Source organism: Micromys minutus (genome assembly GCF_963924665.1).
Source record: "Micromys minutus genome assembly, chromosome: 1".
In the NCBI taxonomy this organism is placed as follows: domain Eukaryota; kingdom Metazoa; phylum Chordata; class Mammalia; order Rodentia; family Muridae; genus Micromys; species Micromys minutus.
This window is the reverse complement of record NC_137969.1, coordinates 234,285,360-234,573,717: the sequence shown is the minus strand read 5'-3', so window position 1 is coordinate 234,573,717 and position 288,358 is coordinate 234,285,360. Positions and strand designations below refer to the sequence as shown.

Sequence of the window (288,358 nt, the reverse complement as noted above, 5' to 3'; positions counted from 1 at the left end):
GGAGAGTCCTTTCCCCATTCAGGCCTCCCAAATTCCCCCTGGCCTCCAGTGCTGCTTCAGTAATGGGAGCCGTCACCAGAATTTCTTCAGGAAATTCCACACTGCAGGTCAGGATAGGTCAAAGCCTGGCTTTCCAGGAAGACTGTCACAGAAGTGCAAATCTCCTGGCATGTGTTCCATTCTTGCTGTGAATTCTAACAGTGCTGGGAGGCAGAGAGAAGCTGAGAATGTTACTTCCTCGGCTCCAGACAGAGCTGTAAATAAATCTGGTTCCTTTCACCAACCAGTTCCCATTTTCCTGGTTTTCAGCAGACTGAGCAATGCATGTGCCTGAAATTCTGAACCCCATCGTGGCTTAAATAAATTGAATTTTTACTTTCCCCACTTTCTAGGCCTTTCACCTAAGAAGGGGTGTGGGGCTGATTTTTTTTTTTTTTTTTTTTTTTTTGAGACAAGGTCTCACCTTATAACTCTGGCTGTTGTGGAATTTGTTATGTAGTTCAGACTGGTCTCCTTTTAATCTAGCTTCGTCTGCCTCCCAAGTGCTTGGATTAAAGGAGTGTGCCCCCATACCCAGCAAGAATATTTTGTTTCATTTTTAAATTGTGTTCATGTTTATCCCTTGTCCATGGAGAGTAGAAGAAGGTGTCAGATTCTCTGGGACTGCAGTTAGGACTGTAAGCTGCCAACGTGGGTGCTCTGGTCCATTGGAAGAGCAGGAAGCACGCTTAACTGCCGAGCTACATCTTCAGTTCCACGCCAGAAAATGTTTTATGTTTCCCCAGACATACAGGCATATAAAATAGGGATCTAGGGCTGGGCATTTAGCTCAGGGGGGTAGAGAGTGAGCAAAGCCTCTGGGTTTGCATCTCAGCATCACAGAAACTGGCCTAGCAGCACACACCGGAGAAGTCTGGAGGTGGAGGCAGGATCTCCTCAGTTAGACAGTAAAGTCAGGGGCAGCCTTGCGTTGAGGTGTTTCCCAGCAGCATTGCTTGAGTGTGCACAAAGTAAGTGTGCACAGTGCAGATGCAAAATACACACTGTGTGTTCAGAACCAAGCCTGCAGCAAAAATCACACCCTGCAACACACTTGAGTGCTACCAGAGACACCCACAGCCCTAACATAATTGATTTTTAATTAATTTTTGGTCATTACGCATTCTGAATCTTTTTTTTTTTCTTCAACCCACAGTTTAAGATGCTGGGTTCTAGAACAGAGGCTGATGCTCAATAAACACTTGTTGAACGAAACAACAGACAGAGTGCCTAAAATCCTAGCACTCTGGAGAGGCAGAGGCAAAAGGACCAAGGCTCGAAGTTACCTGTGGCTACACAGTGAGTTCAAAGCCAGCCTGGGATCCATGAGATCTGCCTCCAAAATTGTTTTATTGAATGAGTATAAAAATAATTTAATGGTAAATTTTATAGGTATTATATAGATATAAATATATATTCAAACGATGTATCTCGAAACAGGAATACATAACAAGTTTTTAAAAGGGTGTATTTTCAGGTACTTTTGAAGTAGGCTCAGCTCCAGTTTTTGTCTTTGGATGAAAGAAAGACAAACACAAGAGTAAAAATACTGTGAGCACATTCACCTTAATTTTCCTTTGAATATATGTGCCTAAGCAAAATGTACAACAATTATGCCAAATACCGTCACTTTCCAAATGTTTAAAACTAAGAACACAGGAGTTTGAGAGGAAGAAGAGAGGGGAGGTGAAAGTCAGAGGAGGGGAAAGGAGAGTTAGAAAGGAGGGATTTAGACCCGACTCTCTTTGGCAGAAATTAGAGAGAATTTAGCAGCAACTATGTGCGGAATTTTACACTTTGAAAATGAAGCCATTGTTATGAACACATTTCACCATGGAGACTAGAAATAGGAAATGTTTCCAGACACTGTGTTTTCAGGGCCCTGTTTTTTTTTTTTTTTTTTTTTTTGTTTGTTTTTTTTTTTTTTGTTTTGTTTTTTTTTTGCCTTTGATTTTCTCTTTCTCTGATTTTAGGCATATTTTGCCATCCTGTGGCCATGTGACAGTACTGAATGTCATTTACCTCACAGTACACCTGAAGTCTGGGGGGCAAAAACCCATCACTTTAATCTAACAATTGCTAAGGAAGAGTAGAAATACATTATACACTTGGAAACTGAACCAATGGTATGTCTTGCCCAGAGGTCGATAGAAAGGATCTAGTTTAAAACAAGTTGAATCATTCCAGAAAATGTGATCTTTTTCAACTGATAGAGAAACCAAGAGATCAGTTACTCAAATGATTTAGCTCAAATAAAATAAAATAAAAGCTGGTGGGAAATATACTAAGAGTGAGATCAATGTTTAATTTCAAATTTGCAATTGTGTTCTGAGTCTCATTTTACAAGTGGAAACATACATGTGCTTGTAAGATAGATATGCGTGTCTCATTGATAGACTGGGTTACAGCCATGCCCCAATTTCTCAGTCTTTACTCTATTTAACACCTAATAAGATCTGGACAATGGAGGATTCCTCTTTTAGTAGTCCATGCTGTCAATACTGTCGGAGTTTCTAACAATTGCTGAAAATCTGCTTTGTGCCAAACACCATCCAAGGGGCTTGGGGGGAGGTATCTTTTAATTCTCATGCAACTCTCTAAAGAAATGTCACTGAATGCCATCTTATAGATGAAGTAATTTGCCCATAGGGAGGACAATACTTGAACCCATTTGATTCTGGAGCACACTCTCCTGGGAACTTGCAAGAGCGGGATTTTTTTTCCAATGTACACTTTCTCTTCTAATGACTGAGCAGCCGCATTGGCACAGGCACAATTTCTCTGTTGCCATAATGGGGGCTATGCCACTGGCCCATTAAATAAAATAAAAAAGAATTCTTTTAATTTTCTACCACTAAGAAATAAGCATCCTTCATTTTTTCCCCTTGTTTTATGGCAGCATTAGCAATTTAGATAGCAGTATTTTTCATTCTAACGAGAGTATGATTACCTTTTGCCAAATATAGTAATTAAGAAATTGCTTTTCAAAACAGGAGAGTAAGGCTTTTGATTGATACAGAAACAGAGGAAATCAGCTATTCAAATGCTTTAATGATGATTTTGTTGTTGTTGTTGTTGGTTTGGGTTTTGAGATGGGATCTCACTTTACTAGGAATTCATTATGTAGACCAGGCTGGCCTTGATCTCACAGAGATCCAGCTGTTGAGATTAAAAACACACCATTATGCTCTCAATGACTAGGGCAACTACATTTAATTGGGGTCACTGTTTTAAGTTTTAATTTTCTTTACTACATAAGTTTCTCTTCTTCCACATTTATATAATTTGTAAAATTAATTGGTATAATTTTGAAATGACAATTTCGGGAGAATAAGATGTTCTAAGGCAAACTCTTCACTTGAGTATTCCTGGACAGTTTTCTATCGCTAAGACTGATGCAAAGAGCCTTGGACGTGTACCTCTAAAATGTCACCAATAACAATTTGACCCTGGACAACTATGACGTTTTTGCTTAAGATGGGTTCAGTTTCCTACCCACAGTACAGGAATAGCCCCATTTTCTAACTCACTGGACTATTTGTGTTTCCTTTCTGATACTATGAAAAAAAAACCTGGGAAAAACAACTTGAAAAAAAATATTTATTTTGGCTCAAGTATTTCACAGGTTTCAGTCCCTGGTGTCATGTGTCCCTTGCTTTAGGCCTGAGACCTAACAGAACATCCTGGTGTTGGTAACTGAGGGTTAGAAGACTGGTTCTCTTGTAATATACAGAAGGAGACAGTAGTGGTTAGAGTTAAGACAATGAACCCTCTGCAGGCAGGGACCGTCCTCTGCTAACTAGTCTGTCCAGCTATGGTCTCGACAGTGGATTAGCCCTTTGGTATTAATGATCGAATTAACTACTTATTTCTTTGCAGCATACCAGCTGGGACCAAGTACTCAAACCATTAAACCCTTAGGGAGCAACTTCATATCGGTCCATGATACTGTAGATACTGTGATAGGTCTAAAAGAGATAACAGCTGATTGAAGTTTTAGAAAGCATGGCTAGAGCAAATGCTCTTCTAGAGGACCCAGGTTCAAATCCCAGCAACCACATAAATGGTTTACAAACACCCACAACCCAAGTTTTTAGGGGATCCAGTGTCCTCTTCTAACCTTCATGGACACCAAACTTACAAGTGATGGGCATACATGCAATCAGACAAACTCATACATGCAATAAGAGATAAATACATTCTTAAAAGAAGAAAAAGATTCCTTAAAAAAAAAAAAAAAAGGGTTGTTTAAAATGGCAAGCAGAGCTGTACAATCTCTGGCTATGTTGCCGATTTGACAGAGCACACGAAGTCGTATGGTACTCATTCTTACCGGCAAGGTTCTTTTTGATTCGAAACCATCTATTCCGTTTGCCAAGACAACCTTGCCCATTAGGTCTTTAAGGAAGGATTTGAATGGCACCCTTTGGTTTTTGTTGAGGCTTTTTTTTGTTCATTTGTTTGTTTGTGTTTTGCCTCCCGCAATGTTCCTACAATAGGAGGACAAATCTTAATATTTATGCAGCTATATCACTCTTTAAGTTTTTTAAATTTAATTTTAATTACTGTTTTGCTGTGTAGTCCTGGCTGTCTTGGGACTCACTATATAGACCATGCCGGTGTCAATTTTGAAATGATCCTGTGTTTCTGCCTCCTGAGTGCTTTGGCGATGCTTTGCTTTTTTTTTTTTTTTTTTTTTTTTTTTTTTTTTTTTTTTTTTTAGATTGGATCTACGACAATAAACTGTCTGCCTTTGTTTTTAACCTATTCATCTTAGAACTGTAACTTTCACAGGAAAGCTAATTTTGGAGAACAATCACCTACATGTGCTGGCTAATCATTGTCACTTGACTGGATTTGGAGTCACTTTGGAAATATACCCGGGGTATGTCTTTGACCGAGTTCCCAGCTAGGTTTAACTGGGGAACATACACCCCGATAATGTGGGTGACACTACCTGTGGTTGAGATCTACACTGAATACAATTTAAAAAGAAGGAGGCCAGGTGAGCACTGCCATTCATTTCTGTGTTACCATGGCCACAGTTGGACTGAGCTCCTTCTACCAGGCATTTTCTACAGCGGAAGGGCTGTGACCCTCAAACTGTTGCCAAAATAAGCCCTTTGCCTTGTCAATGTTTTATTGCTGGGAAGAGACACTCTTACAAAGGAAAGCATTCAGTTGGATCTTGCTTCCAGTTTCAGAGGTGGGGAGCACGGCGGCCTGCGGGCAGACACAGTGCCCAGGAAGGAGCAAGTTCTATATCCGGATCTGTAGTCGGGCAGCAGGAAGAGACTGCCACTGGGCCTGACTAGGGCGTTTAAAATCTCAAAGCCCACCCCCAGTGACACACTTCTCCCAACAAAGGTTACAGATCTTAATCCTTTCAGATAGTGCCATTTCCTACACCTATGAACCTCTGAGGGTCATCCTTATTCAACCCGCCATGCCCTTCTTTCCTTAAGCTACTTTTCTCAGGTGTCTGTACCAATGAGAAGAACTAATACATCCTATTTCCAGCTTTAGTGCAGCCTGGCCATCCCTAATGTAAAAATCTGACGACTCTCTGGGTCTGATGGTAAATGTCTATAACCCTAGAACTCATAAGTCTGACATAGGAGAACTATACCAGCCTGGGCATGCTATAGGACTAAGTTTCATACCACCAAGACCATGTGTATATATTAATTAAGTAAGTAAAATGGAAATTATTCAAGTTAAAAGTTTTTTGAGTGCTGAAATGATGATGCTGGAGGAAATATCCATGCTTGAACTCACCTGAAGGACCGATCACCCTCAAAGTGTAGGTGAATTAGAAATACTGTATGGAATTACCTTCAGGCTGTGTGAACATGTATGTATGAAATATAAATGAATTTTGTGTTTAGACTTGGGCCTCATCTTTAAGAGGGTTCATTCTATAAATCTAGAAAAGTACTTCTGGCCCGAAGCATCTTGGATAACAGATACCCAAGCTATAATAGTTAGTGATTGTCTAAGACATAGTCTGTATATTATACAGTTCATTTCCTTAATATGATGTACTTCATTAAAAATTTGAATATGAGAGTGGTAGAACACACCTTTAATCCCAGCACTCAGCTGGCAGAGGCAGGCACATCTCTGATTTCGAGAACAGCCCAAAGAGTTCCAGGTCAGCCAGGGCTACACAGAGAAACTTTCTTGAAAAACAAAAGCAAACAAACAAACAAAACCAAACCAAAGTCGAGTATGTAACCTGGGCATGGCAGCGCCGGTGTGGGGACACAATATTTGGAAGGCAGAGACAGAATGGTCAAGCATTCTGAATTAGCTCTGGCTAAGTAGTGAAAAAAATGTTTAAAATAGTGTACTGAAACCCATTATATCCTGAATTTACTTTTAACAATGTTCATGAATGGTCAAACTTGTTTCATTTATACCTAACCACAGCTCTGCCTTTGTGTTATCTTTCAAAACAAATTCAGAGCTCACATCAGTCCATTCTCAAAAATTTCAGTATGATTCTAGCTGTATCATTCTACCTTCTACCCCTCCTCTTCTGTTTGCTCTCTTTTAAATTTGTATTTATTTTATTTATGTGTAGGGGTGTGAGTTAGGGTTTTACTGCTGTGAACAGACACCTTGACCAAAGCAACTCTTATAAGCACAACATTTAATTGGGGCTGGCTTACAGGTTCAGAGGTTCAGTCCATTGTTGTCAAGGCTGGACTATGACAGCATCCAGGCAGGCATGGTGCAGGAGGAACTGAGAGTTCAAAGTCTTCATTTGAAGGAGGCTAGTGGAAGACTCACTTCCAGGCAGCCATGACTAACATATGATAGCCACACCTACTCAAACAAGGTCACACCTCCCAATAGTGCCACTCCCTGGACCAAGCATATACAAACCATCACAGGGTATGTGTGTGTGTGTTTATGTGTGTATGAGACCATAGGGGCCAGAAGTACATGTTAAGTTTAACATGCTCCCTGGAGCTGAAGCTACAGGTGGTTGTGAGCTGTCCAACATGGGTTTAGGGATCTGAACTTGGGCCCTCTGAAAGAGCAGCGGCTGTGCTTAACGACTCAGCCATTTCTCCAGCCCTGCTGTGTGTCTCTTTTAAGGAGGCACTTTTGATTAGATTGAGATCCTGCCTAGGTAACGTGACAATTCAAGCCAAGTGGTGCTCTTATAAAAAGGGAACTTGGGATACAATGACAGAGAGGATGGTTTGTAGAAATGGAGGCATTGTCGAGGCAACTCACGTCTGCAATGTCAGCACTCACAAGGTGAATGCAGGAGGATTGCCATGACTTCAAGGACAGCCTGGGCTAAATAGTGAGTACAAACAATACAGAAGCTAGGGAACACTAAGGAAATGATGTCTGGGCTCCTGATACTGGTAATAAGCAAGGAAGAGATATTTGCAAACACATATGAAGAACAGGATCACATCACTGTTGAGGCCGAGAAATCCAGTGACCATCTCTCTGCACACTAAAGACCTGGAAGATTCAGATGTCTTGAAAAATCTCAGGAGCCAGTGGTATAAGACCAGTTTAAATCTATAGGACTGAGAACTAAAGTAAGAGGCAGAAACTTAAGTTCTATCTCAAACAGAGAACCAGAACAGCTGAAATTCTAGGAAGACAGACGCTTCAGCTGAAAAGCACAGAAGTGAATTCACCTTCCTTCTTTTTGTTCCCCTCTGGCCAGTGACAGGATACAATTCACATTCATGATTCTGATCTTCAGTATTGAGTTTACTTGTGTAAATGGTAATTGCTAGTGAAAATACTCCTATTAGTGACTTTCAAATATTTGTGATTAAAATACCTGAGGGAACAATTTAAAGCTCAGGGAAGATTTATTTTAATTCACAGCTTCAGACTCTCATGGGAGGGAGGGTAAGGCAGAACAGACTGGCTCACATCACAGTGGGAAAGCAGAGGAAACAGGATTACACAAAGGGCCTAGGGCAAAAGCTAACCCCCCAGGGAATATCTCTAGTGACCTATTTCCTAAGTAGGCCCCAATTCCTACTTTTCATCACCCCCCAATAATACAATGCCATTATATTATTACTTTATTAAGAGAATAATCCATTCATTAGACCAGAGTCTCAAGAATCCAATCACTTACTAAAACTCCATCCATTGGTAGCCAAGCATCCAATGCATTCAAACCATAATATGCCCTTACAGACACACTCATAAATAATATTTTTTTGTTATGTATCTGGACATTCATTAGCACAGACAAATCAACGCAAGGCAGTTAACCATTACAGGATTCTCTCCAGTGTCTGTGACTATCTGGACCTGCTTAAGTAGTTTAAATGCTAATTTCCAGAGCCCTGGAAAAATACTTGTTTAAACTACTTAGTGAGTTGGCACTTTGTTAAAATAGGATTTAAATTCTCATTGGTGATGTGCAGGAAAAGATATTTCACATTTGGCTTGGATGATAACACTTGAGAATTTTATTTAGAGTTTTTTTGAAACAAGGTTCCTTGTATCTTGGGCTGGATGTGAGATTACAGGCTCACAGCAGTATGATCAATTTTAGGCAGTGCTGGGAATAGAACCCAGAGCTTCAGGTGTCCTATGTAATCTACTAAGTAATGTACCAAGTTACATGCTGGGTCCCTGGAGAAATACTTCTCTTGTATCACGTAGGGAGTCAGTCGTATGGTACCCGCTGGAGAAGACTACTCAGACACGGGTTTAAGCCAGTCACGTCTCTTAGCTGGCTGGCAAGTACAGTGGGTGTTTGGGATCCCAGTGTAGCCCAGAGCCCTTTTCAGGGTGAGCTTTTAGGCTCAAATGCCGTATCTTGGTTTGTCATACTTCAGTTAGCAAGAACAGTTGGCTAAAAGTGAAACTGTAGAACCTAAAAAACAAGGTTAGTACTTTATAGAGGTTTTTCTGTGGATTTTGATGGATGAGATCTTTGTTTTGGCTGGTGGTGCTTTTATGTGCTGGGTATTATAATCTCAATAGTTCTTTCATCATGGAGTCAGTTGTGCTAAGATCTGGGAGCCTGTTACAGCATTGGTACAATCTCTAAGCAAACTTTGATTCCTCTTGGTGAAAAACGGTTCAAGATAACCCAGAAACAAGTGTTACTCGGAGTTAATTGACTGGATGGGTCAATTTTGAAGCTCTTCAAAATACATATTTTATAAAACAAAACATTGAAGTTTTGTTCCTAAGGCAGGCTTTCCCTGCTTGTGGCTTAGAATTAGAAAACAGAAACTTCTTCAAAGCACTGGCCCTGAAGTAACAGACGTAGTCTAGGTGCTATGTGTACTTGTTGCTGATAGGCTGACTTTAGTCAGCTCATCACGGTTCTTAAGACTCAATGCTAGAGAATTTTGTTCCTGCTCTGTATTTTCTTAAATATGCATTTCTTCTCTACCATGTTGACAAGAGACGAACATTTTTATTTGTAGACTAGGTAAGGATTTTAACCATTTGGGCATCATCATGGAGGTCTTAGTCTCCAGAATAAACAGGTTTTTGTTGTTCTTCTGTTTGAGACAGGATCGCTCTACATACTCCTGGCTGTCCTGGAATTCAGAGATCCTCTTGCCTCTGCCTGAGATCAAAGGTGTGCCTACCCTCTCTGATTTATACAGATATTTTTATCTGCCTATATACAAGATTTTGAAGTTAGAGAAAGATACTCATTACAAAAAAAGGCACCATTGTGTCTGCATACATTAAAAACATAAACTCAAAATTGGAAATCCAGTATGTCTCATACAAAGAGCTATTAAAATTATAAGCCTTTCAAGCTTTAGAAGAAAGGAGGAGGCTCAGTTAAAAATGTTAAGTATGATGCAGTTTTGCTTTGAGTGTTTTCTGGACAGTCTTGTCTTGGAACTTAAGCATTTAGTTCCAGAATTTTGATACAAGATCGGGAACTATCTGAAGCTGGTTGACACACATTCACTGTGACAGAAGGGGTACTACAGTTAATTGGAAAAGCAGAAACAATACACTGTAATGGAATCCATGGTGGTTTCTTAAGAGGCACATGGGCACTGGACAGGGGAAGAGTCCTAGGGAAAAACACCACGTGCTAGGCATTGTTCCAATTTGGACTACACAGACAGGAAAGGGTCTCCTGTGGTCTAATTGTATTGTTTTCTTCTAAAGGTTTGTTTTCATTTTTGTATATCCCTGCACACGTGTGTTCAAGGACTTCATGAGCTGAAGCTGTGCTAGGTCAGTCTCCTGATGTGATGTCCTCAGGAAGAGCAGCAAGTATTTTTAACTGCTGAGCCATCTCTTAAGCTCCTCAAGGAATCCTTAAAAAAAAAAAAAAAAAAATCCAATTAACTAAACACTCGTTTCATAAATCAGACCTAACAACATAGATTTAATCAATCCCCTCTGAAGATTAATTCCGTAGAGAAGGAAGTTTATAGATTCTCTTCCAAGTTCTGTCTTCAAGGGGTCTTAACCTTAACTGATAGCAAAACACCTGATCATTTAGTTAGGACTATCAAGTAGCAGAAGAAAAAAAAGAAAAAAAAAAAAGAGGAGAGAGAGAGAGAGAGAGAGAGAGAGAGAGAGAGAGAGAGAGAGAGAGAGAGAGACAGAGAGAGACAGAGAGAGAGAGGTGGTAGGGGTAGAGATCTGAGTTACAGGAAAGCCAGGGATAGACAGTGAAACCCTGTGCTGAAAAAAACAAAGCAAAACAAAAAAAAAGAAACCCAAAACTCAAGGAATTAGGCCCATCCAGTTTCAGTATGCATGGCCCCTGTCTTCTCTAATCCCTTTGCCTGAGGGTGTAACAGTCTTTCTGTGCTCTACTGGTCTTTGATATTCCACATTACTTGGCTTCACCGGCATAGAATGACGTATTTGGTTGCTTTCTGAATTTAACATTCACATGTCCACATTACATTTTATTTGTCCTCAAATTTCTAGGACAGGAAACGTGTTAAGTGTTAAATTGTGCCAATTGAAGTGTCTGTCCCATGAAATATTGATACTAAGGCAGGATTTGCTTGGACGTCACAGGTCAAACTCCCAATGAATTGCATTTCAAGATACCAACAAAATGCCTTATCTCTTGTGACAGGCCAGGCGAGTGGGTGAGTCAGGGGCATAGGTTTCAGATGTGGTTAGTCACTATGTGCTGGCCAGTGTGCAAACCACAGCACTTGTTAACATTAAAAAGCAAAAGCAGTAATGTATGTCGGAGAATCCACAATCTAGTAGGAGTATCCGAGTTCATTTTCTTTTTTTGGGTCATTTCTACCAGTCTAAGAAGGCATTTAAAGTTGGTAGAGGCTGAATCTTTGGGGTATTTTAGTCAAACCATCTTATAGTCTAAATCTGTAGAGACAAACGGCTGAAAACACTCAAGAGGCTTTTGTAATTCTGTAATGTGCATAGACCGAGCACAAAGCTTTCCTCTCCTTTAGGAAACTTCACAAGGTCTGTTCTCTAGCAAGAGGCGCGAACTTCCTTCTCGTCCGACCTAAGCTCACGAATCAAAAGATGACTTCGCATTTAAAAGTGTCCCAAGCCCCAGCGCGCGGGAGCCGGAAAGCCGCACCACGTGACTTGCCGTCCCTCCGCAGCCACCCTCCGGAGAGCCCGTGGCTTCCACGGCTACTCCTCTGCTCCGGGGAGCGGCTGCGCGCCCATCCGATGCAGTGCTAAGTACCCTTGAACTCTGGGTTCCCTAAACAAACCAGGTCCCCTCCAGGGACGCCTCCCGGCCAACCCGCCAACGCGCCGGGACCACCACCGCAGAACGCTTCCGCCACGGTGCCGACCACGTGGTCACGCGAGACTTGGAAAAGGCGGCGGCGCGCCTTCTTTACTCCAGGCCCGCGGCCCCGCCCACCCAGCCTCAGCCTGGGCCTGGCGACGCCCCGGCGCGCGTGCGCACGCGGTTCTCGCGGTGTCTCGCGCTCGGCCCCGCCCCCCGCGGCCCCCGCCCTTTCCGCCCCTCCCTCCCTCCGCCCTGTCTCTCGGCGGCAGCGACGGCGGCGGCTCGCGCAGCTAGTTGGCTCGCTATATAAAGGGGAGAAGCAGGCGGACCGGACGGCTGGAGCTGCAGCCGGTGGCGGCAGCGGTGGTGCGGGGAGCGGTGACCGGTGTAGGTTTCCCTCCTCGGCCCCGAGTGGGGAGCGGGTGACGCCCCCTAACCCCCTAAGGGGTCGTGGCTTATTCCCCCCCTTTTTTTCCTTTAGGCGATTCTCGAGGTTTTTAGCTGCGGGAGGAGTGCCCCCCTCCTCCTGGTCTCCCGCCTCTTACTCCTCCTGGATCGGTTTTGTTGAGAAATTTTTGCCCCACTCTTGCGGTGACTTGGGTCACCCTACGGGTCTCAGTTTTTTTTTTTTGTTTCCCCCCCTTTTTTTATTTTTCTTCTTTTTTTTTTTTCTTTATATCTCGTTCCCTCTTGTTTGTGTTGTGTGTGGAAATGGCGAACTCGGCAAACACAAACACCGTGGTAAGGACGTGGTGCGGTGGCCGGCGGGGGCTGCGAAGGTTCCGGCGGCAGGCAACGGCCGGGGCGGGCGGGGGCGGGGGCGGGCCCGGGCGAGGCGGCGCTCCCGACCCGGTCCCCTCCGCCCTCCACCGCCGCTGCCCGCCGCGGGCCTGTCCGGGCGGGGGGGCGCCGCGGGCTGGCGGGCGGAGGGCGGCGAGGCCGGGAGCGTCGCGGGGCGGGCCACGCAGGCCGTTGGGCCCTGGCTGCCGACCCCGGGGCGCGGACAGGCGAGCGGCAGCCCCACGCGGGGCTCGGACCCGACCAGCCCCCCGAGCGGCCGCGGGTCGAGCCCCGCGTCTGGGGAGCCTCTGCGATGCCGCCAAGGCCGGGCGTGCCTTCTGGGGTTCTCTGGAGGTGGTGCTTTGGGAAGCCTCCATGGGGGCCGATTTTACTAATCCTCCAGAAGGAGGAAAAAAACAAAAAAAAGGAGACAAGAAAAAAAGATGAAGGTTGGAAAGCACTTATCTCGGTTCCTCCCCAGTGGGTAAAATGGCGAAGGGGAAGCAAAACCCCCGCGGTATCTTCGACTAGCAAAAGCACCAGAACAAACAAAGCCTACAGTGAGTGGCCCAAGAGTCCCCGCTTTCGCCTTGAAATTTGCCTACTTCTTCCCGCTGCTCCCTTTTTTGGTTACTTGCGATCACGTAGGTTTGCAAAAAGCAGTCACATAAAAATAACCTTTTAAAGAGTTACCAACGCAGTGTGATCACTAGGCCACCCCAACTTGATTTTTTTTATTATGACAATAAAACACATTTTTTTTGTTTTGCTTTTTTTCCTTTGTTTTGCTTTTTTTTTTTTTTTCCCGGTCCCAAACGCCGCAGAACAGCCTGCGGCCGCCCGACACTGTACCGTTGGCGACTCGGGTCGATCCATCATGGCTGCGGCCGCTTAGCCTGCTTTTCAGTGCCTGCGCCTTGTGGTCCTCCTCCCTTTGGCTGCCCTGTTTATATAGAGCCATTGCCGCTCTCTAATATAGACTCTGCCAGGATGGGAAGGTGCTTTTCAGGCCTACGTCACCGCCTCTCCATTTAAACACCAGATCCGGCTTTAAATAGTGAGAGCTGCTGAGCGCGGGGCTGGGAGGTGCGTGCTCCCGAGGCGAGAGGCGCCGGCGTGCGGAGCTCAGATTATTTCTAGGCTCCTTTCACGCCGAAATTTCGCTCCGTGGCCGGGAGGCTGTTGTCACGGACCCGAGTGTGTTTTGCTGTAGCAGCTAGAGTGCACTGCCTTTGTTGGTCGTGGGAAGTAGGCCAGAATTGCAGCCTTTTGTTCTTTTTCCTTGCATTTATTTATACAGTTTAATTTGAAATCGCTTTAGATTTTTTTCAAATGGGCTTTCCGCGCCCCCCCCCCCCCCCAATTCCGGAAGAGATCAGTCCACATTCTCGGCTTTAGAAAAACGCATTAAATGTATCCCTAAGAGGACTTGAGTTTGGTAGTGTTTTCTTAATACCCAGGGCATGAAGCTTCCCTGTGAGATTTGTGCTCACAATCTGTTGATGTGTTTATAGAGTTAAGTGAAGAGGTGCAGCTAAACTGGGTTTTAAGAATTAAAGATTAAGTGGTGGTTTTAATTTTACCAGCGGCTAACATGGTATTGAGTATAAAAATCCATCCAGGTTACCAAATAATGTTCCAAAAATTAGCACCTTCCAATTAATCCCTTGATAATGTTACATGCAGTCTCTAATTTGCCAGTTTCAGAGTTTGGGAAATTGTGTTTTAAAAGAACGACAGATCTAAATGACCTTGTATGCAAAATCAAAAGCCACCTCAAGTAAAGTTGAGAATTAAAGTATTTTCTTTTGTCCTTCAACAACAGTGCTTCTGAATTTGGTTAGTTGCTGAATGATTAAATAGTAGCAAAAGAACAATATTTGTGCCAGTGTTGGAATTTTTAAGGAAAAAGTTTTAGGGTAGCTGCTTTTAGAAATAGTAAAACATCTGGTTTGCTGGAAATTTATCCTACCAATTTAAAATTGCATAGCCAATGTAGATAGAGTTTAATGGCATAGCTTGAAGTTACAAAGAAACCGAGGTCAGTTTAGTGTGATGAGATTCTGATGAGACTGCTGGGTCTGAGCAGAAGATGACCAGTGAAGAAGAGTTTCCAAATGTAGGAACTGGAGAGGCCCTGAGATGGGACAAAGCTTAATCAAGCATGGCTGGTAGGAACCAGGTGAAACGTATTAGTCATGATGTAGACATTTTGGTCACAATCGGGAAATGAGAAGTGGAATTCGTGTAGACTGTTTGCATAAAGAATTTTGTTATGGACTATATTGCCCAGCCTTACACTTTTATAAATGTGACATCACTGTCACATTTAGCTTAGTAATGACAAAATACATATTTTGTTTTGTTTTGAAGACAGGGTCTTTGTATATATACAGGCTGCCTCAGAACTGTGATATCCTCCTGTTTCTCCCTCCAGAGTGCTAAGCCTGGCTTAGGATTACAGTATCTTCATTTTAAAGTCACAATTTAAAATAAAATTTAGATGGTTGACCAAATGGCTGTATTTAAGGATTAGATATTTTATTTGATTAAGAATTTCTCAAAACCTGCTTAAATATTGAAATCAGTTTTTTATTGACTCTTAATTTTCCTTTAAAGCCTAAATTGTATAGATCTGTGATTGAAGATGTTATTAATGATGTACGAGACATTTTTCTGGATGATGGAGTGGATGAACAGGTCCTGATGGAACTAAAAACTGTGAGTTTGTCTCTTTTTAAAAGATTATTTCAGTAATAAGTAACTTCTATAGGATGAATGTTCGACTTTAAGGAAAGACAGTATAGTGTAGTGAAGGGTATTAGAACTGTGCTGTTTACACTTCCTCTGGGTAGGTAGATAACTAGTATTTCAGTTTCCTTTTCTCTAAGATAAGAACTGGTAGTACAGACTCATTGGGTGGTTGTTCTCAGGATTAAGTGTTGTAAAAATAGAGAATACCTATCAAAATGCCTAATAATACCTTTACTTGTTCACATGTGATATTTTATGGTCCAGTTTCTTGACATGTCAGTAATAGTATTTAATTTTTTTGTATTCTTACTGTATTTGTATTTTAAAACATGTTTGTATTGGAAGTATTGAATAGGTGCTTCATTAAAGAATGTAGGTACTACAGTAAAATCCTTTATGTATACTAAATGTTCCACTTATTATGTATTACACACTGAGAGCTAGTTTTCCCTCTTAGGTTTATGTGGAAATACTTAGATTTTTTAAATGGCATTTGTGTGGGCACTGGAGAGATAGCTCAGTGCTTACCTCAGGCTGTTCTTCCAGAGAAACTGGGATTGATTCACAGCACCCACATGGTGGCTCACAATAGTCTGTAAGTACAGTCTCAGGAGATGCCCTCTTTTGGCCTCCACAGGCATTAATCAGCACACAAGTGATGCATAGACATTCATGTAGGCAAAACACACGTATACATACAGTGTTTGTGTTTCCTGGTGGTAGAATGTGGTGAAAGTGTGGAGTATTTTTGTACTGGTTAAGAGTAAATACCCAATTTGAAAATTTCATAGTTTATTATTCTTTTATTTAAAAGTTGCATCTTGTATGGTTGGGGAAATGACTCACCGAGTAAGAATGCTTGCTCTGTAATTAAGAGGACCTGAGTTCACATCTGAACCACATAAAGGCAGGTATGACCACATGTGCCTGTCACCCCAGTGTTGGGGGGATGGAAACTGAATCCCAGGATTGAAACTTCAGGTTTTAGTGAGAGCTGTCTCTAAGCAAGGGTGGAGAGTGATGGAGGAAGATATTGAACAGCCTTCTGAAGGCTCCACATGCACACATACAAAAATAGTACACTGAGAAAAGTCAGTAGCTCAATTCAGCAACTTAAATGCACAGTACTTAATATACCTTTCTTTTAGATTCTGTTCATGTTCAGCAGAGTTGCTTTAGGTATATTTATGGTGCTGATGACTATTCTAAAAATATGTATACTCTGCTGCATAGTGAAATGTGTAAACATTGAAAAGATCTGCATAACTTCTTTTTAATGATTGTTGGACGATCCATTCAAAGTACAAGATATATTAATAGATTTTGCTCATAGTAAATGTGAAAAGTTCATTGGTATGCAGGTTGAGATTTTATATATTGGAACAGAAGCTGATTTTCTAAAGTTGTCCTTTGACCTGTGCTTTGGCATTTGCACAACACCCTTCATCATGCATACTCGAAATAATAAAAAATTAAAAAGAGATAAATGGACCTGAGGTGAGAAGACATTTTAACTGTTGGTTTAGAAATTGGGAGCAACTTCTTAGAGCTGTGCTCAAATCATCACAGCTAATAAGTGCTTAGGGACATTAGTAGCTGTGGTCTTCTCCATTCAGACGTGGAAGCTAGAATTTAGCACTCATTTTAAATAAAGTTTGAGAGTTATTGTGATGATGAAATATGTCTTAATATTTTTAAGCACCTGTGGGCAACTTCTAGAATATTCTATAAGAGTTTGTCAATGTAAGGAAGGAAAAAAATGTAAGTTTCAGTGAAATGAGAAATACCTGGAGAGAGATATAGATGTTATTAATGCTCAAGGATATATGTGTTAGAATTCTTCTTATGAAACACGAGTTGGAAGAGCACAGAGCAGCATACAGTATCTATAGTACATGAAAAACAAGGAAATAACTTAGCTCCTATAGAGAGAGAAATGGGATGTTTAAGATAAAAGCCGTAGAATGCCTCCTTTGGGGTTTGGAACAGTGTGGAACAACGTAAATATCTAAATCATATGAAGATGAAATAGAAAAGCTTACTTCAGTCCTTAGTGTACTGGGGAATGTTTTTCATTTTGCTGCACTCAGTATTTGTCTTCTCTGTAACATTATGTAAAAGATACAATTTCTAGAGGTATAGAAACGAGCCCTAAAAACTTGAATTGATTATGGTATGGGTCAATCTGGGGTATTTATTATTTTCCCCTGCTTCTTAGGCTGACACTTTGGAGAGTTCTTTCTTCTGACTGGTCCCTATAGCTGTTTTAACATTCCAGGCAAAAACATTACATTGTTTTGGAAAAATCAAGTGCCTTCATTTGCATGTTTCTAACATTTGAAAGTAACTTGTTCAACATTTAATCTTCAGTTTCTACCGTAGTACTTGGCCTATGTTGCTGGCACTCAGTTAAATATTTAGCTAAACTGCTTAATAACAAATAGGCTCCCAAATCTTATCAATGCTATTTTTGTTATTGTTAAGTGGGGCATACTTTTATACTTTGGGTTGTAATAAGAGTTAAAGCTGTTAGACCAGAATAACTTAATTTTCTGCACTAAATTTCTTCAGGGCCTCATTAGAATTTTCAGAATGTGCCCTAGATTTAAAAGTTAGACACTAGCCTTGTTCAGGGCTTTCTGCAATTATGGAAGTGCTCTGTGTCTGTCGTCTGCTGCGTAGCTACATGTGGCTGTTAAGTTTTGGAATGTGATTAGAGAAACTGAGGAATACATTTTTGTTAATTTTACTTAATTTAAATCACTGCATGTGGCTAGTGATTATTACCACATTGAGCTATTCAGATTTTCTTGCTTACAAGGTTAATATCCATTGTGTGTTTTGTGATTATTATTATTTTTTTAAAGATTTATTTCATGTATGAGTACACTGTAGCTATCTACACCAGAAGAGGGCATCAGATCTCATCACAGATGGTTGTGAGCCACCATGTGGTTGCTGGGGATTGAACCCAGGACTTTGGGAAGAGCTGTCAGTGAATCTCTCCAGCCCATTTTGTGATTTATAATGGGCTTTGTGAGTTACCTCAGACCCTTCTCCTTTAACTGTTTCACAGATTATCCAGGTTGCTAAGGCTTTCAAATACAGTGTAATATGAACTGAGATACATGGTGAGAATGCATAGATTTAAAGATTAGTTAGGTATTGTAGAGATGTCATTTAAAAAATCAAACAAAACCCAGCTCAGTTATTGAGATCAGTTCTGATGTGTAGGGGCTCACTTAAACTCACTTTAAACTCTGGGAGCTTGGGGAAGGCATAAATATAGTCTGTATTTTAATGGAATGTGTATTGGCAAAGGACTGGATGGGAATGACACCTCAGACGTTTTCTTCAAAGTAAATAATGAGCAACTAAGGAAGGGAAGGTAGGAGAACTGGTACAGTGTGAGGACTGCACAGTGAGGCTGTCTCAGAAAACAAACAAAAACCCCTAAGTGAATTATAAAACCAATCTGTCAGACCTAACTATATCTAAACAAGCAAGTCAATATATAAATTATGTGATTCCAGACACCTGTTGGGGGGGAACCCCCTGCCCCGCCCCACTATTGCTCTTCATCAGACTTGCACAAGCCAGGCCAACGCTGTGCTGTGCCAGTGAGCCACATCTTTAACCCTTGCATCCGTGCTGATGAAATAGATTCCTCAGTTAGAGAGGAGTCTGAAAATTGAGGTTATATGCCTCTAGTTTAGTCCTCTGTTTTGGTGCATTTGACATATTGGACTGATAGCTGCATACAAAAGGTTAGCAAATGACTGACTTCTGCCAGTTGCACCCTGAAGTTGTGTTCAGAAATGTCTTTATTGCTACTCTCCCTAAGGAAGTGGTAGCAAAGTTGCCCATTTGACAAACACTTTTCTGAACGAATATACTCTAATTATATACACAGATACTTGATACACTGTATACCTAAACTGTAAGTTGAATAATTACCTGCTTTCTGTTCGTTGACAAGAATGTTTAGCTAATAGGTAGTGGAAATGTGGGAGCCTAGGTGTGCCATGAGATAAAAGATGTAAATTCACATTTCTCCCATCTTTTAGTTAAGTGCCCTTATCAAAGGATGGTCAGAATTTATTTTTGAGTCAAACAGTGAAGTGGACATTCTCTAGCAGCGTGTTGGGCTAGAAATTTTAAATGATTCTTCTGTTTCTACAAAGTACCTAGCTTCTGGATAAAATACACAACTAATTTTATTTCAGAGCTTCCAAAAGATGTTAGGGAACATAGCTTCCCCAAAGAGGAAATGAAACAGAAAATAGACAAGGAACTGGTTAAACGAGAAGTGAGAACCATAGGGTGAGGCCAGGGCAGTAGTGGGCACAGTGCTCAGAAACACTGGGTTAGACTTCTGCCTTGTCATCATCCTGCTTTGCCTTCTATTTGTCGATCTTGGCTAACTTGCCTTACTTCTTGTTCTTCAGGTTCTTTTTCTCTGAAGAAGGAGGTGATAATGTCCACATATGCACTACCTCTGTAGAATTAAGTAATTTAGTTATTAGACCATCTCAGTAACACGTGCACCGCAGTCTTTTTGGGAACAGAAACTAAATTTTTGTCACGTCAATTTTAGATACCTAGGTAGAAATTGCTGAAGTGTGGGTATGCCAGAATTAATAGTTTACTTGTGGGAAAGGGAGTAAAGAAAATTAAAAGAGCCCTTCTAGTTTTTTTAAGCAAAGAAATACTTAACAATTCTGTATTCCTACAATATTCCTACAATTACTATTGCCAAAGCAGTGTAACATTATTTTTACAGCTGATATTTAGAACCTAGAACTTTCTGATAAAGTTAAAATTGTGAAGTGAAATTAAAGAGCTGAAGAGATGACTGAGCAGTTAAGAGCACTTGTTGCTCTTACAGAGGACCTGCACTCAGTTCTCAGTATCCGCATGGAGGCTCTTATTCATAGCTATTTCCAGGGAATCTAATACCTTCTGACTTGTGTGGGTAATAGACATACATACATGCTGGTAAAGCAGTTATATGCATGAACCTTTTTTTAAAAAATGAAGGTAAAATAAAAACATTGAGCGAATAAATCAAACTTAAGTTTGGTGCTTAAGTTATATGGTATTATTTTTGTATTTGTTAAGTTACTAGAACATTTACGATTGCTACGTTCTCATTCTTGATTGACTAGCCCAACCCCGCAGAGCTTTTGGCAGTATGTGGACCATGTTCATGTATCAAGACTAGCCAACACCTTTGTCGTTTAGTAGGCAAGGACGAGGAATGTTGCGTTTCCTGTGGGACCATCTCATATGATACAGATATGCTCTGTCTCAAATGCCAGTAGCATCCTATACAGAAAACAGAATTCCAATAAACATTCGTTTATTTTAATTTAATACTAAATGGCTGGTAAATTTCCTAGTTACTTGTTAAGTCCCGAGTAAAATAATGTCTTAATGACGGAATTCATTCAAAAGTAGTACTATCTTTAATAGTACAGGAAGTAACTTCCCCTAGCCCCCAAAAGAAAAGAAAACAGAAAAAGTCACCGACAACAAACCAGGACCTCACCTTGGAGCCCTGGATCCAACTGCCTCTGATAGGTTTCATTTTAGAAACTGCACATTAAGAGCAATGGAGTAGTCTAAGTTTATTTCACAGAAAGTAGCTTAGTACTCTGAGAAATACAGCACCCGTTAGAGTAGCAGCTAGTCTGTGGCAAATAGGCCATACTAAGCCTCTGCTCCGGAGTCTGACTAAGTGGGATAGTAGAATAGGACCAAGCTGCTGCTTTTAAAAATAGTATACTAGTTTTCCTTTATCTAGTCTTTTAAAAATTATTATGTGTGTGGGTGTTTTGCTTGCATGTTTGTGCTTGGTACTTGTGGAGGCCAGTGGATAGATAGCTTTGGGTTTCTTGGAACTGGGGTTGCAAAAGGATTGAGAGGTGTCATGAGAGTACTGGTAGTTGAACCTGGGACTTCTTCAAGAGCAGCAAGTACTTTTAACTACTAAACCTTCTCTCCAGATCCCTGATCTTAAGGTTTTGGTTATCCTTGTTTAGCTTTGTTAGGAAAATATTAAGTGAAATAATCCAGAAATAAGTAAATTGTGAGTTGTAGGTTGTGTGCATTCTGACCAGAATGATGACATCTCTCTTCAGCTGGTTACATAGTATCCAGTTTGTGAGTCATTTCTCTGCCCAGCTTATCCATTCATTCTGCGTATGCAACTCCTCCATTAATCATTTACTATCCACCCAGTTGCCAGAATACCTGTGCAGTGTTAGAGTGTGTATGTTCAGATAACCTACCAGTGTGTGTGTACTTCACCTAAATCTTACCACATGGACATTGTATTTCATATCCCCAGGTGAAGCTGTAGGCATTCAGTAAGGTACTTTGAGAAAGAGAACACAACCACATAGTTTTTTATCATACAATATTTTTATAGGTGTTCTCTTTTATTGCACTGTATATAATTTGCAAATTAAACTTTTATCATGGGTATGTATGTATGCAAGGGAAAATCATACTTGAGTTCAGTATGGTTTTAGACTTCCAGTTGGGATGTGGGCTATTTTTACAAATATACGGGTGACTGTATTATGGGTTATATACATATATATCGTATACAAATTATGCAGATTAATATAACTTAGTCTTTATATTATTACAGTTAAGCAGAAGATGTGTTTTTAAATTTTAGAAGTTAATCCATTAACAGTGCAGAAAATGTTTAAGCTTTTATGTATACTATATAACCCAAGTAAAAATACAGAAACTGTTTCTTCTGTTGCATTTTTTTTTCAATTTGATATTATTCATAAAAAAAATATATTATTGACCCCCCCTACCCCCATGGAGCCCTGGTCTTAACTATATAGACCAGGCTGGCCTCAAACTCACAGATCTGCCTGCCTCTGTCTCCTCAGTACTGTGAATGTTACATGGTTGACTCACATTAGTAGACAAACCAGGATTAACTGGTTTTTCAGCCTCTGATGTAATGCTGTTACCTAATTAAAGCCACTACTGCATTAGTAATAACAGCTAACATCCAGTGATCACTGACTTTAAACTCTGATAACATAGAGGTTGGTATTTTTTTAAGTACAGATTTCAGGCATTTAAGTATTGGGCTTGTTAGGGAAGTAGTTCTACTGTGAAACTGACTTTTACTTCATTCTTCAGAACACTGCTGGAAAGGCAAGTAATCATAAATCTAGGTCATGTAGAGAGGGAAAGATGAGGGGTTTTTGAGATTTTTGAATTTGAGTATAATAAGAGCAGCTTCTGCAAGGATCCTGAAGAAACTTCTGAGTTAGCAATATCTCAGGAGTAGGTTCTGGACTTACAAACAGATGGATGAGTGTAAAACTGACCACATTGCTTTCTTTGCATTTTAGAGGCACAATTTTACTTTCTTGGATAAGTTCTTATAGGAGTGACACTCTAAATTAAACAATAAACATAAGAGAACACACGTATGTTATGGGAAGAATGAAATAGCTGGAAATGTTTTCATTTCCTCTCTTGGGTGGCTCTCCCTCCCCTCTCTTCCCATTATAGAACTTACCCTGTGGTGAAATAAGAAAATACAAGTTGTATCCCTAATCTGAACAGTATCAGCAACCTAGGAATTTTGTCTTTTTGCTTTTTTTTTCAGACTTTGAAATTCTTGCACGTAATAAGCAGTAAAGCTCTCTTATGCTTCACATACACCTTTTATACATGGCTAGAAATTAATTTTACATACTATTTTAATGGTTTTGTGCATAAAATAAAATTTCATCAGGTAGAATTTTCCTGTGGTGACGTCCTGTCAGGAGTCAAAAGGTACAGATTTTAGAACATTGCAGATTTTGAGTTTTTAGGTTAGATATATTCAGCTTATAGAAGTGACTAAGTAGAAAGTGATAGTCTTTCATATCATTTCAAGAGGTGCTTGCTGAGTATTGGGATAACCATTCAGCCTCACTTTCTTTAACATACAGGGTTAGACAAATAGAAAGGAAAGTTGGCCTGTCTTAATGTAGAGTGCCTTTATTTCTCATTCTCATTGAGGACAGATGGATGAATATTTCTCATATTGATTCCTATTGAAGAGATAGAAAATTTGCACTGAGCAAAGTTTCATAAAAGCAATTTAGTAATGATTTTGAAATAAAAAAGATAAGCTATGATTATTCAGGGATTGACTCTGTGAACTCTGTTCAATAATATCTGCTAACTGAGGAATTACTCTAGAAAACTTCTTGGAATGTAAAAAATATTCTTCAGTACAATAAGCATGAGATGTGATTAAGGTTTATTTTCCTTATATAAAACTTGGGTAAGAATTAAAGGTTAATTTTTTAGTGTGTGTGATCGTATTATTTCTTATAATGGAAGAAATTTACAGACATCTGATAATATAATGGTTTGCCCATATATCCAGAGTTTTCTTTAACTGAGAAGTCTTTACTGTTCTTTGTCTTAGTTGTGGGAGAATAAACTAATGCAGTCTAGGGCAGTGGATGGATTTCATTCAGAAGAACAGCAGCTTTTGTTGCAAGTTCAGCAGCAGCATCAACCCCAGCAGCAGCAGCATCACCACCACCACCACCACCAGCAAGCGCAACCTCAACAAACGGTACCTCAGCAAGCACAGACCCAACAGGTTCTTATTCCTGCATCACAGCAAGGTGAGGGGGCTAGAGGTCCCTGTTGTGGCTTACAAATTACACTTGTCTTTTGAAAGTATTCCTTTGACTTTTGAGGTTTATGGATCCATCACCTTTTTAAAATAGACGTTGGGATCAGGCGGTCTATATGATCGTTCTTTTTCTTCTCTATTGGCTGGTAGAATGCTTGCCCAACATACATGAAGCTGTGGGTTCAATACCCACCCCTGCATAAACTGGTCATTGTGGAGCATGTTTGTAATCCTAACTTTTAGGAAGAGGCAGGATAAGATATGTTTAAAGTCATCTTCAGTCATATCGTGGGTGAGTTGGAAGCCAGCCTGGGATTCTTGAGGTCTTGCCTGCAAAACAGAATAATAAAGGGAGAAGTTATGATGAGCGTCCCTGGGAGGAGAGCTATAATATGTGAATGAGCTGAGCTAGGGACCAGGTAAAGAGACGTAGAGTCCCAAGAGCATAAAGTCAGAAGGAGTTCCTGTGTCCCTGTGGGAAGTAGGTAGTAGAGACAGATTCCCAGAAGGTTATGGGCCAGCTAACTTGTTATATATACCAGAAGCACTACAAAGAAACCTTGTGTCACATAGGTTGGAGGTAAGGACCCACATTCCACATTTTGTATATATTGTATTTAAAAAAAAATGGGGATCTTTACCTAGACAAACTTATTTATGAAGGGATTCATTATTTAATATAAGGTATTTTTTTTTTGTTGTTGTTTTGTTTGTTCATGTATCTTTAAGATTGGAGAAGTTTTATAAGTTTGGTAGACTGAAATTTTAGTCCAACTTTTAATGCTTGATTTAAAGAAAGAAAAAACTCATTTATAGACTCATATTTACAATATTCAAATCATGTTATAGGTCCTGTTTTGTTAACCTTCATTGGGTGTTGCAGAATAGCTTTTAGCTCAATTTCACAGCTGAAGAAAGTATGGAAAGATTGAGAATCTACCATACCATTAAATCCAGCATACAGGAGGCAGAGGCAGGTAGATCTCTGATTTCAAGGCCAGCCTTGTCTGCAGAATAAGTTCCAGGACATACGGGTTATACATACAGTAGGAGAAAACTGTCTCAAAAAACTCCCAAACAAAAAAGGATCTTGAGCCATTATACATAGTTTTTTTTACATGACAAAAATCTCTTGAGTTACATTTTCTGAATATCAGTCAGGTGAACTTGACTGGCAAGGATGAGAACTTAGTTTAAGGTGGCGACTGTCAGTGTCGTTTGCTTCCTTGGAGAGTATGTGAAATGCGCAGTGAATAGTTAATGTGGCGGAAAGCCTGTATGGTTTGCTGTACTATTTAGAGCTAATAGATTTTGAATATCCTTTTTTTTTTTTTTTAAAAAAAGATTTGTTTACTTAATTTTGTGTGTGTGGAGGAATGGTAGTCCATGGTATGCATGTGGCAGTCAGAGGACAACTAGTAGGAGTCGGATCCTTCTACCATGTGGCCTCTAAGGATAACATAGGTCTTTAGGCTTGGTGGCAACTGCCTTTGCCCATGGAGCCCTCTCACCCGCTGTATATACCTCTTTAAGTTTCTACTGTGTAATAGCATCCCTTTCATCTCTGATGACTGTTCCTCCTATTGCCTATAGGCATGGCAGTAGGATTTTAGGTCATCGTAAATTAAAATTGATTTTTTTCACTCAGAGAATATCAAGATATTGGGATTATCTATGTATTCTCTGAAATTTGCGGGGTCAAACAATTACTTCTTTTTAAGGTAACATTGTCATTTTTACTTGTGTGTGTGTGATGCTTATGTGCACACGTGCAGTTGTAGGTGCTCATGTACCATCATGCATGCGATGAAATGAGGATACAAGCTGAGGTATTGATCCTTGCTTTCCACTTGGAGACAGGATGCTGCTGTTTCTCTGCTTTATACTAGGCTAGCCGTCCTCAGGCTTAGAGGTGTCCTGATCCTGACTCATCCTCCTGGTAGCTCCCCGTCTACTCCACAGAGCACTGGTACTCGAGTGCTCCTGCTCTGTGGCTGGCTTTCATGTGTGTTCTGGAGACACAGAGCAGGTCCTCCTGTGTGTATAGCAGGAATTTTTACCACTGATTTGTATTTTATAAATAGTTAATTGAAATGCCATGATTATGGTAGCTGTTAAGTTGCTAGAAAAGGATGTTGTAGGTTTTTTTTCATTTGTTTGTTGTTTTTAGACACTGCCTTACTATGTGGACCAGGCTGGTCTTGAACTTAGAGATTTATCTGTCTCTGTTTTCTGTTGTGTGGTAAATATTAAAAAGAGATGGTTTAACCCTTGCTATTAGCTGGCATCATTAGAGCCATCTGGCATCAGCAGGGTGTATTCATCTCAGAGGCAGCCACCGTCCTGGCTCTCTGGTCCCAGCAACAGCCCCCTTTGCTAGCCACAAGCTGTTGTCTTCCTCTCCTGGCAGAGGGCCAGCCATAGACTGCCCATTCCAGCTCAACCAAGTCAAAGCTCCAGAAACTTGTAATTTAGCAAGGTTTTATCTCAGATTATCCCAGCAAATTTACAGTCCACAAAATAAACTCAGCCATTTGCTTAAGCTGCACACCTAGATAAGACAAGCTATCCTATAATAATTCATCCCTTATAAGATACTCATAACTACCTGTGACTCTGTAGAGCCACGCAGAGATGGATCATCTTTGTCCTCCATCTTGCCTCTCTTCTCTTGGCTTCCCTTTCCAAAACTTCCTGCCTGTCCAGTTACAGGCCTCATCTTATCTGGTGTCTGTCCTCTAATTTCAACCACAATTCACCCTTTTTGTTTAATTAAAAAAAAAAAAAAGAACAACTTTTTTCTCATAGATAAGCTGAGTACAACTATTACCGTTTTGTAATTTATAAAGTATAAAATACACCTGGCACCCATTTCAACATTTTGGAATTAAATAGAACACTTTGTTATCTATTCTAGTTTAAGAAAGGCTTAAAATGTATATGTTAAGTTCTGACTAGCTTGTATACTATCTGAAAACCATCTAATTAGTTATTTTCTCTAAAAGTTAAATGGCCTGGGTAGGCTGTGAGACTATAATTAGTTTTCAACTCCATCAGAAACCTGAGAATAGTCAATATTATCTGTAAATATAGGAAGCCTAACATGGCTTCCAGAACTGAGACAGGTTGTAGAGACAATTGCCTACCTGCGCAGTCCCCTGTGGTTAGGAAACCACCTGGGTTTGATTCCTGGCCAGGGAACGAGGTTTCTGGGACCAGAGAGCCAGGAGGGTGGCTGTTGCTGAGATGAGTACACCCCGCCAATATCATGTGGCTCTAATGATGCCAGCTAATAGTGAGGGTTAAACCATCTTTGTAACAGTTACCGCAACAGCTTCCTGAGTGCTGGAAGGCATGCATTGCAATGCCTGGCAGAGGGATTATCATTTTATTGATATTTTTCAATATAAAATAAATATATTCTAGCTGTTTTCCGTAGGAAAAAAATTTAAAAAGTCTAAAATAGCAAATAGTTTGTAAGTATTTTAAAGTAAATGTAAAGTAAATTGTAAAGAAAATGTAACAAAAAAGGATGAAAAAGGTGAAGAAGGTTTTGGCATTATGTAACGTCCTGCAGCTCTGAAGAACCCTTGTTTGTAAATGGACTTTTTTCTTTTTCTTTTCTATTTGTGTAGCAACAGCACCACAAGTTATTGTTCCTGATTCTAAGTTGATACAGCATATGAATGCCTCAAGTATTACGGTAAGACTTGAACACAGCACTTTCATTGGCCTTATTTATTTCATCTAAAATTGCAGTTAGTCCTATGTGTGTTATTTAACAACTAGAAGATTATGGAAAATTTGAGCAAAATAGCTGTTAATGACAAATCTAAAGTATATCTTAATCTTAGACATTAATTAACATTTATAAAATTATGTAATTTTCTTAAAAAAATACGAAGATACTCTGTGGGGATGGTTCCTGGCTGTCGGGAAGCAGCCAAAGACACCCTGACACTAGCCCTCTGTGTGGGTCAGGCCAGTGTCAGTACAGGAGTGCTGAGCTTGTGCACTTGCTGAAAATTACCTGTTTTGGACAATCTAAGAAAGCTATTTCTTTTTAAAAATTCAATTGTATTAGTTATTTATGAATTGCATGTGATGTGTTTTAATCCTATTCATCCCCATCCTAACTCTTCCCAGATGTGCCCCTTCTTTTTTACCCCTCCACCCTAGCTTGTACCTTCTGTTTCTTTTTAACCCATGAAATCTAGTTGTGCCAGTCTGAACCTTTGGGGATGTGGCCGTCTCCTGAAGCCTTCAAGGGAGCCATTTCCTTTTGTGTCTTGAATTGTTTTGTTTTGTTTTGTTTTGTTTTGAGACAGGGCCTTAGACCATCCTCAAACTTAGAGAGATCTGCCTGCCTCTGCCTCCCTAGTCCTGGGATTACAGGCATGTGCAAGCACGCCCAACTAAGGATGGTGCTGCTGAAGTCATATGTTAAGAGAATTTTTGTGGTGATTTAAGCATAATACAGTTTGCTTTACTGTAATCTTTAAATTTATACCTTAAGATGTATTGTATGCAGTTGCGTTATGGTAGAATTTTGTTGTATTTCAGGTGGATAGGTACACTGAATATCCCATTCTTAATCTCACATTTAAGGATTGTAGTCTCTCATCAGGTACATCAGAGTGTTTAACTGAAGTGAAAGAAGCCCTTCAGGTTTTGAAAATATGTGACCAGATCTTTAATGTTGAAAAGAAACACAGAAACACAGAAGCACAGTGATTTAGTGCTTTATCACAAGTAACTTATTTTCATAGAACGAGTGTGTTCTCAGTTGTGACATTTTATTTTTAAAATAAACCAAAATTATTACTAAGGAGGGAAATAGTCTCTTGGTCTGTATAAGTATTGCTAGCAATGAGGTTTTTGATTTTCAATGAAAATATTTTTACACTTTGGCTTTCTGAGTGGCAACTGTGAACCATAAAAGTTCACCGCCGTGATGTACAGGCATCTAAGAAGCAGGGTCACTTGTTAGCCACGTGACCCCCTGCAACTTCATATGCTAGCAACTCCAGTTTTTACTTTTATTTGTATTGTTTTAAAATGTTCTTTTTTTCCTACGTGTATGACTGCTTGCCTGCATGTGTGTTTGTATGTCACATGCCTGCCTGGTGCCTGTAGAACACAAAGGAGGGTGTCAGATCCCCTGGACATGGAGGTGAAGATGGTTGTGAGCTGCCATGTGGGTGCTGGGAATAAATACAACCTGAATCCTCTGCAAGGGACGTAAACGCTCTTAACCCCACGCCATCTCCTGCTCCTGAACTGCACAGAAGTCATCTCCATTCCCCTCTCAGCAGTTTCTCTAAAGCATATATACTTATTTTCTTAAACTAAACTCAGTCTAAATGTTGGTTTCCTAAAAATTTATAAATTAAACAATAATTAACAGTTGTGCGTCTTGGAATATCTAAACATAATGGAATAAAAGCTTCCTAAATGAAGTTACAGTGAGATGCATAACAATATTTAAAAGTACAAAATTCAGCTAACAGTGATAGAAACCTTCTGGAGCAAGCAAGAAGAAAAAAGAAGTCTTCAGAAGAACTAAATCAAAACTCAGTCTCACTGGAGCTGTCATAGGGTACTGTGGAATCCCTTTTCTCAGGAGGCAAAGACAGGAGGATTACTGGTTGAGGCTACCCCGTCCTAATGAAAGAAAAAAAAGAGACCACAAATGTTGGTACATACCTCTGATCCCTGTACTTGGGAAGCAAAGGCAGCTGCTTTAAGAGAATTACTTCAAGTTGAAGATGAAGTTGTCTGGGCAGTAAATTCTAGGCAAGAGAGGATTACTTGCAAGATCTACTTTAAGAAAAAAAGGGAAAAAAGGGCTCACACATCTAGGGTGTGTGTACACCTACAAGTATTTCTTAATTTAGGAAAGATATTTAAAATTCAGATAGATCTGGCTTCAATATTTGGGCTAGGAAATACTTAACCTATTGCATATGTTACCTGGATTATTGTGTCAATGTGTTCCTGTTCCTTTTAGATAATGTGACATCTTAGAATTGCCAGTTACAGAAACCAAAGAATTCTGAGACCTGTTCCAGTAATGTAGAAAACCAAAATACAAGGATGATTTGACTTTGGCCTTAAGTGATGAGCATGAAATTGGGTGTAAGCAACCAAAAACCGGTTCTCAGTACATGATCTAGTAATAATGGAATGGTGGTCTCGCATGTACCACATGGCTGTTAGCGCAGACATTTCTATTTATTTTATGTATGTATGTGAGTACACCGTTGCTGTCCTCAGACACACCTTCAGATCCTGTTGGAGATGGTGTGTGAGCCACCATATGGTTGCTGGGAATTGAATTCAGGACCTCTGGAAGAGCAGTCAGTGCTCTTAACTCCTGAGCCATCTCTCCAGCCCGCATATATTTCTAAAAACATGCAAGTTAGGCTCAGACTGTGAGAGCTTGAATCAGGAACAAAAGAAGCTTTTGTATGAGGTTAGTTAGAATAAATTCTCTTAAGGGAATTAAACAATTAGACCCCTCCTTTCTTGAAATACTTCAATATGTTATTTAGGCTGTGTTGTCTTTCTTGTGCCACATGTAACTTAACCTGTTCCCAGAATGCTTTTTCAGTCATCCAAGTACTGGTGAAGTGCACTGCAAATAGACTAAGATCTTGTTCAGTGCATGAGCAGGTATGACTTTTCTTCCTTTGTTTTTATTATTCCAGAGTGCTGCTGCCACAGCTGCTACCTTGGCACTCCCTGCAGGCGTGACTCCTGTTCAGCAGATACTAACAAATTCAGGTAATAGAAATATGAGAAGCAGCTTGAAATATTGTTCAGAACTTACATCAGGTAACTCAATGTTTATTGTCACTGAAGAAGGAAAACAATACACTTGTTTTAGCTTTTGGTTTAGATTGTTTAAATAATTTAAGAGCTATAAAATAGAGAACTGTAATTCTTCTTGAGGATATAGTTGAGAAAATGGAAACTATAGCCAGGTTTGGTAGCATGTAATCCCAGCAGTTTTGAGTTGGAGTCAGGGGATTAGAAGTTCAGTGTCCGTCTTAGTTTCATAGTAAGTTTGAGGCCAGCTGAGACACTGCTTAAAAAAAAATAGGGATAGAGCTTTTGTTCTTGAAGGGAACCTTGCTGAAGAAGCAGGATTGTGCAGAAATGGTATACTGAGCTTTTTTTTTTTTTTTTTTTTTTTTTTTAAAAACTAAGCATCTGTCTTGCCAGATGAATTAAATGTTATATTTGTGATGACCAGGTCGAACATTTCACAGGGCCTGAAGAGCTTACATGTTGTATTCTGTTAGACATAGAGTCTCTGCATTAATAATATGGTTTTCATCATATCTTTTGGAAAACTTATGTAGACTGTTACTTGGGCTAATATCCGTCATTTTTCTTATTTTTATTTGTTAATTTCTAAATTTGAGGAACCAATTAGGGTTTTGTCTTGCTGCATGTTTCTGCTCACTTTTATAAGGATGCTGTTATATCTAAAGGAACATAAATGGCGATGCATATATTATTTGGTCATAATTTTGGCATTGTAATTGGCTCAGCAAATTTTCATTGCATGTTGAAAAATTTAAGCAAACCTTGTGCTTTGGTACAAGTTATAAATAAAATATTATACCTCTGTGTCTTTAATGTTTAAAAACAACCATTGAAACAATCTGATTCCATTTACTGCTCTTCTTTGACTGCTACCATGTGATGAAAAGTAATTAAGGCTATCAGAAGATCTTTTTTAATTTTAGTTTTAAATTTTGTGTGTTTGGCTATTTTGCCTGCTGTGTGCTTGTGCACCACATGCTTACAGTTCCTTGGGATGCCAGAGGAGGCCATTAGATTCCCTGGGAACAGTAATGGTTGTAGTATAGTATTTATCAACATGTATAGTTGATAGCCTTTAGTAAAATGCTTAGTCTTTTAGCTTGGTAATTTCTAGGTTCTTTGACTTGAAAGCAATATAAATTTCTTTGTGTATTAATTGTTGCTGAAATAGCAATTTGGACTGTATTCTTTTTTGCCTTAGGTCAGCTGCTTCAGGTGGTCAGAGCAGCCAATGGTGCCCAGTATATCTTTCAGCCTCAGCAGTCAGTTGTTCTGCAACAGCAAGTTATTCCACAAATGCAGCCTGGTGGAGTACAAGCACCTGTTATCCAGCAGGTAAAGCAGGTTTATCTACCATTCCCTTGCTATCCATTTTCTTTGGCTTCTGCCTCTGCTGTAGTTGTGTCTTTCTTTTGTGCCCCCCCCACAAGTTAATATGTGCACAGCAGTCAAAAACAACCTTACTCTGAGTTAAGATTATATGCCTTCAAGCCCAGTGCACATTTCTCATGTTTAAAACGGAATTATTTTTAATTCAGTTTTGAATTTTTGAGCCCTCTAACCGTTTGTAATAAGTGGTTTTATTTGCCGTAGGTCCTAGCCCCACTTCCTGGCGGGATCTCGCCACAGACAGGCGTCATCATCCAGCCACAGCAAATCTTATTTACAGGGAATAAGACTCAGGTCATTCCTACCACTGTGGCGGCACCCACACCAGCACAAGCACAGATGCCTGCAGCTGGACAGCAGCAGCCACAGGCGCAGCCCGCTCAACAGCAAGCTCCACTGGTGCTGCAAGTTGACGGAACGGGGGATACATCTTCTGAGGAAGATGAAGATGAAGAAGAAGACTATGATGATGATGAGGAAGAAGATAAAGAGAAAGATGGAGCTGAAGATGGGCAGGTGGAAGAAGTAAGTTTCTATAAAAGCCTTGAAAAGAAAAGGTACTCATCATTCTCTTGCATTTGGTGCTAAGCAGACAAATTATATGCAGTTTTTTCAGAGGCAGAGAGAGGTGGATGCTTACTGTTGGTTGTACTATAATTTGATTATCCTTTTTTTGGATCCATTGAATATTTTGGGTGGCTTGTGTTCTGGGAATTCCTGTGTTTCTCTTTTATTATTACACATGAACATGGATTTGCCAGCTTAACTGTACTGAGTCTATCCTGCCATTTTTTGTTTTTTGTTTTTGTTTTTTGTAATTTGTAGACGTCAACGTGGTATCTATTCCTGATAGTGACAGACTGTTAATTTTTTTTCCCAGCCTGAAGCATGGTGTCTTAGTTTGGTTTTAATTTGACTTCCCTGAATACTTAGAAGCTTCAGTTGCTTTTTATGTATTTACTTATTACTAAAGTTTTTACTATGTTGAAATGGTTAGCATTATTTCTAACCCTTTCCCACAGTTTTAGTTCTTCCTTAAGTGACATTTATATTGTATTTCTCCAGCTTGCTTGTGTAATAGACATGTATTCTCCGCCTCCCGGGTGATGGGATTAAAGGCGTATGACACCATGGACAGCATCTGGGTATTTGCTGCTTGTTACTATATTCTGCCATTGAACTACCTATCCCTCAGCTCAAGAGCATCTACGAAAGTCTCAGTCTTACAACTTTAAGCAATTCAGTTTTGCCAGCCACCTGAGTGAGCTTGGAAAAGACCCAAAGGTTCAAGTGACAATATGTCTTGTGATACCATAAATTTTAACCTGTGTGAGACTGAACAGGGAAAGTTTGTTATGCTGTGCTTATTATACTTTTGACCCTCAGAAACTGTAATAGTAGATGTGGTTTTCTTTTCTTAAGCAGGTTTAGTCTTTAGGGAAGTGAAATCTAAACCACAATTGGGGGTCATCATACCTACTTGGGAAAACTAAAATTTTAAAAAAGTTATATGTATGGTTGTTTAGTCCTACATGTATTTTCTTGTATCACGTGCATTCATTGCCTATAAAGGCCAGAAGAGAGGGTGTCAGATCTCTGGAATTAAAGTTATAAATGGTTGTGAGCTGCCATGTGGGTACTGGAATTGAACCCAGGACCTCTGGAAAAGCAGCTAGTACTGTTAATCGCCCATCCATTTCTCCAACCCACAGTGGTGTAATTCTAAAAGAAAGTTGATAAATAGTTGTGAGGATTTGGAAAAATTAGAACTCTTGTGTGTGTGTTTCTGGTGTGAATAAGAAGTGTGCAGCTTTCACAGAAAACAGTGTAGTGGTAGTTCTTCAGAGTTAAGGAGAGAATTAGCCGTATGCTGCTAAGTTTTACTTGCAAATGCATATAGGGAATAATTGAAAACAGGAGTTCATATAAAAATATGTACATGAGTGCTCACAGTGATACTCGTCACTATTCAAACAATACAAGCATCCTTACTGTCTTCAATAGCTAGTGAGTGGAAAAGGAAATGTGGCATATCTATACAGCTGAATAGCATTTGGCTGTAAGGGAGCATGAAGTACTGTTTATACTGCTACATGAGTATACATCGAACACCAAAAAGCACAGTGCAAACACCCACAAATTGTATTGCTTTATTTATGTATATAGAACAGGCAAATTCATGAAGTCAGAAAGCAGATTTATGGTTGCCAGGAGACAGGAGGGAATAGAGAATGATTGCTTATGGGTAAGGTTGGTGGAGTGCTCTGGAGCTATGGAGATAGGAAGCATACATTCTAAACGGTTTTATCGTTTTTTCCACTTAACATAGCCATTTCTGTTGAAAGAGTATATATGTCATCCACCCCTATGTGTGAGTGGCATACACCTAGGCTTTAACATCTTTGATTATTTTCCTTTCTACCTGTTTTGTCTTTTCCGTCTTCATTTAAATCTGAGTTAAAGCTTTTGTCTTACACCACAAATGAAGTTTAACCTTATTTTGTCCTCTTTTGGTTTTACTTTTGACCCTGAGATGTTTCATCTTCTACGTTTAAGAGTAATTTAAATCTTAAGGATTTTTTTTTCCCTACCATGTCATCATATTGACAAATAGTACTGATTGGCATTTAAGATCTTAGTCTTTAGTATAGCCCTGAGGCCAAACTGCAAACTAGCTGTGTTCTTTGCTTTCTTCTTCAATGTCATTTTTTTTCCTCTTAACTGTACATAATCTCATGACCTCATGAAACCATCATATCTTCTCAGGTTTATTTCTAGGCATTTGAAACAAGAGCATTTATCTTGTGAACTTATTAATGAATAAAGACGAATTAAAAGATTATTTGCATGACTATCTGCCTGCATGTGTGTTTCGTTTACTCCTGGAGTGCCTGGTACCCAGGAGGTCTGAAGAGGGCATCTGGTGCCCTGAGATTGGAGTTAGAAATGGTTGTGAGCTGCTATTGTGGGTGCTGGGCATTGACCTCTGGTCTTCTCCATGAGCAGACAGTGCTTTTTAATGAGCTCCAAAGGTAATAAATGTTAACCCCCTTTGAGTCGTAAGAGTTCTAAGCTTAACTTTTCTTAAGTTTTTGCTGAAATAACGTAGGCAAACCTTGAGCATTGACAGCACTGCATTCAGTGTGTCCAGATACACACCTGACATCCTTCTCAGAGAACATCAAAGCCACAGTACCTTTGTCAATAAATGTTACAGAAAACTTTATAGCAAGCAATACATGAGATCTATGTCTGTGTATAAATTCTCCTTTTATTTGCAGGAGCCCCTCAACAGTGAAGATGATGTGAGTGACGAGGAAGGGCAGGAGCTCTTTGACACAGAAAATGTTGTTGTATGCCAGTACGATAAGGTAAGGGCTTCACATTCAGTTGTGAGCATTGTTTTTACTGTAATCTCTCTACATCATCTTTTCAGCCTTACTGAAAGGCAGATGATGGCTGCCTCTATTTGTGTTTCTCTTTTACTCCTGAGACCAGGTTTTACTTAACCACGCAGGATGACCAGGATCTCCATGTATAGCAAGTCTAGGATGGCTTTTTTTCTTTTTAAATTTTTATATATATATTTATTTTTTCTTACAACTTTATTTAAAAAAGAGAGATACATGTACAGATTTTTAAAAGCATTTTGACATAAAACTATATGAATATATTTTTGTCAGCACTTGATTTTTTTAAAGGTTTGATAGTATGCATTGAAATCTTACTAGTTACCATAAGAATAGAGTATATGTAGAACAGAACATAACATGGAAATAGTTAAAGTTTTCTTGGTGTGTATAGATTAAACATAATAAAAAATATTCAAATACCAAAAATTGCCATAAGCCTATATTCTTAGCTCTTGAATTCTTAATGATTTAAGGTCTAGGTGTACCCCACTCTAAGAGGGTGCTATACACTTTTTTTTTTCCTAAGAAGGACTGAGGCTTTCACTTTTTGGCCTTTGCTTTTTTTTTTTTTTTTTTTTTTTTTTTTTTTTTGACTTCCTGACTTTTTATAGGCAGTGTGAAAGGACTCATTGTGATTGCCTCACAGTTGTTTGAGTAGAACGAATAGAACTTAATTCCTTAGTATTGCAAATGATAATGGCAATGGATAAAACACTGAGAGATGATGATCAGTTTTCTATTCATAGACGTCACCTTGTAACAGCCCTTCTGCCTCCAATGAAGAAACCAATGCGATAACTTTCTTTCATAAACTTCAGCTCCCTTGAATCTGAAAAGATCCAATTGATGAGTTTTACAAACTTTCTTAAAATTTTACATATTTTGCTGTTCAAGAAAGTTTTAAACCAAGCTGTTTGGAAATTGATTATTGAGTTTTGTGGGGTCCTGTGTCTGTCCCCCCCAACCCCTCCATTCCCCCAATCAAGTGGCTCCCTGGCATTAGCTCCAGCACCATAGGGCCATATGGAACTAACATTATATTTTTCTCACTGGCAGACTCTCTCTGGTCGTCTCTCCCAGCTGCCTCTTGTCATCCAGAAACTTCACTCACGTTCCTTGTAGCCACTTGTTTGCAGCCAAATACCCAAAACACAGTTTCATGATGGCAGGTTACTAGACAAGAGCTCGACTAAAGAATATCCCTCAAAGTATTTTCTTGTTTTAAGAGAATAGTATATTCTCCTTTGATAAGCTATATCCAATTTTTAAGTGTTACTAAAGTTGGTTTGTCTTGCTTTCAGATTCATTCATGTTTTAAACTAATAAAACATGAGTAGGTTTGCACAGCCTAGTGAATACCGATTTCACTAGTTTTCAGAGTTGTATTTGAAGACTTAGAAAGACCAAAAGAGTAGAATGAGTGCTACTCTCATAAATGGTGGGGTAGCCTGGGTTATTTAAAAGTGAGGAATAAATGTGGTTTGAGCCAACTTGATATTTTAGGACTTTTGTGAGACCTAAGCTTTGTCTTTTAACAGTGAGTCATTTTTAAGAACAGAAGGGATAATGAAGTTGGTGCCTTGACACGTCATGACTTAGTTTAAATGCTGATAGAGTGACAAGAACTGTTGGTGAATTGGTGAGAATGGTATTAGTGTGAGGTCTCATCTTTGTTAGAAATTTTACCTGAAGGGCTTAGGCTAGGAAAGGAATGCATTTAAATATTGACTTCAGTTTTGAGCTTCTGGACTTCTTACTGAGTGGGAGTCTGTGTTCTACTTTTATTCTAACATTATTCTTTGTTTTGCTTTAATGAGGAAAGTTTAATGAGTCTAGAGCAAGATTTCCACATGCACAAAGCACTATTTATATCAAAAGGTAGTGCTAAGATCAGTAAGTCAAAGAGGAAACAGGTTTTAGGGTAAGGTAAAGTCTAGACAAATTTTTAATTGTAATCAGATGGACATTGAATAGCTATTTGTTATAAATATGCCAGAGGGTGTCTGCGCTAAGAGGATAGGCCATAGGATTTTTGAGTCTCAGAAATGTGTATCCAGTGAGCATTTTTATGTGCATTATTATGGAAAAGGTCCATATTAGGTTTTGAAAGTACTGTTAAGAGTTTATTTTAGTAACAGAAATAAGGCCACATTTGTATTGTTTGCAAATAACTCAAAACTATTTTATTTGAATACAAATTACTGAGAGCTGTAAACAAATTGTTTTTAAAATTAAATCTACAGAATGTTTTTTGCCAAACACTCAGAAAATTTTAACTTTCTTTTTTCAATGTTCAATTTTCAAATATAGTAATTATATAATACAAAACTTGTGGTTTTTATTATGAATGAGATTTTGTTGTATTTTTCTATTACATCTTTTGCATTCTTAATTTTTGTTTAGATACACAGAAGTAAAAATAAGTGGAAATTTCATCTCAAGGATGGCATTATGAATCTTAATGGAAGAGATTATATATTTTCCAAAGCCATTGGAGATGCAGAGTGGTGAAGAGCTGCTTCTTTCCTTTTATAAATAAGACAAAAGAAACTGAAAAGGTTAAAATGGACGGTTTGAAACTTGGGACGTATATCAGCCAAAACTTTACTTCTGCATGTCAGAACAGCGCAGTAGAAGCAAAGCTCCTGGAACAAAGCTAGACCTTGACCACATAGACACTACTTGAGACTGGCAAGCCATGGGACTGTAGCGCCTGGGGTTGCTGGGTGGGGGGAGGGGTTTGCGTAGGAAAACTGTAACTGTCAATTTTAAATACAGGAACCTGCTATTGGTAATTAGCATGTAAAGCTTTGTCTATATTTGTTTCTCCAAGTTGGGCTCAATCAGAAGATACTTGTTGGAATGACCTTAAGAAATTACCCTTTTGATAGATTGAACTGAAACTGCTTATTGTATGTGGTTATATTTGGTAAAAATTGTGTGAGCGTTTTACAGAAGGGCAAGAATTATGGTGTTGAATTTTAATTCACTTGTATAAGAAAATTTAAAGCTCATAATGGGTCTTAAATATTTTTACTTGTTACTCTCCCTTAGTAATACATACCTCTTGCTTCCCTGTTGTATGAACATCTACTTAAGATTTAAAGAAAAAAGATCAATGGTCACATTTTGAGACAGACTTGACCCAGGAATGGATGCTTAATTTAATTAGGTTTTCATACTTGTTAAATGTGATTTAAAGACTTGGGTCTTACCCATGTTAACTAGAATTAAAGTGACAGTTTAATTTCCTTACAGAGAAACTGCTCAATCCCATACTATAAGAGGAAACCCCAAATTGGCTCCTCAGGAATATATTTTTATTTCACAGAGGTACCGCTGAGCTGAAATTGTACAGTGCACGTGCTATGTGAAGGTTTTTCTTGCTGGACTAGTGTGTGCTCACCTGTGCACTAGCCTTCATGGAAACCCTGGGATGACGTTCTGTACCTTGGTCTGTGTGCTCACCTGTGCACTAGTCTTCATGGAGACCCTGGGATGACATTCTGTACCTTGGTCTGTGTGCTCACCTGTGCACTAGCCTTCATGGAAACCCTGGGATGACGTTCTGTACCTCGGTCTAAGAAGCATAAGGGCAAGTGACGAGGACTGGGTTTTTATTAAACAATTTAGTGATTATAAAAGTTTCTTGTGTTTACTAGTAAAGAATTTTAGAAATTATTTTAATTGAACAAAATTTTTAAGAAACTTTGTAATTTGAGGGGAAAGTTTGAGGGTGGAAGGGGTAGAGGAAAGTGGGCCACTAAATACAAATTTACCTCTTTTTCATTGGGTGGCTCTTCCAGGCCATTGATGATATAGACTTGCACATTGGAAAGGAAATCCAGAGATTTGACTTGTCATTTACTGTGTTGAGAATGTGTAGCTCTGTTCCTGTAAGGGGTTCTACAGAGCAGAGGCTCTGCAGTGAGGCAGCTTCCTGGGACCTGCAGGGTTGCTCACTCACCGTCACTTCCGTGACTAACAACATTTTCGTTCAAGCTAACTTGCTTGTTGACTTTTTTTTTTTGGTCTTCCATATTTGTCTTCCTTTAATTTGACTTTATGTAGTTCTGGAAGTAACAGATAAAACGAAAGTATATTACAAAAGAAAAACTGTGAGCTATGTAGTGCTTTTTTTAAGTACATATTTTAAAATTTATTAGTGCAGTTGATTTTTTTCCTCCCCACTTCCCACCTTACTGAACCAATTTATGCTGTGAAATTTGGTATCAGTGGTGGGGTCTTAACATGATAGAAGTTAAATTTTGCTTGTATTTCATGATTGGTAACACAGGTTTTTTTTGTTTTGTTTGCTTTATTAATGTAGCTTTTTGAGGGGAAGTTTGTTTAATCTCCTATTCTCAAAGCACACAGTAGTTCTGGTTTAACTATGAAACTTGGCGAACAGAGGGAACAAAACCCCATGAGTTGTTGAGTTGTCCCCCACTGTAGTTTGTAGGTTTGTGTTTACTCAGTGAAATCAGTAACCTGAACTACCTACGGCAGCACCGCATTCGGGGTCGCTAATCAGTAGTCGTTAATTCAGCACATGTCCTGGCCCCTCTGTGTAGTCAGACATACTGAAGGTTAGCATTGTACACTGGCCTGGTTTTCCTAGCTACAGTTTTCAAACATGAACAACCACTTCTTTCAGAAGCAGGAACTCACCATTTATGTTTGTACCTATGTACTGCCTGATAATGTTGGCGTCCTGGACACGTGCTTTGATCTGGGGAAGCTCTGAGGCTGGTTCCAACAGCCCTGCGCACCAGACTGTGCTCTTACAAGCTGTTGCACTGTGCTCCTTTTAAATCAAGTAGCGTGCCACATTCTCCATTACAGTAGCTTTTGCTGTGTGAATGTCACTTGCTTTGAATTCTCAATCATGCTTTTGCCATTACGTTTAACCAATGATGTCATTAAGTTCTATTAAAGTGTCATTTCCTTTGAGAGCAAGGGATTGATTCCCACTTGCAGAATTTTAAGATGAAAGTAGCATGTTTTATCCGAAAGGTAGAAATAGGGACGCAAGCAGTATCTTCAGAAGCTGATCTGTTTAGATTTGTACCCATAGTGAAGGCACCTTTTATACGACATGCCAGTAGTGCTGAGGCAAATTTACACAGAGGACTAGGGTGGAAGTGTGTGCCTTTCAGTAGATGAACTCTTGCTTGGTGGTCATTTGTATTCTCACCACCGGAATGCCCGGTAGCTTACGGGGTTTCGTAGAGGAACACAACTTTGTCACATGCAGTTTCTGGATTGAACAGGATAGGAGGGGATCTTTATAGTGGACCTTTTATATTTGAAACGTTCCCATTTCTGTTAAATATGTGCCCCATTTACACTGTTGCCTTTTAAAAAGTCAGGTGGGCATCAAGGTTCATGCAGCTTGTAGTTATTAAACTGTGTTATTGGCAAGTATACTGTGTTCTGGCTTTAGAAGGCAATGTAAAAAATACCAGTTTTTATATAAAGGCTTTCTCTGCTGTATTGAAAATCAGGTTTTCTTTTGGTGACTGGTATGGACGAATGCAGAGTTGTCTCCCTCTGAGAATTTTTTTTTTTAACTACCTTATAGCAATAATGTCACCATATTAGAGGGTAAGTATTCCTTGTATAAGAAAACAGACATATCTCCTCTTAGCAATTTTCTCTTTATAAAGGCAGCATTTTCTTCCTCTTGAGAAGGCTCTTATATTTTCATACTACTTCATCTTGAACTTTTGAGCTTTTGTGCAATGTGCTATTGTATTGATCTATGTACATTTTCGTTTCATGTTTCCTTCCTACCTGACTGAAGCAGCTATATCAGCTGTTGAGGCTTTTGGTTTTATGTGTTTTCTCATCTTTATTGTTAGGTTAACCTTTTAATCTGTTACCCTTATGGAAATTATTCTGGTTTATATTCTTCCCCCTAAAAGCCTTTGCCTTTCTGTTATCTTCCTTTTACACGTGATTTAAGGACGATTACAACAAATTTAATATTTTTATTTTGAAGAATGAAAGCTTCCTCCCGTTCGAGGGGAGAACAAAACAGCATTGAATAAACAATTGGTCGTTCAGTCAAGCTTCCTTAAATCAGTTCCCAAAGCACCGGGTTGGGAGGGGCCAGTCCATAGCTGTCAGAGCCACAGTTGCCGACTGCTGTTGTACATACTGTTACGTGTAAGGGCGTAAATGTATTTATTATGTCTATGAAATTCATTCTGTGCACTTGCAGATCAAGGTTGCTCTTCTGTGATATATCGGGTGTTAAGTTTTAAAGACCATCTTGGAATACAATTAAAGAGCTTAGTATTTTGATGTACTAAGACTATTTTAAGTTTAATATTTTACTTTGCAAAAACTTTAATTAAAGATGTTATTTAAAAAAAAGTAACGTTGCTTGCTTTGCTTACTAGTAAGTGACATTGGTATGTGGACAACTGAGTAAAACCTTATAGTTTAGACAGGAAGTTCAACAAAAATAGGGATGCGGTTAAATTTTGTGCCCTTAGTTAAATCTGTACCTATAAGGTAGCAGGTTTGGGATGCCAGACTGAATTGTTAAATGGTGTTAGAAATCTTTAAGCGCTTTCAAAAGTTGTATTTCCCAGGCACAGAAGCATTTAGGATGGGTAAATTCACACCAACTAAATGTAAATTAAGGTTAATATAATTAACATTGTATTAAATGAGTATTTCTACTCAAAAAGCTTAGACTACATAGGATGAAGTTATTAAGAACATTGTTTCATTTGTTTGGCTAAACTTTTCTTTTCAGTTCAGAGTTTGTAAATAATTGCTTATTAGGAGATTTGGATTATTGAGGTTTGTATTACATATTGAATATATTTTGTGTTACTTTAGAAGATATTAAAATTACTAGCAGTATTTTGATTTTATAGTTAATTCAAATGAATCATTACGAGCTTGCCTTTTTGTAATTTTTTATCCTGTTATAAACTACTTTATCTAAGGAAACATGCAGATTTTAACTATTAAATAATCATAATAAAGATATTTTATTTATTGCCAGCATTTCTTGTATTTTGCAGTTTAATTGAATCTCCTACATTATTATCTTAATCCTTAATCCCAAGTTTCCATCTGTGAAATGACAATGGAAAGATTTTGAGTTTGAAATAATTTGGATAATGTAAAATGATTGGTTTTTTTATATTTTTATTTTTTGTTTTAAAGTACAAATAGCAGAATATGGTGACTGAGAGATGAAAAGGGTCGGTCACAGACCAGCCCAGAAGGCAGAGTGGGTAAACCTGTGTGGTTAGCACGAGCAGACCAAGGGGGAGGAAGAGAAGGAATATTGGGCATCACAGAGTGGGAACACTTACTATTTGGAATCACAGGTCTGAAATAGATTTAGTTTTTCAAAATGGAAACTGATAGAACTATACTAGTTTTCAATTTTACTTCATGTGTCTGAATATTTTCCCCCCTGCATGTGTGCACATACACCATGAGCATTCAGTGTTCACGGATCAGTAGGTGGCATTGGATTCCCTGGAACTGGAGTGATGAATGGTTAGGAGCCACCAAGTAGGTGCTGAGAATCAAACCCAGGTCTTTGTCTCCAGCCTAGGAACTGTTTTAAAAACAAATTTGCCAATTATGTGTGTGGATTACTTGCAGCTAACATAAAGGGAAGCTCCCAAGTGCCAAGCACTAGTCCGAAAGGAACTGGTCATTCTGGCAAAGAGCCACTGATTTCATCTAGTCCACAGGACTTCCATGATAAGGATACCACAGCAAGTTCTCATGGACACCCAGGAGCAATGGCTATATTGTGTGTTAATGGTGGGTTAGGGCCCTCAGACCAACTCAAGTACATAGCCTATATCTGGTACTGGGATTTTCTTTTTTAAAGCCATGAGAAACTTGATAAAAATATTGAGTGTGAGGGAGAAGAGTAATGGAAGAGAATATGATTGAAGTACATTCTGTACAGTTTAGCCATTTGCTTCACATGTCTGCCGTCAAGAACCTGAACTGCTATGATGACTTACAGAAGACATTGGGAAGCAGTCCTAGAACCACAAAAACAGTGCCCACTGATGAGTTTCTAAGGTAACGAAACCATCTCTCTCTCTCTCTCTCTCTCTCTCTCTCTCTCTCTCTCCCTCCCTCCCTCCCTCCCTCCCTCCCTCCCCCTCCCCCTCCCCCTCTCCCTCTCCCTCTCCCCCCCCCCTCTCTGTGTGTGTGTGTGTGTGTGTGTGTGTGTGTGTGTGTGGTGAAGGTGGTGGGGCAGTCAGAAAGCCAGTTGATTTGTGATTTCACCAGGCTGGACTTGGACACAATCCCTTCTGTCTGTCTGATCTCTTGAATAAAGCGAGTAGTTTTTTTTTTTTTTTTTTTTTGTTGGCAAGAGTGAGGGATGTGTGTGCCTCTTCCTTTGGTTATCTGATTATTGTCCCTCACAGAATCAGAATTTCCTTGAACCTCCTGCTGGGAGAAGGAAAAGGCCAAATCTTGAGAGGGGTGAGGGTTGTCTCCTAAAAAGAGATTTCAGAAATTTGACAAGTCATCATACCAATCACCTGGCAGGAGACATAGCTGAAATCCTAAGTCAGTGATGGGTAGACCACACCTTGACCAGGACTTAGTGAACACCTTTAGCTCTCTGTTTAAATCTAAAGCACAAGTTAGGACCCCAGATCTGGGCTTGTGAGGTTGTCACTGGACCTCTTGGTTTGTTACCCTCTCCAGCGTGGCCACACTGGATAGAGCTTTCAGGGTGGCCAAGCCTCATTTGTTCCGGCTGCCGAGGCCCAGGCTTTGACTCTAATGGCTGCTGTAACTGTCTCCCTGGGTAAAGTTTACTATCTGGGAGCATGAGGGCAAATTTGCTGCTGTTCACACACACGAGTCAGCGAAGGGTGTAGTTGAAGCGTTTGCACCTCACATAATGGAATTAGAGGAAAAGAGGTTCTTTTGGGTGAGGGAGGTATTTTTTTCCCCAAGGGAAGATACAGTGTTGAACCCACATAAAACTTACTGTTCTGACCATTTTTATGTTTTATATATATGATTGAAGATTAATTAAAGAATGTAGGTTTGTTTACATTCAGCTAATGTTTGAGAGTGGTTTGGTCCTAAAGCAGTGTGTAGCATGTTTTTATGTTATTACTACGATCTGAAAGTCTTGTGTGTCTCTCAAATTCATATATTGAACTTCGAATTCTCAAAGTAATCATATTTGAAGTTGGGGCTCTGAGATGTGAATTGGTCATGAGAGCGCTCCACTCATAGCGACACTAGGTTCCTGATAACTTCAGTGTGAGCATTAGGTTATGGGAGACTTAAGAATTAGCTAATCTCTCTTTTGTGAGATGGAAGCTAAGAATGGTGGGTGGGGAACAGTGGAGATCCAGGGATGCAGGCCTGGTGAGATTGCACTGTGAGTAGCCTGGGTGCAGAGAGGTCTGGGCCGAGCACGCAGAAAGCACCCCATCCCCAATTGGTTCAGGGGAGCAGGAAATCTGCCTTAGGGAATCGGTTTGCAGACCAAATGCTCAGGCCATCTGCCACCAGGAACAGTGGAGATTCAGGGACACGGGCAAGGTACATGGGAGAGACGGGAACCAATCACTGACAACAAGACCACATATAATCACAGACAAGATGGCAAGAGGAAAGTGAAAAAAATTACCCAATGGAAACCAAGACAACCTGACAACATCAGAACCCAGCTCTCCCATCACAGCAAACAGTGGAATGCCAAACACTTCAGAAAAAGAAGACTCAGACCCAAAATCATACCTCAAGATGATGATAGAGATCCTTAAACAAGAATGGGAGGAAAAGCATAAAGAAATAGAAGCTTTTAAGGAGAAGACAAGAAAAACACTGAAAGAAATCAAAGAACTAGAGGAAAACAGAACCAAAGAGATGAAGGAATTGAAGAAGGAATTTAAAATGGAAATGGAAACAATAAAGAAAACACTAAAAGAGATAACCCTGGAGGTAGAAAAACCTAAAAAAGAAATCAGTAGTCACAGATGCAAGCATCTTCAACAGACTACAAGAGATGGAAGAGAGAATCTCAGGGGCCAAAGACAACATGGAAAACATAGACAAAATAGAGAAGATGCAAAAGTCAAAAAGCTCCTAACCCAAAATATCCAGGAGATCCAGGACACATGAGAAGACCAAACCTAAGGATAATCATAGAAGAAAACTTCCCTACCCTTAAGAATGAGATGACCATAAGCATAAAAGAAGCCTACAGAACTCCAAATAGAGTGGACCAGAAAAGAAATTCCTCCTGACAAATAATAGTCAAAACGCCAAGTGCCCAAAGCATACTAAAAGCAGTAAGGGAAAGAGGTCATGTAACATATAAAGGCAGACCAATCAGAATCACACCCGACTTCTCAACAGACTATGAAAGCTAGAAGAAGATCCTGGACAGACATCATGCAGACCACTCTCAATCACCAGAGATGGAGAGACCAAGATATTCCAGGACAAAACTAAATTTACGCAATATCTGACCACAAACCCAGCACTACAACAAATTATAGGTGGAAAACCCAATACAATGAGGGAAACTACATCCTAGTAAGAACAAGAAAATACCTAAGGAAGAAAACCAAAAGAAGAAAGACACATAGGCACAATTCTACCTCTAAAAGCAAAAATAGCAGGAAACAGCAACCACTATTCCTTAATATCTGTTAAAATAAATGGACTTAATTCCCCAATAAAAAGTATAGGCTATCAGACTGGATACATAAAGAGAATCCAGAATTTTGCTGCATACAGGAAACTCATCTCAGAGACAAAGACAGCCACTATATCAGAGTAAAAGGTTGGGAAAAAACCTTCCAAGTAAATGGCCCCAAGAAGCAAGCTGTAGTGGCCATTCTAATATAGAATAAAGTAGACTTTTCAACCAAAAGTTACCAAAAAAGATAAGGAAGGACACTTTTTACTCATTACAGGGAAAATTTATCAGGAGGAACTCTCAATCCTTAACATATATGCTCCAAATACAAGAGCACCCATACTCATAAAAGAAACCCAACTAAAGCTCAAAAAATACATTGCACCCCACACAATAATAGTGGGAGACTTCAACACCCCATTCTCATCAATGGACAGATCTTGGAAACAGAAACTGAACAAGGACGAGGTGAAACTAGCAGAGGTTATGAACCAATTGGAATTAATAGACATCTACAGAACATTTCATCCTAAAACAAAAGAATACCCTTTCTCAGCACCTCACAACACCTTCTCCAAAATTGACCATATAATCGGTCACAAAACAAGCCTTAATAGATATAAGAAGATTGAAATACTCCCATGCATCTGATCAGATCACCATGGACTAAGACTAACAACAAAGACAACAAAAAGGTCATATACACATGGAAACTAAAAACAGTGCTCTATTAAACAATAGCATGGTCAAAGAAGAAATAAAGAAATTAAGGATTTTCTAGAATTTAATGAAAATAAAAACACAACATACCCAAACCTATGATATGTAATGAAAGCAGCACTGAGAGGAAAACTCATAGCTCTGAGTGCTTCCAAAAAGAAACTGGAGAGAACATACACTAGCAATTTGACAGGACAGTTGAAAGCTCTAGAACAAAAGGAAGCAGATACACCCAAGAGGAGTAGACAGCAAGAAATAATCAAACTCAGAGCAGAAATTGACCAAATAGAAACAAAAAGAACCATTCAAAGAATCAAAAAAAACCTGAGTTGATTTTTTGAGAAAATTAACAAGATTGACAAACCCTTAGCCAGACTAACTAGAGGGCAATGAGAGAGTAACCAAATTAACAAAATCAGAAATGAAAGTGGAGACATAACAACTGAAACTGAGGAAATTTAAGAAATCATCAGATCCTACTACAAAAGCCTATACTCAACAAAGCTGGAAAATCTGGAGGAAATGGATGAATTCTTAGACAGATACCAGATAGTAAAGTTAAACCAGGACCAGGTAAACCATTTAACAATCCCATAACATCTAAAGAAATAGAAGCAGTCATCAAAAGCCTCCCAACTGAAAGAAGCCCAGGTCCAGATGGGTTCAGTGCAGAATTTTATCAGACATTTATTGATGACCTAATACCAATACTCTCCAAACTATTCCACAAAATAGAGTCAGATGGAAGCTGACCTAACTCATTTTTCGAGGCCACAGTAACCTTTGTGCCTAAACCACACAAAGACCCTACAAGGAAAGAGAACTTCAGATCAATCTCACTTATGAACATTGATGCAAAAATACTCAACAAAATCCTTGCAAACCGAATCCAAGAACACATCAAAACGATCATTCACCATGAACAAGTAGGCTTCATCCCTGTGATGCAGGGATGGTTTAATATACGGAAATCCATCAATGTAATCCACCATATAAACAAACTCAAAGAAAAAAACCACATGGTCATCTCACTAGATGCTGAGAGAAAGCATTTGACAAAATTCAACACCCCTTCATGTTAAAAGACTTGGAAAGAACAGGAATCCAAGGCCCATACCTAAAAATAATAAAAGCAATATACAGCCTTCCAATAGTCAACATCAAACTTAACGGTGGGAAACTTGAAGCAATCCCAGTAAAATCCCACTAGACAAGGCTGCCCTCTCTCTCCCTACCTATTCAACATAGTACTGGAAGTCCTGGCCAGAGCAATTAGAGAGTAAAAGAAAATCAAAGGGATACAAATTGGAAAGGAAGAAGTAAAAACATCACTGTTTGCAGGTGACATGATAGTGTACTTAAGTGAACCCAAAAATTTCACCAGAGAACTCCTACAGCTGATAAACAAGTTCAGCAAAGTGGCTGGATATAAAATTAACTCAAACAAGTCAGTAGCCTTCCTCTACTCAAAGGACAAACATATGGAGAAAAAAATTAGGGAAAAGATATTCTTCACAATAGTTACAAACAATATGAAATACCTTGGTGTGACTCTAACTAAGCAAGTGAAGGACATGTACACTGAAACTATTAGAAGAGAAAGTAGGGAAGACCTTAGAACACATAGGCACAGGAGAAAATTTCCTGAACAGAACACCAATGGCTCATGCTCTAAGGTCAAATATTGACAAATGGGAATTAATGAGATTGCAAAGTTTCTGTAAGGCTAAAGCACTGTCAAGAAAATAAAACAACACCCAACAGATTGGGGAAAGATCTTTACCAACCCCTCATCTGATAGAGGCCTAATATCCAAGGTATACAAAGAACTCAAGAAGTTACACACCAGAGAATCAAACAATCCTATTAAAAATGGGGTACAGAGCTAAACAAAAAGTTCACAATTGAGGAATATTGAATGGCTGAGAATTATCTAAGGAAGTGCTCAACATCTTTAGTCATCAGGGAAATGCAAATAAAAACAACCCTGAGATTCCACCTCACACCAGTCAGAATGGCTAAGATCAAAAATTCAGATGACAGCAGATGTTGGTGAGGATGCGGAGAAAGAGGAACACTCCTCTACTGTCGGTGGGGTTGTAAACTGATACAACCACTCTGGAAATCAGTCTGGCGATTCCTCAGAAAATTGGACATAGTACTACCTGAAGACCCAAGTTATTCCACTTCTGAGCATATACCCCAGCGACTCTACAACATACAACAAAGACATATGCACCACAATGTTCATAACAGCCCTTTTTATAATAGCCAGAAGCTGGAAGGAACCCAGATGTCTTTCAGTAGATGCATGGATACAAATATTGTGGTATATTTACACAATGGAGTACTTACTCAGGTATCAGAAACAATGACTTTCTGAAATTCTAAATGGTCTCATCCTATTCGACTACTTGAAAAACCAAGTAAAAGTGGTTTCACATAAAAAGAAAAAAAAAGAAAATGGATGCATCTAGAGAATATCATCCTGAGTGAGGCAACCCAGTCACAAAAGAGTAGACATAATATGCAGTCACTGATAAAATGATAATTGGATAGTAACTGCAGAAAGCTCTGAACACCCCAGAAACAACTCACAGACTATATGAGAAAAACAAAGACCAAAAAAAAAAAAAAAAAAAAAAAAAAAAAAAAAATCATTACTTAATCTTTACACACCAAGAAAACTTTCACTAATTCTAGGTTGCATCTTCTTTTACATGTACTTTATGCTCATTGTAACTAGTAAGATTTTAATGCATACTATCAAACCTTTAAAAAAATCAAATATTGACAAAAATGTATTCATATACTTTTATGCAAAAATGCTTTTTAAAATCTGTACATTTATCTTTTTTTTAAAATAAAACTGTTCAATTAAAAAATAGATTATCAAAAATATCCAATAACATTTTTTTTAAAAGCTACAAAAACGATGCTGGGTGTGCCAGGGTCTTGACCACAGGCTTCCCGGCTTTTCGAACAGTGACAAATGATTACTTCTTTGTTAATTTTCCAGTTCATATTATCCTGTATTAAACAGCTCTAACAAACTAAAGATCAACACCCTAATCTTCAAAGTTAAATATGTGAGTGTGGTAGTTCCTGCTGCTTGGATCACTGCCAAAGAAAGCTGTGAACTCCTGACTCACTTGGTGTGTTTAGGAGCAGAGTTGTTCTAGGGTGTAGGGTGTGGTTTGTCTTGTGAGCAGACAAGGAGGGGATAGAGCACGTTTACATGATAAAAATGGCGGTTGAAGCCAGTGTGCTTTTTGTTCATGCCTATGAATAGCTCTGAAATAAGTCATTTGTTCCAACTGCTTTAGTTGCCACAGTGTAATGGAGCTTCAGCGTGCTGGCTCAGATACCTGTCCTAGTTCATCTGACTCGTCACGGTAAAAGGCAGTGCGCATGGCTGTGTTGGGAAGATGAATTCAGAGGCCCAGTGACTGCCATGACTCAAGCTTTCTATTTACATAAAGAACTGAGATAAGGGGCAAAAGTTGTGGGGGTCTGGTCAAGGTGTGTTTTTGGCACTTACTCTAGCAGGTGATTGGAAGTTCAATGCTGTCTCTGCTCTGCTGGTCAATCTGGTTCCCAACAAGGCTCCACAACTCTCACTGCTAGGAGTCTCAGCCAAGTCACCCTCATCGACTCCTGGGAACCTCCCCAGGTCTCTGGGACTTCCTAGAGACTTCCCCTATCGCCCACCCCCAACAGCCACTGATTTCCATTCACTCTTCTGACCCTCTGGCCTTCTTCTCTCCTGTATCACACTTGATCATGACCTTGTACCCCCCCTTCCCCTTCCCCCCCAGTTCCCTCCCTCCACCTGCCTCCTAGACTATTTTATTTCCCTTTCTCAGTATGATTCAAGCATCCTGGCTTGGGCCTTCTTTCTTGCTTAGCTTCTTTGGGTCTGTGGAGTGTAGCGTGAATAGCCTGTACTTTTTGGCTAACATCCACTTACAAGTGAGTCCATACCATGCGTGTCCTTTTGGGTCTGAGTTACCTCACTCAGAATGATATTTTCTAGTTCAAAACTTTCCTCTTAAAAGCACAATGATTATGGTATCTATCTCTAAGAAAGAATTGATGAAACATATTTTGTTTGATTCAGCTTGTTCTTCAGCCTACAGGAAGTCTGCCTCCTTTAGCTTTCCTGCAGACACCCCATCCTTGGGGCTCTTTGGTTAGGACATTCACTGTCCAGTCCTATTGGATGGCTCTTACTACTCTATAGTTTATCCCATTGTGAAAACTACACCTAGTGTCATGATTCATTTCCAGTGTCTAATGGAGTCTTAGGATCTACTTCTGCGATACCAAAGATCTGAGGAACATTTGACCACTCTTGCTGACCTCTCTTCCTGAGTCATCTACTTTTAACTTCTGTAACTTAACCTATTAATAATTAGACTCCACCTATTAATACTACTTATCATAACACAGTAAGATTCTCTTATCTGAATCAACTCCTTGCCTTCAAAAGTTGACAATAGAAAAATATATTAGGAATTAGGGAACTACGTGAGTTGGTGAAGTGGCTGACTTGTAAGCATGAGGTTCTGAGTTCCGTCCTCAGAACCCACCTTAAGACAGGCATAGTAGTATGTACTTGAGATCTGGTCCTGGGGAGGGGGAGAGAGAGATGAGCTGCTGGGGCCCACTGGCCAGCCAGTCTAGTCTACCAGGCAGGCTCCAGGGCAGTGAGAGTCCTTGTCTCAAAAAAAAGGTATGATATATACACACCTCTTACACAAAGTATAATAGCCACATTCTATTTAATTCAGAGATAAATAAGTATAGTTCCGCCCCCCCAGAAGCAACAGCTTTGAAGTTGAGAATCTGTGCTTTGTCATTGTCCTTGGCCAAGTTCAATTTGAACTAACTTTTCTTGGCAATCAGTAGAAAATTCTACTTTCTGCTTTATGTACAGCAAGCGTGAAAGGCTGCCCATCAACTAAGTATATGCTTTTGCTCTGGGATTGGTGAGCTCCTCAGTTTGTCACAGGTTATGTGTGATAACTTGTAAGTTCTCACTGTGTCCTAGACAAATCAGTTGTAGGAAAAGTGGGCTCTGCCATGGTATCCTGAAAGGACCTCAGAATCAAAACGTGGCCGGCAATGAACTCTCCTCCCTATGTGGACAAGGTTAACGTGGCCTTAAATGATAACTTCTTTGTTCTTTGCCGAATACAAATGGCTGTTCTGCACAGGCCCTTGGCAGAGAACTCAAAAAGAGAGCCTTAATGAAATACAGCTACGTCACTAGGTGCTTATTAAGCAACTTATCAGGTCAGTGAATGAGGTCAAGAACTAAATGGAACAGAGAAAGGAGAGTGGAGTAGAAAGTTAAGTAGTTCTGATATGAGAGGTGAGACACAGCCTTCTCAGAGCTGCCTGAAAATCCACCTTTCTCTACTTTTGCTAAAGAATGAAGTGTCTGTTGGGTTATTCACAGTTGACTGATGTTACACGTCAAGTCCTGGCTTGGCTCGAGTACTCTCTTCCTGCTACAGCAGCACAGGAGATGCACAGGAGAGTTCGCTCTGTGGTCCTGTGTGCAACACACTTGTCTCTCGGACCTTTGGGTGTCACTCTCTCAGACAGCCCATTGTGATATGCCTCATTTTTTTGCTGATTTACAGACTATAGAGAGTTGAAATCACAGCAAGGCCTGTTTGAGCCTGAAGTGGTCTGTAACACAGGTCAGGAGTTAGGTACCCTTGGGTGGAACACCAAATTGGAGCAGGGAAGATGAACCAGTTTATAAAGAAGCTGCTGTTAGAATCAGGAGAACCTGAATTGAGATATCCTAACACATGCAAAAAGTGGTGTGTGTGTGTGTGTGTGTGTGTGTGTGTGTGTGTATGTGTGTGTGTGTGTGATCTCAACACTAGGGAAGCATAGGCAGGCATATAACTGGGGCTGGCTGGTTAGTCATTTTAACTTAATTGGTTCAATGAGAAACTTTTTTTTTTTTTTTTTTACAAAAAGGAATATAAAATTATTTACCACTGTTCACCATTATATACAATAAAATAAATATACAGTTGGATGACATTCTGAAACTACAAAGTTCCTTTTCTGGATCATTGAACCAGATCCCAAATACTGAAAACATTGATCCTACCAGTAAGGCATGAGTCAGGGTAAAGAAAAAGCCTGCAGGTCATTAATTGATATTAGCAAATTTTTTTTTTCATTCAGTCAGCAGGGCTTAAATTGCCAACATCAGCTCAACCATGATTCTCTTTCCACATCAAACAGATTCCATGAATCATAACCTTTCTGTACAGATTTTAATTTTCTGCAAAAGAATGTTGGTACATCAGAGCTGTGGCCTCTTAAATCAGAGATCTAGAGCGCTGGGATTAAAGGTGTGCACCACCAGCTTGATAGGAAATGTGATATTCTGAAATGGTACAGACGAGGAAGAGATGTTGGCCTCAAGGACCAAGTAAGTAGGGCTTCTCACAGAAAAAGAAGATACATGAAGAGAAAGATAGACTTGCCAGGATTGTCATTGTCCCCGGGGTATAGAACACCTTCTTATCACGAATAGGCAGTTCCTGGTGAGAACTGCAGAAAATTACAGGTGTGTAGTTATAAAGGGAGAAAGCCGTTGACAAATGTTCATAAATAAGTGGGTTGAAAGTTTTGCTTCTCGGCTGGTAAGAGGCATCAGGCGGAGGGAGGGTTCCTCTCCTCTGCCACATGCAGCACTGCCCCCATCTCTCTATCCTGCCGGTAAAGGACAAGCCTGAGAACCACTTCTGCAAATAAATGAGCTAGATGTTTCTGAGCAGTTCTTCCAACTGCTAGTTTGGTTGTCAACTTACTAAAAAGTTAAAGAATTGTCCTCCGGAAATGGATAGTACTGGGCAGCTGCTGTAGGAGTCAGCCAAACGCTTAACTTCCTAGCTCTGCCTTCTCCTTTCCTGTACCTCGGGCGACAGGGAACCACAGCCACGGTTTCTCTATCACGTGTGTCCTTCACGTCTTCACGTCTTCAGTTGCTATGAAAAAATACATCGGAAGATTGTCCCTGATCCCTGTCGGCTTTTCAGGGGGCTGTGGTGCTGAGGATGAGCGTGGAAGGGGAGAACCGGGCCAGCAAGCCCACGCCTGTGCACGACGTGCAGGGCGGCGGGTGCTGGATGTCTCTGCACCATCGATTTGTGGCGGACAGCGAAGACGAGGAACCCGAAGTCGTCTTTATCGGGGACTCCTTGGTTCAGCTAATGCACCAGTGTGAGATCTGGCGGGAGCTCTTCTCACCTCTGCATGCACTTGACTTTGGCACTGGTGGTGACAGCACACAGCATGTACTCCGGAGGCTTGAGAATGGGGAGCTGGAACACAAGATTGTGGTGGTCTGGGTGGGTACCAACAACCACGGCCACACAGCAGAACAAGTGACGGGTGGCATCAAAGCCATCGTACAGCTGGTGAACAAGCTGCAACCCCAGGCACGGGTGGTTGTGCTGGGCCTGCTCCCGAGAGGCCAGCACCCCAACCCACTTCGAGAAAAAAACCGACAGGTAAACGAGCTGGTTCGAGCAGCACTAGCTGCCAACCCCGAGCCCACTTCTTAGATGCAGACCGTGGCTTTGTGTACTCGGGTGGTACCATAAGTCACCATGACATGTATGATTACCTACACCTGAGCCGCCTGGGGTACACACCTGTCTGCCGGGCCCTGCACTCCTTGATTCTTTGTCTCTTGGCCCAGCATCAGGGCCAAGGCATTCCTCTGCCAGAGACAGCACCCTAAGCATCTTTCTGTCCTTTCCTCAACATTAAATTCTCCTTCTCTGTTAAAAAAAAAAGAAAAGAAACTTTGGAAGAAGCATCCATCCATCATTAAGAGCAGAGAAAGAATCATGGATTCTTACTTGCTTACTTTTTCCTCTTCTGTCAACACCACTACCAACACCCTATCCCATCGGCCTAGGAAATGGTGTTGCCAGTGTGGGCTGGGTTTTCCCCATCTCCCTAAAGACATGACTACAGGCCAGACTCTAGATAATTTCTCATTATGACTCTTTTCTAAGCGATTCTAGGCCGAGTCAAGTTGACATTTAAAACTAGCCATTGTATGATTAAGGTCTCTACGGCTGAACTATTCCTATCACACAATTACTACCATCCACACCTTCTATCTGCTTCTGTTGCCATGTAGAGTGATTCTTAGAAAGTTTCCCAATTTATCCTAGATACAGCATCAACCAGTGTGGGTCCCTTTTGCAGTTTTGATGGTGGTACAGGGGGCAAGAAGTCCCAGTACTCCCACTAGACAGACACATGGGCAGAGAGACATCATGGAACAGGTTGGAGAGGTTCTTTCAGACTCGGGTAATTTGGGAGGATTAGTGTAGTATGGTCATTTTCCTTGGGTAACATAGGATATGGCCTTAGGGTGAGTAAGCTGGAAGAGAATGCTTGCTCTCTAGATGGGATGTGCAAACAAGTTAACAGAAGGAAACTCTTGCATTTCAAGTATAGCTCCCACTAGTGGTTCCACCGTAGTAATTAAACTGAAGCCAAGTGGCAGCGTGGATGTCTGGGAAGACTTATGAGGATGACAGACATGCTCAGTTTTTCCTTTTCGCGACAGTGGTCCTCCAGACAGTGCAAACAAGTATGATGTCAGCTAGCTCCTCTTTCTTCTGGACCATGGTGTTGATTGGCAGGGTATCCGTTTTCTCTGACATTTGTTGAAGCTATTAATACTTCCCCTGCTGCTTCTTCTGTCAGAGTGCTTAAGGAACTCTTTGAGAAAGACAAAAGAATCTCAGAGGTAACAGAAGGTCATTATGGGAGTTCCATCTTACCACAGACCTATGGACCAGTTTTCAGTGTCTACTTTGGGTCTCGAATGATAACGTTTCTCATTCTATTGCCGTTTCCACCCGCTGTCAGGGGAACTGGGGTAGAATGTAGAAGGATGTTGGATTTGGAAACTGACTTATGCCTTTCAACTCTTGTGTGTATGTGTCCCATGTACACGTGTAGAGGCCAGAAACAAATGTCAGGTGTCTGTTTCTATTACGTCCCACGTCATTGTTTTGGGACAGATCTCTTGTAAAACCAGGAGCTTATCACTTTTGACCAGGGAACCCCTGGGATCTGGCTTTATCTGCTTCCCTCCTCGGAGCCCTGGGGAATCCAAATCCAGGCCCCAGTGCTTCTGCATGAGCACCTTACCCACTTAGCCATCTGCCCAGTCCCTGGCTCATTCAAGTTTTTGTTTCATACCTCACATTTTTATTTATTCAGCATTCTTGGAGATTTCCTCAATTTAATTTCCTCTCCCTCTGTGAAAGCTCTTGATTTAGCAATCCAATTTAAAAATTTCCAGACATTAGTTTTTGGATACTTTTTTTCTTTTTGAAGATAGCTGTTGTGATGAGATTCAGTAGTTTTTCCAGATTATTCTGTTGTTACTAATTTAAATTTTAATGGCTAATATTCTGGTTTTAAATTATCTGTTTTTTTTCTGAGAAAGTATTCTCTTTTGTTTATTTATTAATGTTGTTTTTTATTTCAAGTGTGTGACTATCCTTTTGGCCCATTTATGTTTTTGAAAAAAAGGTGAAGATGGTTAATATCTTCTTACAGTATAAACTTATTTCTCTCCAGAAGTCTGTCTCTGACTTGGAGCTGAAGAAACTCTAATTATGATGTTCAAATCAGACTTCACTTTGTGTTGCCAAAGCAGGAAAGCAGGTTTTCCTGTCAACCCTGGTCATTCTCTTTTTTTTGTGAGCTTGGTTTTGGTTTTGTGCTGTTTTGAGATAAGATCTCTCTCAGTAGCCCAGGCTAGCCTTGAACTCACAATAAACAATCTTTACCTTAGTCTCTTCTGTTCTGGGGTTACAGATGTGAGTCACCATGTTTGGCTCTTCTTTAAGATCTTGATTTCATTTTGGGGCAAACACTGACTATATTGTTCTTCTCGCTGACAATAGGGGGATGGGCAGAAAGGAACAAATGACAGAGACTTTCGACTGGTTACCAGCACTGTCCCCTCAGCTGTGTCCTTCAGGCTCTGAGTTATCTCTGAGACTCTGAAGGAAAGCATGTGGCTTTCTATAACCACAACTTCTCCCAGGAGTGCGTGTGAGACAGTAGCCTCTCTACTGAGTCCTCCATCACCTCCCAGGCTTTCTGCCTTCAGCAAGGCCATCAAACTCATGGGTTTGCCAGTTATTTTGCTTTTCCTGTCATACAGTTACAGCTGCTCTTACTTCAGACTTCCTTATGTCATTTGAGTCAAAACCGAAAGAGGGAGGCTGCTAGATGTGGAGACTCAGTCTATCACTTCCAGCTGGAATTTGTATAACTTCTGAAACGGAACGCCCGGCTAAGAAAATAGGTCAGTGGGTCAGATTGGTTGCACACAAACAGGATGATCTGAGTTCAAATCCCCAGCACCAAATAAAAAACTAGGTTTGACCACATGTGAACCTCTGTGGTGGTTTGAATAAGAAGAGCCATCATAGGCTCACATGCTCAAATACTGGGGAACTGTTTTGAAATGATTAGGAAGTGTGGCCTTGTTGGAAATGTATCACTAAGGACAAGCCCTGAGGTTTGTGATATTCCGAGTCCCTCGTTCACTCTGGATCAAGATGTATACTCGTAGCTATTGCTCTAGCACCACCCTGCCTGCCTTCTGCCATACTCTCTACCATGATGGTCATGGACCCTGACCCTTTGCAACTGTAAGTCCCAAATAAACTCTTTCCTCTATAAGTTACCTTAGTCATGGTGTCTTATCAGAGGAATAGAAAAGTAACTAGTATATCCTATAAACCTAGTGCTGTGGGATAAAGGAGACAGGAGGATTGTTATCACTACTGGACACAGGCCCAGCTCCAGGCCCTGTGAGTGACCAGACAGTGGAAGAACCCCATGTCTTCTGGTTGCTCTGTGAGCAGAGACATGTGTACCTGCACATGCCCATATGCGCGCGCGCGCACACACACACACACACACACACACACACACCAGATAGTATCGTTCTCTTCTTATTTCTTTAGATATTTAGAGTGAAGCCGCCTCTGAAGCAAACGAGAAGTATGATAATATTTATTCTCAAACTGACAGAGTATTAAAAATTGATTACCTTTCTTTTATCCTGTTATATCTTTGCCAGGCTCATGGTGCTGCCCTATATACATTCTACTTTTTTAAGAGATAAACTAGGTTGCATAGTATGCTATCCAGGAAGCAAGAGTCAATGAATGTGAGGGTGTTTTGAAAGATATTGCTTTGAACAATATAAATGAACTTTTAAAATTAATTAATTAATTTTATAAAATATTATTATAGCTCACAAAATTTTGTTACATAATAATATATGATGAATACACATTTTTTTTCTCTCCCCCTTTTTTTCTAAGAAGGACTGAGGCTTCCACATTTGGCCTTCCTTCTTTTTGAACTTCATATGCCCTGAAAGTTGTTTCTTGGGTATTCAGAGCTTTCTAGGGCTAGTATCCAATTATCAGTGACTGCATATCATGTATGTTCTTTTGCGACTGGGTTACCTCACTCAGGATGATATTCTCTAGTTCCATCTATTTGCCTAGGAATTTTGTAAAGTCATTGTTTCTAATAGCTGAGTAGTTCTCCATTGTGTAAATGTACCACAATTTCTGTATCCATTCATCTACTGAAGGACATCTGGGTTCTTTCCAGCTTCTGGCTATTATAAATAGAGCTACTATGAACATGGCCATCTTACCAAAAGCAATCTACAGATTCAATGCACTCCCCATCAAAATTCCAACTCTATTCTTCATACAGTTGGAAAGAGCAATTTGCAAATTCATCTGGAATAACAAAAACCTAGGATAGCCAAATCTATTCTCAACAACAAGAAAACTTCTGTGGGAACCATCATTCCTGACCTCAAGCTATATTACAAAGCAATTGTGTTTAAAAATTCATGGTTACTGGTACAGAGATAGGCAGGTAGATCAATAGAACAGATTAGAAGATCCAGAAATGAACTCTCACACCTATGGTCACTTGATCTTTGACAAAGGAGCTAAAAACAGTCAATAGAAAAAGAACAGCCTCTTCAACAAATGGTGTTGGTTCAACTGGCACTCAGCATGCAAAAGAATGAAAATAGACCCTTTCTTATCTCCTTGTACAAAGCTCAAGTGCAAGTGGATCAAAGATCTCTACATAAAACCAGGTACACTGAAACTATTAGAAGAGAAAGTGGGGAAAAGTTTAGAACACATAGGCACAGGGAAATATTCCCTGAACAGAATACCAATGGCTTGTGCTCTAAGGTCAAATATCGAGAAATGGGACTTAATGAGATTGCAAAGTTTCTGTAAGGTTAAGGACACTGTCAAGAAAAGAAGACAGCAGCCAACAGAGTGGGAAAAGATATTTACCAACCCCACATCTGATAGAGGCCTAATATCCAATATATACAAAGAACTCAAGAAGTTACACATCAGAGAATCAAAAAAGTCCTATTAAAAATGGGGTGCAGAACTAAATGAAGAATTCTCAACTGAGGAATTCTGAATGGCCAAGAAGCACCTAAAGAAATGCTCAATATTCCTAGTCATCAGGGAAATACAAATCAAAATACCCCTAAGATTTCACCTCACACTAGTTAGAATGGCTAAGATAAAAAACTCAGATGACAGCAGATGCTGGGTGAGGATGCAGAGAAAGAAGAACACTCCTCTGCTGGTGGGGTTGTAAGGTGGTACAACCACGCTGGAAATCAGTCTGGTGGTTCCTCAGAAAATTGGACATAGTACTACCTGAGGACCCAGCTATTCACTCCTGGGCATATAACCAAAAGATGCTCCAACATATAGTAAATGTACTTTTAATACATGAATTTTATGAAATCTAGCTTATGGGTTTATTTAATTTTGGTATGTGCATGTGTGTTTGTGCATGTGTGTGTATGTGTCTATGTATGTTTGTACATGTGTGTGTATGTGTGTATGTGTATTTGTTCATGTGTATGTATGTGTGTGTGCATGTGTGTGTGTGTGTAGGCCAGAGGTAGATGTTGGTGTCTTTCTCAATTGTTCGTTACCATATATATCTATATACATGTATGTATATACCATATGTATTTCTTTCTGAACAGAACCTACTCATATGGCGTGCAGGCTGGCCAGAAAGTCTCAGGATCAGGACCATTCTGTGTCCCCAGTGCTGGAATTACATGTGTACACATCTCACATTACATGTGTAGTCTCACAGGAACTCAGACTCAGAACCTTATACTCGTGCAGCAGGTACTTATTAACTGAGCCATTTCCCACTTCCTAGCCTAGACCTCGTCTTCTCTAATATTGGATTGTCTTCAGATAATTAAAATATTTCAGTTAAAGTGAATGTTGAAGAAGACTTATAGACTCATTATTTCATTAGTTACATTTATTTGTGAGTGTGTGTGTGCCCACATGTGTGCAGCTGTTCTTAGAGGTCAGATTAGTGGTCAGGTCCCTTGGAACAGGAGTGATAGGAAATTGTGAGCTACATGATGTAGGTGCCAAGGACTAAATTCTAGTTAGTTCTCTGCAAGAGCAGCCAGGACTCTTTAACTGCTGAGCCACATCTTCAGCCCCTAGAATGCTTTTCAATTTCCAGTATAAATTTCCAAAATTCATTTGATAAATTGTTTCACTCCCTTTTTACTCTTAGCTATAGATGCCTATTAATGAATCCTATTCAACTATATAGGAATTATTAATAAATCAGTTTCCATCTATATAGGTGTCTTAGCTATTATATATAGCATTTCTCCCCTTTGATTTTTAAACATTTTTTTATTGATTGTGAATTTTACATCATGTACCCCAAACCCCTCATCTTCTCTCCTCATACACACCCTCCACACATGCAACCTGTCCCTCAACAGAGGGAAAAAAAAAATCTCATTGTGGAAGCTGTGGTGTGCACAGTATTCCCTTCTGTCCACACTTCTTTGCTTGTGAATGTTCATTGCAGCGAGTCCCTGTTCTGGCATAAACCCTCTGCCTTCTGCTCCACCATCAATACTGGAATCTCACTAGGGCTCCTCTTGGATATCCTGCTGATATCATGGAGATCTTGTAGTTTTGAATCTGTAGGACTGTACCCTTCATCTACTCCCGCAGTTTACAGATGGGGTAGATGTTGGGGTGAGCCTATTGAAGGCCCTGGATCTGGGGATGAGTGGTATCTGAGCTGGTCAGTCCATTGGCCCTTCTGCCCTCAGAGATGGCTCACCAGCCACCCCCATCACCAGGGCCAGCTCTACCCTGATGCCCAGGTAAGGTGTAGGGCCCACTCTTTAGTGTGTTGTAGATATCGAGGGACAGGGCCAATACCCCTTCTCTCATTCATGTCTTTGGGGACAGCTCTCCTGCCTGCCATAGTTGACAAGTAACAAGAGAGGGACATCTTTTTGTAGTCTGTGCCACTGTATGCACAAAAGACAAGTGGCAGGGCCGGCTTTTCTACACTCATGTCCTCTAGGTCAGCTCACCTGCAGCCCCCACATCCAGGATCAGATCTATTTATATTGTCCAGGTAAGGGGCTGGGCCCACTCTTCTGGACGCTACAGCAGGTGTTCCCTTTACCATTCAACCTATGTACATACAATGTTAACCTCAAAAGAAATTGACAAATTAAAAAAAATACTGTATAGCTTACTACAGAAAGAAACTTTATTTCATGCTGTCAATTTGAATTTTAATCGCAATTTTGTCAAAGTCATTCTTCTAGGACTTTGTTTTCAAAGCACACAAGATGAAACTCTTTATTGGTCCAGATGTGACACTTGAAGATGTCTTAAGGGAGAAATAGATGCCACAGGGTAACATATTTGTTTAATTTTAGTAGTTACAAGTGAACAGCTGGGAAAGCTTTGTGACTGTGACAAAGTTCCAGGCCAGTCAAATAGAAACACTGTGTCAGGTGATCCATAAACCTACTTCACAGACTTAAAGTGGCAAAACCCTTATATTTCCTGCTTTGGTTCATGAGCACTGAGGAGCAAATGGCAGATCTGCTCGGGGGACACCATAACACTATGGTAAGGAGCTCACCAGACAGGCAACCTAGAAGGTACACCTGAGGTACAGTTCTTGTGAAGCAAGGCTGCTATTGGGGCACGGATGTTTTATACCAGTGACTGGCAGGGTTAGAAGGATCTGGCAATGTCAGATAAAACGATTTCTCCCTTGACAATGTTAAGAGTGGTGTGAACCCCATAGAGCTAAAAAAAAAAAAAGAAGAAGAAGAAGAAGAAGAAGAAGAAGAAGAAGAAGAAGAAGAAGAAGAAGAAGAAGAAGAAGAAGAAGAAGAAGGAGAAAAAAAGGAAAGAAAATGATGCTTTGAAGTAAGTCTACACAGTCACAGATTAACTCTATTATTTGTCTGTTTTGTTTTGCTTTCTTTGAAACAGGGTTTCTTTGTGTAGAACTGGCTGTCTTGGAGCAGGTTGGCCAAAGATTCAGAGATGTACCCGTCTCTGACTCCCCAGTGCTGAGATCAAAAGCATGCACCACCAAGCCTGGCTGTATTCCTAACAGATGATGTAGATTCTGGTATGCTTTGGATTCGACAGCAGTACAGGTACAATAATTAGATGAATAATCAGGATCTGGCTTCGTATAGCCACTCGATAGAACTTTTGGTTCAGACGCAATGATCAAAACGAAATAAAGAAAACGTGTCTTGGGTCACATGTCCTGCTTTCAAAAAAAAAAAAAAAAAAAAAAAAAAAAGAAGAAGCAGACAGCAGCTTCACAAGGTAGGAAAAAAACCAGATTCTACTTAAGTAGTCCTTAAGTAGTCTTTGTTAGGAACACATATCTTTTGAGGGAGAGATATACCCAGGGTTTTTTTTTTTTTTAAATAGGAGAAGGCATCACATCCCTCCATTTCTACAGAGTTTAGAGGTCCAGGGACTTGCTCAAAGCCCAACGGTTAACTGGTTGTCTTATTCAACAGGTGGCTAAATGTGCCCTGTCCTCATTCCCATGTGTTCCTTAGAAATCTCTCCCAGAGCTCATATCTTGTATGAGAAGATAATTCTTAGTTTGCTCAGTGTCAAAAGCAGAAATCTCGGCAGTTTCTCTAGCCAGTGTGTAACAGGTGGGTCACGGCAGGTGGAGCCTGGTGAAGATATAATTGTTTCAGAGTCTAAAGAGAAAAAAAACCTCTCAAAACTAGACTTTCTCTTTCTTCAGCTTAATAAAAAGCAATCATATGACATCTAGCTATGGTTGGCATTTCAGGGTTCTTTTGGTCTCTTGAGATGAAGCTTCATGTAGCACAGGTTGGGTTGGAATTGTCTCTGTGGTTAAGTATGTACCGGATCCCCCCTGCCTCCACCTCCAAAGCCTAGCATTTTGTTTTTAAGGACCAAAAACTTTCTTTGGTTATTTCAGGGGAGCTAATATGGAGCTGTTAAAGTAAACGGACACTAGCCAGTTGCTGAATCCTCAGTATAAAACCGTAAAGTGGAGAAGAGAGATGCGGGAATGGTTCACCTGGTGTCTGGAACTCGTTGCACAGCGTTATAGACAAGCATCAAAGCAAATCTCTCGGAGAGCATAGACGACTTTTATATCACCTAGGACTCAGACAGGCTGGTAGCTTTTCTCCCTTCTTGGAGGCAGTCCTCTCCAGAGATGGACTCTATTCCTATGAATCCTCACCTGCATGAACCTATGCATTAATGTTTCGTGGAACTGGAATGCATGTTTACGAAACCAGCCTTTTGATAGGTCCCACTGTGAACAGTGTAGCCTTCCTTTACAAGGCCGTTTGCTTATACTCTTCTGAGATTTGTCCCTGTAGTCTTGGAGTTAGATGGGCGTTTCCAAGCAGTTCGTAGGTATCATGCATGTTGGGGAGACTCTGCCTCGTGTCCTGGGGAATCTTCTGGATCTGAATACCAGTGCTGTTGTTGGGACAGACTCTCTGACCCTGGTATGCCTGGGCCTGGCGTTTGCAGATGCCAAACTTGCTGAGTAGGATGAACACATCCCTCTGGAAGGCCTTGGTGAAAATGGCATAGAGAAATGGGTTGGCACAGGAGTTGAGGGGGTAGAAGAGGACCAGCAAGATTTTGGAGTTAGTAACGGTGATAAGAGGCTTGTTCATAAGGGCCGACAGAGCATAGAAGGAGATCGGTGCCATGCACATGAAGTCGGTGAAGATCAACACAGCCATCCTCTTGGCAATCTTGGTGTCTTTATCTCGAGGGTTGTACTGGGGATTCCGGACTGTGATGTAGATCTTCACATAGCAGGAACAGACAATCACAAAGGCAACAACATTAAGCATCAGAACAAGGACAATGTACGCCAGAGCAAGAGGGGTGTCGGTGTCCATGGGCAGGCAGATGCTGACCTTGGCGTAGCTGCTTATTCCCACCATCGGGAGCAAGGCGAGAAGGAAGCAGGAAACCCAGCCGCCAGCCATGATGGCATATGCGTGCCTGAGGCGGATCTTCCTGTCCAGGCGCATGGCGAAGGTGATGGCGTACCATCGCTCCAGGGTGATGACCGTCAGTGTGTACACTGATAACTCGCTAGCAAAGACGGTGAAGAAACCGGCTGTGTTGCACCCAGGGCCTGTCTGCCAGTCGATGGCATGGTTGTAGTACTCCGAGTGTGTGTACAGGTCTACAGAGGCAATGAGAAGCAGGTACACCCCCATGCAGAAATCCGCAAAGGCCAAGTTGCACATAAGAAAGCGTGGTACAGTCAGTTTGTAGTGGCTAGTGAGCAGAATGAACAGGACAAAGACATTGCCCAGGAGAGCCAGTAGACTGACAAACCACACCACGATTCTCAGGAACTTGTAGCCCATGATATCTTCACAGGGGTTAAACTCGTCCGACTTGGGGGTGCACACCATGTCCTCGTTGTCCCCACACACGGTGTAGTCATAGTGGCTGTCAAAGGCTTGGAGAGTCCCTTCCTGAGGGTTTTTGAGCTCTTGGCCGAAACCGATGATCTCATCCTCTTGTTCTTCAAAGAAGACGTAATAGTGAGAGCTGCCCAGGCTCTCCTGGTTCTTAGAGTTTTGTTTGAACCCAACACCGTTGTCACCCAGATCTTCTTCATACTCCTGGTAGACGGGACCCCTCAAATCATTCACTGATTTTCTCTGACGCAGGTTCCGGATACTGCTCTCATTGCACATCAGAGACTCTAGGATTCTGCAAGGCAACAGAGATGAGTCAGCACTTGTTTAAAGTTCACTCCCGATCCCCTTGACCCTTGGGAAGATACGCAAGTTACTTAATTTGTCGTTCGTGGTGCTGTTGATTCTGCAGGGTCAGGCCTTGCTTCTGTTACATCATTGAAAACGTTTACTTAATTTATTACATGTGCATGCATCAGTGATGTATGAAGGTCAACGCTGCAGGAGTAAACTTTCCTAATCAGAAGTCGCTCCAAGCACTTCAAAAATGTATGAGAATCCCTTGGGAAAAGCATACATCCAGATTCCAGCCCAGCCCACTGGATTCCAGCCACAAACAGAAATCCTCTACAGCCCACACGCTTGATTGTGACAGGGTGCTCTTACACGTGCTTTCCTCTGCAGGTGGATTTTTAGGCTCCAGTGCCAAGCTACATTGTCTGAGTAATTAGGTGGGCTTTACAGCCACGAAGCAAAGCTGAAATGCTTTGGTTATCTTTTAGATTACACTGAGCAACATAGATACGGCTCTCTGTTAAACAAACCAGCTTTGCTGTCATATCAGGTGACAGCCAAGGCCATTTTCTCTTTGCTTTTTCTGATGAGAAGGGGGGCTCTTTCTGAGTGAGTTCTAAAGAAACACAGCCTCGTGGATCTGAATTCATCCTTTAAGCACAACTCCACACTTCTTTATCTTACATGTTTTAAGTTTGGTTAACATGCAGCTTATCTTAGAGTTGGGTCTGAGGCAATGCTTTTTCAGGTAAATTCTACTTCTGTATAACTTAGTATTTTCTAAGCACACACCGGTAAATCATCCACAACAGTTGCTTGTAACTTTTAATTTCAAAAGGACAACGTGCGAGAGTCAGCTCTCTTTTTCTACCAGGTGCTGGAGGTGGGGTTCAGACTATCCGACTTGGCAGCTTCTCTTTGAGCCATCTTTCCTACATCTTCATAAGACCTCACCTCTCTTACTGTGACCAGTGACGCTGATCTTATTTCTCCTCATCTTGAACGGCTTCAAGAAGCACAGACACTAGAACCAGCTTAGGACTGGTTAGTAACTAGCTCTGTTAGTTACTAACTGTGAAACGCGTTCATTTGTGAATGGAATAAGGGTGCTGAAGGGATAGGTAAGTACCTTTCCCAAGCTGTTAGAGCAGTACTGGGAACAAGGGCTGTGCCGTCTATGTATTTGTGATTGCCGTTAACACCGTTCCTATTCGGCAGTCCAGAGCTCCACACTACCCTTGCCTAGAAACTCATGGCCACCTCTCAACATTATTCAATTTAAATATACGCTGCTTTTTTCCCCCATAGGAGTCTTTCCTGGCTTCCTTGACTAAACCACCTCCCCTGGGGTTTCATCCCTTCCCAGCCCTGACTGAGATTTCTTTCTTTGTTGACTTCCTCCAGTAGATTATAAACTACATGCAAGGAGCCACCTCACACTCCAGCCAGAACTGGGATAGTGTCAGGCACATAGGAGATGTTCATCAAATATTTGCTAACAAAAGCATAAATGGCCACAGCACAGGCATACTCATAGAAATAGGATTTTGCCTTTTTAATTTATTTTTGGAGAGTACAATATAATTATACCATTCCTCCCTATTCTTTACTCCCTCCAAACTCCCACGTACCCTCCTTGCTCACTTTTAAATTCATAACTCTTTTTCAATAGCTGTTTTTGTAGTTGTGTATGTGTTTGTGTGTGCACATACGCACGCACACACATAAGTGGGCATGTGTGTATTCCTAAGTACATACATACAACCTGCTCAGTCGGTATAGTGTTATTTGTATGTATTTCAGGGATGACCATTTAGTTTTAGACAACAGATTTGTGTGTTCTTCCCTGGGAAGGCTATTTCTCCAACTCTCAGCGCTGCTGTGTTGACTGTTTTTCCTTGTGTTGGGTTGAGGCCCATGGGATTTGTCCACACAGACATTAGCATTTCTATTGCTATTGTCCTTGTCCATCTCAGGTTTGGGTCTTCATGTTGGAGAGACTCCCTGGATGTTGCTTTTGACATTCCTTGGAGACACAATCTCACAGTAGCCTCTCTGTTCCCCTGGCTGTTATATACAATCTTTCCATCCCTTCCTCGGATCCCTGAGCCTTAGGTGCAGGGGTTATGTTGTAGATGCATCAGGCAGGACTGGGAAGGTGTGTCGTTTTCTGTCTCACCAGCCTCACCAATTAGTGAGGTCCACTGTCTATTCTTCTGTCCCCATCCTTCCCACCCAGTGTCATGTAGCATCAGTATAGCACCTGATTGACAGCAACACGGTGTCTTAGCAAGGTCATGATGCACCCCGTTGTCTAGCTCTGTAATTTGCATCTGTCTCTATGACTAGGTCCTGATTTTTTCTTCTGGTTAAAATCATGGGTGTAGAGAGTCATCTAGTGGATACTAGTGTAGAAACTAAAGGAGACAGAAATAGAAAACGAAGGCGGGGTTAAAACCAGAGGTGGCACAAGACAAGAAAGAGGAAATAGGTCAGAGCAAGAATCAGGGACAGCTTCAGGTATAGAGTGTGAAGTAAGTTGGTCTCTCTTCAGCAGTCTCATAGGCAGGCAGATAGTGAAATAGTATGTCATAATTAATACACATTCCTTATTACATTTCAGCCATTTAATTCCAGGTGCTTTCTGTTCAACCTCTTCACCTTCTCAACCCCCTATGGAGGTCAAGGTGATGATCTTGATCCTTAGAAGCTCAGAGGAGTTGAGTGAGTAGGCTGAGATAACCCAGCTAGAAGCAGATAGGATTGGGATTCAAGCCAACATCTGTATACACCGGACAAGTGAGCTCTGTCTCCATGATGTCATATCTTATTGTCCCCTTTTCCCCGAAGCCATCCAACAATGTTGACTTTGTTTCTCATCCGCAACCACTGTGTTCCCATAACTGTTAGGCCCATGGGTTTCCTGCTCATGTGGATACTTGGAGCTCTTTCCCTCCTGGGTTTTAAATCACGTTTTTTTTTTTCCAGATCTGCAAATGAATCCAGCTCCCATCATGGTCTCTCCTTGCTTATCCCAGGTGCCTGCTACTTACCCCCTGATTTTCTTCTGGTTCTTAAAGGCACAGCAGTGACTTGGGTAAGAGAGGTCGGCCCGAGTGAGGTGGAGGAAACTCAAGGACTGGGGGAGTTTTTTGAGAGTCCAGGTGTTCTTTGCGATCAGTTCCTTGAGGTGCTCCAGGCCTCTGGAAGGAAGAGCAGTAACGCTGGTGGAAGATACATCTCTGGAATGCAGAGAAGAGAAACACAGACAGGCAGTGAGCAGCCAGGCCCTTCTTGTACATCCCCTCCCCCAATCAAACAGTTCTGAGATTAATGGGAAGGTGAAAAGTTCCTTTCTGCTACTGACTATGTAATGAGTTCACAACCTATAGCCAGTGGTCTACAGCAGATATGACTTTCTAAGTCAAGGTTACAAGAAACTGCTGTTTTTTATTATATTAATGTGAATAGCTAACATTAATATACAACTATAATTAAAGTAGGATATTTTTTGCTTTTATGTAGCAATTTTAATAAGTCATTACTGAGTGTATGTGTTTTATGTGTGTGTTTCAGTCTACACACGCCGTGCTATACATGTGGCAGTCAGAGGACAGTGTGGTGCAGTTGGCTCTCTTCTCCTTTCAGTGGGTTCTGGAGACTGAACTCAGGTCTTCAGGCTTATGTGGTAAGTGCTTTTTATGTACCATCTTACCAGTCTAGAATTAAAGGCATGCACTACCACTGCCTGGCTTAAAACAAGTACTTTTATTGAGTGGCATTCTTCCATCTAATCACCCAAATCCACAAACATTTTATTCTCTTTGGAATCGGGAAGGGATATGAACTCTGTAAAATGACATCATACAACTATTAAAATATCTCCAGAAACAAAATATACATCAGACAAAGTCAGTGGCACCTAAACTGTTATCACTTTTTGGTGTGTATGTGGTGAGGGGGTGCGGGTCTGGAGACACATAAACTACTCCTTTGATGGGGATCAAACTCAATATTATGAAAATACTCTTCATTAAGAGCAAAACTTAACATTTTATTTTATTTTATCTTTACATTCAAGATTTTATTCCCCTTTGGCCTACCCCTTTACTGTTCCAGATCTCTTCCACCTACCCAGTCTTCATGAGGATATTGCCACCCAACAAAACCTGCCAGACCTCTAAAGTCCCTGAGGCCTCCAATCTCTTGAGGGTTAAGTGCATCTTTTCTGACTGAACCCAGAGCTGCGGTCCTCTGCTGTATATGTGTTGGGGGACTCATATCAGCTGGTGTATGCTGTTTGGCTGGTGATCTAGTGTCTGAGAGATCTCAGGGGTCTAGATTAGTTGAGACTGCTGGTCCTCTTACAGGGTCACTCCCGTCCTCCTCAGCTTCCTCCTTCTTTTCTCTAACTCAGTCACAGGGGTCAGCACTTCTTTTGGTTGGTTGGGTGCAAATATCTGCATCTGACTATTTCAGCCATTTCTTGGGTCTGTTTGATGGTGGTCATGATGGGTCCCTTTTGCTGAGCCTTCCATAGCAGCAGTAATGGTGTCAGGCCTTAAGGTTTCCACTTGAGCTGGGTCCCTTTTGGCGCCTGTCCTGGACTTCCTTTTCCTCAGGCTCTTCTCCATTTCCATCTCTACACTTTTTTTTCAGACCAGAACAGTTATGGGTCAGAGTTTTGACTGTGGGATAGCAACCCCATCCCTCACTTGATGTCCTGTCTTTTTGCTGGAGGTGGGTGCTAAATGTTCCCTCTCCCCATTGTAAGGCATCACGTCTATGCATCCACACCCCTTTCAGTACTGAGGGTCTCTTACCTCCTAGGTCTCTGGTACATTCTGAAGGGTCCTCCCAACATTCTCTCCCGAGGTCACCTGTTTCCATTCTTTCTGCTGGCCCTCAGGGCTTCTGTCCTTTTCCCATAACCGATATCAGATCATCTTCCCTTCCCCCTCATTTCCTTTTCCTCCCAGGTCCCTCCCTCCCTCCCTCCTTCTCTCCACCCTTGTGTTTATTTTCTTCATTATCCCAAGTGGGACTGAGGCATCCTCACTTGGGCCCTTCAGCTTGTTGATCTCTTTGAGTTCTGTGGATTGTATCTTGGGTTTTCTGTACTTGTTTTTTTTTTTTGGCTAATATCCACATATTAGTGAGTACATGCCGTGCGTGTCCTTTTGGGTCTGGGTTACCTCACTTAGAATGATAGTTTCTAAGAACTTAACATTTCAGTAATATAGTAGGTCAAGGGTAAGTGAAACTCCAAGCACAGTTTCCTTTTAGAAGACTATAAGTATATTCCTAAGAAAAAAGATAATTATTAATCTGAAAATATTATTTAAAAATTACTTCTGCAAACCATGGGAGGGGGATGTGGTGGGACTATGAGTTGTATATTAATGTTAGTTATTAAAATAGGATATTTTTAGCTTTTACGTAGCAATTGTTTTTTACCCAGTCCCAAAAAGTATAGATTTTATGTATTTACCCATTAATTTATTTACTCACTCACTTTATATTTCAATCGCAGCCCCTCTTCTCTCAGTTCCCCCTCACACAGCCCCTCCCCCACACCTCTTCCCTGCTTCTCTGAGAGACTATGTCTTGGAGATCATTTTTCTTGCACTGAAATATAGCTTGAATAAGGACAAGGATATTTAACCCATCATCTCTCTCCTTTTTAGCTTATCAATGAAAGCAGTCCCTCTCCAAGCCTTTCTATTTAAACTATTTGCTAGAAGATGGTGGCACATGTATTGAATCCTAGCACATGGGAGGCAGAAACAGGAAGATCTCTAAGAGTTCCAAGCCAGCCTAGTCTATATAACCAAGCTATGTTTTACAACATAAGTTTCAGGACATCCAAGCCGACATAATGAGAGTTTGTCTAAAAAGAAATAATAATAACATAAGCTTGGCGTGGTGGCATATGTCCATACTCTAGGCACTTGGACTGTAGAGGCAGGAGTCCCAGGAGTTCAATGCCATCATTCTTGACTACACAGTGAGTTTAAACTAGCCTGGGCTACATGGAGCACTGCCCATACACCTAGATGGTGACCAATAGCTCTCTAGTTAAACTTAGGAGTGCCTTAACTAGAGGGAAACCATGCTTGGTACTGGAAACGTAGCCAACTAGCAGGTTAGTGATGTAGTAGACCTTGGAGGAGAACCTACAATGTCACTTTCCTAAGCCAGCATATTCCTGACTACACTCTAAATATGTGCCCTGTAACGACAGATAAGTGTAGTTCCCATCCCTTATTAAAGGAACCGTTCTTTGCAACAGATGGAAACCAGTCAAAATACAGAGTTGTGGAGCTCAGTCTCAATGGCTACATCTACAAAACAACTCCTAAACCCAAGGCTCGTAGAAGAGGGGCCAGAAAGATTGTAAACCAGAGAAACAGTAAGTGTGCTTCTTCTAGGAGTGTCAGAAGCCACACCCATAATGTCTCACCAACAAGACTGCCTGAATATGAGCTGAACTAGGATAGCACCGACAGACATGATAAAGTAGAGTTTACAGAGAAAGGCACCACAAAACCTCAGTCCTACACAAAGAACTCCAGGCAACTCAGAGTTGCTGAGTGGAAGAAATCGTCTTCCCCAGGGAGGAGCACATAAGCACATCTAATATTAGATGCTCAGGCATAAAAACGTATACGAGCAGCATTATACAGACAGAGCAGGTTAAACGTATGCATTTAGAAATATGTCCATATACATGTGCAAATGTGCATGGAACATGAAACAACACTTAATAGAAAACCAAGGTCATGAATTTGAAAGAGAGCAAGGAAGGGCATATGGTGGGTGGATTTGCAGGGAGGAAAGAGTTGGGGAAACCATTATTACTGTATTATAATCTCAAAAAAAAAAAAAAAAAAACAAAAACAAAAACAAAAAACCAAAAACAAAAACCAAAAACAAACCCCACCCAAAAGCTTTTTAAGAACCAAAAAGAAAAAAGAAAAACATAATTAGTAGTGTCTACTTTGCAATTGAAATTTAATGTTGGCAACTTCTCCCATTATAATTGAATTTAATTTGGGATTATATTGTCAAGGTTCAAGGTTGCCAGAACTTGATAGTTTTTTTTTAAAACAAATATAAAGCTCATATATTATTCTTTGCTCTCACCACAGGACTATCATTTTTGTGGGAGAAGGTGTCGTATTAGTTATTTTGATTTTTTATTTAAAAAAAAACTACAGTTCTGTGTTTCTCAATCTTGCCTGTTAACAAGAGTGAACTTTGGCTCTTGCCACTGACACGCTCTCCAGGTGATTAACACCAGAGAAAGATATTTGTGAAATTGGCATAAATAACTTTGCAGCTGGGGAAAGAACAGAGGGAGGAGAGGGAATCTTTAGCACAGCTGTGAAGCTTGGCCTCTCCTGTCCTTTGGATGCCCCCACTCCCTCCCCCTTAAACCCCGAACATGCAGTCTTCAAGGTCAAGCCATCTTTCAATTCCAATCAATTTCTCTTGAAGCATCTTAGGCATTTCTACCCCATAGTGCATCTGTCTGTCTGTGCTACTGATGCAAGATGGATTGTTTTTGCTCATTCTTGCTTTGTTCTCATCCAGGGAAGTGAGATCAGTGCAGTATATGAGTGTGGCCCTGGACCAACACCAAAATTGTACACTTGCCTCAACCATTGAGATATGTATGTGTGATTTTATTTAGTTGTTTTTATAACTTCGTTTTGCACTGTAGGTGGTGCTATCCCCGGGCTGGTGGCCCTGGGTTCTATGAGGAAGCAGGCTGAGAAAGCCATGAGGAGCAAGTCAGTAAGCAGCATCCCTCAATGGCCTTTGCATCAACTCCTACCTCCAGGTTCCTGTCCTGTATGTGTTCCTGTCCTGACATCCTTCAGTGAACAGTGATGTGGAAACAAATCCAAATACATCCTTTTCTCTCAAACTTGCTCTGGGTTATGGTATTTAATCTTAGCTTATAGTAACTCTAGGACAGTGGGCATGGACAAAGTCAGCGCTGAAGGACTCACCTTAGAAACGTCTAAGACATGATGGGTGTTTGAGATTTAGTAGAACTCCGGGAATCACCATTTCCTTCCTTCTTCAATGTTGAGTTTATCTGAACTCAAGCTCAAAGCAAAGAGTCCATTCAGTACCACCATAGCCTGGAACTTGTCTTTTGTAACTGCTCCATTGACATCCCAACCTGCATGCCTCACAGACATTTCCACTTCCACAGAGCCCAAGCTGAGGGATAGTAGTAGTTTGTGGTCATTCACTGCCAACCCTCCTCCTTTTCCCTTTCTCTCTCCTTCTCTGCTTCTCCTGTCATCCGTACTGTAGCTCAGTTGCTCAAACTTGGAGTAACTTCAACACTTAACATAGCAAGATGCTTCGTATTAAACCTCTAAATATCTCAAGTCCCTGCACATTCAGCAGTTTGTACCTGTGGATTCTAAATCCATGGATTCAGTCAGTGGCACGATGGAAAAGTTTAAGAAGATAAGTTGCATCTTCACTGAATAGATACAGTTTTTCTCATGATTACTCCCCCAATAAAATAATGAGATACTAGCATAGCATTTACTTTGCATTACGTATCATAATCATAAGCAATTTAGAGACAATTTAAGGTCCACCAGAGGATGCAAATACCTGGGCTATATGCAAATAAATGCCATTTTATATAAGGGACTTAGACTTATCAGAATGAATTTTGATATTCTTATTAGGTCATAGACTCGGTTCCTCTCAGACATCAACAGTGGCCGTGTGCGCATCTTCATGGTTGGCTCCTAACTCCAGACACCATCACCCTTTGCTACATTAGCTTTCATGTTTATCCTGTTGCCTTCGGATGTGGTTTTGAGATACCACGTAGAGCAATCTTGAAATGGATGAATGCTACTCTCCTGCTTAACTGGCCAGTGACTCCCCAGTGTCCTCGCCATTCATTATGTCTTGTCTTCCAAGGCCTTGTAGATCTGGTCCTTCACCACCTCTCCACCTTCAGCCATAAGGCCTCTTGATGTAACTCTGAACATTGTTGTACATACTGTGCTTATGGTAGCCTGGTGTGACTCTCCTGAAGCAGGTTCCCCCCCACCCCCCACATCTCCTCGAACTCACAGGGTCAAGTAGCTAGAGCCACTGTGGGTTTGGTTATTGTTCTTTTTATCTGTATTTTAGGTTGACCCTGTCTTGCAAAGATCTCAAGTTCTAAGTAGGCACCCTGAGTGTTATCCGAAATAGCATCTCCTTTCCGTTTTGCAGATGACACTGCCCCGTATCTCCACTTGAAATACAACAACCGGAATGAGTCTTCCTTTCATTCCAACTGGCATCAAAAACAAACGCACGAGAACCCACTTTCCTGCCTTTTATGTACCAGCTTCCAGACTTGAGGCTTCAGTGTCCTTTCATGTGATCTCCTTTGCCCTTGGTCTACATCTCTGCTGTAAATATCTATAATAAAATAAAACTGTGCTCCCTCTGGCCATCGGATACCAGCACATCCTGGTGGTTCTTCTTACGGCCGCAGCTTAAGTCTCAATTACATTTCATCTGAGCTTTGCAAAAATGTCATGAAGGCCTCCCCGAAATGTAACAATCCCACTTTAACGCTTAGAATAAGATGTTCTGCCTAAAACATAATCCCCTCACACCGCATCAGCAGCATGAAAGCCATGGTTCCTTCAAGGAAATTTAAGCTTGGGAGACTATTCTTCCTTCCCTCCACAGGGAGTCTGTTTCCCTAAATTCTGCATCATCTGTCTCAATCTTCTCCATCATTTCAGTTAGCAATTTCTTAGAAAGGTCACGTAGAAAGACTTTCAGCATGCTCTGACCTTCCATTAGCACTTTGCCGAGCCAGAGTATTTTGGGTTGCAAACCTTTATTAAAAACATTCATCTTCTTTCAAAATTTAATTTATTTGTTCATTTATATTCTAATATCTGCTGTTGCATTTCATAAATAGGATGCCACCCAAGTTCCTGTTATATGGAGTTGCTTTAATTCTCTCTGTGTGTCTGTCTCTCTTTCTCTCTATTGGTCCCTCCTCTATGTGTGCATGCACATGCACGCATCTGTGATAGGGTGCCACGTAGTTAAGGCTGACCTCAAACTGGCTATGTAGCCAAGGATAGCCCTGAACTTCTTATCCTTCTGCTTCCCCCCACCCCCAAATGCAGGGACAATGCACATGCACAAATGTGTGTACCTGCCTGTGTGTCCACGCTGGTGTCTAAATTCAAGTTTATATACTCTAAAACTGGCCTCCTAAGCCCTCTGGGAGTCTTTAGAACCATCTCCTTATCCCTAGTGTGAGTTTCATGAAGTTGTGCCACATTGAATCTTTGATCAGTTTTTGTCTTGGGCACAGGGGTTTGACTCCTGCTCAGTCCAGATCTTTAGGATCTTTCTCATCTCTGGGAAGTTTTTTTGTGTCATTCTTGGGTGACTCATTTTTTTCATATTTCCTCTTCCTCCTCTCTGGAATCCCAGGAAGTGGAAAAAGACCTTTTTGTATTTCTCAGTTACTTCTTGATCTTCGGTCCTTGTTTTCTCCTATTGCTCTTTAGTCTTCTGGAAATTTCCTTCACTGTGTTGTGCGTGTCTTGTATTGAATTTTTAACCTTTGCTTCATGAAAGCTGGTGCTCTGTTCTCTCTAGAACAGTATTTCTGAGGCTTAGACCAATGGCTCTGAAGAGGGTTTGCCAAGTGCAAGAGAACACGTTTGAGCCTTTTTCGTTCTTTTGTTCCTCTGGTAACAGGATATACAGGGCAGCTCAGTGCAGTGCTCATGAGTGTGGATATAGCAGCACTGGATTTTAGCAAGGCAAAGAAACGAATAAAGCAGATGAGTTTGAAATTCGGGTCTGAATCCTGCCTTCTCCATTTACCAATAGTCACTGAGCAGCAGCGACCGGTGTGGCCTTAATAAATACTAGCTGTCACTACTGTTACCGCTGTGGGGATGAGATGTCTTCGATACATCAGGTCACTGATTATTGTGAACGTTCCTTGCTGGTCTCTGCAGTGTCTGATTCTGCAGGCTCACTTTCCCATTTGTTTACCTCGGTTTTGACCTCTCACTTTAAGAAGTGTTATTCTTTGCCTGGTGACACCTAGTTACTTATTAACACGCAAGAGTGAGCGCTGCCACTGGCTGATTTCCTTTCAGGGCAGTTGTGAAGAAAGGGGACCATTATGTTATTGGACTTCAAAATGTCAGGTTACTTTCCATCATGGAGGGGAGAGGGGACTCATGAGCCCCTACCCCAGCTGATGACCTACTGACACTGGCCGCCTTTTTGGAGAGCAAGAGTTAGTCTCTTTAAGGGTGTGGCCTCTGGTAGATCTCCATGTTCCAGCAAATGGCCCACACTTGAGAGTACTTTGGCAGCACAAATTGGACTCACTGGGTTATTTTAAAAAACAAAAGGAAGGGAGGGAGGGTGGGAAAAGAGGAGGGAGGGGGTTGTTTCTGGGAAGACTGAGAGGGAGACATGGAGAATGAGTATGATCAAATATTTATGTATGTGGGGAATTCTCAAAGAATTAATGAAAGTATTGTGTTTATAAAACGTCAGCTTATGTTGTCATTTTTTTCTTTCAGGGTTTTCTAACATCTTCACAAAGGAGACTTGAAATCTCAAGGCCTCTCTTAGGGAGGTATTTTGATGCTAGCATTTTGCATGAATGGATTGGAGCGTGTGATGGTCAATGTGGCCCATCAACATGACAGACTCTAATGTAACCAAGGAGATGAGTCTCTTGGCATGCCTGTGAGGAATTCTTGAGATCAGGTTTAATGAAGTAAGAAATACTTCCTTTAAAAATAAGTGAGAAAACATCCATTCCATGGGATGGGATCCTGGACTAAATAAAAAGGGGATAGCTGGTCTAGCCATACATTCATCTCTGTCTGCTTCCCAATGCAGAGTGACCAGACTGCTTCCATGCCTTCCCTCACGTGATAGACTGTATCCCCTTGGACTGGGAGCCAGAGTAACAAGCAAACCCTTTCTCCTTTAAGATTCTTGACAGGGTTTTGTTTTGTTTTTGTTTTTTTTTATCTCAGCAACAGGGAAGGCCATTAATACAGAGGGTCTATGTCTCCAGAGAGACACGTTCAGCCTTTTTATTTTGGTTCCACGTTTCTCTCTGGACACAGGCCACACACATCACCATTAAATCCTGTACCACAGACGGTTCTGTGCCGGGCAGGACACCTCTGAGTGGCTGCCCCTGTGAGCTGTCTGTTTGACTTTCCTTCTCCTCTGCCTTTCTTATTCAGGATTCGCCAGACCGTGGCTATAACCTCACCTGTCTTCTTTGCCTTTGTAGACTTTTATATCTGAAATTCTCTTTTCTCAACTTTCATCATCTTCCATCTGAGAAGGAAGAGGAAATAAGAGCATAGGCTCAACTTAGCATCTTTTACTTTGAGCCACCAATTACTGAGCACACTGAACTGTGTGCCCTGTGCTACAGCTTAGACAAATGCTGCTAACTGCTGAGCAGGAAAAGACAATCTCCCAACTATGCCACTGGTGGAGAGAGTGTAGGTCTAAGGAAAATTCCCAAACCAAGCAACCTAGGGTCACTTTAAAGGTCCTTGAAACTGTATCTTTTTATTTTTATTTTTTTATTTGACCACTTTGCATCCTGAATTTTCCTAGTGTAATTTCTTAACTACAATCAGAAATTCAGTAGATTGTTAAAGTCTACACGTTCACTGTTTTATGCCATGAGATCCCATGAGGTTTCCTGCTGCATTACAGGTCCTACAATGAAAAATGCTCCCAACCTGGATCTAGCAAGAGACGTGCTCTACCATAAATGAGATGAAAACAAAGGGACTCCCAGTCAGAATCCCATGAACGTGATGGATCTTTATGTCTCATCAGAGACAGAGTGCTCATGTGAAAGCTCATAGCTCCTCTTTTTCTTCCATTACTGTAGGAACAAAATTCTAAGAGAGGCCAAAGAAGTCTGTATTCACTCATGTTTGCATGGGACAAACTGTGAGCGTAATTCTACATACCTTGCTGTGCTCATGTTCGTGGTTTATTTGTTGAAAAACAAAATGATCCCAGACAGACCAACTCCGCCATCAGTTAGTTCACTGCCAGGATTGTCTAGTTTATTAGAACATCGTGAGTAAAAGATGCTGCAGAACAGAACACACTCTTTTTTTTTTTAACCTTTACAACATCGACCTATGCACCCTCAATTCCTTCAACCATACATCATTGCATCAACACAAATAAAACCATCAGCACTTATGAGAGGAATAGCGATAGAGAGGCCATAATGGTTTTGAAGTCGGCAGTACAAGATAAAATTTGTGCAGACATGTTTAGCAGAGTCTCATAGACATTCAGTAAAAGTAGATTTATTTGTATTTAAAGACACACAAAAAAGGGAAAGGAAAGATGCAACTGTACTGTTTGTTCCTCAGCTTCATCACTGTGGAGGGATGTTGGTCGAAACATATGGACTAGTTAATGAACTATGAATTTACATGACATTTTTTTGCCTTGAGGACATTTTGTCAATGTTGTTTCCTGGGGTTTATTCAGCGAGAATTCCTGTGTTCCATTGTTTGTGTCATCATGGTAAAAGACAAACTCAAAGCCACCCTTTATTTAAACAATTAAATGTGGTAAAATTGTTCAACAAGAGGAGCTTATGCATTATAAATTATTTTTGTAGAGGGGAAACATTATTCTAGAGCATTTAGCACAGACATAAAAGCATTTATTCTGAATGAATATCTCAATCCACTGTAGTGGGTTCTAGGATTTTAGCAATTTTTTTATTTATTTAAAATAAAAAACAAACATTTGAAAGATTATAATGGCTGTATTTTTAGTTGATTAGATTTAAAAAATAGAATATTTGTCTGACTCTGAGGATATCCCCTTTACCTCTATCACCTCTCTCTCCCTCTCTATCCAAAAGGAAGCCTACCAGTAAGGTATACTCTGCAAATGATGTCTCAATAGTTGTTAAGAAGTAATGCTTGTTGGCTGGAGAGATGGCTCAGCGGTTAAGAGCACTGACTGCTCTTCCAGAGGTCCTGAGTCTAATTCCCAGCAACCACATCATGGCCCACAACCATCTCTAATGGGATCTGATGTCCTCTTCTGGTGTGTCTGAAGACAGTGACAGTATACTCATATACACAAAATAAATACATTTAAAAATCATTTTAAAATAAAAAAGTAATGCTGGAATTATAATAGCTGTGACTTAAAATACTATTTTTCTATGTCAGTGGTTACAGTAGTAAGAGATCTAATTAATAAATGAGGCTTTGGGGTTGGGGGTACCCCAAGTATCTGTAGAATGAAGATTCCTAGAGCCGAAGCTGCCCATCCCCCGATCTTGCCCAGACTTCAATATATATGCACAATGCAGAATCGGTCCTGTCTTTATTTGCTCTGCAGAGGCTTCTGTGATACTCTTTTATTACCACGAAGGTGGGGCTCTGTCTTAAGAAGCATGAGGTGCTTGAGTTGTTTCCTCAGTAACTTAGTTTCAGAGCCAGGCACTGTAACACATTTGTTTGGTTTGCAATGATGTTGTAGTCAGTATGAAGAGCAGTCTTATCAGATTAGTTTTCTAAGTTTGAATTCCTAGGAGGTTTCCTTCTCCAAGACAACTGCTACAGGAGTTCCTCTGAGCAATCCAGCAAGAAAGACAGGGTCCAAGCTGACATGGGTTTCCAAGCCAGATTCTCTTCTCTTTTGAGGGTGTTATGGTTCCTTATAAGCAGCTAGGAGACACAGAAGAGCTGTAACCAAATACCCGGGATGTGGTAGAACCAGGGTTAAAGGTGAAGAGGGCCACACCCTGTAAAGAGTTCTTTGGCTACACTAATATCTTCACAGCCACCGTGCAGTGGGCCTTTCTCATCTGATCAGCTTCTCCACGAGATGATTTCAATGTTCTTTAAAGTGTGTGGTTCAAACATAGCTTATATTTTCTAGTAGTCTTTCTTACCCCACCCCCATCCAGGTCCTTTAATGAGGTCTTTGTTAAATCATAGTAACCGGAGCTAGTATTTTGATTTTCCATATATCTCTTAGGGTTCTTCTTACATTAATTGTATGTTTTATATATAGCCACTTACTTAACGCTTCCCTTAAGTTTTGTTTTAGCCCGTCTAAGAGTTGTCATCTCTTCATTCTAGCTTTTATGGAATTCAGTAGGCATCCTGCAAAATGCCCACGACAGAAGTGAATGAATGAGCTTTATCAGTCTCAGACCGGCCAGCTCCCCTCAGGAATCAAGAGGAAAGGAGTATACATTATTGATGGAAGAGGGTGGTGCTTAGAGCTAAAACCGACTTCCTTTAGGACCAAAATGCTACCCAGGATCACAACTCGGTACAAGTAGACAAACAACCCAATGTGAAAATGGACACAAGATTTGAACAGATGTTTTTCAAGAGAAAATATAGAAATGCTAGTAAGAATATTAAAAAATGATTAACATCACTAATTTCAGGAAGCCACAAACTGAGACCACAATAAGATAGCATTTACACATCCTGTAATGACTAGACTCAAACAAATGAATAGTAAAGGTAGGTGTGGTAGTGAATGCCAAAAATCCCAGCACTTGGGAGCTGGCAGCAGGAGGTGCTTCAAAACAGCGTCTCCAAACACTTAAGGGTTTGGGATGTTGCTCAGTGGTTACAATGTTTGCCTAGTATATGCAAGCCCTGGCTTCAGTTTTCAGCAGCACACACACATTCCCACACAAATACATATTGATAAGAAAGAAAAAAAAAAGTTGGCCGGCATGAAGCTCTCATATATTATTGATGGGAATAGAAAAATGAGACAACCAGCCAGGTGTGGAGAGATGGCTCGGTGGTTAAGAGCATCGGTTGCTTTTTCAGAGGACACAGGTTAAATACCGAGCACTCACATAGCAGCTCACAACTATCTGTGACTCTGCTTCTAGGGGATCTGGCATCTTCTCATAGAGACAGACATACATGCAGGCAAAATACCAATGTACATAAAAAGTACGTTGTTTTTGTTTTTTGGCTTTTTTTTTTTTTTTTTTTTAGTCAAAGATGCATCAGGAATCAGGATGCTAGAAAAAACTTTACCATGAAACTTCTGCTAAGACTCTAAACTTGTGGTGATCACAAGCAGCCAAAGAAAACAGACTTTTATTTAAACCAAGAACGTTGGCAGTACAGCGCCTGGGGTTTTCAAATGCTGAACTTGAAAATAGTTGACAGCAACAAATACTTATTTGTGTTGATAAATGTAATGCAAACTCAAGGATATAAACACCAAGATTGTCTCTCTTAAGAGGCACTTATAATAGAAGTTGGGACTATTATGGTAATTACTACCAGCATGCTAAGTGCTGTTAAGGTGAGTTACATAATTCAGAATCTAGAGAGCACTGACAGTTATAGAAGGTATTACATTTCCACATGTTGTTTTCTTTGCCATTATAAACACAAAGAGCTCCTCTTTCAAAATAAAGTGGGAAGGAAAGAAGGCAGTCAAAGAATAGAAAGTATAAATATGGAAAGGAAGATTGAGTATCTCCATGACAAAATTAATCAATAAAAATGTCATTAAATTCCCAAGCTAAATTAAAAGGCCTTTTGCCCGGGGGGGGGGGGGAGGAAGGGACCCCAATAAGGACGGCTGAATAGATGGTATCTTAGATTTGTGCCTGGTGGAAATCAAATTCTCCTTTGAGAAATGACCTTGAAAAAGTATAGGCAAGTTTAATGATTTTTGTTGACTGTTGGGGGAAAACTATTTCTCTACCAAGATACTGCAGGAGGCAGAAACACACATAATATAAAATTCCCTTTTCTTTAGATGACATTTTGGGCTTTTCAGATTTAGCTTGTAGATCAAGTGGCAACCAAGCCATTTGACACTCAGTTACAGTGTGTCATCCGTTCACTGGATGCTTGCTAATTTCTGTTGTGGTGAGGGCATTATGAAACTATAGGTATAGTCCCTTTCCTGAGGGACCTTAGAATCTAATTAGGGGAACATTGCAGGAAAGAAAATGAAGATTTTGATACAACAGGTTTAAGAGAAAAATTAAAGAGACATTACAGGTCATGCATACACAGTTTTAGGAACTTCCATGCTTGGCATTTGAGAAATGATACTGTTCATTTCTCTGCTCTTACGGAACTTCCAACCGACGACAATTTCTTTAAGTCTGTCTGTCTTTTATTTGATTTAATTAATTTTTTTTGTCACTATAATGATTGGTACTTGTTAGCTTTTGAACCCAAGACAGGACAAGTCTCACTCAGTACCTTCAGGTTCCTCCCAGCATTCCTTGTTAGCATTTTCTCTAGGCAATGCCCAACAGTTACCTAGCAACTCAGGCTTCCCCCTCTCTCTCCCTGTCCCTCTCCCTCTCCCTCTCCCTCTCCTTTTTCTTCTTCTCTGTCCCTTTTCTTTTCTCTGCCTCTACGCTATTACCAAGACCCCCTTCTCAGCCCCCCCCCCCAAATTAGACCAGTCTATGGCTGATACCGGGGATGGGGGGAAGTTGCAGGGGAAGGGGTGCCTTAGCCTCCTTCTCACCCCATCATAAAGCATTTTATGAAACACCCCTCCTCATTCTGCCCCCTTCCCTAAACCTCTTGCTCTCAAGGCCTGGGCTTCTGCATCCCGTCCCCCAGCCTGATCTCCATCCATATAATTCAGCCACATTGGCTATTACGCTCTCGTTGCCCACCTCTCTTGGCTGGTGGCTCTTCTTTTGCTCTCCTCCCTTTCTCCTCTCATGGTCCACATAGTCTGCTGACCATGTTCAGCCTAGACTCTTTCCTCTGACTGCTTCCTTCCTTATATCTATAATAAAAATATTTATACTTAGGAGGAGTCCTGTCTTTCTTTTATTTTATTTTTATCCAGTACTATTAATTAAAAAATTAAAAAGTATTTATCTTGTTTTATGTGTACATGTATCTTGCCTGCATCTATGTATGTGTATCATGTGTGTGCCTGGTACCTTCACAAGTCAAGAGGGTACCAGATGGGTGCTGGGAACTAAACCTAGGTCCTAGCAACAAGTAATCTTAACTGCTGAGCCATCTTTCTATCCCTAATTAATTTTTATATTTTGTGTAAGTATATGCATACATATATATTTGTATATGTATGGCTTGTGTGGGTGCATGTGTGTTTATGTATGTGGTATATACAGGTACATGAAGTTCTGTACTCAGAGACCAGAAGACAGCATCAGGTGTCTTCCTTTTTCATTCACTGCCTCGTTGCCTTTGAGGGAGGGTCTCTCCCAGAATCTGGAGCTCACACCCCCCCCCCATTTAGACTGAAAACCAGTAAGCCCCTGTGATCTTTGTTTGGCTTTGAACCTGGGATAAGGAACTGAAGTGCATATTTTATATATTGAAGCAGAACTGCCCTCCAGGTTCTCCCAGCATCCCTCAGTCCCTACTTGGCATGCCCTGCCCCCAACTCTGAACTTTCCAGCTCAGGAGCTGGGCTGCCCTTCCCCAGAGGCTCTTCCTTGTATAATCCAGACATTTTGATCTCCCATTCTTTTTGTCTCTTTCCCTTTTCTCTCTCCAAGTACTCCCTTTCTGTCTTTCTTTTTCTCCCATCCCTACGGCCCCCACTTCCCTGGCCCCAGTCCTTGGGGGCCAGTTAACTCACCTGAGAATAGCTTCCCAATAAACCTGCCTTTAATATATTCTAATCTGGTTTAAATTGGTTTGTCTTACCAGTGGAGAAATAACCTATCAAACTTGTGTCCTCACCTCTCTCAATGCTGGGCGACAGGTGTGCATGGACCCACTCTGGGATTGTTACTATTAGGTCTCAACTGCAAAGGGTAGATGTCTAGAAACAACATTCTTGGCTCAGCTCACACTGGACTATAGGATTGCTGTGAATACTTTCAGCATTTTTCAGGAGCATGTAAAATGAGTTTCTGTCTGCCAAGGAGAGTCATTTTCTTATCTCCCTTTCCTCTAGCATCTTGCTAAAAGAGGCATCTGGCTCCTTATAGACACATGCCAAAGACAATACCAGTCCCCAAACTCCTTTCATTCCTATTCACTTGAACTTGTTACACACACACACACACACACACACACACACACACACACACACACACACACCATGCTTCAAGCCATGATGATAACAGACTAAATGGCTAAACTGCTGAACTATAAACTAAAGCCCACATAAATGTTATCTTTTATAAGAGTTGCTTTGGTCATGGTGTCTCTTCACATTAGTAGAAATGCTAACTGAGACAGTTGGCATCACCTCTCTTCACACCTCTTTTATTCCAGAAAAGTAAAAGAGAAAATAACAAAAAGCCACTAGCCATTCATTTGTGTTACTCACAGCAAAGTTGGTCCACTGTATACTCCTCCAAAGGCATCTTTGTCTATAGCTGTCAGATATTTATTCTTGTTTAGGTAACTAGACGGAATATGGGGGTGGGGGAGAGAGAGAGAGAATAAATTAGACAATCTTATGCTGTCACATAACATCAGAATAATTAATAAAATGAAATGTAACCAAGGTCACATTAATTTTGAAGATACCTTGCAGCCTTCTGGCTTACGCACCATTCTATGCGTCAGGAAGGCAAAGTTTCATTGTGGCAGGAATCTTTGAAAATGAACTATGTTTAAGGTCTAGTTTGCATATCTACATTTTATCTATGTCTAAATTTCCTGTTTCCTGGCAATCGTTTTTTCTACCCTGACTCAAATTTTGCTTCTTAAGATTGACCATTATTCCCATATATCTTTGAATCTAGACTGTAACTGAAGTCTGGGATGGAGATGGTGAGGGTGGTGGTGGGTGGCAGGGATGGTTCTTTTCTTTGAGCAGAGTTGCCAAATTTAGCAAATTAAAATACACGATGCTACTTTAATTCAATTTACAGATAAACAATGAATAACTTTCAAGCATAACTTTTCCTACCAAAGTTATCTGTTGCTTACCTGAAATTCAAATTTAATTAGACAGCATGCATTTTACCCAACAATAGCAGTCCTGGCATAGGGATACCTATGTTGATGAAATTATTTTGAGTACCTTTCCTGAAAAATGATGGGTAGGTGGATCCAATGTCTTTTACAGCACATTGGCCATTTTAAAGAAAAATATTTCATATACAATTCATGTCACAAAGTGTGTTTGAAATATAATTTTCTCCCAATGAACAAAAGCACCCAAGGATTTTAAAATTGGCTCTTTCCTTCCTCATAGCTCTTTTTGAGAGTACAATTACCTAAAATGAAATCAAGTACATGCATCTTTATTATAAACAACCCCAATTTACACACTTGCATTAACTCATAGCATAGCATTGGCCATTTAAATGTTAGTGAATGACCCTGACTTGATTCAAAACAAATAGAGTAAAAGACCTGTGGGAAGTCAGCTTAATTACAGATAATGATTTGGTTAGCAAGCTTTGCACTACAGGATATGTGTTCTTAAGGACGATGACTCATAATAGTGGAGTAATTGAAGACTTTCACTTAAAATTCTTTCTCCAGAACCTTCATAGAGAGAGTGTTGTCTGGTTAATGGGGTCCAGGTGTGTCTGTAGTGGATCAGCGTGACTAAGAATAGAACAGTCAACCACCCGTGCAGAAGAGTTTTATCACCCTCCCTCTTTTGGGCATGCTAAGGGATTAAACAGAGTAATCAGGATTATAAACAATGAGCTTTAAAAAATTTGGATACAGTTTAGACTCCTTCAATTATTATTATTTTTAAATAGAGGTCAAAGGACTAGTCATTTAAAGTAACACTAGTTTGTCTAGAACTCTCCTGACCTCATCAGAATCTGTAATTACCTAATTTGTTTTCTTATTCAAATACAATGTCTTTCCAATCAGAATGAAGAGCCTAATGCCTTATCCGCTGTCGAACACCCACTGCTACATTTGGTGCTCCATAAATACCTTCTGAGTGGAGGTTAAGCGTGAGCAAACAAGTAAATAAACATAACCTTCCTTCAGAATAGTGACATCGATACATTCGGGGTTTGAGGGTGATACATATGACTGTTTAAAGGAAAAAAAAATAATGATAACTGAAAGAAGATTTAGCATACGATGTGGCGGGTTGAGGGAAATGGGCCTCCCTGGTGGCTGTGACTGCTGAGGCAGCTCTTTTCCAGAGAACGGTTCATGCATGGCCTCTTTGCGTAGTTTCTGAGCACATGCTTCCAGAGTGTCCTAGGTAGCTCTCAGTTACAACAAAATGATGAATGTGATCAGTGTAAAAAGAGAAATGGCTTCATTTTGTTCACAGTTGTGGAGATGAATAGATGACTTTATTTTTATTTTTGTGCCTGTAATACTCTGGCCCACTATGGTAGGAGTGCGAGGCAAATTTTTATTTTCTTTGAACTGTGACTGGGCACCTAATAAGAGAGGAAAAAGAAGGGACTAAGACCAATATACCCTTCATAGGAATGTCCCCAATAACTCAACTTCCTTTTATTAATCTTTATTTCTTAAGAGTTCTACCATTTCCTACTGACACCAAGGTGAGAACACCAAAACTTTAACCCATGGGTTTTGGGGGGTATTCCAGATACTGTCTACACCAGAGCAGGCCACTAAGTTTCTTGTGGAGGAGACCAGTCTTCTGGATGTCACACACCTGAGTACGATGCCAAAGCAACCTCTGCACATGTTCCCAGTGGGTTCATGTCATATAAAGCTCGAGTCACAGAACTCTCTTGTTCACAGATTCATTCAGTCAACCCATTGTGTCTACGAAGACCTTTTGTTTGTTTGTAACTGGAGTGGGTAAGACCCACCTTGGGAAGAAAAAAACCCAACTGGAGAAAGACTCTTGATGAACACAATTTGTTATATGACAACCATGTTGGGCACAGTGGCCACACTGGCTTGTAACTCTTTCTGGACCCTTGGCCCAACTCAATCACAGTTGGCACACTTGGCTCAAAGTCAAGTAAGCTCTGCTAAGCTCTGCTCTTTCCTGGCCTTCATCTCCAGTGATGGAGAGAGAGGAAATATCTGCTCTAATCAGCAGAAATTATCATAAAACTAAATTATCACTTGTCCAAATTTGTAGTGTTCTCATCTGATACTTAATATACCCCTGAGGACCAGAAGACTGCTTGATAAGCGCGTGGGTTTACCAGAAATGTTGCAGAAGACTTCAGACTGAAGAAGGCAGCCAGAGTCCAGAATGGGAGAAAGAATGTAGCAGGAGGTACGGCCAATGTAAACGGAAATGAACCGGCCTGCCAGAGGGCCTGTTCTCAAAAGACAGTATGGTTGTTTGGGTACTTAACCTCTGAAGATGGTAACGTGCTCAACAATGAACCTGCCATGGTTTCCTGTTTGGTGTGTTGGTTTTTTTGGTTTTGTGTTTTGAAACAGGGAAGCCTTGGATGACCTTGGACCCATGATTCTCTTCCACATCCTGAGGATCTGGTAGTTTTCAGGGCCACCTCTTTTAGTTTTGAATCTTTCTGACTTTTCCTTGCAGCTTCTACCAGAAGCTAATGAAAGGGAATTATAGACACCGAAGCTTTAACCTGCAGGAAGGAAGTGCTTTTAGTAATCTCACTAAACACATGCTATTTTCTGGGAACGCCAGTCTCCTTAGGCTGGTTTCTTGATCACACCTTATCCCCAAACTGTGCTGTACACATTGGCTTAGGTAAATCACTCACACAGCTTGGTAAACCATATGGGAGCCTCTTCTAGACTATGACCGTTTTACGTGATAACAGAAGATGAACACAAAGAAAGTTCAAAAGGTTAGGAGGACTTGTCAGAAGTGACGAGAGGAGGAGAGTTCACCTAAAAGTCAGAATTGATAATGTGATTGGAAAGGCTCCTAGGAAAGCCTTAACAATTCCTTCAAAAGTAAAACAGATGCTGCTAACCCTGTCTGCCTAATGCCTCGCCAGTATTCGGATGGGCTCTGCCTCTCTGAGAACTTGGTGAAGAAATGAACTGTTTCCTACATTCCCACACTTCAATACTCCAGAATATCTTCTCTGACTGAAAACGTTGTATTTTAGTGAGGGGAGAAAACTGAGGTTGGAAAAAATGGAGACAGCAATGAAAGGTATCCAACTGACAGGCTCAGCATTATGTTTTGTGTGTGTGTGTGTGTGTGTGTGTGTGTGTGTGTGTGTGTGTGTGTGGTGTTCAAGTTCTCTTGGGCTCACTTTTTAAACATTTTTGAGCCCTATTTATTTATGCATTTGAATGTTCTTCCTACATGTGTGTCTGTGTGCTACGGGCATCCAGTGCCTTGGAAGTCAGAAGAGAGGCTCAGGTCACTTGGAGCTGGTGTTACAGACATCTGGGAGTCATTCTGTACATGCTGGGAATTGAACCTGGGTCTGTTACAAGAGAAGGTGGTTCGCTTAACACTGAGCCAACTCTCTAGCCCCTGGGTTTATTCTTGACACACAGCAGCTGTTCAGCAAAGACTTGTTTGATGAGAAATCAAAGTCTTGTTTCTGGATCATTCACAGGTAGGACAAGTTTCTTCAGCAGTCAGAGAGCTCAGTATGAAAGTGAGGAGTGTGGTGTGCACGGTGAGGACATTCGTGGTCCTCCTGGACTGTGTTCTCTGGGGAGACTTAAGGATGCATTTCAGTTCCAATATAGAGTTTCAGCTCATTCCTTTGTAATGCCTTTAGGGGAAACTAGGGTTGGCTCCTGGCTGTGGTGTGACATTCACATGGGAGTGTGTCTGTGGAGAGCCCCGTGTTTGTTTGCTTGCTTTTGTTTTCCACACGGCTCTTGTTACTCAGTAAACGATGGGGATCCAGCATCGAACCCTCACATAAGTCTAAGGTGAAGCTGCATTGCTCTGTGGAAATCTTGTTGCTTTCAGAGACTGGGGCACTTGTTTATCAACAGTGACAGGTGAGAAAGCATTCAAGACAGCAGTAGGCAGAGGGGACAGCCAACCTTGGAGCATATCCTACAAGCTGTTCAAATACTTATCCCATGAGAAATAGCAGCCTACTTAATCCCATAATCTTCTCTACCGTCATCTTTTCCCAGTGGCTCCGGGCTGTGGTGAATTGCTTCTAATCAGCTAATGTGTGATGCTAATTAGCACATTATTTGTGTTGACTTCTCTGCTCATAATGATTACTGTCTGGGTAGGTCCTTACCATAGCCAAGTTGTATTAATTTATTTATTTTTGGTCCAAAAATGTTTATTTCTAGATAGAAGCTAAACAACTAGAATTCAGCCACAGAAACTTCATCTCAGAGACTCAGACACTGTGGGAGAAGCAACCCGGCTCTAGAAGACTGGATAAAGAGGTGACCTAGCTTATGACTGAGAGCAGTCCAACTTCCCTTGTGCAAGGATAGTCATACTAAGTGATCTGCCACCCGAGTGATGGCAATGTGCTTGGCTCTCGGTGAAACCACAGGGCGAGGAGCTATCCCTCATTTGCCATGATTTTCACAAGCTTCTAACTGAGGAGGGAAGTGCTTGCCTCCAGTGCCTGTCCTCACTGTGGGATTTATCCAACTTGGCCGAGAAAACATTACTCCCTCACACTACAACACTGGGTGTGACTGAGGTCAGACCTGATCATAGCAGTGCACTGGTATGAGGTAGACGCTTGCAGTTTCGGATAACAAAGTTATTTCAGCTAGAACCTAGAGATATTTAATCACACTTCTAGAGAGGGTATGCTATTTATGATCTTTGAACCATGGTAGGAAAGTTATTATAGAAGATTAACAATGCTTTTCTTAGCTTGAAAACCCAGTAAATACTGAGCTACGTTACAAAATATGAGTCTAGAGAGATGACCAGGCGCGAGAGCACGTTCCATGCAGGTTTGACTACTGGAGTTTGATTCCTGGAACCCTAGTAAAGGCCTGGAGTGGTGGCACATATGTCATCCCAGCATCCCTATACTGGGATCAGAGATAGAGACATTAAGAAGATCTGAAGCTTGTGGACCAGCTAGCTTGGAGTGATTGCTTTCAGACCAAAGGAGGAAATATTTGATGGTATTTTCATAATATTAAATGCTGATGTTTAAAAACCATGGGACAAATTTAGAGAAAATCATACCGATTTCTCCAAGGAAGGAAACCAACATCTTCGCACAGTCTACACTTATATATTTTCTAACTGATGTACATTTTGAATTGGACAAATTTCTTTCTAACACACTTTGATCATCAGTGTAGCTGGGTTTGTATTGACTCTACAATTTTTATTTTTATTGTGATCAGGAAGCACATGGCTTTTGCTTCTCTTTTCTTTGCTAGTGGCTAGCACAGTGTTTTGTGCGCTGTAGACCCTCACTAGCTGCACTGAGATGTCAATGAAGGACTGTGTAAGACTAATGCAATTGGGCCTTCCAGCTCTGTAGATTTTAAGTGCAAGAATGTATGTGTCCTGTGGTGTCTTTCAGAGCTTCCCTGTAATTATATATTTAAAGAAACAAATAAAATCACGCCGTCACAATTCCTGTTTTACCAAATACTCAAGTGAGTCATATTCTAACCCTTCCTCTCATAGAGACTAGAAGGAAACCTAAAAGCCTTATCAAGAGCTAGACTCCACCTCCACAAGATGTAGAGGACCTTGCCTAACTATGAAGAATCCACTACTCACTTTAAAATGGAACCATCCCAGAAGTCAGTACTTAACAACGGTAACCAGAATATCAACCCAAAGCACTTAATCTCCGCATGTGTTCTTTTCCACCTAGGCCCTCTGTGTTTAGTTGTGTAGCTATTTTAAAAGTCAGTCCACGGGCTACAGCATCAGCATCGTGAAAGGGTGTGTTAGAAATACAGACTCCCACGGCTCAGAGTCCACAGATCAGCATCACTATTGCACAAGATCCCTCGATGGCTTGCGTGCCTCATAGTGTTTGAGAAGCAAAGATGTGCACAATACGTTTAGAGGGCTTTCAGGCTCTGCAGTCAGCAACTATGTGAGGAACGCTTAAAGAAGGGAGAGTAGAGAATCATAGGAGGCAGTGAGTGACATGTCACTGTAAGAAACGAGCAGCTGAGTTTGGAAGGAATATATAACTGCTAAAGAAATAAGAAAGGGTATAATATCAGGTGAAGCATAATTTTAATTGCATCATTAGGGAGGTAGAGGCAAGCAGATCTCTGTAAGTTCAAGGCCAGCCTTGTTTACATAGCTAGCTCCATGACAGCCAGGGTTACATAGTAAGGCACTACTTCTCCAAAAAAAAAAAAAAAAAAAAAAAAAAAAAAATGTATTGTAAGACAGATATAAGTCTGTTCTTTTGTTTGTCTGGTTTGGTCATTTGGGTATCATTTACTTCTAGGAAATGGAAAAACATGTCAAAACAGATTGCATAACTTTTTGAAAACATCTTTGGGTGCAAAGATACTCTTTCACTTCATGTACTAGCAAATGAACAGTCTCTCTCTCTCTCACACACACACACACACACACACACACACACACACCATGCACCTCTATAAGGTAACTGATGGTGACAGTATCTCCATTTTATTGAGAATGAGAGCTTCTGGGTTTTGAACTAGGGCCAACATTAAGCATCCACTTCAGACGGCCCTTGTCAAGTTCCTTTAGCATTACTTCCAAGGGTTGAGATACTTAAAATAGATCTCAACAGAACTGAGATCATCTGGATAGTCCTGGGAATGAGATGTGGGGGATGGTGGCAGTTACCACGGTTACCCTAAACTTACACGGCATCCAGCTTTGTTCCATTGAAAGCATGTCCTTGAATTGAAGTAAATCCATTGTTGTATAGTTTCCTAAAATCAAGAGAAGAGAGAAAAAAACCCCAATGACTATGTAGTTCAATGATACAGTACTTGCCTAGAAAATGAAAGGTGCTGGGTCACTGAATTCCCAGAACTGAATAAACAAGTAAATAAAGCAGATGACCTATGGGATATGTGTTGTTCATTTTTTTTTTCTGTCTCAAGAGTTGGATTTCATCTCTTTAGTATCAAAAATGTGCATAAAATTTCTCACATCATTCATATGTACTCTTCAAGAAAAATGTAGAGTATGCCTTGTTTGGGACATAAATTGTTTCCTAGTTCGAAGCTCCATTTTCCAGTCTTGGGTGCCAGTAAGTCAGCTTTTCCTCAAGAGCAGACTTAGAAGAAAAAAGGTTTGCAAAGTGCACGCACATGCAGATATCCATAGAAGTCAGAAGAGGGCATTAGATCATCTGGAGCTGAGTTACAGGCAGTTTTTAGCTGCCTGATGTGGGTACTGGGAACCAGACTTAGGTCTTCTGCAAGATTAGTAAGCACTGTTAACTGCTGAGCCTTCCCTCTAGCCCCTAGGGATTTTTCAATGACGGCACATTAAAGGGAAGAGTGTTTCAGGTGCTAGTTAAGCTCATGTCAACACTGGAGGAGTGACAACAGTTTTAAAGATGACCACTTGAGAAGACATTCATCTGAATGTACAGATTGTTATTTTTTAATTTAAAATGTTTTTACCTTCTTTCAAAAAATTCCACTTATCCCCAGAGTTTATCATAAGCCAAAGGCTTAGTGGTTATAGGTGGGATTGAGCCAAATAGAAGAATCTAAGAAGGTAGATAGATCATGCTCTTTTGTGATAAGCTTTTGAATATTTTAACAGGCAATGCTTCTGCAGCTAATTAATTTTTCTACCTAGATTCCCAGGAGCCAGCCTGAAATATTACCACCCGTGATTCCTTGTGAACTTACTGAGACATGGGAGTGACTTGCCAAGAACCTGTTAGTCTAAACTTGTCAGGGATCAGGCTCCCTTACCTCAGATACAATTCTTCTCACCTACCAAGACCCATACACCTCTGCAGTGTAAGGGACCCCAGACTGGAACTCTAAGATATGTAGTTACTTGTGGACATTGGCATAAAGAGGCAACAGCCAGGGCCAGAACCACAGGTACTGCCTCCTAAGGAATTTCTTGAGACAGGTATGGGAGAATTTCAATAATAATGGAATCTATAACATATACACTTCATAAACTAGTAACTACAGAGGGCTCTCCAAGTTTGCAATCAGGCCTGGTCCTGCCATTTACTAGCTGGGTGATCCTGAGACTCTCACATCCTCTTCCATTCGGTTTTCTTCCTTGTAATCTCTAGAAATAATGATGCTAATACTTCATTCCAAGTTGCTAGGGAGACCAAGGCACTGTAGTTAGTAACGATGAATGCTTAAAAGAAATACCATGCTGAAGGAGAATTCTAAAATTTGAATTTATTCTGGATGGTTGGAAGAAACGTCATTAAATTCACTTTTCCTGAACTGCAACCCTCTTTACAAATATGTGAAAAAAATTATACACGTCTTAATTTTCTCCCCCTTTGTCATGATGGTCTGGAGAGATGGGGCGGGTAGTAAGTACTGGCCATGTAAGCATGGAGACCCAAATGTGGATCCCTAAGAGCCACTTAAACACTCAAGCAGAGTAGCATGTGCCTGGAACCCTTGTCCTGGGTGTGGGGTGAACATAGGTGGATACTTGGAGCTCAGTGAGCAGCCAGCCTAGCCAAACCAATGTGCTTCACGCTCAGCCAAAGACTCTGTCCCTAAAAATACAAATGGAGAGTAATTAAGAAGAAAATAATGTCTTCCCGTAAGCCTGTACACATGACTACGCACACCTGCATGCACACATGCATACGCCTACACTAATGAGTAAATACCATGAGTGCGTGTGCACACACATACCCACCCCCCACAGATAGACACATGTTGTTTGTTTGATTTATATTTTGGACACTAAAAACTTCATGGGTCAGTACGTTTTTTTTGAAAGGTATAAATGGCAAAAGAAAAAGGAAGTGGGGACACAGGACACATCTGTTGTTAGACATTTTCCTTGAACAGTTAATCTTTTGAGCTTCATTAATCTTCTAGGAAGAAAGAAGATTATTATAATAATAATAATATTATATAAAGATATAATAATAATAATAATGATGATGATGATGATGATGATAATAATAATAATAATAAATAATAATAAAACACCTGAAAAGATAATTGACAAACTCATGCGATTTTCACCTCTACATCGAGGATCTCACCATTGTCCCCTAAAGGAGACACTGGACAACTTTCTTTCGAAAGAGAAAGGACTTGGGAAGATGCTACCCAGTGAAACGCAAACCTTTACAGGGGACGAGCATAGCCTTGAAGTTAGAAACTGAGCGGACTAAGAGCCCACTGTTGCTAAAAGGAAAGGTGGCTGAGTTGCAGCCATTTGTATTTTCCCAAGAGCTCCACCTATGTTGGGAAAAACATATTTGACCTGCTCCACTAGGGGAGAACGGCTGTGGTAGTGCACATGACCCAGATGGATACATAGGCAGTGGCTTGGAAAAAAAGGTCCCTGGGAAAAGCTGAGTGGAGGCTTGGATCAATTTGGTTGGGAACTAAGTCAATAGGATCTGCATCTAGCAAAGAACTCTAGGCGGCAATGTAGCCAGAGATGGAGAACTCTGGAGACCATATAGGTAAACATAACAAAACAAAACAAAAACCCAGTAGCCTTGAGTCGGGGTAATGCTATGGAAACAGAGAGGAGGGTCTGCAGAAATGGCCCTAATTCCTCTTGTGGCTATCACAATGAGAGGAGAGATTTCTGCCAGCACAAAGTTAGCTTGTCTTTTAATATTCCCATTAAATCTCCCCGTTTAGAATATTTTATGACTCTCCCTGATTTAGTAGCCACTTTGATTGCTTCCTGTGTTTTGAAACTGGGTCTGGAACTTGCCAAAAAGCCAAGGATGATCTTGAATCTCAGAACCTCCTGCCTCTACCTCCAAAGTGCTGGGATTACAGGCCTGTGTTACCATTCCCCATTTATAGGGTAATGGGGATGGAACCCAGGGCTTCATGCATGCCAGACAAGCACTATATTTATTTATAGGGCTACATGGTCATCTTTCCGCATCTACTTTTGAACATCCAAAGAGCAGGTCATGAAATCTGAGCAAAACCACTCTTTTTTACTGAACAAGCAGTTACAGGAGCTCTGTCATAGCTTGTGATGTCAAAGTGCAAGTGTGTTTGCAGAATATGAAAAGCCCTCAGTGACACTACTCTGTATTCAGAGACTGGGTGACAGTCACAAACTCTGTGGAACTTCTACAGCAGTGGTTCTTAACCTTCCTAAGCTGTGACCCTTTAAAACTGTTCCTCAGGTTGTGACGACCCCAACCATAAAACTATTTTTGTTGCTACTTCTTAAGGGTCATCTTGACACTGTTATGAATTATAATGTAAATATCTGGTATGCAGGACGTCTGATATGTGACCCCTGTGAAAGTTCACTTGACCCCCTCCCCAAAGGGATTGCGCCCCACAGCTTGAGAACCACTGCTCGGTAGATTTGAGATATTTGGCTATAGGATCCTGTGCCACAAAGCCTCCAGACCATATCTGATCCACACTTGGTTTCCATAGAGGAAAATGACGATCCAGACTTGCCCAGTGACTCATGTGTGTCTGTGCGACTTCTTGTGCTTTGCAGTGGCAGTTGCTATGTGGCAGTGCGACTTGGACAGTCAATCTGGCCCTCGGAACAAATGCACCAGCCCCTATCATAAGAGAACATTCTTATCTCATCCTGTTTGTGGTCTACAGAATGTCACATCACAAGGTATTACTCAGTTCTACGAAACCCTTCCAGATACAGAGTGTACCTTAGAAGGCAGCATCCTTTCAAACTCAGACACACTTTTAGTGCAGGGACAGGTAGCACACCGACAATAGCTCAGGATAAAATTCAGGTGTGGGCAAGGGTGAAACTGGATACTCACAGGGTCAGGGTTTCATTGCACAGTCCCTGGAATGCGTTCTCGGGGACTGAAGTCATGTAAGGGTTGTCTGTGATTTCGCTGCAACAGAAAGCGATGCACACTGTTGAGAGAAGGCACACACTGGAAATGGCTTCTTCCTGCATCTATGCGCTTTAAGGACAACATGTATCAGTTTTAGCAGTTCCTTTGGCCTGATTCTGAGCACTGCTGGTCACACAAGATGGCAAGAGCTGTTCTAGATGGACACACATTCAGAGTGGAGCACACATCAAGAAGACAAGTTTCCCGGTGTGCTGAGGTCTCTGCCTTACTCCTTATCTCAAAGCAGATGGAGCCGAGAGACTTCTGCATCTGCAACACTATGTCCACAGCAACTAGAATTTTCTATGTCAATAGAAGGATCAGGGGGAAGGGATCAATGGATTTCACTTCATGAGTATCATTATAATGTCCTCTATTTGTGAAACATAGCCAGCCAGGTCCTCCCAGAGGACTGCTTATGGTTACCTGGAACTGAACTGTAGCAAAGACTCATGGTCATGTTTTCCCCCCTAGGGAAAAAATGTTAAGAGTTTGCAGCATGCTAGGTAGTGGTGGCGCACGCCTTCGATCCAAGTACTAGGCAGGCAGAGGCAAGTGGATCTCTACACAGCGAGCTCCTGGATAGCCAGGGCTGCACAGAGGAACTCTGTCTCAGAAGAAAAAGGGGGTGGGGGCTTGCAGCTAGTCATCTACACTTTGCTGATTCTGTTTCCATACTTTCTCATTCGCAGGATTAGGTGAGACCAGTGGTCTGACTGATGCTTGAACAATAGCATCAGAGTTGATCCAAAGCACAGCCTTCATTTGGATCTCGTGGTTCTTTGCTTTCCTGTTTGGTAAAAAGGAGACCAATAACTTCCCTTTATGCCTTCAAAGGTGGCTGAGTGGACCAGGAACAGTGAAGAGCTATCAAAAACTATGAAAAATAAACTATCCTTGCTATCAGCAATCCCCTCCCCTGTTCAGTCATTCCCCTCGGAAATCACTTGATCCCTTTTCCCGTTTAAAAATTAAACGCAGGTGGCAGAGCCTTGAGTCAGTTGTGTATAAGGCCTGACAACCCGAGTTCAACTCTGAGACTCTACGCCTGAGTGCTGTTTTCTGACCTCCACATACAGACACATATACACTAAATAAATAAAGCATTGCATGTAAAATGTGAAATAAAATAGGCCAGGAATTGCCCCGATTAAGTGAGGTGAGGAGACCCTCCTTGAGGATGGGAGGCTCCATTTCAGGGGCTCAATTCTGAGTCACTTAAGAGTGGAGGGAGCTTACTGAGTTGTAGCAACGGTGTGTCTCTTGGCTCTTGACTGTGGGTGTGATGTGACCCGTGGCTTTGACTATCCTGAAATGACGGCCTGTAACTTGGGACTGTAGCTAAATAAACCATCTCTTCTTTCCCAGTGCCTTGTGCCCATGGAGATCTGAAAAGGGACTAGGATCCCCTGGAACTAGAGTTCGAAACCACTGTGAGCCACCAGCCACGTGCGTGCTGAGAGCTAAACCTGAGACCTCTTCAAGAGCAGAACCTCTGAGCCATCTCTCCAGCCCCCTCCCCTCTGTTGTCTTTTCACAACAGAAATTAAGCTAGAAAAACTCAAATGAATTGGCTTCCCTACCTCTAATCCCCCTACCCCCAATTCGTTCTCGAACCTTGTGTTAGTTAGGGATAATATTGCTGTCATGAAACTCCATGACCAAAGAAATTTAGGGAGGAAAGGGTTTATTCAGCTTTTATTTCTACCTCACAGTTCATCATCGAAAGAAGTCAGTTGGAGAAAGGATCTGGAGGCAAGAGCTGAGGAAGGGCATGGAGGGGTGCTGCTTACTGGCTTGCTCCCCATGACTTGCTCAGCCTGCTTTCTTATAGAACCCAGGACCACCAGCCCAGGGATGGCTCCACCCACAATGGGCTGGGCTCTTCCTATCAATCATTAATTAAGAAAATGCCTTATCGGCCTGCCTAAAACCTGATTTTATGGAGAATTTTTTTAAAATTAGGGTTCCCTTCTCTCAGATGGCTTTAGCTTGTGCCAAGTTGGCATACAAGCAGCCATCAGAAACTCATGTCAGCCTAGCTTCCTAGTCCCGTTGTCCTAAAAGACCTGCTTCTGTCAGAATAGCCAGTGACTCAGTTAGAAAACTGTGCCCACCCCTCACTCATTCCTCACTCCATCCTTCATTCATTCCTCACTCCATCCTTCACTCATTCCTCACTCCATCCTTCATTCATTCCTCACTCCATCCTTCATTCATTCCTCACTCCATCCTTCACTCATTCCTCACTCCATCCTTCACTCATTCCTCACTCCATCCTTTACTCATTCCTCACTCCATTCTTCCTCACAGCTACCCTGCTCACTGCCATCTCTTGGAATCACCTGCTTTTCCTGGCTTCTACTAGTTCCCATCCCAATTCTTGTCAGGGGTAAACAAAATATACCAAATACTGCATGTTATTATACTTACAGTATAAAGAATACGTCCGTGGAATAAATTTTGGTCAAGTCAGGGAATATTCTAAGTCCAGTATTGAAAATGCCACTACATTGAAAAAGAAGAAGAAATGAAAGTTTCAGGTAGGAAAACCAACAGCTAGGAAGTGTGCTGGAAAGGCAGCAAGCATGAGTACACCCTCCACTCAATTTGGCATGACGGTGGCAAACGTTAACACCAGAATGGAATGGCATTCCTTCAAAGTAGAATAGCTTAATCCAGTCAGTACTAGTGGTGCCTGTGTGCTGTTTAGAATTCTCTGTGAATCATATGAACTCAGTGAGAGTCCTAGAAATAGGAGAGGAAGTGACAATGGAAAGAGAGGAGGGGGCACAAGGAAGGAAAAGAAAAAGATTTCCCTGTTTTAATTGGAAAACACTGTATGTGCATGTTGGGGGATGGGCAGTAAAAGGCCAATGGAAGAAGAACATATGACTACTCAACTCTAAGTTAACTTTCCTGTCTTAAACTCAACATTGTGGCATGGTGGCCCATGCCATCAGTACAGAACTCAAGAGGCAAACGGATCTTGACGAGTTTGAGGTTATTCTGGTCTGCATGGTGACTTCTAGAGCAGCTAGGAGTATCAGCCAGGTCTATGTATAGAGACCCTGTCTCCTATATACCTCCCCCATATCTGCTTCATATTGCATTATTATTTTGCTAAGAATGACTTGCTTGTAGTAGTGATCTGTGGTATACAGCAATGACATTTAAAGAACATGTCCAAAAATAAAGGAAAAATTGAAAGACTAGCTTTCTCCTTCAAAAATTCATGCCATCAATGGAAAAATATGTCAAGACTCAAAGATGTTCAAACTATATTATGAACACAAAATCTTAGATGCTCCTAATGTCTCCAGGATTTAATTTTTGTAATAGTTTCTCAGCTACAAGAACATAGCTGGTAGGAATAGAGCAAGTTTGGAAGGCCTGTTTTGGAGGGGGACAGACTTAGGCCCTACCCAGATATTTTAGCACAAAAACCCCTCGTGTTTTACTGATACATGTTCAAAAATAAATTCAGTTTTGGAGTTTTTCTAAAGAACTCCATTGGATTGAAGAGGCAGCAGGAGCCGGAGAACTCAAAATGAGTAAATGGGATAATCCAGAAGCGACATCCTGTGGGTGTATATGAGACATGGTGGTATTTCAGTTGTGACTTGGCTTCATGAAGAAGAGTACGGCAAAAAAGCCAAAGGGTTTAGTGGAAGCTGGAAATGTATGTTCAGTGAGACTTGTCTCATGACCTTGCTACTCTCCCAAAACCAATAAATGAGTTCCTTTTTTCTTTGATGTCTCCCCTAATTGGCTGATTGACCATCTGCTGAGTTGAAGGCAAGTCTATAAAAGGGTTGACTGCCTTGTCCCACAGATACCTTTCAATCACTCATGCCATTACTCCTGGTCTCTCCCACTCTCATCCTTTCAACACTGGGCTCTTATCGTTTTCCCTAATGAGCCATGTGGTTCTATGTTTATGTGTTATCATGGTGCCCTGTCCCTCTGCCTGCCCCTTCTAACATTGTGTTGCACTTCCCAAATAACTTGTCTCCATCCTTAAACATTTGCCTCATAGAATATTTGTGGGATTTATTTCATTTTAAAAGCTGGAATAGATTGTTTCTAGGCATAGAGATTAATGGTGGGTTTTTTAAAATCTTTATTACACTGTCTTTTTTTTCCTTCTAACTTTAAAAATTGCATTTGTGCAAGAAAGAAGGTTCTTGCAGCTGGTGTCCAGAGGGCCTTGGGTCAGATAGGTATGGCCATCTGAGGTATTCTTTCTGTAGTACCTATTGTGTGTTAGGATGGAACAGAACCAAAATGTCCTCTGCAATCATGGAATGGATGGCCAGTTCCCATTAGTCATTACTAAAGTCAAGCAGAAGTGTGTCCCTTCTGCCTCGAGGCTTTGCCTTTTGAAATTTCTAATACTATTTTGTCAACAAATAAAAATAAATAATATAAATACAAACATAAAGATAAACAACCATAAATAATATAAATACAAATAAATATAATATAAACAATATAAATATAAAGAATGTAAATATATGTGTTATTTCCAAACTTTATTGATCAATTGTTCTCAGGATTTTGTTTTGTCCATAGTTAAGACCATATATATATATATATATATATATATATATATATACATACACTTTTTCTTTCCTCATGTTTCTTGGAGAAGGCCTCTGGTCCTAGCATTATGTGCTGCTGAAGTTTTGGAATAGGCTTTAAGCATATGAGCCATTTCACATGGTACTTTTCCCAATGGAAAAGGATGAGAAGTCACAAGAAGTGATCTGATTGTGCCATACACGATTCATAGGATGACAAAAGACAATATCATCTTAGGGAGTTTCTTGATAGACAACAGCATCACAAGTCTAATACACACACATATACATGCACAGATAAAGACAGACAGACAGACAGACACATGATAAAAAAGGAGTCAGTACTCACAGAAATTTGAGCAAGGGAAGCTCTGTCAAGGCATCAGGGTCTATGTAAGTTAAGCTCCTGGTGTTCCGGATTTCTCTGGAAGAGTTACAAGAGCTCTGTCAGCAAAATTCATCCCTTCCTGTTTTCACTAAAGAGAAATCATGAGTAAAAAAAGTTCACAAAGAAGACTATGATGTATTTATGTGGTAGGACAGGGACTCTATGTTGTTAACCCCAGATCCCTAGCTCCTCCCAGACACGAGTGCCCCTCTTGCGAACAAGGTCTTGCTCTCAGTCAATTTAAATTTATGGACTCCCTCCCTTTGAATGAAGTCTCAACATTTGGTTTGCTCTTTTTGTTTCTTTCTTCCTTTCCTATCTTTCTTTTTAGATTTTAGTAGAAAGGTAAACCCCTCCAGTGGTTTGGTGAGCAGCTGGGGACAGAGGACAGACACGTATATTAACAGAAGCCAGTGATGTTGCTATGACAAACGAGCCTTGGAATGAGAGGTTAGTGACTCCTGACAGATGCCAGCATTGCAGAAAGGGTCAAGGGTCTGTTAATTGCAAACACAGGTAAAAGGGACAACATAAGCCTGAATGGCTCACTTGGGTTTATATCGTGATGCCAATAACTGACGACTTCAGTATAAGTGTTGTGGTATCATATGAGTTTATAACTTATATTATTAGGTTCATACATTCACTGATCAAAATACACAGTTAATGTTAGTCACATGCAGTTTACTAGTGACAACCATTAGACATGGGCTGGCACTGGTTAAGTTAAAAATATTTAGCATGCATAGATTGGCCAGAAGACATTCACAGAACTTCCGATACTTATGTAGAGAGTCAGTAAGAACCCACTGAGACCTGTATAGTCTTTTTTTCTGTAGATGGCTTCTGAGTCTTGGCCACTAAGGGCACGGTGTCTGCTCATCCGTGCTATTAATTGGAGAGCTTAAAATCTGATCTTTGTAATTTTAAAGCATCTTTGTTCAAGGATAATTTGCATTCCATGAAATTCACACATTGTAGGCACATGGTTCATTAGTTTTTAGTAAACTTACTGAATTGGCTGTCATAGCAACCCAGTTTTAGAACACACATTACTGTCTTTGACAAGAGTAGCATGTGGACATTTTGGTTTATCTCAGTTTCCTCCTTTCAGCCAGACCATCACTCCCCTCCTCTCCCCTCCCCTTCCCTTCCCTCCCCTTCTCTCCCCTTCTCTTCCCTCCCCTCCCCTTCCCTCCCCTTACAGCAACACAAGGAACAGAGAAAGTGTTTGCTCAAGGCTCTTTGTCAGACATGCATCCTCAGGTACTTCCATAAGGGAACGCAGCAGAGGAGAGAAGCCCTACGGTGGGCACAGAGGGACGAGGTAGGAGTTGAAGGCACAGAGTCTTTGTACTGAACAGCCCCCCCCCCCCAGCCTTTGATTTCCTTCCTCATTCCTTCCAAGTATTCAGTCCCATAGACCAACTCAACCCTTCCAGACTGCATTTAAATAGACCTCTTGTAAGCAACATACAAGTAGATTTTTAAAGATTGTTCAGTATGGAAATCTTCATGTTTTAATTAGAGTTGAGTTTGTACTTTTGCTATTATTAGTTTATGTGTAATGCAGTGATTATTTGGGATTGAATTTACTATTTGGTCAGGCAATTATTTCTTTTCATTTCTTGCCTTATTAAACATTCATCAGTTAATTCTTCCATCCCTCCCAACTTTAGCTTGTTAGTTACCTACTTGAGTTCCTTTATAACTTGAGTTATGATTTATAAAAGTCTGATATCAAGTTTTAGCATTGTGCTGGCTAGTTTTTGTTAACTTGACACAAATCTAGCCATATTTGTGAAGAAGAAATTTCCCTTGGGGAATTGCCTCTATCAAGTGTGCCTGTGGACATCTTTGGAGGAATTTTCTTTTTTCCCCCTTTTTTGGTTTTGGATATTTTTATTTCTTCAACTTTTTTTTTTAATTATTAGGAGTGACTGAAATAAAACAAATATAATTGAGTTCTATCTTTATTGTCATTATGAAAATGGCTTTAAGGGAAAATGAACAGATGAATATTATGGCTTCCCACTTTTCAACTGGTAAATGGTTGCCACTGACAAAACAAACAAGCCCAGAGAATCTGTCCAGAATAGTCAAGAATATGGCATATTATACAACATGCCTGTTCTCAGGGAGAACACCTAGGACATAATTATGTGTACTTCTTGATCTCATCATACAAGACAAGCACAAAGGCACCACCCATGCCTCTGAGAACGCTGGACCATGCACCCTTGAAAAGAGTCTTGCTTCCTACAAAGCAAGGCCCTGTGAGAAGCACCTTTCCTGGATGAGTGGGCGCGGGCCATGGTGAGTGAGTTCCCCTCTGCTTTCTGTTCCTGCCTCAGGGTTCCTGCCTTGTCATCCCTCATGGATGGACTTTAATCCATAAGCCAAATAAATGATAATCTCCCCGGAGTTATTTTTGGTTAGCTTTTAGGGTTATCATAGCAACAGAGAAGCAACTAAGACAACTCTTAGATAATCTGAAGACTTTAGAACTTTTAATATATTATTCATAACCTCTCCATTTTTCAAAAATATCATGTCTTTTAATTCTATGCACAGAGGCATTCCTTGTTTTGCATTGTGCTTATGTGGATGGAGATCAGTTATTTTGATCTAGTTAGATAATTAGCTTTATTAATAGCTTCAAGTGCAGTTTTCACAGAATGTCACCCGAATAACAGAATAAAGCACAAGCTTTGCTGCTAGGTATTTGCCATACACATCACTGAATAGATGCAGATGGGAATCATACAGTAGGTGATCAATCCCAATGATTAGATGGCAGATGGGAATCATACAGTAGGTGATCAATCCCAATGATTAGATGGCAGATGGGAATCATACAGTAGGTGATCAATCCCAATGATTAGATGGCAGATGGGAATCATACAGTAGGTGATCAATCCTATTGGATAGATGGCAGATGGGAATCGTACAGTAGGTGATCAATCCCAATGATTAGATGGCAGATGGGAATCATACAGTAGGTGATCAATCCCAATGGATAGATGGCAGATGGGAATCATACAGTAGGTGATCAATTCCATCGCTGTTTCAGTCACAGGGAATTATCACAATCATTTATTCACAAACAATAACGAATACGATGAACCCGCAGGGATCTTGCCACACACCCTACAGGTTGTCCAGGCAGGGATAGCCTGGAGCTCCTGGAGGACAGATAGCATGGTGTACTCTGGGATCGGGTCCTTTCCGGCCCAGTGAGAGGAAGGGTGACTACCATCAAGGTCAGGACCCGCCTACAAACTGGTGAACGCCCAGAACAGCCTCACAAGAGCTCTCCCACCTGAGCCCACGAAGACAGAAAGGAGTCCTGCCATCAGAACTCACTGCCTGCCCACAGAGAGTCAAACAGCCAGAAGCAATTTCCTTCCTGAGCCCACGGGCCCTCAGATTCACAGGAGAGACAGGCTCCACTCAGAGACTACAAGTTCACCTATAATCACAGATAACAAGATGGCAAGAGGAAAGTGAAAGAACCCAAGCAATGGAAACCAAGACAACCTGGCAACCCCAGAACCCAGCTCCCACCACTGCAAGTAGTGGATTGCCAAACACATCAGAAAAATAAGACTTAGACTTGAAATCATACTTCATGATGATGACGATGATCTTCGAGAAGCGCATGAATAACTAACTCCCTTAAACGATTACAGGAAAACCAGTAGAAATCACTCAAAGAACTACAGGAAAACACAACCAAGCAGATGAAGGAATTGGAAATAGAAACAATAAAGAAAACAAAAAAAGAGATAATCCTGGAGATAGAAAACCTAAAAACGAAATCAGGAGTCACAATTTAAACTTTTTAATATGGTTTTATAAGCCTAAAATATACTGTCATTCTAAATATTTCAAATTTTAAGATAGTGTATTCAATTGATATTAGATTTATCATCTATTCTTTCCTTGTATACTTGTAACGATGAGTGAAAACTTAGTTTTGACAAAGATTTTAAATGTCACAAAGCATTCAAACTTTTCTCATTGACAGTTGGATTGGGTTTTTGTTTGCTTGTTTGTTTTACCGACTTTCAGTCCATATATCTTTAGAATGCCAGGCTATTGTGCAGAACATGGGTTGCCTGTACTTTAAATCCCACTGGTTTTTTTTTGTATGATCCAAATCTTCTTATATTTACCTGCACACTTACCTCCTCTGCTGCTGCACACTTTCTTCTGTACAGAACGTATGGCTGGATGGGGGTCATCTTTCTGTTTCTCAATCATTCCCTTTAGGCATTCTTTTACTTTGAGTTTAACCTTGACAAATTCTTAAAACATGTCTTTGTGGGTCTGCGTGATGGCCCAGCCTCTGAGGGCACTTGCTACCAAGCTGATCTGAGTTTGGTCCCCAAACCCACTTGTTGAAAAAGAACTGACTTTCACAAGTTGTCTTCTGACCTACATATACATATTGTGGCATGCCTCACATTACACACACACACACACACACACACACACACACAAAGGTGGCTGTCATTTGGGTCTACTTTGTACTTTTTCTTGTACTTACATGTGAGTCATTTTACTCAAATTGTAGAAAGAATGTGGCTCCAGCCGCTGCAGAGTCGCATCTACGGATAAGTAGCTGAACATTATAAAAAACGGGACAAAGTTGAAAGTTAGTGATGAACTCCAAATGCTTTCTTTCACTTCGCCATACCAGCTCACTCAAGGCCATGATAACACCATTACATAATGTGCTTTAACCTCCCCTCCCCCATAGTCCCTGCTCCCTCTCCTGCTGCACTTGTTCCCCACCAGTCCTCGATCTTCTCTTCAACACCACTACTTCCGTTTTCAGGCCATCTGTGTACATGTGATTTGTGTATCTATCAAGTCTAGAACACACATGTTATAGACTGCTCGCAACATGTGTCCCTCTGAGACTCACTAAACTCAGTTAATAGGATGCTCTCCAGTTGCCTTAGCATTACATTTTTCCAAAACGTTGAAGAGAAAAATCACATTTCCCTGGTGGAGCATCTCAGAGGCTAATGACTGTTGTGATGACAAAGTATTCTGAGAATATCTCTCACATTCTAAGACACTGAAGCTTTTGCTGGACTTCAGAGTCAAAGTTAACAATACATCCAAAGTCACTTGAGACTGCCAGCCTTCTGTGTGTTCAGTCTGTTTGTCTAACCTGCTTTTAAGAGGACAATGTAACAACCAACCTTCCTTGCTTTGGATTTCCCATGTAATCAGCTTTTACAACCCAAGCTAATGTCTAGCTGCAACCTTAAATTATGTACTCTTTCATACCCCTGTTCCTGTATCCTTTGTTGAGAGCCACAAATACAAAAGTTAAAAGCAACTTTCTAAAATCTGCCATAAAGGTGAAAGCATCTGTTTATGAGTATAGGTTGATAAACGGTGTTTGTTTTCTGGGTCAGTTGGGATCTGTTGGAGTCAGGGAAACAATACCTTGTAAAACTCCGTTAAAGATTTTTGTAAAGTCTCCCATTTCTTTCTCATGCAGTGGTTTCTGTGCTTTCAATAAAGACAGGGTGGAGACTTTTGTGAGGAACAGATACACAATTGACAAACACACACACACACATACACAGAGGGAGAGAGGAGAGAGAGAGGACGCACAGGAATGGGGGAAACAGGGATGGGGTGGGGCAGGGATAGGGACAGGGGCAGGGACAGAGACAGAGACAGATTCACCAGACAGTTCAGACATTGCTCAGAGAGACACAGATTAAGACTTATACAACGGACAGACAGAGGACAAAAAACCATAAGGGAACGAAGTAGACACTTTGAATCTGGACTCTTGGTGGCATGGCTCCAAGGGGCTGTGCTTTTCTTTCTTTCTTTAACATTACACAATGCATTATTGGTAACCTAGCGTTAGTCAATGATGCTTTTAAACCATGCAGACCTGTTCTCTCTTAGGACCTGTCGTCTTGATTTTGCATGAAAGAGAAAAGTCAGAATTTGTCTTGACATTATTAAGCAAAATACCATGCAAATAAAAGTTTTAGGTACTACAAGAGGGAAGAAGAGAGATTCCCCTTTACAGGCAAAGTTGTGCATCTGTATGTAAACAATCTTGGTTCAGATGGTTTTATTCAGAATGAGAACAGCACACACTGATTCAGTGATCCTTATGGACTGAAAGGCGTGTCTTTGCCATCTGGGAAAATAAATAAATGATTTACTAAGCCCTAACAGATTCCCAGCCCTGAACATAGAATTGAACAACCTGGACACATACATGTTCAAGATCCATCCTAAGATCACTAATTCACGGTTTTGAGGACCAAGCACTTATGTTTTTCAAATGCTTCCTTGGTGATTATAACTAAATAACATTCTTTATAAGAGAAGCCTTAATTGTTAAGACTCTGGGTAGCCTTCTTGGCAGGGTTGTGTGTTGCTATTCTGGAGCCCCTGTGCTGTTTGTTTGTAAGTATTTATTCTATAAAACGAACAGCGTTTGATTTCCCAGCCTTTTTGTCCTTTGTGACTAAGCAACAGTGTGTAAATTGTTTTGATCCAAACACCATCTCAGAACACATTTCATAGGATCAATGTACTGTTTGGGGACTTTACAGAATTTGTCATGGGTAAAAATGAAGCAAGATTCATGCCAAAGGCTGACAATGGACTTCCCTGTGTTTATCTAATTGCCTTTGTTCCAAATTTCCTACTGACTTCTTGGAGACGACATTCAAGCTGCTCATCTCACTGAGCTGAAGTTCTGCTTTCAGTAGCCTCAGGCTTGTTAGAACTGAATTATGCTCTCTTCCATGCCTCAACCCGGAATTACATGTGTGACATTTGCTGAAAGCAACTTTCTAAAACTTACTGTAAAAGTTAAAAACATCCATTTATGCATATTGGTGGATAAACAATGATTTTTGTAGAACTGTTTGTTGTCTGGGTCAGCTGGGATCAGCTGGTTCGATCCTTGCAAAGCTCTGGTAAAGATGTCTGTAAAGCATCCCTTGTCTTTCCTGTGTGAGGATTTCTATGCTGCTCAGTAAATGGACAGCAAAGCTCACTGTGGGAGGAGAGAGACACTCACACCACAGACAGACACACACAGCCACATTACAGAATACACAGGGGAGGGGAGAGGGAGAGAATGGTAGCGAAAGAGAGAGGGAAGCAAGGAGAGAGGGAGGGAGGGACGGATGAGCAGACAGACTTACAAAATAGTCTCCAAGTCATCACGGATTCAGACTCAAACAACAGACACACAGAGGCTGGAAGACTCAGGGAGCATGAAGATGAGAACTGAAATCTAGACTTGCTCTTGGTGAAATGATTCTAAGGAGGATGTGTCTTCATTTCTTCCCCTAATGGGACACCAGCACACTATTGGTGACTCGGTTAACCACTAGTGGGTATGAATTCACTTACAGGCAATGGTCGCTAGCCTAATGGGCCAGTGCCTCTTTTTGTCTGTCTGCATACTGCATTTCCATTTTTAAGGCTTAGAATTATTTATTTTTAAATTATTATTATTTTAAAATTATTATTATTTTAATTAAATTATTATTAATTTATTTTAATTATATACCATTTATTATTATATTTATAGTATTTTATAAATGTGAATACTCTCTGTATTTACATTTCAAATGTTATCCCCTTCCCTCCCCCTGTCCCCATCCCCCCTTCCCTTCAACTTGTCTCCAGGAAGGTGCACTAGCAGCTCCCAATCACCCTCTCCACCTCAGTGCCTTGGCATTCCCCTACACTGGGAGAACGTGCCCTCACCAGACCAAAGGTCTCTGCGCAGAATTGTTATTTAACTCATTTTTAAGTGAGGGAAACCTGAAATGATTCGGCCTCATGTGTGATGAAATGTCAATGTTTGCACTTTGTGACCGGTGAAAGTGAATCCATAAAGATGGCTGGGTAAAGAAGAGACACATAACAGTCTGGGGATTCTCAGCACACCTTACGCTATGCTAAAATACCCCAAAAGGCTGAGCTTGACATGACCACACAAATTTAAATTTGCATTAGATTTAAAGGGTCCTATAAGGATCTGAAAGTCAAGAAGTAACAAACCAGGCAAGTACTATCTAGATACAATTTCCAAATACTTAATGCAGATGTCACTGACTTAGGCGAGGACAGTGCCAGTTGCTTTTCTTGACAGAAGACACCGAGATGGAAGTGCATCACAACTGCAGAGTTCTCTCTGTGTTAAAACGATCACTTACATCCTGGAAATATTGGGCAGGCTCGAAAACGCAAGACTGGGAATGGTCTTCAGGTGAGTCTCGATGAGCTTCCTAAGGAAATGGCAGTCACAGTTAGAGTTCTCATTTTTTAAAATTGCTCACCTTAATTTCAAAGAATACTTTATCAGAAGTATAGTGACAATACAATCAATGACTCCACCGTGATTTCCCCTCCCCTGACAGAAGAACTGGGAATGTGATTCAGATGTAGAAAATGAAGCCTCATGCCTCATCTCTGGATTGGCAACATCATACTGCATTTGCCCACTGAAAAGGCACATAGTGTATCCCTAGAGTATGTTCATGGGAAGACCAGGTTCACGGCAGTATGGTGGTAACTAATAGAATGCTTTCTCAGAACTGTAAACCATCTTTGTTTGACCTGAAAATTGAAGGTATGGCATCCTCCAACTTTCTGGGACTTCATAAATAGGAAAACATCTTCAAATATTCCAGTATGGTTATGATTCTTCATCTAGGCCTTCCATTCTTGACTTCCCCTCTTTGTATAGTTATAACTTGAGCAGAATCCTGCATAGTAAAGTTATGACCAGGGTCCCAACCCATTTTGCAAAAGGACAATGCCGTGTCCCCTTAGTCATCTTCATCTGCGTCTGGTTTTGCCCTTTTAATACCAGATATCACACATCAATTACCACGTTACCTACAAATAGAATATAGATTGCTAGGTTATTTCTCTACGATCTTTATTTCTTCTCCTTTCTTCTCCTTCACCTCTTCCTCTTGTTCCTCCTCCTCTTCTTCCTCCTTTTTTTCTCTATCTAGGCTTTCATTGGACTGTTTCTTTTGGCAGTACTTGAAAAACATATGTTACATGCTTCATCAAAACACCAGCAGGCCAAGTTTGTAAAAGGACCAAATAGTTTTATTAAATAAAGGGAAGGTAAATAAAAGAGGTAGATTTTAGCCCCTTCGAAACCTTTGAGTATTTGACCACAAAGTCCAGTGTTGCTATAATACTAGGAGATTCACTGTTTGAGTGGCTGCCTTAATGTAGCTGAGTGATGTTTTTATTTGTGTGTTCCCTATAATAATGTTTCTTTTCTATTATTAAACAAAAAAATGTAAGATCCCATAAATTGTCTTCACTTGAAGTTACATCTCCTTAACTGAGCTGATTAAGAGCTTACGGATGCAGATCCAGGACTCTGAAGTTAAAATGTTAGGAGAAAAACTCGTTCTATTAAAATCTCCGTGTCAAAATGAGGCCATGCAGAAAGAAAACAAAAGATAATATGTGCACCTGTTGGGCATTATGAAAAGAGATTGAGTTTCGTGAATCCAAAGGTGGTCTTATAGAGCCATCCTGGGGTAAACATTTTTAGAGCATACTTTTTATACTATTACACATTACAGGTAATATGGATCTAGACTGCATCTTTCACTGACTATAAATTAGGGCACTTGGCCTTGTTCAAAGGAGAGAAACAGGTCAGGTTTGGTGGTGTACACTTATTATTCTGGTAGTCAGGAAGTTGGGGGCAGGGTGATTTTGAGTTTCAGCCCAGCCTGGGTACATAGAGATCTGTCTCAAGATAATAATAATACAAAACAAGATTTTTTTGAAAAAAGTAAACAGTACGTGTCAAATTAAATAGGATGTTAGAATAAAATTGAAATGGTTTCTAGCAGATAAGCAGCAAAAAATATTATATAACTAAAATTTAATATATTTTAAAATTAAAACTCAAATAGTGTTTATACACTTTTCTGGAGGAAGGACGAGAGGGAGGGAGAGAGGGAGGGAAGGAAGGAGGAATGGAGAGAGGGAAAGAGAATATTAATGCAGGAGCCTGTTTAAGCCTGAAGAATGTACTGGATCCCCCGGAACTAGAGTTACTAATGGTTATGATCTGCTATATGGGTGTTGGGAACTGAACCTGGGTCCTTTGCAAGAGCAACTTAACTGCTGATCCATCTCTCCAGACCCATAATTTATGTTTCTTAAAGTCTTTATTTTCTCAAACCTAAAACGTTACATGAATCTTGAATCAGAGCAGGTTATCCTATCATTGTCTGTCTGCCTGTCTGTCTGTCTGTCCACCTCTTTCTGTTTCTGTCTGTCTGTCTCTTTCACTCACATTTATCATGTAAACACACACCAATACAAATTATTGACTTAAGAGCAGCTGTCTTAGTAACCATAAAACATGCTCAATAAATCTTCCAGGAGAGAGAAGAGAGGGTCGGCAACTATCTTAGCATAAGAAGAAAATAAACAACCTACTTGTTGGGTGAATTTAATGTAGTGGTGATCATAATACAGACTGATTTCAATAACAGTGAAGTGTCAAAATGAGAAACGATCACATGCTTTGGAATTCCATTGCAATCTAACTGACATTTTTTTTTTTTTTTTTTTTTTTTTTTTGCTGTATGCATTCATAGTAATGTGTAGACAAAATACAAAAGCACCTCTGCAGCCCAGGTTTAGATTCACTTACTTTTACTCTTAGTGTAAATGGTCTTGGTTACTCTAATATTCATCCCATATTTTCGTACCCCCTGCTCTCTTTGCTAAGTTTTGAAAAACATGCTTAGTCTGACGAACTCCAAGAAACACTAAGAGAAGTGCTTCCCTAATGCATAGGCAGGCATTTGTATCCCTTAAGATAGTGAAGATACAGTGTCTCCATACAGATCTCATATTGCGGTTTTTCTCTTAATGACACAAGCCCAGAGACAAAGCTGTGCCTTGTTCTGAGTTACTGTCCTGTCCTAAGTTGTTCCATACTGTGGAACAATTGCTTTGGGCTGGGCCTTGCCCTGGCTCCACGTTGCAAATGAGAGAGGTAAGGTGACTCTGTATCCTGATTGTGCAAATAAACAGTTGCCTCCAGAATGAATCATGAGGCAGAGGCTGCTAACTTATTCACACAAGTGAAAGAAAAAAAAATGCCACTTTTTACATGTAGAAGTACTGTGGGAACACATGTCAGAAAAGCCAGGTCCACAAACTCACTGAATACACCAGAAACAATCTCTCACTTATGACTATAAAAGGGGTGCCCTAAGACTGAGTCATGGGAGACACTGACTTGTCACCTAGTTCCTTGTGAGCCTTATCCAGGACAGTGGCTACAATAATGATTGCCATCTCTATCTCCCAGCTCCAGCTTCAGGGCAGTTTGTTCTGTCCTTGCGTGACGTCCCATTTCAGGCCAAGGGTTGAAAATAGCCAGAGTTATTGCTGTTTTCACAAAACAAATCACCCTCCTAAAGTTGGGTAGTTATCTACCACAGTGAGGCTCACTCCTGAGCAGGACTAACCACCTTCAGGGAGCCCCACTGAGTCCCTCTAAGGATAGAGATTTCTTCATCCCATCTCGCAGAGCCAGTGTTTCCATGTGGCTCATGTTGGTGCCTCAAAGATGGGTTTGGAGTTTGCTGAACCCCTACAAAGGTTTCCTTTTCCAATGTAGGTATACTAACTAAATCTTTTTTCTCCATTACTATTTTGGACTACTTGCTATGCTGGGGACGGCTGGCCAAGCCTAGCTTATTGGAGGCAAGGCTTTTGATCTGCTGATTCACTAATACTGGAGTTTGAACTTTGGTCACAGCCCTCTGGTCCCAAATATTTGAAGTGACCAGAACTACAAATAAGTCTTATCTAGAGGCTCAAAATGTATATCAAGAGCTTTTAAAACCTCTTGTCTTCCATTCAGTTTACCATCCCTGGATTTTTGGGAACACTAATTCAGAGCCATCTGAACCCGTGAGTCAATAATTCCTAATGGTCACAAAAAGCCTTTTTACATTTGTGTTTATGAGTTTAAACTGATAGGGATGTGGGGGAAGCAAGGTTTATATTTCTCAAATATCTGCATCTTGCAGATAAAATGCAGAAGAAACAGAAATAAAAGGACAATGACATGGACATAGATTTTGCAGGATAGGCTACAATTTAAAATGGTCTTTTTGTTTTTGCTCCAGCTCTAGGGGAAGGAAATCTGGCTCTGCTAATAGTAGAGGCAGCTGACCTGTCTCTGTGTTCCAAATAAGAAAGGTCTCTGCGGTTAAGATTGTTCATAGTAATCTCACACCTAGGCTTGTTTCACTGAAATGTCCTTAGCATCTAGTAAAATCAGTATTTTAACATCTTGTTTCTTATGGAAGATAGATGTTTAGAAGTAAGTCTGGGGTCTCTCCCCCTGCCCCCCCCACACACACCCCAGACTACCATACCAATGGAAGTGTTTGTCAGAGGCAAAACTACTTTTGATCAAGAGGGTGTACTGCTCACAAAAGAGCAAGCGCAGAGGAAGTGAACTTGGATTTTATTTCTAATGAAGGTGGTGACTGTGTCTTTTTCCCCATTTGGCTGGAATCTGACCTCACATTCTTTTCAGATTGGCCGGTTTTAAAAGAATTAGTACAAAGAAAACGAAGGCAAAAAGGACGAATCACTTTAATCTTAGAAGAGAGCAGAGTTTGTATAAACAACATTTTTTGCAGGGGGTGGGCAGCATGAAACATCTGCATAAAAGTCTTATAAATTCGGGGAGAGAAAAACAAAAAGATCTGAATTCTTGTTATGGTTTGAATGATAGAGGCCCTATATGCCATGTGTTTGAGTGATTGGCTCCCAAGAGTCATTGTTTCTGATGGATCAGGAAATGTGGCCACATTGGAGGAGGTATGTCACAGGGGGCAGGCTTTGAGGTTTCAAAAGATTTGGGCAATTCTCAGTTCTCTGTCTGTCTCTCTTTGTCTCTGTCTGTCTCTGTCTCTCTCTCTCTCTCTCTGTGTGTGTCTCTGTCTGTCTCTCTCTTTCTCTGGTGGCCTGGTGGCTACTGCTCTACCACCATGCCTGCCTGCTGACGGCCATCCTCCTGACCATGATCACTAACCCTCTGAAGCCACAAATAAAGCTTTCTTTTATAGATTGCCTTAGGCCTGGCACCTTATCACAGTAGTGGAATAGTAACCAAGACACTTGAGTTTTGTGTTTTAAGCACAAGTTTTGTAGTATTTGATAGAAAAGAACTCATATTTAATGTTTCCAATGTAGAAAAGCCATGAAGTTGTGTTCCTTCTGAAGGTTCAGAAGTTCTCATCTATAAAATACATTGGCAGGAGGAAGACTAAGAGCAGAAAAGCACACAGAGTCACTAACATGCAAAAAGGGGAAAGCCATAGATAGAGGGTTGGAGGCATGAGGTCAGATGTTATGGGAAGGTGTAGGAAGGTGTCTCCTAACACCAGTGAAGTCTCAAGTAGCAGCTCACAGAGTACCTGGTAATGGGTAATGATCTGTATTTGGACCAGTTATGTGTGATCTCTAATAATCTTGTGAGATGCTAGGCAGTTAAGGGGGCTCTTAAGAATAAGTCTTTGCTTAAATTTATTGTTGCTCCACTAATGTAAGTAGAGGCAAAAAGGCAATTTTTAAAAAACAAATAAACATCTCTCTCTCTCTCTCTCTCTCTCTCTCTCTCTCTCTCTCTCTCTGTGTGTGTGTGTGTGTGTGTGTGCACGTGTGTATGTACCTGTGGGGATTTAAGTTGACCAGTGCTCCATGCCACCCATTGCAATGACAAAGAAAGTGAAATGCAAGTAGATGCACATGACCCAGTCTAAGGACACTCTTTGGCACGGCCAAGCCTATGGAGTCCAGGCACAACAAATTTCTCACTTACATGGCATATCTTTATCTCATGGCAAAGAAGCTGATAATATTTTGTGATTTTGTATCAGATTTATTTGTTTTAACATCTGCCTCCCAAAGGTCTTTCTGTGTATTCAGGGCTGTGCCTATCTATCAAGTATTATTAAATTAGGCTATGTGAACATAAAGTATTGGCAGTGAAGAGAGAGGGAATCAGTATACATAACTCATACAGATATTATGAAGTTGTAGATTAAACAAGGTTAGGGTAATCTCAGTGTGATATTTACCATTTGTCTGGTGTTTATTTTGTGAGCTGACATTCTTTTTTCTCATTTTTATTGGATGTTCTCTGTATTTACATTTCAAATGTTATCCCCTTTCTCCCACTTTCATCTTCCCTCCCCCTCCCCTTGCTTCCAAGAAGGTGCTTCCTCTCCCAGTCACCTTCTCCCACCTCAGTGACTTGGCATTCCTCTACACTGGGAAAATAAGCCTTTACTGGACCAAAGGCCTTTCCTCCCATTGATGCCAGAGAATGATGTTCTCTGCTACATATGCAACTGGAGCCATGGGTCTCTCCATATGTGCTCATTGGTTGGTGATTCTTAATGGTGGAGGTGTTTTATTGTGCAATTTCAGTATGACACAGCAATCTGTGCACCAGTTATGGGATTCCAGATCAAGACTGCAGATCAAGGTAGATCATGCGTGCAAACACCTGGGATGGTTTACATATAGACTACTTGTAAATAAGAACGAATCTCAAATCTGTACTTTTTTTCTTTCTCTGCTATGGTTGAATTATTTACCAATAATATAAAAACTGCAGGTGCCAGCTACATTGTGAATTATAACACTGCAGCTTAAGTGGAGCTGTTGACCACTCAGAATTCAAGTATGTCTGGGAGTCATGATTTTCAGACAGGGCTTCCATTTGAGACTTAATTGGTTTTTATGATTTAACCCTTAACAGACCAAGCAACAGATCAATAGATTTGACTTGTGTGGAAAGTTTCCAGTTTGGAGCTACCAGGGAATGAGCTGTTCCTTCACAACTTGTGGTTTAGGTTTTCAGATCACTGGAAATATCAGATTTAATTTTTTTCAATTGAGTGTAACATTTTTTTATTAAAATGGTTTTTATTAGTTACTTATGTTAAGGTGTAAAATTTTGAATGCTATGCTTTAGGGTTCACAGATTCACCCTCAAACAATTGCCTTCACTCATAACCATCATAGTTGACCTTGGGTTATATAAGCTAGATTCTTCTGCTTGGCTTCTCGTACAAACAGACAGACTTCACTAGGGTGCTTTGTGGAGCTTTACAACTAGTCTCTGTGTCTTAGTTACTTTTCTATTGTTGTCAAGAGGCGCCATGACCAAGGTTAACTTACAAAAGAAAGCATTTAATTTGGGGCTTGTTTATATTTTCCAAGAGTGGATTCATCATGATGGGAAGCATGGGAGCAGGCAGGCAGGCCTGGTGCTGTAACAGTAGTTGAGAGCATACAAGTGATCCAGAAGAAGGAGTGGAAGGTGGGGGATGGGAAAGAAAGAGGGAGGGAAGGAGGGAGAGGCTGGGTCTGGATTCGGCTTTTTGAAACCTCAACACATACACTCATATACCTCCTCCAATAAGGCTATACCTCCTAACCCTTCCTAAATAATTCATCAACTGGAAACCAAATATTCAAATATAGGAGCCTATGTTGGCAATTCTCACTCAAAGCATTCCAATTTGGCTCCTGGGATATACCCAACTCTAAGATATTATCTTATAATAACCCAGGTAGAAGGAAATCAGTTTTTTCCTAACCCATAAACGTGTTCATATTTCTAATCCAAGTTATGGAGACTGGCTGCCATACAGGACCATACTTCAACTAGTAATTCTCCCAGACATCGCACTCTTCAATCTCTACCTCTGTTTCTTTGGTCTCATGCTCCTTCGGTCTGGTCCTTCATAAACTAGGGATGGGGCCTTCTGGAATACCTATCGACGTAATGTTTTTAAAAATCATAGAATTTTAAGAAGAAAATATGTATTATAATTAGCAATACATGGTTGTAACTATAGAGTTATCATTGGCTCACTACTTTGAATAGGAGAACAGATCCATGAGGTATAAACCTTTTCCAAGGAAGAAGTCACACTGCCTCCTAACTAGAAGCTCTTCTCCTACTGATTCCATGTCATGATACCAGATGGTATTCTGTATACCATTGGAAGAGAAAGCTAGTCATCAATATCACTCAGTTACAAATTCTGCAACCCACAACCAGTGGAGAGCGGGTGTGGTGGCCGTCCCAAGATGATGCTCGGGACTCCGGCACTAGCACCTGACTTCCTCTTGCCCCAGAGATTTAGCCACTCCCACCATTCGAGCTGTGCAGGTGCACCCATGACTCGAGATCAGGATAATAGGACTGCGCTTGGGGGTGGGGAGAAAGAGAAAGAGAAACTAAAAGGGAAACAGAAAAAGAGAAAGAGAAACAGAAAGAGAAAAAGAAAGGAGAAAAGATATTCACTGGCATGCTGTAAGGTTCCTGAATAAACCGCTTTGAGAAGAACGCTGTGTCGTCGCTCCTTTTCTGCTGGTCAGAGACAGTATTGACAAGTGACCCATATGGTGAAACTCCCCTTTGGCGTTCAGAACTCATCTCGGTCAGGGTGACCAGTCGGTAAGCTCCCAGGTAAGTGGGACAATCAAAGTTCTCGGTTTGAGACTATAAAGCTCCCCAGTAAAGGGGACAAGGAAAGTTCTCAGTTTGAGACTATAAATCTCCCTGGTAAAGGGGACGAGGAAAGCTCTCTGTTTGAGTCGATAAAGTTACTGGTACAGGGACATGTTACACCCGGCACTATGGGAAACACAACATCAGTTCAGACAGTTCGCCAAGCTCTGAAGGCTTTGCTGAAAGTAAAAGGAGCTAAGAAAGGAGACTGTAGAGAATTTTTTAAAAGCAGTAGACCAGGTAGCTCCCTGGTATCTGGACATCTTACAATGTCTAGTTGGAAAAAATTAGGAAGGGATTTTGGGTTTGCTGAAGAGCAAGGGGTACTAGCTAAAGGAGTGCTGCCGGTATGGAAATTGGTGAAAAACTGTATAGGAGATGAGGAGCAGTGTAGTGCAGAGCTGGAGAAGGGAAATGAGGCTCTGAATCAGGTTAGGGAAGAGCGCTTCCAGAATTCAGAGGTGGGAGAAGTGTCTAGTGGGGGAGAAATGTCGGAAGACGATCTAGAGAGCATAGCCAACAGTTTGGAGAAAATGAAAGCACGGGTTGAACCATCAGCTCCGTGGCTGCCAACTCTGCCTCCTTATGCTCCAGGTGGAGCAGAAGGGCATAGTTTGCATTTTAATATCCTAGGCACTAGAGCTTGGAAATCATTCCCAAATAGAGGGGAAGTAAGTGGAAATCTGACTAAAATTCTCCAAGGACCCACAGAGCCATTTGCAGACTTTGTGGCAAGGATGATGGAAACGCACGGGGGGGGGGCTGTTTTTGGAGATTCCGATACTGCCATGCCTCTACTGAAACAGCTTATATTTGAACAGTGTACTAAGGAGTATAGGTAAGCGATCACCCCATATAAGAACAAAGGGTTAGAAGCCTGGATGAAGTTGTGCAGGGACCTGGGAGGGCCACTAACTAATGCAGGCCTAGCAGCTGCAGTTATGCAGATGTCACAAGGAAGAAATGGTCAAAAAAGTGGGACTTATTTTGCATGTGGACAGCCTGGCCACATAAAGCGTCAATACCCACAGCGAGGTGGAAGTGACAGGCAACGTGCTCGCCAACAGGGGGCGCCTGGGCTGTGCCCGAAGTGCAGAAAGGGGAATCACTGGGCTAATGAGTGCTATTCAGTGAAGGACATCCATGGACAGCCCTTGAACTCTGGTGTCCAGCCAAAAAACTGGAGGCGGGGGCCCCCGACCCCAGGGCCCTCAAATATATGGGGTAATGTTGGAAGGATGGCCAAACCTGAACCCTCTGATGCATTGGGGCCGGCCAGGCAAGCAACCAAAGCCAGTGCAGGACTTGACCTCTGTTCCACCACCAGACTCATATTAACTCCCCAAATGGGAACTCAATTAGTAGATACAGACTTTAATGGCCCTTTACCTCTTGATACTGTGAGATTAATTTTGGGGAGGAGTTCTGTCATGACGCAGGGATTGGTAGTCCATTCTGGGGTGATAGATCCAGATTATATTGGGCAGGTAAAAATTATGTTTTCATCCCCTCAAGGCATGTATGCGATTTCGCCAGGGGATAGAGTGGCTCAATTGGTCCTTCTGCTCAGCCTTCATGCATGATTTCTTGCCAATAATCAGGAGCGAGGAAGTAAGGTCTTTAGGTCCACCAGCGCCTCTAATGTTTTCTGCTCCCTTGATCATGACACACAGCCGCTACTGAAATTAACAATTGATGGAAAGTCCATATCTGGCCTTTTAGATACAGGTGCTGATCGTAGCATAATTAGCACCAGAGACTGGCCTACTGGGTGGCCAAAACAACAGTCAGAGCAGACCTTAAGAGGGCTGGGATACTCCCAGATTCCAGAAATGAGCTCTTGCATGTTACACTGGAAGGATGACGAAGGCCATTCTGGTGACTTCCAACCCGATGTGTTAGCTGTTCCAATATCCTTGTGGGGCCATGACTTAATGAGAGAGATGGGCTATGTGCTGACTAATGAAGGGTGTTACAGCTCACAAGCCCAAGAGATAATGATGGACATGGGTTACATCCCTGGAAAAGGGCTGGGCCGTGCCCTACAAGGCCAGGCCTTCCCTGTAACCATCCACAAGAAAATGGATCGTGGTGGGCTGGGTTTTTCCTAGGGGCCACTGAGGGAGCGTTACCCATAACATGGAGGACTGAGGATCCAGTTTGGTTTCCTCAGTGGCCACTCCCCTCAGAAAAGTTGATTGCTGCTCAGGTATTGGTACAGGAGTAACTAACCCAAGGCCATATACGCCTTTCTACTTCCCCATGGAATACCCCCATATTTGTTATTTAAAAAAATCAGGAAAGTGGAGATTATTACATGATTTAAGAGAAATTAATAAACAAATGGTGATAATGGGGACGGTGCAGAGGGGGCTCCTACTGCCTTCCACCTTGCCCCAAGATTGGCTTCTTATAGTTCTAGATATTAAAGATTGCTTTTTCTCGATATCTTTACATCCTAAAGACATGGTTAGATTTGCTTTTACTGTGCCCTCACAAAATCATGATGATCCAGATAAGAGGTTTTAATGGACAGTTTTGCCACAAGGTATGGCTAATAGTCCCACCATGTGTCAATTATATGTTGATGCAGCCCTAAAAGAAGTTAGATCAGCCTTTCCAAAGGTGAAATGTTATCATTACATGGATGACATCCTTATTGCAGCCCCAAAGGAAGGTATGCTTGATGAGGCATATAGCTGTGTAGTATCTCAACTACAAAAATGGAATTTGGTTGTGGCTCCAGAAAAGGTTCAGAAGGATGTGGTGGTAAACTACTTGGGGACTAAAATAACTGTAGATTCAGTGACTCCCCAGAAAATCCAAATTTGTACTGATAAGTTAAAAACACTAAATGATTTTCAAAAATTATTAGGAGATATTCAATGGGTTCGACCCTATTTATCTCTGACCAATAGACAGATGCAACCACTCTATGATGTTCTGCCAGGTGATTCTGCTCTTGATTCTCCCAGACAACTCACTGGTGCTGCCTGAGCTGCATTACAACTGGTAGAGCAGGGCATCCAGACTGCGGCCTTAAAACGCCGGGATGAGTCACAACACATTTTGCTGTGTATTCTGCACACAGAGGCACAGCCTACAGGAGTTCTATAGAAAGGAGCTCCTTTGCTTTGGATATATCCCAAGATTTCCCCAGCCAAGACACTTGTGCATTATCCCACTTCAGTGGCACAATTGGCTTTGCTAGGCATTCAACAATGCATACAATATTTTGGCATCCCTCCTGAGGATCTTATAATCCCTTATAATGTGAGACAACTAGAAGTATTGTCATCTACTATAGATGACTGGGCTATTCTGAGATGCAGTTTTCAAGGCAACTTTGATAATCATTTCCCTAAGGATCCTATCCTACAGTTGATTACTATTCATCCTGTAGTTTTCCCTCGCATCACTTCAAAGGATCCTTTGCCAGACACCCCACTTATCTTTACAGATGGTTCCAAAACAGGACAAGGAGTGTACGTGGTAGCAGGGTCCTCACCAGTGACCATACAATTTCCACCTGCATCACCCCAAGTTATTGAGTTACAGATCGTTCTTAAAGTATTTGAATTGTTTCCAGGATCTTTTAATTTGATTTCTGATAGCCAGTATATTGTTAACATGTTGCTCTGCTTGGAACTAGTGGGTAAAATCAATTCAAAATCTACTATTGGACATCTCGTTGTCACCTTGTGTGACTTGATTTTAAAAAGAACGTCACCCTTTTTTGTACAGCATATCCGTGCCCATACTAACTTACCTGGTCCCCTAGCGGAGGGAAGTGATATTACAGATAAAGCCATCAGGGCTTGCTTGATTTTTTCAATATATCACCTATTTCATTGGCTCAAGAATTTCATTCACAGTTTCATGTTAATTCCAAGACCCTGTCCTCACGCTTTAAGATCACATGCGATGAGGCATGAGATATTGTAAAAGGGTGTCAGAAGTGTGCCCCTATGCTACCCCAGATTGGGTTTGGGGTTAACCCATGTGGGTTGTGCTCTGTATACCTCGGGCAAATGGATGTCACTCATTTCCTTGAATTTGGAAAATTAAAGTATCTCCATGTTTCTATTGATACAGCCTCTGGGATCATTTTTGCATCTTTACATACAGGGGAAAAGGCACGTCATGTAATTGCACATTGTTTTGAAGCATGGAGCGCCTGGGGGCAGCCCAAAGAATTAAAAACAGATAATGGGCCTGCCTATACTTCTGCTTCTTTTGTGTCCTTCTGCAAAATGATGGGCATTCGAGTAACTCACAGATTGCCTTATAATCCTCAAGGACAAGGAATCATTGAGCGTGCTCACCGCGCCCTCAAAGAGTGTCTAGTCAAACAAAAGGGGGAAATTGCCTCCACAGGTTCTTCGCCTAGGGAGAGACTGGCTATTGCTCTTTTTACCTTAAATTTTTAAAATGAAGACAAACTTGGGTGGGTCGCTGCTGAGCGTCACGCCAATCCTGATGTTTCTCCCAAAGGCCTGGTTAAGTGGAAAGGTGTCCTAACTGGCAAATGGCAGGGTCCTGATCCGGTGTTGGTTTGGGTGAGAGGGTCTGTTTGTGTGTTTCCTCAGAAACATCGACAGCCACTGTGGGTCCCAGAGAGGTTGACCAGAGTGGTCCAGGATGAGTGGAAAAACGACCCTGTGAATGAGCCTGATGCTACTGATGCTCCTGGTGGTGAAGACTGAAGATCTGCGATCGGGGCTTCTATCAGTGTTCCCTAAGCCTTTACCTCTCACGCACTCAGCACAAGATTTCCCTCGATTCTTTGCATCTAATACCCCCCTTGCAATTGCCTTTCTTACCCTGGGATGAGAATATTGCATCCCCAAGGGATTGAAATCCCCTTAAAAGATTGTTATGTTTTCAGATGATTACCAATATTTCTCAGAATAGTAATTGCATTCAATTGTATAATCAGTCTGAGGATAGGATTTTAAATTGCAGTAATGATAATTGTTTTTATAGCATGTGTTGGAATGCATCCATGTATCATTTGGCTGTGGAGACTAGAATGTCGTGCTTTGTTCCCTGGCCTGTACAGGCCCCCTCAGCTATGACCTTATTCAGGCCTAAAAGAGATTTTGGATCACTACCACCACCTCAAGACTGAAAGAGTGGGCTGTACTAGCTAGATTAGCCCTTTGCTTGGTCCTCATAAGCATCCTGGCAATATGGTGCATGTGCCGTATACAATTTCGACAGCGCAGAACTCAAGTCTTTATGATACAGGCAGCGGTGGAGACTGGGCAGTCTCCTCAAGTGTGGCTTGGCATGCTAGAGAAGTAGTCAGTGACAGGTAAGACTCCCTGGGCGTGTCACCAACCTAAGACAGGGATAAAACCAATGCAGTTCGTTTCCCAATGACGAGTAAGGGTCACTACAGGGGGCAACCTAAGGCAGACATTCTCTCGGCCAAAATAATAAAGAAGGGGGAGATGTGGAGATGATGCTTGGGACTCCGGCACTAGCACCTGACTTCCTCCTGCCCCCTGAGATTGGCCACTCCCACCGAGCGAGCTGCAGGAGATCAGGATAATAGGACTGCACTTGGGGGTGGGGAGAAAGAAAGAGAAACTGAAAGGGAAACAGAAAAAGAGAAAGAGAAACAGAAAGAGAAAAAGAAAGGAGAGAGAAAGATTTTCACTGGCATGCTGTAAGGTTCCTGAATAAACGGCTTTGAGAAGAATGCTGTGTCGTTGCTCCTTTTCTGCTGGTCGGAGACGCTAGCAACAACAACCTGCGAGATATTCTGGTGCAATGGTGGCACAATGTTGTGGGAGTAACTGGCTGCCTTAAAAATGGGTTTAAGGCCCATTTCATGATAGAATCCATACCTGAGTCTGTTAAAGTGGCCAAGAACCTGAGAATAGATAGGTCATGAGCCCAGGAGAAAACGTCACATTATAATTCTGCTAAAGGAATGTAGCAGTAAAATGACTCATAACGACATACTGACAATAGCTCCACATTAGAGAATCTTCTAGTGATGGTGGGGAATTAACAGAGACCTACAGCTGAACTATGTGCAGAGAGTGAGAGACTTTGGGGCACTCAGTCCTAAATGGTTTGCCTTCTTTTTGTTTCATTTTGCTTTGTTTGGCTCTGTGTGTTTTGAAGGGAAAGAGAAAAAGAACATAACATTGGGTGGATAGGATTTTGGAGGATTTGGGGGAGGGAAAACATGATCAAAATGGATGGCATAAAAATTCAATAAAAAAAATTTTTTTTTTTTTAAGGAACTGATTTCAGGTAAAATCTGAAGGCTTCTGTTTATTTAAAGGATCTTAAGGATCCAGAAGTGGTGACTTCTAAGTTGAAATCAACTAAGAAGTTGCAATATTCTTTCCCTTCCTCAGTTATATATTCTGAGATGGCAAAGTAGACATGAAAGTGAGTTAAACTGTACAAACCCTTGAGTGATTATAGTGCTTGGGAATCTTATCTAGGACGATATTTATCTGGGTACACTGACTCAAGCCTGTAATCTCAGACTCAGACAGTAGAGGCAAGAGGATTGAAAGTTCAAGGACATTCTCATCTACCTGGGCTAGCCTGAACTAAGTTACAACTTCCTTTCTCAGAAAAAAGTTATTGGCTGAAAATGTGGTTTAGTTTCACCTGTGAGCACTTGTCTAGCCCTCACGAGATCCTGGAGCCGGTCTTCACAGCAACAACAATGTTTATAAATATGGCTGACGTTCTGCTTTCATTTAGACTAATGGCAGTGTTGGCTTTGGCACAGGTGGTGATAAACTTTCAAACTGCCCTAAGGCACACGAAAACCAGAGGGGTATGGATCAGAGCAGGGGAATGTCTGGGCAGGGAGGCAAGAGGGAGTGGGAGGGTGGAGGTCACCCTCATAGAAGCAGGGGAGGGGAGTAGGATAGGGGGGTTATGGAGTAGAAACCTGAAAAGGGGATAACATTTGAAATGTCAATAAAATATAACCAAAAGAAAAAAAGTCACCTAGGGAAAAAAAAAAGTCTATCGTCTCTTGTTAAAATTTAAAAGCATTACGCGCTAATTATGACCAGGTAGAAAAAGAATTGGCTTAAGGACCTTTCAAACCATTAGTACAATGAGCTAGACATTCAAAAGAAAGCATGTATTTATCATTTATATGTGTTACTCAGTGGCAAGAGGTTGAGGAAGTGGGTAGAAGTGTGTGTGTGTGTGTGTGTGTGTTTGGTTGTTGCCACTATTGTTATTTGGGGAAAAATAAGGGGGGCTGGAGAGATGGCTCAGTGGTTAAGAGCACTGGCTCCTCTTCCAGAGGTCCTGAGACCAATTCCTGTCATCCACAGGGTGGTTCCCAACCATCTGTAATGGGATCTAATGCCCTCTTCTGGCGTGCAGGTGCACATGCAGCAAATCGATCATGCATTAAATAAAAAATAAACAAGATTTTAATGGCAAAGAAGAATGTTCATATTTTTAATTTGCAGTTCAAGAGCTAATAGGCCTGCATAAATTAATTTAATTTCTGTGCTTGTGGCTCAATTGTTTAACATTGATCTCAAACCACCTGTTCATCTTACCCACATTTCCTCTTGCTCTTTGGTCATTCATACAAATTTAAGTTTCTGTCTTCTTTCTGCAGAAGAACTTCCTTTATATGTGGTTTGATTCTCACTCCATTCCTTTCCTTCCTCAGTTTCTCTTTTTGTTTTTAAACACAAATCTGCTGGCAATGACTTTGCTAATGTTTGCTCATTTAAAAGAGTCTATCTTCAGCTCCAATGTGGGGAGATATCTTCAGTGTGCACAGAGCAGTCTAGAAAGGCAGACTTTTAGTTCATGTGGTTTTTTTTGACAAAGTCTATGTTCTTACTCTTGGTAGACAATGGTAATATACAGTTTTCCCTGGCTACTGCTGAGATTGCTTTATACTGAAATACAGAAAATCAGTTAAATATACTCTATTATAGTTCTCTTCACATTTATTCTTTTCATATTTTATAAAAATTTTAAATTTGTGAATTTAGAATTTCCATATTTTAAAAAATTTGATTTGTGAGTATTCTAAGCTTTTTTTTTTTTAAAAAAATTCAGTTTTGCTCTCACCTTCTTAAGTTCTAGTTATGTGGAGCTGTCACAGCTTTTAATCCCAGCACTAGGGAGGCAGAAGCAGGCTGATCTCTAAGTTTAAGGCCAGCCTGATCTACAGAGTGAGTTCCATGACAACCTGGGCAGTTACTCGGAGAAACCCTGCCTAGAAACAAAACAAAACAACCAGTCAACTAACCAAAGAGATTGGTTATGTGTAACCAGATCTTTGAAATTTTCAATGTGCTTTGATCATCTCCAATCTCCACTTCTCTAGCTCCTCCTGAATCCATTCTTATCTCTTTAGCATTCCACATAAACCTCCAACTTCATGTGCTTTTAAAACAAACCAGAGAGTCCCACTTATACCCCCAGATACTCACGAATGTGGGACCTACCACTGGAGCCAGGTCCACCAACCAGTAGTCAAACCATTCGGAAAAAGCAGGCTCTCCCTCCCCAGATACCATCAAGGGTCCATAGTTCCTTGTTGATGGGAACTTGAGAGCCCATCCCCCTTTGTGTTAGAATGTATGTACAGTGAGTGACTCATCAAACAATCTTTTAATCATAGACATGCACCACAGGACAACCTTTGCAGTTGCTTCTCTTTTTCCTTATGTGGAGCCCAGGGATTAACTCACCTGGTGAGGCAGGCAACAAGTGCTTTAGCTGCCGCTGGGTTGGCCTGTTATATATTTTTTTAACCCTTTCCCTTTTGATGTTTAGTTTTAGATGACTATCAGCTTTTAACTTTCTACCTTTTGATTCATTTTTTTTCTGTCATGTTTAATTCTCTTAATCTTATCCATATTTTAATTTTATATATTACTAAGCTCAGCTACTTCACTTGAGTTTCCTTTGGAGTTCTCTCTCTCTTAGTCACTCTTTATTTTATCATAGTTTACAAGACTTAACATAGATAATTCGAAGTCATGGCTTATGAAGTCATCACCATTATTGGGGCCTGTTGTGATCTAGTGGCATTTTCTCTTACATAAGGATCAGACTTTTTTCTTTTTTTGTTCTTCACTCCTCTTACATAGAGAAGTAAGACAATGTGGTAAATGCCATTGGGAGGGACTCTCTGTTAGATGGACACAATTTCACCCCTCTGAATTGGGATCGGTCTTACTTGTGGTTGGCCTCAGAGTGTTGTAGAGGTGAAGTTCTGGGATCCTGACATTTACTAAGAAGACTTGCTGCTTCTCTGAGAGTCCTTGGGAGACTTTTGTCTGGGAGTTTGGTTCTGCTCTGTTAGTGTAACTACCTAGAGACCTGCTGTGCAGAGAAACCACAGAGGAACTGCCAACTGCCACCAGACAGTGGCATTCAGATGAGTGTCACCAAGGCTGTGGATGTGTAAATGAAGCCATCTTGGGGTCTCCAGCCAAGGCCGCTTGTCACATGAATGGATCTAAGAGATTTCTGTTTGTCCCTTGAGAACAATCCAGCTCTCTTTAATGGTACATATATAAATGCAATGAAGTAGTTCTTATTTTAAATCTCTCCATTTGGGACAAATTCTTATGTGGTAACATAACAAAAATGTCCTTATCTAACATTGTTTACACAAACAGTTTGCATTCATGAGATTGGACTTGGAGCTTGCTGAGCTACTCAGAAAATGTGGAATTCACTGAATTTGTGTTTTCACTGTAGTTCTGTGGATAGCAAAGACACACTTTTAGAATGTCTACTTGGAAGAAAGGAAGGGACTGTAATTATTAGGTTTCTTTCATTAGATTACAAAGTATTTAGAATATGTCCAGTTTTCAGATATAATGGGTATAGTTTTCCTGATTTTCCTTGTAGATCTTTTATGTATGTTTAATCTAGCACTTGTAAGCATCCCCCGAAATTAGCCAACTCAATATTATTTAGTTGCCTACAATTTGCAATCCTCCTAGTCTTTGCATCATCTCTTAAATTCTTCCACTGCCTCTGCAAACATGAGCAGAACAAACATGGCTCATTCTGGATAGCTAAGCAAAACAAAGAAGAAGGGGGTGGGGAGGAAGGGAGGGCGAGAGAATTGGAACATCCAGACAAGGGAATACGAGTAAACAATGGCACATCCACTAAGTGAAATAGTTTGTCATCAAAGTTTCTCTGAAAGACAAACAAACAAATGGAGATGTTTAGCTCCTTCCGAGGCTCAGCCATAGGGTCACAAACTGGATGATGGGTCAATGGCTGTACAAGTCAGCTTTTCCATCTCCATCATCCCAGGAGAAAAACTAAAGACAGGTTTGCAAAACAGAGACTTATGTGGGAACTCCCAGGACACGGAATTCTGCAGAAGGAAACGGAAACATCGACTGATTGTTTTACTCATCCACGCAAGTCGACAATGCTTTCTGCTTCTCCAAACACTTCAGCTTTCATAGACTGGTCTAACAAGTTACAGTGCTACAATTTTATACAAACACATTGTGACGATCTTGGACATTGCAAAACCCACAACAGTGAAAACCTTTCTTCCTACAGTCTTCTCACTTAAAAATAATAAATGCAAGACCAGAGGATTTGCCATTTTGGATCTAAGTGAGTAGAACATTTAGAATGTTTAAGGCCAACTCCACCTAGAAGACCATTGGTGGTTGCATTCAGAAGCACTTTTATATCTTGTAAAGTCCCTTTCTGAGCGATAGCATTAAGCTTAGAAAATCTGGCTTCACACAGTGGGGAAAATCATTGATCAATGATCAATGATCAATGGACCACTGTGCTATGTCTCTTGGTTAAGAAAGTAGGGGAACATTGAGCATGCTCTATTCCACATGGGCATCAGACAGCAGGCAGGGGAACAGTCCCTTTGAAAGCGATCTTTTTTCTTTTTCTTCTCAAGGGTCCTGGTGTTTTGCCTGCATGTGTGATTTTGAAGGTATCAGATGCTCTGAAATTGGAGGTGAAGACAGTGTGAGCTGCTATGTGGGTGTTGGGAACTGAACCCGAGTCCTCTGGAAGAGGGTTCACATCGGAATGTGGGTTTTTCTGTTTAGTTTAGTTTAGTGTTGTTGCTATTGTTTTAAATCAGGAGTTTGTATCCACCCCTCACTGCTGCCCTGCATGTTTCAGTAAGAATGCTCCCCTCATGGTAGGTACCAAATTTCTGTCAGCAAGGGCTGTTACTCATAACATCAGCTTTCTGCTTGACTTCTGCTGATCCCATTTAATTCCTAGCACATCCATCTTCTACTTCAGGCCAGAAGAAAAACCTATTTGAAGGCAGAGTTAGTGAATTATTTTTTATACATCCAAGTCTTGGAAATTCCAGACAGTGCTGGGAAGTCTCAATAAACTACATAACAGACAACTGGCAAGGATACAGAGGCCCTGAGTGTACTTTTGTAAGAAAGGCCAAGTTATTATTTCATCTTCTTTTCTTTAGAAAAATGTCAAATATCTTGACCAACTCACAAGTGACCAGGTACCCTAATTTAAGAACAGTTTCCCATTTAAGAATGGCTCCTATTCACTTTTACCAATGCTAAAAAACAAATGCAATGCAGGGCTTTGCGTGTTGTAGACAAGTATTCTACCACCAAGATACATATATATCCACCTCCAGAGAATGTTTTTTTTTTCCATAAAGTATACATAAAGGAACTTAGAATAATTTAAAGTTTTCCCTTAACATATTTTGAAACCCAGAACCAAGTCATACATATTTTTATTTTTCTCTCCATTGTAATAATAAGTAATAGTTAATTTTTATTGGAAGCTTTAATGAGCTACATTCCAAGATAATAATGTTATATACACTTTGTTATTTAATTGTTCCCATGATAATATGAAGTAGGAATCGTGACAATCTATGTCTTTTAGACAAAGAAACTGAAAACTGACAAGGTTAAGAAGCTGCCCCTGGCCTGGGCGGTGTGGGAGAGCTGGACCCGAGGGTGTAAGAGTGGGAAGATGGCTTCTCCCCTTGATGGCTGCTGCACCCAGGAGAGGGGACCTGCATCTCTCCTGGGATGCACAATAGAACTCACTGGTCCTGCTGGCGTAGGCACAGGAGAAGTGGCCCTGCCTCCTCCTGGTAGTGTGGTGGCATGGGCCTAGAAAGTTCTCCCACCCCCTCACCCCCAGCCCCCACACTGCCCTACTGCCCCCAACATATATACCTACATGGATGCAATCCTACACACAACACACATGAATACATAAAAACAAAACAAAAAGAAATGAAAAAAACTCCAACTAAATGCAGTACCTAAGAAGTAATGTAGTAATCTTTATTTCAAAATACCCACAGCAACAATAGAGAAATGTCTTCAATTCCCACTGATAACAAGGTTACTAAATGGTCCTTGCATAACTGATTTGCTGTCCACATTTGTAATCAAAGGAAGCCTAAATTTCAGTCAGATGCCCATAAAAGATGCAATGTAAATTCATTTCCATCCCTAAATCCATGCACTTACTACCAAATCCTTAATGACAATTTACAAGGATCACATTTGTTACAACAAAGAGAAAGAACATAAGATAGTCATCTTCCAGTGGAGTGTCAGGGAGACGGAGAGGAAATCCTCAAATAAGAGAAGGATTGAACATGTTTAGTTCCTAGAGCAGAGCCTCCAGGGTGACATATGTGCTGGGTATAGAAACTCCCACGCTCAGCTTTCTACACTGTTGTCCTTCAGTTGTATTTTCTATGTTCCCCCTGCATCCTAGACTTCTGTATTTACTGCAGTTGAGACTATGCCATCTACCTTATTCTTCTTTAACAGGACCACTTCACAGGTGCATGGCACACCTGCAGAGAGCCCTCACTGCGCATCTGTTCACTACCTCTGCTCCTTCCTATGTGCTCATGAAGAGACTTATGTTACCTTTTGGTTGGACTGAATCTAGTTGCTATGTGCACTAATAGCAGTTGGCACTTCCTTTTCCAGCAAGCACAGGAGAGTATGCTAATGATATTGGTTTAGCATTGGTACCTGGCACACCTAAACCATCCACATTTTATCATTTCTTCAATCTTGCTTCTGTTTTGGCATAACTGGAGTAATCCTTTTTATACAACGTCTCACACTGTTGATTCTTTAGAGTGGGAAAACCTATTGAGGTCTAACATAAGAACATGTGTCTGCTATGAGGCTCAGAAAATGTGATCATCATTTAAGAGTCTTTTTAAAGTGTGGAGCAGAGACAGAAGGAAAGCCATCCCAGAGACTGCCCCAGCTGGGATCCAGCCTATATATAGCCACCAAACCCGGACAATATTGCTGATGCCAAGAAGTGCATGCTGACAGGAGCCTGATATAGCTGTCTCCTGAGAGGTTCTGCAAGATCATGACAAATACAGAAGCAGATGCTCACAGCCAACCATTGGACTGAGAAAGGAGTCCTTAATGGTAGAGAAAGGATTGAAAGAGCTGAAGGGATTTGCAACCCCATATGAACAACAATACAGACCAACCAGAGCTTCCAGTGGCTAACTACTGTCCAAAGAGTACATATGTATGAACCCATGGCTCCAGCTGCACATGTAGCAGAGGATGGACTTGTTGGGCATCAATAGGAAGAGAAGCCCTTGGTCCTGCCAAGGCTTGATGTCCCAGTGTAGGGGAATGTTAGGGTGGGGAGGTGGGAGGGACTGGGTGGGTGGGTGATGGAGCACCTTCATAGAAGCCGGGGGAGGGGGACGAGATAGGGAATTTATGGAGGGGAAGCCAGGAAAGGGGATAACATTTGAAATGTAAATAAAATATATCCAATAAAAATTTTTAAAGGGAGTCTGTTTAAAGGTGTCTATGTGTTTTTTTTTTTTGTCAATTTTCCTGCCCCTCAAACCATCTTTTATACAGTGTTTCCCAGTGTCTCTAGCATCTCGATATTTTTCTTTACAAATACAATCGACTTATATTTCTAAATTGATATGCAAACCAAATATATTATCAACTATACTCTATCTGAATTGGTTATTATATATATATATATATATATATATATATATATATATATATATATATATATAAAATCTATTCACATATATTTATGTGTGAAGTAGTTGAGTATTCGGGGCAGCTTCCTAAAGGCCATTTTACCTACGTATACAGTAGAACCCTGCCTAGCTTAAATTGCTTCTGAGTAGACACTTTTTATAGGTAAAAATTCTTAAGAATGCAGTTTATGTATACTTGCTTTCCCCTCCTCCAAGCACCTTTGTACATTTCTCTGGGGCCTTCTCTTAAGATCTCTGTTTCCCTGGGTCCTCATGACACCCTGGCTCTATTCCTTCATCCACAAACAATTTGGTCCTAAACTTCTGTGCTTTAAAACGTCCCCATCATGTCACTCCCATTATCTGCGTGCATGCCCTTTCTCAACTGTACACGCCCAAAGTAAAGGCTGTTTACATCGTGAGGTGATTTCACATTTTATCTTAATTCATTAATTAAGGATTACCAGTACTGAGATCGAACAATATCCTCATGCATGATAAGTAAGCACTTTGTCATTCAGCTATCACACAGGACTAGGGCCTCTGGGTTTCCTTTTACTGGTTGACTGATGAATTCTTTTGTGTGTGTGTGTATGAGTGTGTGTGTACGTGTGTGCACATGTGCGAACATTAACGTACGTAATAGAGGTGCATGCTTGCCAGAGCATAGGTAACTCAGAGGACAACCTCAGATGTTGGTCTTCGTCTTTCACCTTGTCTGAGACAGGATCTCTGTTGCTTTTCCACTGTGTACAACATTTATCCAGCTCATGAGCTTCTGGGGACTTCTCTGTTTCTGCCTTCTATTTCCCCTTAGGAATACTAAGATTGCAGACACTTGCTCTAAGTGTCTGGCTTTTTTGGGATTCATGCCCAGGCCTTCATGTTTGTACTTACTGAGCTATCTCTCCAGCCTGATTTAATATTTTAACTAAAGAATTTAATCATAACAAGTCAATATTAATCAACGTGGAGTTAAATTATTTAGATAAAGAAATACATATTTGAGAGACTGGAGAGATGGCTTAGTAGTTAAGATAATCTGCAGGTACTCACCTTGTACTTCACAAACCCCGTTAACTCAGTTCCAGGGGATCCAACACCATCTTCTGGCCTCTGAGTGTGCCAAGCATGCTTGTGGTGCACATACATACATCAAGCATGCTTGTGGTGCACATACATAGATCAAGCATGTTTGTGGTGCACAGACATACCTGGAGGCACTCACACATATACATGAAATAAAAATAAAGAAAACAGTTTTTAAAAAGAGATATGTTTTGTACAAGAAAAAAGAATGCTTAACAGATATTATAAACCAAGATCTGTGTTAAGCCTTAGGTTTTTGGAACTAGTTTTCCAAGATACTTTTTGGACACAGTCCAGAACTTCATAGCTAGAAAACTCAATTCTTTAAAGTTTCTGAGACAAAGGGATTTAGGTTGCTTGAAAAGCTCAACTTTTATGTTTCAAAAACTTAGATATGATGCAAAGAAGTCTTAAAGTTTGTATCAAAACTGAACATGACCCAAATATTCAGAAGCAGACCATTTCTATTTTCCAAACAGAGTCAGAGGACTCCATCCTCAACACTCAGATCACTCCTGTAAGACAGGACTGAAATAAAGGCAAGAATCAGACTGAGGTCAGGTTTGCAGGAAGGGTCAATCCAAAACAAAATTAAACTCAGGGGTAAGTTCTGTTCTTTTGGATTCTCTTTGGTTCTTTACTGTCATTACAATTGGCTAAAACTATTTGTGTGAAGAGCCAAGTATTTGGAAAGCTTTTGGGCAATCGTTTTCTGCAACTGTGTTCTGCTAAAGCACCATGAGTAACAATGACAGGAAATATGACTCAGTCTCCAAGTCATTCTATGCCTCCTACTTGGTGTGGGAACCCCAAGACAAAGTCACCGCTGCTTGATGACCATCTTGCTTCCACCCTATGAAATTGGGCCACAGTGAAGGATCTTATATCCTTGACTGTAGTCTGACATTGTTGAATTAAACCCTGAGATTTCACAGACAGGAGCAGGAGGATGCCAGCATTGGGATGGAAGGGAGAAAACAGACGGAATCGACTGAAGGTTGTTTTCAGGTATCCCATCCGGCTTTTCATAGAAATCACATTATTTTGTCTTCTTTATATTTGCTTAACACAACCTTCCACCATTTTAGATTTTATCGTTTATAGAAATCTTTTTATTTGTCATCATGCCATCCAGTGAGGACCCCTTAAAAGACGCTTTAGTTGCCAATTTCTAGCCACTTAGTTCAACCCTAAGCTCAGCTCATTTGATAGCCACTAGGATGACATCATCCCCTTACAGGTAGACCCTCTGAGTGAGGCCCCACAACAACCATCTCTGACAGTGTTTACATAGCTTTTTTAGACTACAAGCAAATGAAAAACAGTTCCTTGTCCCAGGATGTTTGACCTAAAAAAAATCTCAATTTGGTTTTGAGAATAAAGTAGTTGTGTAATCAAGATATTATAAAAGTAATTGTTTTCTTTCTCTAATTGAGTTTAATTTTATAGATTTATATCCCACCTGTTTTAATACTAAATTAGGGATTAGAACACATTTTCCCTCATACATTAACTCAAGGATGGAAATACTTCCATAAGATTAATTCATGAAAATCTTTTCGTCAAGAACTACTGTTGTATAATATTACATCAGGCCAGGCAAATAGAAACAGTGCCAGACCACTAGACAATGTTTCCCTGGACTATAAGAGAGCAGTGTAGACCCCTCACCCTGGACATGTGTATGGTCTGGAGTGGAGAGGACCTTTGTGTTTAGAATACAATTTCCTAAGCTCACTAGCTGAGGATCCAAGTGAGTTACTTAATCTGCTCAGTGCCCTGAGAAACTCCTCTACAAAGTTGTAACTCATAGCAGAGGTTCAATAAAGACTAGACACAGTTACTACACATTTCTATCAGCTTGACTCTCCCTAGACAACAACCAAGTATGTTTTTCTTCAGAGTAGCACTGCCAATCACAAGGGTACCTACTTAATAAATTTCACATTAACATTTGTTTGTTGAAGGGACCGTACCTATATCTCTTTTTGATCATACCCATCTTTTCGAATTTTTAACTAAGAAACACACAAGAAGATTACATTAATTTATGTTTTCCAGTGTGGCCAATACTCTTTTAAAAATGAGAGGAGGGGGGAGTAAAAGTAAATTAGGAATTATTATTTTCATTAAGTTTTTTCTATAGCTATTTCAAGATACACCAATTTTGTAAATTACTTTTTTGAAATTATAATATTATTACATAATTTTCCCTTTCTTATAAACACTTCTATGTACCCATCCTTGATAATCCTCAAATTCATGACTTTTTGTTCATATGTATTATATATGTGTGTATAGGCATACATATATTTACTCCTATATAAATCTAAACATATGTTATGTATACACATATATTCTTAAGTACATACATACAACTTTCTCAATCTGTATAAGGTTACTTGTACATATATTTTCAGGGGTGACAATTTGGTATTGGATACCAATTGGTATTATTCATGTGTTCTTAGTGTTTATTAGCTGCCTGTTCTTCATACAGGGTTGAGGCTTTCTGGGACCCTTGTTACTAACCTGCTCACAGTATCCTGTCTATTGGTGTTCTCCTTGTTCTGCTCATGTTAGGACAGTCTTGGTGAGACTCTTCAGGGTACCTTCTGACATTGTTAAGGGACACACTCTAACAGGAAACACCCTGATCCTTTGGCATTGATGATATTTCTACCCCCTCTTCCACAATGATCTGACACTTTTGGTACAGGAGTTGAGTTGATGTATCAGTTGTGACTGGGGTTCACATGTCTGCATTTTGATTGGCTGTGCTTTTCTGAAATGGTCTCCATCTAGTGAGTGGCGAGGGCTAAACTTACCGCAGCTGTGCCAGTTTTAAACTTTCAGTGTATTTTGAACTGTTACTGCATTTGTTCTTGTGGCCTCTTCTCATTACTAACGTAAGTATGTCATAGTGCTTTTCCCGTTTTACCAGTTTTACCAGACATAGGCCTATTTTATTAGTTGTGCTTTTCCCCATCATTTTTTCCCTGGGTATTTATTTTATTAGTTATTTCAATGCATCACTTTTATGTCACTTTGTGAAGTTTGAATATTACTAAATCATTATATAAAATGAATAGAAATTATAATTTTTGGTCATACATATTAACTTCTTTATGTGTTTCACTGGCATTACAATGAAGTTAGGTATGGTATGAAATGTGACATTTCTTTACATCTCAGGAACCATTCAAGATTAACGACTTGGGTTCATTTGATAGTCATTGTTTTGCTCCATTTTACAGCCATGTGTTGGTAGAATCTCAGTGCTCATGTCATATGCTGGAGCAGCAATGTGTCCTTTATAGAGTTCATATCGAAGGTAAAATTTCCAGTAAAGCTCACATTTATGTTTTAGAAAATCATCTAAGTTTTTGTATCTGTCCGGTGGAACTCAGCAGCAATCCACATAGTTATTGGGGACCAGTTTATAGCCAACAATTTCACCAGTGTCATGGATAAATAGATACCTTTTCTTCCACAGAGTTTCGGGGTCCAGTCTGAACTCAGGTTATTGGTGCTTTGCTCAAAGCTGACTCATTATTTTGAGGAGTTTTCTCATTATATTTCTGTCCTCACTTAGTTTTGTAGGTCTCCTAAGGCAGCTGCTCAGATGCTTAAAACTACAGGCTCGAACCTCTCTTATGCTGTTCTCTCTGCTCTGCGAACCCTGTCTTCATTTTCAAGTACTATAAAAGTACTTGTTACTAATTACATGGAAAAAAAATCAGAGGCAGTTTACAAACTGACTCCAACTTTCGGCTCTATAGATAATAAATGTGAAACCTCAAAACTCTCCTTTCCTGAGAACGAAACATAATTTAACTTTCTGTCAAAGAGTATACAAAGTGAGGAGAGAGAACAACTTTTGGGAAGAGACGGGAGAAATTCTACAAGCGCCAGAACAACCAGGCAGTGCAGGTCAACCTCAATAAGAAATGCTGGTAGTAGGCTAATGTGGGACGATGTGATGAGAATGGTCTATTACCACCAACCATTGAGCACACATGGAGGGACCCATGGCTCCAGGTGCATATGCAGCAGAGGATGGCATTGTCTGGCATCAATGGGAGAAGAGGCCTTTGGTCTAGTGAAGGCATGTTTTCCCAGTGTAGGGAATGACAAATCACTGAAGTGGAGAGGGTTATTGAGAGAGGGAGCACTTTCATGGAAACAAGTGGAGGGGGGGATGGAAGGGGGAGAGGCTAAAATTTGAAATGTAAATACAGGGAACATCCAATAAAATAATTAAAAAAAAAGAATGGTTATTTATGTGTGCCCCCCCAACCCCTACATTTCTAGTTTAATCATAAGAAAACAGTAGAGATAAAAAACAGTAACATTTTTACAAACATTTTTATCCTAGTTGGAATAGTTCTTAAAGTTATGGAAGCCATTAAATCTGGTTGTCAGACAAGAAGAACTTAGATAATCTGTCCTTGTCAAGCTGCCAAAACCAAGCACCAAGCCCAAGGATGAATTAACTAACCAATAGTTATTTCTCATAGGTGGGGAGGTAGAAAGACAAGATTGAGATCCAAGAATGCTTGCTTCCTGTAGATGGCTCATGTCTTTGCTGGCAGCCTCCATACTCTATCCTCACATAGTGGAGAAAGTTCAGTTCTGTTAGTTTTTTCTCTTCTTGTGTGAACACAAATCTCATTATGGAGGTCTTACCCCAATGGCTTCATGTAACACCAATTATCAACCAAAGGCCTCATCTTCAAATACCGTAACATTTAAACAAATTATTATGTGTGTGGCTATGTGCATGTGAGTGCAGATGCCCTTGGGGGCCAGAGACGTTGGATTCCCTTGAAGCTTAAGTTATAGGCAATTGTGAGCCAACCAACATGGGTGCTAGTAATCAAACCCATTTACTAGGAATTAAACTCAGATTTGAGTAGTACATACTCAACTCTCCCCAGCTCCATACACCATCACATTCTATTGGGGTTTTTAACATGTCAATTTGGCAAGGATGCCTTCTGTCCATAGCAATGACAAAAATATAATATTGTATTTTAGATGGCATTTTATAACAGATAATGGTTACTGGGGGGAATGTAGGAATCTAAGTACAGACTATTAACAATAATATTGGGTCGATATGGGTTGGTGATTATAACAAATGCACAATACCAACATAAATGGTACAAGTCAAAAAAAAAAAAAAAAAAAAAAAAAAAAAAAGGAAGTGTCAGAAGAAACCATCCCTGCCTATACACTGATCATGGAATTTGGGCTTCCAGCCCAATGAGAAAATAGCATCTATTGATTAAGGCTCCCAATTTATGGTAATTTGTTATTACAAACTAGAGCACAGTGCTAGAGAGATGGCTCAGTGGTTAAGAGCACTGACTGCTCTTCCAGAGGTCCCAAGTTCAAATACTAGCAACCACATGGTGGCCCACAACCATCTGTAATGAGATCTGATGCCCTCTTCTGGTGTGTCTGACAGCTACAGTGTATTCATATACATAAATAAATAAATAAAATTAAAACAAAACAAAAAATAAACTAGAGCACGGGCAATTTGAGAATGGTCTTTGCTGACTTCCCCATTTTTCTGTTAAATCAAATTTACCCTAAAAAGAAAACACTTATCTTAAAGAAGTGAAATCTAACGAGGCTAAACAAGATAGTCCATGAGTCAAAAGTGCCCTGGAAAGGCCTAGGCCTCTGATAATCTCTGAGCACTTGTCTTCTATAAACTTTTGCTCATTTGTAAAATAAACATGCCCCACTTACTTCACAGGGTTAGTATGGTATCAGTGACACTAATTCAGGCAAAAGCAATTTAATCAAAGTATCTGTTACCATTAAATATCTTGGGCTAGGTGCATGGTTTATTTTCAGAGAGAGAGGTCAAGTTATTTAGAACTAAAGCCTTCTTAGTCGTATGCCCCACCCTATCCCACCCACTCCAAGGCTCAGGAAATGTAACAGAAGAACAGACAGAAAGAATGTAAGAGCCAGTGGAGGAGAAATAAAGAAAACAAAAAAAATATACATATATTTACAAACAAGAAGACTTTGACTGTTTCCATGTTTCGTTTTGTTTTGCATGTACTTTACGCTTATTGTAACTATTGGGTTTTCAATGCATACACTGTCGGGCCCTTGAAAAAATCAAGTACTGACTAAAAAAAATATATTCACATGGTTTTATGTGAAAAATTATTTTAATGTCTGAAAAAACAGTACTGACAAAAAAGTATAATTTTAAGCAAAAAATGTTTAAAATCTGTACATTTATCTTTGTTTTGTAAAATAAAGTCGTTTAAAAAAAACAAAAAAAAACTCAGGACACTTGTCAGTACTCAATAAATACCTATGATTATATGATTTAAAAAAATTAAATTAATTTTATGTACTGTTATTAATAGTATTAGAATATTGAAACTAAAAAAAAAAAAAAAAAAAGAGCCAGTGGAGGAGGAGGCATGCTGCAAAAAAGACATCTTCTAGACATGACATGGCCTTTGAACTCTTGACCTTACTGAGGCCGAGTTACCTCTTACAACCTACTCAGGACTGAGTCCATCAACATTTCTTCCATCATAGAAACACCTCCCCTCAAGGACGAACTCTTGACAGTCGATGGTTGCTAGGCAACACTTTCTTCAGTGGTATAGCCATTCGAATAAATCCTCCACAACCCAGTCAATTATCTTTCACCCATGCCTCAACTCCAAACTCAATGAGTCACACACAAAGAAGACATGAAAGGAGACTTGTTGGGAAGAAAAAAGGTTTCAGCCCGAGAGGGAGGGGGATGGGAGAGGACGGTGGCAGTTATATGTAATCACATCTGCTATGTACACGTGTGAAACTGTCTAAGAGCAAAGGTTTCAAAACAAACCCAGGCCATCTCTAACCTCAGTCCTAGCACTCATTACAAGGCCACAGAAGTAAAGACTTCTTGAACTCTGTGGTTTCAAGGCTGCAGGTGTCACATTCCATCTGTGGTATCAGCCTGCTTCTCCTGACCAGACTGAGCCATTTGAAGCCACAAAGGCTTGTCTTCAGGGGCATCCTGTGGTATGCACTACGCAAACAACACAATCCTGATGGCAGATCAGTGGACCTTCAATGCAAGAAGGAAACAGGCTTTTTCCTGTTAAATATAACACTTTCTAGCTAGTTACTTCTCCAGAATACAGTGTCTGAAGCAATAATAGTCTGAGGTATAGAAAATATTAGGTTATACTGATAATTTTGAAAATGTATACTATCAGAACTTATATTTTATGTGTTCATAATTTATAAAATACATATAGTATCATTTATAAGAATGTGTGCCTATAAGATATGTACATAGAAATTTATGTTTTAAATTTCAAATATTTCTTAAAGAGAAAACAAGCATTAAAAGATTTGGAAACACAACAAAGAAAACAATCACCCGAGAGAAGAAATAGTCAACAGAATAAAAAAAAATATATATATTACCAGTTACACATCAGACAGGAGATTAGTAATTAAAATACTCAAGGAGCCACAAAACAAGCGCCTAAATAAATCTAGTCAATAAATATGTTAATGAATTGAGATAGTTTTCAAATGACAAAACATAAATGGTGAGTAGATACTTTGAGACGTATTTAACATCCTCAGGCATCAAGGAAACATACATTAGAACCGCTTTGGGAATCCATCTTACCCGGCCACTATCAGGAAACAATGCTGGCCAGGATTTACGGAACGAGGAGACTTTATTTACTATATTAGGGATGTAAATTTGTGTAACTGCTATAAAATCAGTATGAAGGCACCTCAAGAAACAGGAAATACAGCTACCCATAAGACACAACTCTACCAGCTCTTGGGTATATACCTAAAATGGAACCAGCCAAAAATGACATTGAAGTATGGCAAAACCATAGAATTTTCTTCAACTCTAAAGAAAAATGACATTGTGATGTTTGCAGGAAAATAGATACAACTGAAAATTGTTGTTATGCAAAATAAGCCAGGCTGAAAAAGAAAACATCACATTTGTCTTACGTGTGAATCCTAGATTTAAAATTAGATATATGTGTGTATACCTTAGCCATAATACACACACACACACACACACACACACACACACACACACACACACAAACATAAAGGGGTCATACATAAAGAGATCATCACAAAGCTAGTAAGGGAATCATGAGAGGAGAGGAAGAGACACTAATGGAGGAAACAGGAGGGAAGCAGGAGGGAAGCCTAGCTGGGAGAGGAAAGGAACCAGCTGCAGGAAGGTAAAAAGTATGTGGGGGGAGGGAAGACCCAGAATAGAGTAAAATAAATAATATGTACGACTATTTCAAGATGAAAGTAATTTCTTTGTATGATCACCTAAAACACACACACACACACACACACACACACACACATACACACACACACACAATTTAGAAATAACTTCACGACTGGAGGTGGCTTCTTCAGGCTCCATCTCTTCACTGTTGGGCATTTTGGCTAAGGTCACCCACATCCTGGGAGCTGCTCACATCATAAGTCTCTGGACCTGTATAGAAGGATCAAACCCCTTCCACCAACTTCCACTCCCAGCAGCTGCGTATTTGTATTCATTTTCCTGGCCCTTTGGGATTTTCTCCAGTCTCCCCTCCTCATACTTGATCCTGTCCCCCTTTCTCCTTCTCCTCCCCTCTTCTACCCAGGTCCCTACCTCCCTCTATTACCTCCCATGATTATTTTGTCTCCCTTCTAAGTGGGATCGAAGCATCCCCACTTGTGCCCTTTCGTTCTGTTTAACTGCTTATGGTCTGTGGTTGTATGGTGGGTATTCTAATATCTTGGCTAATATCTACTTATCAGTGAGTATATACCAAGCATGTCCTGTTGGGTCTGGATTAACTCACTCAGGATGATATTTTCTAGTTCCATACATTTGCTTGCTAATTTCATGAGGTCCCTGTTTTTTAATGGCTAAATAGTATTCTATTGTGTATCTACCACATTTTTTGTATCCATTCTTCAGTTGAGGGACATCTGGGTTGCTTCCAGTTTCTTGCTATTATGAATTAGGCTGCTATGACCATAGTGGAGCATGTGTCCTTGTGACATGGTGGAGCATCTTTTGGGTATATGCCCAGGAGTGGTATAGCTGGGTCTTCAAGTACAACTATTTCTAATTTTCTGAGAAACCGCCAGATTGATTTCCAAAATGGTTGTGCCAATTGCAATCTCACCATCTATGGAAAAGTGTTCCCCTTTCTCTACATCCTTGACAGCATGTGGCACATGCATAGCAGAGGACTGCCTTGTTTGGCCTCAATGGAAGAGGATGCATCTAATTCTTTAAATATTTGATGCTCCAAGGAAGGGAGATGCCCAGAGGTGGGGCACCATCTCAGAGACAAAGGGGAGAGGGTGTGTGTGAAGAACTCTGAAAGGGGGGCGGTGAGTAGAGGGGCAGCATTTGGGATGTAAATGAATAAAATAATTTAATAAAGAAATGTCCTCACTAGAATTAAGGAGAAATAGGACTAGCAAGTGGGCAAACCTTAAGTTGGATTCTTATTCTCTTTTCCTTTAATATAATGGCAGAGACAAGAACACATTTTTATTTCAAGGGCCATTTTCAGATCCTGAGGCTCTTCTACTTTCTGGCTCTACACCTTGCTTGAGCAATTTCATCTGTCTCTCCCAATTCTTTCATCCTTAAGGGGACAGTCCTTACAGCAGCTACTACATCATTCAAGAGACGGATGGGAAGAGTCCCCAGGCTGAACACATTCTTAATCAGAAAGCCACGGAACCACTAAGATAGTTTGCTGCAGACATGTGTTGCTTTTTGTCTAACAAATTGTGACTCTAAAGACCTCTGAGTCAAAGGAAATCAGAGAAAAGTGAGGTTCAAGCTTCTGTGCCAAAAGTCACTGAGGTGAGCTGGCAGAAATGATTTGAGATGTTGCTAGGACCATTGTAACCAGAAAACAGTAGCTGGAGAGGCTCCCAGATGAGACTTGGCCACCATAGCCTCATGAAAAACAAAGACTTTTTTTTTGTTTGTTTCTTTTGTTTTTTAAAGACAAGATCTATCTCTGTAGCCCTGGCTGTCCTGGAACTTGCCATATAGAGTGGGCTAGCCTTGAACACACAGGGATATGCCTACCTCTGCCTCTCAACTGCCACTTACCCCCTGGGGGGAAACACAGATTTTAATAAACATGGTAATGTAAATGTTTACCTAATGAAAGGAATCTATGTAAAGGTATAGGGGTGTTGAGATCACTGAGTCCTGGCTCCGATGAGAACCCTTGCTAATCACTAATGTAAAGGCCAAATCAAGCCGCCCACACTTACTGGATTATGAACAGAACTGGGTAAAACAGATTCAGTGTGACAGAATCATCTCACAAGGAGCATTTCTTTTGTCGAATTACAGCTGCTACTCTTGGGAATTCCTACAAATTCTTCTGGCGTGTTTCAAAAATTGAGTCACTATTAGGAGCACTGGGGAGGGAGTCTGGTGAAGTGTCCATTTCAGGCTAATGTTTTCACATCGTAAGTTGCAGCCCATAAGACCAATGGAATCTATCGCGACCATCCCTTAGAAAAATAAAGCAGAATGCGTGCATGCTGATATGTCTCTAACACGAGGCATCATGGGAAAATATACTTTGTACTAAAGGTTGTGACCAAAAGTGTCAAGCAGCTACTCTACAGATCTGATGGACACCTGACTAAATCTGTACTTAGGTTTGGTGCTGCCACCATAAAAGAATTGCTGAGACTTAGTGACCAATCACATACAAAAGTTATAGAAAGAGGACAGTTTAAAATGTCCATGTTCAAGCTAGTACACAGTGCCTAAGATTAAGGATTTGGATGGATACATGATGTGCAATTGGTTGTGGAGTGGGAATAGGGCCAGGGTATCAGTAAAATGGTAATTTGATTGAGATACACTGAATTTGGGATTTCTATTAGTCTTCCAGGTGAAAATGTCCAGAAGGGAATGGGGAACGTGGCAGAAGCACAAGGGAGAGTTCAGGGTCAGTGATGGTGGGCATATCAAATTGGATGGGCGTTTCTAAGAAGCCCTAGTAGCTTGCATAAGGGACAAAGGATGTGGCCCTCTTGGTCAGTATTTAATGAGAAAATCATGAAATTAAAAACAAAACAAAACACATGGAGATTAGGCCAGAAGAGAACTGAATATGTCACTTACATAAGTTGCAGAAATATTAAACAGGATACAATGTAAACAGTGACTTTGTATCTGGCAATTTAGTCTTTTGAGGGCTTCACTGGAAGTCATTTGCTACACGGCTGAGTGGTAAGGTTGGCAAACCACGTTTAGACTTTCATAGAGCAATACACAAGAGCTGGAAATATGTGGTATTTTCTTTAAGGTACAAAGAGAAAGAGGCTGGTAGAGGATTGATTGATTATGGGGAAATCGAGTCAAGAAGTGGGGTTTTATTGTGGAAAAATTCCTCATAACAAGCCCACAGCTCTTATAAGCCTCAAACCCAGTTTCAGGTTTTGGTGAGATGGCAGTTCCTCTGGTGGAAGGATTCATAGTGGGGAAATGTCAGAAGCCATAACAGGACAAGCTAACAAGTAGCAGGGGATCTTCCTGAGACGGCCTGCTTCAGATTAGTGTGTAATCTGTGACAGGTTCACTCTTATCGTGCAGGAAGTAAGAGAATTCATTTTAGGAAAATTTCCTGCAATTAATATGCTTTTCCAGTTATTATTAAATGTATATGACAATCACTAGGTATTAGCCCACCCCTTTGGAGCAGATCTCTGCAGATCTACGAAGATGTACTGTCTTGTAGTGTTATATAGACAAATAGATGACTTGTTAAGTCTTAATGATGTTCCTATAAGAACTCCTAAAATTATATCAGTGAATATTTAAGCTCTTTTATAGTGGGACTTCTATTAGGTCTTTTTCTGGTAGTTAAAACTGCCAGCCTCCCAAGTGTCACCAGCTAATTGCTCTTAGATAGTAACCAGACTTTCTCCTAGTCAGAGCACATTCCAAGAGGTTGTAAAACAATTACCTAAAGGTCATAAAAAGGAACTAATGATTTATTATAGGTGCTAGGGCAGAAGATAAAATATTCACTGGGTTTATTTATACAAAACTTCACTAACAACTTAGTAATGGTTTTAAACCTTCAGTGAACCTGTGGAGCTGAGACAGGTGATAGATGTTTATCCAGATAATTACTCCTAATGGATATGCATGTAAACATTCTCTGTTGTAAACTTCTGTTTCAATTTATGTTTTGATTTGTGTGTGTGTGTGTGTGTTTGTGTGTGTGTGAACTTGTGATGAACTCTTTAACATGTGATCATGTATTCTGAAAGATGTACAAGTACTGAAAACAAAGAGATGAGGAGAGAGGAGAATTTTTTGCCTTTCCCAGCTTAGAGAAGAAGCTTTTCCTTTTTCCCCACGTAGAGAGAAATTGTTTGCCTTTCCCCACTTAGAAGAACTTTCCCCCTTTCCCACTTAGTATCTTTCTGCTTTATCCCTTAGCTTTCATGGGAAACTTTTTACAACTTAGTAAGAAATGCTATAATCACTCTTTCAAAGTGTCTCTTTTTCTTCCTGAGACATGCACACAGTACACAGACATACATGCGTGCAAACACTCCTACACATAACATATTTCAATCTTTTTAGATTAGAGAAACTGAAGCTCGCAAAATCAAAGAGGTTTTCTCTTTCTATGTAGACTAGAGCCGAGACTGAGTGTGTGTCGCTGGCAGTCAGCTTTGCTACCTACAGCTGATGGGACTCATCTTTCTCCCCAACACCTTAATTTTAATTCTAACACAAACACTTAAGCCCTGAGGTTTTTTGGTAAAGAGAGAATAGTATCATGCTATTTCCAAAGATCAGATGAGATAAGGTGTGAAGATGTTTATCAGATAGGTATAGAACATACAGAGCCATGCAGTCCCATTACCAAGATGATCTGGGATCGGAGTCAGGAACCAACTTATGTGTATCTTCTGGCAAAATGGCAAGAAGGCCAATCCATGTGTTTTAATTGTGTCTTCTGGTTGGTGTCCAGTGTTACTCATCCTCTGCTCTCCAGAGCCTTGGTTGATACCTTTCCTGTCCTCTTTGTCCTGCCACGAGGGGACCAATGTTGCTTAGAAAAGCATTAGGAGGTATTCGAAGGTATGTTCTTCCTTCTTAAGCTCTGATGCGCCTGCTTGTCCGGACTGTTTTATGAGGTGCTGTTCATCTACGTGGGTAGCCATTTGCCCTCATTCTGTCCTCTGACCCTTGGAATCCATCTCTGTGCACTTTGGAGTGAAAAATCAGTTGAGTTATCATCCCTGTTCCCAATGTCTATGAGGCTGCACTAACCCATCCACTGCATGTCGACACCTCAGTGAAAAGTGCCCTTTGTGAACCTCCTACTTTTCACAAAGCCCAGTGACAGTGACGCTGTGCTGCTGGTTTCCAGGCACTGCCCCCATCATGGCTGTCTGAGAGCTATTGCTCCTCAGAATCACGAAAAAGAAAAGGCAGAGTGTTCACTAGCCTGGAAACCATTTAAAAGAACACTTTCTATTTTCTATCATAAAATCAAAAATTACACCAGTAAGTCAAAAACAATCTGGATCATTATGAACTTCCCTGGTGCCCTTAGTTTTACGCTTAAAACTAAGGAATTGAGTGGGGGAGGGGAGCTGGGGAGATGTCTCAGCTCTTCCGGAAGATCCAGGTTCAATTCCCAGCACTCACAAGGCAGCTCACTGTAACTGTCTGTAATTCCAGTTCCAGGGGATCTGACACCTTTCCATAGATATTAAAACCTGAAATTTTTAAAAATTAAGGAATTATGAGACAGGTTAATGGGGAGGTGGGACCTGACCTTTGCCCTGATCTCTGCAGTTTACAGCAAACAGTAGGCTGCTTTTATTCTCCTAAGATCCAGAACCAGCCTGCTCCTGCTTTTCCCCCACTCATCAATGGCTTCTTTCTGCCAGGCTGGAGTTACACCAAGGACGAGAGGCTGGAGACAGGGCGGTCAGACTGGATAGACTCTGGGGCTCTATTTGCTCCCGGTGTCTAGCAGCGTTGTTATTGTGGCTTGATCATTCAGGAATCATCTTAGAAGCCTGTTAAAGCCCGGGAGGGTACTTATAGAACAAGTGATGTAAAACTGAGGGACGTCGTTGTGACTTTGAGGAAATGGGGTAAAAGGTGAGCTTGGGTAAGGCCCTGTGGCTTGGGGCACTCTGACTAGAGCTGATGTGGAAGAAAAGGACACACGTTGTGCCTTTTATCTCAGGGCTCAGAAGGCAGAAAGAGGTGGATTCCTAGATTTCAGGGCAGTCTAGTTCCAGGCCAGCCAGGGCTACTTAATAAGACCCTATCTGAGAAAACATGGAAGGAAGGAAGGAAGGAAGGAAGGAAGGGAGAAAGAAAGATCCCAATATTGTTATGAAGGCATGATTATAACTCTAAACGGAGCCAATGAAGACCTAGACAAGCACCCATTGAGCATCTATTGATGTGTTTTTCTAAAATTTGTAGTTATTTACATATTTTATTTGTGTGTGTGTGTGTGTGTGTGTGTGTGTGTGTGTGGTCTGAAGAGGCTAGTGGTAGGGGCACAAAGTAGGACTCTGGTGTGGCTTTAAAGTCTGGGGACCTCTGGACATTCTAGCTCTCTAACTGTACTGAAATGCTGATGATAACTTCTAAAAAGTCCTGAAAACTTTCTTGCACTTTCTGAGCATAAAAGGTTTAGGCAACTATCACCTGTAGCCTAACAGCAGAGGATTCAATAATCTGGCCTTTGTTCTATCTCAGCAGGAACCTCTGACTCTAACTTTCAGCCATAAAAGACTCTTTCAAAGTGTCTCTTTTTCTTCCTGAGAGGTGAGAAAAAGGTATCAGTTCCAGATGGTTGTAAACCATGTGTGACCTCTAGGAACTGCACCCAGGTCCTCAGCAAAAGGTTGTTCTTAACTGGTGAGAACATTGGGTTTCTGTCAGAAAGTTCTCTCTAGCTTGTGTTCTTGATTGAATTCTTCACAAAGCCTCTATTTCTTCCTCTAGCAAGGAAATAATGAAACCTACTAGCAAGGGCTGATGTGTGGATTAACTATACCATACACATATACACCCACATATACATACAGATAGACACAGACACACATATATACACACACGTACACATACATGCACATACACATCCATAAATATACAAATACAAACTCACACATACACACACAGCCACACAGATGCATACACATATTAATATACATATACAAATACACACACACACACACACTCACACACACACACAGAGACAGAGAGAAAGAGAGAGGGAGGAGAGAAATTAGTGAGCTCATGGCAGTGGTGTTAGGACACAGGATTACTATCATTAGTACATCTTTACAGTGGAAGAAACAGACTCGGTAATTTAATAATTTGAGACTCCACAAGCCAGTGTTGTCTTGAGTAGTTTTGGCGAGAGCTTATTTTCTCTTACTCCCCATCTCATTCACCATCCAGGGATCCATAGAATCAATTTATTTAGCGTTTCTAAAACAAGAGCCACTGAGCTGTAAAGAGAAACTTGTGCAAAAGAGATTTCCCCTTCTTTAAAGATCTTAGGGGAGAGAATAGATTCCTATCGGTGCAGACAGAACCCAGGTTACACCCCCCCCCCCAAGTTTCTTGTGGGACTCTTTCTGGATGAGCACTCTGACAGCAGGAAGAGTGGAGGAGAGGAGCCGTCTGGGTGGACCGAAGCCAGCAAAGCTCCTGGAAGGCCTTGAGGCAACATCTACTCTGTATTCTCAATGTAAAAAACCACATGGTGGGACAGGCAAGCGAGCATGATTAGGTCAGCAGACTGTTCAGGGCAGTATCTATTGTTTCTGTTCCCCCACCCCACCCCCGGGTCATTGCGCTCCAGGGGTCTGAAGTCACGCTTGGCGAATAGACAGCACAAAGAGTGTTTTAAGTAGAGCACTAATAAATCAATAAACCAGCATCTGATTGATCGGTCTTTTCTACCTCCAACTTGAACAGCACTTCTTCCTGCAGAGAGCAGACCTGAATTCACAGAGGCTTCTTGGTGCACCCAGGAAGACACCGGGGAGCTGAGGCATCTTCTGGGGCTCCCTCTGCTGGTTAGTTAGTTGAAGGCTTAATTTAGCAGAGCCAAAGCTCTGCGAACGTTTTGCAAATTAACATGCCATGGCCGCTATATGGGTCCGGGGGTCTGGGTCATCGTGCAGCCCAGTAATTCATTTAAACGTGATTCAAGTCTCATAGGAAATAGGTGGCTTATTGGTAAAGCAAAGAACACCAGAATGCTCAAATAAGGCTTCTGGGTTTGTTGTTGGGGTCTTGGGATTTAATTGACATTTCACGGAAAGGAACGAGAATTATTGATTCAATTCCTGCTGATGTCTTTATTTAATTTTATCCTTTTAACAGCATACTACAACTGCCTGCATAGAATGTAGGGTATTGATAAAGGCGCAAAAGTGTTTTGTTTTTTAAAATAGAAATATTAAAATATTAAAGAAGAATATAATAGTATATAATTCTCTTTTTTAATAAAGAATTTGGATCGAATCAAGCAGAATCAACAAGAAACTGACTTTTAGAATAGTTTCCTTCAAGACTTGCAAAGGGCACATAAAAACTCCAGGAAATCATGCCACTTTCGTTGTAGAACATCCTATATAGGGAAAAGGAAATAGACAATGTCTGATTTGTATGTAGACTGTTCAGCCCCAAAAGGGTCCACATTATTTGGCTGTGTATCATGGATGTGAGAAAACCTTTTTGACAAGCAGAAGGGAAGCAGAGAACCTCCCAGAACGAGGCTACACCTTCAGGTTGGAAACTTCTGTGAGGAGGAGGAGGGATGAACTGACTGTAACTCCAGTTTCTGTGGAGAGCTGTGAGGAGTGCAGCTCCAGAGCCTGATCGCAGTTTACCTGGGGCTATCCTTAGACCCTCTAATGGTTACTTTTCTGTTATTGTGATAAGACAGCATAATCAAGGCAACCTGAAGAAAGTACGGTTTATCTGGGCTTACACTTCCGGAGGGGTAAGAATTTGTCACCGCTACCCAACCTGGCAGCTGGGGCAGCCCAATGAGAGCTCCCACCATAAGTAGCAAACAGGAGAAAGAACCAGGAATGGCTCATAGCTTGGAAGCCTTGCCCTGTTTCCACTGATAGACTTCCTCCAGCAAGGCCAGACTTTCTACCCCTGCTCAAACAGTTCTATCATTGAGGGGCCAAATATCTGAGCCTGTGAGGGACATTCTCATTCCAACCACTACACCCATTAAATAGCCATTCCTTGCCTCCTGGGGAGACCTAGCATCCTGTGACTAGTACAAGCCCTTTAGAATATATTAACAAAACTATAGGTTCTGACAACCACAAAACTAAGTCACCAGCCAACATAGAAGGCCCGTAGCTGAAATTTCTCCACTTTGTTGTAGCCACTCACTTCATATTTCCACAAATCTATTCGAAAAGTACCTCATTTTATGAGCTCCCTCACCCCAGTCTCTGTTATTATAAAAACACTTCATGAAAGTACTTCTGCATTGGAACATGAAATTCTGGCTACTCTGTGCTCCTAGGCGATTGTGCTGACTTGTTACCGTCCCTCATTACTTTCCCCCAAGTCCCAGAATTCCACACGTTGTCATATTGTGCCCTTACAGACTTGTGACGGGTCACGTTACAGCTGTGGGGTGGAACCATGATGTCTTAATTGGTGTAAGTTCATTTAGAGCGAATCCCATGCACCATCCGCCATCTGCTACTGGTTTACGGCATTCCTGTTGGCTTGCAGACAGTCAAAAAGAACCTCTGTGAGCCTTGCATGTACGTGTTTGTAGTCCTTGGCTCACACATCCTCTGGCCATCACATTAGCCTTTATTGCCCTTGCTCTGCTCTAAACTTGGCTTTTTAATGCCCCCTTCATGTTAAATCTTATCCTTAACCCCTAGACTCCCCTCTCCCCTTCTAGGATCTGTCAATAAAATCCGGGAAGAATGGCGGTGTTAACAAGATGAAGCATAATTTCTCATCTGTCACTACTAATTACCTTCAAGTTTTGTTCTCCATCAACAAAATTTGTTTCTTTTCTTTATCTAAGTGGACCCAGACCTGGTTATTGAACGTCTGGACTGTGATTTTTTTTTTCCTGAAGAAAAATATCCAGGGTGTCTTGAAGTGTGTAAGAGTTCTCAAGTCTGCTCTCTGAGAAGGTAAAACTACTTGGCTTGGGAAAAGGGAATGTCCTCCCTCTCTTAAGTGTGCACTGGTGAGTAACTTTCACGAAGAACGTGAGTTACACAAGAGGCTAGAGAGTCACAGGCCAAAAGGATGGATTAGGAGGCGGCAGAGAGATGCAGTGTATGCTATATGCATTATGAAATTGTCAAAAAAAAAAGATCAGCAAAATTATTTTTAAAAGATTGGAGAGAGAGAAGGATGGGGTTGTATTTTATTTAGAAATGAGAAGAGTTTAGTTTTTCCATGTAGAATAGTGTTTCTCAGCCTGTGGGTAGTGATCCTTTGAGGATTCAAATGAATCCTAAGGGGTTACCTAAGATCATCAGAAAACACATTATGATTTGTAACAGTAGCAAAGTTACAGCTTTAAAGTAGCAATAAAAATAATTTTGAAGTAATAATAAGATATTTTTTATGGTGTGTGTGTGTGTGTGTGTGTGTGTGTGTCACCACAACATGAGAAACTGTATTAAGGGGCCTCAGCACTAGGAAGGTTGAGAACCATTAGTTGGAATCGGGATTAATAAGAATATTAAGCACTAGAACTTGGTGAGTTTTGAAAATCACAGATGGACTTGCAAATTCTTCAAGAGAGAAAAATCTAGGACTTATTCGGTCTGCATTTTAATATCATTCATAAAATGTATGTCTGTGCAGTGTGTTTGGCGTCCATAGGTTGAGAAGAGGACATGGATCTCTGTAGAGTTACAAACACTTGTGGGTACTAGGAAAAGAACCCAGATCTTCTGAAAGAGTGACCAGTGCTTTTTAATTGCTGAGCCATCTCTAGCCTCCTCAGACCTGTCCCTTCAAACAGATGCTACTTGATTTATGTCACCAAAATCAACTCTGCCATACTTCAACAAGGAGTAATCTTGGGTAAAAAATTTAAGAAACAGGCTTAACTTTAGGATGTTCAACCAGGCACATTCTATCTGCAGTCTCTTCCTCTTTGGACTCTACTAAAAATGTCCCCAAAGATCATGGATTCAGTCTTTCTCAGGAGCCACTGAAGAGGCAGAGAATGGAACCTAGGCAACCAGGGGTGTATGACCAATAGGAGACAGTGAGAATAAAATAAAGATAGTAAATTCATTCCTTGGGAAACTACCCAGGGCATAGCTTTCCCATGTGGCCTATGGACAGACAGTTGGTGACTCTGTGTAGACATAATAGTCTCCACATTGCTGGCGGGATCTCCAGTGGTTCCCTGGGAAGCAGGGGGGATATGTTGCTTCCTATTCCAGCCTTGGTGGTTTTCTGAGAAATCTCTGCTTCATGCTGTTTTTCAAGGAATTTGGGATACCACTGGTTGAAAATACGCCTTTTCCTTAGCCCATTAAATATTCATCATTAACCAGTGTAATTTTATCTTAGAGTTTCTATTGCTGCAAAGAGACCAAAACAAATGTTAAAAAGAAAAAAAAAGACATTTAATTGGGTATGGCTTACAGCTCAGAAGTTTAATTCATTTTCACCATGTTGGGAAGCACAGTAGTTCACAGGCAGACATGGTGTTGGAGAAGTAGATGAAAGCTCTTCATCCACATCAGGAAACAGCCAGAGAAAACAGGGGGCTGGCTTGAGTAGAAACCCCAAGTCCAACTCCCAGTGACACACTTTCTCCAACAAAGTCACCCCTACTCCAAGAAGGCTGTGCTCCCTAAAGACTGTCAAGTAGCATCATTCCATCCAAATATGTGAGCCTATGGGACTATTCCTATTCAAACCACCACAGGTTTTCTGGATCGGCTATATGAAAGGGATTATACTGGCTATTATGAAGAAAACAGAGCTGACATTTTACTCCATAAGAAAGGTAAAGGAATTATACAGAAAGCATTGCCCTGGGAAAGGATTTGGGGAAATTGGGTTGTAAGCCTGTCTTTAGCTGTTATCTAAGACAGAGTTGTCTTAGATAAACTCTAAATCCGTCCTACAACCAAAACCTACTATTTGATGGGTTTAGTCAATAGAGTATTGCAACCAGGTCTGTATGAGAGGTGCAATTCAGATTTGATAGGAACCCAGAAGAGCCTTGGGGATTTAGGAAGGTGTCTTTGTGAAGAATAAGACATTGGACCCAAGCCTAGAAGGACTTATGGGAGCAGGATGGGCAGCTTATAGGGCTAATGGGCATTTCGATCAGGAAGGAAAACAATCCAAAGGGAGATTGCGAGGGGGAGCAGCAAATATTTTCATTGGGCTCGAGAAAGAAGTAGATGAAGGCAACTACGTGAAAGAGATTGGCAAGATTGAAATGGAAGACCTTGTTTTTTTCTTTTTTCAAAAAAACTAGCCTAACCTTTGATCTGTATCTTTTGGCTCAGACCATTTTAGAGTCCTTACAGTGTGAGTACTGAAAACATAGTCAACACAGTGATACAGGGTCAGCACAGTGATACAGGGTCAGCACAGTGATACAGGGTCAGCACAGTGATGATACAGGGTCAGCACAGTGATACAGACTCAGCACAGTGATACAGGGTCAGCCTTCAAGAGGCCCTCAAAGGACTAATGAGCAGTGAACAGGGAGTGGGAATCCTCACTGACACAGATGTGAGGAACTCTGATAAAGAAGACCGAACTGAAGTAAAAATGGAACCCAGTAGGGGCAGAATTGATGCTGGGAGACCTAAAAGTGGCAGGAAGGAGACAAGGACAAGTAGGGAGAGTTTATATTGATAGAAAAATTAATTTGTTTTGGGTAGAGAATTTCAGGTGCTCCTGGCCAGCCAGGCAAGAATTTCTAAAAAAAAAAAAAAAAAATCTCAAAAGATGATGTAGCTAGATTTAAACATTGCTTGAAAGTATTATTGGAGCAGCTTGTTGGTCTGGGGAGAATCGCCAAAGAAAAAAATATAGACAGAAAAGTCAAGAGGAATGTCTAAGGCGGTTGATGCCCGTGTTGGTGGAGACATGAGCCAATGAGAAAGCATCAAGATTATCAGGGATTCTGGACAATGAGAAGAAAGAACCTCATGAGAAATGAAGTCAGATCAGAAGCACCGGTGCTAAGTAGATCAGGTACATCAGATCAGTGGAGATTTAGGAAGCATTGACTTCAGGTCCCCAAGAATCTGAATAGAGGAGGCTTTGTGAGAGGCAGCTTAGGGCACTCAAGAGAAAGAGAAAGAACGTCTTACTCTTTAGTAAGGCCCAACAAAAAGATGGAAAATTATGGGCACAGGAGATGGGAAAGGACCTAACCCTTGAGTCTTGTCAAAGCCTCTCATCATCAGTAAGGTAAGAATTTCAGCACAATTTCTAACTGCTTGATGCCTTTCTTGACTCCCAGTTGTCAACTTGCAATTTTCTGGGGACCTCACCGGAAAGCCCTTTATAAAGAAAGACAGGATATGTACCAAGTCCTTAGGCAACTCTAAGAGCTACTGAGTCCACCCTGTGAGATGGATATTCTGCCCATGGTGTCTCAGGAACCACATTATAACCTCACTTGTCCAAATAGAAAGAAAAATTCCTTTGCAACGTTTTGAGATGTGACTTGAGACCCATCGAAATGGTGGCTAAGGCTAATGCTACGGCACAGTGAACAGGATAAACTGGAGCAGCCATACCCACAGCTGAGTGTGTCTTTCCTTACTTACTCCCGAGAAGCACATAGCAATATTTGAGTATGTCTTTCTTTCTGAACACCTCTCTTTCTCTTAACCCTTGTTATTGAAATGATCTTTAAGAAAATCTTCAACTCTTCTTCAAACTGACTAAACCTGAATTTTTTTTTTTTTTCAAAATGAGGAATTTGGGATTTTCCAGAGTCAGGATGCAGAGGATTAAGGGAACACATGAGGTGCTAATGATGACCCTCTAGAAAGCTCCACCTCTGCCTCCCCACAGCTGACATCCAGCATTTACCAACTAGTATTATTTACTTTATTAAAAACCAAGTTCATGTTTTATATGACTGCATAAATATGTTAAAATACAGACTCATAGCTTCTTTTGAAAGTGCTTAACTTTTGATTGTGTGTGTTGGGGGTGTGGTCCATACTCATGAGTGCAGGAGAGAAGAGATGTTGGATCCCTGGAACCGGAGCAACAGGCAGTTGTTCTCTGCCCAGCATGAGGGCTGGGAATGGAAGATTTGTCCTCCGTGAGAGCACTATGCACTGGGCTGGTTTTCCAGCCTCCCAGATTTATGACATGTCTCCGACATACCAGATGATAATGCTCTGGCATCATTTTAAATAAATCCTCCAGAAAATCTTAATATAAAGACAAATTAAAAAGAAACAGATAAACTTCTGAAATAATTTCTAGTCCTTATAATAATTGTCCCATGGGTAAGTGAGTAAAAAGAGCAGATCTACCAAGCGGACTGCCAGCTCCTAAGGTTGAGAGACTTGTGAGTGGGAGATCTGGGTGGCCGGGGAGCAGAGAGATCTCTGCGGAGTGCGCACGCGGAGCACGCCCTCCGACCTGCCTGATCCGGGGACCAGGAACAGAACTTTGGAACCTCTGTTCCCACCCGGCGACCCTGAGGCATAGAACAGGGCTCGGCCCATCTGACACCTGGACCAGTGGAGATCCAGGGACACAGACCAGATACAAGGGAAAGGCGAGAACATATCACTGACAACAAAATGGCAAGAGGAAAGCGAAAGAGTATATCTCAAGGAAACCAAGACAACCTGGCAACACCAGAACCCAGCTCTCCCATAACAGCAAACATCGAAATTCCAAACACTCCAGAATAAGAAGACGCAGACCTGAAATCATACCTCAAGATGCTGATAGAGATACTTAAACAAGAACGGGAGGAAAAGCAAAAAGATTCAGAAGCTTTTAAAGAGGAAACAAGAAAAACACTCAAAGAACTCAAAGAACTAGAGGAAAACAGAACCAAAGAAATAAAGGAATGGAAGAGGGAAATTAAAACGGAAATTGACACAATAAAGAAAACACAAAAAGAGATAACCCTAGAGGCAGAACACCAAAAAAAGAAATCAAGAGTCACAGAAGTAAGCATTTTCAATAGATTACAAGAGATCGAAGAGAGAATCTCAGGGGCAGAAGACAACATTGTAAACATAGACAAAACATCCAGAGAAGATGCAAAAAACAAAAAGCTCCTAACCCAAAATGTCCAGGAAATACAAGACACAATGAGAAGACCGAACCTAAGGATAATAGGAATAGAAGAGGGAGAAGAGTATCAACTAAGAGGCACATTAAATATCTTTAACAAAATCGTAGAAGAAAACTTCCCTACCCTCAAGAATGAGATGACCACAAGCATAAAAGAAGCCTTCAGAACTCCAAATAGGTTGGACCAGAAAAGAAATTCCTTGAGACACATAATAGTCAAAACACCAAGTGCCCAAAGCAAAGAAAGCATACTAAAAGCAGTAAGGGAAAAAGGTGAGGTAACATATAAAGGCAGGCCAATCAGAATCACACCCGATTTCTCAACAGAGACTATGAAAGCTAGAAGAGCCTGGACAGACATCATGCAGACCCTAAGAGAGCACAAGTGCCAGCCCAAGCTGCTATACCCAGAAAACTATCAATCACCATAGATGGAGAGACGAAGATATTTCAAGACAAATCAAAATTCACACAATATCTGACCACAAATCCAGCACTACAACGAATTATAGGTGGAAAACCCAATACAATGAGGGAAAATACAGCCTAGTAAAAACAAGAAAACTCCTAAACAAGAAAACTAAAAGAAGAAAAAGACACAGACACAACTCAACCCATAAAAGCAATAATGGCAGGAAACAGAAACAACTATTCCTTGATATCTATTAACATAAATGGACTCAACTCCCCAATAAAGAGACATAGACTATCAGACTGGATACATAAACAAAATCTAGCCTTTTGCTGCATACAGGAAACTCATCTCAGAGACAAAGACAGACACTATCTCAAAGTAAAAGGGTGGGAAAAAAAACTTCCAAGCAAACAGCCCCAAGAAGCAAGCTGGAGTCGCTATTCTAATATCGAATAAAGTAAATTTCCAACCAAAAGTTATCAAAAAATATAAGGAAAGACACATTTTACTCATTACCGGGAAAATCTGTCAGGAGGAACTCTCAATTCTTAATATATATGCTTCAAATAAAAAAGCACCTACATTCATAAAAGAAACCCTACTAAAGCTCAAAAAATACATTTCACCCCACACAATAATAGTGGGAGACTTTAATATCCCACTCTCACAAATGGACAGATCATGGAAACAGAAACTGAACAAGGACACTGCAAAACTAGCAGAGACCTTGAACCAACTAGAATTAATAGACATATACAGAACATATCATCCTAAAGTAAAAGAATACACCTTCTTCTCAGCACCCCATGGCACCTTCTCGAAAATTGACCACATAATTGGACACAGAACAAGCCTCAATCGATATAAGAAGATTGAAATACTCCCATGCATCCTCTCAGATCACCATGGTCTACGGCTGGTCTTTAACAACAACAAAGACAACAAAAAGCCTACGTACACATGGAAACTAAACAACGCTCTGATAGCAGGGTCAAAGAAGAAATAAAGTAAGAAATTAAGGACTTTCTAGGATTCAACGAAAACGAAAACACAACATACCCAAACATATGGGATGCAATGAAAGCAGTACTGAGAAGAAAACTCATAGCCCTAAGTGCTTCCAAAAAGAAACTGGAGAGAGCTTACATCAGCAACCTGACAGCACAGCTAAAAGCCCTAGAACAAAAGGAAGCAGATATACCCAAGAAGAGTAGACAGCAAGAAATAATCAAAATTAGGGCAGAAATAGACCAAATAGAAACAAAAAGAACCATTGAAAAAATCAACAAAACCAAGAGTTGGTTCTTTGAGAAAATCAACAAGACTGATAAACCCCTAGCCAGACTAACTAGAGGGCAAAGAGAGACTATACAAATTAACAAAATCAGAAAGGAAAGTGGAGACATAACAACTGAAACTGAGGAAATTCAAGAAATCATCAGATCCTACTACAAAAACTTATACTCCACAAAATTGGAAAATCTGGAGGAAATGGACGAATTCCTAGAGAGATACAAGATCCCAAAGTTAAACCAGGACCAAATAAATCATCTAAATAACCCTATAACACCTAAAGAAATAGAAGAAGTCATCAAAAGCCTCCCAACCAAAAAAAGCCCTGGTCCAGACGGGTTCAGTACAGAATTTTATCAGACATTAATTGCGGATATAACACCAATACTCTCCAAACTATTCCAAAAGATAGAATCAGATGGAATGCTACCCAACTCATTTTTTGAGGCTACAATAACCCTTGTACCTAAACTACACAAAGACCCTACAAGGAAAGAGAACTTCAGACCAATCTCACTTATGAACATTGATGCAAAAATACTCAACAAAATCCTTGCAAACCGAATCCAAGAACACATCAAAACGATCATTCATCATGACCAAGTAGGCTTCATCCCTGGGATGCAGGGATGGTTTAATATAAGGAAATCCATCAATGTAATCCACCATATAAACAAACTCAAAGAACAAAATCACATGGTCATCTCACTAGATGCTGAGAAAGCATTTGACAAAATTCAACACCACTTCATGTTAAAAGTCCTGGAAAGAACAGGAATCTAAGGTCCATACTTAAACATAATAAAAGCAATATACAGCAAACCAACAGCCAACATCAAACTTAACGGTGGGAAACTTGAAGCAATCCCACTAAAATCAGGGACTCGACAAGGCTGCCCACTCTCCCCCCTACCTATTCAACATAGTACTGGAAGTCCTGGCTGGAGCAATTAGACAGCAAAAGGAGATCAAGGGGATACAAATCGGAAAGGAAGAGATAAAAACATCACTTTTTGCAGATGACATGATAGTGTACTTAAGTGACCCCAAAAACTCCACCAGAGAACTCCTACAGCTGATAAACAAGTTCAGCAAAGTGGCTGGATACAAAATCAACTCAAACAAATCAGTAACCTTCCTATACTCAAAGGACAAGCATGTGGAGAAAGAAATTAGGGAAAAGGTACCCTTCACAATTGTCACAAAAACTATGAAATACCTTGGTGTGACTCTAACTAAGCAAGTGAAAAACCTGTACAACAAGAACTTCAAACCTATAAAGAAGGAAATTGAGGAGGATCTCAGAAAATAAAAAGATCTCCCATGCTCATGGATTGGAAAGTTCAACATTTTAAAAATGGCCATCCTACCAAAAGCAATCTACAGATTCAACGCAATCCCCATCAAAATTCCAACACAGTTCTTCATGGAATTGGAAAGATCAATGTGCAATTTCATATGGAACAACAAAAGACCTAGAATAGCGAAATCCATCCTCAACAACAAGAAAACATCTGCGGGAATCACTATCCCTGACCTCAAGCTATATTACAAGGCAATTGTGCTGAAAACTGCATGGTACTGGTACAGAAATAGGCATGTGGATCAATGGAATAGAATAGAAGATCCAGAAATGAGCCCTCACATATATGGTCACCTGATTTTTGACAAAGGAACCACAAACTTTCAATGGAAAAAGGACAGCCTATTCAACAAATGGTGCTGCTCCAACTGGCACTCAACATGCTAAAGAATGAAAACAGACCCTTTCTTATCTCCTTGTACAAAGCTCAAGTGTAAGTGGATCAAAGATCTCCACATTAAACCAGATACACTGAAACTATTAGATGAGAAAGTAGGGAAAACTTTAGAACATATAGGCACAGGAGAAAATTTTCTGAACAAAACACCAATGGCTCAAGCTCTAAGATCAAAGATTAACAAATGGGACTTAATGAGATTGCAAAGTTTCTGTAAGGCTAAGGACATAATCAAGAAAACAAAACGGCAGCCAACAGAATGGGAAAAGATTTTGACCAACTCCACATCAGATAGAGGCCTAATATCTAAGGTATACAAAGAACTCAAAAAGCTAGACACCAGAGATTCAAATAACCCTATTAAAAAATGGGGTACAGAGCTAAACAAAACGTTCTCAGTTGAGGAATATCGAATGGCTGAGAAATATCTGAGGAAGTGCTCGACATCTTTAGCCATCAGGGAAATGCAAATCAAAACAACCCTGAGATTCCACCTCACACCAGTCAGATTGGCCAAGATCCAAAACTCAGACTACAACAGATGATGGCGAGGTTGCTGAGAAAGAGGAACACTTCTCCACTGTTGGTGGTGTTGCAAACTAATACAACCACTCTGGAGATCAGTCTGGCGATACTTCAGAAAATTGGATATAGTACTACCTGAAGACCCAGCTATTCCACTTCTGGGCATATACCCCAGAGACACCTTAGTATACAACAAAGATATATGCACCACAATGTTCATAGCAGCTCTATTTATAATAGCCAGAAGCTGGAAAGAACCCAGATGTCCTTCAGAAGATGAATGGATACAAAAATTGTGGTACATTTACATAATGGAATACTACTCAGCCACCAGAAAAAATGACTTGACCAAATTCTTAAGAAAATGGCTGCATCTTGAGAATATCATTCTGAGTGAGATAACCCAGTCACAAAAGAACAGACATAATATGCAGTCACTAATAGTGGGATGCTAACCCCAGAGGCTCACACTGCCCCAGAAACAACTCACAGACTGTATGAAGTCCAAGAAATAAAGAAAACAAAACAAAACAAAAAATGTCTATACAACAAGGAAACTTTGACTATTTCCATGTTACATTTTGTTTTACATGTACTTTATGCTCATTGTAACTATTAAGTTTTCAATGCATACTATCAAACCTTTAAAAAAATCAAGTACTGACTAAAAATATATTCACACAGTTTTATGTAAAAATTATTTTAAAATCTGAAAAAAAAGTGCTGACAAAATGTATAATTTTATGCAAAAAATGCTTAAAATCTGTACATTTATCTTTGTTTTGTAAAATAATGTTGTTAAAAAAAAAAGAGGAAGAAGAGCAGTATTTTCAAATAGCAGGAATGACCCAGAACTCAGACAGACAGACAGACAGACAGACAGAAAGAGTTACAGGTAGACAAACAGGGAGGTACACTCATGCACTCATGTGCATACACACACACAGACACACACACACACACACACACACACACACACACACACACACATACACCAAACAAACCAAAATAACCCACCGCCAACAAAACCCCCTAGTATTTTTGTAATCACAAGTTTTGGTAGAACTAAGGGATCTTCAGAAGTCATTCTAAATGCAGAAGATAAATGAACAGAAGATGAAGAAACAGTATCAATGAGAGGTGAGTGAGGTTGCACCTGAGAGTAATTACATCCAGTAAAGTTTCCCCAGTAATAATCCAAACGCTAGTCTGCCACCTCCCAGCAGGGGGCAGCAGAGAGTTCCCAGGGTTCAGAGTCCTGGTGGAGGAATCACAGGTGAACTGTCCTGTCAAATGAAAGTGTAGGTTGGGATTATGCTTTATTTTTTTCTTTTACAAAGGTGTGGGATGTCGCATAAGGCTAGAAGCAGTGTTAAGATGTAAGCAAGAGAGGAAAACAGAGCCAATTTTCAAGTGCCTGTCCAGAGCAAGCAATGTTTAAGGCTCCCCAGGAAAAAACCAGGACAGCCAGCAATCATGAACACAGACGGCAAGCAAGAGCCAAAGAGCTACAACAAATTGCTTTCTGTGCAACCAGTATTGCTTTGGAAATGGCACTTGGGAAGGTTAGGATTGCTCTGCTTAATTTAAAGGAAACTTACAGATGGGGAAATTGTGAATTGCGAACTACTTGACTGAAGAAGAGACCGAGTGTCCTTATTAGAAGGACTAAGGGGGTGCCGTTGCTTGGAGGATAGAGGACACTTGAGAAAACACACAGAGAAGAAAGGACTCCATAACAAGGAAAAGATGGCACTATGGGGCACAGTAGACTGACAAAGGAACTTTCACAAAGGTGCTAAAGTAATTGCTTACCTTCTGGAGCAACGTGTTTAGAAATTATAGACGGCAGCTTACAGTCTGACTTACAGTTTTTGACTTTAGGAAAGTGTGAAAGCAAAGGTATTCAGTAAAAAGAAAATACTGTGAGATTTGTATAAGATCTTTTTTTCCTTCTTCCTGTGTGTGTGTGTGTGTGTGTGTGTGTGTGTGTGTGTATGTGTGTGTATGTGTGTGTATGTGTGTGTATGTGTGTATATGTGTGTGTATGTGTGTGTATGTGTGTGTATGTGTGTGTAGGCATTCCTAGAGCCCAGAAGAGGGTGTCAGAGTCTCTGGAGCTGGAGTTCCAGGTGGTAGGGAGCTTGGGCTAGGAGCTGCACTCCTAACACAACTTCACGGGACTGGTTCTTTTCCTCTACCTGTATGCAGGTTCTGAGAGAGTCGTATCAGTTATGGGGATTGGACTCAGGTCCTTTGGAAGAGCAGCCTCTCTCCACTCACTTTCTATCATATTTTGTCCAACACCCAAAAGCAGTCACTATAAAAAAAAATCATTGAACAGCCAGTGAAGAATGACCCAGCAAGCTGGCATTTGCCAGTCTTTCTCACCGGCAGAGTTAATCCAACGAATTCACTGACCAAGTATCAGCCACAGAGGCAGCAAAGGTGCCAACAGCATGCTTTCCCAGTTAAAGGTGTCAAGTCAGCCACAGAGAACAGTGTCACATTTCCCCTAAGTAGATTACAGTCTTTTTCTAGAAAGCACAGTGTTTTGTCTCCATGGTGTAAACCCTTATTCTGGGAAACTGTTTGTTTCTCTTTCTTATAGACCCTCCCAGAACATCGGTGTCTGGGGACATTTCTGAATCTGACCCATAATCATAGGATATCATAAGCACAGCAGCCAACTTAGTAGATAAAGGAGTGGTTCTGCTGCCATGAATCTCTCTTCTCTGCTTCTAGCAAGTATCACACAATGCAGAAGATCGAAGGTAGAAAGAAAGTGACAGTTCATAGGAGTTGTTCCATGTTGGAGTACCTTTGTGTGGGCTGCCCATTGAATCTCAGCCTCTCTCTGAGATACTGTGTCCCCATTAGAAAGAATATGAATCTAGGAATCAAAGGGCTGAGGTAGGAATGATCTCACTCGCCGTTCTAGCCAACAATGTACTGGAGGACTCTGATCTTTCTGTCCCTATCACGCTGTGCTCTGCATGGAATTACAAATTATACCTTGATCTAGGCACTCCACACATCTTATCTACGGAGACCAGACGCTTACCGTAGGTAACTTCTTATGAGGAATTACAGACGATAAGGAAGAAACAACAGGCGGCTGTTACACTATTACAATAGTTCAGAAGACCAAGTTGGCATGCCATTGTACCTTGCTCCAAACAGACAAAGGCTGTGGTCCCAGCTTAATTAGCATACATTAATGATGGCTGCAGAACCCTTGGCAATGAGTGCCTTGACTGTAGGACTAGTAGTTTTGATTGCTAGGAAAGAGTGAGCTTTGGGAACCCTAACCACTCTCTTCTAAGATCTCCTTAGGTAAGAAAAACCCATTGGCATCCTGGGCAGTCTTTCTCAGATGTTTACAAAGAGATCTCTATAGCAAGGGGTGGAGTGTGGCCGTCATAAGGATGATCACCCTACTAGAGTTCGCACTCTTCATGTGTACAGTGTGTGGTTGGCACATTGAAACAGAGCAACACGCCCTTCATTGTACATCAGCAGCCTCTGCCGAGGTACTAGGAGGTAAAGAGGTATGATGTGGTTGAGACCAGGGTAAGTCATTACCAGGACAAAGCCAGCAAACATTCAAACTGGGAAAGAGTCTAAAAATGTTCTTTGGGTTTTGCAACAAATGTTGCAGTAACTTTAGCAAGAAGTTCTTCAATTGAGTAATAGGGGCAAGAGCCAGATCGCACTATGTAAGGGGTGAATGGGGAAAAAAATCACCAAGAAAACAACTGCAAAATCCTTCCTTATGAGCATGAGAGGAGGAAAAGCAGAGTGGAAATGGCATGTGTGTGTTACAACCAGGTGTCGAGGAGGAAGCGATGAACTTGGGGGCTTTTATGTTAAGTATTCACGTTTTTTTTTTTTTTTTTTTTTTTATTTTATTTTATTGTATGTTTCTCTCCAGGTGCATCTTTAACAAAGCTAGCTGTTTGGGTCTCTCTCTCTCTCTCTCTCTCTTTTTTTTTTTTTTTTTTTTTTTTGGTTATCCGGGAGACAACCGAAATATTTATCAAATTAGTACTTCCCATCTTCACTGAGTAGGAAGCATGTCGATAATTGAGGATGCTTACCTAACGCCTCTTTGAAGGCCTGAACTGGTTTACGGTTTTCATTTAACAGATACCAAAGGCAAGCCACCGCATGGTTAAATGCTTTGGTAAAAGGCTTGTGACTGATTAAAACTCTCTGAATGTATAACCTCCATTGCCATTAAAACTGTATGTCAATAATCTTTTGAGATAGATTACAGGCACCGCCCACTACTCCCTGGGGCAATGAGACGAATGTTAAACATTGTTAGAGAACTGTTAAATGTAGATGCAACACTGTTTATAATAAGCCTTTATTGTTAGGGCTCTCTTAAATGTGTGTTTCCCTTTAAATAAATTATGATGTCAGAGGCTGGGGTGATTGACAGCTGTTAGGCCATCCCCTCACTGGTGTCTCTACTCACTATGGCCCCACAGCCAGGAGGACTGCCTTCTCTCATACTGACCTAGTTGCTATGGAAACTTTGTGGATAACTTGAGGAAGCTACACTGCAGTCATGGCTGTTTTAAGCATCCTGGAGCAGTCTTTTGGGTCAATAAAAAATAACCCTATCATCATTTTCACCCAAGTAAAGGAGGAAGGGTGCTTCTCCTGGTGGCCCAGTAGAAGACTTCAATATCTGCAAAGACAGGAATTCATTTGCATTGGGGTCTGTTCTGTCATTGATACACAGTCAAAGCAGGCGGTTGAGTGTAATGTTTGGTCAGCTGAGAGACTCCCTCCTGTACTGCCCCCTGGTGCTGCAACATTAGGCCCAATAAAGGCTGTCCCAGAATGATTTTGTCCTTAGCATTTGTAACACAGGCTGTCTGGTAGCCCAGAAGACTGTAGAAGAGGAAGCCGGTTAGTGGCAGTGGCAGGAGGCAGTGTAAACACATCGGCAGGAATGGAGATTTAAGAGACACTTGTGCCTCCCCTTTCAGCAATTTTACCATTGAAACAATAGTCCCCAAGGAGTTGGAATTTTCCCAGGAATCTCATGGCTGGAGAAGGAAAAGGCTAAAACCCCAGTATCAGTGAGAGGATAAAAGTCTGCCAAGGAAAGATTTTAACAGAGCTCTAACACCTTGTCAGAAGACCTTGCAGGTGACAGTGGAGCTGACAATGAGGGGTCAGTGATGGACAAGTCCACAACTTGGCCAGGACTGCCTTACCAACTATGCTTCTCGCTTCCTTACATCCATCTATCCTTCCTTCCTTCCTTCTACCCCTCTCACCTTCCCTCCTTCCTAAATATGTGTATGTATATGGGTATTTTGCCTGTGTGTGTGTGTGTGTGTGTGTGTGTGTGTGTGTGTGTGTGTGTGTTGCCAACAAAGGCATCAGACCTCTCGAAACTGGAGTCACAGACTTTCATGAGCCACCATGTAGGTGCTGAGAATTGAACCCTCATCCTTGGAAGGCAGCCCATGCTCTTAACCACAGCCATCTCTCCAGCCCACTTCTTGCTATCTAGTTAAGCCTAATCCTCAAGGACATCAAAGATGGACTTGGGAGGTTACTGGACAGACATCTTTTTTTTTTTGTTCTTCCAATGTGGTTGCACTGAATAAATCTCCTTTCTTTGCTCTTCACTGTTAGTTGCCTGTTCAGTTGGCACTTGGAGTGGGTAGGTGAGCTGGGTTTGTTAGAGTTTCCAAGGGCCGGGCTCTGACCCCAAGGGTGACAGGAGCAACAATAGTAAGGAGGGGGTAGCTGATGTTCTAAGAGCAGTCAGAAGAGGCAACAGCAGCAGCAGCTACAAGAGACATGGACAAAGAAAGAAAACAAAGGAGAGAGAAAGCTGAGGGTACAGGAAAAGGCCTTTAGTCACTGAAAGGAACTCAGTGAGCTACAACCCTGAAGAACTAAGACATCCTTGGCCTGAGAACTGTAACACTAGCCAGTCTCAAGGGCTAACACTTTAGGGTTGAAGCCTGTTTAAGTTTGCATCACAAGCGAGTGGTACCTGATTCTTGCTAGCTGCTGTTTACAACTGTAGCTCCTTGTGAAACCAAGAATTATACTAGCTGCTAAACGTGTATGTGATGCTAGTGGTGAGTAGGGTGGGGGACATATTGTTAGCTAAGGTCCAGAGCAATAAGCCTTCAACTTTACTTTTAAAAAGCTACAGCTTTCAGCCCCTCGCTTCCTGGGGTTTTTAGTATAAAGCTTTTACTTAGGTCTGCCAGTCCAGCCACTAGGTCATGAGCACTCAAGGGCTCATGACGGCCAGCCTCGGAATAACATCTCATGTGCCCCTAACTTCTATTTGGAAAGAGAAAACTGCTCCTAGCCACTTCACTGGCAATACTTTTAAATATTTATAGAATAACTTTGGCTATTAGGTGGGAAAACCTCTGGTTGTCACCATGACATCTAGGCAACATAGACTTATGTGTAACATCTTTCCTTTCCCGCCTCTCTGCTGTTAAGACGAAGGTGTCAGATATAACGCGAAAGGGAAGCCTCACCCTGGCCTCCCCAAGATATCCTGTTTGCTTTGCTTGTGAGACTCCAATTCTCTGCAAGGTGCCAAGAGGAATCCTCATAAGAACATCAGACCTTGTGTTGTTGCACAGAACTGAAACAGACAGAGCCTTAATGAATTCTTTCATGCTTCACGGAACACATTTCAGAGCTTCTGGCTGTGCTGTTTTAGATCGCAGGGACCAAGAGTGGTTGTGAAATGCCTATTTGGTTATGCTACATAAGAAGACCAGCCAAGCATTAAATACGGGCATCTGGAGGATCTGGAAACACTAACAGGCTTGTTAGCCAAACGCTGACACAGAACAGATAAATTCTTACGGATTTATGGGCTCTATTAGGACTGAGACCTGCAAATGAGAATTTCAATTACTATCCCCTGCGGATGACAACTCTCAGGGATGATTATCTTTGAAAGGAGAAACTCATTCTTGTAAATCTTTATAAAGCTTCTTTTGTGAGGTCAACAAATGCTTTCTTAATAAAGTGGCACAGCCCCGATGTCAGGCAGATACTGAATGGTCTCTGCCTGGAAGCTTGGCCTCCACAAATTGATGTAATATCCACAGTGACAGTTACACGGGGCTGGATGGCACACTCTCTAAGACCTGCCTCTGTTTGTGATACCAGTTAACCTGTAGCCAAGGCACATTCTAGGCCATTCAGTTTTTATCTCAGGGATGTAACAGAGTATCTGGTGGAAAGTATCTAATGGAGGAAGGTTATATTTTGGTTCACAGGTTCAGAGATTTCAGCCCAGGGTCATTGACTCTGTTGTTTCTGTGTTCATGGTGAAGCAGAATATTACAGCAGCAACAGCCTGTGGAACAGGAGACTGTTCTCCTGGCAGAAAGGAAGCAAAGAGAAGGAAGTAGGGCAAGAATCAGTATAGCCTTCAAAAGCATGCCTCCAGTATAGTGGGTTGTGACCCCATTGGAATTGCATATCAGATATCCTGCATGTCAAATATTTCTATTACAATTCATAACAGCAGCAAAATTACAGTTATAAAGCCACAAAAAAAAAAAAAAAAAACAAAACAATGTTTTGGTGGGGGGAGGGTCGCCACAACATGAGGAATTGTAATTAAAGGACCTTAACCTTAGGAAAGTTGAGAACCAGTGCCCCAGTGCCTTCCTGCAGGTAGACTGCTTCCTAAAGTTTCCAGAACTTTTCACACTTGTGTTACCAGCTGGGGATGAAAGTGCCTTTGTCATTATTGAGACAAAATGCCCGAGAGAATATCTGAGAGGAAAGGTTTATTTAGGCTTATAATTGCAGAGGGCGCAGTCCATGGTTGCTTGGTCCTACCCAAAAAATATCATGGCAGAAAGTCTATACAACATGGAGGAGAATTTTTTAGCTCCTGGTGAACAGAAAGAAGAAAATAAAAGACTATGGGGAGGGAATATAGCAAGATACTGTCTCCAAGGACACATGACTTACTTGTTCTAGTAGGAGCTACTTTCCAGTGTTCCCAAAGTACCAAAATGATAGCACTGTCTAGGGGCCGGGAATTCAGCTCATGAGTTCGTGGGACATTTGCTACGTACACAGTGATATATGAGTGATGGCTGCTACCAGTGTTGTGCTCCTGATAACCACATGATGGGAGGGTACGGCAGGTCTCACAGGTCTTTCCTACCGAGCAGTCTTTCCTACTAGCCTGAGGAGTAAGTAACTAAGAAACTTATGGGAGTTGACAATTTGACCTTATGCCTTCTTCCTTTAAGAATGAAGGAACGTAGGGAAAACAGCAGAGGTAGAGATAGGTGCTGGCACACCTCTTCGATCCAAGCAGTAGGGAGGCAGAATCAGGCAGATCTCTGAGCTCAAGACTAGCTTGATTCACATAGTGGGCTTGAGCCTGGCCAGGGAAATGGAGTAAGATTGTGTCTCAGACACTGAATCAAAATAAACACACAAACAAAAGAAGAGAAAAGGAGGAGCAACCCATTTCGCTCGGTTAAATTTTTAAAAATTCACAGCAAGGGGGACAGAGATGAGTCAGTGTACTTATTCTTCCAAAGGTCTCAGGTTCAATTTCCAGCAACCTCAAGGTGGTTCACGTCACTCTAGTTCCAGGGGACCCAATGCCCTCTGCTGACCTTTATGTATACCAAGCATACACGTAGTGCACATGAGTAAAATACACATGCCCATAAAATAAACAAATAAATATAAAAAGTAATAAACAAGAGAACATTTTTAAGCAAAATTTCTTTCTTGGAATATCATCTAAACATGTAATAGAGATATAAAATGAGGTATAGAAGCCAAACTATTATAGAAAACCCAGTGGGAGTGCGACACCACTGGCTTTTCAGTTTCTCTATAACAGAAATAAAAGCCTTTTGCATGAATATTGACTCGCTAAAGAGTTATAGACCATAGCATTTCTCTTTCTCTTACACCATCCTCTTGCTTAACATTCCCATTAAACTCAGAAGCGACAAATTTACACAATTCTTCAGCCAAATGGCTAAAAATACTGTTCTTCGCAAGATGGGCACTCAAGACATTTTTAAGGTTGGAAAGGAGTTTGGTGCTTATGCTTCTGAAAATAGGTGTGAATGTTCAATGTTTGTGTTTTTATATCTAAGGTAAGATACTGAGACATGGATTAAGCGGTGCTCTCTATGCTGTTGTGCTAAAAATCAAAGGGGCATAAAAAGTCTTGCAGGCGTTAGATTGACCTGTTTACATTAATTTATCCTTCCTATAACTTATGTATTTGCTCACACCCTATCTCTATAATGGGAATGGGATGATACCCTCAGTGAAAGAAGCAGGACACAAGAGGGCACATCCTCTTTATATAAAAAGTCTTGGGGAGGTAAAAAAGCACAGAGAAGGCAGCTGATTAGCAGTTGCCAAGGGCTGAGAGGGGCAGGGAATGAATGCTGAAGGTTCGTTTAATTAGCTTAGGTTCTTCTTTTATGATGCAGAGGAAAGTATTTGAAACTGGATGAAGGTGATGATCAGACAATATTGTGAATGTAACAAGTGCTGTTACTTAGCAAATCTCAGAGTGACTGTGGAACGAATTTTACAGCTGTGAGCAGAAGGAAGACAGAGCTGGTGAGGAGAGAAGCCGGGGAGAAAGAGGAAGAGGAGAGTGCAGTGAGAATTTGGGTTTCTTTAAAAGCCCAGTTATGTTATGTGAATGTGTTTTTGTGTTCTAATCTCAGGTGTGAGATATGGGGCTGCTTCAGATTGTCCATAGCAGTTGACTATGATTTGCCTTGTGCTCTGGTAGGGGCATGATTTTGCCAGCTTAAGATAGTTTATGTTTGGAATTCTGGGAAGTCTTCAGAAGGAAAAAATGCCAGAGCCGGTCAGGAGGAGAGAAAGAGAAAGAAAGGGGAGGCACCAGCAGTGGCTGCTGCTCCCACTGCTCTTTCTGGTTGTTTTTTATGGTTACTGGCTGGAGAAGTACTGATGGTGAGACTCGAGCTTGCCCAAGGAACTTGATGACTCCAATCAACACAAAGTAGTCTAAAGAAATATACTTTCCCTTTCCCATCTAACCTTTTTTCTTGCCTACCCAATTTTGGGGTGGAGGGAGAAAGGTGGAAGAAAAAGAAACCAAAAAAGTATGTGATTGTTTGAATATTCTTGGCCCAGGGAGTGGCACTATTAGGAGGCGTGTCCTTGTTGAGTAGATGTGGCTTTGTTGAAGGAAGTATGTCACTGTGGGGGATGGGCTTTAAGACCCTTCTCTTAAAGGTGCCTGGAAACCTCTCTTTTCCTAGTTGCCTTTAGAACAAGATGTAGAACTCTCAGCTCCTTCTTCAGCACCATGCCTGCCTGGATGCTGCTATGCTTCTCGTCATGATGATAATGGACTGAACCTCAGTACCAGTAAGTCAGTCCCGATTAAATATTGTCCTTTGTAAGAGTTGCCTCAGTCATGGTGTCTTCACAGCTATCAGAAGTGGGGTATTGCTGTGATGGGCTTGATTATGTTTTGTTTAGAGGAATATGGGTTTGGGGATTTTGGATTTGGAAAGTGGTAGAGTGCTTTATGTGGGGTTGACTTACAGGTTCAGGCAATGTCCAGGCCAATATGGGGCTGGAGAAGCTGAGAGTTCTACCTCTTGTTCTGAAGGCATCTAGGAGAAGACTAGCTTTCAGGCAGCTAGGAGGAGTGTCTCAAAGCCCATCTCTACAGTGATACACTTCCTCCAACAAGGCCACACCTACTTCAACAAAACCACACCTCCTAATAGTGCCACTCCATGAACCAAGCATATGGTTAAAGAACAAGCTCTATTTAGGAAGATAGATCTAGAATGATGGAAGCCTTGAATTTCTATCAGGAGCTCTGTGCTTGAATTCTGACTTTCTCACTGGTGGAGATGACATAAAAGGGAAGAAAGATGATATTTCCAGGTCTTATTGTAAAGTCTAACTTAGAGTCAAACACCAGCCTTATATAACCTCAGTAAAAAGTAAGGTGGATATGTTTATGGAAACACACTATGGGTCTGGAGGTCACAGAGTTGATGAATCACACATCATTGAACAAAGCAAACAGATTAGAGGTGAGTTTTTACAAGAGTAAAGTCTTAGTCAGGGTTTCTATTCCTGAAAAAAAAATCATGACTAAGAAGCAAGTAGGGGAGGAAACGGTTTATTCAGCTTACACTGTTCACATTGCTGTTCATCACCAAAGGAAGTCAGGACTGGAACTCAAGCAGGTCAGGAAGCAGGAGTTGATGCAGAGGCCATGGAGGGATGTTACTTACTGGCTTGCTTCCTTTGGCTTACTCAGCTTGCTTTCTTATAGAACCCAGGTCTACCAACACAGGGATGGCACCACCCACAATGGGCTGGGCCCGCCCCCTTGATCACTAGTTGAGAAAATGCCTTACAGCTGGATCTCATGGAGGCATTTTTTCAACTGAGGCTCCTTTCTCTGTGATAACTCCAGCTTGTGTCAAGTTGTCACAAAAGCAGCCAGTACACACATTAAGTTCTTGCTGTGGTTAAAAATTATTATATGGGGGCTGGGGTGATGGTTTAGTAAGTCAAGAGTTAGTAAAGTTTGTGGTGCAAACATGACACAAACACCCGAGCATGGAGCATACAGCTGTGGTCCAACTTGTGGGGAGATAGAGACAGGCTGTTGTCTAGTCAGGCTACCTGAATTAATTGATGAGCCACAGCTTTAGTTAAGACTCTAAAAAAAAAAAAAAAATAGAGAGCAACTGAAGAAGACACTATATTGATCTCTTGCTTCCTCCATGTGTGCACACGCATATGCACACCTATACACACACAAATACTATTGTAGAGTAGTCGTGGCACACACACCTTTAATCTCAGCAGAGGCTAGCCTGGTCTATAGCGCAAGTTCTAGGATTAAATAGGGTTACACAAAAATACCTTGTCTCAAAAAACCAAACCAAACAAACACACAAAAATCAAAACACAAACCAACCCAAAAACTGTTAAAATGTGAGTCAACTTGAAATAATAATTTATCATAGATAAGCATTATAACAATTTTCCGAACATAAACACTGGAGAATTGGATTTCCCAGTAGATAGCTCACTATCTGTGATCAAGAAACCTCCAAGATTGGCAGAGTCAGAATTCTGCACATCCATCTCCCAGGGACAGGTGCCTCCTTAGCCACCTTCTTACAGCCAGAGTCCTGAGATGCTTAGCACCTGAGTTCTCTGTGACCTCCTGGGATACAGCAATCACTAGGTCACACCAGTCGCTAACTCTTACCCTGAAATCTTCATTTCTACATCCCACTACTCTGTGGAATCAGTCTCCACAACAGTTCTCAGATTATGCAAGAATTCTCATGCTTAATCTGCTTTCATGAGAACTCAGGCTAGGACATCACCAGCTACTGTCTTTTGCTAAGACCATTTAGTTCTAGAAAGTCCTGTTGGATTTACCTTCAAAACAAACCTCGGATCACCCCCCCTTCCCTCCCTTGTTCCTTCCCTTCCTTCCTCTTCCTCCCTTGTTCCCTCCCTCCCTCCCTCTCCCTTCCTCCTTTCCTTCCTCCCTTTCTCCCTCCATCCCTTCCCTTTTTTCTTCCTCTCTTTCTTTCTCTTTTACTCACCTTCCCTGCAACTGGTACAAACCATCACTATCAAGCTTATCAGTCAAGGAAATCCGAACAAAATGTAAGACAGATCTTGCATTATTTTTGAGGGTTGGAGGTTGTTTATCAAAATAAATAAGCATTTTAAATCATTGGAAAAATAAGTATGTATGTATGTATGTATGTATGTATGTATGCGTTTGTATGTGTGTGAGCATATATACACATACCATAATATTCTATAGGTTATGCATAACGACCTACAGAGCTCTGCGTGCTGTGTTCCCCAGGACTCTGTTTCCTCTTACACCCTCTACTTCAGCCACGTTGCTTCTTCTGTTTCTCAGTATGACCTGTGGATTTTTCTCCATTGTAACTCTCACAATGGTCGTTATGAGATCTTTGCATTTCTTCATGATTTTATTCCCCCGGATGTGAGCCTAACTCACTCTTTCCCCCCATTTAATTCATTTAGGACTTTATTTGAGTGACACTTTTTCAATGAGGCCTTGCTGATTTGGATTGAATACCTGAGCTCCTTCAATAAACTCACTGGGTTGAAACTGGAGCCTCTGGTGTGACATTTTGAGGAAGCAAGGACTTTGAGTTGTAATTGGGTCATGAAGGTGAAGGCTTTTCTATTGTGACTGTCTCAGTTCCTTTATAGTAAGTAATAAGACCAATGAGCTCAATCTTCTACTGCCTTCAGTTCCAAGAAAGAAAATGGTCATTCACAAACCAAGGATGGGAGAGCAGACATTGACTCTGATGGTTCGACGGCAACGTTCAGCCTTTCTATTGCCTCTCTCTGTCTTTGTGTTTCTCCTCTGACGTGCTCTTTCCTCCACCTGCCAGTCTTCGTATTTAACTCGTCCTACCCTGCCTGTTTGAGATGTTTTTCTTTTTTAATGTAAGGTCAGGGAGGTCATTTAGTATGTATCACTGATGTCAGACTAGTATCAACCACAAATATTTACTGAAGAAACAAGGGGAAGGGAAGGAGGGAGGAAAAGAGGAGGGGAGGGGAATGAGAGGAAGAGATGGAAGGAATCAGCTACAATAAAGTACTGTCTATTTAGTCAGGGCCATGATGGCCCACAACTTTAAGGCTGGTGGATCTCTATGAGTTTGAGGCCAGCCTGGTCTACAGAGGAAGTTTTAGGACAGTCAAGGCTACAAAGAGAACCCCTGTCTCTAAAAACAAAAAACAAACAAAACAAAACCCCAGTTTATTTTAAGGGTAGAATTTCTGTTGTTTTTTTTTTTTTTTCTAGCTCTACAGACTGTTGATAAACCCAGAAGCACTGAGGAGCCTGCCGAGGTGAGAACAGCAAGCCAGAGTCCATCGGTTTCCCTCTCAGAAGAGCCTCTCACTCATCAGTTGCTTAGATCCTGTCTGCAAAGCCCTTCCCCCAAACTCGCCTTCCTAGTGTCTCAGCTTATGAAGTGACTGAAGTAGCAAGATCCAACGTGCCAGCAGCCCTGTGTACAAAACACTGCTCCAGTCTTCTCCAGGGAGTCGAGTAACACAGGAGATGGATAAAATTAACCTAATGCCTGACAAAGACAAGCCCAAATCTTAATGTACTATATAACCGGAGAGGTCATATCCACTGAAAGAGAAAGCTGGAGCCTAGAGCGAGTTTTTCAGGTGCAAGGCAATGTGGGATACTTGTTTTAAGATAATGAAGAGCTATTTGAATTTCTGATGTGTTCTGATGAGAAAATATTTTCCTTAAGACTGTACTACAAAAACCCAGGATAGTGGTACACAGGGCGTATTTAAAGGGTGCCTTCAAAATCAGCCTTCAAAAGAGCCTGCTTTACAACTTAGTAAGAATTTTGTTCTGAAATGTTCTGGAGTTCTTCAGAGTCCATACAGTTAAGTCTGACATTTCTTTAATGGCACACTTTAAAATCCAACCCATAGTTTTGAAGAAATGAGACTATTTGCCGATTCTTAGAATTTTTCTCTGTTATTTTTAAATGGTAGTAATGAAAGGCAAAGTTAGATAGATAGAGCTGTTTCAGTAAATCTGGAAATGCCCGTTAGGAATATCTTGTTATGCTTAATCCAACTGACTTAAGACAACGCTGTTTCTCTGTCTCTGTCTCTCTCTGTGCACGTGTGCATGTGTGCAACCGTCTGTGTACATTCAAGTGCCATGGCTCTCATTGGAATATGTGGAAACCAGCAGATTCCGGATTCCAGGGATAGAGCTCAGGCTACCTGGTTGGCCAGCAAGTGCCTTAACCTGAAGAGTCATCTTTCCTGTTCAGTGTTCAGAATTTAATAAGAGTTACAGTGCACCAGACTTGTGCAAAATACATTGGGATACCATGGATTTAAAAGGCTGAGGGCTTTTGGTGAACTTGTGTGTGAAAGTTTTTTAAGGGACGGTGATAAAAGTAATAACCCTGGTCATAATGTGTTCAGAAGGGAAAGCATCATATCCCGAGGCCAGGCTGTTGTGTTTACTTCTAGAACATGCGTTTTGTGTTCCTTATAATAAAATAGGTCGAGTCATAGTAGGCACCAAATGTATGCTTATTGCCCCAGGCAAACAACAGATAGTGACAATGTGCAATTTCTCAGCTTCTTGGCAGGTCAAGGACACCTTTGAGAAATGTAAGAAATTTGTTGATTTGTGTACGTATAAAATTTCACACAATCCCAGGTTCCCAGCAGCAGGAAAACCTGTAAGACACATCTGAACTTCTTGAGCCATAAGCTCAAATTTGAAGTATAAACGGCACACCCGTGTGATCAGAAAACAGCAACCAAGTAGGTTTATTCACCAAAGCACTTTCTCAGCTTTGACAGGGAAACAAATTGTCCAATAACATTCACACAAGAGCGATTTATTTAATGATGTAGTTTTGAGCATTGTGAATTAGCTTTCTCTATGCTTACCGCTTGGTCAGAAGTGATATCAGATAATAGAATTACTCTTTGGTCTAGCCAAGCACTTGTTTGCAGAAATGGAAGTAGCAAAGCACTGTGGATTCAGGCCTATGAACATGATACCTGACATAGTCGCTGGCTTCTCATGCACATACAAAGGCACATACACACATGTACATACATGGACTCACAAACATACATGTGCATTTATATATGTACTTGCACACATGCAAAAGAGAACCCAGATACAACAGACAGCTTCAGTGAGGTTTTCCACTCATCCTCTCAGAATCCATCTTCTGGTGTATGTGCACATGTGTGGGCAGGTACAAGTATGCATCCGCTTGCATGCTGAAGCCAGAGGAAGATGCCAGCAATTCTGCTCTATGATGCTACTAGGTCATTATGTGACTCTATTGCTGCCTTCTTAACTACTTCACAGTCCTACCATAGTGCCTGGCATTCTAGACATTCAAGTTGCCTCCTTGAGCCAAGTTCTTGGATAATTAAGTAGAGTTATAGTAACATATAGGCTCAGGGACATTACTCCTAGAAACTTCGTGACACCATATAACACTTGTGTACTTGTGTGGTGGGAAAAAAGAAAAAAATTTGACCAAGCAATGTCCCACTTTGGCTGCTTTTGAGGAGCCTCCATATCTTGGGTATCTACTTTTTCCATTCTCAGAGGACTTTTGTCTTAGTTAGGGTTTTATTGCTATTAGGAGACACCGTGACTAAGACAACTCTTATAATCAAAAACATTTAATTGGGGTTTGCTTACAGTTTTAGAAGTTTAGTCTATTATCATCATGGTAGGAAGCATGACATCATAAGGCAGACTTAGTGCTGTATCAGCCAAAAGTTGTACATCTTGATCCAAAGGCAGCAGAAGGAGACTGTGTTCCTCAGCCAGCCAGGAGACTAGACTTCTCACTGGGCAGAGACTGAGTGCAGGAGACCTTAAAGCCCACTTCCACAGTGACACACTTCTTCCAATAAGGCCACACCTCTTTCAACCAGGCCACACCTCCTCCAGTAAGGCCACACCTCCTAATAGTGCCATTCCCTATGATCCATGCATTCGAACACATGAATGTAGGTGGCCAAACCTATTCACACCATCGCCGCATTATATCAGACAGTTGTGAGCCACAAAATATGGAATTGAATCTGGGTTCTTTGGAAGAGCAGCCAGTGCTGGGAAGCACTAACAAAGTCGGTAGTTGTAGCACGTGGATATTCAAAGTAGCTTGAACATACTTTTACTAAATGTCAAACAATGGCAGGAAGCGAAAGGGTGGAAACCCGTTAGCTGTCACTTCAATATCTGAAAGTAAAAAGCTAATGCCCTCAACCTCCAGAGAAGCAGACTTGGAGGAGGCATTGTCCACCCTACAATCTTGTTCGTGTATCATAGTTTTAAGCCTCTTCTGTCTTGCTTCCTGGTCAGCATCTATTCTGTTGCATGTCCAACCTTCCATCTCTAACAACAGCATGAGCTTTCAAGTTCATTTCAGTTAGAGACGTGCACCTATTTAAGCACACTGAGTTGCAAAAAGCACAAATGAAAAGCCACCACCAAACCCTGAAGGTGGAATTGTTTGGCTGACAAAACACTGAGTCACCAATTAAACCCTTAGTTGTAGCATGCAAACAGTTAAAACCTAAATCTGAAAAAAAAAAAAACCTCAATAGCATTTCAGAACACACGTCCTCGTTGTAGTCAAACCCTTTACTGTCCGGAAGCTCAAGACCCGGGACGATGTAGGGTGTGCCAGTGGGTACAGGTGGTCATTGCTGCCACCGAGAAACTGATGGGGAGAGTGTCAAGTATCCTGCTCAATCCTGCTCTGGGCTAAAGGGCAAGGCAAAGTGAGTCAGCATATAAACACAGACTGCCACCTTCTTATGTGGTGGCAACATGTGACAATCTTCTGAGCAACACCTGGTAACCTTCTGAGTAGACGAGGTTGATGGCCCAGCTGGGTATGCTTGGTTTGGAGGTAATATTATCTATAATTATGTGCCAAAATATCGTTTTGCTCTCTACTTTGTAAAGAATCCTACAGAGACATACATCTTTATTTATTTACGTATTGGGAAGTATGCTATGGTACTCATGTGGAGGTCAAAGGGCAACTCGTGAGACTGAGTTCTCTGATTTCCACCATATAGATTCCAGGGATCAAACTCAGGTTGCTGCACTGTGGGGCTTAGCTCTTTTTCACCCACTAAACCATCTCACTGTCTTCATGTGCCCAAATGTTTAATTACATTCTCTTGCTTTATCTAGGTTTCCTCGTGTAATTCTCCAGTGAGAATTCTCGGGTATCCTTTGTATCAAAGATGGATAAATGTTCCAAATGAGGAGTAGGGATAGCATCTCCCTCAAACACCATCACAGTTTCTGCCATGAGGGTCACTGTGCCTCTCGGGAGAGGCAAGTAAGGAAAAGATTCAGGGGCACATTGTAATGGTCTCCTTCCCATTCATAAGACCACAGACCAGGTGCATGGGCAATGTCGAGAGAGGAAGGAGATCAGCTTCACAATCACTACCATAGCACACGGGTGGATCATGCTAAGGAAGAAATACCCTTAGCATGGTAACAACATATAAAATAGCCAACCCAAGCTTGTTCAGCATCCCGATGGATGTTGCAAAGTGAGGCAAATACAAGGCTTTGCGTTACGGACCAGATGGTTCTTGCAGAGGAGTCTTGAATAAGACCAGAGCCTTCAGCATCCTGCCTTGGAGTAGGTAAGGGCTCACAAGGCCCTGCCCTACCTGAGGATTTATAGGAGGTTGATAGTTCCTTGGTTCCTTAGGGAGGAAGAGACTTTTTAAAAAAAATGTGGTTTCATCACAAGAAAGTGCTCAGGCTCCTATAACCCCCTCATTTATGCGCCTGTGAGCAACCTAGTTAAACCCATTGGGACACACACATGTAGGAGATTAGTCCAGAATAAAGGGGAGATCAGATGGAATCGGAGGGCTCCCACTTCCCTTGAGACCCTTCTTTGTCCTGAAAAGTCCAAGGGTACATTTCTAATGGGCTCCTGATTATTTATTGTTTTTTTTTTTTTTTTTTTTTTTTTGTTTCAAAGACAGAGTCTGTCTACATAGCCCTGGCTACCTTGGAACTCATTATGTTGACCAAGCTGGCCTGGAACTAACAGAAATTCACTTGCCTCTGCATCTCGACTGCAGAGATCAAAGTCGAGAGCCACTACACCCATCTTTGATTAAGCTTTTAATAAATTGTTTGATAAGTCAAATGGCTAAGGTAATTTCTGACCTAGGGATACCCACAGGGAAACTGGGGGAGAAGAGCAATTGTATTTTCTAAGATAAGTTTTAAAAGTTAATTCTTAAGTTGTTTTATGTCTTACTATTACCTGAAGTGAAACTAAAATCCAGCGGGCACTTAGAGTTGGCACAGTGAAGACAGAATAGTAACTCTTTAGAAAGCACAACTCCCATTGATATCTTGTACCCAAGTCTTGCTAGGGATTCTGTTTCCCTGTGTAGGCAGCACAGGCGACCTTCTTAAATATGGGCGATTGAATTTGTACAGGGACTAACCAGACATCCACGCGCAACCCACCACACCCCATAAATTTGTCTCGGATTCTTGGCCTTGGCTACTCACAGAGTCTGGGTGCTGGGAGGTAGGCTGGGGATTCGGTGGAGTTCCTTGCAGGTGACTCTGAAGTCGTCCTCCTGGTGGCATTCACAGGGTGGAGACTCACACCCTCTGCCCTGCAGGCTCCGGGGCAGGACAAGCAGCAGAGCGAGCTGCAGCAGGGACCCTGGCCTCATTTTCCAAGGGACCTCCAGGACTACTTCATCGTTGCATACTGTAACCACGTTCTCAGTGCCCTGCATCTGACGCCTGAAGAGTCCGGGGTGCGGGAAGGAAAGGGAGGGAGGAGGAGGGCTCCAAGGGGCTGTGACCTCATCGCTGGAGAGCACGCTGGAGAGGGGGAAGGAGAGGCTCTCAAGTGCTCCGCTTGCCTAGGCAACTCTCCATCCAAACAAGCCTGCTTGTGGCACACCATTAGCCTCGCTGCTCCTGTTCTGAGACACTCAACCTCGGTCCCCATGTCGTCCTCTCCCTGCCACCCATTAGTTCTTTCTAAAGTCCAGACGCGCCTTCCTCTTCCCTCGTCTCCGAACTCCTGAAGCCATATTTCCCGACTAAGCAGCCTTTACTAGCTGTGCGGACCTGGGACCCACCCAAATGGGCTCCGTCTAATGTCAGCACGGAGGGGGACTGTTGTGGAACTCTCCAGTGTCCCGCGGAACTTCGGCTTCTCCAGGTTAAAAGTCGCCGGAGTAGACAACACAAGGGGAGACAGCTTAGAGAGCAGCTGAAGGGGGATGTGACACTCCGGGTGGATCCTCGAGCTGTGTCGCTGGAGCAGCCAGGGTCCAGCCGCGCGCCTCACACGAATCCCGCGGTCTGGAGAGGCTGCGAACCCAGCAGCTCCGCGAAGTCAGGCTCTGGGCTCTGGGGCCATCTGCTGTGGATAACTGGGAACTGCGCATGCAGCTTCCCTTGCCTGCGTGGTTTTACCATAGAGAGGGAATCTGCTTAGGGGTTTAGACACTTTTTATTCTCATCCGTCCGCTCCAGAAATCCAGAGTGAAGAGAACACTTAAGAGGCACAATTGCTCTTCTCACACTCACGAAGAATATTAATTGCAACTCTAAATTAGATCGTGTCAGTTTTTTTTTTGAAAGTATAACTGGTTGCTAATTCCTCTAAGAGCAAGAGGAATATTAACTTCTGATATGCTACACGGTTTCTTTTACATGTAACTCTAGAGCAAGAGGGAAAGGCCATGGTGCTGGGAATCAAAAGAAACACGAAGAGAGAAGGCTTTAAAAATACAGGATGGGAGAGAGCGGGACGTCTGGCTGAGAGTCTGAAAGGTTGTGGTGTTGACCAGCCCAGGTCGAATTTAAAATGGGTGATGTTGAGAAAGGCAAGAAGAGTTTTGTTCAAAAGTGTGCCCAGTGTCAACCGTGGAAAGGGGAGGCAGGCATAAGACTGGACCAAATCTCCACGGTCTGATTGGTCGGAAGACAGGTCAGGCTGTTGGATTCTCTTCCACAGATGCCAACAAAAACAAAGGCATCACCTGGGAAGAGGATACCCGGACAGAGTATTTGGAGAATCCCAAAAAGTACATCCCTGGAACAAAAATGATCGTCGCTGGAATTAAGAATAAGGGAGAAGGGGCAGACCTGATAGCGTATCTTAAAAAGGCTACTAATGAGTAATTTCACTGCCGTATTTATTACAAAACAAATGTCTCATGGCTTTTAATGCGTGTCACAATTTAATTCATACACCAAATTCAGATCATGAATGGCTAACTGTTGGACAGTCCTGATTTAAATAAGACTGACTTGTGGTAACGTGGGTACGATCTTTTTAAAGCAACATTTCTGGATGAATACAAGCAACCACTGCTCTCCCTTTCTAGAGATAAGATTGGACTTAATTAGTCATGATTCACTTTCCATAAATATTGGGGTGTCGCCTCAAACCTATTGAATAATTTTATACTTAGATTTATACAACGGCGTATGCGGATGTGTTTAAACACGGGGAAGACTCTATCACTGTCTCAGAAACACTTTGTGCTCACTGGCCTCTCGAAGGCAGTGCTAAGCACCAGGAAGCAGCCATTGACAGTGCTGTTTTAATTAGGGTTCCCTACATCAGTGATGCTGCCTTTTACCACTGAAAGGCATTTCCTGTGGTTTATGTATAATATCAAATACTTAAACACTTCAAAAAATACAGGATGGTTTAAGCTGAAAGCTAAGGACAGGTAAATACTAAGATTTATTGAACTGTACCTTTAAGATACATGCATCCCACTGTTTATAAAAATTTTTTAACAGTCACCCCAAGTGCAAACAACCCCACATGTCCATCAAGAAGACCGTGGACGCACAGACAGCATTTCACAGAAAATGAATCGAGCACTAGTTTACGGGACAGGTAGAAATCTAGACCACGAATGACAAGTTAATGAGAAACTAAATCCAGAGCATTATGTATTTACATGCCATCATTCATTTTACCAGCATTACATGGTATTCTCAGTGAAAGTATGCTTAGGGCTCAGTTGGTAGAGTGCTTGCCTAACGTGTTCAAGATTCCTAGCATGCTCAAGGTTCCAAACCTAGCAGACCATAAACTTGGTGTGGTAGGGAAATTCTGTAATCCCAGCTGTGGGAGTCAGAGGCAGGAGGATCAGAGTACTTGGCTACATAAAAAGTTCTAGCCCAGGTGACCTCTGTGAGGCTCCAAAGGACTGAAATCTTGAAAAGAAGGGTGACTACAAACAGACATCCAGAGTTTTTTTTTTCTGGGAAATGAGATTGTTGCCAGTCTTCCCTCTGCGGAACCCATGGTATTTTGTAAATGTGGAGTGTTATAGTGCTTGCGTTTTGAATGTTAAGCCCACCTTAAATCCCAGGATAAACACCCTTCGACTTCTCTGAATGTATTCTTGCATTAACTTTACTGAAATTCTATTTGAATTTTGCAAGGATGTGCCAAAGGAAAAGTGGCCTGTTGCTCTTTCTTTTGTATATTTTATTCTCAGTAATTGATTCTTTCATCATAGAGTGATTTGACAGATATTTTCTCCTTTCTACATTTCTATTAGGGTTTGTATAGAATTGTTCTTATCTGCTAGAATTTACCAGGGAAACCATTTGAACACTGATTTTTTTCACTACTAATTGAACTTCTAAAAATAAATGTAATATTAACCAGGTTCTTTTATTCTCTTTGGGATAGTTTATATGTTATAAAGGATTTGTTATCTATTCCTGACTCCATTGCCATGAAGCTGTTTACAGTATTCTCTCTATACATATATGCAAACCTGAACAATCTGTTCTGATGTCAACTCTTTCATACCCAATATTGCTATTTTTGTACCTTCATTCTGTTTTTCTCTTTGGCATAGTTAGATGTTTGTTAATTTCATTTTTAAAAATTAGATATTCTCTGTATTTACATTTCAGATGTTATCCCCTTCCCCCAATCCGATCCTTCCTCCTCCTCCCATTGCCTCCATGAAGGTCCTCCCTCTACCAACCATCCTCTCCCACCTCAGCACCTTGGCATTCCCCTACACTGGGAAAATGAGCCTTCACTTGACCAAAGGCTACTCCTCTCATTGATGCCAGAGAATGTTGTCCTCTGCTGTGCACCTGGAGCCATGGGTCTCTCCATTCAAACTCATTGGTTGGTGTTTTAGTCCCTGGGAGCTGTGTTGGGTTTGGTTAGTTGATCATTTTTTTCTTCCCATGGGGTTGCAGACCCTTTCAGCTCCTTCAGTCCTTTCTCTAGCTCCTTCATTGGGCTCCTCATGTTTAGTCTAATGGTTAGCTGCAAGCATCCTCCTTTGTATCAGTATGGCTCTGGCAGAGCCTCTGAGGAGGCATCCATATCAGGATCCTGCCAGTAAGGAGTTCTTGGCATCAGCAATAGTGCTTGGATTTTGTGACTGCATATGGAATGGATCCCCAAGTGAGGCATTCGCTAAATGATCTTTTCTCCAATCCCTGCTCCTCTATTTGTCCCTTTATTTCCTTTCGTGGTCAATTTGTTCTTTCTTCTAAGAAGCACTGAGGCATCCACCTTATGGTCTTCCTTCTGTTTGAGCTTCATAAAATCTGTAAATTATTTTTTGGGTATTTAGACTTTTTGGGCTAGTATCTGCTTATATGTAAGTATATACCATGTGTGTTCTTTTGTGTTACCTCACACAGGATGATAGCTTCAAGTTCCATCCATTTACCTAGGAAGTTTATGAAGTCATTGTTTTTAATAGCTGAGTAGTACTCCATTGTGTATATGTACCACAATTTAAGTATCCATTCCTCTGTTGAAGGACATCTGGGTTCTTTACAGCTTCTGACTATTATAAATAAGGCTGCTATGAACATAGTGGAGCATGTGTCCTTGTTGTATGTTGGAGCATCTTTTGGGTTTATGCCCAGGAGTGGTATAGCTGGGTCCTCAGGTAGTGCTATGTCCAATTTTCTGAGGAACTACCAGACTGATTTCCAGAGTGGTTGTACCAGTTTACAATCCCCCAAAGTGGAAGAGTGTTCTTCTTTCTTCACATCCTTGCCAGCATCTGCTGTCACCTGAGTTTTTGATCTTAGCTATTGAATCTTAACATTGTTTAGATTTGCATTTTCCTGATGACTATGGATATTGAGTATCTCTTCAGGTACTTCTCAGCCATTCGATATTCCTCAGTTGAGCATTCTTTGTTTAGTTCTGTACCCCATTTTTAATAGGATTATTTGATTCTCTAGAGTCTAACTTCTTGAGTTCTTTGTATATATTGGATATATACTGAAGATAAATACATACATACACACACACACATATATATATATCGAATATTAGATGTAAGATTGGTAAAGATCTTTCCCAATCTATTGGTTGCTGTTTTGTCCTAGTGACAGTGTCCTGTGCCTTACAGAAGCTTTGCGGTCTCATTATTCTATTCTTGCTCTTAGAGCATAAGCCATTGGTGTCCTGTTCAGGGAAATTTCCCATGTGCCTATGTGTTCTTCCCCACTTCCTGTTCTATTAGTTTCTGTGTACCTGGTTTTATGTAGGGGTCTTTGATCCTCTTGGACTTGAGCTTTGTACAAGGAGATAACAAGGGATCGATTTGCATTCTTCTGCATGCTGACTGCAAGTTGAATGAGCACCATTTGTTGAAGAGGCTGCCTTTTTTCCATTGAATGTTTTTAGCGTTTTTGTCAACGATCAAGTGACCGTAGCTGTGTGGGTTCATTTCTAGGTCTTGAATTCTATTCCATTGAACTACCTGCCTGTAGGAAGCCGTTGGTGCCAATAGATGGCGCCAGCTTCCCGCCCATTGTTCAGCCTACAAAAACCTTTCCCCTCGTGTTGCTTGGCAACCACATAAGTCACAGCCCAATCTCGGGGCACGTGATTGAGCTACTGGAGGATGCACCAATCAGGTAGCAACACAAGTCTCTTAGGCATTTATAAGCAGTGCATTTCTCCCCCACGTGAGGAGATTGCGGGAGATAGTGGAGAGATTGTGAGAGACACCACGTGGAGAGATGGCAGAGAGATACCACGTGGAGAGAGACCCGATAGGAGAGATTGCGGGAGATCCCATGTGGAGAGAGACTCGGTAAAAGAGATTGTGGAGAGATCCCACGTGGAGAGAGACTGGGCAGAGAGATCGCATGTGGGAGACTGCACGTGAGAGGTCGCCTATACAGTAGACCCCAGTAGGGAGTCCCCGGCTCAGAGAGAAGTTTCCTGCTCAAGAAGTCCCCTGCTCAGAGTGCTGTACAATAAAGGTTGTCCGCAGAAGAATCCGGTTGTTGCACGCCTGTTCCTATCGGCGGGAAGCGTGGGCGCGCGACACCTGCCTGTCTCTGTACCAATACCATGCCGTTTTTATTATAATTGATCTTTAATACAGCTTGAGGTCAGGGATGGTAATTCCCCCAGAAGTTTTTTTATTGCTGAGAATCACTTTTGCTGTCCTGAGTTTTTTATTATTCTAAATGAATTTGCAAATTGGTCTTTCTAACTCTATGAAGAATTGAGTTGGAATTTTGATGGGGTTTGCCTTGAACCTATAGATTGCTTTAGGCAAGATGGCCATTTTTACCATGTTGATCTTTTTAATCCATGAACATGGGAGATCATTCTACCTTCTGAGGTATTCTCCAGTTTTCCTCTTTAGAGACTTGAAGTTCTTGTCATACAAATCCTCCACTTGCTTAGTTAGGGTCACCCTGAGGTATATTATATTCTTTGTGACTATTGGGAAAGGTGTTGATTCTCTAATTTCTTGCTCAGTTTATCTTTTGAGTAGAGGAAGACTACTGATTTGTTTGAGTTAATTTTATGTCCATCCACTTTCCTGAAGTTGTTTATCAGCTGTAAAAAAAAAGTTCTCTGGTGTAATTTTTGGGGTCACTTAAGTATACTATTATATCAACTGCAAATAGTGACATTTTGACTTCTTTCCAATTTGTATTCCTTTAATCTCTTTTTGCTGTCTGATAGCTCTGGCTAGTACTTCCAGTACTATATTGGATAGGTAGGGAGAGAGTGGGTAGCCTTGTCTAGTCCCTGATTTTAGTGGGATTGCTTCAAGTTTCTCACCATTTAGTTTGATGTTGACTACTGGCTTATTGTATTTTGCTTTTACTATGTTTAAGTACGAGCCTTGAGTTCCTGATCTTTCCAAGACTTTTAACATGAAGGGGTGTTGAATTTGGTCAAATGCTCTCTCAACATCTAAATAGATGATCATGTGCTTTTTTTATTTGATTTTGTTTATATGGTGGATTACATTAATAGATTTCCATATATTGAACCATCCTTGCATCCCTGGAATGAAGCTTACTTGATCATGGTAAGTGATAGTTTTGATATGTTCTTGGATTTGGTTTCCTAAAATGATCATGATGGAAATTAGTCTAAAGTTCTTTTTCTTAGTAGGGTCTTTTTGTGGTGTAGGAATGAATGTAATTGTGGCTTCAAAGAATGATTTGGGTAGTGTTCTATTTATTTCAGGGTTATGGGGCTGTTTAGATGGTTTATGTGATACTGATTTAATTTTGGTACCTTGTATCTGTCTGGAAAATTGTCCATTTACTCTAGATTTTCCGGTTTTGCTGAGTATAAGCTTTTGTGGTAGGATCTGATGATTTCTTGAATTTCCTCAGTTTCTGTTGCTATGTCTCCCCTTTCATTTCTGATTTTGTTAATTTGGATACTCTCTCTGTGCCCTCCAGTCAGTATGGCTAAGAGTTTATCAATCTTGTTGATTTTCTCAAAGAACCAGCTTCTGGATTTGTTGATTCTTTGTATAGTTCTTTATGTTTCTATTTGGTTGATTTCAGCTGAGTTTGATTATTTCCTGCAGTCTACTCCTCTTGGGTGTACCTGTATCTTTTTGTTCTAGAGCTTTCAGGTGTGCTGTCAAGCTGTTAGTGTATGATGCTCTCTCTCCAGTTTCTTTTTGGAGGTGCTCAGAGCTATGAGTTTTCCTCTTAGTAGTGCTTTCATTGTGTCCCATAAGTTTGAGTATGTTGTGCCATCATTTTCATTAAATTCTAAAAAGTTTTTGATTTATTTCTTCCTTGACCAAGCTATTGTTGAGTAGAGCATTGTTGACCTTCCATGTGTATGTGGGCTTTTGGCTAGCTTTGTTGTTATTGAAGACCAGCCTTAGTCCATGGTGATCTGATAGGATGCATGAGATTATTTCGATCTTCTTGTATCTGTTGAGGCTTGTTTTGTGACTGACTATATGGTGAATTATGAAGAAGGTGCCATGAGATGCTGAGAAGAAGGTATATTCTTTTGTTTTAGGATGAAATATTCTATAAATGTCTGTTAAATCCATTTGATTCATAACTTCTGTTAATTTCACTGTTTCTCTGTTCAGTTTCTGCTTCCATGATTTGTCCATTGATGTAAGTAGGGTGTTGAAGTCTTCCACTCTTATTGCGTGTGGTGCAATATATGCTTTGAGCTTTAGTAGAGTTTCTTTTATGAATGTGGGTGTTCTTGTATTTGGAGCACAGATGTTCAGGATTGAGAGATCATCTTGACAGATTTTTCCTTTAATGAGTAAAAAGTGTCCTTCCTTAATTTTGTTGATGACTTTTCGCTGAAAATCTATTTTATTTGATATTAGGATGTCTACTCCAGCTTTTTTCTTGGAACCATTTGCTTGGAAAGGTTTTCCCCAACCTTTTACTTTGAGGTAGTGCCTGTCTTTGTTGCTGAGATAAGTTTCCTATATGCAGCAAAATGCTAGATCCTGGTTACATATCCAGTCTGATAATCTGTGTCTTTTTTATTGGGGAATTGAGTCCATTGGTGTTAAGAGATATTAAGGAATAGTCATTGTTGTTTCCTGTTATTTTTGTTGTTAGAGGTAGAAATATGTTTGTGTGCTTTTCTTCTTTGGGGTTTGTTGCAAGAAGATTAATTTCTTGCTTTTCTTAGGCTGAAGTTTCCCTCTTTGTTGTGGAGTCTTCCATCTATTATGCTTTGTAGGGCTCGATTCATACACAGATATTGTGTAAATTTTGTTTTGTCCTGGAATATTTTGGTTTCTATATCTATGGTAATTGAGAGTTTTTCTGGATATAGTAACTTGGGCTGGCATTTGTGCTCTCTTAGGGTCTGTATGAAGTCAGTCCAGGACCTTTTTAGCTTTCATAGTCTCTGTTGAAAAGTCTGGTGTAATTCTGATCAGTTTGCCTTTATATGTTACCTGTATTTTTTCCCTTACTGCTTTTAGTATTCTTTCTTTGTTTTGAGCATCTGTTGTTTTGACTATTATGTATCGGGAAGAACTTTTTTTTTCTGGTCCATCTTATTTGAGGTCCTGTAGGCTTCTTGTATGGTCATGGTTATCTCTTCCTTTAGCGTAGAGAAGTTTTCTTCCAAAATTTGGTTGAAGATATTTACTGGGCCTTTTAGTTGGGAGTCTTTGCTCTCTTCTACACCTATTATCCTCAGGTTTGGTCTTCTCATTGTGTCCTGGATTTCCTTGATGTTTTGGGTTAGTAGCTTTTTGATTTTTGCATTTTCTCTTACTGTTGTGACAATGTTTTCTTTGGTATCTTCTGCCCCTGTGATTCTCTATTCCATCTCTTGTATTTTGTTGGTGATGCTTGCGTCTATGACTCCCAATGTCTTTCCTAGGTTTTCCTACTTCAGGGTTGTTTCCTTTTGTGATGCCCCCCATTTTTTCTATTTCTGTTTTTATTTCCTTTACCTGTTTTATTGTGCTTTTCTGAAGCTCCTTAAGTGATATTTGTGTTTCCCCTTTGTTTGTGTATATTCTCCTGGTTTTCCTGTTTAAGTGTGTTATTTCTGCACTTTTTGAGGACCTCCATCATCATGATGAAGGATGATTTTAAGCCTATATCTTGTTTTTCTGTTGAGTTGGGATATCCACAGTTTGTCGTGGTAGGAGAGCTGGGTTCTGATGTTGCCAGGTTGTCTTGGTTTTCATTGCTAAGGTTCTTTCACTTTCTTCTTGCCATCTCCTTATCAGTGATGCTAGGTAATCTTGTTGTCTCTGACTGGAGCTTGTCTCTCCTGTGAGTCTTGTGGGCCCGTGGTCTCTGGAGGGAGATTGCTCCTGAGTGTTCAGCTCTCTGGGTAGGATGTGAGTTCTGATGGCAGTGCCTAGTCTTGATGCATCTGTGCCGAGTCTGGCCTTGGGGCAGAAGTGTCTGTTCCCAGGCTGGACTGCTTACCTGTGCCCTGAGAGTTCCTGGTGGCCTCTCCCAGGATAGTCAGTGGAGAAGGAGTGTGGACTCACCCTTGGGCTCAGGAGTGAGAGCCCTCCTGTGGCTCTTCTGGTCAACGGAACTATCTGTTAATTTCCTTATAATTCTCAAAGCAGTGTATTTTCTCTGTTCACGGATTCACTATTGAATCTATGAGTTTTCATATTCTAGTTCATGTACACTGGGCTTGCCATTGTACAGGCCTTGATTAGGTGACCATATTGTGGAGATTTTCTGGGGGCAGCTTCCCTGTCATATACAAAAGACACTATGTCTCAGAAGACATCCTGGTTCCCTAGCGATTACAATCTTTCCACCTCCCTCTCTCACATTGTCCTCTAAGATTTAGGAGTGTTATGTTGTAGATGTATCATTTGCAAGCTTGGTGCCCAGTGGTCCTTAGTTCTTTGCATTTTGATCAACTGTGGCTTTCTATAATGTTGTCCACATGTTACACAAAGAAGCATCTCCGATGAGTGTGTTGTCCTTGTTAATTTTCCTGTTGCTGTTCTAAAATAACCTGGAAAAATTATCAGAGGAAAGGTTTATTCTTGTTTACAGTCCAAGGGTAAATCCATACGGAGATCAAGCTAGCAGGAACTTGAACCTGGTCACACTGCGTCCACAACCAGGAAAGAGAGAGCAATGGAAGCATGCTGCTGTTTGGTGCCTTTCTCAGTGCTTCTTGCTTATTTTTGTGGTCCAGGCTCTCATCCAGGAAATGGTGATGCCCACAGTGGGTGGGTCTTCCCACCTCAGTTAAGCTATTCAAGATAATTCCACACAGGTATGGCCAGAGGCAGTTCTCCAGATGATGATAGATTTTGTTGACAACTCACACTACCACACACGTGTTTATGATTTTTGTCAAAATTGGAAAGTTTCAGCTATATGTCTTTTATGTTCCTTTAATCGCATTGCTTCTCTTTTAGGATTCTAAAGTTGTCTGACAAACACTATATGGATATCGTTTTTTTCAAGTGAGAGGACCTAGCCTGGAAGTCTCCATGACAGGGTTCAGAAGTACCTGCAAAGCCATCCAGGCCCTGAAGTTTCTTATGGATGTCTGGGGCAGCTTTGAGGTCAAAGGAGGTACAGGTCCTATAGTCCTTAAAAAGTCTCTTTAGATATTCTCTGGAGCTTTCATTCTTTCCCTGTGCCACCTGGCTTACCTTGGATAAATTTATGGATTGCCTGGCAACCTCTTGGAGGCTTTCTTTCAGATTTGGCACTAGGCCTGGAGGAGCCTTTTTTTTTTTTTAACCTTCAGCAGTGTTATAATCCTGGTCAGGTTAGCCAAAGGGAAGCCCTTGTCAATATTGGCCTGTATCTGAGTGAGCAGTCCATATGCCAGTCTCTGTTGTGAAGAGGACTTAGAACAGTTGCTGATAGTCATCCCAGGTAGGCTGGGGAGTTGACTCAGCGTGACTGAATCTGAACGAGAAAGAAAAATGGGGGATTCCTCAGTTTCCAATTGTAAAGGTCATGACTGGCAAATGGCAATCAGGTCATAAATTGTGCCTGATGAAAGAGAGCTGAAAACCCTAGCTCATGGAAGAGGTGGAGATAAGCCAGTCCCTACTGAAGAAGAAATCCACCCTCCTTTACAGAGAGATTAATGTGACAGTTGCAAAAAGATAGGGTATTAGGAACATAAATTCCCTGAGAAAAACCCAAAAAAGGGTCCAAAGGTCTTGGAATTAGAAGAACTAGATGACTGAAGGAATCTGGGCTCAACCTCCCTCCATGAGCCCTGGGTAACTCTAAAGGTGGAGGGGAAGCCCATAAACTTTCTGGTGGACACAGGGCACAACACTATTTTGAAACAGCCACTGGGACTACTGTCAAACCAGAAAACATGGGTACAAGGGGCAACAGGCACCAAGCCCTATCCCACCTGAAGAAAGGTGGGAGTGGAAGTCACAACCCATTAATTTATAGTCATTCCTGGATGCCTGTATCCCTCACCGGGAAGCTAGCTTCTCACCAAAATAGGAGCCGAGAGTCATGTGACCTAGAGGGAATGGATGTTCTCGATGATCTGTCTGACCTTGTCCCTAGAAGAGGACTACAAATTCCTTCTCTTTGAGACCACTATTCCAAAAGTTTCTGGGCAGAAAAGAATCCAATAGGACTCACCTGTTACTGGGCCCCAGTTCTAGTGCAATTAAAGGCTGGGGCCACCGGAGCTTGAATCAGGCAATACTTAGTGGCCCAGGGATGGTCAGCCTGTCTCTGAATCATAGCTGCCACGGCTCTGCTGGTCAAGGACACTGACAAGATAACTGACTGTGAGGCAGAAACTTGTTATCACCCCCCCATGCTATTAAGGGGACCCTCAAAACTCCATCTAGCTGGCTGTCTGAAGATGATGTTATGCAGGAAGGCAGGTCTAGGATAAAACGAAGCCTATCATTGGATGAGGAGGAAGGGTAGGCGGGGAAAAGTCTTGGAAGGAAGGAGGGAGAGTTAGGGGAAAGAGAGAGGATGGAAGAAGACATAGACAACCCTCTCTGCCAGTCTCTGCATAGGTACAGGTTGTTGTCAAAATAAGGGATGGATGTGTACAGGATTTTGTGCAGTCTAGGTGGGCCAATTAAATCACATCATATCATTTAGCTCTGAGTTTATGGTGTGGACGTTTTGTGGGATGTAAAATTTACTGAGAAAATCTGAGATAAAGCCATTGTTCAATTACAAGTTTCTGGAGTTTTGAATTTATCAGGCTTATTTAAGTGTAGGTAGAGTTCGTGGCTGGCCCTCTGTGGGGAGAGAGACGCCAGAGGGGAGAGGCCGCTGCTGAGATGAATTAATGTAAGTTCTATATGGCCCGCCTAACGCCAGGGAGCATCGTGCCGAGGTGCCACGCTGGGGCGGTTCATGAACAGCTCGGGTCAGAAGCAGCTGGGGTGGGTGGGGCTGACCGCCTGGGTCAGAGGAAACCGGCGTCTGTGTGCGGCTCACGGCTCTGCGGTTCTTTTAATAGTTACTGCAACAGCTGTCTAATGTTAGGCTGGTACGCGTCCAGACATTGTTTTGGAATCCCTCTCCACCATATAAGATATAATCCACCATCTGTCCTAAACCTTGTCACCCTGCTGCTGGACCTGTCCTCAGACATATAGCAGGATTGCTCTATAGTTAATTCTAGGGCATGTTAAAAATAATTAGGTCAGACCTGACTGACATACCTTGGCCGGATGCTGAACACCTACTGCACAGATGGATGCAGCTTCATCCAGGATGGAACCAGGTATGTGGGGGCAGTGGTGGCATACTGCTTTGGTGCCAGGAACTTCGACACAGGAAGCTGCGCTAAAAGCACCAACAAGCTTTAAAACCAGCAAGGGGGCGGGGCATAGCCAACATTTACACTGACAGCAGATATGCCTTTGCCACGGCTCATGTACATGGGTCCATATACCAAGAGAGGGTACTGCTGAAAGAAAACATGAAAAGTAAGGAAGAAATACCTCCTTTACTGGAGGAATTAGAGCTTCCTCTCAAGGTTCCCATAATTCATTGCCCGGGGCATCATAAAGGGATATCAGAAATGGCCCTAGGAAACAGGCTAGCTGATAAAGCTGCAAGGGATGCTGCCCAGGCTTCCATTGCCCACTTCCCAGTAGCCTTGCCATCCCTATGCTCCCAGCCACCCCTAAATATACTGCTGAGACCAAAGAAAATCAGGCCAAGTATGGGTGGTTGCATAGTTCCGAAGGCCAGACTATCCTACCTAAGGACTTTGCTAAGCAGCTCATCCTTCAGATCCATCAGCTCCCCATACCCAAGTCAACGAAAATTAAAGGAATTTCTCTGAGGGGCAAAGTACAAATATTTGACTTGGAACACTTTGTTGATTGGGTAATCTCAAATTGTCCCACCTGTCAGGCTGTGAACCCCTGAGGGGAACACCAGAAATGGGAACTAGGGCTCAATGGCCTGGGCCCAATTGGAAAATAGATTATACCGGAGTAAAGCCAGGAACATATGGATTTAAATATCTGATAGTCTTTATAGATATCTTTCAGGATGGGAAGAAACATACCCTACAAAGAAGACTGCTAAAGTAGTGGCAAAGAAGATTCTGGAAGACATCATACCTAGGTATGGTCCACCTACCCTGCTTGGGACTGACAATGGACTGGAGTTCATCTCTCAGGTAACTCAGTCTTTAGTACATATTTTGTGGACCAGTTGGAAACTGCTTTGTGCCTACAGACCACAGAATTCAGGACAGGCAGAGAGGATGAATCAGACTGAGAAGGAGGCCTTGACCAAATTAACCCTTGAAACTGGCGATGACTGGGTGTTTCTCCTACCTTATGCCTTATATAGGGCTAGGAATACCCCTTGTACTCTAGGGCTCACCCCCTTTTAGTATGTGGGAGTCTCCCTCCCATGCTGCCTAATGTTCAATCTGATATTCTTGCTGAATATGAGTAACACAAGTTCTTGGAGTCTTTGGAGGTCCTCCACAGATTTCAGAAGCAACTTTGGCCTGCCATCTGTCAGGATGATGAATCTGCTCCACCCCCAACCCCCATTGCTTTGAATCATGTGACAAGGTCTGAATTTAGAGGCTGAATTAAGGTTCTGGAACCTGGCTGGAAAGGGCCTCACACCATGATCCTGACCACCCCAGTGGCTGTAAGATGGACAGACATGGATAAACCACTCCCACATTAAGCCTGCTAGCAGAAAGACTTTCAGATAACCACTAACCCTCCCCCCCAAACAAGAAAACACAATGGAAGGCACCCCCACATCCCATCGACCTACTAAAGTTGTGACTTCAGGTCAAGGATGAAACTTGGTTCAGTATGACTTAGCCAGGTTGGTTCAAACTTCTGGAGTTTTATGCCAAGCAGTTATTTATTTATTTATTTTTACATATTTAAACACATTACGATTTTGGGAAAATATTTTTTGTGACAATTATTACAACAAAGCTTTAGGTATGAAACTCCTTTGCAGAGAGTTCATGTCTTTTGTAGAGCACCTGTGATGTTTTCTACCACAGTGGGTTGTAGTAATGTACCAACAGTGGTTGAAGCAATGCTCAGGATAATGGTTTAGGTAGGAAGGGTTTGTAATAAGCACAACAGCAAACTCTTTTGCAAAGTACATGGGATCTCTCCTCTTTCTTGAGGATGGAATCCATTGGCTGCAAAACAATGCTCAGGAATCTGGGGGATTCGGGTGAGGGCTGGCTCCCCAGAATAGCAAAGATCACCAGGCTATCAAACAACATCCACTCAAGCCTTTTGAGTATACAGGTATCAATTTTTTCCATTGAAAAAACGTGGGGCTGTATGTTAAACAATTCCGGTGTTTGTAGTATCAATAACCAGATGGGGCTCATGCCCTCCTACAATTAAATTACTTAAAAATCATTTGGTAAATTTTGGATTTTATTCTTAAATTTGACCAGAACAGTGTTTCATCTAGAGCTAATCCTCTGCCATTTCTTAGGTAAGGCTCTATTGGACACACAGTCAGTGATCACTGAACTATTAAGTGGTGCATTCTGGTTAGTAGTAATCATTGATATTCTGGGACTTGGGTAAGTGACAGGTGTCTCTTCCTAGCTTGGGAGACATGTCTTTCTCCAGTTTTACTTTTTCCACATGTGTGTGTCAAGTTATTCTATGGAACCCTGTGGTGGTTCTCAGGAATTTTTCTCCACGTGTCTTTTTCTTGCTCTGTGGTTTGTCATAGAAACTCCACATACCTCCACCTCTCCAGGCTTTCGAGTCCCTTTCCCAATTTACAACATCTAGTGCACCCACTCACTGCCTCTGTTCTTTCTCCTTACACCACAGCCCAGATACATTCTCAAGTTCCGCAACTGTGAGGTTTGCCTCATCTGCTGCTTCTCTCTCCGAGATCACTTTCTTTGTCTAATGTGCACTAGCACCCATGTACATAGTCTGCTATTTTGTTTAATTCTGAGGCAAAGATGTATTTGGTTTCTGAGTCTTTCTTTACTGGGAACAGAAGTGGTGAGCTGAAAAACACAGGATTTTAAACCAAGATTCAGACGGGATAGAATTGGTTTAGTAGAGATGATAATGTGAGTAAAAGCTTTCATGCCTAACAGTTTTAACTCAACAAATTGGAACAAGCCTTCAGGATAACATGTCCTAATAGCCCGTTTAGCGAACGACTCTGATAATCACTAAACCAATTTTCGTTCTTTAACAAATTTTGAGCCAGAAAAAAAAAGAAGCATATAAGATGATGAATCAGTTTAAAATGCATTAAGAGAAAAGTGTATCCATTAAATGTGCAACGAAAAATAAGTATCACAAATAGATGAGACTATCTATAGAATACAATGTTTCCCTTTACTGTAGAACCATTAACACTGCCCACAATTTAGAAGACAGCGTTTTGTATTTCTTTTGTGTTTTAACCTTTCTATAAGTTGCAGCAGAGGTTGTATTTATTGCTTGACTACAACAATAACCCTCTATAATGGTTTAGCACATTATTAGCTGCTCATTTTGACCCAAGTGCACTTGTATTACAAAAATATAAAATTGTCATGATGTGATGATAACTACCTGAAATTATAAGTGTAGGAGAGAAAAGAATATAATGGGATGAGCCATCTTCTACACTACGAATGACTAAAGTGTTGCAGTTTTATGGGTGGACATCACTACAGCAATGCCATGCCCTTCCCTTTGATTTCTCTTAGACTTGTAGCTTGCTTGGAAACTTAAGAGATATTGTCAACCATACTTAAGATTGTTTCTTGATGGGTAGAAAGTGGCTTCTTTCCTCTGCCATCCAGATCCAACAAGATCAGAATGTTGAACATTTTACTTTTATTTCTTGACATAGTTGGTATGTGAATGCCAACTTACCATAGTTGGTAAGATGCAAAGGAGCTTGGCCATCTCTGGTGTCCAAATATAACCCAGTAAAGTCTAATGCTGTGGGTAGTCATCACTCGTGTGGGAAGTCTGGACAAACTATAGGTTGTTTTGGAGGGGACATTTGGTGCCTACGTGGAGGATAGATACTTTCTGTACTTAGATTTTTTTCCCTATATTTTCACGTTTGGTTTTTATACCCAGCCCTAATTCTTCCCCCAGGACTTCCTTGTTCTCGATGTCTTACCTTTCCAGTCATAATTTTAATTACTGATTTATTTTTTGAAGGCTGCTTTTGGATTACAGCACTTTCTTCCACTCCGCTCAGGTATATCATGACTTTGTGGGAAGCCTGACTTCATGGGACATGTGAGATCCACAGAACCTTGCATTCAGATTTTTTGTTTGTTTGTTTTCTAATTTTATGGGATATATTTTATTAACATTTCAAATGTTATCCCCTTTCAGGTATTCCCCTCCATATTCCCTATTCCATCACCCCTCCCCCTGCTTCTATGAGGGTGTCCATCCATCCACCCTTACACCCCCTCCTGCTTCCCCACTCTGACATTCCACTACACTGCAGCATCAAGCCTTGACAGGAATAAGGGCCTCTCCTCCTACTGATGCCCATCAAGGCCATCCTCTGCTACATATGCAGATGGAGCCATGGGTATGTCCATGTGTACTCTTTGGATAGTGGTTTAATCTCTGAGAGCTCTCGTTGGTTGGTTTTGTTGTGTTTTATAGGATTGTAAAACCCTTCAACTTCTTTAATTCTTTCTCTAACTCCTCCATTAAGGACCCCATTCTCAGTTCAATGGTTATATGTGAGCATCCACCTCTGTATTTGTTATGTTATGGCAGAGACCCTCAGGAGACAGCTATATCAGACTATTGTCAGCATGCATTTCTGAGCATCAACAATATTGTTTAGGTTTGGTGGCTGAATATGGGCTGGATCTCCAGGTGGGGCAGTCTCTGGATGACCTTTCTTTCAGTCTCTGCTTCAAACTTTGTCTCCCTATTTTCTTCTGAGAATATTTTTGTTTCCCTTTCTAAGAAGGCTGAAACATGGACACTTTGGTCGTCCTTCTTCTTGATCTTCATGTGGTCTGTGAATTGTATCTTGGGCATTCTGAGCTTTTGAGCTAATAGCCACTTATCAGTGAGTGCATACCATGGGTATATTTTTGTGATTGGGTTACCTCACTGAAGATATTTTCTAGATCCATTTATTTGCCTAAGAATTTTATGAACTCATTATTTTAATAGCTGAGTAGTACTCCATTGTGTAAATGTACCACATTTTCTGTATTCATTCCTCTATTGAAGGACATCTGGGTTCTTTCTAGTTCCTGGCTATTATAAATAAGGCTGCTATGAACATAGTGGAGCATGTGTCCTTATTGTATGTCAGAGCACCATTTGGGTATATGACCAGGACTGGTGTAGCTGGGCCCTCAGGTACTACTATGTCCATTTTTCTGAGGAACCACAGGACTGATTTCCAGAGTGGTTGTACCAGCTTGCAATCTCGCCAGCAGTGGAGGAGTGTTTCTTTTTCTATACATCCTCGCCAGCATCTGCTGCACCTGAGTTTTTGATCTTAGCCATTCTGACTTGTGTGAGTTGGAATCTCAGGGTTGTTTTGATTTGCATCCCTGATAATTAATGATAATGAACATTTCTTTAGGTGCTTCTCAGCCATTCGATAGCATTCTTTGTTTAGCTCTGTACCTCATTTTGAAATAGGGTTATTTGAGTCTCAGGAGTCTAACTTCTTGAGTTCTTTGTATATATTAGATATTAGCCCTCTGTCAGATGTAGGATTGGTTAAGATCTTTTCCCAATCTGTTGTTTGCCTTTTTGTCCTAATGATAGTGTCCTCTGCCTTACAGAAGCTTTGTAATTTTATGAGGTCCCATTTGTTAATTCTTTATCTTAGAGCATAAGCTTTTGGTGTTCTGTTCAGGAAAATTTTCCCAGTATCAATGTGTTCAAGGCTTTACCCCACTTTCCATTCTATTAGTTTTATGTGGAGATCCTTGATCCATTTGGACTTGAACATTGTACAAGGAGATAAGAAAGGATTGATTTGCATTCTTCTGCATGATGACTGCCAGTTCAACCAGCACCATTTGTTGAAAATGCTATCATTTTTCCACTGGATAAATTTTGTCAAAGATCAAGTGACTGTGTGTGGGCTCACTTTTGGATCTTCAATTCTATTCCATTGGTCTACCTTTCTGTCTCTGTACCAATATGACTATTGCTCTGTTAAATCCACTTGGTTCATAACTTCTGTTAGTTTTACTCTGTTTCTGTTTCTATAACCTGTCTATTGATGAGAGTGAGATATTGAAGTCTTTCATTATTGTTGTGTGTGGTACAATGTGTGCTTTGAGCTTTAGTAAGGTTTCTCTTATGAATGTAGGTGCCCTTTCATTTGGAGCATAGATATTCAAAATTGAGATTTCATTGGTGGATTTTTCCTTTGATGAGTTTGAAATGTCCTTCCTTATCTTTTTTTTTGATAACTTTTGGTTGAATGTCAATTTTATTTGATATTAAAATGGATACTTCAGCTTTTTTCTTGGGACCATTTACTTGGAAAATTTTCTAGCCTTTTATGTTGAGGTGGTGTCTGTCTTTGTCACTGAAGTGTGTTTCCTGTATACAGCATAATGTTGTGTCCTCCTTATGTATCCAGTCTGTTATTCTATGTCTTTTTACTGGGGAATTGAGTCCATTGATGTTGAGAGATATTAGGGACCAGTGATTGTTGTTTCCTGTTATTTTTGTTGTTAGAGGTAGAATTATGTTTGTTTGGCTTTTTTCGCTTGGGTTAATTGAAAGAAGATTACTTTCTTGCTTTTTTTAGGGTTTGGTTTCCTTCTTTGTGTTGAAGTTTTTTATCTATTATTCTTTGTAGGGCTGGATTTGTGGAAAGATATTGTATAAATTTGGTTTTGTCCTGGATTATCTTGTTTTCTCCATCTATGGTAATTGAAAGTTTTGCTGCATATAGTAGCCTGGGCTGCATTTGTGTTCTCTTAGGATCTTTTTTTACAACTCCCTAGGATCTTCTAGCTTTCATAGTCTCTGTTGAGAAATCTGGTGTGATTCTGATAGGACTACCTTTGTATGTTATTTGAACTTTTCCCCTTATTGCTTTTAATATTCTTTATTTGTTTTGTACATGTGCTGTTTTAACTGTTATGTGATGTGAGGAATTTCTTTTCTGGTCTATCTATTCAGAATTCTGTAGGCCTCTTGTATTTATGGGCATCTTTTTCATTAAGTTAGGGAAGTTTTCTTCTATAATTTTATGGAAAATACTTACTGGTCCTTTAAGTTGAGACTCTTCCTTTTCTTCTATATCTATTATCCTTAGGTTTGATCTTCTTAATGTGTCCTGAATTTCCTAGATGTTTTGGGTTAGAAGCTTTTTAATTTTTACATTTTTTTTCTGACTGTTGTGCCAATTGTTTCTATGTTATCTTCTGCCCCTGAGCTTCTCTCTTCCATCTCTTGTATTCTGTTGATGATTCTTGTGTCTATGACTCCTGATCTCTTTTCTAGGTTTCCTATCTCTAGGGTTGTCTCCCTTTGTCATTTATTTATTGTTTCTATTTCCATTTTTAGATCCTGGATAGTTTTGTTCTATTCCTTCACCTATTTGGTATGTTTTCTGTAATTTTCTAAGGACTTCTACCTTTTTACCCGCATTGTTCTGTATTTCTTTAAGGGAGTTACTTATGACCTTCTTAAAGTCCTCTAACATCATATTGAGTTGTGATTTTAAATCAGAATCTTGCTTTTTCTTGTGTGTTGGCATGTCCAGGACTTGCTGTGGAGGGGGAACTGAGTTCTGATAATGCCACATGGCCTTGGGTTTTGTTGCTTAGGTTCTTGGACTTGCCTCTAGCCATCTGCTTATCTCTGTTGTTAGCTGGTCTTGCTGAATCTGACAGTGGCTTGACCCTCCTATAAGCCTATCAGCACTACTGGGGGACCAGTTCTCTCCCAGTAGGGTCTGGAGGTGGAGATAGCTGTGGCACTGGGTGAACACAGGAAGAAGACAGAAACCTGAAGGATCCTGTCCCAGACTGTTCCTGTGTCCTGAGGACTCCGGGTAGGACTCACAGAGCAGATGTGTTGGTCTTACCTGTGTTCTCAGGTTTTTCAGCACTTCTGGGGGGATCAGTCTTCTTCCAACAGGGTTTGGGTATAAAGAGCTGTAGCACAGGGTCAGCTCTAGGTGCAGGTGCAAACCAGAAGGATCCTGTCCCAGACTGCTCCTTGGTTCCAGTGTCCTGAGTACTCTGGGCAGGTTCCTCTTGGGACAGGCATTTGAGCAGGGGTGGTGGTCTCTCCTGTGCTCTTAGGTGTTGCAGAACTTCTGGAGGATCAGCTCTCTCCCAGTGGGGTCTAAGTATAGAGAGCTGTAGCACAGGGTCAGCTCTGGGTGCAGGAGAAACCCAGAAGGATCCTGTCTCAGACTGCTTCTCAGTTCTAGTGTCCTGAGTGCTTTGAGCTGGTTCCTCTTGGGACAGGAATTTGAGCGGGGGTGGTGGTCTCCCCTGTGCTCTCAGATGTGTCAGCACCTCAGTAAGACAGAGCACTCTGGCACCAGGTCAGCTCTAGGCTGCTTTGTGCTTTCTATGCACATACTATTAGTAATTGTAAAAAGTCTTTATTATTTAATTATTTATGTGAATACATGATTTGTATGTATGTGTTGTGGGGTGTATAATGGTGATGGATGTCAGAGAACAATTTTGTGGGGTTGGTTCTCACTGTACACCTCTCCATGGGTTCAGGAAATGGTTGCCAGGCTAGCCCATCAAACACTTTTATCCACCAAGCATCTGATTTGTACCCCTGAGTCTTGAACAAGGGCCTCACACTTTAGTTTTTCTTTTACAAATCCTACAGCCTGTTTGAGACTCTTTGTATTGCATTCTTAAAAGGCAGAAGCAATGCCTTTCCTTCCTTTCCACTCCTAACTCCCCTCTTTTTCCCTGAGTGTAGAGAAACTTACTTTGCTTAAATAGAAGTGGGGGACAGAGAAGGTTAATCAATACTTGAGAATATTTAGACCCATATTTTCTGCAACCTAGACATAATGTTGCTGTTTCACAGTGTTCTGAGTTTGCAAGGTAACAGTGAAACACTTTTGTGTCTTCTGCTTGAGACAGCATGCCTCTTTCTGCCAATCTGTAGTAGTTCAAATAAAAATGGCCCCCAAAGACCCATAGGGAGTGGCACTCATTAGGAGGTATGGATTTGTTGGAGGAAGTGTGTCACTGGGGGTGGGCTTTGAGGTCTCCTCTAGTGCAGTGGTACTTCCTAATGCTGCAGCCCTTTAATCCCTTCATATTGTGAAGATTATTTCAGTGCTACTTAATAACTGTAGTTTTGCTAGTGTTACGAATCACAATGTAAATATCTGATAAGCAAGGCATCTGATATGTGACCTTCGTAGGGTTTTCCCTCCTATGGCTGAGAACCACTGCTCTAGCGTCTCACAGGACACTATAGTCTGTGTGAGAAATGCCGGTAGGACTAAACAGGGCTTAAAAATATCTACCATATCTACCTCTCCAAAGGTATCGTGCAGCAGGGAAACACTAATCACACCAAGGCTTCATGGGTCAGGGAACTGATACCTTCTGAACTGTTTCTTGCCCTCACAAAATTCACTTTTTTTTTGAAACTGCCTCCTGTGTGACTGAATTTGAAGACAAGTTTGTTAAAAAGGTAAAATTAGAATTTAAAGTCAGTTTTATTAAAGAGTTTATTATTTTATATAAAATTTTATATATTATTATATATTATTTATATAAAATTAAATAAGTCCACCAACTCAGGTCCCTAATCCAATAGAACTGTGTTTATTTTTGATTTTTTTTTTAAACAGAGAGAAACCAGTTCTGTGTTCACAAAAGGACAATGCCATTTGAAGCCACACAGAAGATAAAGAAAGCGTTCCAGTTGACTGGCACTTTGGTCTGGGGCTTTCAACCTTCAAGTATATGACATATTTCTGTCTCTCTTTTTCACTCTCATGTTAATTTCCATTGCTCCAGCCACCTATTCTTTGGTCTTTTGCTCTGGCAGGCTTAGCAAACTAACTCATCGTGTGTGCTCTGCTGAATGGTTTACAAAGGAGGAATACTTCGAATCCTCCTCATAGATTTGTCCATGTCTAGAGTCATGTGACTTAGCTTGAATGGACTAGTGGTGTGTGTGGGGTGGATAACATGCGCCGGCTGTCTCAGTGAGAAGGATTCATAGTTTTTGGAGCCACAACGCAATTTTTCTGAGTAAAAATATATCTTGTTAAGAAGTGAAGGAGACCCATTCTGTGGTCTGACTTCACTACATTTCTACATTTCATCCCCCACCGCAGCATCACATCTATTAGTAAAAGCAGCCGACGATAGGTATTAATTTAATCATGCAAATTTGTAATCATAATTAACCCAAATTTTGGTTCTTATTCTGTGGTCACAGCTGTGTCTTCAAAGTTTATTGTTTTCTTTGCTTGTCTCATATCATTTTAAAATGGGGTCAGTAGAATTGAATACACATAAATGCAGCTGGAAAACAATATTATCAACAATTAAGTTTTACTAATGTAATGCACTAATGTATAACTGAAGTTATTCTAGCATTTTGGTAATACATTTTTGGCAGATGATCAGATATAATTTCCCAAGGAAAGTTCTCTCTTATGTTTTTACATAGATCCCGGGGCAGTGGTCTCCCTGCCAGCATTGTTATGAACTGCTTACGAGACATCTCCTTCCATTGGCTCTGAGCAACTGAAACAAAACAACATTAAAAAAAAAAAGTCTTCATTATCCCTGTGTCTTCTGTCTAGAAAGGCAGGATCTTAAGATGATTCAATATTCCTATTTGCTAAACTGAATAAAATTATTTTTTGAAACTTAGCTATAAGGAACAGAGCCAGTATGCTTTCGCAGGCATTGCTGGTATGGCTGTTCTGAATCATGTTTCTCTCTGTGCCAGTTGTAGTGTATTCGAGAGGTGCAACTGTGGATGCAATTACTTAGGTAAGTCTTTAGGAAATTTTATTTTTAAACTGGATGGGAAAAGCCTTTAAGTGTGTAGGGTGGGGACTTTTGGGGAGGGTGGTAGTTTAAAACGTCAGGTCCATTTATTTCAATCCCTAAGTGGGAAGATTAAGTGGGTAATCCATGATTCCAATATAGAATACCCACAGTAGAAAACTTGTGTCATAGAACGATCAGCGGTTCTCAACCTGTGGGCCACAACTATCGGAAATCATATATTTCCAATATTTGTTAGGAGCCCCCAACCATACATTTATTTTCATTGTTACTTAATAACTGTAATTTTGTTATGGAGTTGTTTCTCAATTCCCACGCCCATCAGAAATTCCTATTTTTCCAAAGGTTGTGACTCACAGGTTGAGAACCACTGATAGCGGTTATTTTGGGTTCAGGAAAACCTTCATAGATCATGATTCTAGCTTTGGGGAGGATCAAGTCACCCCTCTCTCTGTCTCTCTCTCTGACAGAGAAAGAAAATAAAATACTGTACGACATGCCTAATCATTTTTCACTTTTTAGTTTTTCCAAAACTTCCTTTTCTTAAGGTTTTAATTCTGTCATTATAGCTGAAACTGACTTTTTTCCCCTTCCCTAAACAGAAAGCTCTTCTTTCATTTTCTTAGCGAGGACATAACCCAGCGGTAATGAATGTCTTATTGCATTTGTAGTTTGCCACTGAAAAGGGGTGAGATCTTAGTCACTACAGGCAGAAAGTGTTTCACTTGATGAACTTTACTCCTTGTGATTTTTAAATCTCACTGTTGGCTACTTTTATCCTTTGATGTTTCCTAGAGAGTAAAATTACACTCAGTATCGTGGGACTTTTGAATTCAGTTTACCAGGAGTTTGCGACATCACAGGCTACTGGCCTTTTAAAAAAACAAAACTAGGAGCGGGCAAGAAGGCTGGGCTCCAGGTCAGTGGAGACCGCTTATCCAGTTTCTTCCGGGAAAGGCAAGTAGAGGCCCTGCTTAGAGCATGCTGGGACTTGCAGTTTATCTCCTGTCATTTCCTGTTATTTCTTGTCACACTTCCCGGCTCTGGAGTGTGGGATGGACTACAGCTCCCAGAGGGCCAAGCGGCGGCGGCGCGTCCTGTGCTCTAGCCGCGCCTGGGCGGCTAGTTCAAGTTGCCATAGCTGCGAGTCCCGGGTGAGCAGAGTCGGTTGCGAGGCAGCGTTGGGTCAGTTGCACCTTCGGGGTCGCTGGTAGCCGCGGGAGCCGGGTGGGGCCTCGGCGATGATCCGGCGTTAAGAACTTGGAGTCACCTTGGGTCTAAGGTACCTGCCCCTATCTGTTGCCTTGTCCTTTCTCTCATTTCCCCTTGTAGAACATTTTCGTCCCACTTCCCCTTGTCCTAGGGTGGAGACACAGAGCTGCAGGGGTATGCGGGGTGGACCAGGAGTGTGGGTGTAGTGTTTGGTGACGTGGGGGTCATGGTTTGTTTGCATCCATCAGCAGGTTGTCCACGGTCAGGTTCTGGCCACCTCACTCTGAACGTGCCTTGTCCTGACTTTGGAGCAGTTTGCCCAAGGCTCCTTCCCAGATGCTTTAAGCTGTCTGACATTGGTTTGACTGCCCCAAGGGTATAAGTTGGTGCTTGTCTCTGTCTTCTAGTCACTTGATTTTCCTCTGCTATGTTAGGAGATGCCCAGGTCATAGTGGTTAGCAGCCCCCTTTTGGAATTAATTAGTAGAAACACCAGACTTTGAATCCAGCTGCATTCTGTATTGGTTTAATGGACTGGGTCTGTTAAGCAAAACTAGATGTTGTTGTGTCCTTGTCAGGATTAAACGAAGCATTTGGCGCAGTGCCTAGCACCTAGCAAATTCTCAGTACTTCTTCCTAAAACTGATTGAGTCTAACAGAAACAGCATACGAACCGTACAGTTGGTTTTTAATTTTATACTACCTGTAGTAAAAGTAAAAGGAAACTTCTGAGATTAATCTTAATTGATTTGGCACAGTACATAAAATATACTATAGTGTATTTTACTTCATGTATATATACATGTAAATATCATACTTGTATGTATACACACATGTATATTTATTTACTTATTTTGAGACAGGGTTTCACTGTGTGGCACTGGTTGCCTGGAACTCACAGTATACAGGTCTGGATATTGCAGAGATCCACCTGCCTCTGCCTCCACAGTGCTGAGATCAAAGGCTTCTGGCACTACCTGAGCTGTAATTTATGTCTTTTGAAGATGGTGCAGGATGTTCAGAATCTGCCACGTATTAATATTTTATGTTCAGAGTGTGGATCAATTTGAACTGGCCTGGTTTCTAGAACCATAGCCATATAACTTGCTGCATTTGACAGGCAAGAGAGAAGATGAACTTTGACAACTGTAACTTGGTTTTCAACCTGTGAGTTGTGACCCTTTCACAGGGGCCACCATAGACCATTGGAAAACATAGACATTGAAATTACAGTTCATGACTAGCAAACTTACAGGTATGAAGTAGCAACAAAAATAATTTTACAGTTGGAGGACTAACCCATGACTTGAGGAACTGTATGGCAGGGTCGTGACATTGGGAAGGTTGAGAGTCACTGGTATAGAGAAGTCATTGTGCCTTTGTCTCATCGTGTGAGGAAGCTCACTGCTTTGTTAGGAAAGTGTGTAGTAAACCTTTGTTTAACTGTCCACCCTGCACCTCTCCCAGTCTCTCACTGCTTTTCTCTTCCCAGAATACCCTTCTGTCTTACCACTGAGAGAACTGATCCATCATCATATATAATATTGTTTTTAAAGAGGCGGAGGCTGTCCTAGACATACCAACGAGCCAGCAAATTCAGAAAAGCAAGTTAATTGTAACTACTTAGGTTAGTCTCCCACCTGATAAATATACTCAGAGTGGGTACTTTTGCCTAGATTTGGGGTACAACTCATGCTCTAGTGTGACCTAGGAAGTGCAGTGGTGGTGAGTTATGGGTGAAAATGCCACTTACTAGGGATTTGCTGGTTGGACATCTGGGTACCACTTAGGAGTGTATTTTCACCCCCCCCATATTTTCTAATCTGTGCATAGGGAAGATAAAACCATTCTCATTAAAAATTCAAGTTATAGTTCTGTCTGCTTCCTGTCTTATTGGTTTGTAGGTATTTTGGGGGAGGTGTAGAGGCAACCAAAAAGATCGTCTACTGGACTAGACCTCTTGCCCTGAACCTCATGAAGAAATGATAGGAGGCAGGTGCCCTGACCTCAGAGGACAGCTACGCAGGGTTCTGGGAGTGCACTTTGTAAGTATCCTTTCTTGTCTGCATGTAGCAGCTGAGGAAATCATTTATGTTGATTGTATATACAAAGTGGGAAAGGCCGTGCCAACAGTAGGAATTGGGGTGGGGGCAAGACGCTCCCTTTTGATGTTAGTATAAAATTAAGGCAGGGCAGGTGTGCATGACACAGTAACAGAAATCAGTTGAACGAATAAGTGGACGTGTGCCTCCACCTTTACTAAAGACAACTGTAGCTGCTTCTGTTAAACAGGTGTTTGGGAACGCTGTCTTCCAGAGAGGGCTTGAGGCTCCTTTCCCAGGCAGTACATTCAATTATTTTTCACACTTATAAGCATTTTTCAGAGACGTGTTCTAGGTACAAATAGGCTCCTTGCCTGGAAATTCCTGTCCCAAAAGAGTAATTGTTATTTCCAGATTTTCCAACTCCAGATTCCCAGTCCTGCCCCCTCCACAGGGTCTCATGGCTATTTGTAATTCTTCTCTAGTGGATTGGACTAATATGCAACATTTCTGGATTGATCTTTCTAAATTTCTAAAGGGCCCTACTTTTTTCTTTTTCTCTTATTTTAAACACAATGACTGGTCTATTGTGGTAAACAATCGTAATTTGTGATTTTCATAAGTTGATCATGTCCAATACAAATTGCCATTGGTTATTAAAGATTTAGTGTTAAAATGTAATTTTTGTAATAGATTCAAAATTCTGTACTTAAAAAAATGCCTTCTGTAGTATTTTGATGGTGAACGGTGCTGACACACAGAGGCATTCTGGGGCCTTGCACTGAATTTCTAGCCAAGACTTCTGATGTGCAAAATTTTTAGAATTAAAGAATTTTAAGTTAGAAAGATGTAAGTCTAGTAGGTTAATGCACTCTGGGAATTCTCACTTATACAAATTGACACATTTGGAACTCCTATAAAAATGCTTTAGAATAGATTCAGTATTACACCTTTAATAACGTTAGGGGCTCATTAGACTGGTTTGAATATAGTCATACTCTCTATAGTCTGTTTTCGGATGTAACTGTATTGATAAATAGTCATACAAATAGCCGAGACAAGGTTTGGAATGCAGCCCAGGCTGACCTGGAACTTGGGATCCCTGTGTCACTGTCCCCAGTGCTAGGATTTAAGGTGTGCTCCATTATCTGGGCCACTGCCTTACCTGTTTTAACCATTATCTCTGTGGCTTAGTGATTAGATAGAGTTAACATATTCCTCATCAGGGGATTTATTTCTTATAATTCTTAAATGAAATTGTTATACATTTAACTTATATGAGAGTTTTATACACACACACACACACACACACACACACACACACTTCAGAAATTGATCATAGAAGCAGAATTTCTGAGTCAAATGTGTGTATTTACTTGTTTTGCCAAGTTATGCTCTAGAAAAATTGCCCTTATTTTTATAGACGGTATACTTTTATTTACTTACTGTTGTGTTGTGTGCAGGTGCAGGGGTTGTGTGTGCTACATGTGTGTAGAAGGCAGAGGACAACGTCTTGCAGTTGGTTTTCTTCTTTCATTGAAGGGGCTCCCAGGACTGAACTCAAAGACAGGTGCTTTTATCTGCTGAGCCACTCTGCTAGCCTTTGTAAGGAATACTCGTGCCCCATGGAATGTCCTCGTCAGCCTTGAGGGTGAGAGCTTTGCTCATCTGTCCCAAACAGAAAAACAAGGACGCCATTTTATTGTTTTAATTTGTAGCTCTTCAGAGAGTTGAAGGATATTTAAGCATTTGGCAGGGACATTTGTATTCAGTGAATTGCCTGTTTATATGCCCTTTGTGCCTTCTACTACTGGAGTGTTGCTTTTGTGTTCTTTTTAAAGAGCTAATTAATCCCCCCTGCAGATATCTATGATGCAGATATTCTGAGTTTTCCCTTTGCTTCTTGTGTTTTGTTATGATATTTAGAAACGAACTTAAGAGACTAAGCAAGCCTTTATCAGATACTCAACTCTCTATGAGTAATGTAATAACCCTTAACATAAATCCGTATACTGCTAAATGACTGAACAATGAAGAAGGCAGCATCTGTGGTTACGTGAGTCTGTTTAGCAGACGGACACTTAGAATCTGCTGTGTGCACTGGGTTTGCCATGAAATAGGTGCTCCCGAGTGAATGAATGAGTGCTTGTGAATGAGCAAGTTCATTTGTGAATGGGTGTGTGAATTAAAAGCTGAGCTGGACCTAGACTCTTTCCAATGAAGAGCGTTGTTGTGGAAGAAGTGTACTGTGACTGTTATTTTAAAAGATGGATAGTCAGTTTTACAGATTGAGGTAAAAGGAAAAGCTTCATGGTGGGCAGGCGAAGGCTTTCAAATGCCAAAAATGGGTTTGCTCATAAGCAATAATTGGTATGCTGAAACTCACCAATTCAGAGCTCGGGTGAAGAAGAGATTATGCAGTTCAGAGTTTAGAACTCGATAGTACAGGCAAGTGTGCTAAGTGTACTTACCCATGTAACTAAGTAGCTGCAAGTGACCATAATAAATTAAAAATGACTTTACAATCACTAGTTAGTTTTAGTATATGCTACATAAGTTTGAAATGCTGCCTTGTTTACTGTCTAATAGACATTAGTATTAATAGTATTCATAGTAATAGTACATGGCTCAATATTGATTTAAGACTTCAAATAATTAACTTAGATCCTTTGCTAATGAAATTTCTCCATTTAATAATTGCTATTTGTAAAGCTCTGTACTTTGAACTTTGTTTCTGGATTAATTAAGACGGGATAATTAAACACGTTTAGTTGCAAATTAATTTGATAGTGGTCCAGCACATGCCCGATACTGTGCTGACTTCTGGGCTTCAACTGTGTCTGATCCATTTTGTGTTTCTTTAAGGGCATATTTAAAATTGAGTGATTTATAAAAATAAATAGGTTTGTGTGGTTCACAATCCTAGTTGTCACAAAGTCCTAGCAGCACAGTCCTGTGGTCTGTTACATGTCCCTGAACCATCAATGTGTTATGTCATGGTAGGCAAGAATGCATGAGTGGGCCAGAGATGCTCATGTCGTGAGAGAGGGAGCAGGAATGCCACTGACAAAGCCAAGCTGGCTTTATAACAAGCTACTTTTTAGACATGCTGTGCAGTTGCCCACGGCCTAACCTATTCATGGGAGCTGGACATTTGCCCCTGTTTGAGGGCTTTAGTCCTCTTCCCCTAGCTCATTGGTTCTCAACCTTTGGGTCACGACCCCTCTGGGAGTCACATCTGATTCATAACAGTAAAATACAGTTCTGCAGTAGCAACAAAATAATGCTGTGGTTGGGGTCATCACAGCATGAGGGGCTGCATTAAAGGGTCACAGTGTTAGGAAGGGTGAGAACCACTGATGTAGATGTTCCACTGCCTCGCTTCCAGTAAGTAAATGTTTGTGGGGATAAGGCACACATACCTATAGGAAACCATGAGACAGATGGATAGTAGATGTCCAGCCGAACTCCATGGGAGTACAGCGGAGTGCACTCGGCTTGGCCTTGGGCAGAGACGTGAGGCTCTCTAAACGGCCTTTCTCCTGATTTGAATCTTGACTGGGAAGCAGGAGACAAGGATGGATGGTTAGGAATGTGCCCCTAGAGGAAGGTTCAGAGAGTGAAAAGAGTTTTATGAGGTAGTAAGACCGACAGGCCGGAGTGACGGCATAGTCGCGAAAAGTTCCGTGGTACTAGCAGTCACAACTTTATGGGAATGTTTAATACGCGTCTTACTTGAGATAAGGAGCGCTGAGATTTCAGAGCTGAGAGAAGGAAAGATTACCTCTGCCTGGAGACTGAAGACTTCACAAGGCTGTATTTAGCTCTGCCTGAAGCGATAAGTAGATTGAAATAAGTAGGAGTGCACAAGAGAAGGCTTTATGGCCTTAGCGAGGGCTGTGAGACAGGTGACTAGCTGGGTCTTGAAGTCCTGATTCGCTCAGCTCAGCCATGCGAAGTATGAGATTTAGACTCCAGTTTTATTAGTTGTATCTTTCTTTTTTAAAACAAAGTAATTGTGGGTTTGTACTTTACTCAAACCACCATCTTTCTTTGAAGCATAAGAAAGCTTGAAATTACATCATCTTTACAGGATTGCCATAGAAATCATGAGAAAATGCTAATGAAAATCCTCTCAAAGTTTTTTTTTAAATCATTAACCATGATCCTTTATTATAATTATCTATTGAGTACATTAATTTCAAAGCAGGTGTAATTGAAAGGAAATGGCACTAGGAGGTAGCTTCCTTTCTTACAGTTGTTTCCTTTACTAGGAGACCAAGTGTTTTCTTTCCTTTTGAAATTAGAAGGAAGAAAAGTATGTTTTGTGATGCAGAAATATAGCTTATTTTTGTTTTTGTATTTATTTTTTATAAAATGTTGAAATTGTTATATTTTTGTAATTGCTTCCCCCATTTCAAAACATGATAGCCTGTTATGTAGTACACTACCTGCTTAAGTGTGTGTGTGTGTGTGCATGCGTGTGCATGTTTGTATTTTGACTTGAATGCATCCTTTTTCCTTCCATCTTTAGAAGGGATGTCACATAGATCTACAATCTGAGTCCATCCTGTTTTCTCTAGGGAAGTAGGACCAAGGGGGAAAGTTCAGCAAATAACTCTTTTCAGAGCCAAAGCAAATCAGTTGTTGTGTTAGTAAACTACTGTTTCACGACAGTTAGACTTATCTGTATAACAAACAAAACCTTGGAGACGTACCACAATAAACATAGGTCCTCCCCAGTAGGTCAGCCAAGCTGTCTACAGAGCCTGGCTAGACTTGCTCTGTTGTTTTGAGGGCAGCTGGCTACTCTGCTGCTCAATGCTGGAAGACCCAGGACACTAACTTCTGTGTCCTGTGTCAGGAAAGTAAGGTGGAAAGATAGAAGTGAGAGGGCCAGGCTCGGGGAGCAATCCCATCTCTCTCTAGACTGCGACAGTTAAAATCCCGCTGATGGCAAGGCAGGTAGCTGAGCTCATAATGTGTGGTTAACTACTTAAGGCAGGAGGAAAGAAATATAGAGGAGAAGATGTAATGTATTAAATTAAATCTAATGTATTAACACCCCAAATTAGTTTCTTCATGTTAGTGCAAAGCTTTTCTGTGTAGCTTGCTTAAAGTCAGGTGCACATATTTCTTCCCAGTTTTAAAGTCTGCAGGCATGGGTTCACTTAGATGTTTGCCAGAGTGTCAGTCTTACGGAGAGCATGCCTGCCACGCCTTCCTTCGCCCCGTGGGAGACTGTCTCCCAGTGTCTGCTGATTGATCCTCTACAGTCGGGTTCATAAGCTTGGTCTCATCTTGATCCTTAGTAGGACTGCAGATTCACCTAAGTGGAGTCAGTCTAATGACACACGGTGTGAGGCAGCTGTAGGGGAGACTGGAGTGAACAGGCCGGTGTGAGTCTGCCTGTGGTACGCCATGTCTATCCATGCTCCCGAGGAAAATCAGTCTGTTGCACTGACAGTCTTTGATTTTTTTTTTCCCCCAGAAAACTGGCAATTGGACTTTCCAGGTGAAGTTTCTTGTTTTCAGATTCATGTTTTCAAATAACCCAGTTAATTTCAAATAGACAGTAAATGCCCATAACTATGGACTTGTTTCTCCAGCCTTCATATTTACATTCTTAAAAAGAAATCCATCCGTAGGATATGGAGCTACAGCATGTGAGTGAGATGACAGCAGAGCTGCCCTGGTGCAAGGACGGCAGCTCTGTGGGGTCTGGACTCTTTCTCCACTGTCTTTGAGATGGCACCCATTTCTTCTGTCAGCTCCGCGCAGGCTCCTGTTTATTCTCCATGTTGACGGGTTTTTGTCTAGCTGCTTATCTCTCTTACATAATATTCTTGTCAGCCTTTCTCACCAAGGGCTGTGTACTTTCATCCCTCGGGAGTGCTGGGGATGGACCTAGGTCTTTGCACCCACTAAGCAAGTGTTCTGACCACCGAGCCACATTGTCAGCCCTCAGTGTTTGAGACAGCCTCACTAAGCTACTCAGACAGGCCTTGAACTTTTGAGCCTCCTGTCTTTTTGCCTCCTGAGTGCTGTGATAAGTGTAGGCTGCCTTCCTTGGGTTATCTTTGCCCTGCAGTGGATGTAGTAAAGATCCCGTGAAGGTTGACTGGCCGAGCCTGTTTTGAGTGTCTCTGGTTCAGAGGCTTCTGGAATACCTTGCTGTCTTTCATATGTGGCACTGGCTAATGGACTGAGTGCTGACTTTGAGCTTGTGTAGATGAACTGGAGGAGTTTGAGGTGAGAAGTTGCAGAAGACTGATGTAAAGAAAAAAGAAACAACTCACCGACAGCTATTTGTACATGACAACCTTCACCAACTTGGTGACTTTTTCACCTGAAGGGTGAACTACACCCCCAAGCTCTATGGCTGTTGAGACAGGGAGAAATACATTCTGAAAATTGAATTTGCTTGATTAAGTTCAAAACACATTTCCCTTTGCGATATCAATGTCATTACCTTGAACATCTTTTTGAGGACAGTTGCCTTGGGTAGGGACAGCTGAGGCACACGGAGGCTATAGAAGCAATCATCCACTTAACATGCAGTAGTCAGTCTTTGGGAAATATCACCCTTGATGCTGGGTGCTTATCTTTTATGGAACAGCTTGCAAATCCTAATTGTTTTAAACCGACTCTGAGGAGAAGAGATTTGAGAATCAATAAATCATGGCTCTCATACATACAAATGTGCCTCATTACAAGGAAGACAATCTGATGGCTCCTTAGGTCAAGTAACAAAAGGGGGTGGACTTGAGTTTGTAAAGGCTCACTCCAGTCCTCTTATTACAAGGCTTGAGAGCAGTTTACTCTCGCTGGTCTCGGTGACCGGGGCTGCATATGGCCATTTGTTTAGATGGGATGGCTGGGTGAGGGTACGTTGCTTGCTCTGGTGGTTGTATGTCTTCTTTATAAGGTTCATTAAGGCAAAAGCAACAATATTTATATATTTAAGTATCGAGCATTAGGAGCAGCTAAGTAAACTATTTTCAGAACTGTGCCATCTACTATTCAAACACAGCTTTTGTTAGGATTTTATAGACCTTTACCTAAGGTCATTGGTCTTAGTCCTCTCTTGAGCCTTGGACATGTTCTGGTCTGAAAACAAATGTATTTTCCTGTCAGTGAGCTTCGTCTCACAGGGAGATGTTGGTGAGCTGCAGTAGAGTAACGTGTTTTTTCTGCAGCTGAAGGAAATTCTTTTCTCACCCTCAGTTTCCTTAGGTTGTTCAGATTTGACGGTTCATCTTTTCTGCTGCTGTGTATGTCTGTGACATTTATGATGATGAGAATGGATTTTTCATCCCATTGAATTGTTCTTCCTTTGTACTTTTAAAACAATGATGAAAACTTTCCCTGGACCAGAATAGTTTGTTTTCTACTTGTCTTAATGTTTGTTTGTTTCTTCTATTTTTATTTTTATTTTTTTTACTTAATCTTTTCTCATACAATACATCCCCACCACACTTTCCTCTCCTCCCCCTCCTCCTGTTTCCCTTCCTACCTCCTCTCTTCCCAGATACACTCTTCTTTCACCTACTTCAGAAAAGAACAGGCCTCCCAGGGGTATCAGCCTAACACAGGAACATGGTATAACAAGTGAGACTTGGCCCAGATCCTCAAGGCTGGCCAGGGCGACCAAGCAGGAGGAAAAGGGTCCCAAGAGTCAGCAAAGGAATCAGAGACAGCCCTACCCCACTGTTAGGAGTTCTACAAGAACACCAAGCCACGCAACCATAAGATATATGCAGAGGACCTAGGGCACACCCATGTAGGCTCCATGATCGATGCTTCGGTCTCTGTGAGCCCCTTTGAGCTCTGTTTAGTGATCCTGTGGGCTGTGTTCTCAGAGTGTCCTCCACCTCTCTGGCTTCTATAATTCTTCCTTCCTCTCTTCTGCTGGGTTTCCCAAGCTCTGTTTAATGTTTGACTGTGGGCCGTAGGTCTGTCTGCTCCCATCAGGTGCTACATTAATTCTGGCTGCTGACAATTTGGCTAGGCACCAATCTTTGAGTAGCAGAATATCATTAGGGATTATTTCATTAACCTTTATCTTTTACTGTTTGCCAGTTGTGTTTGGGTCTCTAGGCTATTGGCAGGGTTGAACATGGGCTCCCTCTTGTGGAGTGGGTCTCAAGTTAGACCAGTTACTGGTTGGCGACTCCCACAAATTTTGTGTCACCATTATCCCAGCACATCTTGTAGGATAAATTGTAGATGGGCTGGGTTGGTGCCTCAGTCCCACCATTGGTAGCCCTGCCAGGTTACAGAATATGGTGGGTTCAGGCTTCCTGTCTCTCATTACTAGGAGTCTTTATTAGGGTCACTCTCATAGATTCCAGGAAGTTTCCACTGTGTGAGTTTTCACATCATTCCCTAAGTGCCCCTCAATTCCAGTTGTCTCTTTCCATACTCTCTCTGGCTCCATCCTTCCTCTACCTGATCCCTCCTGTTCCTATTCCCACTAGCCTCCAGTCAACCCTCAGAATATATTCTGTATTCCCTTCCCAGAGAGATCCATGTGTCTCCGCTTGAGCCTTCCTTGTTATTTAGCCTCTCTGGGTCTGTGGAGTTATCTACTTATAAGTGAGTATACACCCTGTTTGTCTTTCTGTGTCTGAATTATCTCACTCAGGATGATTTTTTTTCTTATTCCATTCTTTTGACTGCCAATTTCATGTTGTTGTTGTTTTCTACAGCTGAGTGATACTCTACTCCATTGTATAAATGTACCACATTTTTGTTACCCACTCTTCAGTAGGGGACACCTAGCATTGAATGCTTCTTTAAGCCTTAGATTTCAATGTTGATTGCTTGTCACCATTTTTTAAAATTGGATATTTTATGTATTTCCATTTCAAATGTTATCCCCTTTCCCTCCTCTCCCATCTGCCTCCGCCCTCCCCTTGCTTCCATGAAGATGCTCCCACTCCCAACCACCCACTCCCACATCATTGCCCTGGCATTCCCCTGCACTTGGGAGATGATCCTTCATAGGATCAAAGGCCTCTCCTCCTATTGATGCCAGACAGTGCCATCCTCTGCTACATATGCCGCTGGAGCCATGGGTCCCTCCATGCGTGCTCATTGGTTGGTGTTTTAGTCTCTGGGAGCTCTGGTTGGTGATAATGTTGTTCTTTCTATGGGGTTATAGACCTTTTTAGCTCCTTCAGTCTTTTCTCTAGCTCCACTATTGGGTCCCTATGATCAGTCCAATGGTTAGCTGCAAGCATCCTCATAACAAAATACTCACGGGAGGAACCATTCTTAATGTGTTCTTCAAAGCAGCATTTCATCACAACAGCCATATGCAATGCTTTTCATTTCTGCTATCGAACAGCACTTTGATGTATGTTCATTCTGGAATTTGGGTCGTGTCTTTTAGTAAGCCAGCTTTGAAAGTAACTGTCCTTCCGCACAACTCCAAAGAGAATATACAGCACAAGAAGGTTTCTTTTGGTTTAGAACTCATGGTAAATGGTTCTGTGTCTGAAGAGAAATATAGAGACAGCTCCTGTGAACTTGTTTCTTCAGCCTACCGCTGGGTGAGAATTAGAGAAATGGCTGAGGTAGGTGTCAGGAACTAGGAAGTGGGGTCTAGAAGTTGTCAGGCAGGAAAAGGAAACAGGCCCACCATGGAAGAGAGAGTTCTTGGAAGAATGCTGAATTCTTTTGCAGGTTGTTAGCTTGTCACTCTGCTGTGATCTTTTTTCTTTCTTAAGTGTATATTTATATTTCCTTCTGGTTATATATTGATAGAAATCCATTATTGAGAATTTATAAGGATAAGATAACAAAAACTTAGAAGAATACAAATTGGTAATATACTTTGGAAGGTGAATATACTTTGGAGAGTAATTTATTTCTCTATTACTCCTCACATTTCCTGCGCCTCTAAATTTATATGCTGATAATTTATGCACATACCCAGAAAACATAACATTTACTACAAAACTGGAAGTCCTACTTTAGCCTTGCTTTGTCAACAGCTGTTCTTTGGGACCGGTTTTTAGTGGCTATGTAGTGTTCCCTTGTAGAGTTCCAATGTATAGTAATGACTGGTCCACTATATGGTCTGTGTTTTAGCCATTTTTTTATTCTGAATTTTTTCTTTCTAGTACATCTTCACAGCAAATATCTTTATATACAAGTTTTCAGTTAGTTAAATTTAGGGATCAATTTTTACTTGGTCAAAGGTACAAACAGTTCTTGGCAGGTAGTTGTTTGCTAATAGCAGGTGTGTTGTATCAATCTGCACATTTCCATTAGAAGAGTTTCTACGTGCTCTCTCTTCCTGAGAGCCAGCTTTCCACAGACATCATTATGTAGTGGGAGCAGTAGGTCGGCCGTGTCCTCATTGCTCACGTTATATTCCTAGACTGTTCTGTTGGTTTTTCTTGGGTGGGCATATTTGTTTTCTGTTGTTATCACTCTGTGTTTGTCAACAGAAAATGACTCTGACTTACATATTAGCAAGTTTACTGTGGAGAAAGGTTTCTGGAGTCTATTTTCTTTAGTGCCAGTGATCTTAGGGTATAGCAGCACACTTCAAAACTAAACTTAAACTGTAGGGTAAAATGATATAGTGTTAATGATGAGTAAGAGCATGTAATTGCCACTGCTTCGTGCTTCTCTTTTTGGGGCTTCCATACATCTACACTAGCTTTAGAAAAAAGTGTTATTAAAATAAAATGATATCATTTCTCTTCATTCCCCATACCCTTCTCCCCTTCCTTCTTCCAGTTCCTCCCATGTCCTACTCACCTTATTCCAGCTTACTCTCAAATTTATGCTTTCCTTTTTTTTGCTATTGTTACACACACACACACACACACACACACACACACACACACACACACACTTCTATCCAATAACCTGCTGAGTCCAATGTTGCTTGCATGTGTATGATTTTAGGGCTGCCCACTTGGTATTGGATAACCCTTAGGGGGCTCCTCCCTAGAGGAAGCTACTTTCCCAGCCTCAGCATCCCTTAGATGCCTGTAGTTTTTTTTGTCTCAAATGGGATCCATGAGATTTCCTTTGTTCACATTAGCATCTTTCCTATTTACCCTTGCTTTTGACAAATGTGCACACTACTTGCCAAATTTAATTGCCAGGGTTTCTTTTTCCTTCCTTCCTTCCTTCCTTCTCCATCAGTTCCTTGTCAAGAGAATGTTTATTTTGGATCATGATTGATTAGTGACTTTTGTAGGCATTTATCATTGGCACAATGGCTGCTTTCCGTGTTGTGGCATTTAGGCCTCCATATGAGTTTGTATGGGAATCATTCTTAACTTTTATGATTGTTAGTAATAGTGGAAGGAAGTGCCAAGTTTTTGCTAGCAATGAAAGCAATCTATTCATATAATTATATTCATTCTTTAGTCTACTATTTGTGAAACGTAGGTAATAAAAATCACTTAGGTGGTTACCAAATGTTCATGTCTTTAAAAAAAAAAAAACCCACACAATTTCTCAGATGCTTATGTCTTTAATTGTTGACACCTCCACAGGAGTTCCACCAGATGCAGGAGTCTGAGCATCTCTCATTGCTCAGAGTGATTGAAATTAATAACAGAAGTCTTAGAGTGCACCTGTGAAGCTCATGCTGAAAAGTATCTCACTGAAAGTATGTAATCCTAGCTGGGGTAAGTGACAGGCCTTCCTCCTTGTGTGTTCTGTCATGGTAAGAAGGAACTTAAAGTTGCTCTTAAATTTTATTTCGTTTTCCTATGATTTTCTGTTGTACAGTTAGCTTTACATATTCTGCTTGGTTGCTTATTAGCATAATTTACTTGTAATGTGTGTCCTGTAAAAATGTTTGGAAACTTCTGCTGTGTAGGGTGTTGCACACGAAACCATGTCTGTCTTCCTTGGAGAGGTGGGGGAGAAAAAATAACTGAGTAGGGATGAGTTAAGAGAATCCTGTGATGCTATTTACAATATAACGATGTACATGTTTTATTTTAAGAACTACAAGCACAATGTAGTGGTATTTATCATATTGATTAGTTCTAGGTAGTGTGCATATCCAGTTTGCCTATATCATTCTCTATACCAACTATCTTAATAATTTTCTCAAATAGTGAGAAATAACCATAACAGTTTGGGATTCAGGTACTCTTAGTCAAGCTGAAGTTCAAAATTGTCTATTTATTTGAAGATTCTGATGTGCAGAGTATCCAAGGAAATTAAATATAGATGATGATGGTACACTTAAGAGAATCAAGTTGTCCCAACGACTGTTACTCTGTTTCCTGTTCCCATCAACCATAGTACTAGTGAGCACACTCCTCCTTCCACAGTCACCTGATTTTGCCTGATATGACTGACAGTACAGCTTTGATAAGAGATCCCAGCCATAATTATTCTTTTCGTCACTTATCAATGACAGGAAAAATTAGTACAAAAACCCCTTCCTTGGAGGCCAATGGTTTGACTTGTTTCTAGGGTTCTTCATGAAATGTAGGAGAGAGGACAGATAGTTTTCTCCTGTGTCTGTTTAAGGTTCCATGCTACTGTTCTACATTTCTGCTTTTCGTTAGTACTTACGTCCTGACAAATGATGAGGAATTGAAACTATAGCCATGTATATAGATCATTGTTTCTGCTACATTGTTTGACAGTTCTTATCAATCGTTAAGATTACTCACGCAGGGGCTGGAGAGATGGCTCAGTGGTTAACTCACTGACTGCTCTTCCAGAGGTTCTGAGTTCAATTTCCAGCAACCACATGGTGGCTCACATCCATCTGTAATGGGATCTGATGCCCTCTTCTGGTGCGTCTGAAGACAGCAACAGTGTACTCACATACATAAAATATTGTACTACTATACATAAAATAAATAAACAAATCTTTAAAAAAAGATTACTCATGCCTACTATGTGACAGCACTGGGTGCAGTGGAAGGAACAGACCACTGGCGATGGAGAAGGCTGGGGATTCTAGGGCCTGCTGACCACTGGATGGAGCTGGACTCTTCCCTCAGCATTCTCTGTAAATTAAGAAATAGTTGAGTTGATAATTATTGTTATTATTAATTCATTATTATTATCATCTGTTACTGTTTCATTGGTACTGGCTCTACTACAAAGCTACATCCTGAGGCCCAGCAGCACTCATGGTTGTGTGTGTAAACACCACATGAAACACCACATAAGTACCTCATATGGTAGCTGGCTTTTGGACAATCCAGATTCCTTTTGCTTTTCTTGCTAGAAAAGGATGGAAAGTGCTGAAAGACAGGACAAGGGCACATGAGAGATTCACGAGAGATAGATGCACATGGGGATCTCCGGAGTTTGAAAGGCAAAGGCATTTCAGATCTTGCACTACTATGGTTCTTGTTGTTGTGACAGATACCTGACAGAAGCAAGTAAAGGGAGGAAGGTTGTTCTTTGGCTCACAGTTTCACAGACTTCAGTCTGTGCTTGCTGGTCCAGAACTTCATGGTGATGGGTACGTGGGTGGACAGTCTCCTTTGTTTCTTGGTAGATAGGCAGCAGAGAAAGAGGTAATACAGAAAATACCACACCCTGTTAAGAAATTAATCTTTTACTTACTAGGTCAGATGTCTTCATAATCATATTGTTTCTTGAAATATTATCACAGACATACTCAGGGACAATGTAGTACTCCAGGTATTTTTTTAATCTTGCACTTAGAATTAACTATCATGGATATTATATAAATTATTTTTGCAGGGCTGGGGGAGAGGCACTTAAACAGTTGTGACCAGGCAAAGGCAGATCCAACAGTCGCTTCAGCATTAGTTTCTTGTTCATGGTTTCTGATGTGGAGGGAACCCATTATGGGTAACTTTGTGCTTATCCCGTGGGCAAAGACCTGAGAAGGAGGGAGGTAGGGCATGGTTCGGGAGACGCAGGGCACTTGCAGGGCGCTCAGCAGCTTTTGGTCTCAGTTTGTGTGAAGTGTTTGGATAGTCATGGATTCTTTTTCTGAAGTGGTGAAGATAGACGATAATTTAATTTTCACAAAAAACCTAAATTCACAGCAAGAGTCCTTTATCTTTCCTAGGGACATGATTATGCACTTCCAAGTAAAAATAAAGGTCCAAAGACTCAGAATATTGGGTCATGAAAGAAAAATTTCATCACTCTGTACAGTATAAGCCAGAAAACAAGTCCATGTAGGTTTTAGGAGTGTTATTGCAGTGTATATTAAAGACTGAGTTAACCCTTCATTAAGCAGAAGATAAAATTATTGGACTAATTCTCAGTTGGCTTTTGCTTTGATCAGCATAAGTTTTCTCTGGTGCTGTTTTGTTCTAGATGTAGTTGATTTTTCCAACTTTCATTAATAATTTTTCTGAAATTAGGTTATCTTTTTAAAATTTTTTTAGTACACTTATTTTTATATTTTCTTATGTATCTGGAGGTGAAAAGACAACTTGTAGGAATCAGTTCTCTCCCTCCATCCATCATATTGGACCCAGGGATTGAATTCAGATTGTCAGGCTTGGTGGCAAGTGGCTTTACCTACTGAGCCATCTTACCAGCCCCAGTTTTTTTTTTCTTTCCCCTTCCCCCAATCACATTCCCCTCCTCCTCTTATTGCCTCCATGAAGGTGCTTCCTCTCTCAGTCACCCTCTCCTACCTCAGCACCTTTGTATTCACCTACACTGGGAAAATGAGCCTTCACTGGACCAAAGGCCTCTCCTCCCATTGATGCCAGAAATGCTATCCTCTGCTGCATATGTACCTGGAGCCATGGGTTGAAATGAGGTTATCTTGCACAAATAATTTTTCAGATGAATCAAATAGACAGTTGAGGTAATTATGAGAGAAAAACATATGTAGAGAATTTCCTGTTGCTGAAAGTATAGTCTTATTTATTTATATATTATTATTATATAGTCTAATGCATTTGCATTATTGTAAAATTTGTTCCTGCGTCAAAGCATTAGTTTAATTCTGCAATTTTAAATTGGGCTGTAGGAGAGTTTTCATTCTGCCGCACAGTGGGGTTCCTGCAGGGTATCTGTCATTTTTATGTTTAGAGGCATATTCTTATAGCTTAGAATAGATATTGGGCTAATATTAAGGACTGGAGTCTTCTTTCATGTGTATGTGGTAGATACATGTTCACATGTATGTGAGTTCATGTGAGCATGTGTGTGCTCCTCTGAGCCTGTGCACATAGAGGTCAGAGGTTAATGTTCCATGGTCCCATGCTTTCCTCCATTGTTCTCTGCCTTATATACTGAGGTGTGGTCTCCTTAACCAGAGCTTGCCCATTTTGTTAGGTTAGCTAGCTAGCTTGCTCTAGGGATTCCCTCTTACCCTATACAGAGCATTTATATCGCTGCTAGAAGTCAAAACTGAGTCACCCCCTAGGCTCCCAAAGTATAGGCCTTCAGAGAATATTTTTGTTTTGTCATGGTTTGAATTCACAGTGTTGTGACACATTGTATATGAAAGCACTTTTAATCCTGGCAGCAGACCACAAATCTTAGGGCACGCTTCTTGGGATTGATAACCCATGCAACCATCTGGGAGCAGTTTTCTCAGAGCAGAGCAAGCCAGGGAAGCAGAATTATATGGGAAGCAATCTTCTGTGTTTTCTTGTGTGTCTATTTGCTGAATGACTGTTGTAACAAATACTTAAAAATACAAGAAAGTCAGTAGTGAGTTCCCTACTTCTGTGCTTTTGACTTACCACTGCCTTGCATTTGTTTTGAAGGGTTTGTATACATCAATGGCAGAATCATCCAGTGATTCAGACCACTTCCGCTATCGTGAGGGATTGAGTGGATGGGCAACCAGGCCAGTTCAAAGGGGAGTTGGAAGTCGTTCTACAGTAGATGTCACCGCAAAGGTCAACACCATAACCAATACTTTACAGGTTAGTTTGGCAGTGGTTGCATTTGATAGATTTTTTTCATAGTCTGAACCAAGTAATGGTTGCAGTCAGTATATTGTTTTTCTTTATAAATGACCTCAGGCTAAAGCCTTCAAACAACCAACTTTGTTATCTCACAATGGTCAGAAGAAAGAGAAAATTCTGTCCCTTTGCCTTTTGTAGCTTCTCGTGTACTGTCTTGGTGTCCTCTTCCTTCATCGTCAAAGCTAGCTGTCATGGTAGTTGAGTCTCTTTGGCGGGTTATGTCCTTTTTTCTGCCTTTCTTTTCTTTCCCTTCTCCTCTTGCTAGGCAAGTGCTGTATTAGTGAGCCAGATTGACAGCCACCCTTTCTCTTATAAGGACACTTGTGGTTTCACCGTTTCCTCTTTGTAATCCAGGAGAAAGTCCACCCTAGGTGTCAAGTCACATCTATAGACTCCCTTTTGACATATAAGTTATGTAGATATAGTTCTAGGGACTGTTAGTCTCTAGTGACCATTATCTCTGGTGATGATACCTGAAGTAGCTGATAGGTTGTTGAGAATAAATTGAGATAGGGTAAAACTGTATTTGTGGGAGTGAGGTAGTGGCCAGTACTGCTGTTTAGCCTCCTGTGTGCTTGTGACCATTAGAGAGGTTTGGGGGAAGCAGGTTATCAGTGGATGGCTAATACATACAGAGATGCCATTTTGGTTTCTAAGATAATTTCTGGCAGTGTTTGGAAGTTTGAATGGGGCAGTGTGATCTTTTCTGCATAGAGAACTAAAGTGTGTTGGATGTGTAACATGGTCACGTGAGAAACAAACCCAGAAACAGAATTATTTCCAACTGATTTATCCATTGCTTTTGCCTTAGCCCATGTAAGCAGGAAATTTGGCTTTGAATTGCTTTGAGTTAGTATGCTGGATGGGAAGACAGTAATTGTTGGAGAAATAATAGTTTTATGTAACAGTAACAAGCACCTATTTTCTGTAAATGAATTTAAGTTAATGTAATAATGGGATTTAGAATTTGGATCCTTCTACTTTCTTGCCAAAGAGACACATTAGCAAGTAGGCATATTTGAAAGAAACCATTCTATTAATCTCTTAGGTAAAACCAATTATATTTAGGTAGAAACTTTCTATTTTGAGTAGAAATAAATTTAATGTTCATTAAAAGATTAAAGGGCACATTTTCTCATCTCTTAGTCAAGTTCTAGAGTGAGGAACTCACTGGAGTATGAGACCTAACAGCTCACTTTCTTTATATACTTTTGGACATTTGCTTTTCAGGATTTCTTTCTGCCCTTTTCTCCTCCCTTCATTTTTCCTCCCTCCCTCCCTCCCTCCCTCCCTCCCTCCCTCCCTCCCTCCCTTCTTCCCTCCCTCCATCCCTCCCTCCCTCCCTCTATCCCTCCCTCCCTCCCTCCTTCTGTCCCTCCCTCCCCTTCTCTTTTCCTTCTCCCATTTTTTTCCTATTCTGTTTTCTTATGTGCATAGGGTGTTCTGACTACATAGCCCATCCTGGCCTCTACCTTGCTGTGCACATAACCCATTCTGCTAACTCTTGATGTTCAAGACTGCTTTGTTGTAAGAACAGTGTGAATTACAAGTGCACAGAGTTTGAAGAGGCTTCTTTTGAATTTGTGATTTTGATGTCAACATATTATGGAACTTTGGATGAAGACCTGTAAATTACATGCTTCAAATTTTACATAAATAAATTGCAGGTAGATCTGGGCTTCTCTCGAAATGTTGTAGAGATTTTGTGTGTAGGAACTTTGTTGATAATCTTATCTGGCAGAAATTGTATCTTTTACAAAGTTGACTTACTTTGACAATACTAAAATTGATTGGAAAAATTGTGTTTGGGATGACTGATCTAGTGTTTCCTTTCCCAAGGACACCACTCGGAATCTGCGACAAGTGGATCAGATGCTTGGGCGATATCGAGAATACAGCACTGGACAGGCGGGCACTGTGGGACAGGTGGGAAGGTTTCAGCTATTTTCATGGTTTGCTCACCATGTGCAGACGTGTGTTTAGGAGAGTGGGTGTGTTGGATAATAGGTAACAGTAAGAAAGTGCATACTTAGGGAGTGGGAGCATAAGTAATTCTGCTCCTCCTTTCTCAAGGAGCTCCCTCTCATGCCACTTAATCCTGAGTCTGGCTTAATTGGCTTGTCATAATGGTTTCCACTTCCCTGCAAATGATAGGGCTTCAGTTTTCTTCATGACTGAATTATATTCCACTGCATGCATATATGTGTCTATATACATGCACATTTATGTTGTACATCACATTTTTCTGATGTACCATTGGTGGGTACTGGGCTGGATCCATGCTTGGCTATTGCCAGTCATACAAGGCTGTGCAAGTATCTCTGCAGTAAGTTGCCTTTGGTTCCTGCATCCAGCCCTAAGTTTAATTCTTTGCTTACTACCTCTGAAGGCCTTGGATGACTCATGTGGAGAATCATGAAGTCTCTGGTTTTAATACAGGAGCAGTGCCTAACTTTCCATAGTAGTCTTAGGCATTTCCGTTAGTTTAAGTTTCTTCTTACAATGCTGTAAGAATTAGTGGTTTTTTTTTTTTTTTTTGTTTTTAAGATAATAAAACTGGGTCACAGATTGGTCATTCAATTGCCTGTGGTTTTTTTAAGTAATATTTTCAACAGAAGGGTACATTTTAGAACTTAGCATTAGGACTCAGTGACTCCACTGAGCTGACATGGTTATTCACTGTTTCCCAGCGGATTAACTTTAAATATTTATCTTTATTTATGTGCATGTGTGTGTGTGTTCATGCCTAAAGAGTTGAGAAGAGTGTGTTGGATCCCCTGGAGCTGGAGTTCACAGCAGTTGTGAGCTGCCCAAGATGGGTCCTGGGAAGTGAATGTGTATTCTTTGTAAAAGCTGCATGTTCTCTTAGGTTAAGCTATTTTTTTTCTATGCTGTAACTTCATATTTCTGAAGATGAGGATCTTAAATTGGAAGTTTGGAAGATTATATGATCACACACTGAGGACTGAGTCTGGAGACGACATGCACTTACTGAAATAAATAGAGTGTCATAAAGTCATTATATCTTAGGTGGCCCAAGGCCTAGAGTGAGCGAGTTGGAATCCATATGGAATGGCGTTGGGAAGGAGTCTGGAAGTGAGCTAGGGTTGAGGCACCTAGAAAGCAGCTCTTGTCACTGCTGCGCAGTGGAGTAGAGTCCAGGTCGCCTGTAGTGGCACAGGTTTTCCCCTTCACCAGCAGCAGGGATTTCCACATGCTGCTCTTGCAGTGACCATGTTTAGTTGTACAGTGTGCCTTGGGCTTCTTGGGCTTCTGAAGATTTTGTCCCTGAGTTAGTTTTCACGCTCTAAACTTCCTGGGAGCTCTGCGAACATTTTAGTCACATAGGATGATTGAGAAGGTTTTGTTCAAATATTAATGGGCAGATTTGAAACATGTTTTTCTTCACAATGTTGGAATATTTTAAGAACTATATAGTATATTAGCTTAAAGTATAATTCTTGCTTCATGTTAGTAGGTTAATTAAGTTCATTTTAAAGATAAAGACAGGATAAATACATAAAATCAAATTATAGCACAGAAACTTGCATTAATAGGTAACTTTTTTTTCTAATACATACTTTGATTAAAAATTTCCTGTGGGGAAAGGCCATCCAATGATTGGCCCAACTTGGGATCCATCTCATGTGCATGCACCAAACCCTCACACTATACTGATGCCATGTTGTACTGGCAGACAGGAGCCTAGCATGGCTGTCCTCTGAGAGGCTCTACCAGCAGCTGACTGAGAGAGATGCAGCTACTTATAGCCAGCCATTGGACCATGGTTGGGGACTCCTATAGAAGAGTTAGGGGATGAATTGAAGGAGCTGAAGAGTTTAGCATCCCCATAGGAAGAACAACAGTAGAGCATGCATGGGCTGGTTTGTGGTCCCAAGCACATGTGCAGCAGAGGATTGACTGCCTTGTCTGGCCTCAGTGGGAGAAGATGTCCCTAATCCTGCAGACAGTTCATGTCCTAGGGAAGGGAGATGCTTGTGGGAGAGTGAGGTGGGTATGGGTGGTGGATGGGGGAGCACCCTCTCAGAGGCAAAGGGGAAGGAGAATTGGGTGATGAACTCTGGGAGGGGGGACTAGGAAGGGAGGCAACACTTAGACTGCAAATAAATAAAATAATAAAAATATTAAAATGATAGAAACTGAAAAGCAGCCCCCCAAAATACAACAAAAATTTCCATTGGGAATAGTATGAAGGCCCCATCTAGTATGTGAATTCTTGAGAATGTTAAATAAAGTCCAGGTTGTTCTCTTTATCTCTTTTTGTAACAGTGAATTAGTTAATCTGCTTTGGCTCCTTGTAGATCGCATGCATAATTCATCTGCCCAAGAGCCTTCTGCATTTGTGAATGAAAGACACACACACATACACGCACACACCCCAGCTAATTTTGTTATGCCTTGACTAGCTCAATGGCTGGGCACTTCTAAACCTCCCTACAGTCAGCACATTCTTCCCTCTGGCATTTCTGACTTAACACATTTTAAATATATATTTTATCTTGTTGCCCTGGCTCCTTTTGGGTGTCCCCCTTATCTTTCTTTTCCAAGATGCTTCTGGACAGCCCTTTTGGTGCCTGCTTTCCTTCTTGTACCTACATTTTGGCTGTTACTCCCTCCTGTTCCTTCCAATGTGGTCTTACCTATTTCCTTCTTCTGGCCTAGATTCTTTCTTTCTCCTCCCCGTGTTTCTTCTCCCAGGAACCTAAAAGTCCTGCCTTTCTCTCTCTACCAGCCATTGGCCATTGGTTCTTTAGTGATCAATCAAAAACCAATTGGGGATAGGGACCTTCAGTATCTAGACATGCAGATTCCAGATTTGGGGGGTGAATCAAGACAAAGCATTAGAACCAATTCCTAACAGGGTTTCACTTGTCAAAAGTATTTGATGACACCAAAGAAAGTGGTTTTAGCCAGACATTAGCCATTTATCATAGCCCAGAGTTGAAGGTTTTTGCTCTTTGCCTCCCTGATTTGCACTAATTTATTAAGTGCTTGAATATAAAGGATGTCCTGTCTTTCAATAACTTTAAGTAATAGTAGGTAAGAAATGTATTTAGTTACATTCTGCTAAGTCCATTTTAATGAATGTACTTTAGAATTTTGAATTAGGTTATTCTTCTGTTGAAAAACTTATCTTCAAGTTTCTTATGTGAAGCTATGAGATGTGAAAATAGTTGTTTTTTTCCTAGAAAATGATGAGGTAGCTCACGGTAAAGGAGTCAGCATAAAGGATGGTAACCCAAGTTCAGTCCCTGGAGCACACATGGTGAAGAGAGAAACCCGACTCCAGAAAGCTGTCTACTGACCTCTGCATGTGTGCCCTGCACATGTCCTTGCATTCACATGTTCTAAAACATAAAATAATGCAAAGGAATTCTGTCCTCTGTCTTGAGGCTTATGGAAGAAATGTAGTCTTTGGAGCCAGAATTGAAACTGAATCCTGACTTTTTTTCCTTAGAAATTACCTCAGTTGCTTTGAACAAGTTATTAAACCTTTTGGAGACTGATTTTCATTATTTAAAAAATGAGCATAATCATGCATACTTCATTTTGTTAATATTCAAATGCTCATAATGTATTTGCTAAGCATTTATTTGTAGTTTCTTTAATTTGTCCAAAAATCCCCATTATTAAGCATTTACTAAGCTCATTTAAATTTACTTTATTCATGTGTGTGTATGTGTGCACACGCTCACAGCCCATGGCTAGTCAGAAAGCAACTCTCGGGAGTTGGTTCTCTCCTGCTGCCACCTTGCACCCAGTGTTCTTGACAGCCACCTCTCCAGCTCCCTGTGAAAAGTTACAGCGTTAGGCTGGACACTATTCTAAATTTTATTTCATTTCTAGAGTGATTAATTTCCAGTTAGTTGTGTTAAACTTGTGTGTGTGTGTATGTCTGGTCAGTTAATTGTGTTAATTGTGTATGTGTGTGTGTATGTCTGGTCTGCCCTTCATCTGTCTGTCTGTCTTGTCTATGTCTTTCTGTCTCTGTCTCTTTGTGTATGGATGTCTGTATTTTATTACTTTGCAGTAGCCTAGATTTGTTAGCCAGCATGTTCACATCTGAGAGGTTTTGGCATGGCATGTTCTGGTTTTGGGACCAGTTTCCTTTGTTGACTAACTAGCAAGGTAAAGAAACGTGGCAGTGATGCTCTGATTACTGGTGGCTGCTGGGTAGTGTGGCTTTGACACAGGCTCTGGTGAGAAAGGGAATTTTAGAAGGACCAGTTTTGTATTCAGAACTCTTTTCCTTCTTAAAGAACATAGTTAATTCTAGAGGTGACTTAAAACAGAGATCTAGGAATCAGAAATTACTTGGAAATGCAAAACCTAGATTAGTCCCTTGCAAAAATGAGCTGTGACCTCAAAGGGTAATCTAGGAGAAATGATGGATGGAAACTGAGAACAGACCAGCCTTTGAGAGGACAGAATAAATCCTATTCCTACCCGGATTGAGACATTAGGGATTTCTGTTGATTCTAAGTTGACTTCCTGCCGGAGGGAAGAATCACTTACCTTCTGAAGGAAGATGCAATCCTCAGAGCTTTAACTATATTTATCTCCTCTCTGTGATGTCTATGGATAAACACACACACACTCACTCACTCTCTCTCTCTCTCTCTCTCTCTCTCTCTCTCTCTCTCACACACACACACACACACACACACATGAATGTATGTTTGTGTCCTCTATGTGATAAAAGAAATAAGCAGATAATATAAAATGGGATTGAAAAGAACAAAGAAAATAGAGACAGGAAGGTAACAGCAGAACTATGAACAATCAGGGTAATAGACCCAAAGATTATATGTAAAATAATTTAAAACTAAATAAAAATGACTAAAACTCGAAAACCAGATGACATAAATAACCAAATGGCTTTCAGAGAGAGGATTGAGTGGAAGCGAGTAGGCAGTGGAAAAGAGAATGGACAGCCATCGGAAGATCTCCAAGGAGAATTTATGTAAGAATGGAAAGGTGAACCACACAGAAAAGAGAACAGTAAAAGCTCAGAAGGACAAGAGAGGACAGTATTAATGCACCAGAAATGGTGTCTCATGCTCTGAATTGTAGCTCTGATGAGGCCAGGCAGGAAGATTATCAAGCCAGCCTGGGCTACAGTGGGAGGCACTGTCTCAACCAACCAAACCAAACCCTTAAGAAGGGGAGGACAAGGGACAGGACACAAGAGGACAGAGCAGGGCAAAGCCAACGAGTGACTGAGAATTTACAACCCATGAAAGATACCAAGTTATTCATTCTGTGATCCCTTTGGCTAGAAAAGCAGGACAAAACAAATAGAACTCAAATTGCCACACAGTAAAGCAGCAGAGACATTAAGGAGGAAACTTGCTAATGTTTTATCCAAAGATGGATACAAATGTGGTCACTGTGGGGGTGGGGTGGTTTCAGGAAGAAAGTAGGCTCAGCAGAAGGGAAAACAGATGACTGAATATGAGACGGAAGAACATCTTCTTTTCCAGAAACAATAGGGAGAGACGGCAGCTGACACATAAAGGTTCATAGAACTCTTTTTATACCTTTCTTAGTCTGCATGGGGGCTTATATTGAATTAATTTAGGAGTTCTCTAAAATCATTATCAGGAATTAGGAAATCACCAATTGATCTAAATAGCATTATTACATGATCATCTTCATATTGATTCTGTAGGAAATCTACCCAACAAAGTGGGTTAATACCCAGGAAACAATAGGCAGTGAGGGTCTCTCCAGGAATACAACAATGGCAAACATGGAAAGGCATAGCAGCAAGAGCCATCCTGGGGCGAAGTCCCTGGAATCCGTGCCTCTTTAGAGAGCACTCATCGCGGCCATGCAGAAGACTGTGGGCCGGACCCAGGAAGGAAGCTCACTTGCTTGCCACAGCTTTTCTGCATGGCCTTCACTATCTAAGTGTGCATATGTGAAGGTCATTGACAGCACCAGTCCCTAGTATGTGCGGACATTTGTTCTCCTAGTTGTCAGTGAATGGGTGTGGTGCTCTGATGCTGTTTGGTGGTGCACATTGTTGTAGAGGCCTCAGTCTCAATGGCTACTCAGTGTCCATCTTCACAGGTCTGGGGTTTCTGACAGAAAGTTGAGAAGGATGCCTTTTCTTTTTCTTCAGATGTGTTGGCTGGTCTTGTTATAGCCCTCCACAGTTGTGGGTTAGTCATTCCAGTCTAGTTTGCAAGCTCTTAAATAAGGTGGGCATCTCTTTCTGTCCTTAGAGGATAAGGTAGTGATAGGTGCCATTATAAGCTTACCTTAGCATTTATTCTTCAAATAATTATGTTTATTAGTTTTTCTATTTTCTAACATGACTCCTTTCAAAATTCCTCTGATAGCCTTTTTTCCCCCTGGGAAGTTAGGTATTTCAGAAACAGCTTTCAAATCTCTAGTTTAGGGTGGTTTCAAGTTAAGAAGAATAACTCTTCATCTTCTTCAGTTAAAGGAAGATTTGGAGCACTCAATTAACCAACTGAGGAGTCAGCGCTTACGGAGAAGCTCAGGAGGGAGAAGTGTTTCTATCACCAGCCTAAGTGCAAGTGACCTCGATGGTGGTGCTGTGGCAGGTAAACCCCGCACATGGCCTAAAAATGACCTTGATTCTGGCGCTGTGGCAAGTAAACTCTTCAAGTTTCAAAAGCCATTTTCCTTCTTACATTTCAAAAATATATATTTAATATGCATACTGAATGGATTTGGTTTTTACAGAAATACAGTATATATATGTATATATATATATATAAAGATTATAATCTTAAAAATTATATATACACACAAGATTAGTACATGCAGTTGTGGGAAGTATAGTGTGTCTTTTTTTAAAGGGCCTTTGAGAGTCTGGGCTTTGTTAGTTTTCTTTTTCTCAGGCTCTGTAGACCACCTGGAGCTGCCCAAGCTTCAGGACAAATGAAGTTTAGTTGGTGGTATGTTTTCTTCCTAACTTGTCCTGGCAGTGCAGTTTTAAAGTTTCTGGTTGTCAAGGATGCTGTAACATACGGTAAAAGCAGGTGGAGTTTAGCTTTCTTGTTCAGCTAGATGCTGATGCCTGTGTTAAAAGTTATTGAACACTTTGCTTATTATTAATCTCATATCCCATGTAGCACTGAGAATCATATTGAATCACACAGAAACACCTACAGTGATGGGAGTGATTTAGTTGGCGGAACACTGGTACCTTGGGTTATAAATACTGCTATTACTCAAATAGTGATTAAAGTTGGACACTTACTTATTTTTTTATGAAGTCTGTTTTTATTGATTGTTATGCACTGCTTTAGATTATTTGATTTGATATTTTCAGGATTTGGTCTTACTAGTGTGATGTTACAGGGAGAATTAAAGATTTTAAGTATTAATTATTTTAATGAAAGAGTATGTTGCTGCTTTGGACAGTGTTAAAAGGTGGATCCTTTGGCAAGTTCTGTTTTCAGGCTAATTTTGTTGTTCATTTATCTGCTTTAAGAGCAGTGTTGTGATGTTTGTGGCTACAGCATGTTACTTGGGAAGGTAGTTGAGAGTGCCTAGTATCACCTTGTGTGGTCTGTAGGTATGACGTGAAACTGTATTTGTTCTCATGCAGCGTCTTAATGCCTCTTTTCTTCTTTGCATTGGAAAGAGAGTCTCCGTTTTACACCCACCTCCCCTCTGAAGGACTACGATCCACAAGGCATTAAACGAAATCGGCTCAGAACTGGTGTTCGGTTTGTTTCGGAGACAGACGACGTGGTCCAGGTACTTTGTACCACTGTGTAGTTTGTCATATCCTATATTTGTATATACATTACTGACTTTTTAACCTCATGGGTGTATCTTAACTAAGAATCTGATCACCAATAACTTTGCATTGATTTTTTTTCTTTTTAAGCCAAATATATTTTATTTTCAATGTACAAATACTTATCTATTCTCTAAGATTAAGAGGAGTCTCCGGTGCAGACAAGTTCCACATATGCCTCCTTTATGCCTGTCTCTTGCAGCTGCCTATGCTAGTAAAAGCATTTCTTACAGTTCAGGGATATATTTTCAGTCTATAAATATGCATCATATTTCTATTTTGCAAAAAAATAGAGTTCTCCAGAAAAGAAATAGCAATGACTAAGAAATATTTTTTAAAAGTTCAACAGCCTTATCTATAAGGGGATTTGCAAATTAAAGCTGCTTTGAGATTTTTGTCTTATCCTTGTCAGAATAGCTTAGATCAATGAACAATAAATGACAAATTACACTGTCCAGGAAGTGGGGACAATCCAGATGTCCATCAGGAAATGAGTGAGTGGTGAAAGTGTGCTGAGTGTAATGGTGGGTATTATTCAGTCATAAAGAAAGATGAAGAACTGAGATTCACAGGTGAATAGAACTGAAACAATCACTGAGTAACTAAGACCACACTCAGACAAATGCTGTGAGTTCTCTGTCATATCTTGATGCTAGCTTGGAATCTTTAGTTACGTGTTATTCCTGTTACTTTGATTTTGTTCTTGTTGGTTTTGTGTGTGTGTGTGCGCGTGTGTTTCGGGTTTGGTTTTGCTGGTGTGAAATTACTTGTATCCTGTGTTTTCTTGGGGGTAGTTAACCTCCTTGGGTTAGCTTTCATTTTAGTATGTTCTGTAGGGCTGGGTTTGTGCTTGCATACTTTTTAAAGTTGGTTTTGTCATGGAACATCTTTTTTCCTTTGTTTATAGTGATTGAAGTTTTTGCTGGGTTGGCATTGTGGTCCCTGAGATCTGCAAGATGTCTGTCCAGACCCTTCTGGCTTTAGAGTCTCTGTTGGGTAGTTGGTTGTAATTCTGATAGATCTGTCTTTGAATGTTACTTGGCCTTTTCCCCTTGCAGCTTTTAATATACTCTTTGTTTTGTACATTTAGTGTCTTGATTATTATGTGGCGAAATGATTTTTTTTTCTGGTTCAGTCTGTTTCGTGTTGTGGAATGCTCTACATTTATAAGCATCTTTTTCTTTAGGTTTCTTTAGGAAATTTTCTTCTATGACTTTGTTGAAAATATTTTCTGGGTCTCTGAGCTGGGACTCTCCTATTTCTATTGTTCTTAGGTTTTTATCTTTTCACAGTGATCCAGATTTCCTGGATGTTTTGTGTCAGAAACTTTTAAAACTTATTTTAAAACTTATTTAAAGTTTTCTTTGACAAATGTATCAATTTCTTCTATTATATTTTCTAAGCTTAAGGTTCTTTCTTCTGTCTCCTGCATTCTGTTGGTGATGCTTGTATATTTCCGTTCTCTTTCCTAGGTTTTCTCTCTCCAGGATTTCCTAGTTTGTGTTTTCTTATATTGCTTTTATTTCCATTTTCAGGTCTTAAAGAGTTCTATTTCCTTTACATCTCTAATTGTATTTTCATATATTTCTATAAGGGATTTATTTATTCATTTGCTCTTTGAGAGTCAGCCTCTGTCATCTTCATAAGATTAGATTTAAGGTCATATTCTTGTGCTTTAGCTGTTGGATAATCCAGGGCTTGCTGTAGTAGGATAGCTGCGCTCTGGTGCTGCCATATGGACCTGGTTATGTTGATTGTGTTCGTACTCTGGCCTCTGGCCATCTGGGTTTGGGGTGGTTGTAGGTTTTGGGGCTGATTTCTGAGTTTATCTTTATTATAAGGATTTTTCTTTTTTTGATTTTTTTTCCTCTTGGTTTCTGTTTCCTCTCTGGTCTTCTGGCCTGAGAGGCATGGGTTTCTGGTGACCAGAAAGTCTTCATGTCCAGTAAGGTGTCTGCACTGGGGTTTTTGTGGCCTGCATGACCTCTGAGGTTTTGGCATCGTCAACATTGCCTCTGTGGTTCTAAGTACTTGTGTGGCACCTGTGGTTTTAGGTGCCTGGTTGGTCTCTGAGGTTCCTAGTATGAGGTGGCCTCCAGTCAAGCAGAAGCCCTTTATTGGAGTTGTAGGCTGGAATATGGAACCCATGGAAGGGGATGCTGTTGGGGACTGCTGGGCAGGGTTTAAGGAGTGTTAGCAGGTGGTGGGCTCAATGTCTTACCAGAGTTGGATATGTATGTTTAAATTGGAGCATAGCCATAGAAGTCAGGAAAATAGGTGCCGTGTGTTAGTGGGTGGATCTCAAGTTAGGTAGGGAGATAGAACGCAGGTGATATGAGGCACAGAGGGAAATAGTAAAACAGAAAGGGTTAAGTGGATTGGGTGCTAGAAGGGCTCGGTAGAAGAGAGTATGGGGGAAGGATAGCAAATACTGAAGACATTTGAAAAAGCCACATAGAAGCATATTACTAGAGAATTTTCCTAAAATACATGTGTGTGTGCACATACACACACAGAGTTCAAGTGGAGTCACCTTATAATGGCTACAAAGATTCTCATAGATTCCATAAGCTATCAAAGGAAAAATAATAAGTTCCGGGTATGGGACACCTCTTTTTGTGTTGTTGATCAGTGATGGCCCATAATATTCCCCTACTAACCAACATTATAGACTAAGGCCATTGCTCTTGGTTATGCTTGAGTATTTGTGTGGAAAGATACAAACTGCTGTATTCACACTAGCTGAGAAATGAGGGCTAGTACTCGCTAGTACTCATCTGAAAACTGAATCTCCCTGGTTAGCTTTTACAGTGCTAGGAGGTTCTGTATATCATATTAGGGGAGAAAGATAATCAGCAGCTTTAGCCAGCTGTGAACCCTGCCAGGTACACTGACAGTTGGCCTGGCAAAATGACCTACTGGTGCAGTAGTGGCACCAGTGTCAGTGGAGTTTAAGGGCTCTTCTACAAGATGGAACTCATGTCTGCTTCTGTACACTGAGCCAAAACACATGATGCCTTAATCATAGGGAAGAATCTGATGCTGTTAGTCTTCTAAATGGACACAGAAATAACTTGTCCCCCTTTCCCTGAAGGTCATACCCTTATACCCATTCTTCAGCTGTCATCAGAGAAGCCTTTTGTTTCTTCTGTAGTAGATGGTGATGAATACAGAGACCTACAGATGATCAATGTGCATACAATGAGACTGAAACACTCAGCTCTAAATGGGGCACCTATATCATATGCACTCCTGCCGAGGCTCAGGGGTCGTTAAGGAAGCAGTAGTGGAAAGGCTGTAAGAGCCTGAGGTAGTAGACATCTGCAGCGACGAAGCATTTGGCAAGCATGACCAGGCCGCTGCACATGAGTTCACAGCAGCTATGACTATATTCTAAGGCACTATTCAAGATCAAGTCAGTCAAAATTCAAGGAGAGAAGGGGAAGAGGCTCAGGAAACTCCACCAGTGCCTAAGGAGCTGTTGCTATTATGAGAGCTTTCTTCATGAATGTGATCCCAGACATGTTACATATGCTCCAGTACATAGCTCTACACACATGCTCCCAGTGTATCGTGTAGACTCAGTAGGGCTACCAACAATGCATATGGAGTTGTGATGGACAAGTGGTGATGTAGAGGGAAGGTGTAGAAGGCAGAGGTGGGGAGTGGGTTTGATATTGATACATTATATTACATGTATGGAAATTTGAAACAATATAAAAGGAATTTAAAAATTTGAGTATCCTAGTTAGGGTAACTATTGCTGTGATTAAACACCGTGACCAAAGCAACTAGGGAAAAAAGGGGTTTATTTGACTTTACATGTTCACATCCACGTTTATCATCAAAGAAAGTCAGAACAGGAACTTAAGCAGGGCAGGAACCTGGGGTCAAGAGCTGATGCGGAGGCTATGGAGGAATGATTACTGACTTGTTCCTCATGGCTTGCCCAGCCTGCTTTCTTATAAAATTCAGGGCCACCAGCCCAGGGATAGCACCACCCATAACGGGATGAGCCCTCCCCCAACAATCGCTAATTAAGAAAATACTCTAGAACCAGATATTATGGAGGATATTCTCAATTGAGATTCATTTCCCATAACTCTAGCTTGTGTCAAGTTGACATAAAACATTGAGTTTAGTTAGACATAGTTTCTTTCATTCTCTGTGCAGGTGGTTCACTCTTAAGACCCTCCCTGCTAAGTTAGGTACTGTTTCTCTAAGTTGGACCAGATACGAACAGACAACACCAAAATGTGTTGGTGCCACTCTGAGGAAAGAAAAGTCAACACTATCCTCCAGTTAATTTGGTCAAGAGCGAGCCACATTTGAACCTCCATTTTTTCCGTGTCTTCTGTATGTCTGTGGTTTGTAATTTCCTGCTGATCTGTAGTCTGTATGTAACTTATGTGTCTCTATTGTCTTTAAGTCCCTAGTGAAGGGCTTTGTTCTGTGTTCACTCTAGTGAACAGTACACTAAAATTTATACAGGAATGAGAGATACTTTACAGAAATCTTATTTTTTTCCATCCAAGACAGAATTTCTCTGTAAAGCACTGGAACTTGATCTGTAGACCAGAGTAGCCTCAAACTCACAGAGCTCCATCTGCCTCCCTAGTGCTGGAATTAAAGGTGTGCACCACCACTGCCTCACGACTAGAAATATTTAACAAGAGTTTTATAATGGATTAAGTCACTGACTCAAATTGATGCCAGCTGATCCCAAAGAAGTCAGTATGGTAAAATGCTTTTCTAAAGCAATATAATATTTCTAACATTTATGGTGGACATTTTGTTGTGTAAGGTTTCAACAAATGGTTAACACACACACACACACACACACACAGAGAGAGAGAGAGAGAGAGAGAGGAGAGAGAGAGAGAGAGAGAGAGAGAGAGAGAGAGAGAGAGAGAGAGAGAGAGAGACTGTTTTTTTAGGTCAGGAACAGATTAAACAGGCTGACTACATAACAGGTGTGGTGGCTAGCTTTCAATCGCTTGACACAAACTTAGATGTGTCAGGTAAGAGGGAATCTTAACTGAAATAAATGCCTTCATGTGATTGGCCTGTAGACAAGTCGGAAGCCCCTAGTCACTGTAGGTGGTGCCATCCCTGGCAGATGGTCCAGACGGTATAAGAAGGTAGGCTGAGCCAGTCATGAGGGGCAAGCCTTCGGGCAGTAGTTTTTATATCTGTGAATCTGCAGCTGTCATGGCCTGACTCTCTTTGGACAATTTACTACGAGGTGAAACTCTACTTTTGGTCATGGATATTAAAACTCCAATTAAAACAGAAAGATACAGCTCTTAAGTGTGCTCAAAGTGTGTTATTAACTCAATGGTGAGAACCAGCAAAAGTTCCACTCTCTTTGAATGTAAGTTACTTCATGAGAGAGTATTACCTCGTTTGTATGGTTAATTTAGTAACATTAAGTAAGAAACTTGAAAGTGTCCTGAAGTGTTATAAATAGTTTCTATGAATATATTTCTTTCTCTGCTTCTTAAAGTTTTTTTTTTTTTTTCTTCCAGAGCTGAGTTTTTCTTCATTGTTTTAGGTAGCTAAATTAATTAGAACAGGATATAAGCAGTTTCCAATGTTGGTATCCTTGCTTTGATAGTTTCAGAATTAGCAGCTCAAAGACTGTTTCAGGAAACTCATCTGTGGCTGTTGCTTGCCTTAGCACAATATGAAATGGGTCAAATGTATCAGGGAACTCCTTGTAGGAGCTTTTCCATGACTGTATTATTTTTTGAAAAGTATAACTTGCAGCTGTAGATTGTGGAACTTAACAGCATGGGGACTGTTGGAATATTCCTTATTCAGTTTTCAGTTTTGTCCTTAGCTCCTCTTATTTTGGGATAGTGCTTGTGTTAGAAATAAGTAATGAGTGATACCCTTGCCTTTCTTTTTGGTTCATTTTCTGTATGGTATTAATCAGATAACTCCATTAGTGGGCCCACAGTATGAACTGCGGTGTATGCTAACATGGGGCGGTATGGGGTGGACATGTGATCTACTGCAGTCATAGAAGGCTATGTAGAAAGGCTGACTGAATGGAGATCTTCAACTGGATGGAGTCCTCCTAGGCAGGACAGTTAGCTCGGCAAGTGGAAGACAGCACCTGTGAGCAAGTGAAGGTAGGCCATGTTCAGGATGCACAAGGGTGGGAGATGAGTCTGTCTCAACTGTAGAAAGTAGTCAGTGCTGACACCTGAATTAGGATAGTGTGTTCTAGTAGGAATTGATGGTCATTTGGACTAGGATCTGTAGAGTTACAGAGGAGGAAGGTAAAATTGATAGGTGTTGAAGATTAGAGCTGCATGAACAGGGAAGGCAGCGATCCACGGAGTGTGTTTTACACATGGGGAATTTATGACCTGATATCAAAACTACACGGACTCTGCTGCTTATCCACTGCCCTTCTCCTTTCTGTAGTTCATCTCTAAGCCCGTTTTCTCAAGGCGACGCCTGGCTCTTCTTGCCTGTGTGTGTTCCTAATGCTCCAGCGAGAATCTGCTGTGTTTATGTGCTTTCCCACCTCAGGATGTCTTAGGCTTATTTCCCAGGAGGGAGCCGGCATTGGTTAGTCATTCAGTGAGCATTTATTGAAACAGGTATTTCTTGTTTCTGCAAATCTTTGTAACTCCAAATTATTTTATTATAAATTATAGCACACATACACATGTACAGTGTTTATATTAACGTCTAAGGCACAATAGATTGAAAACCATGTATTCACCACCAGGACAAGAAATAGACTCTTTTACATTTCTAAGCCTCTCTTAGACTTCTTTCAGGAATAGATATACCCTGTCCTGACATTAAAAAACAATAAAAATATTTTAAAAATGTTTTATGTGTCAGGGTATTTTGTCTGAAAATGTATCTGTACAACATGAGTGCTTAGTGCCCACGAAGGTCAGAAGATGGTGTATGAACCCCTAAAACTGGGATTACAGATGGTTGTATTATATGCTTGTTGTAAATCAAACTCATGTCCTCTGTAGGAACAGCCAGTGCTCTTAACTGCTGAGCCTTCTCTCCAGCTCTGTTCTGACTTACAGTCATTATTTCTTTGCTTTAAAAAAATCTTGGCTGTATTTTATTGCTTGATGTCTGCTGCAATTATGTACAAATTGAACACTATCAAACAACATTATGTTTTGCCGTCTAGCCTTACTAATGTGTAGGTGCTTTGAGGGCATTTCCACTGCTGTGTAATCCTCTCAAAGAATACATATGCAATGGTTTGTTCTGTTCTTGATGATTGTGGGGTGAAATTTAGCATTTCTATTAGGAATAATGTGGCTCCATGCTTTCGTGTACATGGTTTCTCATCTGTAGGTCCTAGTGTCCTGGTAGGTGGTGTTGGCCATCTAGATGGTGCATTGAAGATTTATTGTAACACAGCATGGTCATTTGCTATGGTTAGTTCTGCACTCCAGGGGTGAGATTGCCAGTAATGCTAGACTTGTAGTTCTGAAATAAGTCACACCTCTAGGCCACACACAAGGAGTGAAATTGCTATTAAGGGAAAGTAGGATGGTCACTGGAGGACTAGCTTTTGAAAGACATGTCTTAATGACAAGCATTTGTCAATAATTATTGTCATTAGGGATTATGAATGGTGATACAGTGCTTGGTTATTTTTTGTTGATGGGAGTTACTCCAATGGAAGAGTGAGCAGAACCCAAGAGGCTGACTGTGCTTTGCTTTGCAGCTCCACACTTTTCATCAGTCCCTCCGTGACCTCAGTAGTGAACAAGTTCGGCTTGGAGATGATTTCAACAGGGAGCTTTTCAGAAGAAGCCGGTAAAATGGGGACAGGGTTTCCTGGGACACATAAATTAGCAGGAGAATTAATTCATTTATGTAATTGACATGTACAGAGATTAAGAAAATGATGTTGTGCTTTTTATATGACTATTTTAAAATGTATTTTTTGCTTGTGTTTATATAGATGTGTACATATGCATTCTTGTATATGCAGATGCACGTGTGTACAAGAGGGGACTGTAGGTTAAACTTGGGTATTAGGAGCTATCAGCCCCTTTAAAAAATGGCTGTGTGTGTGTGTGTGTGTGTGTGTGTGTGTGTGTGTGTGTGTGTGTATGTGTTTCTGGAGGCCAGCAGAAGTACTTGATTTCCTGGAGCTGGAGTTACAGGCAGTTGTGAGATAGAGTTGGAAAAAAAAAGTCACTGGGACCTGACATTCACTGTTTGGGTAGGATGCTTCTCTATTGATCTCTGAGGGTTTTCCTGTTTTTACCTGCCAAGTGCTAGGATGACAAGCACATGTTACCACACCCAGCTTTTCCATGGAAAAGCTAGGGAGTGAAAGCAGTTCTGCATGGTTGGTGACTAGCGTTTTAACAACTGAGCTATGTCATCAGTGTCTAATATTTATTAATAGAACAGTTCAAAGCTTTGGGAATTTATGGTTTATCATGACTCATTGATTTTTGCTGCAGTGAGTTGAAACCCTACCTGTGCTATATATCAAGCATTAGAAGAGGAGGGCAGGAAAGTTAGTAGTAAGAAAGCAGCAAACTTTTAGGTTTATAAAGCCTAGACTTTAGGTTTCCTTCATTGAATGCTGATGTCCTGGTGGGACACAGTAGGAGAGCTAACAGAAAGAAGAGAGAGAGGGAACAGACACAGACAGACAGGTGCAGAGGTAGAGATGGATGGTTTTTTCACTAACTTTTAGCAGTTCAGGGGAAAAATAGAACATAAAACTTATCTGTGTGTACACACAAGCCATTTAGAATCTGATTTCTTAGGTTACTTGCGTTCTTTGAAAGTCTCTCCTTTGAACTTTTCAACAGTTTTGTAGCGTTTCCAAAAGCTATTACCAATAGAAAATTTCTCATTCTCATTCTCTTTTATTTTTTTCATCAACAGTAGGAAGTGTTTCACTTTGAAAGTCTTTTTTTTTTTTGTTTTTGTTTTTGTTTTAAAGAAACTAAGGTTTTTATATTTTCTGAAAGGTTATATTCCAGTGCTGTTGGCAGGATCCAAATTCAAATGTAGGCAGTGAGGTCCCAGAGCCTCTGCTCTTTAGCCCATGCGTGTACTGTGGTTCACGATCATTTTCACACAGAGCTGATAGGGATGAAGCATTGATATTACTGATTTAATTACTGGCAAGACAGAGAATGTAATGCATGCAATTCTCTTGTCAAGGTGATAAAATTAGCAAAAATGAATCCTTAATCTAGATGGTTTTGTTATGTAGAGTTTGTATGTTTGGAGCAAGGATGTAGACAATGCACTGGGTACATGAGTTTGAGAAGTGGATCCAGAAGAAGATGTAGAGGTGAGTTGGTTGGTTGGCTGTGTGGTCACGAGTCAGTGCAGTATTTCCTGTGGCTCTCCTGATCTGTATATTTGAGAAGTGCCTGCAATTTGGAGGCGTAGGTGAGAGAAATTTTACTTAATCTCAAGTAGGAATCAAATTAATTTATATGTGAAATGAGATGACATTGTATAGTAGATTAGTAAAATAGAATACTTTGCTTATACCACAAATTATATTCATGTTTCTGAATATACTGGATGGGAAATAATTTGATTCAGAAGTGTTGGTTTTTTTTTTTTTTTTTTTTTTCTTTTTTGAGACAAGGTTTTACTATGTAGTTCTGGCTGTCCTAGAACTCACTATGTAGACTATGAACTCACAAAAATCCACCTGCCTCTGTTTCCCAAGTGAGGGGGTTAAAAGTGTATATCACCACACTGGCTTATTATTATTATTATTATTATTATTATTATTATTATTTTGCCTTTTGATATGTCAAAAATATGTTGAGTTATGAAAGCACAGGGAAATGAGCTTTTAGAAAGGACTAACTTGATACTATATGGAGAACTGATTGTGGGTTGGAAGTCTGTTGTGTGGCTTGACCAGAGATATGACAAGAGATTGATTGACAGAAGTCTGTTTCAGAATGTGTTTTTGGAGACCAAAGAATCAGGATTTGGTAATGGGTTGCATATGAAGAACGTATATCAAGGGCAGCTCACAGATTTCTACTTGCGAAACTGAGAAAACAACAATGCTCCTTTATCATCTATGGAAGGTTGTTGAGGAAGTTGAGCAGTAGAAACCAAAAGGTTTTCTTGGATATGTTAGACTTGAAATCAAAATGCCTGTGAGACATTCAAGTAGAAATGTAGACTAGTTAATAAAAGACAAAGAAATCCATGTTAGGAGATATCTGAGTTTCAAGAGTGCTTGGCTTATACAAGTGCTCTGGTAATGGATGATGTAAAGAGAAAGACCATAGTGGACAGACAGGGCTGAGTCTAAAGTGCTCAGCCATGTAGGAGTCTTGTCTGTGATGCGGACCTGGCTGGAGGAAGGTCAGATGTGAGATTCAGGAAATCCAGGAGAGTGAGGCGATCTAAAGTCAAGAGGGAGGAAAAGGAGCACATTTGCTTTGAGAGATTGACATCTCAGGACACTTAACTCTTAAGGTACCCCTGCCAAGGGAATTCTGGGGGAGGTAATGGGAGTGGGGAAAACGAATAGGTAAGGGAGGGGAGGGTGTGAGTCAGGCACAATGGGTAGGGGAATCTCACAACTCTGACTGACTGGCAACCAGGTGCTTCTTTATATAGATTTCACAGAACAAAGATGGACTAATGATTATCCACGTGGAACAGATTATGTGCTTGAGTTTTCATTACCTGTTCAGGGTTACAAGTTCAGTTACAATGATAAAATGCAGACAGAACAGATTTTATTCTTATTATCAGCCCTATAACTCCAATTTAAAGAATCCAAAGAACGTCTCCTCCTAAGAAAACACATTCATTATATGACAGCTGCTTTCAGCCTGGCAGTGTTTGCAGTTTGAGAGCACCCAGACAGACAGAAGATCTGAACGTGCCTTCCTATGACTAGCAAACACTTTTACTCTATGTTCCATCACCTGCGCTATGAAGTAGGAAACGCTTTAGTCAGTCTATGTTATTTACTGAGTTCTATTGCTCCCTATACTCTGTATCACCCCCATCTTTAAACTACACTTTCAGAGAGCTCTAAGGGAATTGTGGATGGAGGCCGTGAATCTGTCACCTATTCTCCCGTCCTATTCTCCTGGCCAGTCAGAGTTTGTTTTTGTGTCTCTGTTTACCCTGCACTAATTGTACTGTTAGAGCTTGCTCAGGGGCAGATGCCCCACGAAAATTCCTGGAGTAATGGCCTCATCTAGCTATGTGCTTCTGTGTGCTTACTGATCTCCAGGGCATAAAGAAGATTTCCAGATAGTAGTCAAATAAAGTTAACTTTAGGATTATACTAAAAAGACTCAGACATAAATTGTCTTGGGAAAAGACATAAAATGAATCAATGCAAAAAGTCCCCCGAAATACAATACACAGAGACCAAAACCCAAAAGTTAGAGACAGAAGGACAGCATTTGCAGCGGTTGGCTCATCTTTGCTGGAACTATGTCAAGGAGCTGTGCTGGGTGATGTCATGACTCCGTGTTTCCAGTGGATATGGATGTGCCATACTGCTCTCTGAGAAATTATCTAATTGTAAATTAGATAACTACAATAATATTATCACTAAGACGAGATACAATCAGAAGTAGTAATGGATACTGTGAAAAACAACAGTTAAAATATCTTCTCAGATTATTGAGATATTACAGAAACGTTGGGTATGCCAGGTGAGCATTACAAAGATAGTTGCTTTCCTTTGTGCCAGTAGTAGGTAGTTGTAGAGTATAAAAAAATGAAGGAAAATAAGAGTTAGTAAAGGTATCCTTAGAATTCAGTGAGAATAACTCCTTTATGACAGCCAGACAGCAAGCTTGCAGATACACCAAGCTAGGGTAAGAAAGTAAGAAAGTAATTGCTTTTTGTCCAAGGGGACAGGACTAAATTATATGTATGTGTATGTGTATGTATATGATGTATATGTATATGTATATAGATGATTCATGCAGGAAGGGGGATGGGTATCAATGGACATGATGGGTACCACCAAGCCATAATGAGATAATATTAGGAGAAATAACAGCCCCAGAGTGACGACCCAGGGGTGAGGCTGACTGAAATGTGAGATGGAAGGTGAGCAGAACTCCAGTCTACTAAGAATGACGGGCTCCATGCATGTCGTGCATGTTGTAACCGAAGAGTGCACAGCGGCAGTGAGCATGACCAGTACTGCAGAAGAGTTAGCGAGCTAGATACTTCAGAACAAGGAGTCAACTGGATGCATTTGATTAGAAATGATGTTGGCAACAAGTGAAAGGATTAAGAATGGAATGGTGTTTGGATACTGGCTGCGAGTACCTCCAAAGGCAGTAGAGTGTATGGGAGAAAGGCTTTTCTTGCCAGTCTTCTTAGACTCCATGATTGCTGCACTTATTAAGGATGGAGTTTGTATATCTCAAACAGGTTATGAGATGAGTAGTTTTATTTTCCCTTTGGTCTTTAGAACGGTTTCTTTGTTCCTTCCTACTTTGAGGCCTGCCTGCTGGAGGAATCCAGTGTGGTGGTGGTGCTCAAAGACGGGGACTCAGCTCTGCAGCTTTAGCGTGATGTAGGAATTTGTAGAAATACACATTCCTGGGCCTGATCCCTGACTTGCTGATTCATAAATTTTGTGGGGCGTGCCCCGCTGGCATGTTTTATCAGGCTCTGGAGGGGAATTCAGCTGAGAATTATGGAATAGCAATTACTGTGAGGGGCAGGGATTTAGCTCAGTGTTAAAGCACTTGCCTAGGAAGTGCTTTGGTTCCCAGTTCAAAACAATAACAACATCAATAAAAAAACACTGTAACTTTAAAACAATTAATTAACTTGAAACCTGCTTTTTTCTTTGCTTAGGTCTGATGCTGAAACAAAAAGGGCGTTAGAAGAATTGACTGAAAAGCTTAATGAAGCCCAGAAACAAGATGTGGTGAGGATTCTTCCTTTATAAAGCTTCAATCAAAAGCCACGATTTGTGGACCACACTTGTAATTCCAGTTCTTAGGAGGCTGAGGCAGAGGACCACAAATCTGAAGCCAGATTGGATGATGTCACTGGTTCTAGAGTAGCCTGAGTGCATAGCGAGACACTGTTGCCCCTCAAAAAAACCAAACCCCAAACCAGGGCTCATTTCTACTGTCAATAGATGAGAGGATGGTTGTTAGACTCGTCAGAATCTGGTGGTGAGATTTTAAAATTTTCCAATGATCATGTTTTAGTGTTCACGTATTTATTTTTAATCAAATCTTTATTCTTGAGTCTAGTTTAGCCTGGACTATATATTGAGACCTAGTTTTAAAAACATCAGACAAAACAAATCATTTTTCTTTGCTTCTTTTTTTTTTTTTGAGAAAAGTATTAATAGAAAATGTTGCTCAAGTGTTAACAAACTTGTCAACTCCAGGAGCAGCTTTCACTTCTCACATTTTGTTTTTCCAAGATGAAAAAAGTTAATAGATTTTTTTTCTCCCCTGGAATATTTTATTCAAATTTAAGATTCTAGTTAAAGCAGACTGTATTTCTTCAGTTGTATTTAGAGTCTCTGTAGACAGGTCAGTTCATCTTGAAGTCTGAATGTAGTATCTGAACCTGTCAAGAGATGGATGTCTTCTATTTTCAAAGCGATGACTCAGTGGCTGCTCCAGTGAAATGTACCCATTTCAACAACAGGAAATCTTGATGTATTGCCTACTTTTCCTCTCTGGTGATTTTTTGTAAGGTCCATGATGGGAAAAATAAACCTTAGTATCTCATTTCTTTTTTGGTAAATTTTCTTTACTGTTAAGACTTGGGAGTGGCTTATGTGACTAGGTAGGGGATACTCACATTTTTCACATATAGTCTTAGGTTTTTTTTTTTTCCCAAGTGTATCAAATTCACCAACAGTTGAAGTTTTATCCATTTAAAATGTTTAAAACATCCAGTACGTTAATCATCGGTCATTTCTGGGGTTGACAGTATGGCTCAGTGGCTCCAAGCACTTGCCATGCATCCAGAGTTCCATCCCAGAACCCACCTTAGACAGAGAGAACCACCTCTGGAAGGTTTTCTTCTTCTTCTTCTTCTTCTTCTTCTTCTTCTTCTTCTTCTTCTTCTTCTTCTTCTTCTTCTTCTTCTTCTTCTTCTTCTTCTTCTTCTTTTTCCTCTCTTACAACTTTATTAAAAAAAAAAAAGAGGGATACATATGCAGATTTTTAAAGGCATTTTGGCATAACACTTTATGAATATTTTTTTGTCAGTACTTAATTCTTTTAGAGGTTTCATAGCATGCATTGAAATCCCACTAGTTACCATAGCATAAAGTACATGTAGGACAGAACGTAACATGGAAACAGTTTTCTTGGTGAGTATAGATTAAGCATAATGATCTTTGAATACCAAAAATTGCCACAAGGCTATATTCTTAGCTCTTGGATTATTAATGGTTTAAGGTCCAGGTGTACCACACTCTGAGAGGGTGCTATACATTTATCTTTTTCCTAAGAAGGACTGAGGCTTTCATTTTTTGGCTTTTGTTTTTCTTGAGCTTAATATGGCCTGTGAGTTGTTTCTGGGGTGTACAGAGCTTTCTGGGGTTAGTATTCAGTTATCAGTGACTGCACATTATGTCTGTTCATCTATGACTGGGTTATCTCACTCAGGATGATCTTCTCTAGATGCAGCCATTTTCTTAGGAATTTCATAAAGTCATTGTTTCTGGTAGTTGAATAGTACTCCATTGTGTAAACATACCACAAGTTTTGTATCCATTCATCTACTGAAGGACATCTGGGTTCCTTCCAGCTTCTGGCTATTATAAATAGAGCTGCTATGAACATTGTGGTGCATGTATCTTTGTTGTATGTTGGAGCATCTCTGGGGTACATGCCCAGAAGTGGAATAACTGGGTCTTCAGGTAGGACTATGTCCTATTTTCTGAGGAACCGCCAGACTGATTTCCAGAGTGGTTGTACCAGCCTACAACACCACCAACAGTGGGGAAGTGTTCCTCTTTCTCTACATCCTCATCAGCATCTTTTGTCATCTGAATTTTTGATCTTAGCTATTCTGACTGGTGTGAGGTGGAATCTCAGGGTTGTTTTGATTTGCATTTTCCTGATGACTAGGGATGTCGAGAACTTCCTTAGATGCTTCTCAGCCATTCGATATTTCTCAATTGAGAATTTTTGTTTAGCTCTGTACCCCATTTTTTAATAGGTTCATTTGATTCTCTGGCATCTAACTTCTTGAGTTCTTTGTATACATTGGATATTAGACCTCCATCAGATGTGGGGTTGGTAAAGATCTTTTCCCAATCTGTTGATTGGAAGGTTGTCTTCTGATCTCCCTGTGTGCACCAGGGCCTGTCTGTGTACACACACACACACACACACACACACACACACACACACATACACACACACACACACACCCCACATGGATGGTTTAATAATAATAATAATAATAATAATAATAATAATAATAATAATAATAATGTCTTTTTTGTTTGAATATACTGACTTAGTTAACTGAACAGTAGGTGTCTAGAAAGCAAGTCACTGTCTGATTGACACATAGCTCAGTGTGAGGTGAGACTAGACATGTATAATGTGGTTTTAATGTATCCAGTTTTTTTTATTACCTCTAGAGTGAAGCCTATTACTTGGTAGGATTTCTGAAGTTTTGCCAAGTTTCTTTAAGGTTTTTCAAAATTGTAGTTAAAATGAGTATCTAGAAATGTCTGTGTGCCAAATGTCAGGAACTCAGTGCAGCCTAGAGGCAGCTGGTGTCACAAAAGCAGTTACCCAGCCATCCAGGTTGCCCCTCCATTAAGGCAGAGCCCTGTTTTAATGAGAAAGTTTGAGATGTCTGATTGTGTGCTTACCTGACAGCTCTCACCATAGTTTGTTTCTGCACTGTGCTGGTAAGTAAGGTTTTCTGGTATGTAAGGCTTGAATAAGGGTTTCTCTAATCTTACTTGGTATGCAGTCTTGACTAAGTAGTCTTAATCAAAACTTAAACTATATTATCGAATTTTAGCAGGTCTTCTGAAGGCCCCATGATGTTTGTATAAAGTTTAATTTAGATTTTGTGACTCATTTATTCCAGCCAAAGTTGATGTTGACAATATAGAACCGTTTGACATATTGTGCTGTATCTGTGAATTCAGGATGGCATGCTGTCAGAGAAGATGCAGTTTTGTTCCCTGAACGTTAAACTTCACAGAGGCTGCAGCTGTTCTCCCTCTAGAGTTTAGTTTCAACAGATTTGCCAGCGCTGTACAGGTTCACTGTGTGGAATTTCAATGCTGAACACAGACGTGAGAGAAGATAGACGAGAGCCTCCAACTCCCACCAGGTGTACGTTCTGGGGTGCTCATTGTTGATCACACTTATTGGACGTTATTCTGAGGCTGCAGTTATTTTCCATGCATTTCCACAGGAAATAAAGCATATCTTGAAAGTTTATGGAGCACATTTTTCTTTGAGAGACAAAAAGTGTTGGTTGTTGTCACGTATGTCAGAATAAGACTCGTGAATTCCCTGTGACTGGTAGTATTTTTGGGTTGATTCAAACTGTGCTTTGGAAAGGAGTAGTTGTTATTGATAGCAAGAGATCGTGAGATCATGGTGACTGTTCGTGTAACACTTAACTGTGATACTCCAAGTTTCATTTCCCTCGTAGGGAAATTGCAGTTTATTAGCTTCCTGTATTTCACTTTGTTGAGTGTGATTGGAGAATGTAGTTTGATTATTTATGGAGAACATTTCAACTTAGTTTTCTGTAGTTGTGTCCCTGTTAAAACTGAAAATGAAAACATAGATTTTGCTGTTTCTGATATCAGTCGTCGTTGATGAAATTTCAAGAATTTAGTATACACTGCATGCAATAGAACAGAGGCGTTGCATATATTGTAACAATAGAACAAAGTATTTATTTATATGGTGTTCTGTTTTCATTTTGCTATAGCCACAAACACCGTTGACCAAAAACAATTTAGAGAAAGAAAGGGTTTATTTGACTTCTACTTCTAGGTCGTAGCTCATCTTTGAGGAAAGTCAGAGCAAGAACTGTAACAGACTCTTGAACCAGAAGCTTGGAAGAGTGCATTCCCAGGCTTGCACTTCCCTAGCTTTTTAAGCAGCTCACTCAGGACTATCTGCCCAGAGGATGGTGGTATTCACAGTGGGCTCTTAACTGTACAATCCCCACAGGCCAATCTGATTAGGACATTCCCCAATGGAGGCTTTTCCTTCTATTTTAGACTTTATTTTTTAAAATTAATTTTTATTGTATATCCTCTGTATTTACATTTCAAATGTTATCCCCTTTCCCCGGACTCCCATTACCCCTCCTCCTCAAATTACTTCCATGCTGGCGTTCCCTCTCCCAACCTCCCTTTCCACCTCAATGCCTTGGTATTCCCCTACACTGGGAAAACATGCCTTCACTGGACCAAAGGTCTCTTCTCCCATTGATTCCAGACAATGCTGTCCTCTGGTACATATGCAACTGGAGCCATGCGTTTCTCCATGTGTGCTCATTGGTTGGTGTTTTAGTCCCTGGGAGCTCTGGAGGGTTTGGTTGGTGATAACGTTGTTCTTCCCATTGGGTTGCAAACCCCTCTTGGCTCCTTCAGTCCTTTCTTTAGCCCCTTCATTGGGGTCCCTGTTCTCAGTCTGATGGTTAGCTGCAAGCATTTGCAACTGTGTCTGTATGACTCTGGCAGAGCCTCTTAGGGGGCATCCATATCTGGCTCCTGCCAGTAAGAATTTCTTGGCATCAGCAATAGGGCTTTGGTTTGGTGGCTGCATATGTGATGAATCCCCTCATGAGACAGTCTCTGAATGAACTTTTCTTCAATCTTTGCTCCTCTATTTGTCCCATTATGTCCTCCTGTGAGTGTTTTGTCCTCCCTTCTAAGAAGGACTGAGGCATCCACATTCTGGCCTTCCTTCTTTTTGAGCTTCATTAGATCTGTGAATTGTTCCTTGGGTATTCAGAGCTTTTTGGGACTAGTATCTGCTTATCAGCAAGTACATATTATGTGTGTTCTTTTGTGACTGGGTGACCTCACTCAGGGTGATAGCTTCTATTCATTTGCCTGGGAATTTTATAAAGTTTTTGTTTCTAAAGTACTACAATTTCTGTATCCATTCCTCTTTTGAAGGACATCTGTTCTTTCCAGCTTCTGGATATTATAAGTAAGGCTGCTATGAACATGGTGGAGCATGTGTCCTTGTTATATGTTGGAGCGTCTTTGGGTATATTCCCAGGAGTGGAATAGCTGGGTCTTCAGGCAGTACTATGTTCAGTTTTCTGAGGAATCATCAGACTGATTTCCAGAGTAGTTGTTCTAGCCTGCAATCCCACCAACAATGGAGGAGTGTTTCTCTTTCTTTACATCCTTGTCAGCATCTGCTGTCATCTGAGGTTTTTTTTTTTTTTTTTTTTTTTTTTTGATCTTAGCCATTCTAACTGGTGTGAGGTGGATGGAATCTCAGGGTTGTTTTGATTTGCATTTTCTTGATGACTAGGGATGTTGAGCATTTCCTTAGGTGTTTCTCAGCTATTTGGTATCTTTTAGACTTTTGACGGTTATGCTAGCCTCAAACTGTGTAGCCTAGGGTTGTCCTTGAACTCATGACTCCCCTACCTTTATTTTTCAAGCACTGGAGTTATAGGCATGAACCATCAAACCTGGCTTTATATGTCTTTTTAAATGACAGGTTTACTGAGCTATACTTTTCATCACATTAATCTACTCTAACAATGTAATTTAGTGCCTTGTAGTAAATTTACTGAGCTGTGTGACTGTTCCACAGTATAGTTTAGAGCATTCCTGTCACTTTAGCAAAGTCCCTCATGTGTTCCTAAGAAGTTCTCTCACTCTGTCTGCCTTTCTTTCTCTGCCCCTCTCTTTCTCTCTCTGTCTCTGCCTCTCTCTCTTTCTCTGTCTCTGCCTCTCGATTTCTGCCTCTGTCTCTCTCTGTCTGTCTCTCTGTCTCTGTCTGTCTCTCTCTGTATATGTACACCAAAGTGTGCATGTAAGTCATTGGTTCTCAACCTTCCCAGTGCTATGACCCATCTAATACAGTTTCTCATGTTGTGGTGACCCCCCCCATAACATTATTTTGTCGCTACTTTATAACCAATTTTGCTATTGTTATGAATTATGATGGAAATATCTGTGTTTGCTGATGGTGACCTCTGTGAAAGGCTCGTGCAACTCAAAGAGGCCACACCCCACAGGTTGAGGAACACTGATGTATGGGTTCGGAGGACAACCTATGTGTTGATTATTGCTTTCTACCTTGTTGGGGACAGGGTCTGGTCTTTGTCAGGTTTGCGGGCCTCTAAGCTCCTGGGAATTCTGTATCTTTCTCATTTTGCTAGAGATCTAGGATTCCACATGCCTGCCACTCTGCTACTTCATGAATGTCTGGAGACTGGAACTCAGGTTCTTGTACTCAAGCACCTTACATACTGAGCCATCCCTCCAGCCCTGTGAGCAGACCACTCTTAATTTTTCATGAAACACAGATCTAGAAAAACATGTTTTAAATAATAGGGCTTTATTTATTTTTTTAAATGAATATGAAATGTTTTATATCCCTTAGTTTTATGTCCTAGTGTAAATTATTTGATGAAAATATTATGAAACATAGAACTAGCAGAAAGATGTCTTAAATAATATGGTTTTATATATTCTTTTAAATGAATATGAAATGTCTTCTGTTCTCCGGATATATACATTGCCAGTGCATATTATTTTATGGATATATATAATGACATATATAAGTTCCATTTGGATTTGCACAACAGTTTATTAAGGAATACCTTGTGTCAGAAAGAATTTTTTCATGTTTGTTTTTGAGTCCTAATTAAGCATTTTTCAAGTTGCCTTTAGTGTTTGATCTTTTCAACTTTTAATTTTTTAGTAAATCGCAGTTGAAAACCTTGTCAAGCTCAGGCGGAGGCCTTTGGATGAGGTGTGCGTGCTCACAGCAGGGTTTTCCAGACCATCAGGCTCATGGGTAAAAAGGGATAGGACAGCTCAGCGTGAATAAACTAATAAAGGCCATTGTTGGCCAAGCTGCTATTTCACTTTGCACAGCCAGAGGGCACTCTTTTCTAGTTAGTGTATTTGGATGCACTTTTGAGTGCAACAATTACTGTATTGTAGTTTGAAAAATTTGAGTCCTGTTGTTGAGCTCAAGGTGTGGGTATTTGAACCTGATGATTGCTTTGTTTTGTAACTTTGAGTTAGCTTTTTGCCTGTGTGTTCTAAGTGGTGTCCTTAGAAAGTCAATGCGTTAGGCAGAGCGTCTCAGGGCAGCGTGCGGGCCTCTCCTGTCCTGCTAGCTCCCTAATGTCACATGTTCTCTCTTCATCTTGAGGTTTCAGATCGAGTGGAGCAGCGGCTTCAGGAAATAGAAAGAGAGATGCGCCTAGAAAGAGAGCTGGTGGAAAGACGTCATGATCAGCTGGGACTCGTGTCCTTGAAGCTTCAGGAGGTTTGTGAGAAGTGCTTTGATGGGGTTTGGATTATTATTTAGTCATTGGGTTGGATATAACTCAGTTGGCAGAACATCACACAAACTGGGTCTGTGATTCAAGCACTTGGGGGGTGGAGTCAGGAAGATAAGAAATAGCTACAATTCTATAGGTTGCACATGGTATGTATGTACAGCCCACAGGTATACAATTCATCCCACAAGAGAAGTATAGCATCTGGTTATAGTTCAGAATGTAGAATGATGGATCCTATAGTTTGTATGACCTGGACTTTTTTTTTTTTTTTTTTTTTTTTTTTTAAAGTAAACTCTTCTATGGGATACTAATCTCGACCTAATCGCCTGGGTGGAAATTATGTGACTTAATGCATGTGTCTCCAATGTGCTCAACAGTGTATTACAACAGCCAAAGAGTAGCTACTCTCACTGTCCTGAAGGCATGGACCTGACACCAGGCAGCACCACATCTCAGCTCATTTTGTAAATAAGGTTTCATTAAATTGAAACCTTTCCTGCGCCTTCAAAACCCATCCTTGGCCACTCGTGTAGCTCAGTGGCAGATCCGAGAAGTTCTGACAGAACATGTGCTGCTCATGGTATTGCCAGTCTGGACTTCACAGAAGTTTACCATTCTATGAATTAGTTTCTCATCAAACCAGTTCTGAAGCTGCATGTAACTCTCTAGGTCTATATTCCATTTTACACTGAAAGTTTAGATGTATGATGTTAAAAAGTAGAACAAGGAATTTCTGTGTAATCGGGTCTCCTCAGCGTTCATGTTTTACGAGCCCGACTTTGCCATCTTTTCTAATATACCTAAAGTGTATAGTGTTTTATTCCGAAATGGTTTTGAGAAGGCCGCAGGTATGATGCTGTCTTCTGTTGCTGTGATAGAACACCATCATAAGCAGCTTGGGGAGGGAAGCTGTGTGTTAGCTTATACTTCCACATCACAGTCCATCACAGAGAGGGTGAGGGAGGAACCTGCAGGCAGGAGCTGGTGCAGAGCCTGTGGAAGAGTGTGGCTTACTGTCTCACCCCTCATGCTTTACTTAGCTTGCATTTTTATAGCACCTATGAATGCAAGCCCGGGTGTGGCGCCACCCACAATAGGCTGGGTCCTCTCACATCATCAGTCAAGAAAATGCACTACACACTTGCCAACAGGCAAATCTTATGTAGGCTTTTTTTTTTTTTTTTTTTTTCAATTGAGAGTCCTTTTTCCCCAGCAACTCTTATGTCAGGTTGACAAAAACCAGCCAGGACAAATGTAAATATATTTACATTAAAGGGACTCAAAGAGTGGTTTATATTGTTTGGAATCGAGGAATGCTGCAAACACAGTCTGCAGTAAAATGGGAAATGACATCTATCTAGAGACACGGTTAGACACATTTACGACGTGTTCTTTCTCTGGTGGCAGTGCTAATTCATTCCTGGCTCCTAAGTCACCATTTGCAGGTATAGCTGAAACAATAGGGTATAAACCACACAGAATAAAGTGAACTAGTCCATGTGTACCCAAAGATAAACAGAGGAACTTTAGTTAGAGCACTCCTGTCAGAATTGGTGAGTAGCAGCCATTGATGCCTGCAGTTTTATTATGATACTCTAGAAAAGATTGCTGTTAAGCCATTGGCGCCAGCATTGAGCCTAGTGGGTGTCAGTGTGTGTTCCAGTTGCTCCCTTTCTCATCCTGGAAGTTGGTTAACCTTTCTGGCTATGATATTGAACCCTTAGTTTTATTTGGTGGTAGATGGTTAACGAGTATCCGCCTTGACCAGATGCTCCCTTCCGAGCACTTGGCTCATCTCCCAGCCCTCCCACATCTGGGCTTTCTAACAACTGTGCTCCTCTTGCCCACACTCCATCCTTGGTGAAATACTTAACTCCTGTGTGCTTTCTCCTATAATCACAGGGCGGTGATTACCATGGGGTGCTTAGCACCACGCATTCAGATGTCTGAACTGTAGGTTTCATGCAAATTTTGCTACTCATACTCTTCTGTGGCCGAGAGTGAACCCCAGGCCACAGGGTGTTGGTTTCTGTACAGTGATTCAGTTCTCATCGATGATGACTTTGTAGGGTGTTTTATAGGGTGCCTTTGAGTTGGGGGTTTTTGCGTTCTTGGCAGGGAAGCCAGAAAACTGGTTTTGTGTCTTTTGGAGTGGCACATAAGAAGTCATGTGCTAGTGAAAACTGAGCATCTGACTGTGGGGCTGCCTGCCAGGCTCCTCACTCCAGCACTGCTATATTCTAATGTCATTGTGTTTTATGAGGAGACTTAAAAAGATCCCAGATTTCAAATCATATTTTACCTGCTAATTTGGGTGGACGCTGCTGATTTTTCTGTGAAACCATTGTTAGAGTAAGTGGTGCCAACTAGTGATCAAAAAACAACTGACCCATTGATTCCTTTTATATGTATGTGGATAGATTTTCTTTACCTTTCATCTGTCTGTCTGTCTATCTGTCTGTCCTCCCCCCTTCCTTCCCTCCCCCTCCCCCTCCCCCCTTATCTGTTCATCTGTTTATCTTAGTGAAAATTCTTATTTAATTACTTTGAATACATTCCCTCCCTGCCACTGAGAATTATTTTATTGACATTTCTTTTTCAGTACTAAATATATCTATAAAGTATAAAAATCAAGAAAAATAAGAAAAGCAAAGAATCAAAACAAATTAGGATTTTTTTAGTTTTAAAATGCTCTTCCCTAAATTTCTCAAAAATATATGTAGTTACAGATTGATGGTTATCAATTGGCCACCTTTTTCACATATTAGTAGATACTCTCAGTTCAAACCACGGAAAGAGGATTCTACCATGAAAGGGCAGTATAAGCTTAAAGGAGACAGTTAGTTGCCTTGCTTAAAATAATTCATTTTTTTCCTCCATTTCATACAGGAAGCATGCCCCTGTTACTTGGTAGTTACTTGGAGGATACTTGGTTTGAATAACTAGATAGAGCAAGTGGGTAGCCCCCCCCTTAAATCTTGATTTTTATACATTTATTCTGAAAGCAAATTGCATCTGGTGAGCATAAGAATAGTACTGAAGTGACAATTGTCCTTTTTTGCAAGAGAGAATTAGAGAAAATTTCCACACTTATTCTCCTCTCTCTGCAGAATGCACACAAAGAAAGGGAGAGGAAGATTGCTTCCCACCCCAGTTCCCGGGAAGCCAAAGCCTGAGCGTGTGCACTGCGATTGTCAGTCGGCCCTGAGCTGTGGTTGGTTTGCATCCCTGACAGTACAATAGAGAGATCACTGTTGATAAGAAACCTTTCATCCCGTACTTTGTCACTTTAATGTAAGCAGTGACCTATACGTTTTTAAAAGGTGCTTGTGGCTTATAAACAAGGCAGTGGGATCTGGAAAATATTAATTTGGGCTTTTTTTCTGTTCCCAAGTTAAATGGCTTAGAGTGTTCTGGAAAGGTCATGTTTAAGGAGAAAGCTTTGCTTTCTTTTTTATATTGGAAATGCTTATGGAAATTCCTATATTAAATGCCAATAGCTCCAGGTGTGTTTGTGTCTGGCTTTGGAGGGAGTTGAAGTCAGGTAGGTAAGAGGGACTAGACTTTTAACCATTACATTCTTTTACATCTTAAAAATGTGCGTCTCAAAGAGTGAAGGATTATGAGTCCTAAAATTGTTGAGGAATGAGGAAGAGTCACTAAAACCATCCCCGGCGTTGGAGGTTGACAGTCATTTTCGGCTGCAGCTTGAGGGGGAGGCCTAACACCCCCGATGGTTTTGAGGGGACCTTTGCCTCTATTTGTGTAATGAAAAGCAGCATCAAGCACTGGAAAGTAGTGGACGCAAAGTCACTCTCCTTTTCTTAGTTTGAGTTAGTTCCTATGGAATGATTTACCTTCTTTCTGTTGCCAGCAGCTCTGGGGTTCCATTCCCTGTTTGAACACAGCCACTCCTACTGTTACAGGTGGACGGCAGGCTTTCTCATGGCAGGAAAGATGGTCGCTGACTTTGGATGCTGTGCTAGTATCTCAGAAGTCTTGCTGGGGCGGCCTATAGTTTGTAAGGTCATCCCTCCATATGTTTTTTAAGTTCTTTGATGTTATCGGTCACTTTTGTTGCTGTGATTAAAATGCCGTGGCCCAAAGCGACTGATGGAAGAAAAGTTTATTTGAGCGAATGGATTCAGAGGGGGTCCATGATGGCAGCGAAGTTATGGCAGCAGCTGCCTGGGGAAAGCAGAGCAAGCAAACTGTGAGGCGAGGCTTTGAGAATACCAGTTCATCCTGGAGACAAAGGAGGCCTTGCTAAAGAGTGTTGAGCTATTTCTGTATTACGTCGATTTGAATGGAAGGTCTTTTGTATCATTTTCAATAATATTTAATAAACGTTAAGTTTATAAAAGTTGTTTGAGGGTCTTATAGACCTTAAATTTATTCCTTGGTACCTCAGGAGTTTTTCTCTTTGTGGGGATGAGATACTTTCTTTCATTGTATCTGATGGGTTATTAACCATGTATAGAAGAGCACTCACTGGCTGCTATTGACTTCTACATTCAGTCATCTTAGGGGCACAAAGGACTGGGTTTTAATTATCCTTTTATTTTCCTCAACTCCAAAATTAGTCTCATTCCATGGGTGGAACCTCAGGGCCAGCGTGGAATAAAATCATAGTCAGCATGGGTTGTGGCCTTAATCTTAGCTTGATGTGTTTCTAAGTGTATCCTTCTGTGGTACCTGCTCCTAGGTTTGAAATAAACACTGAACATAGAAACATTTCTTTTTGTTCTGTCTGACAAGAGAAAATTTTGTGTTATTTTTTATTTTCATTTAAAATCATGATGGGTTATGAGAGATGTCAGAACCCTTAGCTACCTGAGTTTTCTCTTATGACATTTACATGTAATTATTTTTAATGTTGCTGGTTTGACATTTATTGAGCTTGACTTACATAGCTGAGCACTTTGTTAATGATATGTTGTTTTTATGCATTAGTGAATTAATTTACTAGTGTTTTCTTTCTTTTTAAAATTTATTTATTTTATTTATATGAGTACACTGTAGCTGTCTTCAAACACACCAGAAGAGGGCATCAGATCTTATTACAGATGGCTGTGAGCCACTATTTGGTTGTTTGGAATTGAACTCAGGTCCTTTGGAAGAGCCAACTCTCCAGCCCTACTAGTGTTTTCTTTAGCATTTTTATATTTACACCGATAACGGCAGCCATTCTATAGCATCTTCTTCATGCTGCCTTCTCTGATTTTAAGATGCAAGTTATATGCATGCTTAGCTCTTCAGAGAACTCAGCTTCAGGTGGGTGGATCAGAGGCCTCACTATAAGGCCAGGTACACTGAACTTTATAGAAGAGAAACTGAACTCATTGGCATAGGAAAAATACTTTCTGACCAGAGTGTGGATGGCACAGGCACTCAGACCAACAAGTGATAAATAGGACCTCAAGAAACCAAAAGCTTCTGTTGTGGCAAAGGTCCCACCATTTGGACTAATGTCAGGTTACACAATGAAAAAAGGGTTTTACCAACTATACAGCCTATAGAGGACTAATGTTTAAAATATATAAAGAACTCTACAAGTGCACATCAAGAAATCAAACAACCCAGTTGAAAAATGGGGTAGAGATCTAAACGGAGTTTTTAAAAGAAGAAACGAAACTGGTTGTGAATCACTTAAAGAAATGTTCAATATCCTTAGTCATCAGGGATGTGCAAACCAAAACGTCTTTGAGATTTCATCTTACATCAGCCAGAATGGCCAAGATCAGTAAAAAATGACATCTCATGCTGGTGAGAATATGTTGCAAGGGGAATCTCGTCTATTGCTGGTAGGAGTGTAAACCTGTACAAACACTATGAAAACCAGTGGGAGTTATTCAGGAAGCTGGAATAGGTTTACTTCAAGGCCCAGCTATAGCCCAGGCATAGATTGAAAGGTGTTTTATTATAGTACAGAGATACCTGCTTGACCTTGTTATTGGCTGATCTATTCCTAATAGCCAGAAATTCAAACTAGACTAGATGTCAATTAGTGGATAAGTGGGTAAAGAAATTTACACAGTAGTATACTCAGCCATTAAAAAATGAGATAAAAGTCACAGAGAAATGGATGGAGCTAGAAAAAAAAAAATCATCCCGAGTGAAGTAACACTCCCTAAAAAGACAAACATAGTATGTGTTTGCTTATACAAATATTAGATGTAAAGTCTTTGATGTGTATAAAGCCTATGATGTATACAAGCACATAAGTTAGGTATGACGTAAGTGACGAGAGGGAGGTATGGATCTCCCTAGAGAGAGGGGATAGAATCCATTGTAGTGAATGGACAAGGGTGGTGGTGATGCAGGTGATGTGGCGGGGGTGGGGACAGTTCAAACGAAGGGCCATTTGAGTGGCATGCAAAACTAATTTAGTAGAAGCTTTGTAAAATATATACATTATGTAACAGATCCAAATAACAGGAGAGCCCCAACTTCTTACTTCTTATCATCAAAGGAAACATCCATATCTGGGAATGGGTTACATCCATTTGAGTTGTTGGCTGAAGGGTCCTCATGGAAACCCAGACTATTGCTCTTCACAAATTGATAAGGCTCTGTTGCTGAAGACAACACCTACATAATTGTGAACACCAAGAGGTTGAACTGTTGCCTACTTTGAGGCTTCACCCCTTCTAACTAGTGTTCACAGTAATGGGAGGTACACTGAACTCTGAAGAGAATAGTAAACTACAAAGTTTTCCATCAACAATGGTGGCCTGCAAGATATGCCAGTGTAATAGTGGCACAAAGCTTGTTGGAGTCACCAACCATTATCTGACTGGATTTAAGGCTCACTCCATAAGATGAAACCCACACCAATGCTTTTCAGTGATCAAGAACCTGAGACTGGATAGGCCAGGGGAAAACCAAATGCTGTTCTGCTAAAGGAATGTAGCAACATTATTCCTTGAGACATTCTGCTATACTCATAGATAAGTTGTTCATCATCAGAGAAGCTTCCTCTTGCACAAATACAGAGACTGTGTGCAGAAAGTAGAGACCTTGGGACACTCAGTCCTATATGGAATGTCTTCATCAAATCCCTCCCCTCAGGGCTCATAGAACTCTGCAGAAGATGAGGTGGAAAGATTGTGAGAGCCAGAAGGGATGCACAACACCAGGAAACAAGGCTGTTTAGACACAACAGGACTGAAGCATATATGAACTCACAGACTGGCAGCATGCATAGGTCTAAACCAAATGGAGTCTGAGAGCTAATAGAGGAAGAGGACACAAGCCCTCATTCCTCACCCAGAAGTTGCCTCCAGTTGATAACTACTCCCAAAGGAAAGACTCCTTTTGTTCAGTGGAGTTCTATTGGGTGTACAAACCATCCTTGAAGGCAGCTCCGTACCCCACAGTGGAGCAACACAAAACAAACAGCGGCAGGTTTGGAGGATTTTTTCTCAGTGCTTTGTTGGATTTTTCTTTTTCTTTTACCTTTAGGTATTTTGCATATGTGTTATTGTTTGCAGTTTTGTGTTTTTATTATCTGTCTATATGTTTCTTCTGCTTTTTCTTTGGCTTCTTTTTCTTCTGATGTTTTTACTTTATTTTATTATTATTTAGATGTCTGTTTTTTAATAAGAGAAGGAAAAAAGGGTGGATTTGGGTGGAAGGGAATGTGAGGAGGATGTGGGAGGAATTAAGGGAGGGAAGACTGTAATTAGAGTATATTCTATGAAAAATGTATTTTCAGTTAAAAAAACATAAGAAGCAATGTTATGTTAATCTTAAGTAGAGTTTAGATAGGTTTCATCTTTACTTTTCTGCTTTAGTTTGTTAATAAAGAGATCTGTTTCTTTAATGCTAGGAAGAACATGAGCATAAAGTCATTAGTTCCTGCTGTTGTTTTGATAGCTGCAGATTTGGTTTGTAGAGCTTTTTGACTTAAAAAGCAGCTATAATCCTTAGTATTATCAAATATTCCTGTTTCATGTACTTTACTAGAAATATGAACATTTTTTTTTTTTTAGTTTCCCTTTTGAGTGAAACTTTGTCTAGTGTGTCAACATCTGCACTTAGACCTTTTCTATCTTAAAAAGATTGTTCCATTTTATTTTCTAGGATTGGACATTAAATATGCTTCTTTTAAAAAATCAGTACTTTAAATTTATTGTCAAACTGTGTTTTGATGTACTGTTCTCTTAGAATGCTTTCTTTCTAAACCCATTATAGTGGTGAGCACAACTTTCTATATGTCCTTTTGGAATTTTCAGCAGCTCTCTCTCTCTCTCTCTCTCTCTCTCTCTCTCTCTCTCTCTCTCTCTCTCTCTCTCTCTCTCTCTCTCTCTTCTGTGTGTGTGTGTATGTTCTTTTTATTCTCCCCTCAAGACCGGGTTTCCCTGTAGCCCTGGCTGTCCTGGAACTTACTCTGTAGGTCAGTCTAGCCTTACATTCAGAGTTCTGTCTGCCTCTGCCTCCTGGATTAAAGGCGTGTGCCTCCACTGCCCATCTATAGTTTTTAAACTTTGCTTTGAAAAACAAAGTAATTTTAATTTTTTTGAAATTTATTGATATTTGCATTTGGACCTAAGTTCCATGGTGTTTTGGTATCATGGTTAAGAACTCAATAAAATCGTCACCTGATTTTCTCCCTTCCTTGGGTCCAGCATTTTATATGTTAATCAGCAGGAGACACAGATACTAATGTGAATTGTGTAGGTCTCATTTGTCAATTTTTTTCTGTTCTTCTGAGTTCCTATTTAATATATTAGGCTTAATTTCTCTCTCTCTCTCTCTCTCTCTCTCTCTCTCTCTCTCTGTCTGTCTGTCTGTCAGTTTTGCCTTTTCTAGTTTGTGTTTGTGCTTCCTGGCCAGTTGTTTTTAAAAACTTACATAGTGGTAAGTTTTATTATAGTTGTTGTTTTCGGACAGTCTCACTGTGTACCCCTGTGTGGCGTTGAACTCAGCTGTGTCCTTGTACTTATACCTCCGGAGTGAGTGCTAGGATTAACGACATACGTCATCATATCTGGCTCACAGTGAGTTCCTATCAAGGTCTCTGTATTTGTGCATGCAATGTTTGTCTTTATTTTAATCCTTCCTCCCACTTTCCTTGTAAGCACCTTACCACTGGTCTTAAAGCAGTCTTATTAGGTAAGTTTAACCTTACTAACATGTTGGAAATGCTATCATCTTCTCTCTTTTTCTCCTGTCACTCTTGTCTATTGGATTATTTTGTCCCTTTTGTTGACTTTGTAGTCAGATTTCCATCTTTATGGATGTTCTACACTTTAAAAAATGTGTGTACATGGAAACATTTGGAATATAAATAAATAAAATTATTTAATAAAAGTGTTTGTACATTGTGAGATATGTGTGTGCGTGTGTGTGCACATGCTCATGAGCACCTGCACGTGCACACACACATACAGGTGTGCCTGAACATGTGTGTGTATTTGGAAGGCAGGAGTCAGTCTCAGGTGCCATTAATCACTAGCCTATTTCTGTACTGAGAGATGACCCATTCAGGAGACTGGTCAGCTAGCAAGCCCCAGAAATCCCCATCTGACCTCCTCTGTAGCTACAGACATATGCTGCTGAACCCATCTTTCTTCTGAGTGTTGTAGGGAATAGATCTACGTCTATATGCTCTTATGAGCACCTGACTGACTGAGCCATCTACCCAGCCTTAGTCTAAAATCTTACGCATACCTGCTTGAATATGCCATTCTACAAAGCTGCCCTAACCAGAGTGCTTTCTTCTATCTTATCTCGATAAATAACAGTTCAGCTTAATACAACTTTCTTGCCATCATCAGCTAGGACTACTTCCTTTCTAACATGGCCTCCCAGTGTCTCACTGTTGAGTGCCATGGCACATACACAAACTGTAACTGCTGTTTGCTTACTTGTGTGGTCATATGTCTTCTTCCGTAGAATGTGGTCTTCTCTTCCAAAAATGAGGTCACTCCCGCCCACTCTTGTCCTGGGACTCGAAGTCCCAGGTCATTCACATAGTATGCTATTATGGGGCCGACAGCTGCTGAGCAGATGAGTGTTATTTTCAGATATAAATGATCCTTCTGCATGTGACACTTTGGGAGAGATGATTTCCAAAGCAGGCAAAGGTGAACTCTACTTCATTGAGATTTAATATGAAATGGTTCAAATGACAGAGCTATGACCCTATGAGCATAACCAACCACAATTTAATATTATAATAAATTACATGTTCCCGTAGCAGGCTGCTGGGCTTGACATTATGTTGAAATTCATCTTTCCGAAGTCCCATGTTATCACAATGATCATTTGCTATTTTAGTATGTAATAGTGTTAGAAGGTTTAGAATGGAGTTACCCCAGGTATATGGATTCTAACACTAAGACCTCTTTGACATATTAGTTCTGGGAGATCATTTAGTTTCAAGGTTGTAGATAAGATGGCACAAAGAATTGTCTCTTCTGTAGCTCAACAGCAGATTCCAAGTGGGTTCTGTATTGGAACACTGTCTAAATAATGGACAGTGAACAGTCCTAACACATAACAAGGCTTATAATGTGTCACAAGGGTAATCTGGAATTCTTGATCCTTCCTTACCTCCCAGGTGCTGAGATTGCAGATGTGTGCTCACTATGCTGGGCTCCTGGAAAATAATGTAAGGAACCTTGGATACAGTTCTTTTCCTTAGTGCTTTTTTTTTTCTGAATGTTTCAATAAAATAATTTTATGTGATTTGCGTTCAGTGTTTCAAATTGAGTTAATAAAAATGGTAGGATAAATGCTTGCTGTATGTTTTTGGCCACTAGTCGTCAGTATTGAACCATCAGTAGGCATTATTTTCTCGAGATCCAGGTCTATTTAAGATGGATTGCATACAGAATATATATCCCAACTCTTAGCAAGTCTGGAAACTGTCCTTGACATCAGTCTTACAATTAATAACAATATGATTATTTGTCATTTTATAACTTAAAATTGAAACTGTATAGCATCACACTGTTGAAAAATGAAGGACTGCATATGGACACATGCTGTGTGGAGCCTGGGTCTGGCTTGTTGGTGCTGCTTTTATACTCCAGATCTAGGCTTCCCTCTACTTCTGTTCTTTCCTTTATCTGGGAGATCTAGGAGTTAGTCTGTTTAGATGCAGAAAGGCAGAGACCATCTTTTGATATGAGAGTTAATTTCATACGTTCCTGATTCTTTTCCACTTTTGATGTATCTAAGCTTTAAGCAGGCATCTTAGACACTCCTGTTTTTTACACTCACATCTCACCGAGCCTTTTCCTAATGTTATGTCTTTCTCTTACTGATGACCCCTTTTGTACCTTGTACCATTTACCTCGGCTCCTGTAATTAGTACTGTTCAATTTCCTTCAGCGAGTCTCATGTTTCCTTGATAAACAAACATGGCATATTGCTCGTGCATTTACTTGATTTATACTATTCAGATTTGTGAATTCTTTTTGTCACATATCGAAACGGGCTCTAATTATTGCTCAGGAGGGGAGGAACAAATTATTTCTAATAATAGTCTATTTGTGGTGAAGCTTTCAAGCCCTGTTCAGAGTTGTAAGGTTCTTTACTTAATTGATGGACCTAGGGTGGTAGAAAGTACACAGGCTTGGAACTTGTGTCCATGGCCTCCCTGGCTGCTTGCTTGGCTGGGGATTAGGTCACAGTGATGGTTCTCATAGCCCAGTGTCTGCACAGACTTGGGGCCTACAGCTCTGCTTTCCGGTTCGTGCCTTCTCTGACCTGAAAACTTCTTCATAAGGTGCTATCTCTTATTCTTGGGTGCCTTTTATTCAAAGGAATAGATCTTGCATCTTCTAAGGAAGATGGATAATCATGTTGATGTCAAATAATTGTACTTTTAAGTGTTGAAGTGTGAGTTTCTGTTGTGTTTTTGTCTGCTTTTCTCTCATTCTTCACACCTTGTCAACTCTGATTGAAAAATGATTGTGAAAGTTGGCTCTTTATCTGCTTTGTAAGTGCTACTGACTGTTACCTCTGCTGCTGTGTTCTGCTTGTGCAAACAGAGTAGGCCGTGGGCCATCTCTGTGTCACCTGCCTGGCATGCAGATGACGTCACATTCTTCTTTTATTATAGTTACAACAAATTGAAAAGCCTCACACTGAAAATCACTTGAATCTGGTTCCTGCTTTCTTCTCACTGCAGTTTTCTGTTCTCACTCTTGTTGACGGCGGGACAGTTACAGTGACCTTGGGCCAGAATAATGGCTTAGTGGTACAGATGCTTGGGGTAAAGTGGGATAACCTGACTTCAGTCTCCTGAGCCCATATGGTGGAGAGACGGCCTTTGCAAGTTGTCCTCTGGTGTTTAAGCATGTGCTGTGCTCCACGTACCCACAGGAAAAACAGAGGCATCATTGTCACTTACAATGGCCATCTTGGCTTTCTGTGGGCAAGTACTCTACACTTTCTGCCTTTGGACTTTTGTACTTTCTGTTTTCAGAGACATGAAGTTGATTTCTGCAACAATTGCATGGCTTATATCTGCCTTTTCTTTAGAAGGTTATTTCAGAAAGCCTTTATTAACTATCCAAGGAAATGCCCTTTTCCCTTCTGTGTTGGTTACATTTCTTTTTTTTTTCTTTTTCTTTTAACAGTGCTTTTCCCATTATTGTTACCTGTCTGTCCTCTAACCAGCCTTTGAGGGTGAGCCCTTCATGGCTTCTGCTCATGGCCCAGTCTTAGGTCCTCTAGCAATGCCTGAGAAATAGTAAGACCAAGCTAGGTGTCCATTGAATGAATGAGTAAATGAATGAATCACTGGGTGAGCACTGCCGTACGCTATGTGCCACGTGCTGTGCTGGCAGCCATGGTTTAACGTCACCTATGATACTGACTTGCCTTTGGGTACTCTTCATAATTACTGTAAGGCAATATTTCCAGGTATACACAGGCTGGAGAGGACACTGGAGGGAAAAAAGTTATGGTTTTGGGCTTTTTGTGGTTACGTTTGTGCTTGGGAGACCATATTTCTGCTGAGGCTTAGTGTTTTCAGATCAGTGTGGGAAACGTTTTTGTGGGTGTGAGTTTTGCCCCTGGCTTACCAGCTAACATGTTGAGCACTTCCGTGATCCTCGACTTAAGGCTTAAATCCTGGCTGTGAGGGTTTTGATTCCCATCACTGCCCTTATACTCTTACCTATTACCTCATTTAATTGTTTTTCTTGCTCTTCAGTGTTTGTTATATGTGGATTATTTTATTAATTTTTCGTGGCATCAAATGTTGTTCGTAGCAGATTGAGTTGTTGGTGTCAGCATGCTGATAGAAAGGAAATGGATGGAAACGGGGATCAACTTTTGGGAGCTTTATCCTGAAAAGTGTCTGATGCCCCCAAGGACAGTGTGTGCTGAGCAGGTCCCACATGTGCTCTGTGGTCTCTCCCCCTCCTCTTTTGCTGGTTTCCCTTTTTGTCTGCCAGCTCTTTGTTTAGCCTGTGTTGTGATTTCTTGGATTTTGCTTATGTCAGATGTCTCAGAAACAATTCTAACTTTTCTTTTTTAGTTGTAAAAAAAGTTTCCCCAGACTTTCTGGGAGCAAAGTTGGAAAAGATTTTGGAGACTCTGGGAATCAACTTTGGAACAGATTTCTATTTTCATTTAGGGAAGCTTGGTGGTTCACAAACATTGTGGACAGTCTTGGCAAGCCATTGAAGCCCTTGGAAATGCTACCTATATTAAAACGTTCCACTGATACAGGTCTAGTATGTAAAAATGATAAGGCACAAGTTGAAAATTTAGAGCTGTGCTGTCAGCTAAGAAGTGGCAGCAAGGTCACTGCCAGCTTTCACATTCCTTAGAGAGGGCAGTTTTGTGAGCTGGTGTATAGCGTGAGCTGTCCTAGAAAACCTATCACCTCTTTTCCATGTGAGGGACAGCGAAGGTCCAGTCTTCTTAGGCTTCCACAGTTTCTTTTTCTGAGACAGGGTTTCTCTGTGTAACCCTGGCTGTCCTGGAACTCACTCTGTAGACCAGGATAGCATGGTACTCTAGAGATCGCCTGCCTCTGCCTCCCAAGTGCTGGGATCAAAGGCGAGGGCACTGGGTGCTGGGATCAAAAAGCTAGGCTTTTACATTTTAAGAAAACCTTATTCAACCTATTAGTTATTAAATGTTTGCAGTGTACTTTCTGCTTCTCCCACTTCCTCATTTCAAATGTCTTTCTCTAAAATTCTATAGTATATATTAATTTACTCAGGTAGTTTGAAAAGTGCGTATGTGTGTGTATAGTAGTTCTTCTAAGGTTGATAAGCTTGGTTGTAACTTCCTCCTTCCTACTTCGTTAGGAATAACACTTCATAGGATTTGAGCACTCTTCTGGTTATTCATACCTTTGGGATTTTGAAACATTTCAGTTCTTTTTACAACGGCCTACTCTAGTTTTAAGGAAGCCTTTTCTTTCAGTATGTGTGAAGGTGTTCTGTTAAGTCTCTGATTTTGTACAAGAATGCTGGAAATTGAAGTTATGGAGGCTTATTTCTATTGTGAGTTGGGTTTAAGGCTGACACTTTGTGTTCATGCCACATATTGCTAGATCGAAAGGTACTGTTTACATCATGTGTATTTGCCATGGGCTCTTATGTCCTCCTGTGCACCTTTTCATTACCAGTGATAACAAGTAAGGCTGTCAGGAGTCTGTGTGTGTCCCTTTATGCAGAGTCATATGAGACAAGTGTTGAGTGCTGCTGATTCTGTGGTGATGATGAAAAGTGTCTTTTGCTTTTGTTGACTGAAGAGTTGCTTGACCGCAGCCTGAGAGTTTCTGTAAGCAGGATTAGTATCATCTCTGAGTTACAGGGGCGATGTTTCTGTCTGCATCCTTCAGTGAATTTTTCCTACGCCATCTGTTTATAAAATCTTTTTCCATGATTATCAATTAATATTTATCGGGCAGCTACTGAGTGCATAATAATATTGTGCAAACAAAGAGCACTAAGCTACAGATAGCTTTATTCATCCATTCAGCCCTCCTTTATTTTTATTAGAAAGTAGTAAAACCCCCAAATCCCCAAACCCAAAGGCATAAAATAACATTCCCTGACTTTGAACAATGGAGGATGTTGTGTGTTTATGGGCTTTTCTGTTCACAGACAGATGAACCTTGAGAAATTCTAATTTAAATTTCCACAGTTATGTATGATCTTCTGTTTGTCAACAGCTGTAGCTCAGTGGTGCTGCTTGGAGAGTCAAATGGAGTATCGCGTTGCTCCAGTTCTCTAATAAACCCGGCTCTCTTTTGAGAGGAAACTACTCAGATGAAAACAGAGCCTCTGCTAAGAGCATTTTGCTGGTTGATTTTGAAGGAAATCCTGGAAAGTACACTTGTTGGGCTCACATTTAACTTTACTTGCAAGTTTTTTATTAAGTAAAAGATTGCATAAAAATACAATCTGTTCCAGTAAAAGCAGTGGTCTTTCAGGGAATAATGCTTATTACCACTGTTGTTTTTGAATTAAAGACTTTAAAAGACTTGCATGGCATTTCAGCACACCAACTTCTTAAGCAGTAACGAAGTGTTTGTTTTGCAGATCTGCAAATTTAAAATCATTTGAAGGCTGAAATCCTGACACTGGTTAGGAGGGCTTTTAGTCTTGAATTGTTTTCATAGTCATGGTAGTGGAGTTTTGCTGACTCACCCCAGATCTCTGGCCTAGTCCATCTTCAGTGTGGCCTTTGGCTAAGGTGTTAGGGGTAAAGATTATGGCTGTGAGGCACAGCAGAGGAAACGGCATTCATGGTGATTGAACCTATGACCTTCTTTGGCCTCATTGGATCCAGGTGCCTCAAACAGTAACAGACACCAGTAATATATTCTGACCGTGGTTGAGAAGTTTCCCAAAGTTTGCTTAGAGAAAGTAGGTCAGAATAAGTTCTGACGTATCGTACAATATTACTTGTAATGTCTCTTGCATTCCCAGCATAGTAAGCACCAGGTCATACAAGAAGAGGAGCTTAACAGATGGCATGGAGGCCCATTCTCAAAGCAAATCTTTGGGCTTTATGTTAGAACACCTTAGTTAGCTTTAAGGATAGCTATAATTCTTGGTAAGGATTATAATTACCATTGGATAATGCTTTACTTCTGATAATTTGAACTTAACCACATGTAATGGAGTCTCTTAAGACCATCAAAACAAAACAAAACACTTTCTTGTGACTACACATGTGTTTGCCTCTCATGAAAGAAGCCTAAAGGTCCAACTGCAGCAGGCTCCCCCCACCCCTACATTTTGAGGCAGAATCTCACTTGAACAGTCTGGCTTTGAACTCACAGAGATCCACCTGCCTCTGCCTCCCAAGTGTTGGGATTAAAGGAGTGCACCACTGTGACCAACAAGTGTCAGGCTTTTGAACATGTGTCCTTTACCGTCATAGCTCACAGGTGAGCAGGTGTCACGGTGGCATGTGGATGGGATCTCCTTGGGATTCTGTCTTGTAGTGTCACTAACTTACCGAACAGTTTTTGTTTGTTTTACTTGTAGCTCTTAATGTAGGAGTTTCTTTCCTTGGTCATGGCTATAAAATAAACTGCTTTTTAAGAGCTTTAAAAATCCATTTGGCTAATTTTGATTCAAAAACTGGTTTGTTTAGAGATTTAGAATACAAGTGTATTGTTTTTTTTTTTTTTTTTTGATTTGATATAAACTGTTTTTTGGGCATCAGTTTTTGTTGGCACAGATAATTTTCAACTGGATGGACTTAAAGGCTAAGATTTTCCATGACTTGAGCTGGTTCTCATGGGGAGCAATCTCTGACTTGATTTAGGAAAAAACAGCATTTGGAAATTTGTGGAACTTGATGAACTAAAAGTCTCCATTAATTTAAGCAAAAAACATTCATTTTGAATAGCAGCATCCTCTTATTTCACAGAAACCTTTCTTCCAATATGCATCAGTCCATTTGCTTGATGCCTTTGGAGTTGTATTTAGGCTTCTACAGAGAATTTCAGAGCCAGCCACCAGACTGCTTTCTTAAAAGAAAATTCAGTTTCTCTTGTACTGTTTCACAAATCCTGTCTCCTTAGTAAAATTTCTTTTCAACAGGAAATAAACAAATGCCCTCAAAAATGTTGTTGACATTTATTTATTTTTTCCTTTTTTCTTTTTGTTTGTTTCCCACATCTCCTCTCCCCTCCCCCTGCCTGTATGAAGGTGCTTCCCCAGCCACCCACCGACTCTTGCCTCAGTGCCCTGTCCTGAGTCATTGAGCCTCCACAGAACTAAGGGTTCCCACAGTGATTCCCAATAAGGCCATCCTTTGATACATATTCAGCTGGAGCCATGGCCCTCATGTGTGCCCTTTGGTAGATGGTTTAGTTCCTGGGAGCTCTGGGGGGGGGGGGGGGTTGGGCGATATTATTGTTCTTCCTAAGGGGCTGCAAACCTCTTCAGCTCCTTCAGTCCTTGCCTTAAGTTCTCCATTGGAGTTTCCACACTCAGTCTGATGTCTGGCTGCATGCCTCTAAGGGGACAGTTATACCAGGCTCCTGTCAGCAAGCACTTCTTGGCATCAGCAATATTGTCTGGGTTTGGTGTTTGCAGATGGGATGGATCCCTAGGTGGGGCAGTCTCTGGACTGCTCTTTGTCCCTGCACAACCTTTAGAAAGGAGAAATTATGGATTAGTATTTTTGAGGTGGTTGGGTGGTCTCATCCCTCAATTGGGGGCCATGCCTATCCACTGGAAAAGGTATCTATGGGTTCTTTCGCCCCTTTGTTGGGTATTTTGTCTAACCCTGTTGGGTCCTTGGGAACCTCTTGGGTCCCTGGCATCTGGGACTTTCTAGTGGCTACCCCCCAGTTGCCCTCCCCCACTCCTACTCTCTTCCTTTCAAATTCCTGACCCTCTGTACTTCTCTCCCATCTCCTCCCATATCTGAACAGCCCCATTTCCCTCCCCCTCCTCTCTCTCTCCCAGATCCCTCCCTCTACTTCCCTAGATTATTCTGTTCCCCCTTCTGAGTAGGACTGCAGCATCCACACTTTGGTGTGTCTTCTTTCTTCTTGAGTTTCCTATGGTCTGACGCTTAAACATCAATATCAACTTCTAACTTCGATTTATATATCATGTGATCTAATTTGTATTGTAATTTCATTGTAGTCTGGAAACCTTAAGATATTTGTCCTCTGACTTTTACTTCATATTTATGTGGAAAATTTAAGTATAAAAATAGAGGCAAAACATCTATGTCCTGTTTCTCAGAGGTGTATCAATATTGTTACTGAAAAGAAATTTGATCTGACAGTTTGTACCTTCAAGCGTAATGATTCTGACTCATGTTTCGTGAGTCCAGACTTTGTTTTTTTTTTTTTTTTTTTTTTTTTTCTGATTTAGTTTTGTGGGTTTCCAAATGAATCATTTCTGTGTTCTTCCCTGTGACCAGACGTATGCACTGTAGCACTGCTGAGGATGAATCAGGACACGTGCTGTTTATGGCTTTTCTCTGGGACTATCCGTGGCCCCGCCCATGAGAAAGTTAGCATGCACTCTTTCACTAAAGATTCTAGAGCCATTATCATAACCAAGCTTGCGGGTCCGTTTGCAGCAGACGCAAGGAGCCTGTAATTTCTATTTGTTCCACATATTTGAGTGTGTCATCTGTTAGAGACGCTTGGTAAACATGATTATTGTGAAAGATGTGGGAGTTCCCACACACATTTTCTTTTTCCCTTGCCCTCTACTTTCTAAAGGAAAGGTTGCAGTGTTGGTATCCATAACAGTAAATGTTTAGATGCATCTGCTTCTAAAGAACCTTAACAATATTCAATGTGTTTGTCCTTTTAATGGAAATAGCCACAGTCAAGGAAAAAAGAAAAATTGTTGTTTTTAAAGATTTCAATGTGCCCCAGGGGCCCTCTATTAAGACTCTGTGGTATTTCTGTGATCTTAAAACTGTAAAAGACAATGCAAATTCTGGAGCAGGGCACACCATAGCTTTATGGCTAAGCAGCTCTAAGGAAACAAAGCTTAAAAGGGCAGAACAAGGCATAGACATTCTTCAGCATGTGATGCTTTATTTTTTTTACAGCTGCTTTTACTAGGCCAGTTTTAATGTATTCTGAGTTGCTGGGTCTAGTCAAATAGAAACAGAATCCAGGGGGTGTGGTGGGGGGTGTTAGCCCCTTCGGAGAGGAAGTAGATCAGTTAACCCTTACAGTGAGTGCTTAATGAAGTAGCTCATGGTTTCGATTTGTCCATTTGTAAAATGTTTCTCTTTCAGTGTTAATCTGTTTTCAGAAGTTGAAGGCTGTTTCAATCCAGATTGAATGGTATAGACTTTGGTGACTTTTATGCTGAAGAATTGCTTTAATATTCCAGGTTAGAATATTGCCCCCGGGCTGCTGTGTCTGCTGCTTGTGCTGCTCTAAAAGCAGAGGTGACGCTTGAATGGGATGGCATTTCTTGATAGAACCTGAGTGGAGTCCTTTGCTCTGAGGATTCCTTAGTGCCTCGATGAGTACTTCCTACGGAAACAATAGAATTTAAGAATCCCATGGACTAAAATTTCTAAGACTTAGATATATCCTTTCACAACAAGAGATATTAAAAAATAAAATAGTAAATAAAGTTTTAGGCAGTAAGTAGATGAGCGTAGAAAACTATTATTTTTGAGAAGTGCATTGTAAAGTGTGATCAGGGCTGAGACTAGAAGTGGATAGGTAAGAGGGAGGCGTACACGCTTTCAAGGCTGGGGGAAAACCTCTAGAAAGCCCCGAGACCTGAAATGGTGGAGGCTCCCAGCAGTCATTGTGGGTAACTTTAGTCAAGATACCTAACAGTGGGGAACGGAAGCCAGGAGAGGCTACATTCTGTAGCCAGGCAGGACCCTGCGTGTTTTATGTTCCTGCATGTTTGGGAGAAGTAGAGGTATTTTTTTAAAAAAATTAAACCTATTTAATATTTGCATGGGCATTTAAATTTAAAAGATAGTTTTAGTTTCATAACTTGATTTAAGTTTATTGAGGTTTGTCTAATGCTAATGAGAATAAGAAATACTTACTTTGATCACAAGACATGAAAAGTGGAATAAATATCCATTCGTGTGAGAATGAAGATGACTGTTTCCCATATTACTTGTTAAATGATATTCTTTCTTTAAAAAATGGAGGCATCAAGGTGTTAGAAAAGGCTATGAGTTTAGATGTTCACAAGATTTCACTGAGATGGAACCAGATTGCTCTAAACAACTCATGTAGAATTTAGAAGGCTGCCTAGTGTCACAAGCCACAAACAGACCAATACATATCTGACAAAATGTAATGGAAGAGACAAGGTGATTGGAATACTTCAGGGACTTAGCAAACAGCATGTTTGATGGAATTCTGATAAGTGTATTTCATCCATTTATATAGCTGGACATAACTCAAGATTACTTACTAATAATTTTGATATGAGTATGCCTTTTGGGGTTTGTATAAGTACACTCAGGATTTTATTAACTAGTGAGCACCACCTGTAAGTAAACTTACCAGGTATCTAGGTGGTGTTAGACTGTATGTTCTGATGGAGAGGTTTGGGGGTTGGGAAAAAAGACTTAAGTAACAGCTATAATGATCTATGGATTTGGACTTGAGCTAAAATTCCTTGATGCTTTATATTTTTGTAGCCTCACAATGTTCCCAAGTACAGCTGCAGTGATGCTTTTCACTCATTTAAACACATTGTTTGATATTTTCTCCTCGGAGGTGGAGAATAAGGTGAGAGTGGGTATGGCTGGAGACTATCTTAGATAGGGACTCAATTATTTTATCAAAATGTGCTAGACATAACCTCACATTAGTCTAGCCTCTGATGGTAATCTTATCATGAGTCATGTTGGGCCTACAATGTGATGTAGGGAGAAGTTACTTCAAGTATAATGTCCATCCCATCCTCCACCCCTTGCCAAATCTGTACGTGACCAGTACACTGTAGAAATTCAGATATCTTAAGTGATCAGGGAAACTAACTGGTTGTATGAGACTATGGAAAGGAAGTCAGCTGAATGCAGTATAGTTTCGATGAGTTTTCGGAACAAAAAGTACATTTGGTGAAAATAGAATCTTCAACCTAATACGATGTGATTATCTCAATCTTGGTAAATGTAACACAATATGTAACATGTTAGTTTAAGAGAAAACTTTTTGAAGAATGTGCAAAATCTCGGAGCTATTTTTGCAGTTCTTCTGTAAAGTTAACAGTATTTTAAAGGAAAATATTTTAAACCAATTACGGATCTGGCATGGTGATGAATGTCTTCAGTCCTAGCACTCTCGAGGTAGAGGCTGAAAAATGTCTGAGATCAAGGCCAGCCTGGTTGACATTGACATTGAGAATTCCAGGACAGCCAAGGCTCTATAGTGAGACCCTTTTTCAATCACAAAACAAAACAAAACAAAACAAAATTAAAACCAATTATTAAGTTCTTTTCTTTAGCTAAATAAAAGATAAAAATGATTTCTTAACACCTGAAGTTTATTGCCTCTTTGACCTAAACACAAAAGTAAATAGTTTGCATCATCACTATGGTGTTCAAACTTTCTCAAGATGGATAACTTGATGCAAGGAAGGATTAAGGAAGGTGGGAGGGAGGGCTGGAGAGAGATCAGTTATGAAGACCAGTGTTGGGTTCCCAGCACTTCTGTCACATAGCTCACACTCACCTGTAGCCCCAGCTCTATTGTAGGGGTCTCTGCAAATACCATGCCACAGAATGTTTATCCATGTGAGACAAGAAGTAAATCCAGTTCAACATGAATCAGAGGCCCCTGTTGGTTCACACTTCAAGAGTCTGACACTGAGTGGTTTATTTTAGGCACATTTAAGTACAGAAGAATTTGGAAAAGAAAGATTTCCTGGTGATAACTCAATTCTGTGAGCACAACAAATTGTAAGACCTGATTATATTGGAATTTTTATGAAGTACATACAAGTGGCATTGTCCATGAAGATTGGTTCTGTAGGTTAACTAAGGAAGCAGCTCATGGTGAACAATGTATATGAAAAGGTCTAGGGGCTGTATAGATTGACCTTGATAAACGGGCTGAAGATAAGGGTCTTGGGGAAATAGTGTGGCCTGACCATGCAGATAGTGCAGAGGTCACCTGATTAATAAATACGTTCATTTCCAGCCTTTGGGGTGGAAAACAGGTTATCTCTCTCTCTTTGATGAGACAGGCTTGTGTGTTTGACATTTCTGATGTCCCAATTTGTGAGCAGGACTGCTTACATGGCTCTTATACTATGAGATCTGATGTCCTCTTCTAATTTCTATTGGTACTTGCACACACCTATACATAGATACAAACAAATACACACAATTAAGATAAAATAATCACAGGTGAGAAATTTGAAAAGCTCCTGGTGTGTAGAGGACCTAGCTGAATAACATGAAAGTGATGTCAGAGATTATAAAGGAATATTTATTTTTGCAGCCAGTAGCATACTTTGATATCTAATATGTGCCAAGTACTGTCTTCAAAACACAGCGTGATTGACAGACAAGGTCTCTGTCTTCAAAGAGTTCACTCTGATAAAATAGAAGCTATTCTCTTACTCTTTGGAAATGTAGCCCCTTGATAAATGAGAATTGTTTTGAAATAAATGAAATCTTGAATGATTATTTTAAATGTCTTTAAATACATCTAAATAAGTGTTTATGTATGTATATGTGTGTGTGTGTGTGTGTGTGTGTGTGTGTGTGTGTGTGTATTTTTACTGTGTTTGATTAAACACTAAAGTAAGCAAACACTTGGAAAATGTTAACATAACTTTCTTGTTTTTCTAGTCTTAAATGTTACAATTTTTGAAATTTAATTTTTGGAAATCATGGGAAAGGGGAGAAATGGATAAATCCCAGATGGTAAACTGGAAAATTTCTTCACCGGGGAATTTTGGGAGTTTATGTTTTTACGTAAATTAAACTCAGAGTTGAAGCATGAGGTTAGGTCAAGTTCGTGCAGCTCAGTAGCTGATGATTCTTGCTTCCATCTGTAGGCAGAGGCCACAAGGGGTCGAGCAGTGTTAGAGGGTCACTTCATCCACACTGTTACTTAGCATTATGGTAACTATTTTAGTTTGATTTTGAATTCAGTGATGCAAAGGAATGGTTCCTGTGTCTGGGACAGTCTTGTCTGTTTGGAGTCCTTTGTCCCTTTTGTTCATGTTGTGGCTTCAGATGGATGACCGTACTTGACTTGGATTGATTAAACAATTCATTTGGAGTTGTTTCTACTCTGGAGTTTGAGTCCAGAAGTAGGGGTTGTTTCTAGTTGAATGAAAGTTTCAATTACCCAAGGAAGCCTTTTCCTAATGATCCCTTCTGCAAATATCCAATCATATTTTTAATCCAGTGAAGAAATTCTAACAACAACAACAAAAAAGATGAATCCGAGTTGCAATGGAGGTGTTGTAGAATAAGATGGGTCAGAATTTTGTAGAAACAATGTTGAAAAAGAAAATGGGAGGAGTCATCAAGAGATGAAATCAAAGTGGAGGATATAATCAAAACACGTGCGTGTATATATATGCAATTATTGTTTTGGTTCTAAATAAAAATTATTTTAAAGATTATAACAACTTTATATCATTTTATGTACATTTTTATGTTTTTTTGCCTCTATCATACATATGTGCACACACATACAGAGGCAGGTAGATAGATGGATGGATAGGTAGACAGATAGGTAGATAGATAGATATCAGGGAAGAGACCAAGGAATCATGCATATTTAATACCTTCATTCACTAGTAGCTTTGAAAACAGTGCTTGGCACACAAGATGTATTTGAATATGTAGGTTAATGAAATGGATGATGATAGTATATTTACATCAAAGTCATTTTTTAAATTATATTTCATGTGCTTCACTGAAAAAGGCTTTAAGTAGTTTTCATTCCTCAATTTGTATGGCTGTTGTATATGCTTTGCTAAAGGTAACTGCTAAATGGTCAAGTACTTTTCTTTATTTGCACAGAATGCCATTTAGATAGTATGAAAATCTGTTTTAAGTTCTTTCCTCTAGTTTTCTTTTTGAAAGAGAAACAAACCCTAGCTAACATTTTTGTGGTTAACTTTTGAAAGAATTTTTAAGCTGTTTTTATAATTAAAAACTGGCATCTAGATAAAAATTTGTACATTTCTCCAGGTAGAGGAGAATTCCGATTGTTTGGCATGTTTTGTACAAGTATCACCTGCATAATGATGAGGCAATGGGAATGTTTCTAATATCATGCATGGTGTGCTTTTAGATCCTAAACAACTAATGACTAGTTTATGGTATTATATCCAGATCCAGCAGGTCCTGTAACCCTTTGTGGTAGTTTCAATAATAATGTTTCCAAAGGCTCATATATTTGAAGACTTAGTCACCAGAGAGCGGAGCTGTTCAAAAGGATTAGAAAACTTAGGTTGTAGGACCTTATTAGAGAAAGTATGTCACTGGAGGTAGGCTTTGAGTTTTCAACAGCCCACGCCAGGCCTAGTCTCTGTCTCTGTCTCTAGCTCTCTCTGTTAGGATGTATGTCTCTGCCGTATCTCCAGCACTGTGTGTACCACCATGTTCCCTGTCATCATGATAATGGACTAAACCTTTGAAACTGTAAGCAACCCCCAGTTAAACACTTCCTTTTCTAAGAGTTGCCTTGGTTGTGGTGTCGCTTCACAGCAACAGAACACTAAAACAACTTTCAATATGATTACTTTGATGGGCAGTAAACTTTGTTTCCAAAACAATTATTAGCACTCTAGCTTCTTTGTGTAGTATGATTTCCTAAGATAAAGAAAAAGAGTGATGTGAAAGATTGGGAAGTAGTTTGTATTTGATGCTCACTGAAGTGTTGTAAGGGTTCTATGAATGAACAGGCTTGAATTTATTTGTAGATTTTGTGCAACTGAATATTTTCCTGGGCCTTCCTCAGTGCAACCTCGTGGTAACTTTGAGCTCTGTGCATATTCTAGAATACATTGTTCTCATTTTCTTTCACTGTAGGCACTGAAGAAACAAGAAGCTAAAGCAGATGAGAATGAGGATGTAATAAAAAACAAGCTGAGACAAACTGAAACTGAGAAGAGTCAAGTAAGACCTTGAAAGTTATCCTTTGATCATTTGGTTGCTGGTGGTCTTTGCTTCATGTTGAGCACTGTGACAGTGTCCTTGAGATCATTTGCTGGAACATGGTGGCACCTTCATGCTGTGAAGGGAGGTGGCTTATGATTGTGCCTTCACTGTTGATAATCACACTCACCTCGTTTGTTCCCACCTCATCTTGGACCTCTCTATTTTCCGAGAGGCGAACATTTCTATTTCCTTGCTGGAGAACACTGAAAAAAACTTTACTTTTGCAGGTTAGTTAGGAAACATCTACTGTGTGATGACTAGAGATTTTGTGTGTATTCATTTTCTTTATAGTAAATAGGTGTAGTTGGCATCTCAGGTTTGAAAACACCCTCTGTCCCAGTCACTGTTGTATTACTGTGAAGAGTCACGATGACCAAGGCAACTCTTATATAGGTAAGCATTTTAGTAGGGACATCTTTATAGTTTCAGAGGTTTAGTCCAATTCTGGCCGAGAGTGTGGTGGCATGCACATAGGAGCTGTCGCTGTCGCTGTCACTGAGAGCTCTACATCCTGATCTACAGTCAGAAAGAGTGACTTTAGCATGGCCTTTTGAATTCTCAAAGTTCAACCCCAGTGACACACTTATTCCAGAAGGTTATACTTATTCCAGCAGGCCACATCTTTTAATCCTTCTAATCCTTTCAAACAGTTCCATTCCCTAATGACTATGCATTAAAATATATGAGCTTAAGGGAGCTATTCTTATTCAAACCACCATACCCTGTATTCTCATTAGATGCTAAGGATCTTTGATAAATATCCTATTTATGATAGATACACTGAACCCACCACCTTAGCTCTAAAAGGCAATTCAGAGGCCAAGTAACCTCCTAGTAGTTTTAAGGCTAAATCCATGGACGTTTCCCCTGTTAGCTTCATGACAGCCCCCACCACCCTCTATAGACATTGTTCTTGCTTTCACATCATCTTTGTGTGAAGGGTTTGCCCCTTGGGTGTTACAGCTGTTGATGTTAGAGTAAGTTTACGACCAGTAGTAGCTTGTTTGACTTCAAAACTATTTCTACTGAAAGGTGATTTTTTTTCTTCTTTATTTCATCATAGATTAAAGAGAACAATAATAATTTTTTAATAGTTCTTGTAGTACTATATATACTTTGTTCTTATATATCTATTTTACTAGTACATGTATAATTAAAAAACTATTATGTAAATGGATAAAAATTATTATGGTGACTGGAGAGGTGAGTTAGTAAAGTGTTTGCCACACAAATACAAGGGCAAACTCCTATCCATATCATCTAAATAAAAGCATAGCATGACAGTGTACTCCAATAATGCCAGTGCTGGAGAAGTAGGGGCAGGAGAATCTCATAGGTGGGCTGGCCAACCATTCTAGGTGAATGGAGAGCTATAGGTTCAGTGGAGACCTTGTCTCGAAAAACAAGGGAGTAAGTGATTGAGGTAGATATGTGATGTTGACCTTTGATATTAAAACGCACATTTACAAGGCTACAAATACATGTACCCATACTTATGCACACACACACACACACACACACACAGAACACAGTCCATTGAGAAATAATTATAGATTCATATGGCGTTTTAAAACAACATGTACAGAGAGGCCTTTTGTACCCCTTTCTTAACTTCTATGTAACTGCTATTGAATATCAAACCAGGAAATTGACAGTAGTGTAAGCCACAGTGGTTCTATAGCTCTTACTAGCCTTGTGCATGTGAATGTTTAGCTTTCCTGACCTTCTGTAAATGCCCACGGTCTGTGTCCCGAGGCTGCTGCAGACGCTGGCCATGCACAGCCACTCTTCAGATGGTTGGTAAAAGGTGCTAGTTTGTTTTAGCGAGATGACTATTTAAAATAATTTATATATTTAAACCCTTAAAAACACCTTAATACAGAATTTTTATATACCTTATATTTCAAAATGTAAACAAGTATATCACATAAAAGCTCTAAATAAATTTTTTTAAAATATGTTCCATTTTATTGCATTCTTTGCAATGTAAGTAAGTATATTCTGAATTTTTAGGACATTTGCATAGCTAACTGTTTTTTTCCATGGTATTTACCTAATGTCAATATTATTAATGAAATTTTAAATGTCTTTTTTGAATTTAGGAGTTTAAAAAATGTTGGAATACATTTGAGGATTAGGAATGTAAGGAGTCATGCTAGATAAACTGTACTTAAATTATTAAATCACTGTGGGTTTTGTTCTAATTTAGTAATTTGCCCATACTTGTACAAGAAACATTGTTTTAGAGTTTTGTTAACATTATTGAGAACTGGGTGGGGAATCTCAGGAGAATAGTAAAAATGACCATTTTGGAGATGAATTGAGGCTGGGGTAGGGCTAAGGGTAGGGGTCTGAGATCATGGACGTGATGAAACATCTCAGATATCTAGGAGGCTTCATGCAATCCCCTTTATGTTAGGTAGTTAACATCATTTTAATGGAAGTTAAATGTGTGCTCATGTTGAAATGCTTTCACACTCATTGTGGGCATCTTCTTGAAACTATTTTGCTATTTTCATCTTAAGGTGTAGCCCATTGGGCACATTTTGTCCATTGGGTACAGTTATTTTATGCCCCATTTTACATGTTTTTTATCTTGTTTAACTCCAGCTGGAGCAGGAATTGGAGATCTCACGCAGGCTGCTGAGTCAATCTGAAGGCAGTAGAGAAACGCTTTTGCATCAGGTGAGTCTATCAACCTAAGACAGTCTGTGGTTTCATTAAATGTGGATTGATTCTCGCTCCAGAATTTTTCTCCTTAGGGCATGTATGTTAGCACATAATGCAGATATGAAGATTCAGAGAGCTCGCAGAAAATCCAGACCCACTTCCCATGGTGACAATGTGTTTTGCTGACTGCTGCTCTGACTTTCTACTTATCTCTCTCAGCAGAACCGTGTACAAGTACACTGGATGTGTGAGATAAAACTTCCTGGGAGCTTAGTTCTGTTCAAGGAGGCACTGGAGAATAAGGAGGAAGGAGAAAATAGATTGAACAGACCTTTGCATGTTTAGGTTACTTTGAATACATCACTGACTTTGCTCTTGTTGTCAAGATGCTGCCTGGCTCCTTTAAGCTGCAGATGAGGCTTAGTTTTTAGGTATAGTGCTTTGTAGCCCATTAACCCTAATAGCACTTGGGAGTTTGTGATATCTAAAGTTGAGTAACTTTAAGTGGTCATCCTATGTGCACTGCATAAGGAAGGGTGAATATGTTTCTAACTGTCCCTCCCCCTGTGCTCACTAAATCAGAATGTGCCTCCTTCTGTTGGGCCATGAGATTTCATATCTCAGCTCCATGACATGCTCTGCAAGCCCGGGTGCCTGTGGTCATACTTAGAAGTCACTCTGTATGTCACAGTGGTACTGAAAAGGCACCTGCTTTGCAGAGCCTTTAAACACATTTATTGACTTTGTTCTGCATTAATGTTGGCAGAATTCACATTTTGTTGTGTGCACATTGGTATTTGAGTTTTGTATATTTTAAGTGCCACTTTGTAATCTTTAGTGTCAGTTTTTATACAGGTTGTCATTGTAACTTTGTTTTTCTATTGTTAATTTGATTGTTAGGGACATATTTGTTATATGGTAGAAATTTTGCCAGTCTCTCTGTTTATACTTCAAAATGAATAATGCAGCCCATGGCTTCAGAAGCTTACAATTCCATGGTCTACTGCTTTTCTGAGGTCTGTTTTGATATCATAAGATGCTAAGTCATGATTCCTTCATTTGAGTCTAATCACCAGCATAGCAAATCCAGGTGTGTTTGAGCCAGACTTGCTAGCACATGCCTGTAATTCCAGACTCAGGAGGCTGAGGCAGGAAGGGTTGCTGTAAGAAGCTAACCTGGCATACGTAAGGAAAGCCTGTCTGAGAAAAACAAATCAAAAGAATTAAAATGTAGTTAGATTTGTGTCTTAGTGTTTTGTTTCTCTGAAGAGACACCATGGCCATTGCAAGACTTATAAAGGAAAGCATTTAATTGGTCATTGCTTACGTTTTTCAAGAGTTTAGTTGATTGTCATTGTGGTGGGTAGCATAATAGCGTGCAGGCAGACGTGGAGCTAGAGAGGTAGCTGAGAGCTTATATCCAATCATAGGGCAACAGAGGAGAGAGACTCTGGGCCTGGCTTGAGCATCTTAAGACAAATTTTAAGCCCGAAGCCCACCCTAATGACAACTTCCTATAATAAGACCACACCTACCCTAACAAGACCACCTCCTAATGCCCCTCCTTAAGCATTCAAGTCTGTGAGCCTGTGGAAGTCATTCTTATTTCAAAGCACCACAATTACTATGATGCTAAGTGGTAACACTCTTGCCTCTTGCAAAAAGGCTCTAGGTTAAATTCTCAAAACTAGAAAGGGAAAACTAAGGGGTGTTGAAGTTGTTTGTCACTGTGAACACAAGAAGGGAAAGACATCCCTTGTGAAAGGCATGGAAGAATGAGAAAACATGGAGTGGAAGCCTGCTCTACTGTGTGTGGGACCAGCTGGGCATTAAGCTGGTTTTATAGTACTACAGTAGCCCGTTAGAAGTGGATGTTTCCCCCAGGACTCAGTTTATTGTGATCTGTGAGTTTATTCGTTTCCTGCTTTTGAAAGTTGATAGCAGCTTAATTTTTGACTTGCTCTTAGGTGGAAGAACTGCGCACACAACTGATCAAAGCAGAAGGCGACAAGGGGGGTTTGCAGCACCAAGTGTCTTACATTTCCAAGCAACCGTCAAACCACCAGGATTACCAAGGGGATGACCGGAGGTTTAGAAGAGGTATAACCTGGATGCTGGATGTGGCTTCCCATCCCTAGAGGTGCACTCCTCTTGTCATGCTTAATTTATCTTTTCAAATTTTTCCACCATCTACAAGGTCTTCTAACAAGTTGGCTATAGTCTATAATCTGATTTAACTGTCCCTTGAAGAGACATTACACTGTCTCTTCCCAGTTTCTCATTTTCATTGTCAGACTTGCTTGTTTCAGGGGTGTTATCTAAGAAAGACTATCCAAAGATTGTGATGACATTTTAATTTTTCTTTTCCTTACCTGTGGGTCTTTGGAATTAAGGTGTATATGTGTTTTTATTTTGTCACTTTCTTTCTCCCTGGTTTTTAATATATGAACAATTAATATTGTGATTTTTGTTATCTGGAGATTGGGGGCTGGAATCCAGTCTCAGCTTGGTTTTGTACTGATCACAGTCAAATGCAGAGGCATCATTGTTTCTTTCCTCATTTGACCATTCTGGTTCTTAAGGCTATTCTGCTGATGTTCTTACCCCTGAACCTTTCTGTTCCTTCATGCTCAGTGTTCCAAGGTTGACTTTTCTTAGTGCTCTGTCACGCGCCCACGCTTCCCGCCGATAGGAACAGGCGTTCAACAAACAAACAGATTCTTCTGCGGATAACCTTTATAGTACAGCACTTTGAGCAGGTGACTTCTTGAACAGGAAACTCTCTCTGAGCCGGGGACTCCCTACCGGGTTTTACTGTCTAGGTGACCTCTCACGCGCAGTCCCCCACGTGCGATCTCTCTGTCCTGTCTCTGTCCATGCAGGATCTCCCGCAATCTCTCCTATCGGGTCTCTCTCCACGTGGTACCTCTCCACCATCCCTCCACGTGGGGTCTCCCGCAATCTCTCCACTGTCGTCCTCTCCACGTGGGGGGGAAATGCACTGCTATATATGCCTAGGAGACTCGTGTCGCTACCTGATTGGTGAGCCCTCCAGTAACTCAATAGTATGCCCCGAGAGCGGGCTATGACGTATGTGGCGCATGAGCATTAAGTCTCTTGGCTGGGCAACTGCTCTGTTTGCTGGCGCCATGTTTGGTTGTGGCACAAACGGCTCCCTACAGTGCTCTATTAACAACTTTTCATATTTAGTATTTCTCCTGAGGAGCTATTTAATTCAAGGCTTTACCTGTCACCAGCTAAGAAGCACTCCTGGGTCTGCTCCTACTCAATCTCACAACTTCTGCCCATCAGGTGGAGTTGTTTGTTGGTTCTTTCCATGTGTTCATCCATAGAATGTGCAGTCAGCAGATTTACAGCTGAATCATCCTCTCTTCAAAGCACAGTTTGCCTTTGGAATTTTATCCTTCAGTATTATGTAGATATATGACATCACTTTCCAAATCTCTGTGAATGTGGTGTCTTGTTCCTGTCTTGTGACATGGTACTGACCGTGCCTTATCCAGAGCTCATTTCGGTGATGCTCTCTAGAGTGCTCTACCTCTAGGAGATGCTGGAGAGGCTAATAAAGCAGGGTGGTGCCAGGGAGCCACTGAGAAAGAGAAGTTTGCTATTTTCTGGGGTTTTGCATTTTGTCTTTTTTGTTTGTTTGTTTGTTTTGCTGGAATTCTCAATAATTTTCTATCAATGGCTAAAAAAACCTGCCAAAGCTGTTAATGTTGTCTGATAGATAACATGTGGCTATTACAATATATATATATATATATATATATATATATAATATATATATATATAATTATGTAACTAAAATATTTACATTTTGGAAACTGTGTTGTCAGCTTTGAGAGGGAGTATCCCAATTTTACATTGTTGAGTTGGCTTTGCGCAGAAATTGACAGTCATAATGATCTGGAAACATTGATTTTTTTTTTTTTTTTGGCATGGTGTTGTATTGTATAAATAAGTTCTTGTTGAAATGAAGTATTTTCTAAGTAAAAAGCAAAAACAGACCTTTTTTTTTTTTTAATTCTAAGACAGTAGCGTGAGATTATTCCTTCGCTCCAGTCATGAATGAATTGGACCCTACCCCTGCCCTGCTGTGTATCTGTCTCTGTCTCTTTCATTGTCTTTCACATTGTGAGAGAAGATCATGCTCTCCATGATCTAGGTCGGGCTAGCCTTGCAGCTGGGATCATTTGTGTATTCTCTGGCTTTTGGGATTACAGACTTGTGTCACTGCATGGCTCTGATAGCTCTCAAATCTGTCACCTCGTTTTTCTTATTTCACCGCCCCAGCTTCGACATGTGTCAGCTGACTTTTCCTTTCACTGTGACGTCCCTTTCTGTGCTCTGACTCCTCTCCACCCTCTCTTCTAAGACAAGAGCTGTTCATTTTATCTTCACGGGAACCATCCTCTACAGTGTATTGATCCTTATCACATAAAGGGTATTATGTTATTCCCTGCAGGAATCTCCTTTATTCATGGAACTGTTCTAGGGGGAAAGGTTCACTGTTTACTTCAGCGATGAAAGAAAAGAAATGTATTTCTCCCAGGCTGGGCAGCCAGGAAGTTCAGATGCAGGGGCTGCATGGGATGGCAAGCCCTGTGTTTTAACACAGTGGGTGACTTTGCATGACGAGAGGAGACTGTAGAAAATGAGAAGGCAAAGGCAAGTCTCCATGTCTAATGGGGCTGGAGGAGGAAATAGAGGAGACAGGGCGAACAAAAACGAACAGGAGAGTCAGCATGAGAATGCACATCTGCGAGAGGCAGCCAGCAGAACACTTACATCAAAGCCATACTCACAGGAACTGACACAGTCCCACCTCAGGGTGCTACCCACTCGGCAGAGTGGACTCTTATGAGTTAGTCACAACTCAGGACCTATGTTGTAGCTGTGTTGCAGTAGCAGGCTTTAACAGGAGTCTTCTGCAATCTTGAGCTTGTAATTAGCTGTCCCATAATCACGTGTGCATTCTCCCAGACGGCATGTATATATCAACCCTCTGGGTGTGGGAAGAGAGCATAATTTTCCCTTTTTTATAGTTAATATTTTAAATAATCTTTTGAAACATTTTATTGTATATAATATGTGTATGTATAATGTCTATCTACATTAGTATTTTATGTTTAATGTTACTAAATTCTGTATGCATTCCAAATATATAAATATTTTATGAAGTATGTAATGTATATATACATTTATTCCTGTGAATTTTATACAATATGTATTTAGTAGAGGGTAGCCACACGATATGCATCATGAAATGTGTTTGAAATTGTCTTTGGGATAAGTTTGAAGGTCCAGGTCCCTGCAAACCATGGCTGAGCTTCTTGCCACCTCTGTCTCTTCCTGCCCTTGTAATTAATTGTTGGCTACTGGGTGTGCTTCATACTCAGTACCTACCTGAATGTTGGCCCTGTGTAATAGCTGGCACTTTATACTGTTTAGGTTATCCAGGGCAACATTCCAATACCATGTCTTTAAGCTTAGTGGAGTATGAATCTGTTGTATAAGTACAGCTTAGTTACCCATTCTCACCGTGTCCTTCCATTTGTCACAAGGATGTTCTTATGCTGTTGAAAAGATGGTATGTCTTCTCTTCCATGGTGAAGTTTTGAGCACTTTACTATTTCTTAAGGTGGACTATATTTTGTAAACGGTTTACAAATTTGATTTGATCATATTTACTTTACTCCTTTTCTAGAAGGAAAATTGTTGGAAAATGGTAGTGTTCAATTGTTAGCGTATATTCTAATTCCTAATACTTTACAGTAAGGCAAGCATTTTGTGTGTTTTTCCATTCTTGTAATTCAAGCTTATTGACAATGAATTTTTAGGTTAACCATCTTTATATGTGAAGAACATAATAAAATGTTATTTGTTTCATTGACCAAGCAATTTGTGTTGAATTAAATAATGTATATTATTAATTGTTATAATTTTAGGTATAGCCTTCAGAATTAGTGACTAGGGAGAGGAGTCAGTCCTACAGAGACTGAGAAGAATAATTATTGTCTGTATGTAAGAGCATCTCACTGTGGAAGTACGCTTCTGTAGCATCAGTGTGTGGTAGCCTGGTTGATGTCAGTGCTTTTGTTTACAAATTTGAAAGTAATGTATATCTTCACAAAATGTAATAGACAAAAGGTATAGCAGTGTCCTGAAATAAGTTATAACTGAATTTAGGAAACACTGAAAATATTGTGACATATAAAGGTATGGTGTGGCTGCCTATGTAGATTTGAAGACCATATGTGACTTGATCCTCTACTTGAGTTTGCCAAGGGCTGAGGAGTGGTACTGAGTGATGCTCAGGCATGTGTGGGAACTGCAGAGATCTGCCTCCTGCAGTGTCTGGTGTGAGCTAGGGCATTAGACACAGAACTTTAATGATAACTGTTAGAAAGCACATTTTCCTGTGACTGGAGTGTAACCACAGAGCTTTACATTTACCTCTGAAGGAGTAGAGCGGGAGAAACAGAATCTGGAGAAGCAGATGGCGGACCTCCGAGTGCAGCTGAACTTCAACGCCATGGCTTCTGAGTTAGAGGAAGTGAAGCGGTGCATGGACCGGAAAGACCAGGAGAAAGCAAGCTTGGTGGCACAAATAGAGGTGACAGCCGACCTTTAATCTCCATTTGAAACACAGTTTCAATTTAATCTACTAGAATTGCTTAAAGAAATCTTAATAGAAAATTGTATTATTTTGAGAGCTATTTTTTGAAGGCAAATAATATTAAATTAAGCTAACAACTAAGTGAGCCCTATATAGCCCCTCCTTAGAGCTTGGATTTTCTTTTGGGACTCTGAAACAAGGCCTTTTATTAGTTTTCTTTATTATTTCATAGTGAAAACCTTCCTTCTTCTTAAACTCGAAGTTACTCTTGGTCCTGCACACAGAAAGGGGTTCTTCTCTGAGATGGCAGTGTTTCATTTGGGGGCTGAGCGTGGCAGATGGCAGAGGAAGGAGAACCGAGTAACCTCTCTTCTTTGGGACACTTGAGGGTCCTATATCTGTAGCTGTTTGCCTGGGGTAGGTAGCATTGCAATGTCTCTAGGACCTGCAGTTATGGGCGCTCAGAAATGTGGCCTAACCGTGAAGGAGTCAAAAGCGGACAGCTGCCATTTCTCATGTCTTTTATCTAGCATAGATGAGGTAATTATCAGAATATATTAAAAATCAAAGAAAAAGACCTCACGAAAGGAAATAACTCAATTCTAATTATAATTATGCAAATTAGATCAAACATAGATGGCAAATAGATATGTATCAGCTCCCCCCACATCTGTTTATTAGTGTGGTTGTCTTCTAATAAGTTTTGCTGCATTTGAAGAGTTGTCATAATTATAATGATAGGTAGAAAATTGATGTTCACAGCTCCTAACTTTATATAACCTAAAGGAGCTACTGAGTGTTTTTTCAGTCTGAGTTTCTCTTTTATCTTGTCCGCATGTCACTAAAAATACCTTTTGGATTTGGTTCAAGGTTTAGATCACAGAGATAGTAAAGAAGCATTGCCAAACGCTTTTCAACACCTTTTAGACGTTTAGGAAATTCTAGAAATAGGTCCTGTGCAACAACAATACTTGTAAAATTTGTTTCCTGGGCACTAGTGTTACTTTGTCTCTGATGCTGGTGACAGAAGTGCCAGCGTTAGGTTATGGAGCAGAAGTAGGGCTGAAGCAGAGCACAGCAAACACAAGGGACAACCAGGCCCAGAGGGAAAGCAGCACACCCCTGCTGGTTTGTTCTCACCCACATCCTGGTCCTTTTCTCCTCTTCCTGCTCTCCTTCCCTGGTCACTTCTCTTTATTCTTGTTATAGAAACTGGATGGTGTGTGGGAAGTCCCACAATTCATGGGCATTTAAAAATGGCTGATAGTAGCTTACTAATGGTCTTGAGGAGCCTGACTTTCTGTTTCTGATTTTCACACCTGTTAGACTGGTTGCAGAGGGTTTGGGTTTGCACAGCAGCT

At 40.8% G+C, this 288,358-nt stretch overlaps 3 protein-coding genes and 2 pseudogenes across 6 annotated transcripts in view; 4 read left to right on the top strand and 1 right to left on the bottom strand.

The window, feature by feature from the left end:
- Nucleotides 1-12,119: 12,119 nt before the first annotated feature.
- Nucleotides 12,120-38,312, top strand: GTF2A1 (general transcription factor IIA subunit 1). The gene is made up of 9 exons (XM_080939471.1): nt 12,120-12,499; nt 15,158-15,259; nt 23,754-23,958; nt 27,605-27,672; nt 30,680-30,755; nt 32,005-32,138; nt 32,397-32,717; nt 35,474-35,563; nt 38,009-38,312. Exons 1-9 carry the CDS (start codon nt 12,470-12,472, stop codon nt 38,114-38,116), a joined length of 1,134 nt encoding a protein of 377 aa, XP_080795597.1. The 5' UTR covers nt 12,120-12,469; the 3' UTR covers nt 38,117-38,312.
- Nucleotides 38,313-54,088: 15,776 nt separating this feature from the next.
- On the top strand, nt 54,089-54,777 carry LOC308415272 (platelet-activating factor acetylhydrolase IB subunit alpha1-like; annotated as a pseudogene). Its single transcript has one exon. The product of its transcript is annotated as a platelet-activating factor acetylhydrolase IB subunit alpha1-like (transcript).
- Nucleotides 54,778-61,727: 6,950 nt separating this feature from the next.
- Nucleotides 61,728-179,623, bottom strand: TSHR (thyroid stimulating hormone receptor). The gene is made up of 10 exons (XM_080941014.1): nt 179,415-179,623; nt 109,330-109,401; nt 105,654-105,728; nt 101,063-101,137; nt 98,564-98,638; nt 96,050-96,127; nt 91,956-92,024; nt 84,604-84,681; nt 68,271-68,459; nt 61,728-65,218 (listed from the first exon to the last, which is right to left on the bottom strand). The coding sequence occupies exons 1-10, from the start codon at nt 179,582-179,584 to the stop codon at nt 63,805-63,807; spliced, it is 2,295 nt and encodes a 764-aa protein (XP_080797140.1). The 5' UTR covers nt 179,585-179,623; the 3' UTR covers nt 61,728-63,804.
- Nucleotides 179,624-180,735: 1,112 nt separating this feature from the next.
- On the top strand, nt 180,736-181,052 carry LOC308419323 (cytochrome c-like; annotated as a pseudogene). Its single transcript has one exon. The product of its transcript is annotated as a cytochrome c-like (transcript).
- Nucleotides 181,053-222,099: 41,047 nt separating this feature from the next.
- Nucleotides 222,100-288,358, top strand: part of CEP128 (centrosomal protein 128) — a gene marked incomplete at its 5' end in the record, with an annotated part of 311,478 nt that continues 245,219 nt past the window's right edge. For both annotated transcript variants that reach the window (XM_080914797.1, XM_080914796.1), the window contains 11 exons: nt 222,100-222,246; nt 224,128-224,214; nt 230,759-230,885; nt 231,935-232,050; nt 239,814-239,905; nt 244,940-245,012; nt 252,463-252,579; nt 277,559-277,645; nt 280,298-280,372; nt 282,325-282,457; nt 286,843-286,994. In XM_080914797.1, the coding sequence (XP_080770923.1) occupies nt 222,100-222,246; nt 224,128-224,214; nt 230,759-230,885; nt 231,935-232,050; nt 239,814-239,905; nt 244,940-245,012; nt 252,463-252,579; nt 277,559-277,645; nt 280,298-280,372; nt 282,325-282,457; nt 286,843-286,994 (1,206 nt within the window). The remainder of the gene's footprint in view (nt 222,247-224,127; nt 224,215-230,758; nt 230,886-231,934; nt 232,051-239,813; nt 239,906-244,939; nt 245,013-252,462; nt 252,580-277,558; nt 277,646-280,297; nt 280,373-282,324; nt 282,458-286,842; nt 286,995-288,358) is intronic.

What these genes read in the sequence shown, in the direction of transcription:
- GTF2A1 (XM_080939471.1), top strand. Translation starts at nt 12,470, where the DNA reads ATGGCGAACTCGGCAAACACAAACACCGTG. An exon ending in TATTCCTGCATCACAGCAAG is followed by an intron (nt 23,959 to 27,604) that starts GTGAGGGGGCTA and finishes CTATTTGTGTAG; the next exon opens with CAACAGCACCACAAGTTATT. An exon ending in GCAGATACTAACAAATTCAG is followed by an intron (nt 30,756 to 32,004) that starts GTAATAGAAATA and finishes TTTTTGCCTTAG; the next exon opens with GTCAGCTGCTTCAGGTGGTC.
- TSHR (XM_080941014.1), bottom strand. Translation starts at nt 179,584, where the DNA reads ATGAGGCCAGGGTCCCTGCTGCAGCTCGCTCTGCTGCTTGTCCTGCCC. An exon ending in TTGAGTAAAATGACTCACAT is followed by an intron (nt 101,138 to 105,653) that starts GTAAGTACAAGA and finishes TAACTCTTCCAG; the next exon opens with AGAAATCCGGAACACCAGGA. An exon ending in AACCAGAAGAAAATCAGGGG is followed by an intron (nt 65,219 to 68,270) that starts GTAAGTAGCAGG and finishes GTTGCCTTGCAG; the next exon opens with AATCCTAGAGTCTCTGATGT.